The sequence below is a fragment of the Convolutriloba macropyga genome, chromosome 4 (genome assembly GCF_964194025.1).
Source record: "Convolutriloba macropyga chromosome 4, txConMacr16.3, whole genome shotgun sequence".
In the NCBI taxonomy this organism is placed as follows: Eukaryota; Metazoa; Xenacoelomorpha; order Acoela; family Convolutidae; genus Convolutriloba; species Convolutriloba macropyga.
This window is the reverse complement of record NC_134471.1, coordinates 60,600,733-60,885,274: the sequence shown is the minus strand read 5'-3', so window position 1 is coordinate 60,885,274 and position 284,542 is coordinate 60,600,733. Positions and strand designations below refer to the sequence as shown.

Here is a 284,542-nt window from a genome sequence, read left to right as displayed (position 1 = left end):
CTGCTTTTCGATACCCACTATAATTGATTTTCCGTCTCGTTTCCTTCTCCGCAGGCATTCCGTCTCGTTTAAATCCATTAATAAATCGATGCTTCGACAAACAGTACTCTAATATGGGGATAGCAGTTTTAGAAGACACAAAAATTAGACAAGCTACTTGGCTGAAAGACTTCATCGGGACAACGCAAAAATGACAAACCAGAATTGGACAAATCAAATAGTGTTATTGGAGAACCTACAATACAAATTCATCGCTCATAAAAACTTCGAGGCGGCGAGCTTAGTTTGAAAGATTGAACTTAGACTTGAAGAAGTGAAGGTCTAACATTTTTGTCCTAAACTTAGTGTCCCATAGGAAACTAAGTTTAGGACAAAAAATTAGACTTTCAAGTTTTAAGTTTAATCAATATGAGTGAGAAATCTAAATTTTGACAAATGAATTAAACCGCTATAAATAATCGGCGGCTTTGCTATAAAAAAAATCGGCGGCTTTGCTAAACCATTAGAACTCTTAATTTTGAACGCTTAAATTTAATTGCAAATGAAACTTAACGCTTTCGTGTTCTTTGATTCTCTAGTTACGTTAGAACAATACCTTATTCGCACTTGAGCCTCGTGCCCAGCACTTTTGTAATAGCACTAAGTCCCTAAAGCAAGTAACATTTTGTTCTAACGCATACATAGAGGCTTCGACATAATAATTTTTAGTCGTGATGATCTTTAGGTTGTGATAGATTCATATCAAGTCCCAGGTCTGCTAGGACCTGGCCCAATTAGCTAGTAGTTAAAGACTCCCAGTGTTTGTGATACACAGGGGATACTGGTTTACCCGCTTAGTTCCCTGATAATTATTGTGCACTGTGGTTTTCGAGTGGTTGCATTTGCTTAAGTGCCGGCTAAAACGTGTGTGTTGCTAATTTTTAAGTCGCCTAATTGACCGGCCCGCGAAGCCATGGCAACACTAAATAGTAGTTGCAGTCCGTTAATGTTTGTTTTGAAAGCAAGGAACGCTTTTACCCACTTAGAGCACAGGTAAATTTTTATGAATTATGTTTTTGAATTAGCTCTATTTGCTTATTTTTCAGTTAAATTGTGTTTCCAGTTGACCAGCCACTGTCTAAGTATATGTCTAAAAAAGTTAGCGCATGAATCTTAGCGGCCGGGGGGGGGGGTGGCTAAGGTTCATGTGCTAACTTTTTTAGAGAGCCAAAACGTACGAAGGGGGTTAACTTTTAATTAAAATTGAAATTAAGAGTACAGTTTTGCAAATTATTAAACGAGAAGTTTTCGTCTATTTTTCTAAATTTTTCCTGTTTTTCTGCTAATTCAATCATTTTATGCTGCAATTCGTCATCGCTATCGAAATCGGTTCTATCATGAGACCTTTTTTGCCCTGTTTGACAACCGCTAACTTCATTCCTTCGAGAGATAAGCCAAATGTTTCCGTTTCCAGGGCGAGGCAAGTGCTTTCGTTTCTGGCTTTGATGGGAAATGTCAGAAGTATTAGTGGGTTTGGCCTCACCGCCAAAAATTATGTTTCCTTACTGAGAGAGGGCCGCTAAGTTAGGGCCGCAAAACTTAGCCTCCCACTTTTGCGCGTGCTAATTGCTAATTGCACGTGCCCCCAAGTTCTAGCGACCAAAATATTCGTACCCTGGGTTCTCTAATATACACTAAAATAATAGAAGCGTGTGATTTTTGAATCCGTTAATACTTTAGCACTCCTGGAAACTACGAAGTGCTGCAGATATTACGTAGTCAACTCAATGAAACTTCTGTCTGTTCTATCAAACGACCACAAACTTTGGCTGTTAAGTCAACTGACTATGAACAGGAAACAATTATTGGACAGTTGACGTAACTTTGTAATGAGTCAACTTTTTTGAAGACCTCTTCATTGACACATGCAAAAAGTAAAGAATATGGTAAATTTTGACACTAGCTATTGATTGTTTCGCCTGGCCTTCGGCCTGGTTTCAACCTATTAATAGCTGGACATGTCGAAGATCAATGGTCCCGGGAAGACCACCATAAATGTTTCTTAGAAACCATACGTAAGACATGTATGGTTGTATGGCTTCTTTGATACCATACTTAATACCATACAAAAACTTAAAGGTGATCTCAAATGACGTCTTTTGGAACATGTAGTACAACAAATATATCGTATTTGCCATTGGCCTTCTTTTTTTCTATGGTGCCTTGGATACCATATCCAAGATCATAGACTTTTATGGCCCATCCAAGTTCATAAAACTTTTTTGTGCAACATCTTTTTTTGACACAAAAACGATTTTAACAACGTCCTATGTGGGTTTCAGACGATAAAAATGGAGATTTAAAAATTACTTGTGAAAAAAATATATGATAGCTTGGATACCATATCCAAGACACTAGACTTTTATGGCATATCCAAGATCATAAAAATTATTTTGTGCAACCTCATTTTTTGGCTCAAAAATGCTTATCACCACACCCTATGCGGGTTTCAGGCAAAAAAATTGAAGGTCCAAAACAAACTCATGAAACATAATTTATGGTTTCTTGGATACCATATCCAAGACCATATACTTTTACGGCTCATTCAATATCATAAAATTATCTTTCGCGCAATCTCATTTTTTGACCTAAAAGTGCTTTCCTTAACACCCTATGCGGGTCTTATACGAAAAAAGTTCAGCTCCACTAACCACTTGGTACCTTAAATCTGCTGATCAAAAAGATATTCAACGGCAAATTTCAAACTAATCGTTTTTTTGGGTCAACCAAATTTCGGTACCCCATAATAGTCGGGATACACCCACATCTATGGGTTCTGTGATAACCCTGACTATAGGGTACAATCGTGCTGCGAATCCACGTAGATTTAGATGTATGGATTCGAGGTACGAATCCAAGTTTCCAACCTCAATTGGATTGTTACTTTTAGAATTAACTACAATCGCGGTGCGAATGTAGACAAATTAAATGATGATGGATTTCTCTTTCAAATCCGCTAAGTTTTTATCTAGTGGAAAAGAGATTAGATTGTGAACGACTGAATTCAGTAAGAAGATTCAAAAGAATGAATAGTTGAGTAAAAGTGGGAGGTGTGAACAGTATGAAATAATGACTTTTTAGTCGGCGGTAATTTATAATTATGTGAAAATTGACTTTTAGTTTTACAAGGACAAGTATAAATTAATTAAGTACAATTTACTAAATGAGAACTAAATTATGGTACAACCGTACCACATATCCTGCGCTGAACGAAAAATTTTAAACTGCATCAGTATAAAATTTAGAATAATATTAAAATATGTACTGGTTATTATAGATAGTATACATAATGAGTAACGATAAATGAGTGCCGTAGGATTAGTGTATTTGAGTCTCGAGTGTAAGAGAGAACGAACATAACGGAAACTGACGACATATGCAGTAAATTTTATGCACGCGATATAAATTAATGCACAAACGTGATTCGAATCCAACCAACTTTATAATACGCGAATTAGCGTTACAAATGCAACATCAAATTAAAGGAATGGAGAACTAACACACAATGAGAATTAAAATTAAACGAAAACATGAAATGAATGGAAAAGCAGGGCAATTCCGAAATGATTTTAACATTTACAGATTGGAACTATTTTAATAATTTAACAATGACAGTTTGAAATAGTTTTAGTTTAAATTTGGTTTTCCGCATCGAATACACTCATGCTAACTTCACGAGCGTAATCGTCGTAATTGTATTCTTCAGGGGACCAAGTTCCCACTGGTGGTGGTGCTGAGGGGCTTGCAATCGTCAATTCATAGTCTGTTTCGGGAACTGGCGGCCTTGTAGCTTCTTCATGGAGGATTGTTTCGATCACCGCATTTGTTCGTTTCGGTTTCTTGGAAACCGGAGCTGTTGAATCATCACTAACCGAATTGACCGAGCTTTCGAATCCGTAATATTCTGGAGCTCGTCGGTTTCGTTTAGTACTAGTATTCGAGGGAGACGTGGTTGAAGACGTTACTGAAGGGGCAGCAACAGACGATGCATTTGACGTATTCATACTCACCGATGTGTTACGTGATCGTTTTCCCCCGACTTGGGGCTTTCGTGGTTTTCGTGCCAACATTGCTTTTGAAATGTTGCTATTGGCAGATGACACACCCGATGCTGCATCTGACTGTGTTGGACGGTGTCGAATTTTGATCTCCCCGCGAAACTTCTTCTTTAAGTCCTTCGTGTGCTGCGCGATTTTCTCTTCCGTAGTTTTATCGCAAGGGAGGGGTCGACGTTGCGCATATTGCCATAGTTCAGTATTCCTTTCGGTGCGAGTACCGAATTTAACAATATCGCTATTGCGAACACTTACTTCAGGTACTCCTGGTTCTTTGATGACGGTTGTCGTATCTGATGTACGAACAACCGTACTTCCTGGTGCCAGTGTTTCCCAAAGACCGCGAAGGTCTCGTTTGGAGCGTTTAGTCACCTTGCGAGCGAGCTTCAAGTCCAGTGACTTTTCCGATCTGGGGATGGGGTTATTCAGTTTGGGATGTAATATGAAGCGAGAGACAGATTTGTTGTGTTCGCCGTTGTAGCGGCGTCCGGCGTCAACTTGTGCCCGTTGCATTGCCTCATCAATCAGTATGTCGCTTCTGTCTCCCGTCACCCATCCATTTTTATCCAGGTAGTCTTCAACAGGGACAGTATCAGCGTCTAAATAGAGGTGAAGAATGTTTTCATATGACAGATTAGATGATTTAGGTGTTGTACTTATATTACTTAGTGGTGTGTTTGGCTTACGTCCAAAGTGTGCTTGGAAAGCTGTTACATTTGTAGTCTTTTGTTTACATATACGTAATTGATATACAATTAACTTTATTGCTTCTTTAATTGTGAATGTTTTATTTCTATTGTCTAATTTCATGCAGCCTAAGCGTCTTTTAATTGTTTGTATCAAACGCTCCACTAATCCTATGGCTCTATGATCATTTACAGGGGCAGGTAGTATGTTAATATTGTGTTGTTTGCAAAAGTTTTTAACTTTATAACCTATTAAACATCGTGCTTGATCAAGTCTAATATTTCGGGGAACACCGTGGGTTTGAATGTAATCGTCTAAAAATTTTAGTACATTTGGTCCATTAGATTTATCAAATACTTCTAGAGAAGGATATTTGGAAAAACGATCAATACATGCAAGAAAATATGTGTCTTGATCTTTTTCATTCGTGATAGGACCTCCAAAGTCAATCTGTATTTCTTCATTTGGCTCTGTACATGGCAATAAAGGTTTCCAATTAGACGCCGGAATAACAGGTTTAAGGTTCTTACCAATATCCGTGCAAGGTTTGCACGTGGCCGCTTTATTTAGAATTTCGCGGTGCATATACGGCCAGAACGCGTATTGGCCAAGCGTTATCATCCCCCAACTTCCTGGATGCGTTAAGTGGAGGCTTTCCAAGACCGCGTCTTGAATGGAGTGTGGAATCGCAACGCGTTCGTCCACACAAACACATCCTGAGCGGACGTGCAAGTCTCGCCAGTACGAGAATAGGTACGGTTTGACTTCCTTGCATCTCTGGGGGTCATCTTGAAGTATGCAATCCCGTACCTCCTTCAGAACTGCGTCCTTGCTGGTCAGTACTGCCAGAAAGCCTTTTGTGAACAACTGTGTCAGGTTGTTCTCAAACACCTCTTCTTTTGACAATTCGACACTAGGGGAAGGATGTCCCTCAGTTGAAGATCGGGTCGTTCCTGAATTTGGAGTGGATTGAAATGTCACTCGGCTGTGGGTAGGGGGAGTTTGCGGGTTTCGGCTGTGTGAAGGAGAAGTACTCATTTTGTGGTTTTCAATTACGTGGATATGAGTTTGGTTGAATGTAGTATTTATTTGTGACTGGATTTGAGTTGAATTTGTACTGGTTTTAGAATAAGATTGCAATTGTGCTGCGTTTGCAGAGTATTTAAGAAGCAACTGATTTGTGTTTCGATTAATGGCAGAAAGCAAATTGGAATAGTTTGTTGAGCGAGGATGTGAGGCACGTGTGGAATGTGTGGTAATGACGCTGTTAAAGTGTCGTGATTGGCAGGTTTGTGGTGTGGTATTTACATAAATTGCTGCAATTGCGTCACGAATGCGGGTAATTGTTGCTACCGCAAATTCCTCGTCATATTTGTTTGTAACTTTTGCTTTTTGATTTGGTTGGCGAGAAATATAATCTACCAGCCCCATTTTTGCACCGGGGATATGTTCAATATTAAAGTCAAAAGGTAAAAGACGATCAATCCATCGTGTTAATCTACTATTATAAGATTTGTTTGATCTGTGTTCTTTCATGATTGAGAGTAATGCTCGATGATCTGTGATGATTGTAAAGGATTTGCCAAATAAATAATATTTAAAATATTCGACGGACCACACAACACCTAGTAATTCAAGTTCGTTAATGCTATAACGTTCCTCATTTGAGTTAAGGAATCGAGATGCAAATGCAACCGTATGCCAACCTGTAGGTGAACGTTGTTCTAGTGCTGCTCCTAACCCTGCTCTAGAAGCATCGCATTTGATCCGCGTTTCCAAGTGAGGATTGTAATGTGTGTTTTCTGTGGCGTTTGCTACTCTATTTTTAATTGCTTAGAAATGTGTATCATGTTCTATGTTCCAAATGAATTTTGTGTTCTTTTTTAATAATGGACGAAGAGGATGACATAATTGGGATAAGTTAGGAATGAATTTACCAAGGTAGTGTACAGAACCTAAAAATGATCGGAGTTGTTTTAAATTTTTAGGTGCTGTTAGAGATGCGATTGCCGCTGTTTTTGACTCAAGTGGAGCTATTCCAGATTGACTGAATTTATGTTCTAACCATTCTATTTCGGTTTTTGCAAAATGACATTTAGGTAAGTTTATTCGTAGATTATCCTCATCTAATTTTTGTAAGCACTGGTAAACAAGTTTTAAGTGGTCTTCTTTGGACCCACGGCTAACCACTATAATGTCATCTAGAAAGCAGTAAGTATTTTTTAGTCCGACTAAAGTATAGTCCATTACTTTTTGGAAAGCTGCTGGCATATCAGTTAAACCGTAGAAACCTGTAATGAACCGATATGTTCCCGTTCTCTCACCGCTGATAATATTAAAGTTACAGTGTTTGGCCGTTTCCGGATCTAATTTAAGTTGACTGTATGCGTACTTCAAATCCAGTGTGGAATAATATGCTGTTTCCTGTGATGCGGATGTGTTTAAGTTTTGCTGAATTGTGTCAATCAAATTATCAATATTTGGCATTTGATATTTGTTTTTGCGAATAGACTTATTTAAAATTTTTGAATCTAGTGCTAATTTAACTGTTTTATCTCTTTTAACTGTAATAACTATAGGTGAGATGAAGTTTTTGTCGGAACAACTATTTAATTTTATGATGTGTTTTTCATCAAGTAATTTTTGAAGTTCTATGTTAACTAATGGTTGTAAATTAAAAGGTACTCGTCTTCCTTTTTGATGAGTAGGTGTAAATTCACTATGAAATGTAGACTTTACTGAATGTTTTAGAGATTTACCGACGCGGGTGATGAGTTCAGGAAAGTCAAAAGAAATTTGCAGCTTAATTGGGCATTGATTTTGATCAATGTTTGCCACTTGTTTTGATTGGATTACTGAGAAACCTAGTTTTGGGAAAAGGTCTCGTCCAATGATTGGTCGGTGACCATCTTCAACGACAGTTACATCAACATCTGAGGCTATCCAGTCGTTGCACTTTATTGATGTCTTGATTATATTTTTTATCTTGATTATGTCATTGGAGAAAGTTTTTAAGTCGTGTATTACAGGGGACTGTATCCAATAGCTATCTTTGCATTCCAATACCACTTTGTCTGCAAGACTTTTGTTAACGATCGTACAAACACTTCCTGAATCCACCAATGCTTTGGTGCTTGTATTTCCAACTCGAATGTCCAAATTTACGGGTTCTACCTCGCGAGCGTCGGTATTGTATGAAATTGCCGCTACACAATTGTCATCGTAATCGTCGTAGTCGGAATCGTAATTGGCATCGTATATGCTCTTTTGTTGCAGAAGTTTGCTAATATTGTTTACTTGTTCGGTCACTGATGTCGTGGTGCCGACTGTAGCCGCTTCCGAAATTGAGTCATCTACGTAATTTACTCGAGATCTTGGTTTGTTAGCTTGTTTTGGTTTTCGACAAACCTTAGCGAAATGGTTAGAGATTCCACAATTTTTACATATTTTCCCACGGGCGGGACAATTTTGTCTATGAGAAGGAGTCCAACCATACCCACAATTTGGACAGATTGTCGGTTTTACGAATTGATTTGTAGATGGTCGCTTTCTAATCCACGGTCCTTGGATATTGTTTATCGAGTGAACTTCATTAGTTGAATTGTTGGTTGAGGTTCCAGAGATTTTAAGTTGTGTTTGTATGCCCATTTCGATACTGATCGCTACTTCGAGAGCTTTTTTAGGTTCTCGTGTTTCTTTTAGCAATTCTCTTTGGATTTCTCCATCTTGCATGTTAGCGATAAACACATCCCGTATTATCGATTCCTCACGGCTTCCTAAATCACAATTTAGGGAAAGTTCTCGAAGGCACCCGTAGAACTTTTCCACTGGTTCGCCTTTCATTTGTTTTCGAGATAAAAATGTATATCTGTCAAATGTAATATTCCTTTGTTTGGTGAACACTTCATCAAGGCATTCCCACAGAACTTTCATGGTCACTCTGTCAATTTGGATACTTGGTTCCTGTGAACCAAAAATTCGTCTCCCTTCAACTCCCAGGCTGAGATACGTTAGGGATACTGCTTTACTGTCACAGTATTTCCAAGGCTTTTCCCCACATAGTATGCCCACAAGTTCTGCTTTCTGGCATCGGTTAAGCCATGAGTTTTTTAGCTGTTTATTCCTAGTACGTCTGTCTCTTTCGCTTTGAGCAGTGCTGTTTTGAACGTCCTCCTCGTAGATGGGTTCTGGAGGAAGGGTAACTTTTTCTGGGAGGTCCTCAGGAAGAGTATCGATTGATATTCCTTCTTTAGCCATGATGGCTAACTTTAGCATGACCTGCCATCTGTCTCATTGCAATGGAGGTTCCAACGTCGGTTTTTCCCAAAAGGGCTCGATTCCCAAGAGTGCGCGTTCTTTTGTAGCTGACTGCGCCATGTGATAACCCTGACTATAGGGTACAATCGTGCAGCGAATCTACGTAGATTTAGATGTATGGATTCGAGGTACGAATCCAAGTTTCCAACGTCAATTGGATTGTTACTTTTAGAATTAACTACAATCGCGGTGCGAATGTAGACAAATTAAATGATGATGGATTTCTCCTTCAAATGCGCTAAGTTTTTATCTAGTGGAAAAGAGATTAGATTGTGAACGACTGAATTCAGTAAGAAGATTCAAAAGAATGAATAGTTGAGTAAAAGTGGGAGGTGTGAACAGTATGAAATAATGACTTTTTAGTCGGCGGTAATTTATAATTATGTGAACATTGACTTTTAGTTTTACAAGGACAAGTATAAATTAATTAAGTACAATTTACTAAATGAGAACTAAATTATGGTACAACCGTACCACAGGATTCATTAAAACTCAAAAAAAAAGATAAAGTTGACTTTTATGTTATATTACTTACCATAAACCGCCATTAAAAAAACTTTTTTATGGACCGGTTTATGGTTAAAAAGTTTCCATTTCGTCCACCACCCATGCGCTCGCATCATGTTTCACGGTTATGGAGCTTTAAGAACCGGAAAACGTTGATCTTAATGTCTTTTCATTCATTCATGTGAAGTTATCAGGCAAGCAAACTGAGTGTAATGTATCTGAGCCTCCAAGAAGATGCTAAAAATTGTATATAATGGAAAAAAATTGCTTGATGTTCTGGAACACGATTAATTACTCTGGTACTCTGTGTTACTATAAAATGTCAATTCAAGTTCCACAAAAAACGCTTCTTTTCGTTAACAAACTCTAGTACTGCAAAAAAAATTGCCATCAAAATTGTAGAGTCATAGAAGGAGCTTTTTGTTATTTTTGCTGTACTCTGTGCTGCTAAAAATAGTTTATGTGAACTTCCATCGAAAAGGTTTCCGCCCTCTTTTTGGCTTATAAATGTACAGGAATATATAGTTGCTCTTGTTTCAATTCCACTTGCATTTTTGTTTGTTGTAAAAAGCGTTGTATTGTTAAAAAACCGTAAGGGCATAGAATACTTTAATTTCGAGAGTTTTTCAAATTTTGTATTTTTTGGTGCATTATCATGGTGATGTCTTGATCAAGTACTGATATATTTCGTAGCAAAAATACCATATTTTACCCTACCAGCCATAAAACGGGCTATATATGTTACCTTAATAATCATGAAACGGGACATTATGTTACCTTCCCAACCATAGGAATGAAACCATAATGCGGACCATGATGGTGCCTTATTAACTATAAAACGGATCATAATGGTAACTTACCAACCATAAAATGGGACATAATTTTCAACATATAAAATATAAAGTTCAAAGAACGGAGTTTTTACGGACTTTTTGGATCCTATGTGGTCCCCATTTTATGGTAAGGAAGTTTGCTCAACCCGGGCTGGCTATAAATTTAAAGGTCGGGCATATCAACAAAGGCATAACATGACTGAAATAGGCATGTAAAATGAAAATTAGATTAAAAACATAGATAGAATGAGAACCCAAGTGTTTCTAAATCAATTGCGTTCCAAAAGTGAATTCCTGATGAAAAGAGGTAAAAATTTGACTTTCAGGAACTTTCCGGGTGATTTATATTGCCGTCAACATAACGTTCCCTTTCCTTCTTTCAAATTGGACGGCCAATGCAATGGACGTCATTTTATGCCAGTTTGAGTAAAATGTATTCATGGCATGCATTATAGTCTCTCCCCAGGTTGAGGTCCCGGACGGAAAGTCGATATGTCCAGACGACCGTCCCAGACGGAAAGTCGGCATGTTCAGACCCTCCTAAACGGAAAGTGCCTATGTCCAGACTTTCGTGCGCTCAAAATTTTTTCGTGCGTTCATTGTGAGTTGAAAAACCCCCATGTCCAGACTCTCTTGCGTTCAAAATTGCCTGTGTTCAGACTTCCTTGCGTTGCAAACCAAAAATTGTGCGCTACAAAATTGATAAATTGTGCGTTCATGTCCAGACAATTGTGCCTTCAAAAGACCCTATGTCCAGACTTTCATGCGTTCAAAAATGCCTGTGTCCAGACTTCCGTGCGTTCTGAACCAAAAATCATGCGCTCCGAAAAAGATTTTTTGTGCGTTTTTGTCGAGACCATCGTGTTTTCAAAAAACCTTATGTCCACACTTTAGTGCGTTCAAAGTTGCCTATGTCCAGACTATTGTGCGTTCAAAGTTGCCTATGATCAGATTCTTGTGCGTTCAAAGTTGTCTATGATCAGACTTTCGTGCGTTTAAAGTTGTCTATGTCCAGACTATCGTGCGTTCATAGTTGCCTATGTCCAGACTATCGTGCGTTCAAAAGTTGCCTATGTCCAGACTATCGTGCTTTCAAAGTTGCCTATGTCCAGACCATCGTGCGTTCAATGTTGCCTATGTCCAGACTATCGTGCGTTCAAAGTTGCATATGCCCAGACTATCGTGCGCTCAAAGTTGCCTATGTCCAGACTATCGTGCGTTCAAAGACACCTATGTCCAGACTTTCGTGCGTTCATTGGTGTTTCCAGACCGTGTAATTTTGAACGCACGACACCCCCTTTGTGCGTTCATTTCGGCCTGGACATATCGACTTTCGATCTGGGACCTCAACCAGGGTCTGAACTTTCATAATCATTGGTGAGATGACCCGGATGGAACTCTTGGCAGCCACTATGATGTAAGGGAATGAACGACTGACATTCATTGGAGTACAGTTCCACCCAGTTGAAGAAAAATGCCAAAGTTACAGGACATGTGAATATTCAGTTGCAATGTAAAATTTTTTCGTTAATTGACTCTTAAAAATAGGAATCAAACATGTCTTTTGCAGCCATATTGAAAGAATATGGTATAAAATCAATTGAAAACAACTACTCATAAAAATCAGCTAGTTCGATATCTTAATCTCCTTTCTCTATATCCTGCTAACGATACAAAGCTTCTAGAATCGCCTCCGTGCATTCTTTTGTCAAAAAATCAACTAAGCCTCACGTAGTAAGCTATCAAGGGGGGTGCTTCTTGATGCTCAGTCGTAATGAGCTTTTCCGATTGGAAACGGTTGATTTTTTTCGCATCACTAGAAATTGTTTCGAGCCGCATTGGAATATTTTTGTTGAGTCATACGAAATAGCTCACAAATACCTTCACTGTATAAATAAAAACAAAAGCGGCATAGCAAGTCAATCCCCTTCTAAAAAGTTAGCCTTTTGTAACAAGGCTGTTATACTCGATTGCGACAGATTGTTCCAATCGAGTCGCGAATGCTTATAGTTCAAATCAGTTTGGGCAGTTGCGCCACAAATGGCAATTCAATAACTACAATTAGATTCTCTAATTGTCAACTTGGTCAACCGCGGTGCGATTGGCGCTATTCTATTCGACTGAGTCCGATTGAAAAGCGATTTACGAGATTTAAATTAGAACTGATTTTCAGCAGTGCAAAATACAGAATGATTAAATTAAAGTACAATTTAGGAAATGAAAGTTTTTTTCATAACATAATCACAAGACAGGAAGGAACTGCAAGATTTGTTTATAAGCTGAACAGACAGTTTCCTGCACAGACAGCATGAACAGACAAGAAGTGATGAACTGTTTGATGAACTGAAATTAAACTAAATAACACTAGCACTTGCCCTTCAAATGGGTAAAACTGAACTGAATAAGGTTATGGATATATGATGGTTTATCCATACCGTATGACATTTCCCCCTGTTGGGAGAAAAGAGAATTAGTATATAAAATCAGAAAAAAAATAATTATTCACCGGTTACTTAAGTAAAAAAAAATATTAAATAATAAGTAAAATATAAAGAGTTCACAAAGTTTCAATGAGTTTTTAATCGGATTCTGAGTTCTCTTCATTTTCTGCCTGCAAGACCGTCATTTCTCTTGGTAGATTTGGGTTCGAGTCTTCTGTCCACCTTTCGTTAGGGTTTCGTGGAGAAACCTGTCCAATAAAGTCAGTATTAGACTCAGGGATTTCCGTTGAATACCCTTCTGTATTTCTATTTTTCTCCACCAACGACTGTGACGACTTCTTTTGTTTAAGAGTCCTTTTGCTCTTTCTCACGGAAGACGTATCAGAATCAGACGAATCGCTTATAGTCAACTGTCGTTTGCTTGTTTTTTTCGTAAAATTGGAGTGGGTATTTGCGGAGAAGCCATTTGTACCGCGGATGGCCCAGCTTCAATTGGATTAAGCGGTGGCGGCGCAATTGGAGCAGGTGGGCTGAAATGTAGTATATGAGTAAGGTCAGGTCTATTGATGAAAGCTTCGTCATGTTTTGGATTGCGCTTTGGAATTTTCATTTGTTAGAGATCGTGCCACATTACTAGCTGAAGAGATACAAGATCTTCCTGAAGATACCACACTAATATCATCAGCCTGTTTTCTATTTCTCTTGATCTTTTTGTCCCCGGTGTTTTTTCCTATTAAGTCTCGTCTATGTTTGTTGATTTTCTGCTCGATCGTTTTTTCGTATATCTTCTTTGGTCTTCTCTCTATATACTGTGTAAGTTCCGTATCTCGTTCTGCTTTTGTGCCGTGCCAAACTTCGCGATATCCGAATTTCGTACCCGAATCTCTTGTCGATTTGGCTCTTTAATGACGCTCGTGGTTGGGCTGACTTTGCATTCTGTACTTCCGGGAGCAAGCAATTCGTAGAGTCCATCGAGATTCTTCATTTGTTGCTGGCTTTCGTGTGTGTTTCTGTCTAGTTTTACTTGAATGCTTCTTTCTGAACACGGAATTGGCCTGGAAACTTCTTCTGACTTGATCAAACATTGCTCTCCGTCTTTCATTTTCTGTTCTTCTTTTCTTGCGCGGGCATTTGCGGCCCAGATGACTTTCTCAATCTCAGTGTCCAAACAGAGTGCTGTATCTGCCCATTGTTCATTGTTCCTCCGTTAAATACGAACGGCCTGGTATCGTGTCTTCATCTAAATAATGTTTAATTATTTTATTATAATTTAGAATTTTGTTATTAGGTTTAGTGGTGATGTTAGAAATAGGTGTATTACATTTTCTACCAAAGTGTGCCTCGAATGGTGGATGTCTATTGTTTTTTGTTTTGAAATTCTCAGTCGTTGTATAATTGCATATAGTGAATGTTCTAAGTTAAATTTTTTGTTTAGTTGTGTTTTCAAGCAAAATAATTGTCGTTTAATTGTCTGATTAAGGCGTTCTACTAGACCAATTGCTGTATGATCGTCTGGTGCAAATATAGGTGTAATGTTATTTTCTATACAGAATGTTTCAAACTTTTTTCCTGTAAGACATCTAGCTTGATCTAATTCAACTGTTCTAGGTACCACGTGGTTATATATATATTTATTTAGAAATTTGATTACATTTGTACCGGAGGCGTTATTTACTATTTCTGCTGTGAGATATTTTGAATATCTATCTACACTTGTAATGCAATATTGTTCTATACCCTTTTCATTAAGTATTGGTCCACCAATTTCTATTTTTATTTCGTCATTCGGTTCGACGGATTTTGGTAAAGGTGCCCATTTGCGGTGCGAAATCAATGATTTAAGATTCTTACCAATTTCCGTGCAAGCTTTGCACTCACTGGCTTTTGCCAGTATATCCCGATGGATATACGGCCACCAAATTTTCTGCGCAAGTGAAAGCATGGCAAAACTCCCGGGATGTGCCGAATGTATGTCCTCAAGTCCTGCGTCCTTTATGGCTTTCGGGATTGCTATTCTCTCGTCAAGACAGACACAGCCATGTTTTACACTAAGATCCCGCCCATAGGAAAAAAGGTAGGGACTTATTTCTCGAATTCTGTCGGGGTCGTCTTGAATTACGCAGTCTCTCACCTCCTTGAGAATCGCGTCTTTCCCAGTTAGTATGGCCAAAAGTTTTCTCCTAAATATCTTTTTTAGCGTTTCGGTGAAATAGATGTCATCTGCTTCCTCAATCAAACTGCCTGATGGGGTCTCGGTGTTAGAGGAGCTATGTGTGCCGGGTGTAGAAAGAATTGTATCAAAGAATGTTACTCTTGCCTTCGTTGGGGTAGATTTCGATCGAGTATCTTTAGTTTTTGGCAATTTGTTGATATGGTTGACTGAATTACTTGCGTGAAGCGGTTTGATAGAATTATTCAAGGTTAAGTGAGTTGTGGATCTATTTTGGGCAAAAAGCGAGCCATTGCGAGTGGTATTTATACTTTGGAATTTGTGTTTTAGCGCTTAATTTTGCGATTTTAGGTGGATTATTTGACGTAATACCATTAATGGGCTTTATTGGGTATAATTCTTTAGAGTGTTCACATTCTTTACTATCTGACATTTGCACCTCTTTTGCAGCAAATTCGTTAATGGAATGTGAATTATTCACTTTACAGTAATTTGGTACAAATTGTGATTTTCTAACTTTAAGAGGTTTTTGCGATGCAAAAGGAGGATTTAAATGCGGATTAACTATTGAATTTGATAGTGTTAATTGCGACGCGAATGGTACTTTCTTTTGAAAGAGCAGTAATTTTGATGCAAGTGGTTTAGTACTAATTTGTGAATTAGTATTTAGTGGTGTATGCATTTGCGGTGCAAATGACTGTTTTGAATGAAATGAAGGCGAATGTAACTTTAATATTCTATTAAATTTTTGTAATGTGTTCTGTTTATTTTTATTTAGATGTTTCATTGAGTTGCGAATTTTAGATATTGTTGCTACTACAAAGTGTTCGTCATATGTAGATATTGTTTTAGCTCTTGCGAATGGGTTTCTAGATATGTAGTCTACTAAACACAATTTTACTCCCAGCATGTGTTCAATTGTGAAGTTGTACGGAAGTAATCTATCTATCCATCTAGATAGTCGACTATTGTACGATTTGTTCGATCTGTGCTCTTTTAGAATAGACAATAGTGCTCGATGGTCCGTTACTACAGTAAAAAAATTTTCCATATAGGTAGTATCTGAAATAGTCAATTGACCAGACTATTCCCAATAGTTCTAGTTCGTTAACACTGTAGCGTTCTTCTGTTGAGTTGAGAAATCGTGACGCAAACGCTATCGGTTTCCAATCTTCGGTTGTATTTTGCTCAAGTGCTGCACCCAACCCAGAACGCGAGGCGTCACACTTAACGCGAACATCAAATTTTGGATTGTGATGGCTATTTTCTGTGCTGTTGGCAATTTTTTCTTTTATTAAATAATATGTTTGGTGTGTTCCTCCGTCCAAACAAATATTATAGATTTTTTGAGAAGTGGTCTAAGTGGATGGCATAATTGTGCTAAGTGTGGTATGAACTTACCAATATAATGTACTGAGCCGAGAAAGGATCGGAGAGGTTTTAGTGTTGTTGGTGGTGGTATTGTTAATATTGCTGCGGTTTTGATTTCTAATAGTGATATTCTTCTTTGTGTTGTGCAAACATATATCCTAACCATTCATTTTCCGTTTTTGCAAAATGGCATTCTTGAAGATTTACTCTCAAATTATCTTCGTCTAACTTTTTTAAGCATTTTGTAACATATGCCAAATGGTCTGTTTTAGTTCCGGTACCAGAGATTATGATGTTGTCTAAAAAACAATAGGTGTTTTGTAAACCTAGTAAAGTGTAGTCCATTTTTTTCTGAATTTCTGCCGGCATATCAGTAAGACCGTAGAATCCAGTTTTTAATCTATAAGTGCCAGTGGATTCCCCACAGATAATGTTGAAATTACAGTGTTTTGCGGTGTCATGGTGTAGTTTTAATAGACTATATGCATATTTTAGTTCTAATGAGGTGAAATATGCCTGTTGGCCATTTTGGGTGTTAGTAAGGTGTTGTTATAATGTATCGATTAATATGTCAATGTTGGGCATTTGATATTTGTTTTTGTGTATTGCTTTATTTAGTACTTTAGAATCTAATGCTAGTTTTATAGATTGATCTTTCTTCACTGTAATTACGATCGGAGATACGAAATGTTTGTCGGAGCAACTAGATAGTTTTTCAATATGACCTTCATTCTGTAAACGTTCTAATTCTGCCGTGACTCTAGGTTGTAGATTTATTTGAACTCGCCGACCTTTTTGATGCTTTGCTGCGAACTTTTGATGAAATTTTGATTTCGTTTCATGTGTTTTGGACAGGCCAATTCTTGATACTAAATGAGGAAATTGCGCGGCGATTGTCTCCTTATTTTTGCATGCGGGATTATTATTGTTATTAACACATTTATGTTCTCTGATTGTTGTTGTCGTACCACTGCGAGGCCAAGGCTTGGGAAGAGGTCTCTTCCAATGATGATCTTGTGACCGTCTTCCAGCAACGTCAGAATGGCTTTTCTCTCAATCCAATTACTGTATGCAACCGTTGTCTCCAGATGTCCAAGAACTTTAATCGGTTCGTTTGAAAATGTTTTTAGATCGCGCTTTTCTTTCTTGATGATCCATTTCGCAGATTGTGTAGTTGGAATTATTTGATTTGCTAATGTTTTCGTTATGAGACTAACCGCACTGCCAGAGTCAATCATAGCGTTTGCTTTTACTTCTCCGGATTGTAGTTTGACGTTTAGAGGTTCGAGCTGATTTGCTGAATCATACGAGATTGCCGCCACGTAGTCGCCAGAGTCACTGTCATAATTTGAATCGTATTCTTGATCGTATAGAAGCTGATAACTAGTTACATAGTTAACCGATTCCTCATCGTCACTTTTTTCGGGCGACTTATCAATTTGATTGACGCTTGTTAGCGGGGCTTTATGTGTTTGTCCCTGTGATCGTTTTGGCTTTCGACATTTTCTCGCAAAATGGCCAATCATTCCACGTCAATGGAGGTGTGGCAATAAGCTTCTCCAAAAATGCATCTACATGAAGGGGCGTCTTCTTTGATTCAGCTGCTGACTGCGCCATGTTATACTCGATTGCGACAGATTGTTCCAATCGAGTCGCGAATGCTTATAGTTCAAATCAGTTTGGGCAGTTGCGCCACAAATGGCAATTCAATAACTACAATTAGATTCTCTAATTGTCAACTTGGTCATTCGCGGTGCGATTGGCGCTATTCTATTTGACTGAGTCCGATTGAAAAGCGAATTACTAAATTTAAATTAGAACTGATTTTCAGCAGTGCAAAATGCAGATGATTAAATTAAAGTACAATTTAGGAAATGAAAGTTTTGTTCATAATATAATCACAAGACACGAAGGAACTGCAAGATTTGTTTATAAGCTGAACAGACAGTTTCCTGCACAGACAGCATGAACAGACAAGAAGTGATGAAGATTTTGATGAACTGAAATTTAACTAAATAACACTAGCACTTGCCCCTCAAATGGGTAAAACTGAACTGAATACGGTTATGGATATATGATGGTTTATCCATACCGTATGACAAAGCCAAAAGTGATCAGTGATGAAGAAGTACTCGGAACATCATGATGCGGCAGTTTTAATTTTTTTTTTGCAAAACAGGAACACCAATAACAGCTTTTTTGCTCTCATTAGTGGGTCCAATAATTATTTTGCGAAATTCACTAAACTAGTGCAAATTGTTTTCCCGATCACATTTTATGGTGTGAACGTCTCTTCTTTGTCGAAGGTTCTGACATACTCGGTTGCAGAATTTGCCGACGTGCATTTGTCGACAATTTGCCGACAAACAAAAAAGCCAGGCTCAGATAAAATTATAATCCCCTAAATAAGTTTGGATGGTTGCAACAATTGTATCGTACAAAAAGCAGAAAAGAAAATTATCTCAATTTTCTAATGAACGCCCATTAAAATTGCTATATGCCCGTCAAAGCACTCAACAGATGTGTTATCTCTGAAATAGGCAAAATTTTGATTAGAATAAAGTTTGCTGTTTTTAGGCCATGATTCAACCATTTTGACGGCAAACATTAAATTGGTGTCAACCTCTAATCAATGCTTAAAACCAACCTCTAATCAATGGTGTAACATCTAATCAATGCTTTAAAACGCCAAAATAAAAAGATCACAATCAAAAAATATGCATGATAAATTTCCTGTAAATGAGAACTGACAAAATTCGCAAAGTATTATCAAAAAAGATCCCAGATATAAATAAAGGCATGAAAGGATCTCGGAATGTCTTGCCTTAGATATCTCCTCGAGGTATGCGTTGTGTTGGAAGCTGATGCGGATCCTGTGTCCAGAGTACATGGGAAACATTCCCTGGAACACGATTGAGGAGATGAAGTTGATGTTTGTGAAAGAAACACTCAAGTCTTCAATGAAATCTGAAACCCAAAATTTTCTTTGCGAATCAAAAAAGTTTTCGTCGAGCAAGCGTTTTTGACAAGGAGTCAATTCTGGGGCCGTGGCCAATATAATTAAACATTATCCCTGAAGCTTGAGAAGAAGTTCCAACAAAAGACGTCGACGAGAAACACTTTATAAGCTTACACTACTGTACAGTTTAGCCTAGTTGGCTTCCTTGCAAATGAATTCATCAAAATGTAAAGTTTATGTTAGAAGGTTGAAAGAGAACAACCTAATGTAAATTGTGCATAAGATAAGCTTGACATAGCTTGACAAGAAGCTCTACTTGTTCAACGTATACTTGGCTAGAGAAATGAAGCCTTGAGGAACAAGAAAGAACGTAAGAACGGGTTATAAGAGATGCCCAAGTTCGAGAGCTTAAGACCAGTTGGTGTAATTGGGTAGCACACTAGGCTTGCAAGTAAGAGATGCTGGTTCGAATCCAGTACTGGTCCATTTTCACAGTAGTTGCACCTGAATAGACCCCCTAACAGTTTACAATCCTCTTAGAAAACTACTAAATTTCATTCTGATATTAGAACCTGATTTTGGTTTTTTAAAAAAACAAAAACGTATGAAAAACGAGGTAAAAGTTTTCCAGAAGAACTTTAGAGATAATTATTTTGTCAATAACGAAGCGATCCTCACTTTAGTCTACTGATCTACCCTGATTTTCTTTACTCATAATTTCTAACGCTCTAGCTTCTCTATCAACCTGTTCCTCTTAGTACCTGGCATCATCGACTGAGACCATAGCGACCTTTTTGCAAGTGGACTGCGTTTCTGCTGTAGCTTTGTTCATTACAGTAATGCTCATAACTTACTTGAATCAATTTAGTATTAATCAATTTTCAAAAGCCAGAAAATTTGACCACTCCAGCCTTTTTGTTAGGATGATATTACTTGAGAGTTGAAATTGTGGAATGAAGCATTAGTGCATAGTAAACAACCGATTTTTGACGCATCTGGTTAATTATTGGATTGGAACGGGGCTAGTAAGAAATGGAGTCCAGGCAAAAAAAATGAAGGTAGAAAAACAGTGGTATAATATGATTAGATTCTAGCTTATGCAATTCTGGTCTGCAACTTATATATTGGACAATATTTTAGGGCATTTCAGAAGTTGATTTAAGCTATTAAGAAGTTGAAACAAAAGAGATTAACTGAAGGCAACGTGAACTATTTTAACAATTAATTTCATAAAAATTTTTATTCAATTGTTTCTATTCCGTCGCAACCATTGTAATTAACATAAATCAAAGCAAAAAATGCTAAAATATTTTTAAAAAGAAAGCGACTTATTATAATCCGAATTATTTCTGTACGGTTAAAAACATCGATTAGACCAAAAGTAGCCTTGCTTTTGCCGTACGTCCATTAGGAACACCCATTTGTTCCAGAATTTGCGAATTAGAATAGTTTGACAAAAAAAACTCCGTTTATCAAAAATAAAGGTGCCTTTTGGATAGTTATCGAAATGAAATAGCAAAAATGCCGACAAAAATTCAATTCAAGAGCACTCTCAAAGGAAGCAGAAGTAAAACTAGCCCTCTTTGGAGTTAGTTTAAGATTGTGTCAGTCTTTTTTTGGGTATGATAATCCGGCGAACTTGAACAAAGTGCAATAAAGAAGCTTGTTTCGTGCCATTATTGATGATAAAAGCTGAATTTTGAAAAATTTAGCAAAATTTTTTTTTCAAAAAAATTAGATCAAACATTCCAACAACACTCTTCAATTTACAGAGGTAAGACGCTTAACACTATCCGTCTTAATATACTGAATATTAAAATATTGGTCAGCAAAATTGCAGAAAATAGGTTAAAATACGGAAAATTTAAACAAAAACAACAAAAATTAGTCAAATGTTCAAACCTAGAACCCAATAACTCCGTGGAACTAACGAAATTTTTTTTGAAAATTCGATTTTATTATTCTACGCTGGATGGGTTTTCTAATGATACCAATCTCAACCCGCTACGATGAATATATCGATCGGCCAAAATTGACTGAACAGAAAACACAATTGCGTAGTTCGTCACCCATTAAAGTGGGTCGGAACAATAAAATGGTAAATCTTATTTCGCTGCTTCAACAGCGCTACTTCTTTAGACTGAATTTTAGCATGTGTACTAACTCATATTATGGAAGTAGTCGTTGTTAAGTGTGTAAATTGGATTGGAGTCCAAACTCAATTCGTGAAGAGAGTCGGGCATACTGGGTGTATTCGAGTCCAGGGTGGTGATCTTGTTATTGTCCAGGTGAAGGTACTCCAATCTTGTCAAGCTTGACCCAATGTCAGTCATTATCGTAGTCAAGTAGTTGTCTCTGAGTTTGAGAACCTGAACAAATAATTTCAGAAGGGTATATCATTGGTTTCCTAAGGGTTTTTCCATTTTCTATTTTCCCCTATATATTTACCACAACTCTTTTTTTAGTCCAAGCTGGTCAGTTTAAAAACAGTTTTGACATTCTTTTATTTCAAAAATATTTTGAGACAGCGTTTTTACATTTATGAACAAATGTCAAAACTTTGTTTCTAGGGTTGAACTTTAGGGGCTGCCCCAACTGAAATTGATTCACAACTGCAGATTTACATTAATGACGTTTTCTAATAAGAAATCCGTCGCAATTGTTACTGAAAATATTTAGTAGAAACTTCCGTCACTTCTGAGATGCTCCTGTTAGTTTTATTGTTCTTTCCAAAATTTTGTCTGCCCAGCTAACCGAAAAAAGTATTTAAACGAATTACAATTATCTGATTCGAATAACTTCCCCAACAGATTTAGCTCTGTTTATTTTCTACTCAAAAAAAACAATTTTCAACTCAAAAAGCTTTTAATGTAAGTAAAACAATTAGATAGAGTGTTGAACCCTCAATTAGTTTTCATTTCTGTAAAACGAAATTTGTTTGAGAGCTGTTTTTCTCTATGAGTAAAGGAGAAGCAACTCAACGATGACCTTTGAAAATCTTGCTGTCAAAAAATGAAATTTAGCCTGAACCGTAGCCGAGATCTGCCACTAAAAACTACGAGAAAAAACAAACAACAAATCAGCGGAAAAAAAATTTCACAGAAAAACTAAATATCTAATTTTAAAAGGACCTTGTAACAACGTCAAAATGCAATCAGATAGAACCTTAGCTAAACAAATTTTTTCTTTCTTAACTACGCAGCCGATGGGAATTTTCCTTAATGGGACTAGGCAACAAATCGACAGAACGAAATAACGAGGCAAAATTCAAAAGTCAATCAATATTTTTAAAACCGTTACATAACTTCAAAGGTCTCAAAAACACTTGGCCTTTAATGAAATAATTCTTGATAAAAACACAAAAAAAACCATTAGGAAACCAATAAGATCTGTATTTATTTGGAATCAGCCATAGAAACGAACTAATGTTGTGGAAAAAATTCAAAAAAAGAGAAACAAAAACCGGAAAACACAAATTATTGAAGCCATTAAAATCATTAGATTTATCTGAAAAAATTTTCCATTAATTCAGTTATTATCTACACTAAATTAGCTAAAAATATACTGAACGATTGAATAAATTCACTTTGAAAATCATTGGAATCTGTTATTACGCGGTTATGCTAAAAAACATCATTCTAAAAAAGAACAAGAAAAACTGAAAAATTAAAAAAAAACTGAAAACGAATAATATCAAAAACTTTAAAACTATTCGCTATAAACTGACTGCATTGAGTAACATTCGATCCACATTTAGAAGCTTATGAAACCTCTCAGCACTTTAAGACTACAAAAAAAATCAGTCAAAAACCGCAAAGTAAAGAAAAAAGAGAGAAAAGTTTTGAAGCCAATAAAAGTAAACTTTTCAGTAAAAACTTTCTATATTCATTTGTCTTTTAACGGCAATGGGATGCTTCGTCGTCAAAAAAATGCCTTCGAAAAATCAAAAAATTTAAACAAATATATCAAAACCACGAAACTTTTACAAAAAAAACGACTATCAACGCCATTAAATTCAATAGCTTTCAAAGGAAATCAATAAAAACGCAAATGTTATGCTGCGATGATGTTTGTCGATGATGTTTGTCATCAACATAACATCACAATAATTCTTGATGTCTTGAAAACAACGGCAAATACAGGCAAAAGCCAAAAATTCAACAGAAAGTGCGAGAGGAAATTGTCTAAGCGATTTAAAGCTTAAGTTTTTCTCTGAAAACTTTCTCTATGATCCATTGAACATTTGTTTTAAAAACGATAGCTATCAGTATTATGGTAATGTTGTAAGATTTCAAAAGGAACCAAAATATTACAAAATATATTAAAAAATTGTTGCATCGAAGTCATAAAACCAATAGATAGAAGTCAAAATCACTATCCAGATTAATTTTGGTTGCAGTAGAAAAGAAGGAAGTCCTCTCTTTACTGAAAATGACATAGAGTTAAAAAAAAAAGTATTAAGATTAGTTAATGTTCAAAAAAATTAGAAACAGTTTTTTCAATGTCCTAACAGCCATTAGCTGTCCACTCAAAGCACTAGAGAGGTTGTTCTTTTAACGCTCATTAAGGAGCACTTTGCAATTTTAGTCAACGAGCCTATGCTTTTGAACTAAGAAAAAAAATATAAAATCTCAAAAAACCCAAAATTTTATTAAAAAATTACGCAAAGTAAGAGTAGAGGCCAAAAGAAAACGTGTGCTATCTCTCGAAAACATTTTTTTTTGTTCATTGGGCTTTATTTGACTGTGAGTGAGATTCGTCATTAATGAAATCTTCATGTGGAAAGTGACTAGTCTATAAGGGACATTAAAAAAGCCAAAAATTTTCCTGAAGAAAAAACGGCTCTCAAATAGAATTCGAGTTTTTTTATAGTAAACTTACCCATGAGAGCAAAACAAGCATTTTCAAATTTTCGTCTGTTAGTAGAGAAAAACGTTTCAGTTAGTAGCGTGAAAAGTAGTCTTGAAATAAAAACTTTAAAGAAAACTTCTTAATTTGAACGAAAGTTAATCTAAAAGTGAATAAAATCAAGCCCATTTTCCTCTGTTAACACAAAACTTTAAACCTTGATAACTCCTCGGAAAAAAACGAAATGCAAAAAAAAATTCCTGACTCTACAGTGGACGAGCTTCTTAATGATACCACTTACATTTCTCTACGATGAATATATCGATCGGCCAAAAATGTCTGAATAAAAAAACCCATTTGAGTATATAGTTCCTCCCGCACAAGTGGGGTCGGAACAATATTACAGCACAAGGTTTTACAAAACTCTTCAAAGCACACAAAGTTACAGAAAATTTACTGAAACAAACAGTGTTTCTATCGTTGAAACCGTCAGATATGAACAAACCCACCCGAAAGATTCTATTACAGCCAATGAGGACACTCGTCGAGGATTAAAAATCAGCAAAAACAAAAAGCCTCGGTAATGTGCGTACGCAAAAAAGGTTTCGACCCCGCTCATCCACATTTCTGAGTTAATTGGCTACCAAATGATGAAGAGTTAGAAAACCTTCAACAACAAACAAAGCGATCAATAAACAACGAATGGAATAGAATGGCGTACCGCTTTTTCACCCCTAATCATTTAACCCCCTATCATTTAACCCTAATATATTCACCCCTGTATCATTTAACCTCTTTATGTTTTAACTCTTCTATCATTTCACTCCGATTTTAATCTTTCCATAAAATAATTATTAATAAATTAGCAATATAATCATTGGGCCATGCCTCGCGGGCCATGGCCATGGCCATGCCTCAGCGGCCCGCGGTATTTGATATGAAAATATCAGAATTGAACGTGGGATTTGTTTATTCACTTAATTATGTCAAAGCATGCTTTAATGTCGACTGCTAATTGGCGGGATGATATGGTAGAGGGGTGACATGATAGAGAGCTTAAATGATAGAAGAATGAATAACTCGGGGTTAAAAGATAGGAGGTTAAATGAATAGGGCGAAAAACGTAGAATCGAATACAATAATGCCACCCTAGAGGGCCGATGAACTTTGTTGATAATAGGACTAATAGAAAGGACAATAATAAATATCAAGCAACGAACACTAATTAGGACCAAAACTTGATGGCTATAGTAAATAAAATCGTAACAAAATCAAACACACATCAGACAAAACATCGACAAAAAAATTTAACCTATATTTCATTAGAATAAAAATTAGAACTCTCCACACTGCGACTGGTGAACAAACGACCGAAAAAGAAGAGGTGCGAAAAATCAAAAATACGTTTCCATTTTTGAAAACAATTTTTTGTACCGTTATTAATGTCATTAGATATCATCTGAAACCTCTAAAATGTACATTTACATTTCCATAGGAAGAAACTGAGACATGTCATCATTCAAAGTTCAATTGCGCAAAATTTCAAATCCAATAGAACCTACGATCTTTGTTATAAATTAAAAAGAAAACAAAAATCCTATAAGTACAAATATAAAAAAATCTGGAATATTTTGTTAGATCTCGAAGTAACAGTAGTAACAAAGCCGAGAAACACATGTTCGAAGCCAAAATTGTTGTAGATATCAAATTGTAGTTCACTGCAAACGGCTTTAAGACTGAGCTAGAAATTGACCGAGAAACATTAAAACAAATGACGAAGCTGAAAAACCGAAATATGTTTTTGAAAACAAACATTTCCAAAAGTTATAACGGACTTAAAATTTCAAAAAAACAGCAGCGGATGAAGTTGGAATACCTCAGGAAGCCAATTGGGCCTGTTCATAATGAGACTAAGTCACGACCCCACAAAATAACAGCAAGTATACAAAGAAGCCAAAACTTCAAACGATTGTACGAGATCGCACTATTCAAGGCACTCACTATAATTATAAAATGATGCCTGTAAGAACAAAAAACTGTCACTTTTTCTTCGTTTTGACATCATTAAGCCTTATTTATAAAAGAACGACTACGAGGAGATGACAAAGAAAAGAAACCCAAAAAATTAGCATTATAGAAGCCTCGCAAACTTTTGTGAAAATAATGGTCAAAGCAATAGATCGCAACGTATAAACAAGCGCAAAAAATTATGAATCAACAAAAGTTTTTGAGACTTTTAGTAAGTGAGATCGAGTTACATGGTTACGTAAATGAAAGCAAAGGGATACATGTAAAAAACTTTCTTATTACAATATTAAAGTCATTGAAACAATCAGCTTTCATGTGAAATCTTTAACTAGGTTGAGTTAAATGTCCCGGGGAAGCAATTGAGACTTTTTGTTATCAGGTATAGGGCGCACAACAACAAAAAAATGAAAAACATAGGGAAAAACGAAAAAAACATTTAAATTTTGTGAGATAACTGTGTCTCAGCCCAAAAAGCATTAACTTAACAAGTAAAGCAAATAATATATCCGGATATGCTTTTTTCCAACGCTGTGCGTTGTCCCTATTATGCTTTCTTTCATTTGGTGTTGTCAAAAATATGATAATTCGACAAGGAAACAAAATGAACTCATAAAATATACAATTATGCTCAAAATTTAAAAGAATACGCGTAGTATATAGAATAATAGACAATTAGTTGAACATAAGACCATTATGAACATTAATTTATAACCCACAGGAAATTGTTTTCTGCTTGTTTATACTGGGACTACGCCCGAAGATGAGAGAAATAAGATAAAATTGGTGGCAAAATTCAAAAATCAACCGATATTTTCTGAAAACAATTATATTCAAAGTCAAAACGGACATTAGATAATAACTGATAAAATTGTGTAGATTCATGTTTATCTCTTGAGGTTTAAATGGGTCTTTGGCTGGGGACAAATGGTCATTTAACTACAAAAAAGATATAAAATGAAAGCAAAATTCAAGAAGTACATAAAAAACTTTTTACAAAAAGAATTGATCAGAGCCCCAAAAACCATGAACTTATTCTAAAACCATATTATAATATCGTTGGGCCTCACTTTTTGTGATTAGTGTATGTCATTCAATGAGACCTGATTTGAATTTCTTGTAAGTTAAAAGAAGTTTACTTAAAAAACCTTTACATAACGGAAACATTTTGAAAAAAATCGCGCCCCATTGAAATCTAAAAAAAAATTCTCGTGAGCATCCATGGCGAGATCAAGATCAGCCCAGATTTTACTGCGCGTCTAACAAAATACTCTTTTGTTCAAATGGTTGAGAAATAGATCAATTTTTCCACAAAATTTTTTAGTTTGTCAAAAATAAAAATGCATTTTTATAGTTATCGAGCTTCAATTTGCAAAAAACTGGCAAAATATTAATTCCAGAAGACTCTCAAAGCCAGCGGGTGTAGAACTAGCTCGTTTGTCAACATAAAAAGAATATTGCCGCAGTTTCAAGCTATCTACTTCCAGCAAGCTTAGAATAAGTGGGCTAAAAAAGCAATTTTGGTCACGAACAAAATCGAATTTTGAAAAATTTATCTAAAATTCTAGCCAAAAAACTCAAATTGAAGAACTCAGCAAAACTTCTTTATCTTTAGAGATAAACTCAATAACACTGCAGCAAAAAATCTGAGTAAATTTTAGCAAAATTGACAAAATTAGGTCAAAAATACAGAAAATGTGAGTAAAAGCATGAAATGCGTCAAATATTTACAAAACTTTAAACCTCGATAACTCCCTATAAAAAGCGACAATTGAAAAAATTTTTTTAAACCCATATTCTACGCTGGACAGGCTTGTAATGATACCACTAACAACTCTCATGATTTTATCGATCGGCCAAAATTGACTGAACAAAAAAAACCCATTTGAACAAAAAAAAGGACTAAAAAGACAGGTAAAATTGAAAACAAATAGTGTCTAAATTGCGAAATGAGCTATAAAATGAAACTATTAAATAGACTGAATTACGCCAAAATAGATGGCCATTGGGACCTTTCACCAATCAGAAAAATTTACATGAGAGCAACAAAATAATTAACACGAGCGATAAAGCTCAAAAACTCACAATTTCTTGAAAAAAAACTTTGTGTAAGTTATATGATTTCCTAGCTGTTCTATGAGGAGTACAGAAGTAACTGCAAGTAATCAGCTTAAGATTACATGTATTTCTACCTAAAATTTCCTGAGAAAAGTCCAGAGAAAGAACATTCAAAACACAATCAAATTAAAATACGTAGAAATTTTGTGTCAAAACCAAAAATTGTACGAAAATTGTTGTCTCACTTTGAAAATCAATATGGAAAAGATTTAAGCCCGCAATCTGACCGTTTTATTTTTTTTATTAGTTCGGCGTGACTATAAGTGCTTAAAGTTTGACCTATAATGACAATTCAAAGTCTTCTAATTGACCCTTAAATTAACGATATTCGATTTGTCGAAAACAAGAGTACCTCAATTGCACTTCACTCAGGTTACAGCTTTGTAGCTATAAAATTATGCTTGAGTATTTCAATTAGGGTGTATTTGGGTAAAAGTGGACTGGTTGTAACAGAGAGTCGATATTACAGCACAAAATTCTGTTTGTTTGACTTAATTAACGAAAAATTATTAACAAACAATTAATCAAAGTTTCACAATAATTAACGAATCTCTTACTATGTGAAAAGCAAAAATCATTCAAGCATTAAAAATTAATGAAATAATTATAAACAATAAATAATTCAAAATTGGACTAAATTTTCCCTAAAACCGATCGACACAAATTTATTGAGGTGGTAAGGCTCAGATGTAGGTTCACACGTTTTTCAAAAAAAATGTTTTGGTAAACAAACTGCTCTACAAAATCTTGAAATTAGTACTCCTCATTTTTTTCGAAATACAAAAAAGTTAAGAAATCGGAACAGTAAATACAACAAAAAAAAGTAAAAATTGTATATTTTGTTTTGATTTAAATGGAGAGAATTATGCTATACTGTTGTTTTCGAAACATTTTAAGCTGAGAGTAATTAACGGAAAAGTAAGATTCAGACCTAAGCGATAATATGAAAAAAAATCACATAGACAAAAATGCGAAATTGGAAACAAAATAGAGGAAGCTAAGAGGGACATCTGAACAGCTGCCACAGCCTTATTGCAGTGAGCAAAAATTGCTTTTCTTAAATCCAGAGAAGAGCTAGACTGATGTCAATTTGAGCAGCATTTCCCAAGACGGTAATTTAAGGAAAAAAAGAATTGAAATTAACGTAAAAAAATAAGTGTTTATAAATTCCGAACAAAAAATTTCATAACATAAAAATAACTTTTTTGTCATAAAGACTTAGAGCAACAAGTTTTTCTGGCCTCAAACAAGTAATACTAACTCCCAATTTTGGCGGGATATTTATTGGCCACTCAGACAGCCCATTGTTGTCCAGTGTGAGTTCAAACAAGTAGGGAGCGTCTTCTAGGTTCTTCAAATCCAGAACATCCGATCCGGTATCATTCAGACCACAGTTGGACAAGTCCAGCTCTTGGATACTAACGGGAGGAAGGGGCACTTTTTTCAGCTCGGGATTGTTGGCCAAAATTACGGTTACAAGGGCTGCATTGTCGTAGAATGCTAAATTTTACAATTTATAGTATAAACAGAAAGTAAAGTAAGTGATTCTATGGCACTCATAATTCTAAACTAAATGGACACGTTGCAATAAATATACGGATGGGAGTCAAGGAAAGTTCATTTAATCTTTTCTAAACTTCGCCGTGTTCATTTTCAAGACCATATCTGGCTCAACATCTGGTTTTCAATGCTGCAGCCTTTTTTGTACGACATGAAGTGACATTTTTTCCGCGGCTTCTTTCATTTTTCAATTTTTCTGTCTAAATCATAGTCCCAAGAGGTGTCAAAATAGTTCCAGTTTGAGATGCCAGGCGGAAACCGCTATGTCCCGACCGTCTCAGGTGGAAAGTGTCTATACCCAGACCGTCCCAGACAAAAAGTGTCTATGCCCGTTCGTGCGTTCATGTCGAGACTTTCGTGCATTCATGTCGAGACTTTCGTGCTTTCATGTCCAGACTTTCGTGCGTTCATGTCCAGACTTTCGTGCGTTCATGTCCAGACTTTCGTCCGTTCATGTTCAGACTTTCGTGCGTTCATGTCGAGACTTTCGTGCGTTCATGTCGAGACTTTCGTGCTTTCATGTCGAGACTTTCGTGCGTTCATGTCCAGACTTTCGTGCGTTCATGTCCAGACTTTCGTGCGTTCATGTCCAGACTTTCGTGCGTTCATGTCCAGACTTTCGTGCGTTCATGTCCAGACTTTCGTGCGTTCATGTCCAGACTTTCATGCGTTCATGTCCAGACTTTCGTGCGTTCATGTCCAGACTTTCGTGCGTTCATGTCCAGACTTTCGTGCGTTCATGTCCAGACTTTCGTGCGTTCATGTTCAGACTTTCGTGCGTTCATGTCGAGACTTTCGTGCTTTCATGTCGAGACTTTCGTGCGTTCATGTCTAGACTTTCGTGCGTTCATGTCGAGACTTTCGTGCTTTCATGTCCAGACTTTCGTGCGTTCATGTCCAGACTTTCGTGCGTTCATGTCGAGACTTTTGTGCGTTCTTGTCCAGACTTTCGTGCGTTCATGTCCAGACTTTCGTGCGTTCATGTCCAGACTTTCGTGCGTTTTTTGATGTTTCCAGACTATGTAATTTTAAACGCACGACGTGCCCCTCGTGCGTTCATCTTCTATCTGGACGTACTTGAATCCGTCTGGGACCTCAGCCTTCAAGCGGTCATCTGCGCGCTCATTTAAGTCGAAATTTATCTCCCTTTTGAGGAGTAGATGTATGCGGCACATCACAAGAAATTGGTAAAAGCCCCTAAAGTTGAGCGAAAATGCATTTAAAACTCAGGAATCCGCAAAACAAATTGTCTGTACCCCACCCCTTGCGTATGACCACGCGCACCTCGGCTACTCATATTCTAACCATAGGTGTTTGTATCTGAAGTGAGTTGGCAGTTGTCCAGTACCAGTGTCTCCAGGTACTCGTAGTTGTTCAGGTCTGTCTCTCCAATAGTCCGGATTGAGTTGTTGGCCAGTTCCAAAAGCACAATTGGCTCATCCTGGATATCGTCGAAGCTCAAGGGAAAAGAGGTCAGTCCTTCAGCCTGTAAAGAAAACAGGAAAAATTTTACGTTTTTTAGAGTAGCTTTAAATTTTTCACATTAAAAAGGTTTTTAATCCATAGCAATTTTTAAAAATTGCTCTTTTGTCTGCGAGTAGCGTTTCTCAGAAACATCCTAATCTACGCAGAGCCAATTGTGTCGTGCAAAAAGATTACATCCAAGGCTTAAAATAATTACGTCTGGTTCGAAGCCGGTTAATAAGTTTATACTGGGCAATTCTTTACTTTTAGTCAGTCTGGATGACTCAGTTACGACATTTGCCCTAGAGCTCAAATTATCTACCTTGTGCACAAAGCCGGTTGGAATTGAAGTCCGTGGATTCAACCCTGTCCGAGTTATTGTTTTGGCTGGATCAAATTATTTGTTTGAGTGAAATAGAAAATCTTTGATGGAGTCAAAAAAGGTGTATGAGGAAATGGAGTATCTTGTTACCTGTTACCAAAAACGTGGTTAACACGATGCGAATACGGGTTTGACAAGCAGACAAGGAAAATATCGTGTGGTATACATCTTTAATTAGTGGCATGAATTTCTTAACCAAAGAAATTCAGGTATCGCAAACATATTTCCAATGATTGTCGACAACCATCGTCATATGAACTGGCTACGTTAGGAAATGTGCTAATCAATGACAAGAAAAGTTTTAGAGCGCCAAGTCTCTTACTAGCGGTTCACAAGCTGTCGGGATACTAAATTGTGCCGTTTGTTTTTGTAACTTTATATCCGCTATAATGCAGATTACCGTTGAATTAAACGTTGTTTTAATCGACCAATTAACTAATCGTTCAGCTTCGCTGAATAAAAAAATCGTTTGCCGCATCTGATCAATTAATTCCAATCAAGCAATCAAATAACTCTTCTGAGTTTTGCTTGATAACTAGGATTGTAACGGCTGCTCTCCTATCAAAGTCAAGGAAAAATTTACATCGCCCAATTCGTTTCAGCGGTTTCAAATCTGTCCGGATATTGTGTTTTTGCAGTTAACTTTTGTGAACTGTGTTATCCGCTATACTGTATATTACCGTTGCATTACTTGTTGCACAATTACTCTCGATAACTAATTGCTCAGCTTTGCTGTATAACAAACTTGTTTCTCTCAGAATAACAAAATAATTAAAATTAAAACCATCAATTTTTTGTTGAGTTTTATCAATAACTCAAGTTATAAACCGAATTTTGGAATTCTATTTGCAACAAATTGTAGCCTTGTAAATTGGCTATACTTCTTCAAAGTGTCAGCTTTCTGCTACAAAGATTACAGAAAAGGTGTAAGTTACTGTAACTGTAACTGAACAAGAACAATAATTTTCTAATATTACTGTGAGCAAGTCTCTCTATTGGTTTCAATAAGACCAGTTTCGAACTAGAGTAGGCTTCTTTGAAGTCAGTAAGAGCAACTGACTATGTGCTTTGCACAAAGTTTCTCTTACGTAGGAACTTCGTTCCTCAGAAAAAAAGTTTTGTGAATATCAAAGTTAATTCTCTTTTCACAAGTCAAAGTAAAGTTAAAACTGTACAATCACTAATATGATCTACAGAAACAAGACACGATAACAAATATTTTAACGCTCAAGAAAATGTGTTTCAATACGCACTCTATGTCACTTTAATATAACCGAAATTGCAAATTTAAACTGATTTTTAGTAGTTTTTCAAGCTCCTTTTATACTGCTAGTCACGTAGGTTTACATGTCAAATTCAACTGTTAATTGGTTGTTGATAATAATGTCGACAGAATATGAACACTTTTCCATAGGGTCACTTTTTCAGTGTAAATTTGAGGTCATGGGAAATTTGTTAACCATGTAGAAGTTTTGTCGAATATTCTGTATCAATAACAGGTTGATTCGCAATCCAATCGCAAAGAATCTGATGCAATACTGTTAGGTCGTAGTACTGTTTCGCTGGTGGTTAAGGTAGTTCGAGTTTGAGTTTTACTTCGAGTATGACAATTGTGTACTAATAATAGTTGCTAAATATAAATGTTGAAGAAAGTGAACAAATCCAAATGGCTTCGGTAGAATGTAGCATTAAATTTCGCTTGTCACGCTATTCTGGCTTTAAGGCTTCAACTGACTTTGAAGCGCTATTCAATTTTGTAATTGAGTTAGTAAGCTCAGCCGCCACATCGCCGGCCCTGTTTTCCATCGCGAAAACATCTTTCCCAGGTAGTACTGGGGCGAGCTTCACTACTGGCCTCTTGTACACTCCGTCGTTCGTTCGAACTATCGCCGATCGAATCACACCGTCAGACCCATTGATGGTCTCCATAACTCGACCTAGATTGTAATATCTACGCTTATCGCTTTCTTCGATCAACCAAACGAGATCGCCTTCTTTAAGGGTTTCGTTCGTCGTAGATCGCCATCTTTGTCGATTATTCAGAGTTGGCAGATATTCTTTCCTAAATCTTTCCCATATGAGATTTGTATATGCTTGAGTTTGTCAAATTCTTCTGCGCATGGTAGATAGGGTAAGCAAACATTCCGGTTGCCAAGCAGGAAGTGATTCTAAGTCATGAACGTCTGAGCAATAAATCTCATTTTTGCATTGAGACAACTATCTGTGACCAACTTGGGTACCACTTCTATATGAACCGCTCACACAGTCAGACAAATAAACAGACAATACCATCGATTTTCGTTTCTGCGCCCAATTTTCACCATGAAAGGGCCAAAGTAGTCAACTCCAACATTTGTAAAGGCTGTTGAAGAATCTAACCGCTCTTCGGGTAGGTCTGCCATTACTGGTGCTATCATTTGCGCTCTGCCTTTTCTGCAGGTAACGCACTTGTTCTTGATTGATCTTAAGGCGTTTCGTATGCCTAGGATCCACATCTTCTGTTGAACAATGTTTCTTACATGCTCAGTGCCCTCGTGTTGATTGTCCTTGTGCTCGTTTCGCAAGAATAATTCAACTGCATGATGTTTCCAATGTAGCAAAATTGGATGCTTTGCATTGAAGTCCAATTGACTTTTGCCTCTTCTGCCTTTTGCTCAAATAAGTCCTTCTTCATCTAGGAATGGTGAGAATTGTAGGATTTTGCTGCTTTTTGAAATTTCCTTTCCAGCTTTGAGAGATTTCATCTCTTCACCAAAATGTTCTTGCTGTAGTAGTTTGAAGATTGTTGCTTTTGCTTTTTCTCTTTCTTTAATGCTGACTACGAGTGTCGTTGGTTTGTGTTTATTCAATGCTCTGTGTACGTATGCTACTGTGCTCACTAGTCTGTCAAATTTGCTAAATCGTTCCCACTGAATAACAGCCTTCTTTTCTTCAGCCTGTATCATGAAGGCTGATGATGGCATATTCTCTTCATCTGATGCAGAAATTAGGTTCACTTGCTCTGGCCACTCGCTTTCTGGTTGTTTCAACCAGGTCGGCTCAGTGAGCCACTCAATTTCCTTGAGTTCTTCGATGTTGATCGCTCTGGTGCCAATGTCCGCTGGGTTATTGATACCGCTCACTTGTTTCCACTGTGAAACATCAGTTGTATCTAGTGTCTCAGCTACTCGATTGGCCACAAATACTTGTTGTTTACGATGGGAGCTGTGTATCCACTGCAGTGCCGTAGTTGAGTCTGACCAAAAACTGCAACTATTTATCTTCATTTCATGTTCCTTGACTATCTGTTCTTTCAACCTCACTGCCATGACTGCCGCTTGCAATTCCAATCGAGGTATTGAAAGATGACTCATCGGTGCCACTCTGCATTTTCCAATGACAAATGCCAAGTCAGCTGAATATTTTTTTGGATGTGAACGTAGATAGGCCACTGCACACATCGTGTCTTGGGATGCGTCAGCTTACAGATGAAGTTCGGTTTTTTTCCCTCTCTGCGTTGAATATCTTCTGCCGATGCTTGTTTCAGCTACAATTGGAAGCTTTTCTTCCCATATCAGGAATTCTATTCCTTCACCAGGCTCCACTTTGTTGTCCCAATGTTGTCCACTCTTAGTCCAGATGCCTTTCAGTAGTCGTCTCATGTGTACACTGAACGGAGCAAACAGTCCGATCGGGTCGAATACTGAAGATACCCATGACAAAATCTTCCTCTGGGTTATAGGTGCTTCAACTTCCTATTTTGCATCTCTGCATACTTGAAGACTGTCATCAATAACGGTCCATTGTAGTCCTAGCACTGAGGATCCCTCCGTATTGGGTTCCACTTGGCGTTGCTGATTGACTTCAAGTCTTCTGGGATTGCTTCGGTAACTGCATCAATGTTGCTTATCCACTTTTTCAACTCAAATCCATGTTGTGAGAGAAGGGGTTCTAGTTGATTGAAGACCTCAATTGCTTCTTCAGGGGTTTCTACTGATTTGATGAAATCGTCCATGTAGAAGTTGTTTTGCATTGCCTTTGCTCCAATTGGATACTCTCTTTCGTTGTCCAGTCCCACTCGCTTGTAAGCATATTTCGCACAAGTTGGAGAACTTTTAGCTCCAAATACGTGACGCTGATATTCGTATATTTTAACAGGTACGTTAGTTCTTGGACGCCCTGTCCTTTTCGGCAACTTGCACTTGTAGAAACATCGATTCGATGTCAGCTGTAAGGGCTATTGGTCATTCACGAAATCTGAATATTGTTCCAATCAACCCATGGAACAGATCAGGCCCTGCTAGTAGCTTGTCATTTAGGCATACTTCTTTGTACTTTGAGGCAGCATTGCAAACACGTCTTACTTTGCCAGGCTTGTTCGGGTTTAGCACTGGATGGTGTGGCAAATACCATGCTTTCCCGAAGGTGCCTTTCACTTCGGACTCGTCTAATATCTTTACGAATCCTTTTTTTACATCTGTATCTATTGACTGTTGATACAAATTCTTCAGGTTTGGGTCCCTTTGGTATCTTCGCTTCAGTGAGTAAAGCTGACCCAAAGCTGAGCTGTAGTTGTTAGGTAGGTTTGGCTCTGGTTCACTCCACAGCATTCCCAATTCGTACCGCTCGCCTGTTATTTTCGTCGTACTCTCTAGCATCATATGTGCCTGCAGTTGTTTCTTTGACTGACCGACGACGTTGATTTTGGAAGCATAATTTCATATGTCCCACCAGGTTTGGATATTCTCAGCCACTTTCACATCTTCAGTGAAGGCAAAAAGACAAACATTTTGTTTTTCTTGCCCGTCATGGGTCACTGAATACTCATCCTAGCTCTGTTAGGACGGCGAAAGGTTCACTTCATGTTCCTGTCTTGTAGTCCAATGGGCGTTGTAGCTCATAGGCATCTTGACCAAGGATGATGCCATCTTCTATCAAGTTGAAGCTTTTGTTGGGTAGAACGCTCAAGTGGTCGAAGCTTTGCTTCAGCTTGTTGTAATTGTAGTTTGTGTTTCCTAAGGAGATTGACGGGTGTGCAAACGCTTCGATTTAATGCACATTTGAATGTAGTCCCTTTATTTTGAGAGGAACCCTTTCATTCTTCAGATCCTTTGTTCCGTGTATGCCAGTTATGTTGAGCGTCCCATCGGTGCCTTGGGTTCGTAACTTCTCTTGCACACTTTGATCGATGAATGAAACCGTTGATCCACTATCGAGGAAGGCATATGTGTTCAGGTTGTTGCCACCGTTCTGTATTCAGACAGGAACTATATGAAGAAAGCTAGTAACTTCGTTACTCTGGTTGATTGTTGCTTCGCTTACGTTGACTGCGTGATTGTCCTCGTCCATTTGGTTTTCTGAGTGAAGCAATCGGTTGTGTTTCTTGGTGCATCCATTGATGCCGCACGCATTGACTTTACGTTCTTTGATTGCATGTCCTTTGCCTAGACATCCGTAACATAAGCGTTGCTTCCTCACTGCTGCGTACCGATCATTCACACTCATGTTCCTGAATAGTGGACAGTTCCATATTTTATGAGTGTCATCAGCTAGTGGACAGTGATCACTTTGCGTCTGCTTCGTTTCTTTCACGTTCGAACTTGCACTGAAGTTCGATGTTTTCGAGAATCGTTTGTCTCCATTTGTGCTTCTTAAGTCTTCTTCTCTTCGCTCTCACTTGAGAGCTGAGAACCCTTCGTGCACGAATGCTATCCTAGATAGCCATTTTTCACACATAACCAGATCAAGTCAATCTTCATCTTTATCATCAATATAGAACCACCACTTTTCTTAGAGATTTTGAGGTAGTTTATCTACTGCCATATACAGTGTCGAGCTCGATTGCAGATCATCAATCTGCTTGTACTCTTTGAGCACATTCACAAAGTTCGAAGCAAAACTTGAGAAACTTATCAGACCTGTAGAGTCGTGAGGTTTCACCTGACTTGCTTTGCGAAGACTCTCCAGTTGTGTATCAATGATCACATGAGGCCTTCCAAATTTCCTCTCCAGAAAACTCCATGCAGCACCATAAAACTGTCCAGAATAGCCCATTCCAGAGATTGCAGAACTTGCCTTGCATGTCAGTAGAGTCTTCAGATGGCTCATCTTCTCTGAGTCGGGTATTGGTCGTTGATCCACTGTAGCAATGAACATACTAGCTCAATCCGGCCATTCGAGGGAGTTCCCATCGAAGTTGTTCAACTTGAGCTTTGGTAGGCTACTGCTACCCGCGTACCCACTGTTGTATCGTAGCAGACCAGCTATAGGGGAAACGTCCCGGTCTTCAACACTTGAGGATCGGTCTCGTGAACTGCGATATCGTGAGAAGTGACTTTGCCCATTCACTTCAGGCGTTGCTTCGAAGCGAGCTGTTGATCGTTCTGGTGTTAGAAGGTTGTCGATCCTTCTGGCCCAGTCAGAGACATCTCTCTTCTTGGGGGTCCAGTTGAAGGGTGATTTGTCTCGAGCGCTGGTTGATTGGGAACGAGCATCATCGTTCTCTAATGCTGTTCTCTTCACTTTGCGCTCTAGCTCACGCTCTTCCTCCAGTAGTTAATGCTTGGTTTTGAGTTCCTTCATATGCATTTCCAGCTCTAACTTCCTCCGCTCGAGCTGTGCTTGTTCCAGTCGCATCTTGGTCTCAAACTCGATATCGAATTTCTTCATCCTTTCCTCTCGCCTTTGCTTTGCTGAAGATGTTTGCGAAACATTCTCCGTCTCATGGCCGCTTGCTTTTGCTCCATTATGCAATGTTTGAGCAACTGGGTTGTCCGTTGGGTAGTTGTTATTGCTCTCGCTGTCATTCACTGCTTGAATTTTGTTGCTTTGTTCTGCATTCATTGCCGGTTGCGTGCCTTTGCTTATATATGCAAGCCAATGATAGTCCAAACTTGCTTTGCACTTTCTTGCTTCTTTCAGATGTTCTTCAACGAAATTAGCTTGATAGGGCACAAGTTTGTTTCGACGCTGCAGTTGCTTGGGTATTTCTTCCTCTAGAAGGTGAAAAGTCTGTTGGTAGAGGACCTTTAGTTTGTTGGGTCGATCTGAGTCTTCAATTATTTTGTAGCCAATCCCTGTTTTAGTGTTAACTTCTTCCACTAAATCTTGGAACTTCTTGTCGTACTTTTGAGCTGTTGATTGAAGCTCCTCTCTGCTGGTTCTGCTTGGATTGCCTGGTTACGGTTTGTTTTGTTTCTTCCTTTTAAGCGACGTCAGCTCTTCAACATGTTTTGTGAATTGCACTCGCACCTTTCGCTCTGCCTCACTGGCGTTGCGCTGTTGATTCGTTTGAATTTCTTTGGGGGGGGGGGGTGCCTTTGGCGCTCTCTTAATCAAATTGGACAGCATTTTGCCTTAGGTTGTCCGGGGCGGCAGACCAAATGCAACGGCTGCTCTCCTATCAAAGTCAAGGAAAACTTTGCAACGCCCAGTTCGTTTCAGCGGTTTCAAATCTGTCCGGATATTGTGTTTTTGCAGTTAACTTTTGTGAACTGTGTTATCCGCTATACTGTATATTACCGTTGCATTACTTGTTGCACAATTACTCTCGATAACTAATTGCTCAGCTTTGCTGTATAACAAACTTGTTTCTCTCAGAATAACAAAATAATTCAAATTAAAACCATCAAATTCTGGTTGAGTTTTATCAATAACTCATTCACATACAAAAACCTGATCGACTCTGACAGAATCTTACAAGATAAATATTTTTTTTCTGCTGTATTTGAATGGTTTACATTTTTCCGTCAGAAGATACAAAATAAGAATTCTTCTACGTTTATTGTCTGCGGTTGCCGGTTTTGTGCCTGAGTAATAAGAAATGGACAGGTACCGACTGAAGATCGCGAGATAAATTTTTTTATAACTTTACTTGGATAACTATTTTTAAATAACGAGCTGCTTTTGGCATAAAGAATGGAAATAAAAGGTGTTTTTTAGGTGGTAGAAGAAATTTATTTCAGTTTTCAGTCATCAAAACTTTTTAATTTTTTTTTCATTGAAGGCTGATCTACTGAATTTTAATTAGGTTGACCAGAAAAAAACTGTTGAATAAATCCCCCAATCAAGTCACAGCTCAACTGCACGCACCAAACTCTGTTGTCTTCTGGCAGATCTCACAAGATAACCATTTGTCTGACAGATAACCATTTTATGCAAGAATCCGCCACAATCTTGCAAGGTAACCATCCGCTCTCGCCTGGAGGAGAGATATCTCGTTCCTCTCATCAAATGATCAGAATTTTAATGATCGCTTGGGACCCTACATTTTTAACCGAATTGTCGTAAAGTGTGACCTCAAAAACCACATTTGATAAAAAGCAATAGAAGAAGCAAGCATTTCCGAGACCTCTTACTTAAGAAGGCGATTCCTCCTAGGGCGAGGTGCTTGTTAATAGTTACTCATAATTGGACCAACAAGTGGTGAGGTGCGTTCAAAATTACACGGACGAGGAGAGACTCTAAGAGGGAGCTCCAGTCTGATCATAACTGATTTCGAACGAGGACCCCGACCTGGACTACGTCAGGTTCCATTCTTCTCACCAATTTAATTGACAATTAACTTGGTTAACATAACGGTGGTTATCAGTACAACAGATCAACAGTTTATGAATCTCATTTCATCAGCGTTTTTTATTTTTCCGCATGTAAAATGTAATAATAAAAGGGTAATAATAAAAATGGTAGAACTACACATTAATAAGGCTCCCGTTTCTTCTCACCTTGCAATTGACATATGTTCCATTAGACTGCGCATTAAACACACAGGAACAGTTGAAATTGGTTCCTGTAGGCTTACACGTGTAAGTTGACTGCTGACAGCTAATCAGAGGCACAAATATAACAAATCCCAAAATAGTCACCAAAATTCTACTTTTATCGAGTAGATTCATTTTGAATTCCTTGGTGCTCAAATTGTAACTATTTTTATTTGGCAATTGATAAGCACGTCAGAGAGAACTGTTACTATGTAATAACTCAATAAGCAACTTCGTGATTGTTGTTGTTGTTGTTTACAAACAAATATTTGAGCTTGGCATTTTAAGATGGAGCAACTAGACGTTATAGTGAGATATGCAAATGTGATATAAGATCATCTTGGAAATATGGCATTTACAACAATTGTTCAAAGTATTCAACCTTAAACATCAAAACATATTGCTCAGAAATTGCTTAGGTCCAAACATAATTAAAACCGATAACCGTATGGGTTTGCGTTTTTCTCTTTTATTGTTTTTGTAATATGTATTTTAGTAAGATTGTATTTTTTTGTTCCGACCCCACTTGTGGAGGGGGGGGGGGGGGGGGGGCGGACTACATGCTCAAATGGGTTTATTTGTTACACCCAAGTCGGAAAAAAAGAAGTTAATCTTCTAAGATCTTGCCAGAGTCTTGCAAAAAAGTTACTCTTATAAGATCTTACAAGACAGATTTTTTCTTACAAGATCTTGCAAGACAGAGTTAATCTTGTAAGATTCTTGCAAGATTAACTTCTTTTGGAAGAATCTTACCATTAGGATAGAAAACAGGTAAAACCAGCTAAAATGAGGAACTAATGGCATTTGAAAACACCATCCCGTAGAAAACGGAAGTTTAACCCATATAAAAAAAACAATTCAGATAGCTGGTTTTCAAAATTTCAGACCTAAAATCAACAATTCTTCAAATGACTTGTAAAATACGAATAAAACTGACTAAAAAAACACACTGGTTTCCTCCTAAAACAGAAAGTGGTTTCCCCAACATCTTAGATCAACACGGAGTCTCCTTTACTTTTTTCTTAAAAGCTTCAGAACTGGTTTTGAGTAATACCAGTGTCGTATTCCTCACCACAATTATACACTCAGCGGTAACTCTAGGTTTATTAAGCCATTATTCGTCTTCATTTAAAACAAAGCGGGTTGCAAAAATTGAATTTCGGACTGAATCAGAAATAGAAACTACATCGGAGTTTTAAAAGCAACTAACTTTAACAAAAAACATTGCTTCATCGCTTTCGTTCCCAGCCGCTTGCTCGTCATTTTGATTTATAAAAAGCTAAACTTGGTGACAAGTACTAATCATACACGTTTATAAATACAGGGGAGGATTGTACCACCTGTTTTGGATTTAAAAAAATTTCATAAGAATTTTGTTCCGACCCCTCACTTTATTGGGGAGGGAAGAACGGTATACTCAAATGGGTTTTTTGTTCAGTCAGTTTTGGCCGAGTGATGTATTCGCTGTACAGAAAAGTGAGTGGTGATATTGAAAAACTCGCCCGGCGTAGAATTCGAAATGAAAAATTAATTTTTTGAGTTTCGTGTTTTTTGGGAGTTATCGAGGTTCAAAGTTTTGTGTGAACACAGGATAATTGGCATGATTTTTTTGCACTTATAGAGTAAGCTTTGTCAAAAAAACACAATGCACGCTACAAAATGAAACAGTTTTGTGTTGCCATAGGTTGAATTGCAATAAAAACGGCTAGTTCTGATCTCAAAAGGAAGATCACCACAAAAAAAATCTAATTCAATTTGAGAGCTGTTTTTTTTAAATTTCTTTTTTCTTTTTTAATAATTAGAGACTAGTCTTTTTTTATCGCTGTGCTGTTTATGGCAAACCTCATTTACAGTTAAATGTTGCCCAATTAACAAAAAGTCTGTTTTCAAGCAATGGCTCATGTTTTTTTGGCTTCGGCTTGAGTTTTTGTAATTTTTAATGAGCTTTTGATTTCATTTCGGGATATCACATTGTTTTGGAGTCCTATAGCAGAGCCTCAATTACTAAAATTGCAAAAGGTTTCCTAATCAACACTAGGTAGAACTATTTAAAGCTTTGAGTGAACAGCTAATGGCTGTTAAGACTTTAAAAAACAATTTGACGAAGAAATTTTCTGAACAAAAACCGATCTCAAACTTACTTTCGTCAATTTTAAGTCAATCTCAATAATGACAGACCCATTCCTTTCTATTGCAACAAAAATTATTCTGGTTGGCAGTTAAATTTTCTAACAACTCCTTTTATGACTTCGATACCACGATTTCCATAGTTTTTTTAAAAATTTTTGATGACTTTTTCATAAGATTTTTCTCTGGTTTTCTTTGAAATCTTATCACATTGTATTAATTTTGAGATTTATTGTGTGTGAGAAAAATACTCAGTGGATCATAGACAAAATTTTCAGTGAAAAACTTTGGTTTAAATGGCTTCCAAACTTTCGTCTCGCTCTTTTCTTTTGAAACTATTGTTGTTTTCAAAGTCATCAGACTGATTGCGATGTGTTATTGTTGACCTATAAACGAAAAATTTGTTTGTCGTCCCATTTAGGCACAGAATAGCGTATTGAAAGACTTCCATTGAAAACCATTGAAATTAACGTCTGTTAAGGTTTTAAAAACACTTTTTTGAAACAAATTATAACATTAATTAATCTTAAACTTATTTTCTTTGACTCTAAGACGGTCTCAGTAATCACAGGACCCCTTTTTTCTACTGTAGTCAAAACTAACCTGGTACGCGAATTTTTTTTTTCCAGCTGTTGGTTTTATAAATTCGACTCCACAACTTTTTCTAACTTTTCCTTCAATTCTTCTGTACCTTTTCAGTACTTTTGGTTCCTCTTGAAATCCTATCACATTATTCATTATTCTAATTTTGATAGCTCCCACTGGTTTAAAAAAGACGGCCAGTGCATCAAAGACGAACTTTTCGGAGAATAACTTTGTTTTAAGTGGCTTCAAAATTTTCTTTTTCTACTATTCAACTGGATTTTTGGTTTTTGCTTGTATTTTTTGTTGTCTTCATAGTCAAAAAACCAATGTGATGTCTTTTTGATGGAAAATGAAAGATAAACATTCTCATTTCCCCAGCGAAGCTTAAGTTATTGTATTTATTGTCTTCTATTGAAATCTACTGAAATTCATAGCGTTGATACTTCGTGTTATTTAAAATTTTTAACGGTTCTTCTAGATTTGTTCATATTTGATTTTTTGAATTTTTGAATTTATTTTGTTTAAAAAAGACGCGTTCCATTACTTAGCATTTATTAGCAGAGATTAATTGAAAATAGAAAAGGTTTTACTGAATAAATAATTTTTCAATGGCTTCGACACACTTCTATCTCAATTTGTTTTTTTATACAATAAGTAGCCGCAATATGCAGAACGGTCTCTTAAGATTCAAATTGAGGATTTGTTGAATTAGTTTACTGAATGCAGTCCGTTTATTGCAAAAACTTTGAAAGTTAATAATGTTTTTCGTTTTCAAAAATTTTAAAAACTTTTCACTTTCTGTTGTTCGGTTCGCCAACTTTTAACTTATTTTCACAGAGAGTCGCTAGCCCATAATCTTAGATCAACACGGAGTCTTCTTTATTTTTTCTAAAAAAAACTTCAAAATTGGATTTGAGTCATACCAGTGTTGTATTCCTCACCACAATTATACACTTAGCTGTAGCTCTACATTCGTTGGGCAATTCTTCGTCTTCAATTTAAACAAAGCGGGCTGCAAAACTTGCATTTAGGACGGAATCAGACATAAAAATTACATGGGCGTTTTGAACGCAACTAACTATAACAAAAAACAATGTTTTATGGTTTTCGTTCCTCGTCATTTGCTTGTCATTTGTTCGTCGTTTGCTCGTTATTTTAATTTATGAAGACGTTAAACTCTGTGACGAGTAGACAAACGCATTTATAAATACAAGGGAGGATTGTATCACCTGCCGTGGATTTGAAAAAATTTCGTACGATTTTTGTTCCGACCCCCACTTTATTGGGGAGGGAGGAACTGAATACTTAATTGGGTTTTTGTTCAGTCAATTTCGGTCGAGTGATGTATTCGCGGTACACAAATGTTAGTGGTACTAATAAATAATTCGCCCAGCATAGAATTTGAAATGAAATATCGTTTTTTGAATTTCGTATTTTTGGGGAGTTATCGGGGTTTAAAATTTTGTGTGAACACGGGATATTTGGCATGCTTTTGTTCACTTTTAGAGTAAGTTTTGTTCACAAATATAAAACACGCTATAAAATGTAACTATTTTGTGTTGCCATAGGACAAAATGCGATAAAACGGCTAGTTCTGGTCTTAAAGAGAAGATCACCGCAAAAATTTTAATTGAATCTAAGAGCTGTTTTTTAAAACAATTTACTCTTTTTTCGTGTTTTTATATTTAGTGACTAGTATTTTTTTATCGCTGTGCTGTGTATGAAAAAACCTTATTCACAGTCAAATGATGCCCAGTGAACAAAGAGTTTGTTTTCAAGCAATGGCTCATGTTTTTTGGCTTCGGCTTGAGCTTTTATGTTTATTAATAAGATTTTGATTTCTTCTCAAGATTTTACCTTGTAACGGATTCGTATAGCATGGCTTCCATTACTAAAAAAATTAATAGATTTTCTAATCAACACAAAGTGGAACTATCTAAAGCTTTGAGGGGCCAGCTAATGGCTATTCAGCCTTAAAAAAATTTCGAAATTTTTTGAACAATAACCGATCTTAAATTTATTTTCTTGAAATTTAAGTCAATGTCACTAATAGCAGGACCCCCTTCTTTTCCACTGAAACAAAAATTTCTCTGGTTGGTGGTTAAATTTTCTATATATAGGTTTTATGACTTCAATACCACGAGTTTTCATAATTTTCTTAAAATTTTTGATGGCTTCTCCATAGGTTTTTCTCTGGTTCTCACTGAAATCTTATCACATTATGTTAAATATCATTTTTAATTTGTCTGAAAAAAAAACTCAGTGGATCATAGACAAAATTTTTAGAGAAATTTTTTGGTTTAAATGGCTTACAAAATTTGTCTCGCTCTTTTCATTTTTTTATCTGTTGTTGTTTTTCAAAGTCATCAGACTTATTGCAATGTCTTATTGTTGACATATAAACGCCATTTTTTTGTGATCCCATCGAGGCATAGATAGGCGTATCTAATGACGTCCATTGAAAGCTATTTGAATTAATGTCTGTTAAGATTTTAAAACACATTTTTGAAACAAATTTGAACATTAATCAATCTTAAACTCATTTTTTTACTCTAAGGCGGTCTCAGTAATGACAGTAACCCTTGTTTTCCTACTGTAGTCAAAACTAACCTGGTACGCGGTTTTATCATATCATCCAGTTGTTGGTTTTTTGAATTCGACGCCAAGACTTTTTATAACTTTTTCATCAATTCTTCTATATTTTTTCAGTAATTTTGGTTCCTCTTGAAAACCTATGACCTTATTCATTACTCTAATTTTGATAGTTCCCACTGGTTTAATAAACGGTCAGTGGATCAAAGATAAAGTTTTCTGATAAAAGCTTTGGTTTAAGTGGCTTCGAAGTTTTTTCTCGTACCATTCGACAGTATTTTTGGCTTTTGCTTGTATTTGTTGTTGTCTTCATAGTCATAAGATCTAATGCGATGTCTCGTTGATGAATTACGAATGACAAATATCCTCATTTCCCCAATGAGGCTTAGGTTATTGTGTTTATTGTTTTCCATTGATTTCTACTGAATTTAATAGCGTTGATTTGTTATGTTTCTTAATTTTTTGAATTCATGCTGTTTAAAAAGGCTTGTCCCCTTACTTTGCAGAAATTAATTGAAAATAGAAAAGTTTTTAGTGAAAATTTTTTTTTCATTCGCTTCGACACACTTCTACCTCAATTTTTTTTTTTAAAAAATTTGCCTATTTTTTTTCTTTATGTAGCCGTATTATGAAGGATGGTTTCAGAGGCTTCTAATTGAGGATTGAATGAACGAATTTACTCAATGCAGTCAGTTTATAGCATACCATCTCAAAGTTAATATTATTTTTTGTTTATAAAATGTTTAAAATCTTTTCACTTTTTGTTGTTCTTTTTGTCAACTTTTAACATATTTTCATGATTGAGAGGTCCAAGCAAATCTTTGTAATTCAAAAACTAACATTTCTTATAATAATATGTCGTGCAACATGTTTTGTATGCTGAACAATAGGCATTTTCATAAACGTTCAGTGAGTGGTCAAAATTTGTGTTTCTTTTTCCGTTCGTTCAGCACTTTTGCGTACTAACAGATCCCCATGATTTTCAAATGTGGCCTAAGTGAACTTATTTAACTTTTCAGCATCAATTTAGTTGAATAGGAATAAATAGCAATTGAAAAAGATACATAATGTTCAGATAATAGCTAATTATTTTAATGACTTCAATAATTTGTGTTTTCGCAATTTGTTTTTTCTGCATCTTTAGTCAGTTTTTTTGGCTTAGTCTAACCAGAGACAAATCCTATTGGTTTGGTAATGACTTTTTAGTAAATTTATCAGTAATTATTTTGTTAAAAGCTGATGATTTTTAAGACTTTTGAATTTATTTGTTTTTAAAATGTTGCCTAATTTTTGAATTTCGCCTCAAAATATCTTCTTTTTGCCTACTTGTTACCTGGTCTTATTAGGGAAAAGTTACATCAGCTGTGTAGTTAGGATAAAGTAAATTTGTGTAGTTAAACTCGTAGTCTTTTTTTTCTTGTAGTGTTTTTTATGGCAGATCTCGTGAGCATTGTAATGAAGCATGGCATTATGTAATTCGTTTAGTAGTTAGGTTATGTAAAAGTTTTTTGAACTCAAACATCTATTTTTATTATCTCTTCATTTAGTTGACAGTTAATTCGAAAGTGTAGACGACCTCGGGTCGGAACATTATGTGCGAATGAGCATCCGTGTTTCTAAATTGAAGTTGAAACTGGCTATAAAGCGGAACCCTAATGATCTTCTAATGTGGACACTTGAACCTTGATAATGTATACAATGCAATGCTGCGCTTTAAGGCCTTACGCAGATTACGTAATACAAGTCAACATCGTAGAACATTTTGCTGTTTCTCTGAGTACTATTTAACAATATTCAAGCACTATAAAACGCACCCAGTTTACATCGCTCGATACCCGGTTCGAGATGTCAGCGCCGCTTAAGCTTATTTTTTTTTGTAAGAAATTCGCTGACTGAAGGCGTTGAAATTATATACAAAATCCGCTGAATGCGGTGAAAAGTGCTGAAGTTTTGGAAATGGCAGAAACTTTTAAGTTTTAATGCAACTCCAACACGCTTCTTACCTAAACTCAGTGCATTTTCAGCACTTTTCCAACAAATTTTTCAGCGCCTTTCGCACACAGTTTCAGTTCATCCCTCTCAAAAATTTAGCGGCTTTGAGCGCATTTTTTACACACTTACAGTGGATTTTAGCCTATTATTATGCAGGTTTTTTTTGCCCGTAAATCTTTCCTTTTAAACCAATTTTATGCTATTAATTAATATTTTTGTAAGAAATGTGCTAAAAACACTGAAATGCGCTGAAGTTATGTGAGAAACGAGATGAATTTTCAGCACATTTCTTACAAAATTTCAGCGCATTCGGCATTTTTCAACGCATTTCGTACAAAATGGTCCATAATTGTAAAATCAAATTAAATAAGAAAAAAGTTGGGAAGTAGTGGCTCGGGGGATGGGTGATAACTAAGAAATAGTATAGCAGGGTTCGAGACTCAGGGAACGTGAGAAGAGTTTGACAATGAGCTGAAGTTTTGAAAATTCAGCGGATTTCAGCGCATTTTGTACAAAAGTTCATCCCATTTCAGCACGTTTCGACGCATTATTATGAAAAGTTTTCGCTCTGAAATTTTTGAAAATTCAGCGCATTTCACGACCCAGGAAGCAACATTGAGAGTGATTTTCGACCGAGATGAGGTGGTAGAAATTTGTTATTCGTGCCTTCCGAGCAACAACAAATGGCCACGGTCAGACGTTCCAGTCAGAAATTAAGACATGTTGAGTCAGTAATCAGTGATATAATTCAGGCGAACTGCTGCCCACCAGTCCGGCAATGAGCGTTAATGTTTCAATTCTGCGGGGCTACTGTGAGAATACTCGGATGCTGCAATTTTTGTGACGAAAGTGATACGAAAACTGCGACAATGCGAAGCTGTGCAGCAATGCTCACACAAAAAAAAACAAAACAAAACTTAAATTTGCAAAACCTGGTACCATATTACTCTTAGTTATCGGAAAATGGAGATTACTTTTGCTCAAAAATTGAAAAAATTATTTTCTATATAATTAAAATCCCCAAATTTTAAATCCACTTTGAGTTGAAGCCAATCAATTTCCCACCTTAAACCAAGCGCATTTCTAGAGAGTTTTTTGCAGCGAGAGCTAATTGCAATCAATTGGCCTGATCACATAATTCATACAAAAAAAATACTATTTTTCTCATCTCAAATAAAAAATTGAGGGATTATTCTGGAATGCAACTTAAAAGTCGAGCAAGCTATCGCTTTCATAAGTAACTATCGCTTTCATTCCGTCGAAGCGTGGATAGCGTGATCTAGTTACGGCTACAAAGGGGTGTAAAGTGCTAAAGAGGCTGAACAAGTTGTCCGATTTAAACTTGAATTGTTGGTACTAGCATCTTGTTCCTACAGGAGTTCGAAGTTTGGGATGTATTTTGTGACTAACGTTACAAAGAACCAGCTTGTGACCGGTACCATAAAATATTGTACCGGTAGACACCCTTAATCTGATGTGAACTTCTTCTTTACATAGGAAGTTATTGTAGCAATTAACTGAAATGTCGTGAAAACATTAGGAGCAAAGATAAAAAACAAAATTGTTAGCCTATGACTCTAGTAATTGAAGTACGTGTTGCTTGATTCCATATAAGTACGCAAACACACACTCACAAAGACATACACAAATGTATGCAAATAAACAGATACAGACAAACACACGCGTGCAGTTGGACTGCCTGTTGAGCCAGCCCGACATTGCATTAGCCAAAAAACCTTGTCTCGTCGGGTCCCTAAGTTGCAATACACAACTCCTAACTTCACCCCATCCCCCTCCATGCTCAATCTACTGATCCACTCTAATACCATTACATACCTGAATAAAATACTACCTCCACTACCTCCCCTCCTCCTCACAACAGCCCCCTACCACAAGTACGACAAACACTCACATTCACATACACCAATCAAACACACGCCAAACATATATATTTATATATATATATATATATATATATATATATATATATACACATCTTATACCAGTGAAAATGTTTGAACAGTTAGAGGTAAGGTGTAATTGTATTGATCTCGTCTCACGAGAGACTCCAGGGTCATATTCACTACTTGCTATTTTTCTACTTCACCAACAAAATCGAGGGCTGTTCTGCAGTGCAACGTTCGCTAAGAGCATCTTGTTGCACGCACAAAAATACTCACCAGATCCGCTTATACGAACCAGATACTTGCACACACCCACCACACGTATACACAAACACTCACGCACGCACGCACGCAGAACACACCCAAACACACACACACACACACACACCCAAACACACACACCAATCTTTTTATTGGTGGTTCTTTAAAAAAACTACTTCAGAATCAATTTTGTATTTCGAATGAGTTCGTTTTCCTTGCTTTTAATTCGTTGTAAAGGTAATTGTTTTTTTTACTTTACGGTGCTTATGTTGATTTGAAGGTATGAAACGCTTTCAAAATGATGTATTAATTTTACTTTTTTTGTGGTTAAACAATGTGTTTTTGAAATCATAGTGTTGAAATATGTTTCCTATAAACTCGTCAGCCGCACGCTCAAAAGTTTTCAAAACCATATAATTCCATATTTCATTAAAACGTTGCAGAATTGTTACCCTGACCCATCTCATAAAATTCAAATTTTATCCCGTCCGATTTCACAAAACTTATCCTGATAAAAAGTGACGCTATGCCTCACAAAGAAAACAGATAAAAGATAATCAAGCATCGCCTCAAATGATTTTTAGACCTGGACCACTGATAACAACAATACAGTGTCTGTGTCAAAAAATCGGGGGACAAACGATAAAAACTAGATCAAAAAATACCGGCAAGAAAGCAAAAAAATGTCCCCTTAGCTCTAATTTGTTTTATATTAGAACTTTGAACAATACGGTACATAAATCGAAGTAAAATTGATTACTTACCATTTTTCTACCTCAGCTACAAAATTGAATGCTATTCTGCAGTGCAACGTTTGCTAAAAGAATCTGGTTGCACGCACAGACAAACTCAACAGGTACGCACATAGAAACCACACAAACACACTCACACACCTAAACGCACACATACACCACACACGTATGTAGACACACACAAACACACGCACCCAAACACCCACACGCACATACAAACACACACCAACTTTTTTATCGATCGGCCTTTAAAAAGATTACTTCAGAATCACTAGTGTTTTCCGAATGAGTTCGTTTTCCTTGCTTCTTATTCGTTGTAAAGGAAACTGTTTTTTTTACTTTATGGTGCTTACGTTGATACGATGATATGAACCACTTGTATTATGCTGTAATAATTTTTTTTGTGTGGGGTTACAACGTCTTCTTGAAATCATAGTGTTAGAAATTGTTTCCTCTAAATCCGTCAGCCTAACGCTCAAAAAGTTTATGAAACGGTATCATTCCATATTTCATTAAAACGTTGCAGAATTGTTATCCTGACCGATCTCTTATGAAAGTTCAATTTTTATCCTGTCAGATTTCACAAAATTTTATCTTAATAAAAGTGACGCTATGCCTTACAAAGAAAACAAGCGCGGGATAATCATGCTTCGACTCAAATGAATTTTAGACCTGCACCACTTATAACAAGTATACAGTGTCTATGTCATAAAAATTGAAGACCATCAAACGCTCAAAAAATAACGGCAATGAAAGCAAAAAATGTCGCCTTAGCTCTATTTCATGTTTTAAATTGGAACTTTGAACAATACGGGACATAAATCGAAGTAAAATTGATTACTTACCATTTTTCTACCTCAGCCTTAAAATCGAATGCTATTCTGCAGTGCAACGTGTGCTAAAAGAATCTGGTTGCACGCACAGACAAACTCAACAGGTACGCACATAGAAACCACACAAACACACTCACACACCTAAACGCACACATACACCACACACGTATGTAGACACACACAAACACACGCACCCAAACACCCACACGCACATACAAACACACACCAACTTTTTTATCGATCGGCCTTTAAAAAGATTACTTCAGAATCACTAGTGTTTTCCGAATGAGTTCGTTTTCCTTGCTTCTTATTCGTTGTAAAGGAAACTGTTTTTTTTTTACTTTATGGTGCTTACGTTGATACGATGATATGAACCACTTGTATTATGCTGTAATAATTTTTTTTCTGTGGGGTTACAACGTCTTCTTGAAATCATAGTGTTAGAAATTGTTTCCTCTAAATCCGTCAGCCTAACGCTCAAAAAGTTTATGAAACGGTATCATTCAATATTTCATTAAAACGTTGCAGAATTGTTATCCTGACCGATCTCTTATTAAAGTTCAATTTTTATCCTGTCAGATTTCACAAAAGTTTATCCTAATAAAAGTGACGCTATGCCTTACAAAGAAAACAGGCGCGGGATAATCATGCTTCGACTCAAATGAATTTTAGACCTGCACCACTGATAACAAGTATACAGTGTCTATGTCATAAAAATTGAAGACCATCAAACGCTCAAAAAATAACGGCAATGAAAGCAAAAAATGTCGCCTTAGCTCTATTTCATGTTTTAAATTGGAACTTTGAACAATACGAGGCATAAATCAAGGTCATATTTGCCATTTTTCTACTTTAACTACAAAATCAAGCATTGTTCTGCAGTGCAACGTTTGCTAAGAGTTCCTAAGAGCATCTTGTTGCACATACAGACACGCTCCACAGGTACGCACTTACGAACCACACACACAAACACACATACTCAAACGCACTCATACAGCACACACGCACACACACCCACACGCGCGTGCGCACATGCACACAAACAAACACAAACACTCCCACATTTACACAAACGCAGTTCTCAAAAATTGGAGACAAACGAACGCTCAAAAAATACCGGCTATTGAAGGCAAAAAATCCCCTTTGCTCTTTTTCATGTTTTAAATTGGAACTTCGAACAATACGGGGAATAAATCATGTTATTGGAACGTGCTACAAGATAAAAATGTTAGAATATTCTCATATCTTACAAGATGATAACTCTCTGATCTATGAAATTTCATGATCTATGATTAAGGACAATCTATAAGCATTTATTAAGGATAAGTTGTTGTTCAGAAAAGCAACAACTTAAGGTTAATGATACAACACAGCTAAAACAACAGCCCAACAACCTGTCTCTCTCTCTCAAAAACGAGTCGTGAAGATGTGAAGAAGAAAGCTCAAGTTTTAAAATCCGTGACTGAGTTAGTGAAATTTTTTAACCCGTAAAGTAGTGAAGAAGAAAGCTCAAGTTTTATAATCCGTGACTGAGTTTTTTGTGAATTTACTCCGCATGTACTTGAAAGGATCACGTTTGAAAAAGTTCATACAAATAGATCAACAATGAATTCAAAAAAACAGAACTTCACATAATTGAAAAACACGTTGCAGAAACACGACACAAAAAACTGCAGAACTTTTATCATGTACAATCTGACAGTTTAATTTTTTTTGTATAAGACTTGACAAAAAAATTTTCGTATTAGAACTGATGAAAATTTTTGCAGAGTAGTCGTGCAATGCAATATTGGACTTCACTCCTCAGTTTTTTTGGTTTGCAAAAATGGAAAATCATGAAAAACAACAATCAGTTGGTAAAATGCTCGTATGTTCGCATATTTCCTAAGCTTCCATTTTTTGTTGTACTACTTAATTGTTCTTTTTGGTTTGCTCAATTTGTAAGCGTTTTGCCGATTTCCCTGATGTTCACTATTGAGTTGATTCTCTATAAAATTTCATAAAACTTATTTTTGCGTCTATATAATATTCCAAGATTTCCGCAGCTTTCTAAACGTTTCATAATGTTTCATCTAAATTGAATGTCTTGTCTAGTTTACTTTCTTTTACAGAAATATAACAGTTTCGTTTTGTCCGCCTGCATTCGTTATTAAATTGTTTTCGTTCAAGAAAATATTCCCTATTTTAACTAAACAGTGTCATTTTTTTGGAATGCTGTCTCTATCATCAACTTAACATAGAAAACTAGTATCATAAGGAAATTTAACCATATCGAAGACACCCTCTATTTTTCGGAACAATAATTGACGTACACGAGAAAAATCAATGACCTTAGAATCGTGCCCAGGGGAACACTAATTGCAATATCATACGAAAACTCCCAAACAATTTTTCCAGATTGCGTTGTTTTTGCAGACTTTAATTATTTACGTCAGCCGTTTACAATCCGCCCATAAAATTGGGAAATAAGCAAACCCTCGAAAATGCCGGCACCTAGAACTGAGCGTCAATTTGGTCAGCTTAATGGCAACAGTTTTAATTTACCTGTATTATATTTTAATCATATTTTATGTGGACATAATTCAACTTTGTGAAAAACGCTATGAGACAATTATGTGAGAAATTTGACACAACTTGCGCGATAAAAACTTCCTAATCTATGGGGTTATGTGAAATGAAGGAAAGAACGCTATATATACATTTATTAAAGATAAATTATTGTTCAGAAAAGAAACAATCAATTATTAATGAAATAAATGTTATAAAGAAATTGTGAAAAGTTTTATAGAGAAGCTCAAATTCAAAAACAACACAGCACTCAGAAATTACTGAATTATATAGAAACTATTTTCTTTAGAATTTTTTTCGCATGAAATTAAAAAGCACCGTCATCGCATTTTAAAAATCCTTTCAAAGGAATAATTTGATATATTTTCGGAAGTGCTTTCTGTCCAGAGGACATTTTCGGTAGGTTGCCAGCGATTCGTTTTCCAGAAGTTCCTTGGCACAAGTTTCACACAGAATGTGTCCACACTTCAAAGCGACCAAAACGTCTGAGTTGTAACAGAGAACACATGAGACTGTTTTGGCACCCATACTCATGGATCGGCGTGTTGCCATGGCAACCAGGGCGGGGTCTGTAATTTCAGCCGGGTTGTCCTCTGAAATTTAACATAATTATCATAAAAAGATCTGTATTGTATTTTGTTGATCTTCCTATCGTAAAATAGAGCATATGTGGTTTATGAAAAGCACAAAATTCGAAGCACAAAATTTAAACTGGATGTATTTTTTGTCTATTATAAATTTTATTAAGGATAGATTGAGCCATCAATTGTCGTTTTTTATTATTACGGCAGTTTTATGATTTTAAATTTTTATCATCTGTGGTAGATTTGGGGAAAACATGCTAGTATACATAACAATTTTTACAAGTTATTGTAGTCGGAAGGTTCAGCGCGAGTGGTTTTACAGAATTACACGTGTCTGGTGTAAAATTTAACCGCTGTCCTTTTTACGGTCAAAAGACATTAGGAAAACAGAAACACGGTACCGACAATCTATGACAAAAAAAATCCTTCTTAAATGATCGAGTTAGTCGGCTTCAAAAAATCAAAAGTGCCAAAATTTGGCACCAATGGGCAGAAATAAAATCCCCAGTACTAAATTATCAAACGTCGACCGAACCGTTTCCATCTTTTTTCTCGTCGTCCCCTCCTGCCCCGCCGGCAGCCCCCGCATCGCCATCTCCAGCACCCGCAGTATTTGCACCCTGTCCCTCTTCAGTGACCTCCTCTATCTTTGCAGACTCGTCACTGGAAGAACTGGAACTGCTGGAAGACTGTCTCCTCCGGTTGGGACTATCATTGCCACCAGCTGAGTCGGCCGCCAGTCGTTGTAACAGAGACAGTCCGGGACCCTCCAAACCTCTATAACATGATAATATGAAAAACTAACGTTATCAAAATTAATTGAGGAGGGTGTAGCGATCAATGGTACTACGGAAAAAACAGACTAGACTGAACTTAGATACACTTGAAATTTTGTTAGTTAGTGCAACTAAGCGTATTGTGTTCCTATTTACAGCCCTCATCGCATATTGGGCTATATAACGCAATAGAATTAATTAATGGACGTAAAACAATGTTGGAGTAAGCTTAGCAAATCTTTGAAATATTGCAAGAAATTTTAAGATTTTATAAGCCAGCTGCAATGGATTCTGGGTGACAGAAGCTTTGGGATTAGAAGAGAACACATATTCGCTTCATATAGAAACAAATTGTAGAATCAATAATTATAAGAATTAATTAACTCATTAAATTAATTCGACATTAGCACCCGGGGTGATGTGGTAGAAATAAGGATCAAATTTTAATGTCTGGATGAGGGTCACCCTTCCAGACTTTAAATACACAATCTGGACCATACTTTTGTCGACCTAATTCGAAACATTGTTTGTGGTTCACCACGCAAAAACAAATAAAACCTTATTTTTATAAGTAGAAATCACAAAGTTCAACTGTATTTTGTGCGGATGCTATCACAATCAGGCTCCATCGTTTTTGCTCCCTAGTAGTTTAAAAATCAACAGAATTTGAAAGCTTTAAATGCAAATAAAGCAATTCGTGTTTAAAAATGATCTCTGACACCGATGTGAAGTTATATCATCAGCACTTAAACATTACGTTCATTAGTATCATGAAAATGCAGTTCCATACCATACAATTTCGAAAAAAACTTGTCTATCTAGTATTTATAGTTTTAACACAGACTACTTTTGCTGCAAATTGTGGCCGGTCATCCTATCTTTGGTACCATATCATGTTGATTTTGTAAAAAGGCGTTTTTGGAAAAAATTAAAACTGTCCAATAAAGTGGGAACGGGAGTGGTTGATTGGCAAATAGCCAAAACATCCAAAGCAAAATCCAGAAAGCACCCCAAAATTTTAGCAATTTAAACAAATTCTATTTTGAAAGATAACTTCCCGAGAAAATTCATGTAATTAAAAAAATCGGGTTAAAAGTTAAAACAATCTTTATTGAAGTTTTGTAATTTAATAGAATTCTCACACTCCCCTCCATAAAAATAAAAAATCTTATTAAACTGGTCTACTTTTCAATTCTATATATCGATAGAGAAAATAACAAACCCCAATTTGAATACTAACATCTTTCTATTGACTTAAATTTCAAGGAAATTATCAAAACCTAATCAGATTGAGCAACAAATAATGTAATTTAAAAAACTTACGATATGAGCTAAAAAAAGAAACCGACAAAATTTCTTGGCACCCAAGCACATTTCGATTTGAAAAAATGTGGCTCGGAGAAACTGTGCAAACATTGATCCAATTCAAAAAACGAAAACACTTTTTCAGCAATAACAAGCGACATTTTGACTGAGCAGTGATATAGTTGTTTTGGCCCAGCTTAGTGGGGGAGGAACTTTGTGCTCAGCTATTATTTGATTAGTCAAATTTGGCCAACCGATCCATTAAAGAGCGCATCGACAATCGCAGAAAATTCAACTGAGAAAGTTTGTTTGCATAATGTTAAAACTAACCTTATCCTGTCTTACTCTAAGGAATCGTAGCAATTACCTGTCTTACTCTAAGGAATCGTAGCAATTACCTGTTTAGCAATTACCTGTTTTAAACAAAGCGGAACGATAGCAGGTGCAGTTTTGGTCTCAAGATGCATTTTTACAAAGAAATTGATTTGGTTTGTAAAGGGGTGCTGCGTTCTAAAAATCTCTGGTTACAATTTTTAGCTTTTATTCTTGACAATTACAAACGAATCTTTTTTTATATCAAGGTTCCTTTCATGTCAGCACCTACTTATGTTCAAATTAGGCTTGATGAATTGTTATTATTTTTTAATAGAAAACGTCATGGTCGGCATGGCTTCAATAAACAGTTGATGAGGAGTACTTGAGTTTTTCTCACAATTGTTTTTTTTTGCAGTCCTATGTCTTGGTGTCAATAATCGAAGCTCCAAGTGACTTCCAACAGAAGTTAACCTGTTTAATGCCTTCAATTGATACCTAGAGCTCTAATGACTTTGAATACACTTGAATAAAAAAATTATCAAAATTTTTGAGTTTTCTTTCTTATTATAAATCCTTTTTTCTGTCAACTGTAGCTTAGCACTCTTATTAATAACAGGTCCAACTTCTTTCTAATAAAACGCAAAATTAATCTGTTTACCTGTTTTATGTTTTCATAGATTGATTCAAATTCTACCTGTAATTATTGTTCTTTTTTCGTCTTATGACATATCTCATTAATGTCCTAAGTAGATGCGTACGATCCAATTTATAAGTTAATGACTTTAAGTTAAAAGCAAGTCTTCATTAAGAACTTTGGTTTCTTCGTTTCTTAATTTTAAAGGATTTTTGAACTTTTACTTCCTTTTGTTGCCTGGTCTCACCGATAAAATTCTTAAATAAGAATCTTTTGTTAAATTTTTAGTTAAAGGATAGTGACTCCTATAACTGGTAATTTTATTTGGTTGAAAAAAAACTTTGGATTTATCTGATGCTATCCTGACTACGAAAGATTTTTAAGAGAAAATTTATCGAGTTTCGAGGTAATTAATGTTTTTCGTTTGGCTTTTGTTTTTTATTCGTCTGTTCTGTTAGACTCAATAAAAGCAGGTGTCATTAACCCTCTAGTGCGTCATTATTTATTTCATTCAGTTGTTTGTGTTTGTAACAATTTTTAACTCATACGACAAATTTTTTTCGAACAGTAAATTAAGTACCTGTACAAAAATTTGGGCATCATCAACGACTAAATTATTTGCATCGCGGGTTGCAGGCAAGATATTGCTACTTCGAAAAATTTTCTATTTAATGCAATTTTATACAAAATTTCTTTTTTAATTCAGATGTCACTGTCTGCAATGCTCGTTTTGACAGATTAGTGTGTATGAGATATCTAAAAAAAATTAACCTAGTTGTAGAAGCAGAAAACGGAGCTCAATCCATTCTAAGGTATACACCGTCACAATTGAGTAAAACAAATTGTCTGTATGAGAAATAGATCAATTTTACTGAAATGTCAAATAAAATAAAAAGAAATGGCAAAAAACATTCTGACTGACGACCCTAAATTAAGAATTCTGGTGACAAAAATTCAGATATACACTCTGTAACTAGGACCATATGCTATTTTCTACCTCATTACGCTCGATGTAGCGATCGATGGTGCTACGGAAAAAACAGACTAGACTAAACTTAGATACACTTGAAATTTTGTTAGTTAGTGCAACTAAGCGTATTGTGTTCCTATTTGCAGCCCTCATCGCATATTGGGCTATATAACGCAATAGAATTAATTAATGGATGTAAAACATTGTTGGCGTAAGCTTAGCAAATCTTTGAAATATTGCAAGAAATGTTAGAATTTTATAAGCCAGCGGATTCAGGGTGACAGAAACTTTGGGATAAAAAGACATATGCGATTGATATAGAAGCAAATCGTAGAATCAATAATTATAAGAATCAATTAACCCATTAAATTAATTCGACATTAGCACCAGGGGTGATGTGGTAGAAATAAGGATCAAATTTTAATGTCTGGGTGAGGGTCGCCCTTCCAGACTTCAAATACACAGTCTGGACCATACTTTTGTCGGCCTAAATCGAAACATTGTTTGTGGTTCACCACGCAAAAACAAATAAAACCTTATTTTTATAAGTAGAAATCACAAAGTTCAACTGTATTTTGTGCGGATGCTATCAAAATCAGCTCCATCGTTTTTGCTCCCTAGTAGCTTAAAAATCTAAAAGTCAACAGAATTTGAAAGCTCTAAATGCAAATAATGCAATTCATGTCTTAAAATGATCTCTGACACCGATGCCATGTTATATCAGTACTTAAGCATTACGTTCATTAGTATCATGAAAATGCAGTTCCATACCATACAATTTCGAAAAAAACTTGTCTATCTAGTATTTATAGTTTTAACACAGACTACTTTTGCTGCAAATTGTGGCCGGTCATCCTATCTTTGGTACCATATCATGTTGATTTTGTAAAAAGGCGTTTTTGGAAAAAATTAAAACTGTCCAATAAAGTGGGAACGGGAGTGGTTGATTGGCAAATAGCCAAAACATCCAAAGCAAAATCCAGAAAGCACCCCAAAATTTTAGCAATTTAAACAAATTCTATTTTGAAAGATAACTTCCCGAGAAAATTCATGTAATTAAAAAAATCGGGTTAAAAGTTAAAACAATCTTTATTGAAGTTTTGTAATTTAATAGAATTCTCACACTCCCCTCCATAAAAATAAAAAATCTTATTAAACTGGTCTACTTTTCAATTCTATATATCGATAGAGAAAATAACAAACCCCAATTTGAATACTAACATCTTTCTATTGACCTAAATTTCAAGGTAATTATCAAAACCTAATCAGATTGAGCAACAAATAATGTAATTTAAAAAACTTACGATATGAGCTAAAAAAAAGAAACCGACAAAATTTCTTGGCATCCAAGCACATTTCGATTTGAAAAAATGTGGCTCGGAGAAACTGTGCAAACATTGATCCAATTCAAAAAACGAAAACACTTTTTTCAGCAATAACAAGCGACATTTTGACTGAGCAGTGATATAGTTGTTTTGGCCCAGCTTAGTGGGGGAGGAACTTTGTGCTCAGCTATTATTTGATTAGTCAAATTTGGCCAACCGATCCATTAAAGAGCGCATCGACAATCGCAGAAAATTCAACTGAAAAAGTTTGTTTGCATAATGTTAAAACTAACCTTATCCTGTCTTACTCTAAGGAATCGTAGCAATTACCTGTCTTACTCTAAGGAATCGTAGCAATTACCTGCTTAGCAATTACCTGTTTTAAACAAAGCGGAACGATAGCAGGTGCAGTTTTGGTCTCAAGATGCATTTTTACAAAGAAATTGATTTGGTTTTCAAAGGGTGCTGCGTTTTTAAAATCTCTGGCTCAAGATGCAGTTTTGGTCTCAAGATGCATCTTTACAAAGAAATTGATTTGGTTTGTAAAGGGGTGCTGCGTTCTAAAAATCTCTGGTTACAATTTTTGGCTTTTATTCTTGACAATTACAAACGAATCTTTTTTTATATCAAGGTTCCTTTCATGTCAGCACCTACTTATGTTCAAATTAGGCTTGATGAATTGTTATTATTTTTTAATAGAAAACGTCATGGTCGGCATGGCTTCAATAAACAGTTGATGAGGAGTACTTGAGTTTTTCTCACAATTGTTTTTTTTGCAGTCCTATGTCTTGGTGTCAATAATCGAAGCTCCAAGTGACTTCCAACAGAAGTTAACCTGTTTAATGCCTTCAATTGATACCTAGGGCTCTAATGACTTTGAATACACTTGAATAAAAAAATTATCAAAATTTTTGAGTTTTCTTTCTTATTATAAATCCTTTTTTCTGTCAACTGTAGCTTAGCACTCTTATTAATAACAGGTCCAACTTCTTTCTAATAAAACGCAAAATTAATCTGTTTACCTGTTTTATGTTTTCATAGATTGATTCAAATTCTACCTGTAATTATTGTTCTTTTTTTCGTCTTATGACATATCTCATTAATGACCTAAGTAGATGCGTACGATCCAATTTATAAGTTAATGACTTTAAGTTAAAAGCAAGTCTTCATTAAGAACTTTGGTTTCTTCGTTTCTTAATTTTAAAGGATTTTTGAACTTTTACTTCCTTTTGTTGCCTGGTCTCACCGATAAAATTCTTAAATAAGAATCTTTTGTTAAATTTTTAGTTAAAGGATAGTGACTCCTATAACTGGTAATTTTATTTGGTTGAAAAAAACTTTGGATTTATCTGATGCTATCCTGACTACGAAAGGTTTTTAAGAGAAAATTTATCGAGTTTCGAGGTAATTAATGTTTTTCGTTTGGCTTTTGTTTTTTATTCGTCTGTTCTGTTAGACTCAATAAAAGCAGGTGTCATTAACCCTCTAGTGCGTCATTATTTATTTCATTCAGTTGTTTGTGTTTGTAACAATTTTTAACTCATACGACAAATTTTTTTCGAACAGTAAATTAAGTACCTGTACAAAAATTTGGGCATCATCAACGACTAAATTATTTGCATCGCGGGTTGCAGGCAAGATATTGCTACTTCGAAAAATTTTCTATTTAATGCAATTTTATACAAAATTTCTTTTTTAATTCAGATGTCACTGTCTGCAATGCTCGTTTTGACAGATTAGTGTGTATGAGATATCTAAAAAAATTAACCTAGTTGTAGAAGCAGAAAACGGAGCTCAATCCATTCTAAGGTATACACCGTCACAATTGAGTAAAACAAATTGTCTGTATGAGAAATAGATCAATTTTACTTAAATGTCAAATAAAATAAAAAGAAATGGCAAAAAATATTCTGACTGACGACCCTAAATTAAGAATTCTGGTGACAAAAATTCAGATATACACTCTGTAACTAGGACCATATGCTATTTTCTACCTCATTACGCTCCTTTGGACTTTTCTAAAACAACCATTTTCAAGAACTTTTTATCAATTACAGAAAATTTTGAAGCAATCTCAGTAAGGCATTAATTTTAATTACTCTATTCGTATCAACACAACTTTCAGAGTGTGAGTTACACTTGCATGGAATCGTCAGGATAATTCACGGCGAGTTAAACGTGGGATTTCTATTTTAACGTTTTATTGTTTTTGAAATGAAAAATTCGAGCGAAATTGCAATAGATTGTAGTTCACGACGGTAATTAAGAAAACATGTGTAAACATAAGCGGTGATCATTTCTACAACTGAATGCAAAATGCACAAAATTTTTATTTCTCGTATGTTGACAAGGATACAGTTGCATTGTTAAAGTGGAAATAAATGATTAGTAAGAGAATAAGCAAGAAGTATGCATAATAGGGAAGAAGAATTCCCTATTAAAGAACTATAAAAGAATAGAGAACTGCTTTAAGAGTCAAGCGCAATGAAGTAAGTAATTTCTCAAACTTGCTGTACTCACGACATCATTCTGAAAAACAATAATGAACAAATAAAAAAGAAGAAAACTTGTAAATCGAATTTGTTGATCATTGGGACAAAAAACGAAGTTTAAAAAAGCCACTCAATAAAAAATTTTCGCTTATGCACATCCAGAACAAACTTTTTATTCGGTTCTTTTTCAATTCTTTGCGGTGGCTTTGTCCTTCGACTCTTGTGGTTCAAAAATATAACACATTGGTCGAGTTTTCGGTGCAAATAAATGCAACGATTCGGTTCAAAATCATTTAGCCGCGGCGGTGAAAATAATTCGGCGAGCAATTTCACAAGAATTGTGGTGCTAATAGATCCAAACTTTTGTCCTTTTTTCCAAACTTTTGTTCCTTTTTTGCCGAATTCCTTGCAAAAAATCTTTAAAGTTTTCTGCGTTTACTGGCAACAGTCATGGTCAAAAACAACTTCAAAAAAATAAGATAAACTGGAATACATTGCATCATCAACGTTAGTGATTTCATTTTTCTGATAGATATTTCATCAGATTGCGTCAAATTGTCCACGAAAGTGATAAAAACTTGATACATTTTTGATCAGAAAGTGAAACATATCCAAAACCAAGCTTAAACTGGGATAGTGTTAGGGGAAACGGCATCAAATCAAAGCCAGTAAGGGTTAGTTTCTGTGAATACTATATCCATACTCACTCAGCCATGCTAATTAAACAAGGAAAAAAATTAAGATCCGTTAATTGACAAAACGTTTAATTGTTCATGAGCAAAAGACAGGGCTCAAACGAACGTGTTCTAACAGATTTTCTCTACAAACAAACTTTTGTAAGAATTCACAATTTGTAGGATCCGGACAAAGTTTTCAAAATATAGACAATAACGCAATTTTGATCTAAATTATTGAAGAAAACCTCGTAAAACTTCATAAGGAAAAATTAGAATATTTTTACATCGATTGCATTCCCTTTGAAACGCAGTAGAGAATGATTGATACTTTTTCCCACAACTCATCATTAATGAAATTGTACCTTTACACTTAACTCTCATTGGCATGATAAATATATCTTTCTTTGGAATTCAAGTGTTCTTTTTTTAACATAATCACTAGCCACTCCTGAACCGTATAAACATTAATAAAATTGATCGAATTCAACATATTTTCACGCTTAAAAAGTTAAATACTCATTTAATGGTTCACTAATATACAAATAACTGACCTAAATTCAATACAATAAACAACGCAGCTGCCAAAAATTAGACCATTGTTCAAAAACACAAAAAAATTATAGCTTATTAACATTTTGTCTTTTTCGACAAAACTAATACTTCAATTGATTTACTAGTAAACAGATCAAAACTGCAAACAAAAAACTTTGACTTCAGAGAAAATAATACAACTATAAACATCAATAGTACGCTAAGCCTGAGGAATAAACAAAGTTGATATTTCGGGTCAATTAAATCCAAAAGCAAATTCTTGATCAAGCAATTTGGATCTAAGATTAGCTAAATGATAGCCAGGAGAACACTTTTTTTCTATTAAGAAGAAAAGTTCTAAGTAATATTTTTAACATTCAGCTAATGATTCAATTTTCTAGATTGCCAGTGATTCACAACACTGTTCAAGATCCTCACTTACCAATTGGGAACCACTATGAGATATACAGCTCTTGCCAAAATTTGACATCAAAACTTTGACTATTTCTGATGTTCTGCCTCTGATTTTCTATTTCCCGCAGGTAGACCCGTCATAAATTTTTGAGATATTAATTTAGTCCTTAACATAGCCCAGCCACGTAAAAGCGCTCCAAAACGTCGGCTACTGGTCGCGGAGAAACCATTTTCCCATTACCAGTCTAGGCACGTTTCATTAACTGTCCAAACATTTACTAACGAAATTGCCAGGACAACATGCTATCACTGGGACTGATGATTAAGTTGCATTCTCCCCAGGATGTTTTCATGTGATTTTACCAAAATCAAATATCTGAATTTGGGTGTAATGAGGGGAAAAAGGCATTGATAATGATTTTATTGCGAGTGCTTCATGCCTTTTTTTCTTTCATTGGAACCCTTTTTCCGCTTCTGAACATTGTTTTCCAATTTAAATTCTGTTCTCTGCTTTGGTCAACAAATCACTCTGAGGGAAATTTTTTTCAGCCGCGAAGCTACTCGATAGCTGTCAGATTCGTCTCCATCGAAATCCATTCAGCTGAAAACCTCCTCGTGGGATATCTCAAGTGTACATCAACTCGGAGACGAAGCCCGTCAAGGTATGTCAGTTGTTGTGATTGATGATGATGCTGTCTTCGTGATCTCATTGTCTCATGCAAAAATATATTCAAGTGGTTCTGGCCCGTCTCTAAGTAACTCGTCTTCCAAAAAGAAAGTTATACAATCTTATGATCAGAAAGACAATAGCCAATTCCTCCTTCTTAACATTTGAGTAGTTCTGTTCCTCTCGAGATAACTTCCTCCCCAAAAAACTACCTTTATTCCTCATCCATGTCCATGCCAAATATATGCGCATTCCGGTCGAAAAAAAATTCTGAGATCTCCTCTTTTTTGCTGCAACACAACTGGTGATGAACTCGTGAACTCCTCCTGGCGGCAAGCTTTCATCAAAACCCTGTCTGAATATATGTGCCAACTTCTCTGGGATCGTGCCTTGAAGTTGTAGAGTGATTCTCTGGTTTCGCAAAACAAAAGGTTGGCTGCCATCCTGGTACCAGTAACAACTCAACATGCGCTTCGTAACCATTTACAGGAGGCAAGTTTTCGGCTGTGATGTTGTTCAAACCGTGGTTGGGTAGACTGTCTCTCACATGTAGGCCAAGATCTTTATTAGATTTCACAAATTTTCGTTGTTTTTGGGTGTGTATTCTTCCGTTCCACTAAAAATCACAGTAAGAGACAAGAGGGTTTACTTAATGACCGTGCTACGCTTTGCGAGGTCTTACATTAGCTTCGAACTGAGGTTTATCGGCTCGTTCCATATTTAAGATGGTATCAATGTGTTATCCGCATCTGCATCTACCTGCAAACTTGTTTTGCTGCTATTTATTGAGATATATATATATCATGTCGCATATATGCAAGAGATTTGTTCTTTTGCGCAAAAGATTCCCATCTCTTATCCTGGAGATGCTTTCACTGACGAACTGTATTTTCCGCAAAAAAGTTATCGCCTTTATTAAACTTACACCAATTTTGTTGGGATTTACGTGAACATAGTTTTGAGAAGAGTACTATCTTTTCACAGGATTTGCAACTTTGTGTTTGGATCAGGACAATGTTTACGAGACTATTACTGGTCTCGCCATCTAGTGCACAGTTTATTGCTTTTGTTAAATGTATTTTTTTGTTTGGTTACTAAAAGGCATCTTTGATGTTTAACCCAACCTCTTCTTTTACAGTTAAGGAGTTATTGTCTGATGAAAAGCGTGCAAAGCTATTGCTTGATTTCCGAACATTAGATTGTCGGTGTTTTCAGCAACAGATCTGGTTGGTTTTTTAATACCGTCCACTATTCCAAATTTTTCCTCAAGGTCCTTTAATCTTGAGATTAACTTTGTTTTCACCAACTTCTCTTCTGTTTTGGGATTTTCGAATTCACAATCAAACCGTCCTCCGGTTTTTCTAAGCCTCGTATAAGGAAAAAAATTTAAACCTTTCTGCCGTAACTACTCTCTCTTTAGGAAAAGTGGATTGTGAGTCAGTTTGTGATTTTTCAGAGAGAGTGAACGACCTTATCTGTCTTCCAAATTCAAGGATTCATTTTAGTATAATCACTCCCTAACGATAGAAAATGTTTAAAACATTGAGCTCAGCATGATTGTATACTTAGAGGATGTGCATTTATCAGCATCAACGCGTTAAACCTAAGGAACAAACAAAATTGATATTTTAGGTTCAAGTGAATCATTACTTGTGAATCAGGTATAAAAAAATTAAACTTTGATTCACTTTAGGTTCAAGTGAATCAAAGTTTAATTAATTTCAAGTAAAATTTGTAATACTTTCAACATATTTGTTACTACGTAACTACTTACACGTATAATGTTTTTTGGGTCTGTGAGGGGGAGTTTTGCAAAGAGTTTTGCAAAGTTGAGTCAAAGAGTTCAAAAAATGAAAGTCAAAATAAAATTTGAACTCATAGTATACAAAAATAGCTCGTTTTTATAGTTATTATCGATGCAAACAATAACGCAGAAAAAGTTTACATTATTAAAAAAAATTAACTGATTGAGGTGCGAAAGACATTAGATCCCAATCACGGACTGGATTCTCTATAGTCGAGAAAATTTTTGCGAAGAATATATATTAACCTGGCACTGCAGTTCATCAGTTGGATGTCAGTGGCTATCAGCATCAGACTTTAGCATGTGGGAGTGATCGATAGATCAATAAATAAATAGTAGCAGCAGGGCAAAATTAGATATACAATCAGGTTTAGTTTTTTTTTCTATATTCAATCGCCATATCAAATGAGTTCTTCAAGTTATTTATTCTTTTGGCTTCTGGAAATTTAACAAAAACTCTTAAGTTTCCTGACGTTCATTCAGAACCATCACATCCTCCCTCTTTTTTAATTAAGTTGCTATGAAATGGCTCTCCAAGCCACTTAGTTCTTTTCTGTTTCTTGTTAAGGTAAGTGATGGCTTGATTGCTCAGCTGGTGGATGCTCTGCAACCGATGTAGCTGCATAAGCTCCTTTGTAAGTGTCCCACATTTGTGTTCTGAACTTGAGTGATTTATAGTCTCCTAAATCTTTGGTTCAGTTTTCACATTATCCTCAACTAGTCTCACTTTTTTGGTGTCGCTCACCAGAATAGTTGAATTGGACTTTCCAGGTTGTATGAAGGAAGTGTTCAAGCCCTTTGTTACAAGGAAAATTGCCTGAACTCGCCAACTTTTTTCATTAGCTGTAAAGAAGATGGGCTCGTACGAGTCAAATCAGCCATTGCTTAAAATGTCCCTCGGCATCCTACCAGTATTTCAAATGGAGTTTTGCCAGCTTCCTCTTTGAAGTCTTGCGATATGTCTGAACGTCGGCTACTAGCCACGTAGAAACCTTTTGCCCAGCCCGATTCTGTTTAATTGAAAGTCCACACACTTACTAACGAAATTCCACGGACACCATGACATCACTATGACTGATGCTTCAGTTGCACTCTTTCCAGGAATTGCCTCATCATCTTTTACCAACATCAAATATCAGAATTTGGGTACAATGAGGGGAAAAAAGACTTCGAAAATGATTGTATTGCGAGTATTGGATGCATTTTTATGTTATTGGAAACAGTTTCCGCTTCTGAACATTGTTTCCAATTGACAATTTTCATTCGTTTTATTATGTCGTGATATAATCTCTTTGCTCCAATTTATTTCCTGTTTTCTGCTTACCTCAACAAATCACTCTGAGCGAAATTGGGTTTGCAGATAATTCATGTGGGGCTAGCAAATGTTACAAGTGGGTTCACGCATAATTCAATTTATGACTTCAAAAGCTTTCTGCTACAATTTGCTCCATGAAAAAACCTTATTTCTCATTTAATTCAGAGTAGCATTTCTGTTGCAAAATCCGCAAAAATTATGGTTGCCCAGCAAAAGTTTCGAGTTGCTTATTGGTAGCTGCTGGTTTTTTATTTTGATTTTTCACTATGCTCAATATCTTGTGGTATTCCGTCTAACAAAAATTGAGTATACAAAAATACTAGCACTGTTGTTGAGCGGTTCAATTGTCTTCTTACTAATGGTAACAATCCTCTCACCTATTCGGATTTGACTATGTGCGTTCTTTTGTGGAACCTCTCCTCGGCTGATAAATAACCATACAAGTCTTTTTGAAAAATCACAATAACCTGGAAGTTTTTGAGCGTAGAAGGGATGAAATTCAAGAAAACCAAGTTCTTCAGTCCTTGAGGTAGTCAGGAGATAATGAGTAGCCTCTGAGACGTGTTGAGTGGATATATGTCGTTTGCGTTTTCGTGGAGATCATTTTGATAGATGGCGTACATATGTCCTTTGCCTTTTCTTGGAGGTCATTTTGATAGAAGGCGTCATTTTGATAGTGCTAGACTTTGTCAAATTATGAGGTCCCAAGAAGATTATGGAAGATTATCTCCAAGTCTGGTATTGGGTAGTCCACATACAGGACCTTGCCGTTGATATGCGCTTTCAGGTCTAAATGAAATTCTCAGTTCTCCGTAGTTCTTTCTTTGGCACACTACTGTTGATGCACCAATGCTTTGTAAAAGAGGTATTTACGGGATTATTCCGAGAAACATTTAGCTGTGATCCTGGTATCAAATTCACAGTAGCTTTGTAACCCTTACCATCAGGCATTCTTTCGGTGTTGATGTTGTTTACACCATGGTTGGGTAGAAAACGCTAAGCAGATTCTTTATTTGATTTCACAACAGCTGGTTCTTTTTAAATGAGCATGCTGTCGTTCCAATCAACGTCACCAAAACTGACACCAGAATAGTTACATAATGACTACCGCAATCTTTGCGATGTCTTATCTTACCAACTAATTGAGGTTTACCAAGTTACATGATATCAATGTGCGAGCCGCATCCGTATCTAGTTGTAATTTTGTTTTGCTTTAATACCTTGAGAGAGATTTTTAGAACGCAAACACGCTGCAGTTTCATCTTTTGCGTAGAACATTCAAATCCCTGGTCCAGGCGATGCATGTACTGAACAACTATTTTCTTCACCAAGGAAAAAATTATTTTTAACTGCGTTTGGTTGGGATTTGCTTGTGAACCTTTTAGAGAATTCCGCTACTTTTGTACAGGAATTGAATTTTTGTTGAAAGAAAAACAAAGCTTACTAGAGTGTGGGTTTGCTCCACATATAATGCAGAGATTGCTGCTGTTTTCAAACTGGACTTTTTGTTTGGTTTTTGCGAGGTCTTTTTACAGTTGTACCCAACTTCTTCTACAGTATAAAGCTTATTACTTCATGAAAAGCTTTCAAAAACCATTGCATGGTATCTGAAATGTAACTTTTAACAGCAATTGTTAGTTTTAGTGTAATAATACCGTCTAGTAGTCAAATTTTACTTCCGGGATCTCCAATCCTCATAATTTTTTCACCAACTGCTTCTCGGGATTCTTCTCTGCTTTCAATTTTCGAACTCACAATAGCGTGCTTTTTCTCTGAGGCGTGCTAAGACACCATGTTCTAATTCCCATACGCCCCTCATGACGGAGAGAAATTTAGCATTTTTGCCGTAACTATTCGCCCTCTCCAGGAAAATTTTTGTTGTGAATCGCTTTTCGGATCTCTTCATACGGTGTGTTTAATAGCTTCTGAGGACCCATACAGCACCGAAGTTTAAGAAATGTGTCCTGCCCATATATACCAAGGAAAAGACTTATCTGTAAGTCCATCTTATTACGGTCGGTGATAATCTTGTCCTCATTCTTCTCTGCGCAACATTTCGGCTCAAAATATATCCACGCAGTGCTTGACAGCAAATTCTGGAGATCCAGAATTGGTTGGCCAGTCGTTTGTCTGGACACCATTGTCATGGTCTCTAACACTGTTCAAAGAATGCAATAAGCTGGTCAAAGAATGCATTAAATTTTGAGCTGAAAATATACAACAATTAGGTCGTATTTTAGTACTTTTCTATGTAAAAACATACAGAGAAATTTTATTTTAGATGAATTTGTAAAATATTAAAGAAAGACATTTTACATGATTGATGTCCAAAAAGATTTGAATTCCAACTACCGGGCTGATCTTTTTTCGTTACTTTTCATGAGAATCGTATATGGGTCTGGCACAATCGGGTTCATCAATTGAAGGTCATGAGTGTTAGAATCAGATTTCAATAGGTGGGAGACTTTAACTGTTGACATCGGATTGATAGGTCAATAAGATAATGATAGCACCAACACCAAAATAGGTTTAGAATCAAGTTTAGTTTTCTGGCAATTATTTAATGACAAATTAATAGAGATCGTCAGATAAGGCCTTCTTTCGGTTTCTTAAAGGTTAAGAAATTTTCTAAGTTTCTTGATAATCATTCAAAACCATCACACACGCTGCACAGAAAAAGAACAAAAATTATCCTAAAAGTTTAAACCAAAACACAATTTAATTCTAAAAATCATCATTGAAAACAGCAGGCATGAGATTATACAAGTGTTGAATGGATTCTAATATGATGATATGAAAAATGGAAGACATTTGAAACCTTTCACTAACCTTCCAGCCAGAAGTTCAGCTAATCCGGACAGACCAGCAGCACCAGAGTCAGATCCTCCCGCGGGGACTTTAAGGATGTACTGTGCCAGGTACTTGATCTGGATGTCATCCCCGTACTTGACAGTGACGAGAGCTGTGCTGCCAGAGCCACGCACTTTGATCACCCGACCGGCCTGAACAATTGTTTCAAAAGCTAGCTCCCTAAAAGATTGTTGTTTCCGTAAACCTTTATCATCATCAGTTCGTTTTAAATCAATAATGGAATCATTTTCGGTGTTGAATTTAGGGAATCTTGGGGTATCACTCCTATCGGCTTTTTTTAGAAAAATTCCTATCAACCATTAAAGAATTTTAGAATTGCTGAACATGGATGAAACCATAAGCTGAACTTCGTTCCTGTTCTCACGCTTCAGCATACTTCTGATCACTTCTGACAACAAATAATGTTGACCTTGAAAAAATTTGTTTGGGCTGGTAGAATTCGAAAAATCTGATCGATTAACAAATTGGTCCATAATTTGTTTTATGATAATAGTCCCACAAACTAGTCAGAGTAAATCATAAGATGCTATGCAAATTGTAAGATATAATATGACCATTTAAAATTGTTACTAATAGTGTATATAAATTGTAATTACTAGACATAAATCGTCTTAAGCATTAGAAGCCATTACTGCTGCTTATTAGTTTGCTCACACGCAGTTGTCTAAGAAACACACAAACATTGCTCTTCACCGCGTGGGGTGAGAGGGGTTTCAAAAAGGTACCAACGGTCATGTGCTTGGCTTCCAAGTGTTGCAATCCCTCCATAGTTTCAATCTGCTCATCCGTGAGAGTGGGTCTGAGTTCGTCCAGAGTGATGGCACAGATGATCTTGTCGCCCTTTGAGAACTCCTCCTGGACTTCTACGAGAGACCTCGTGTTCAGAATCATTGGAATCACTTTTTCACTGTCTGCAAACTTCACCTGAAACAATACCATAGACGTTCAAGTAAAGCTAGAAATTATCGTATGTTGTTCAGGTCAAACAACGTATATTACAGTCCGAAAACGCTCCAAGTTAGGCGAACGTTTCAAATCGCATAGATCGTATATCAAAATTCAAGGTCCAAATATAGCAAAATGTATAGCGTTGAACGTATAGAGTTGAAATGGAGTTGAACGTCAGCGAGAAAAAGCGCTGACAAACAAATGAGCATATGCGCGTCAGGGGCATCTTTGCTAGCGTTGTATCGCCCGTCATTTCGGGGATTACTATTCAACAAATTCAAGACATAACGAGCAAAGGTTTTGTCAGAAATTGGAAATGTATAGTATATATAAATGTATCATTTTCCACGAACTGATTGCGCCCTGTCTAAAGAGTATCAAAATACAAGAGTAAAAAGCGCTTAATTGATCCAAACTTCTGCAAAAGGGGGTTAGAAATTTCATTTAGCCTAATCAATTTTAGCTGATCAATAGTTTTTTATTACAGGAACAAAAGCAGTACCCTTAGCAAACCCATTCACAACTGAACCGACCAGTAAATATTTGCTTAAATTTGAGCTGTCTGGAAAAGAATACAGATTCTTTTCCTTTTTTCCACTGAAGTGCCGGATTGACCGTTATACACTCACCGTAGATACCATACAAAAAACATGCATGCGTAAATGGCGTGATAATTTCAATACGTCAATTTTATCTTTGTATATATTTGTAACTATATTTCTCTCTCTTGCTTGTATTTCACTATGTTCTGCTCTCCATTACAAAATATATGCTTATTTACAGTTTTGGAAGTAGAAGTTTGTTGCTTCTAAAAACCGAAGGAGCACCCGGCGGTGGTAAAGTCGGAAATACTTCATACCAGAGCAGGCTGAATGTCTACGGTTCAAATAGAGGTGTTGGAGAATTTTTGTTTTATGGAATTTTATGGACTCCTAGAGATTATTATTTGTATCTTGGGTAGCATCTTGAGAACATGATCGAAAACTTGCCCCTCCGTGAATGGAACCATAAATGACTTTGTCAATGGTATCTATGAGGGATCAACACGGGGTTGCCTTTTACACGAAAAAGAGTACCAAATATGCATATGTTGTGTGTATATGGAAACACGTTTTCTGGTCAAACCCGGGCCGAGGCGTACACCCGTATTCCACCGTTATTAAGCGAGAATAAGGGTGTAAAGCCAATTCCACTCTTAATTAGCAGGGATAAGAGTGTAAGAGTGTAATTTTGAGAAAATTACACTTTAATGTACACTCTTTACACTCTTTAATACACCCTTATTACACTTTTAAAAATACACTATAATTACACTCTTTTTTCCACTCTTTATTACACTCTTGAGCGATTTAGGTGAAGCAAATGTAGAACTTAATGAAAATCTTTTGTTAATAGCATTTCGAAAAAGACAAGTTAGAAAGTCTATTTTAGCCCTTTTTTTCCCCTGATACTGAACTTTTTGAAATTGTCTAGAAATACAAGCCAATAGTTTGATTTGTATACAGAATTTTTAAGAAAACTCCAATTAGGTGAAGAAAATGTCGAGCTTCATTAAAAACGTTTGATAACAACTTTTTGAAAAAGACGAATTGAGAAGCCTATGTTAGCCCGTTTTGTTGCCCCGATAATACACTTTTTGAAATTGTGTAGAAATGAAAGCCAATAGTTTGATTTGTATACAGAATTTTTATGAAATCTCCAATTAGGTGAAGAAAATGTCGAAATTCATTAAAAACGTTTGTTAACAACTTTTTGAAAAAGACGAATTGAGAAGCCTATGTTGGCCCGTTTTGTTGCCCCGATAATACAATTTTTGAAATTGTGTATAAATGAAAGCCAATAGTTTGATTTGTATACAGAATTTTTATGAAATCTCCAATTAGGTGAAGAAAATGTCGAAATTCATTAAAAACGTTTGGTAACAACTTTTTGAAAAAGACGAATTGAGAATTCTATATTAGCCCGTTTTGTTGCCCTCAAACTGAATTTTGTGAGATTGCGTAGAAATAAAAGCCAATAGTTTGATTTGTGTACAGAATTTTTATGAAATATCCAATAAGGTGAAGAAAATGTCGAACTTCATTAAAAACGTTTGTTAACAACTTTTTGAAAAAGACGAATTGAGAAGTCTATATTAGGCCCTTTTGTTGCCCTGATACTGAAAGTTTTGAGATTGTTTAGAAATCAAAGCCAATAGTTTGATTAGCCAATAGTTTGATTTGTATACAGAATTTTCATGAAATCTCCAATTAGGTGAAGAAAATATCGAACTTCATTAAAAACGTTTGTTAATTACTTTTTGAAGACAAAATGAGAAATCTATTTTGGTCCATTTTGTTGCCCCAATAATGCACTTTTTTAAATTATGTTGAAATAAAAGCCAGCAGTTTGGTTTATATACGGAATTTTAATGAAACCTCCAATTAGGTGAAGAAAATGTAGAACTTTTTAAAATCCTTTGTTAACAACTTTTCGAAAAAGACGAGTTGAGAAGCCTATGTTAGCCCGTTTTGTTGCCCCGATAATACACTTTTTGAAATTGTGTAGAAAAAAAGCAAATATTTTGATTTGTATACAGAATTTTAATGAAACCTCTAATTAGGTGAAGAAAATGAAGAACTTCCTTAAAAACATTTGTAAATAACTTGTTGAAAAAGACGAGTTGAGAAGTCGATATTAGCCCGTTTTGTTGCCCCGATAATGCACTTTTTGAAATTGTGTTGATATAAAAGCCAATAGTTTGATTTCTGTACAGAACTTCAATGAAAACACCAATTAGGTGAAGAAAATGTCGAACTTCATTAAAAACGTTCGTTAACAACTTTTTAAAAAAGACGAGTTGAGAGTCTATTTTAGTCCATTTTGTTGCCGTAATAAAATATTTTTTGAGTATGTGTGGAACTTAATGCCAGTATTTTCATTTATTTACAAAATTTAATGAATTGTCGAATTAGGTGCAGAAAATGTCCAATTTCATGGAAAAACCTCTGTTAATAACTTTTTGAAGAAGACGAGTTAGAAAGTCTATGTTAGCCCATTTTGTTGCATTGACAAAATACTTTATATACTTAACGAGTTTGTGTAGATGTAAATGTCAATGATTTGATTTGTTCGCATAATTTTAATTAACCATCGAAATAGGTGAAGAAAATGTCGAATTTCTTGAAAAACCTCTGTTAATAGCTTTTTTAAGAAGACGAGTTAAAGAGTCTATGTTAGCCCATTTTGTTGTCGTGATAATTTAATCTATGGGTTTTTGTAGAAGTAAATGCCAATATTTTGATTTGTTTACAAAGTTTTAATGAACCGTCGAATTAGGTGAAGAAAATGTCGAACTTCATAAAAAACCTATATGAATAAATTTTTGAAGAAGCCGAGTTAAAAGACCTATGTTAGCTCATTCTGCTGCCGTGATAACGTACTTTATGAGTTTGTGTAGAAGTAACTGCAAACATTTTGATTTAATTACAAAATTTTAATGAATCGTCGAATTAGGTGAAAAAATTGTTTAATTTCATGAAAAACGTCTGTTACTAACTTTTTGAAGAAGACGAGTTAGAAGACTTATGTTAGCCTATTTTGTTGTCGTGATAACGTAATTTATGAGTGTGTGTAGAAGTAACTGCAAAAACTATGATTTAATTACAAAATTTTAATGAACTCTCGAATTAGGTGAAAAAAATGTCGAACTTCATCAAAAACCTATATAAATAACTTTTTGAAGAAGCCGAGTTAAAAGACCTATGTCAGCTCATTCTGCTGCCGTGATAACGTACTTTATGAGTCTGTGTAGAAGTAACTGCAAACATTTTGATTTAATTACAAAATTTTAATGAATCGTCGAATTAGGTGAAAAAATCGTTTAATTTCATGAAAAACGTCTGTTACTAACTTTTTGAAGAAGACGAGTTAGAAGACTTATGTTAGCCCATTTTGTTGCCGTTATAACGTACTTTATGAGTATGTGTAGAAGTAACTGCAAAAACTTTGATTTAATTACAAAATTTTAATGAACCCTCGAATTAGGTGAAAAAAATTTTGAACTTCATTAAAAACATTTGTTAATAACTTTTTGAAGAAGACGAGTTAGAAAATGTATAATAGCTTATTTTGTTGCCGTGATACTGTACTTTTTAAAACTCTTTAGAACCGATCTCGAAAATCTTTTTTTCTACCCAAAATGTTAAGAAAACTGTCGATTCGTGGTCAAAATTTAGTCATTTTTGTCGATTTTGGACAAAATTCTCTCAAATTTTAGAAGCAAACATATATGTTTTTGGTAGCAGAATAAACTAGAATTTACGCTTCCAACAGCCATATAATTATCTTTTTGAACTATTGCCAAACAAGAGAATGCGAGGGCAATGTAAAGACCGAAATCAGGGTCGATTTTAGCAAAATTTTCGAATTTTCAAAGTTGTTTAGTTTAATAACTTTTTTGTTACACGACGTATTTAAAAGTATATTATATCATTTTCTTGCCCATTTAATCCCCTTTACGAATATATAGGGGTTGAAAAGTTTCGGTTTAATTTCATTGCCTAATTTTTCAATTTTCCAAATTTTGGTGAAAATGTGCCAATTTCGGCCAAAATGTCGAAAATCGAGTTTTGATTCCTCAATTTTTTTAACTCTTTTAAACGCTAGATTGAAGCCCCAGTTCATGCTGATTCCAAATCATATTCATTTTTTAAAATTAGTTCAGTAGTTTTCGAGATATAAGCCTTTTTCGGACGCAAACCTCGGTCCCTACCTCCATAGCTCCCAACCCGCCCAACCCCCCCCACCCAATCTGCAAATCTTTTTTTAAAGTTTTATCGTTCGAATGATTTCGCTATATCCCCCATCGAGAGAGCTTCTCGAATATATTAATCTATTTTATTTTACTTCATAATTATAGCGGCTAACCCAGATGACAAAGTGAAACTTTCGTTTACCGCCTCCGTCCGGTCACGTGACATGCTCATTCGTGTGCTGTCCCGTCAAGTGACAGCAGAGAGAGGTCACTCACTGCCTCCCCACTTCCCGGGGGTAAGCATGTATAACTTTGAAGGTGAAATGAAATAGAAATTTCCGAAAGCTCACATAGCGAACTTATCGAACGGCAAAGGAAGGAAGGAAGTAGCGAACGTCGAACGGCAAAGGAAGTAAGGGAACAACCCCCCCCCCCCGGCAGCAGCACAGATCGTCGGGCGCAGATCGTCGGGCGCAGATCGTCGGGCGAAGATCGTCGGGTAGCGGGAGCAACCCCGGGCAGCAGCCCAGACCGTCGGGACCCATGGGAACAACCCATACAAAAGTTATATCGTTGCAAAGCTCTCGTCAAGGCGAATTCGATAGGCTATATGCCAGTACCCAATACGCGCTTAATATATTATATCTGTACTATTATACTATTGGTTGGAAGTTTGTGATGTATTAGTCGCTAAGCGTTTTTAGTTGGTGTATCGTTTTTAGATATTGCTGTTGAAAACATGGACCGTAAACGAATCGGCAGACCTTATGCTTCCGCTAATGCGCCTCCCAAAAAAGCCCTCAAGCCACTTTTCGCAGATGACCAAATCAATGGCAGGGTGACAAAGTTGCAACCCAACGGGAGGAACGCTGAATTCATTTTTAACAATTTCGTTGGTGAACATGTGCATACTGCAATAGTAGGGGACTCAATCTTTGATAGTGTTTGTATAAGGAACTGCGTCACATATTCATTGTCAGGCGGACGAATCGAGCAATTTCATCTGTTACTCGATACCCTCTCTGTATATAGGAACGTCATCTTAGCTGTCGGTGGCAACAATTTGTCAAATTGGGGTGAACCCGGAGAGGATCCATCAGTTGTTGTTGATAAACTGAGAAGCTTGTACAATGCCATCAGGGGCCTTGAAAATCGCCCAAAAGTGATAGTGTGCTCAGTGTTGAAAAGGAATTGCAGCCATTGGAACATCCAACGATTCAATGCGGTGCTAAGGCACTCGCAGCTGCCCTTCTTTAAACTTCATCAAGAAGTTTGCAAAAGCAATTTGTTTCTGAGCGACGGTGTCCACCTTAATTTGAAAGGTAGAAAAGCATTGGCTTGTGCAATGAATAAAGTTGTGAGAGAACATCAGCTGCACTAATTTGATTGACTATTGTTTTCGTTGTTTGTGTTCGTGCAGCAATTTCATTCAATTTGTTTTATTAAATCTTTGGTGTTTGTTGACAACTAAGTGGATCTTTTACTAATACAATTCGCAATTTCTTGTATATACTCATCAAGGTTAATTCATCAGCTTACCTGCAATTTTTTTTTCGAGCATCTGTTAATTTAATCGCTTGCTGAAGCCCTGAAAAAAGGGATAATTTTGATGTGGTTTTAACATGGGATTTTATCCGCTTAGCCTGGCACAAAGATTCAAATTTTAGGCTCGTGTTTGCGGGTGTCTCTGCCTGCATCGGTATGTCCTCTCAGCGGATTTTATCCGCTTCGCCCGTTACAAACAGATTCATTAATTAGGCTCGTGTTTGCGGGTGTTTCTGCCTGCATCGTTATGTCCTCTCAGCGGATTTTATCCGCTTCGCCCGGTACAAAGATTCAAAATTTAGGCTCGTGTTTGCGGGTGTCTCTGCCTGCATCGCTATGTCCACTCAGCGGATTCTATCCGCTTCGCCCGTTACAAACAGATTCATTAATTAGGCTCGTGTTTGCGGGTGTTTCTGCCTGCATCGTTAAGTCCTCTCAGCGGATTTTATCCGCTTCGCCCGGTACAAAGATTCAAAATTTAGGCTCGTGTTTGCGGGTGTCTCTGCCTGCATCGGCATGTCCACTCAGCGGATTCTATCCGCTTCGCCCGTTACAAACAGATTCATTAATTAGGCTCGTGTTTGCGGGTGTTTCTGCCTGCATCGTTAAGTCCTCTCAGCGGATTTTATCCGCTTCGCCCGGTACAAAGATTCAAATTTTAGGCTCGTGTTTGCGGGTGTCTCTGCCTGCATCGGTATGTCCACTCAGCGGATTCTATCCGCTTCGCCCGTTACAAACAGATTCATTAATTAGGCTCGTGTTTGCGGGTGTTTCTGCCTGCATCGTTAAGTCCTCTCAGCGGATTTTATCCGCTTCGCCCGGTACAAAGATTCAAAATTTAGGCTCGTGTTTGCGGGTGTCTCTGCCTGCATCGGTATGTCCACTCAGCGGATTCTATCCGCTTCGTCCGTTACAAACAGATTCATTAATTAGGCTCGTGTTTGCGGGTGTTTCTGCCTGCATCGTTAAGTCCTCTCAGCGGATTTTATCCGCTTCGCCCGGTACAAAGATTCAAATTTTAGGCTCGTGTTTGCGGGTGTCTCTGCCTGCATCGGTATGTCCACTCAGCGGATTCTATCCGCTTCGCCCGTTACAAACAGATTCATTAATTAGGCTCGTGTTTGCGGGTGTTTCTGCCTGCATCGTTAAGTCCTCTCAGCGGATTTTATCCGCTTCGCCCGGTACAAAGATTCAAATTTTAGGCTCGTGTTTGCGGGTGTCTCTGCCTGCATCGGTATGTCCACTCAGCGGATTCTATCCGCTTCGCCCGTTACAAACAGATTCATTAATTAGGCTCGTGTTTGCGGGTGTTTCTGCCTGCATCGTTAAGTCCTCTCAGCGGATTTTATCCGCTTCGCCCGGTACAAAGATTCAAATTTTAGGCTCGTGTCTGCGGGTGTCTCTGCCTGCATCGGTATGTCCACTCAGCGGATTCTAAAAATAGATTCCATAATTAGGCATGTTTGCGGTTGATTTTGCTTTTTGAAAATTAAATTGTTCTTTCGAGGTTTTTTCCTGTTGACATTAAATTAAGTGAGAATTAGTGAATCCTTTGGTTTTATGGTTTAATTTAGTTGACTTTTGGTCGTTGAATTTAAATGACTTTGTTACCATGTCTAAATGAGACTCGTTCAGCTAATGGTCTAATTCGTTTTCTGTTAATTTTAGAGATGCCTTTGAAAATTGAGTTTGTGTTCCTTACGGAAGATTGCCAAGTGTTAAAATTGAGTTTGTTTGATCCTCGGTGGCCCAAAACCCTGCAAATAAATGAGCGTATGAAACTAAATGATGACGATAAAACATCGCTAATGATTGATGGCTCTGAGGTTGATTGCGTTCTACTGAAGCATGGTCCACCAGGTGCGATGGACGTGGAGTTCAGAAAAAATCAAGAGATCTATGGTGCGTTTGCTGATCAGTGTAGTGGTAATTTGGACGTCACCCCACGTAAGGGAGCGCGCTGGGCTGGCAGTAGTTTGACACCAGTTGAGAGTTTTGGACCTGAAAGTCCCAGGGTTCTGGTTAGATCTCTTGCTTTCGTTTTCTTTGTTTTCATGAACGGTGTAAAAATAAAATTCTTTTTGCAACGTGGTAGGACTTTGTTCATCAAGTTTTTGTAAAATCTTGGCCTTAATAAGAAATTTTGTTGCTTTGTTTGATCTCTTTCCAATGTCGGTTACGTTGCCCTGTTTAGAAATGCTCAAATCATGAAAAGATTGTGGAAGTCCTAAACGAAGACAAACGTATGTTCAGTGAACTTCTTCGAGTCTATAAGAAAACAGTACAGGATTGCAATAAAAAATTGGAAAGCCAGCTACAACATTTCAAAGAGATTGTGAGTATATGATTTTCACTGGTCTTGTACAAGTTTTTGCTCATAAGCACTTCACAAATGTTCGACTTTAATCTTCAAATATGCAGTTTGAAATTATTTGGCTGTTCAGATCTGGAAATTTAATTTGATGTGGGTTGTTTTCTGGATGAAATCAGTTTCTTATAGAGTTTTTTGACTTTTAGAAAGAACTCAAGAAATTAGATGACTCTGTGGACGAGGAGACCAGTGAAGTGCTACCTAGTTTCTATGGAGACGTTGATGTTGACAATCTTCCTGTACCCTCAACTCCCGATGAGTTCGGAAGAGTGCTAAGAACAGCACTTTGGGGAGAAACGGGTCTTGAGCGAGAAATAATTTCTCCAACGAGAGAAAGCGAGGTGCGGAAACCCGCATCTCCGAAAAGAACTAAGCTTTTCAAAGGTATTTAGAAGTACTGTTTTTCAAGAAACTTAAAATTTTCAATATGGGTTCCCTCAAAAAATTTGCAGACCCTAAACGCTCATCAAGGCAAAAAGTGGTACGGAACTTTTAGCAGCTTTCGGATTTTTTGAAAAATTGGATTTTATTGGTTTTCTCTGTCTTCCCCAAAACGAAGAGCTGAAATTATTAAGGTGTTTTGTATGTTCAAGGGCTTGTGAAGAAGCATTTCCCCCCTCGTCTGTGGCCTGAGGCTTACAACGACGCCCGTTCGTCTGCGAATAGATCGGGCATGGATGCATTGCGGTACCGAAAAAGGAAATCGGACCCATTCTGGTGCGCACAAATGAAAGAAAAGGCAATGTCTAAGAGAAACAAACAGACAAAAAGGCGACCGAATGAGGAGTCTGACGGTCAAAATTTAAGCAATACACAAACTGAGGAGAGTGATTCTGAGCCAGGAAATGTTGAATAGAGCCCTTAAAGTCTTTGTTGCAATTCTCTATTTGATTTGATGACTTGATATTTTGTGCTGTTATTAGACTTTGATTAATGGCCGCGAATCAATAGCTGAGGCTGTTATTGTCCTTCTCTTGGTTTTTTTTTCGCGTGCGTGACGTTATCTTTCACTTTTAGGTGAGCGAGTATTTTTGGTTACACGTGATTTTCCTCACTCTCACAAATGACTTCCTCGTTATTAAATTGACTTTTCTTTATTTTAAAGAGATGAGGTAAAATGAGTGTCTGACACTCTACTTGAAAGTTACTATAGAACAGTTAATAGCAGGAGCAGCTAATAAATTATAGAGATACATAATTAAAATTTAACATCCTTTTTTGCGCGGCTGTTTTCTGGCAATCTGCCAGCTATGTTTGGTTTTCTTTTGTTTATTGAATTTTGGATTGACTCTAATTGCAGAAAACATTACGATTCCATCTAATGGCTACCTCAAATTTTTAGATTGATTATACTTGACTCATTGTTCGTTTATTCTTCAAACTGGTGGTTAAAACGTTAAAATTTAGATTGATTCTAAACATTTTGAAATTTTTGGTTTCTCTATTTCGTTGCAAAAACAATCGAACGTAGTAAAATAATTGAAAAGTTTTTAGATCGTTGAAAATGAAACCACCGTTGAGAACTGATCGCAAGAAAAGCTGCAACCTATTTGATTCGGAGGCCGAAAGAGAGGACAGTATCCGATCCAGTATTTTAACAAATAACACGGCGTGGCTCTTCGTTGACACTAAAGAGCTGATTTTGATTACTGTAAGCAGCTTTAAATGGCCACCCAAGACTAAGCCATCTGAAATGCTAAGTCTAATCGAAGGTGATAGTTTTGACCTGCGATTCAAAGATGGAAATGTGCCCTGTCGTTTGTTGGCAAAAGGAAACATGAAAAAAGTTGAAGAACTCATGAACAACTATCAGCAGGAGCTAGATGCAGGTAAACGGCCGTCTGAATTGCGAAAAACAGTGCTGGCGAATCCTAAGGCACCTGTTGTCGATGAGGTTAATTTCTTGTGTCGAGGACGTGCACCCGTGATGAACAGTACCGTAGTCTCTCTTGGTAAACCAGCAGGCGTCGAAAAGTCAAAAGCCTCCAATTCTGCGTTATCTCAGCCAGTCATTTCAGCAAAGAAAAAGAACACTACGGTAAAATGTGACTTTTTTAACTAATTACAATTGGCATCTTAGAGATTGTTAAAGGCCTCTTTGAAATTGTCGAAAACTATGAGACTGGTTAACGGTAGAAGGGCAAACTGATAAATGTCGTTGCTGTGCTTTGAAATATTTGCGCTTTTTTAGCCTGAGCCCGTTCTTTCTCAACCTTCTACTTCTGCGACCACCAGCTCAAGCACACTTCCAACCATTGCGGACAACGCAGTCGATTGTGGGCCAAATTGCCGTCTTCTCCAGGAATATCTAGATGAGCATGTTGTTGAGATGAATAGTTGGATGAAAGCATTTGAGGAGCTGAAGAAAGCGGACGAAAAAAGACGGGCAAACATATGCGCAAGAATTGACGCTAAGGTACCCCATCGCTCATTAAGTTTTTCTACTTTTTGTGAAATGAACCTACTTGCTAGCCTTTTCAAAAGATCTGAAATTCTCAAGCATCATAGAGGCTTAAGTTCTTGTGAATAAATTTCACAGAGTTTGTTACCTGTAAATGTTTAGGCTACCCAATTGAAAGAAACTCGCCTCTTGGATATTCATGGGTTCCAAAGTATCGATGACTATCCTTCGCGGAGCGCAGGTATCACAGCAGTCATGCACAACGGTGAAGACCTTATGACGATTCACGCTGGCTCAGATGTCGGAAAGCTGGGTAGAGCATTGTTTGAGAAGCTGTTTCCGGAAAATGAGCGTGGAGATTACATTCTGGCACCAAAAAGACACGAGGCTGATCGTAGACTTGAAGCTCCCAGTGAAATTCTCGACAAGTTTACGAGTATGTTTTTAAAATTAGACATGAAGCCTTCCTTTCCATTAGCATTTTCAAAAACCCTCTTGCGCGTTATTGGCATTTTAAAAAGATCCCTCTTGCGTGTTAAAATTTTAAACTGCAAAAACCAGCACTTCAAGACAGGTAATCGGCATAGAAGTTAATAAGAGATTGTCTTCTTGCTTTCAGAGGTTGTGCAACAGAAGTACCCTGACACTCCTGGGCTCGCTTTTGAGAAAGCCAGAAAATCGGCAAATCAATACGGCAAGGATTGCCGAGGCCGACATTCCAATGTAGAAGAAAATGAGTGAGGATTCTGCCTGAATTGCGAGCATTCTGCCTGAAAATGTCATTTTCCATTAAGGAGTGCTGTTTTATTTTTAATTGATCTCGAACGAACTTTGTAGCAATTATTGTAAACGCGTTGGTCTCTATGCAAAAATTTTGTCTGAACATTTTGATTTTTTGAGTGACTTTTACGCCCTTGACATTCTGCGTTTTAAGTGATCATAATTTCTCTCATTCAAAATTTCAAGTTCCTAATTTCAATTGGCGGCAATTTAGTGCTGAAAGTCAAATGATAAGTGCGCCAAAATTGAAAATAATTTTTCACTTTAAATCTTAATAGCGGTTTTTACTAACCTCTAATGATCAGGCTGCAATTTGTAACTGATTAGAGCTCCCACTAGTTGTTCGAGAGCAATTTTCCCGACGTTAGTCGGTTATGTTTAGTGAACTTGAACTAACCTTTCGTAACTTACTTATATAGTCTCCCGACGTTAGTCGGTTATGTTTTGTGAACTTGATTTAACTTTCTGTAACTTTCTTAGATCCAGTTTGTTTACTTTATTTAAACATTCGCTGTTTTGCCAGCGTGAGAAAGTTTGTATTGTCTATTGATCCTGAATTAAACAGTTTATTAAAACAATGATTACGTTTCCATAAAAGAACTTGTTTAAATAGTTTTTCGAAATTATCTCTATGACGGGCATAACGTAACCACTGATTAAGTTTTTCAAGTGATATGATTACATGCGAAGATTTAGTGATTGCGGATGGACAAGTTGTGCGTCAAGTTTTAACCAATTTTAATGTCTGTCCTCAAATGATGCTGCCCCTGAACAGCTTCGAACAGTTCGAGAGCCGCATGAAATTCGACAAACAGCTTTCAAAGGTTTATTTTTCGCTAAAAGAACTATATGAGCTTTGTATTGCATCAGGTTTTAAAATCTTGCCCGACAACTATGGTGGCTATGGCCTCTTCAACAATACGGGAAAGGTATTAAAACCTTCATTGCAACCCCTTAGACCTTTTCCTGTGGGCCCAATTGAAACTGTTCCTCTTGAACTGCAAAATGAGATGTCCGATTTGTCAGTAATGCGTGGCGAGCGTGAGCAGGATGAAGTAGTACTGCTTGGCCCCATTCGTTTTGCAAATCACTCTTGTTCGCCTAATACGAAGTTTTTCTTAGGATACACAAGTTCTTTTCTCCCCCACAACAAGTGCGTATTTCTTCAAGTAATAGACTCCATAGGGCTTGGTGAAGAAATAACTGTGAGTTACGGATCAAACTACTTCAAAGACGGTAGTCTTAAATGTAGGTGCCCACATAAGGAAAAGCACGTGCCGCTAAACCGAGAAAATTTAGAACCAACGACTCCTCGATTCCAAAGTCCTGATCTCCCCACTCAGCTGACATTTTCGTCAAGTACCACAAGTGCAATCTTAGGATCTGGTGAGAGTAGTTCCAACTACACTGCAAGTCAGTCTAGCATTGGTACACCGACTGATTGTGAACTTTCGGCAAAGAGAAAATTTAGAAATCAACGGAAAAGGCGGGTCAAAAGAAGAATCTTAGAAGGTTCCAGTCGCGAAATCAGAACCTTCATACACCAGATAGATGCCACTCGCTCTTCGGAAGTTGAAACTGAGGAAACAGATACACAAGTGAGTTCGCAATGTTCTGCTGACGATTACCTTGAAACCGAAGCCTCTTTTGAACCCGAACCTGAATTTGACCTCCCAATTGGAGAAGAATCTGAGGTGACCTCCAATGATTATGACGAAGATGATCTTGATGACAGTGATGGCACTGATGTGGCAGAAAGAAGTTTCCAGTTTTCTTCGAATCCCTTAACTTGTAACTCGAATGTAACTGTTCATAATGCGTCAATGGGTTTATTTGCAGTTGCTGCTCGACATTGTCTACCCGACGAAGCTCTGTTCGATTTGCTGAAATGGCAAAAAATTATTCATCCCCATGACAATGTGCCTACTCCCAATTTTATAAAAAATGAAACCAAGAAATTAACGGATCTCTACGTAAAGGACACAGAAAAAAATGCCAGCGGAGAAGTTATTTTTCTTAACTTTGCAGAAAAACTAAAGGAGAAAGTAGAAAAGTACATCAACGAAATTATAGATTACGCTAACCCAGAAACCGAAACGGATCTGAAGCTAACAAGTCTTTTCGATGACGGGACAATCAACGTGAAACTAATTTTAAACATAGATGGAGTTGAAGTTCGAAAGTCGAGTGATTGCTCAGCCTACCCTGTTTGGGTTGCTCTTGCTGATCTGCCGCCAAAATTAAGAGCTTCATTTGACAACATCTTTCTTTGCTCATTGTGGTACGGAAAAGGAAAAGTTTTCTGGGACCCTATATTTGAACACTACAGATCTGAACTTGCGAAACCCCAGAATATTTGTTACAAGGGGAGACTATACGAAATCAGTTTTACAACAATTTTTCTCGTGGTAGACCTTGTGTGCAGGCATGATGTTTTGAATATGAAAAAATTCAATGGTTATTACGGCTGCGGTCTTTGTACCATGCGAGGGTTTCAAAGATTTCCAGGAACTCACTCTTATCCAAACAGTAAATCCTTCTCAATGCGGAACCCTGCTGAGCATCATATTCTTGTTATGCAGGCTGAAAGCGGAAGTGTCGAGGAAAGAAAGTCGAGGAAGGAGAAAGACCCAGAGGTGGACACACTAGGCGTTAAAGGACGCTCTAAACTGTTTGACATCATCCCAAATCTTCCCTTGACGTGTCCAGTAGACACGATGCATCAGTGCCTTAAAGGTGTGGCCAGTGACGTCATAAAATTTTTTGCCGAGCAACTAAGTTTGACGGAACTAAGCGCAATCGACAATGCAACTTGCCAAGTAGTTCTTCCCAACGAGTTCAAAAGGTCAATTAGGTCTCTCAATTCAATTGATCACTTCAAAGCAAATGAATTGAAAACTTTCTTGCTCTATTTTTCACCCTTAATTTTTCAAAAGTTTTCTGAGAGTTCTGCTGCACATGATGCGAACATGCAAAATCTCAACTACCTGGTGTTTTCACTGCGATCATTGTACGAGAATACCTCAAATGCAAACTTATGTGGACATCTTCTGGAGGCTTTCTGCTATAACATGTCGTTTCGTTATCCTCTAAAAAAATTTGACTCTATCAACTTCCATTTGCTGCGACACCTGGCCTGGCAGTGCAAAACATTTGGCCCGTTATGGACTACTTCAGCTACGATGTTTGAAAATGCCAACAATCATCTGATTAAAACTCTGACGGGGAGTGTCAATACCTGCAGTTTGATCGTTAGTCGTTATATACGAAACCGACAACTTGAAAGCTTCGAAGTGAAAGATGACCATCTAAAAGCGTATATTGAAAATCTGAGGAGGAGACCAACTGGTATCACGGAGGATTTGTGCTTAGAAAGAAACAACTTTTTTTATGAAACCTAAAAAAAGTTTCCTGAAGCCCGTTTGTTCTGTAGGTATCGAGGGCGCTTTTATCTTGATAGTCAGAATTATACAAGATCAAACGCCAACAGTTTTGTTGCTATCGATGTGAACGGTGAGACCATAGTTGGCCAGATTTTGCTTTTCAAAGAGCAAGATTCGGAGTTGCAGTGTTTTGTACAGCTGTACGAAATTGTTGAAAAATTTGTAGTTGATCTGAGGTCAACCGATTTCGCCAGGAATTCAGACTCTTTTGAACCTCTCGCTTACCGTGTTGCAAAGTCAACTGATGTCCAGGCTTTCAAACTAGATGCAATTAAAAACAAGCTTATAAAGTTTGCTTTCTTACGGGATTTATATTTCATCAGCGTGTTAAAACACTTTGAGCATGATTAGTACTGTTAGATTTTTCTTACTTGTTTTTAACTAGATGAAATTAAAAGAAAGTTTATAAAATTTGCTTTCCTGGGTGATTTATATTTCATCAGCGTTTTGAAACACTTTGATTATTACGAATAAGTAATTTTAAAAATAGTCTTTTTCATAGGGTCACAGACTTGTCCAAATCAAACCAAACTGGGTATGGAGTATCACCAGTGTAATGAAAGTATAAAACAAAAAGAATTTTTGCTATAGCATGCCTAGGAAAGAAGTTGGGTTTTCGTACGGAAATTTCTATTATTTCAGAATAATTTTGCGATAATTATTTTAAAAATAGGTCTATTTCATCGGGTCCAGGAGTTGTTCAAATCGAATCAAACTCGGTATGGAGTATCCCTCGTGAAGTTAAAGCCTAGTACATAAGGAATTTTTGCTATAGGTTGCCTACGAAAAAAGATAGTTTTTGATACGGAGTTTTGCGAATTTCGCGATTAGCGAATTTTAACTATAGCTATCTTTTATTGGGCCAAGAAGTTCTCCAAATCGAACCAAACGGGGTATGGAGTATACCATGGTATTTTAGAGTCTAAAACAAAAAGTATTTTTGCTATAGCTTGATTAGGAAAAAACTTGGGTTTTCATACGGAAATTTGCGAGTTTCGCAAATAACGAATTTTAAAAATAGGTCTTTTTCATTGGGTCAAGGACTTGTCCAAATCGTACCAAACTCGGTACGGAGTATCCCCTGTGAACCTAGAATTTCGAACGAAAAGAGTTTTTGCTATAGCTTGTCTAGGAAAAAAGTTAGCTTTTCATACGGAAGTTTGCGATTAATTCGAATATTCAATTTTAAATGATTTTGAAGAATAGGTCTTTTTGATTAGGTCATAGAGTTGTCCAAAGTGAACCAAACTTGGTATGGGGTATCCAATGTATACCTAGAGTGTAAAACAGAACGAATTTTTGCTATAGCTTGGCTAGGAAAAGAGTTAGTTTTTAATACGGAAATTTGCGATTAATTCAAATAAGTATTTTTAAAAATAGACCTTTTTGATTAGGTCTTAGAGTTGTCCAAAGTAAACCAAACTCGTCATGGAGTATCCAATGTATACCTAAAGTGTAAAACGGAACGAATTTTTGCTATAGCTTGCCTAGGAAAAAAGTTAGTTTTTAATACGGAAATTTGCGATTAATTCAAATAAGTAATTTTAAAAATAGGTCTTTTTGATTAGGTCTTAGAGTTGTCCAAAGTGAACCAAACTCGGTATGAAGTATTCCATGTATACCTAAAGCGTAAAACAGAAAGATTTTTTGCTATAGCTTGCCTAGGAAAAAGTTAGTTTTTCATACGGAAATTTGCTATTGTTTCGAATAACTTGAAATTATTGAATTTTAAAAATAGGTCTATTTCGTCGGGTCCAGGAGTTGTCCAACTCGAGCCAAACTTGGTATCGAGTATCCCATGGGTAACTAGATTGTAAAACAAAAAGAATTTTTGGAATAGCTTGCCTAGGAAAAAAGTTAGTTTTTCATACGGAAATTTGCGAATTTCGCAAATAACGAATTTTAAAAATAGGTCCTTTTCATCGGGTCAAGGAGTTGTTCAAAGTGAACCAAACTTGTTATCGAGTATCCCATGGGTAATTAGATTGTAAAACAAAAAGAATTTTTGGTATAGCTTGCCTAGGAAAAAAGTTAGTTTTTCATACGGAAATTTGCGAATTTCGCAAATAACGAATTTTAAAAATAGGTCTTTTTCATCGGGTCAAAGAGTTGTTCAAAGTGAAGCAAACTTGTTATCGAGTATCCCATGGGTAACTAGATTGTAAAACAAAAAGAATTTTTGGTATAGCTTGCCTAGGAAAAAAGTTAGTTTTTCATACGGAAATTTGCGAATTTCGCAAATAACGAATTTTAAAAATAGGTCTTTTCATCGGGTCAAGGAGTTGTTCAAAGTGAACCAAACTTGTTATCGAGTATCCCATGGGTAATTAGATTGTAAAACAAAAAGAATTTTTGGTATAGCTTGCGTAGGAAAAAAGTTAGTTTTTCATACGGAAATTTGCGATTATTTCAAATAAGTAATTTCAAAAATAAGTCTCTTGATAGCGTCATAGAGTTGTCCAAATCAAACCAAACGGGGTATGGAGTATACCAAGGGTACCTAGAGTCTAGAACAAAAAGAATTTTTGCTATAGCTTGCGTAGGAAAAAAGTTAGTTTTTCATACGGAAATTTGCGATTATTTCAAATAAGTAATTTCAAAAATAAGTCTCTTGATAGCGTCATAGAGTTGTCCAAATCAAACCAAACGGGGTATGGAGTATACCATGGGTACCTAGAGTCTAGAACAAAAAGAATTTTTACTATAGCTTGCCTAGGAAAAAAGTTGAGTTTTCATACGGAATTTTGCGATTAATTCGAATAGTTAATTTTAAATAATTTTGGAAAATAGGTCTTTTTGATTAGGTCTTAGAGTTGTCCAAATCAAACCAAACGGGGTATGGAGTTTACCATGGGTACCTAGAGTCTAGAACAAAAAAAATTTTTGCTATAGCTTGCCTAGGAAAAAAGTTGGGTTTTCATACGGAATTTTGCGATTAATTCGAATAGTTAATTTTAACTAATTTTGGAAAATAGGTCTTTTTGATTAGGTCTTAGAGTTGTCCAAAGTGAACCAAACACGGCATGGAGTATTCCATGGGTATCTAGATGGTAAAACAAAAAGAATTTTCGCTATAGCTTGCCTAGGAAAAAAGTTAGGTTTTTGAACGAAAAATTGCGATTGTTTCAAATAAGTAATTTTAAAAATAGGTCTTTTTGATTAGGTCTTAGAGTTGTCTAAAGTGAACTAAACTCGGTATGGAGTATTCCATGGGTATCTAGATGGTAAAACAAAAAGAATTTTCGGTATAGCTTGCCTAGGAAAAAAGTTAGGTTTTTGAACGAAAAATTACGATTATTTCAAATAAGTAATTTTAAAAATAAGTCTTTTTGATAGGGTCATAGAGTTGTCCAAATCGAACCAAACTTGGTATGATCTATTCCCTGTGTTTATAGAGTCTACAACAAAAAGAATTTTTGCTATAGCTTGCCTAGGAAAAAAGTTAGTTTTTCGTACGGAAATTTGCGAATTTCGCAAATAAAGAATTTTAAAAATAGGCCTTTTTCGCCGGGTCAAGGAGTTGTCCAAATCAATCCAAACCCGGTATGGAGTATCCCATGTGTATCTAGAGTGTAAAACAAAAAGAATTTTTGGTATAGCTTGCCTAGGAAAAAAGTTAGTTTTTCGTACGTTAATTTCCGATTAATTCGAATAGTTAATTTTAAATAATTTTGAAAAATAGGTCTTTTTGATTAGGTCTTAGAGTTGTCCAAAGTGAACCAAACTCGGTATGGAGTATTCCATGCCAGCTGTACGAAATTGTTGAAAAATTTGTAGTTGATCTGAGGTCAACGGATTTCGCCAGGAATTCAGACTCTTTTGAACCTCTCGCTTACCGTGTTGCAAAGTCAACTGATGTCCAGGCTTTCAAACTAGATGCAATTAAAAACAAGCTTATAAAGTTTGCTTTCTTAGGGGATTTATATTTCATCAGCGTGTTAAAACACTTTGAGCATGATTAGTACTGTTAGATTTTTCTTACTTGTTTTTAACTAGATGAAATTAAAAGAAAGTTTATAAAATTTGCTTTCCTGGGTGATTTATATTTCATCAGCGTTTTGAAACACTTTGATTATTACGAATAAGTAATTTTAAAAATAGTCTTTTTCATAGGGTCACAGACTTGTCCAAATCAAACCAAACTGGGTATGGAGTATCACCAGTGTAATGAAAGTATAAAACAAAAAGAATTTTTGCTATAGCATGCCTAGGAAAGAAGTTGGGTTTTCGTACGGAAATTTCTATTATTTCAGAATAATTTTGCGATAATTATTTTAAAAATAGGTCTATTTCATCGGGTCCAGGAGTTGTTCAAATCGAATCAAACTCGGTATGGAGTATCCCTCGTGAAGTTAAAGCCTAGTACATAAGGAATTTTTGCTATAGGTTGCCTACGAAAAAAGATAGTTTTTGATACGGAGCTTTGCGAAATTCGCGATTAGCGAATTTTAACTATAGCTATCTTTTATTGGGCCAAGAAGTTCTCCAAATCGAACCAAACGGGGTATGGAGTATACCATGGTTACTTAGAGTCTAAAACAAAAAGTATTTTTGCTATAGCTTGATTAGGAAAAAACTTGGGTTTTCATACGGAAATTTGCGAGTTTCGCAAATAACGAATTTTAAAAATAGGTCTTTTTCATTGGGTCAAGGACTTGTCCAAATCGTACCAAACTCGGTACGGAGTATCCCCTGTGAACCTAAAATTTCGAACGAAAAGAGTTTTTGCTATAGCTTGTCTAGGAAAAAAGTTAGCTTTTCATACGGAAGTTTGCGATTAATTCGAATATTCAATTTTAAATGATTTTGAAGAATAGGTCTTTTTGATTAGGTCATAGAGTTGTCCAAAGTGAACCAAACTTGGTATGGGGTATCCAATGTATACCTAGAGTGTAAAACAGAACGAATTTTTGCTATAGCTTGGCTAGGAAAAGAGTTAGTTTTTAATACGGAAAATTGCGATTAATTCAAATAAGTATTTTTAAAAATAGACCTTTTTGATTAGGTCTTAGAGTTGTCCAAAGTAAACCAAACTCGTCATGGAGTATCCAATGTATACCTAAAGTGTAAAACGGAACGAATTTTTGCTATAGCTTGCCTAGGAAAAAAGTTAGTTTTTAATACGGAAATTTGCGATTAATTCAAATAAGTAATTTTAAAAATAGGTCTTTTTGATTAGGTCTTAGAGTTGTCCAAAGTGAACCAAACTCGGTATGAAGTATTCCATGTATACCTAGAGCGTAAAACAGAAAGAATTTTTGCTATAGCTTGCCTAGGAAAAAGTTAGTTTTTCATACGGAAATTTGCTATTGTTTCGAATAACTTGAAATTATTGAATTTTAAAAATAGGTCTATTTCGTCGGGTCCAGGAGTTGTCCAACTCGAGCCAAACTTGGTATCGAGTATCCCATGGGTAACTAGATTGTAAAACAAAAAGAATTTTTGGTATAGCTTGCCTAGGAAAAAAGTTAGTTTTTCATACGGAAATTTGCGAATTTCGCAAATAACGAATTTTAAAAATAGGTCCTTTTCATCGGGTCAAGGAGTTGTTCAAAGTGAACCAAACTTGTTATCGAGTATCCCATGGGTAATTAGATTGTAAAACAAAAAGAATTTTTGGTATAGCTTGCCTAGGAAAAAAGTTAGTTTTTCATACGGAAATTTGCGAATTTCGCAAATAACGAATTTTAAAAATAGGTCTTTTTCATCGGGTCAAAGAGTTGTTCAAAGTGAAGCAAACTTGTTATCGAGTATCCCATGGGTAACTAGATTGTAAAACAAAAAGAATTTTTGGTATAGCTTGCCTAGGAAAAAAGTTAGTTTTTCATACGGAAATTTGCGAATTTCGCAAATAACGAATTTTAAAAATAGGTCTTTTCATCGGGTCAAGGAGTTGTTCAAAGTGAACCAAACTTGTTATCGAGTATCCCATGGGTAATTAGATTGTAAAACAAAAAGAATTTTTGGTATAGCTTGCGTAGGAAAAAAGTTAGTTTTTCATACGGAAATTTGCGATTATTTCAAATAAGTAATTTCAAAAATAAGTCTCTTGATAGCGTCATAGAGTTGTCCAAATCAAACCAAACGGGGTATGGAGTATACCATGGGTACCTAGAGTCTAGAACAAAAAGAATTTTTGCTATAGCTTGCGTAGGAAAAAAGTTAGTTTTTCATACGGAAATTTGCGATTATTTCAAATAAGTAATTTCAAAAATAGGTCTCTTGATAGCGTCATAGAGTTGTCCAAATCAAACCAAACGGGGTATGGAGTATACCATGGGTACCTAGAGTCTAGAACAAAAAGAATTTTTGCTATAGCTTGCCTAGGAAAAAAGTTGAGTTTTCATACGGAATTTTGCGATTAATTCGAATAGTTAATTTTAAATAATTTTGGAAAATAGGTCTTTTTGATTAGGTCTTAGAGTTGTCCAAATCAAACCAAACGGGGTATGGAGTTTACCATGGGTACCTAGAGTCTAGAACAAAAAAAATTTTTGCTATAGCTTGCCTAGGAAAAAAGTTGGGTTTTCATACGGAATTTTGCGATTAATTCGAATAGTTAATTTTAACTAATTTTGGAAAATAGGTCTTTTTGATTAGGTCTTAGAGTTGTCCAAAGTGAACCAAACACGGCATGGAGTATTCCATGGGTATCTAGATGGTAAAACAAAAAGAATTTTCGCTATAGCTTGCCTAGGAAAAAAGTTAGGTTTTTGAACGAAAAATTGCGATTGTTTCAAATAAGTAATTTTAAAAATAGGTCTTTTTGATTAGGTCTTAGAGTTGTCTAAAGTGAACTAAACTCGGTATGGAGTATTCCATGGGTATCTAGATGGTAAAACAAAAAGAATTTTCGGTATAGCTTGCCTAGGAAAAAAGTTAGGTTTTTGAACGAAAAATTACGATTATTTCAAATAAGTAATTTTAAAAATAAGTCTTTTTGATAGGGTCATAGAGTTGTCCAAATCGAACCAAACTTGGTATGATCTATTCCCTGTGTTTATAGAGTCTACAACAAAAAGAATTTTTGCTATAGCTTGCCTAGGAAAAAAGTTAGTTTTTCGTACGGAAATTTGCGAATTTCGCAAATAAGGAATTTTAAAAATAGGTCTTTTTCGCCGGGTCAAGGAGTTGTCCAAATCAATCCAAACCCGGTATGGAGTATCCCATGTGTATCTAGAGTGTAAAACAAAAAGAATTTTTGGTATAGCTTGCCTAGGAAAAAAGTTAGTTTTTCGTACGTTAATTTCCGATTAATTCGAATAGTTAATTTTAAATAATTTTGAAAAATAGGTCTTTTTGATTAGGTCTTAGAGTTGTCCAAAGTGAACCAAACTCGGTATGGAGTATTCCATGGGTATCTAGATGGTAAAACGAAACGAATTTTCTGTATAGCTCGCCTAGGAAAAAAGTTAGGTCTTTGAACGAAAAATTGTGATTATTTCAAATAAGTAATTTTAAAAATAAGTCTTTTTGATAGGGTCATAGAGTTGTCCAAATCGAACCAAACTTGGTATGATCTATTCCCTGTGTTTATAGAGTCTACAGCAAAAAGAATTTTTGCTATAGCTTGCCTAGGAAAAAAGTTAGTTTTTCGTACGGAAATTTGCGAATTTCGCAAATAACGAATTTTAAAAATAGGTCTTTTTCGCCGGGTCAAGGAGTTGTCCAAATCAATCCAAACCCGGTATGGAGTATCCCATGTGTATCTAGAGTGTAAAACAAAAAGAATTTTTGCTATAGCTTGCCTAGGAAAAAAGTTAGTTTTTCGTACGGAAATTTGCGAATTTCGCAAATAACGAATTTTAAAAATAGGTCTTTTTCGCCGGGTCAAGGAGTTGTCCAAATCAATCCAAACCCGGTATGGAGTATCCCATGTGTATCTAGAGTGTAAAACAAAAAGAATTTTTGCTATAGCTTGCCTAGGAAAAAAGTTAGTTTTTCGTACGGAAATTTGCGAATTTCGCAAATAACGAATTTTAAAAATAGGTCTTTTTCGCCGGGTCAAGGAGTTGTCCAAATCAATCCAAACCCGGTATGGAGTATCCCATGTGTATCTAGAGTGTAAAACAAAAAGAATTTTTGGTATAGCTTGCCTAGGAAAAAAGTTAGTTTTTCGTACGGAAATTTGCGAATTTCGCAAATAAGGAATTTTAAAAATAGGTCTTTTTCGCCGGGTCAAGGAGTTGTCCAAATCAATCCAAACCCGGTATGGAGTATCCCATGTGTATCTAGAGTGTAAAACAAAAAGAATTTTCGGTATAGCTTGCCTAGGAAAAAAGTTAGGTCTTTGAACGAAAAATTTTGATTATTTCAAATAACGAATTTTAAAAATAGGTCTTTTTCGCCGGGTCAAGGAGCTGTCCAAATCAATCCAAACCCGGTATGGAGTATCCCATGTGTATCTAGAGTGTAAAACAAAAAGAATTTTTGCTATAGCTTGCCTAGGAAAAAAGTTAGTTTTTCGTACGGAAATTTGCGAATTTCGCAAATAACGAATTTTAAAAATAGGTCTTTTTCGCCGGGTCAAGGAGTTGTCCAAATCAATCCAAACCCGGTATGGAGTATCCCATGTGTATCTAGAGTGTAAAACAAAAAGAATTTTTGGTATAGCTTGCCTAGGAAAAAAGTTAGTTTTTCGTACGTTAATTTCCGATTAATTCGAATAGTTAATTTTAAATAATTTTGAAAAATAGGTCTTTTTGATTAGATCTTAGAGTTGTCCAAAGTGAACCAAACTCGGTATGGAGTATTCCATGGGTATCTAGATGGTAAAACGAAACGAATTTTCGGTATAGCTTGCCTAGGAAAAAAGTTAGGTCTTTGAACGAAAAATTTTGATTATTTCAAATAAGTAATTTTAAAAATAAGTCTTTTTGATAGGGTCATAGAGTTGTCCAAATCGAACTAAACTTGGTATGATCTCTTCCCTGTGTTTATAGAGTCTACAGCAAAAAGAATTTTTGCTATAGCTTGCCTAGGAAAAAAGTTAGTTTTTCGTACGGAAATTTGCGAATTTCGCAAATAACGAATTTTAAAAATAGGTCTTTTTCGCCGGGTCAAGGAGTTGTCCAAATCAATCCAAACCCGGTATGGAGTATCCCATGTGTATCTAGAGTGTAAAACAAAAAGAATTTTGGTATAGCTTGCCTAGGAAAAAAGTTAGTGTTTCATACGGAAATTTGCAAATTTCTTGATTAGCGAATTTTAACTATAGTTATCTTTTATTGGGCCAGGAAGTTGTTCAAATCAAACTAAACTCGGTATAGAATATCCCTAGGGTATATAGAATCTAGGAAAAAAAGATTTTCTGGTGTAGCTTGCTTACTTAAAAATTTACTTCTTTGTTTATACTATTTTATTTAATATATTTTGTAATTTATTATGTTTTTGTTATTGTTTCCGACTGTTCTTAGCTATTTTATTGTTTGCTTTTATTTTGTTTTGGAGATAGAGTTTAGGCCTGGTTTTCTGGCCAGTGCTTTGCTCAAAAATCTCCTATAGTTGAATGTTCATAACTCCGCCGTAGCCGGTCCCCAGCCCGGTTGAGATAAGGAGGAGGGAAACACACCCAAATCATAATGGAAAAATCTCAAGAGTTGATTTTTTTAAATCAAATTGAGATATTTACGACACTACTGTAGCTATAAATATATTTATTGACTCATTTAGTGCATCTGATTAGACTACCGCGTGCTTTCGAGACGGTTCACGATCCGAGGATTTTCCCCAAAAATAACGGGGAAAAGAGTGTAAAGAGTGTAAAAAAAATATTTTTACACCGTTAGTGCTACCCTTAATAAGGGTGGAAAAAGTGTAATGCAAGAGTGTAATTATAAGAAGAAGAGTGGAAGAGTGTAAAAAAAAAGATTTAATGGTGTAAAATAAGTGTGTAAAAATAAGTTAAAGGTGTAATTAGGAAGAGTGTAATCGTAAGAAATTACACCGTTATTCCACCGTTAAATCTTTTTTTTACACTCTTAAATTACACTTTTTCCACCCTTATTAAGGGTAGCACTAACGGTGTAAAAATATTTTTTTACACTCTTTACACTCTTTTCCCCGTTATTTTTGGGGAAAATCCTCGGCCCGGGAAAGTTTATCTTCAATAAAGATTTTGTAAGTTTTTTCGATGGCTACATATTTGCGGGTAACCGTCTCAACTTTCTTAAGGACTGGAGTCAGGTTTTTATGTGCCGTCACTCCTGACTTGACTGTTACACGACATGCTCCAAAGAGAACAATGGATTCAGCGACTCAAGAGGTCGTCGAAGAGGGGGTAACCCAAGTTGTCTAGGGGGAAATGAATTATTGTTCTTTTTAGAGACATTAAATTTCTTCATATTATCAAAAAAAATGCAGTTGGTAAATGTGCATTGAATGATTGCACCTGTTTGTTTCTGGGAATAAGTTTTTTTGCAAATATTCAGTATAATCGAAAATTATTTAAGATAGCGACGCAATATTCAAATTTTTTCTTTCTGAAGAAAAAGCCTTGTTTATTAATTGATCTAAAAATTAACATTTGTGTTGATTAATAAAAAATTCGGCATTTTTTATTAAAGAAAAAAAAATCGACGATACTGTCTTAAAAATGGTACCTAAATGTAGATGGTTTTATACATTTGCACATTGCGCTCCGAATGGCCTTTATAATGTACGTTTCCAAAAGGCATGAAAAAATTTTAACTTCTAATACAGAAAAGGTTAACCTTTCTTGTAATAGAAGTTAAAATTTTTTCATGCCTTTTGGAAACGTACATTATAAAGGCCATTTGGAGCACAATGTGCAAATGTATAAAACCATTTACATTTAGGTACCATTTTTAAGACAGTATCGTCGATATTTTTTTCTTTAATAAAAAATGCCGAATTTTTCATTAATCAACGCAAATGTTAATTTTTCACAGACTTTTGTGACAATGGATTAAACTTAGCGCACTCTTGGTAGCGATTTGAAATAGGTACTTATGTCTATGGTTCAGTAGTTCAATATGCCCATTACAACAAAAATTCCTCCAACGATGCCAGTTTATAGAGACAAAATAGCAAACATCACAGGTTCACTTTCTATTTTAAAAAACCCACTGTATTGCAATCTCTGAAACCGTAATGTCTCAATGCAAGTAAATGCTTTTAAATCAGCATACTTTTAATGAAACAATACTATTTGAACTGACAAAGCGCCAGATGACAACAGATTTTACCAGAGCACCTTTGTATTTCTGTAGATGCAATTGTACCCCAGTTCTTCAAGATTCCTTTTCAATACTTATCTGCAAATCGTCACTTAAAAGAAAGGCGAAATTGAGTGTTGCGCCAGTCGTTCCCGTTAATGTGTTGTATCGAAAACTTCATATTCAATCATGCGTGGTAAAGTAGTGAATCAGCTTGAAAACAGAAATACCTTTCTACTTACACAATGACTCTGATAAAATTTATGCAGTATTCACATTCCCAGCTTCAGTTTTTTGTCAATGTCCTTATGTAATAATACAAACACGCATTCGGAGCGTTTCAGTTTTTGAGTACATTCCTGACATGAATTTTTGTTCATCGCAATCTTGAATTCAGCTCGTCAAAAATATTATAACGGTGAGATTTATTGAATCTTAAAAATGAGCAAGGAATCTAATAAGTCTTCAGTAAGTTTTTTTGTTAAAAAGTAAAACAATTTAAACCCAGTTAAAAAGCCATCTTAAAGTTTTTGATCCTCGAAAACAAATTAAATGATTTAAGAATGAAGAAATTTAAAATTAAAAATAGCCTTAAATGATTCACTGAAAATCAGTCTTCATGTCTACGTTACCTGTATGAAATTTGATTCCAATCAACTTTTTCGAAGTATCCGTCCTGTTTGTTTATAAATGGCTCGTTTCAACTCAAAATCTATAGTTTATAATTCAAGTAATTATAAAGAAAGCACAAAAAACTAACAACACTGAAATTCCGAAGAACATTTCAGAGCAGAAATCGCATCTTGCAATTCTGATGGCTTCAATATCATTCTAAAACTTGATGTGAACTTAAAAGCTAATTTCTGCAACGCACGGCCGTTAAAATAGAAAAGCATTGCCATAAATATAGCAATAATTTAGCCTCAATTTAATAACGTATCGAATTGGCCAGAAGAAATTTAGGAAAGACTCCATATGGACTGGGTTTATATCAAGGACCAAGGTAATATCTGAGTCATAGTAGACGCGCAATCACGTTCAACTGAAGCCCTCACTGCGTGAAAAAACTTCACAAGCAGTGAAAATGAATTTGAGTCAAGGCTTTGCAAGATTTGAGATACCAGAATAGTTAATATCAGACAATAGTCAAGAGTTTGTCAGCGATGACCTAAATCAGCGGTGTGAATCACTGGGGATTAAGACGACAGACTCACCCATCTAGAATCCATGAGCAGAAGGAATGGATGAGCGAGCGGTACAAATAGTGAAACGTGCTATTCAACCCGCAGTCGAAATCTGAATGTGTCATTTTGCGCTTACTATTACAGCGAGCCCGGATGACACAACATCGGAACAGTTCCAAGACGCGAAGCATAACTCTATGGGACAACTGATGGGACGGAACGTAAGATTTCCAGCAATCACTGACTTTGATCTGTGTAAACTTGTCCTCTTCAGAGCGACAAGCAATTCACCAAGAGTTTCAGCCACCTTTTTTTATCCCCAAATGAGTAACCACTTCGTTCGTCCAGCCATAGAATTCAAACTACATAGGGATTGTTAATGACAACCAAATTGCATGGCTGGAACCTGATGACATCTAAGCTGAATCTACTGATCAGCAATCCACTTATTCACAAGCTGAGAGAAGAAGGGACAACATAGACGTGGCATCACCTAATTCCACTCACGAAACCTCTGTAACGGATGGCGAAACCTCATGAGCTACGTGAACTTCGAGCAGAAAAAAAGAAATAGCTAGAAAGATAAAAAGAAGCTATCCTTACGAACTTGTTTAAAAAAGGAGTGAGGGTGTGATATATCGCAAAGAGGAGAACTTGCGAATTACAGTTAAAACTTCGACATATAAAGAAAACGTTTATACTTAATGTTGGTGGCAAAAATTATTGCAAAACGGCTGTCAATTTGAACCAAATTGTGCCTTCAACTTTGATAATGCCACATGTTTATTAGTGTACATAGACCAAAAAATGTTGTGATAAATTTGATCTACCCGCCATTAGTATTGAAATCAACTCGCCGATCTTCCCGGTAGAAATCCATGACACGTTCACAGGTTGGGAGATCAAAGTTTAAAGTGCAAACAACTGCACTAGTACTCGACATATAAGGAGCAAAAATTTGTTCATACTTAAGGTGTAAATTTATCCATACAAACTAATCTATATCTAGACAGATCTGTAAATAATAAATAATAATACTGATACGGAATATAAATGCCTGTTAGTTTTTGTATTTTTAGGCCATTTTGAAATCAGTTATAAAAGTAATAAAACTCTTCTTACTTGTGCTTGAAGCCACGTCAAATTTTTATTAAGAATTAAGGTGATTTTGTAAATTTTGCAGTACATCTTTTTGAGCAAATGAGATCATAGCAGCAATTTTTTGTGAACTTGGTGAAATATTTTCTACCACATCCTCGTTAGTGGTGAGTTAGCTACTTTTGATAGCATTAACAGCGTAATGTTAATGTTATCAAAAGCATTTGTCGATGAAAAGAATTTGTCTCGACCTATGAAAAGAATGAGGCTCGGCTAACTTTCTCTAAAAAGAATTTGGCTTGACCTATGAAAAGAAGTAGGCTCGACAAATGTTGTCTAGAAAGAACTTGGGTTTGACCTACGAAAAGAACCAGGCCTGACTTAATTAAGTGTCCTCGACAGTGTAATTAAAGTCAATATCCCCCAGCGCCAGATTAGGGCAACTTTAGCACCAACCTTCACGTCACCAACACGTCCAGTGCTCTTGTTGTCAATGACCAAGAACACACTTCCAATTTTGCCCATGCCTTCCTGGATGGTGTCTAGCCACTCCCCGTGGTTCCTCTGGTTACTCTTCAGTCTGGCCAAGTCAGGAAGCAGTTTGACCTTATCACCCACTTTGAAGTACGTGGTCGGCTTGCTCTTGTAGACAAGGTTCCGGCTGAACGTCACTGGATCTGAACGACCTAAAATATTTAAAATTTATTTGATATCAAAATTCTATTGCGAAAATAAAATTACGAAAAATTCTATTGAAAAATTCTATTGCGATAAATTCTATTGAAAAAATGATGCTAGGAACTGCTTTCCGAAATTGAGGAAAGATGAAAAAGCCTGGCATTTATTCTTTATTTGGAATCTGATGGAGTCGGAAAACGCAAATATAACCGATATAAAAGCTCGAAGCTTGAGACTTTTTCAACAGTTTTAAGACACGAGCCACTTATTAAAAGCTATTTTCAAGGACGCTAACCGTTAACAATTTTTTGCTACTTTGCTTTTGCTCATTTGTTGTCGTACGTTAAGCTTTGTTACACTAATTGTCAGACAGGTTAACTCGTGTAAAATTCAATTTTACTTGAACATTTACGAGAAGTCTTGATCCAAAGTTCTGCAAATCGATATTTCCCCTTCACTCTGTTTGGTGTCAATAATATTTATCGGTGTGAGTAATTAAAAAAAATCTGTTGAATTTTAAAAGTGCCTAAAATTCAAGCTCACTGACGTATCATACAATAATGTTTGGTTACCTTCAAACATGACAGATATGTGCGCATTTTTGGCAATGTTCTCAACGTATCCAAACTGTGTGAAAAGACTCTCGACATCAGAGACTGCGCTGAGTGCATCTTTCTTCTGGACCACCTCAATCAGTTCCCGGTGGGGGTACAGTTTAACTTCGTCTCCAACTGTTAGTTGTTCCTCAAGGGTAACCCTGTTACAAAACAGCTATATAAATACTCAAAAATCTTTTGGCATTAATGACCTGGCACACATGTCGAGGCTTTTCACAGCCAAACTAAAAAGTATAGCAATACAAGTCCTGAATTACAACCAATCAACTTATTTAACCAAGGTACTGGCTGTCAGCTTTATTATAGCAAACAGTTATTATCGCAAAACTGCAAACGGTTGACACAAAAAAGATGAGAAATAAAAAACCCTTCAATAGAAAACGAATGCAGTCAAAACAGTCAAAAATAATAATTTTCGAAACAGTTCCAAACGCGTAACAACTGTGATGACCACTGAGAGACAGCATAATGCAGACAAAATTAACGAGAAATGTCAAAAAATTAAATTTTCCACAATATTTTTTTTAGAAATAAGTGACAAACAGGTCCTTTAAACAAATAACTACGCATTAAAGAATTAAACACATAAAATCGTCAATTAATATCAGTGTGGGATAAAGTAACGAGAAATAAAAAAAAAGCTGGAAACGAAACTATTCACGAGAGCAAAGAGTGTCAAAGTCACAACAATTAACTGGGATGGTGTAGAATGCCGGAAGGGTCTCTACTGTCACCGTAACCTCCTCGTGTGCCATCCTGGATAGACTTTTGTCGAACTAAGCGGCAAAGTCCTCGATCGATCTCACAAATCACGAGGAGAACTTAAAGACATAATGTCAAAATTATGTTCCTTGCAGGTCCGATAATAATCAGCACAGGCAAGACCTTGAGATGAGGAAGTTAAGGCAGGCATTGAGCAGCGCCCTTGAAAAAAGGGAGCATAAGTGGTCGTAGGTGGGTCCCTGTATAAAAGTGGCCCTCGTAGTCATGTCTCACCAACTTGTACCTGTTGGAAATGCCTCCAATGAGCGAAAGATGGTCTTACTGACTCGAAAATAAAAAAAAGGAAGTAAAATCGAGACTAGTAGATGAAGTTCGTCCATTTAGTAGTGATTTGGCTAGACTCGAAATAAAATCTCTTGTGAATTTTAATCAGCCTGAACCTCCTTGCTAGAAGGCATAGAATGAAGGATTAGTAAGTTTGAGATGCGAGGGAGCTTGGGATGACTGCTAGAGTGTACGACCACAAGTTGATGAGCAGTGGAGGAGAAAACTGTGTGATCCCTAGTAACTAAAATGAAAGACTTCAAGTACGAAATACTGTGTAAGATCCAGACAAGATAGATGCAGTGATAGCCACAGATATTACATCACAGAGTAGCATTGCATCTGTCATAGCAGAGCTCAAAAGATAAAGAACGGTTAAATTACGTGCCTAGTCCAGACAACAAATCCCCTCTGTTATGTCCCGAAAGATGGTTCAGGGGGCTTGAAGCTCACGGGATTCAACTCCCTCAAAGAGCTGGAGCCCAGAGGTCTTAGCACCGATGCTGTGGTGTTCATGGTTTGGAACTAGCTAAAGGTCTGATGGCTAAATACCTAAAACTCCGGTCAAAGGGGAGGTGCACAACCATTAACTACAAAATTTCACATTAAAATTTTCTAAAACAAGTTATCAACATTATTAAATCAGAACAAAAACAAATTCATCGACACTGCAATCGAAAAATGCGATGGAAAAAATAACTCAATGCGTGTATTAAAAAATAGTTGGAAATCAACGCAACCACTTTCTACAAACTGAAACCTATAAAAAGAATGAACTATGCTTCGCTAAAAAGCAAGATACTCTTCATGAGGGGGCTCTGTGCCGAGGTAATAAAAAGAACAGATCACGTCAGAAATCAAAAATTCACAATTGGTTAGGCAAATTAAACGGTACCAAAATGACAAAGTTATTAGCTGACTATTAAAGGAATCAAACAATTGCAACTAGCAGCATAAGAAAACAGTCATCACCATTTTAGAGCAGTTATACAACAGATCAAACAGTTATATCACAGGTACAACAAATCTCGAATAAACTATTCGCAGCTCAGCCTCCATATCAGAGATATTTTATATAAAGTTGCAGCTTTCCAAACCGATTTTTAATCATCAATTAAGCGCCTCTGAAATCATCATTTTTATATAAAAAAATCAGAACATTAATATTAGAGCCGTGAAAGGACATGATATGATATAATTTCTAAGTGTGACATTCAAAAGCGGAATAGACGTAACTACAAGGAGGCTGGATAATCCGCGTCTGCACAAGGTTTCGGCCCGTTTGTACACGATTTTGATTAAATTGTCTGAAAAATGAATCGATCTAACAAATCACGAAGAGAACTTAAAGACATAATGTCAAAATTATGTTCCTTGCAGGTCCGATAATAATCAGCGCAGGCAAGACCGTGAGATGAGGAAGTCAGTGCAGGCATTGACCAGCGCCCTTGAAAAAAGGGAGCATAAGTGGTCGTAGGTGGGTCCCTGTATAAAAGTGGCCCTCGTAGTCATGTCTCACCAACTTGTACCTGTTGGAAATGCCTCCAATGAGCGAAAGATGGTCTTACTGACTCGAAAATAAAAAAGGAAGTAAAATGGAGACTAGTAGATGAAGTTCGTCCATTTAGTAGTGATTTGGCTAGACTCGAAATAAAATCTCTTGTGAATTTTAATCAGCCTGAACCTCCTTGCTAGAAGGCATAGAATGAAGGATTAGTAAGTTTGAGATGTGAGGGAGCTTGGGATGACTGCTAGAGTGTACGACCACAAGTTGATGAGCAGTGGAGGAGAAAACTGTGTGATCCCTAGTAACTAAAATGAAAGACTTCAAGTACAAAATACTGTGTAAGATCCAGACAAGATAGATGCAGTGATAGCCACAGATATTACATCACAGAGTAGCATTGCATCTGTCATAGCAGAGCTCAAAAGATAAAGAACGGTTACATTACGTGCCTGGTCCAGACAACAAATGCTCTGTTATGTCCCGAAAGATGGTTCAGGGGGCTTGAGGCTCACGGGATTCAACTCCCTCAAAGAGCTGGAGCCCAGAGGTCTTAGCACCGATGCTGTGGTCTTCATGGTTTGGAACTAGCTAAAGGTCTGATGGCTAAATACCTAAAACTCCGGTCAAAGGTGAGGTGCACAACCATTAACTACAAAATTTCACATTAAAATTTTCAAAAACAAGTTATCAACATTATTAAATCAGAACAAAAACAAATTCATCGACACTGCAATTGAAAAATACGATGGAAAAAATAACTCAATTTGTGTATTAAAAAATAGTTAGAAATCAACGCAACCACTTTCTACAAACTGAAACCTATAAAAAGAATGAACTATGCTTCGCTAAAAAGCAAGATACTCTTCATGAGGGGGCTCTGTGCCGAGGTAACAAAAAGAACAGATCACGTCAAAAATCAAAAATTCACAATTGGTTAGGCAAATTAAACGGTACCAAAATGACAAAGTTATTAGCTGACTATCAAAGGAATCAAACAATTGCAACTAGCAGCATAAGAAAACAGTCATCGCCATTTTAGAGCAGTTATACAATAGATCAAACAGTTATATCACAGGTACAACAAATCTCGAATAAACTATTCGCAGCTCAGCCTCCATATCAGAGATATTTTATATAAAGTTGCAGCTTTCCAAACCGATTTTTAATCATCAATTAAGCGCCTCTGAAATCTTTATTTTTATATAAAAAAATCAGAACATTAATATTAGAGCCGTGAAAGGACATGATATGATATAAATTCTAAGTGTGACATTCAAAAGCGGAATAGACGTAACTACAAGGAGGCTGGATAATCCGCGTCTGCACAAAATTTCGGCCTGTTTGTACACGATTTTGATTAAATTGTCTGAAAAATGAATCGATCTCACAAATCACGAAGAGAACTTAAAGACATAATGTCAAAATTATGTTCCTTGCAGGTCCGATAATAATCAGCGCAGGCAAGACCGTGAGATGAGGAAGTTAAGGCAGGCATTGAGCAGCGCCCTTGAAAAAATGGAGCATAAGTGGTCGTAGGTGGGTCCCTGTATAAAAGTGGCCCTCGTAGTCATGTCTCGCCAACTTGTACCTGTTGGAAATGCCTCCAATGAGCAAAAGATGGTCTTACTGACTCGAAAATAAAAAAAAGGAAGTAAAATCGAGACTAGTAGATGAAGTTCGTCCATTTAGTAGTGATTTGGCTAGACTCGAAATAAAATCTCTTGTGAATTTTAATCAGCCTGAACCTCCTTGCTAGAAGGCATAGAATGAAGGATTAGTAAGTTTGAGATGCGAGGGAGCTTGGGATGACTGCTAGAGTGTACGACCACAAGTTGATGAGCAGTGGAGGAGAAAACTGTGTGATCCCTAGTAACTAAAATGAAAGACTTCAAGTACGAAATACTGTGTAAGATCCAGACAAGATAGATGCAGTGATAGCCACAGATATTACATCACAGAGTAGCATTGCATCTGTCATAGCAGAGCTCAAAAGATAAAGAACGGTTACATTACGTGCCTGGTCCAGACAACAAATGCTCTGTTATGTCCCGAAAGATGGTTCAGGGGGCTTGAGGCTCACGGGATTCAACTCCCTCAAAGAGCTGGAGCCCAGAGGTCTTAGCACCGAAGCTGTGGTCTTCATGGTTTGGAACTATCTAAAGGTCTGATGGCTAAATACCTAAAACTCCGGTCAAAGGGGAGGTGCACAACCATTAACTACAAAATTTCACATTAAAATTTTCAAAAACAAGTTATCAACATTATTAAATCAGAACAAAAACAAATTCATCGACACTGCAATCGAAAAAAACGATGGAAAAAATAACTCAATGTGTGTATTAAAAAATAGTTGGAAATCAACGCAACCACTTTCTACAAACTGAAACCTATAAAAAGAATGAACTATGCTTCGCTAAAAAGCAAGATACTCTTCATGAGGGGGCTCTGTGCCGAGGTAACAAAAAGAACAGATCACGTCAAAAATCAAAAATTCACAATTGGTTAGGCAAATTAAACGGTACCAAAATGACAAAGTTATTAGCTGACTATTAAAGGAATCAAACAATTGCAACTAGCAGCATAAGAAAACAGTCATCGCCATTTTAGAGCAGTTATACAACAGATCAAACAGTTATATCACAGGTACAACAAATCTCGAATAAACTATTCGCAGCTCAGCCTCCATATCAGAGATATTTTATATAAAGTTGCAGCTTTCCAAACCGATTTTTAATCATCAATTAAGCGCCTCTGAAATCATTATTTTTATATAAAAAAATCAGAACATTAATATTAGAGCCGTGAAAGGACATGATATGATATAAATTCTAAGTGTGACATTCAAAAGCGGAATAGACGTAACTACAAGGAGGCTGGATAATCCGCGTCTGCACAAGGTTTCGGCCCGTTTGTACACGATTTTGATTAAATTGTCTGAAAAATGAATCGATCTCACAAATCACGAAGAGAACTTAAAGACATAATGTCAAAATTATGTTCCTTGCAGGTCCGATAATAATCAGCGCAGGCAAGACCGTGAGATGAGGAAGTCAGTGCAGGCATTGACCAGCGCCCTTGAAAAAAGGGAGCATAAGTGGTCGTAGGTGGGTCCCTGTATAAAAGTGGCCCTCGTAGTCATGTCTCACCAACTTGTACCTGTTGGAAATGACTCCAATGAGCGAAAAATGGTCTCACTGACTCGAAAATAAAAAAAAAGAAGTAAAATGGAGACTAGTAGATGAAGTTCGTCCATTTAGTAGTGATTTGGCTAGACTCGAAATAAAATCTCTTGTGAATTTTAATCAGCCTGAACCTCCTTGCTAGAAGGCATAGAATGAAGGATTAGTAAGTTTGAGATGTGAGGGAGCTTGGGATGACTGCTGGAGTGTACGACCACAAGTTGATGAGCAGTGGAGGAGAAAACTGTGTGATCCCTAGTAACTAAAATGAAAGACTTCAAGTACGAAGTACTATGTAAGATCCAGACAAAAAAGATGTAAAAATAGCCACAGATATTTCATCACAGAGTAGCATTGCATCTGTGATAGCAGAGCTCAAAAGATAAAGAACAGTTACATTACATGCCTGGTCCAGACAAAAAATGCTCTGTTATGTCCCGAAAGATGGTTCAGGGGGCTTGAGGCTCACGGGATTCAAATCCCTCAAAGAGCTGGAGTCCAGAGGTCTTAGCACCGATGTTGGTTCGGCAATTCACAATTGGTTCGGCAAAATAAATGGTACCAAAATGACAAAGTTATTAGCTGACTATTAAAGGAATCAAACAATTGCAACTAGCAGCATAAGGAAACAGTCATCACCATTTTAGAGCAGTTATACAACAGATCTAACAGTTATATCACAGGTACAACAAATCTCGAATAAATTATTCGCAGCTCAGCCTTCATATCAGAGATATTTTATATAAACAGTTGCAGCTTTCCAAACCGATTTTTAATTATCAATTAAGCGCCTCTGAAATCATTATTTTTTTTACTATAAAATCAGAACATTAATATTAGATCCGTGAAAGGACATGATATCATATCAATTCTAAGTGTGACATTCAAAAGCGGAATAGACGTAACTACAAGGAGGCTGGATAATCGGCGTCTGCACAAAATTTCGGCCCGTTCGTACACAAGTTTGATTAAATTGTCTGAAAATCGAAGAGATTAAAGATATACACAAATAAATGTTTGTGTAAAAAAATTGCTCTAAATCGAAACTAGTAAACAAATTATAGAACGCAATGCCGCATTAGAGCGATCATGATACCTGCCACTATTAAAAATACAAGACAATAAAAACAACGAAAAAAAATAAAAAATGACCACTGAAAGTTTTGGAACCGTTCATAAACAATTTCGACTTAATTGTATATAAAATGAAGATATTAGAGATATACACAAATAGATGTTTGTGTAAAAAAAATTGCTCTTAATCCAAACTACTAAACAAAATATAGAGCGCAATGCCGCATTAGAGAGATCATGACACCTGCCATTAACAAAAGTACGAGACAATACAAACGACGAAAAAAACAGAAACGCAAAAATATGGCAAAAACACTCATTTGGAAAGCTCATAGTAACAAAAATCAAAAACCATCACATAATAGATAATTCACACAAATTCGTTCCTCCTCAATTACAAAGCAAAAAATTTCAACCCATAATGGGACTAAACAACCAGTTCACAAAAACAGGAAAAAAGGGCTAACTCCAAAAGTCTCTCGAAACTTAAACCAAATATTTTTAAATGTCATAAAAACCATTAGCTTTTAACAAAAATTCTTGATAAACTCATCAATAAGTCCTAAAGGGACATCTAATTGGTGAGACACTTTCTACAGACAAGAGAAAAAATAACCACACAGACAGAAGTGCAGAAATATATACAAAGTCTAAAACACAAAGTATTTAAGCCAATAACATCATCAGCTGTTACCTGAATATTTTGTTATTATTTCATTTATCAATTTCATTATGTTAATTGGAAAATATAATAAAGCCACAAATTATTGTTCACTTGGGCCTCATTTGATAATCCGAGAGACTTATTATTATCGCTTATATTACACAAGTAAAACAAGAAAACACAAAAGTTTATCTGGAACAAAAATTTTTAACAAAACGCATAGTGTCTAAGATAAAAACAGCGACTGCAACAAAAAAAAGCTGATGTTTTATTGACAAAATGTGACCTCTCATCGATGAAGTTTAATTTCACGTTGACAAAAAGAAAAATCAGAAAAGTTCAAATGTTTGAAAGCTAATAAAATCAAAATCAGCAAAAACCGTAAGCTGACACCTGACAACATTAAATTTGTTCATTAGCCCCAAAAAAGGGTCGCTATTGAGACCTGTGATTAATCAGAAAAACTGTTGCGACTACATAATAACAATTACGGGCAAAAACCGGAAAATAAAAAAAAATACGAGAGAGAACTGTCGAAGTCATTAAGAAAATAAATTTTGGAATCGTCAAATTGTTTTGTTTTACCTCTGATGGGATCTCGCAATGTTGTGATAGGAGGACTTCAGAAAAAAACAGCAAAAACGAACCGATGTACAAAAGTCACTAAATTTTAAAGACAACTCGTAGTATCAGAGCCATCAAAACCAAAATCTTAAACAAGGAAAGCGTTTAACACGTTAACTAATACGAACAAACCAATGATGAGAACCCAATGAGTTCGAAGTTTCAACAACCATTAGATATGCATTTAAAGCACCAGATAGGTTTATTTCAATGTTTTTTGGGAAGCTAATTGCAATCTCAATTAACGAGGCTAAGACATAGGACTAGAAAAATGCAACAGATGCAGGCAGGACAGTTAAAACACCGAAATTCGCAAAAACAGCACCGAAGTCAAAAAAGCGATGAGGGATGATTCTCTGAAAACAAAGTAAAAATTTCTCGGCCCCATTTGGTCCTAAATGGTGGTTTCCTCTAACAGAACCTGTATATGAAAAATTACTTTCCTCTAAATGACACGAGAAAAGCGAAAAGCGAAAAACATGAAATTAAAAAAGGTGCTCTCTAATAGAAATCGAATCTTTTAGATGAGAACAAAGCAAGCCTTTTTATCGCTACTTCTTTTTGAGGAAAAACTGTTCCGTCTTTTTGTTCCCAAAAATACTCCAAAATTTACCGAAAATGACGCTAAGAGAAAAAAATCACACCCGAATATCGAATATTCACTAAAAATATTTGAAATTTCACTCCTCGAAAAAAAGAGAAATTTAGAAAAATTTTTTAAATTTTAAACTCTACGCTTGAAGAGCTTTCTAATGATGCCATTCACGATTCTCTACAATGAATATATCGATCAGCCAAAATTTACTGAACAAAAAAATCCATTTGATTATATAGTGGGGTCAGAACAAAAAATTGTGAGAAATAAATTGAAGATACGCAGAGCCTATGTGTTTTTTTATTATCTCAAAAGTTTGTCTAGATTGGCCAGAGATTCATGGATAATTAGCCTGAAATTGGACAGAAAATTTATTTGCCATTTTGCCTAAAACCTTTCTCACCTTTTTAGATTGGTTCCGGCAACTGCTTTGCCGCTTTGACAGTCATTGTCCACAAACACAACCATGTACATGTCCTCTCCGGCATCTGATAGAATTACAGCTCGACCCTCGCTGCTCTCTCCGTCTAAAAAAAACATAATTGAAGTGTTTTTAATTAACAACTGGACCATCAAACAAATTACGCAGACATTTGAAGCATAGCATTATTGGTTCTATTAAAACAATGCTTTGTAAAAAAAGCAATGAGAGCTCTGGGCGTTCTTAACATTCTTATATGGACCTTTAGGAGCTTAGAAATCTAAGTTGTTCGTACCACTTTTGCAAAATTTCAACTACCCCAAGTTTCGTCAAAGGAACCACAGTTCACATTTAAAAAAACAACTAACAATTCATTTATATTTTATTGTTTTGCTTATTTAAACCCTATTTGCGCGCAAATTTGTAAAATTCATATTAAACAAAATTCCAGGGGTTGACCATTTTTACAATTTTCTTCTCAAACTTCACGTAAGGTAGTTCTTATTTCACATTTCCATTTCACATTTTTTTCAATAAGATCTTAATTCAAACTTCCAGTCATTAGAGAGTACATGAAGTATAAAATTAAAATTTTATGAACAATACCAATTTAATAGTGGAGATGATAATAATGATAAAATAGTGAAAAAATTTAATTGCTCAACTCTTATCAGATCAGAGTACTCCTGCTGACAAACCAGAGTATGTGAAATTCAACCTAAAATTTCTTATACCCAGCTTTTTTTTCGTAATTTCCAATCATATTGCTTTTCCCCACATCACAAAATTTAAACTCAAAATATCATATGTTAAGATTGCAAATCTGATATTGTCCACAAATTTAAACATATTTAGTTAAGTGTTTTTTCTCCTGTAATGGTCAACAAAACTAGTTGCTGTGCGATGACATAAGATAATACTCTTGTAATACTTAATTACATAGTTTAATTCGAAAAATGAGTAAAAATGGCTTTGATCGGAGATTCTCCAAAATTAACTTTTCACGGTTACTTTACAGTAAGCACTAAAAACAGGAAATACACAAAGCCGACGACAGCGAGGTTTATGATGCACTCGACAAACAACCTGAAACGATTTGTTGTTTTTTTACCCTAAAATTAGTTCAATCTTAATTCTTAGTGCCTTCCAAAATAACAAACACTGAAAATGTTTATATCTAGATTATCATAGTTACCCATTTTTCAGGGTCAATTTGCGAACTTCACGATGCCTGACAGTGTTCATGAGACAACTGATTTTCAAAATTCAGAGTTTCAATTTTGGTGCAGAGCAATTTTTATTGCTCATTTACATTTGATCAGACATCTAATCAGACATTAATTCATCTTTCTACTGCATTGAGTGCGAAAATAGAGTAAATATATTCCAGACACAGTGTTCTAATATAGAGTGCATATAGAGAATAAATTTTTTGACGATGATTTTAAAGTTTCAAGTTGCTTAATATCAAGTTGAAATTTAAGTCACTTTTTTGATCAAAGCCTATCATGCGAATACTCAGAGTACGAGCAGATTGTTCATACTGGTGAATCAAAGATCACAGAGTTGTAGGATCAGGATAAGCTTTCTATATACAGAAGTTTTCACCCTGCTATGCATGATGCAAAAACGACATTGATTTTTCCTTGTCTCGACTCATCATCTATTAGGATCGTAGATCTAATAATCTTCACAAATTTGATCATTTTTTAACATAGCATTTATTCATGCAGAGCTGGATCATAAATCTTATCTTTTTGTAAAGCAATGTCAAATTAAAAGATGTTCCAAAAAATTTCTCTTTCTATCTCTCCCTTCCGATCTAATTAGAACAAAGAACTAATTAACCATTAGAACTAATTAACCAAAAAACAAACAATTCAAGCACCCCGAAGAGTTCCCAAATTCGAGTTCCAACCCCAACGAACCCCAACCCCAACCTCGACGCATCAGGCTAATTTTTTGTCTTTTGCGTAGAGAGCTTTTATCATTCAAAAGCATTTTTGAGAGCTTTTATCATTCAAAAGCTTGAATTTGAATCGATCGAATTTGAATAGAAAAAAATTGAATTTGAATCGATTCGGTGGAATCGAACTTTGAAATTTTGCTAACTTTTCAAGAAAACAGTCTGATTTTTTTTTTTAAAAAAACACTTTCTCATGCAGACAATTCATTTCAGAGCCTTTCAATAAATTGTGTACGGGTGCATGTGTGCACGTGTGTGGTGTGTGTTCGTGAGTTTTGTGTCCCATCTTTTTGCTGTTTATGGGATCTAGTTTTTTTTTTTGCTTACGACCTAATTATAAAAATTATTGGCCAAAGATAAGGTAGTTTACATTTTTCTCATCTTTTTCGGAAGATAATTTTAATTTGCTTCTGGTTAGCCTTTATTAAAAGAGCAAGCAAAAAGTTAAAAAGTTTTTGCTTTCCTAATGTGTTTCTCCGCGATTCAAATGTCTCTGGTTTGATTTCGATGAAACTGACGGAAAAAATAATGATTATCCTAAGGATTCACAAAAATTCAGAAAACTAAAATAAATAATACGCCTCTAATAGAGATACTACACACCTTGTGTCTTGACATCCACGAGATCTCCGACCATCAACAGTTGGCTGTCCTCGTTCTTTTTTAGAACTTTGCGTGTCACCCGCCAGAACCTGTCAGCTTTGCCACTATGTGTCTCGGCAGAAATGATCAAGAAGCATTTGGTGGAGAAGCCTGAAAAAATTGTATTGTTCATCAGTTTATAATCTGGATTAGCAATTTCGTCTTGTCTAGTTTCAACTTATGATGTTTGTTTTCGATCCTACGTAATTAAAAAGTCTAAAAGTCGATGGAGGGTTTCAAGCAATTACCGATATTAATAAAATTTGTGTTTCGTAAGCAATTTTGTTTCTAACCGGAGGGGTAAAGCTTAACATACTTCCAGACTCGGGACGAGGAATAGTAAAAAAAAAATAGTTTATCAGCAATAACTAACCGTGAACAATTGATGAAGAAAAATTGAATGTACTTATTTTAGGACAATTTTAGGTAAGACCACGGGTAAAAACCAAGGCCAGGAACCAAAAATTCCTGTACGATTACAAAATCTACGCGTTAAAAAACTAGAAATTACTTAAGGTATAAGAAAACTAACCCCTGACAACCCCTCGTGACTCCTTCAAAACTGTGAACAACTCTTCATCTGTGTCTCCCTTTTTCTCTCTCTGCACTTTGAGGAAGTCTTCCTTATCTTTGTCAACAAATGTGTCACTCAATCCAACCCTATCGCCCACTGCCAGACCTCGATACGCTGTCAGGAACACATACTCCGGACCCTACAAAAATTAACGTCACTGAGTACTCCATAAAATTATCAATTTATTATTCAAGACCCTTACCTAATTTATTTTCCAAATCCCTATCCATTTTTTGTAGCTATTTTTTTTCGTTATTCACTATGTCTATATTTTTAAAACCTTCAACTGATAATGGTCGCAAAATCAATTATTTAACTTTTTGTTGCCACCCTTAACTGAACAAGGAGGCTCAGTAATGTGCGTTTGCACATTAGGTTCCGACCCCGCATATTCACAAGTTTGACTTGATTGTCGACCAAATGAGGAAGAGATAGAAAACTTTCAAAAATTCGCATATATTGATTAACAATAGTTGGTGTATGAATTAAAAAATTGCCTCCAATTCAAATCACTTATTAAAGTAAAAAATGCCGAGTTAATGGGCCAATGAGAATTGTCATTAATAAGACAACGAGACAAGATAAACAAAAATCAAATAGCAAGCATTTACACCAAAAAAATTTTTTTGAAGAAAAAACTAAATAACAAAGTCAAAAAATAAAAGCTTAAGTGCCCAATAAAACCTATATTAAACAAACTAGCTTGGTTTTTGCTAGGAAAAACATGGGACCAGTCTTTGATGACACTCGGTAACAAGCAGACAAAAAAGAACAAAAAAAGACGAAGTTACAAAAAAACGTTTATCTTCTCGAAAACAAATAATTCAATGAAATCCATTAGACACCAAATTCAAAACTTCAAATAGATTCATATTAATTTTTACTAAAAAACATTGAGACCTGCCAGTTTCCAGAATATGTCCCAGGTCTACAAATATAAAAGAAAAAATCAGACAAAAAAAATTTCTGTTAAATTTTACAATAAAACGGCGTAGAAGCCATAATATAATCATTAAAAAATAAAATAGTCAACTGCGTCTTCTGTAGAAAACAATGGAGAGATAAGTGACCAATGAGTAATGAGACTGGGTAACAAGTTTAAAAAAAGGAGAAGTTTAAAAATACATTTATCTCAAAACTTTTTCGAAAACTGTTAAATTCAAAAGCACCAAAGAATCAGATAGAAACCAAATCACTGAAGAAGGTTGTTTATTTCTTAAAAAAGGCATTAGGAACTGTCATTAATCTTATTATGTCATACATCTAAACAAAAAGAATCAAAAACTAAATTAACTAAAAAAATGGTATTGAAGGCGTTAAACAATAAGCACTGCAAAATAAACCAGAGATTTTCTCAACTGTGCTTTTTTAACAACAATAATTCGATAGGCAAGTTGTAGTTAAGGAGACTAGATAACATAGTTAAAAACATCCAATTTCAAAATTAGAAAGTACATCTTTTAACCTCTTCTAAAACATTTGATTCCAAATTTATGAAAAACTTTAGCTATCAAATGAATTAGCAAAAAATTCTTCCAGAGCAAGCCGTGTTTCTCATTCGACTACACAAAAAACTACAAACAAACGAAACTCAAAAAGCAACTTTTTCTTTTGCAAAAAACGGTGTCGAGGCCGTTAAAACACTAAGCGATGTACCAAAAATTTGTGACGCGTTGAATTTCGCCTATCATCATCATCAATTTTTTTATTAGCAGCCTGTATTTATTTAGAGTCGGCAAAAGCTGGCAAAAAACAGCAAAACGTAATTTAAAAAACATCTGTCCACTTTTTTAAAACATTTGATTTCAAAGTCATGAAAAACTTCAGCAATCAACAATATTCAGCAAACAGGTTCCTTTGCTCATCCATAGGAAGACGCTAACATCGGCAATTATCTAGAATTTGTCAAGGGACTACAAAATGATTTACAAATAGCGACCGAAAACCAAAAAAAATCTGTTAAACTCTTCTAGAAGAAAGAGTCGAAGCAGATAAAACAGTAATCTGTTCGTGGAAAAAACAATAAATTCTTAAACGGTTTCCTATAAAATGCCCAGAATGTGACACCTGAACTCTCAATAATGTGACAAGAGCGTGAAAACAACCCAAATGATGGGAAAATGTCCAAAAACTGTAAATTTTTACGGAAACTTGTTGTATCAAAGCAGAAAAACGATTACTTATAAAGTAAAATCGCAGTAAGCAGTAAATCTTTAATCAAATAGGAAACCATGTGACCTGTTTTTGCTGACCTTAAGCTAGAACTTGACCACAAAGAGAAGAAAATCGCAAAGCTCAAAATATTGTTCGTTTTAAAAATCTGGATTTTTAAAAGTCAAAACGACCATAAGCTTAGCACTAAAAAGGGAAATAGGTTTCCTTGAAACCCACTAGGAAGGAAACCAGTTGAACCTGTAATTAGATTGTTTTGATAATAATAATTTTTTTCCATACTTAACAAAAAAATGGGGAAACGCGAACATCTTTAGGAAAAACATCGACTGATTACAATCAGTTCTTTTGCAATTTAGGAAACAACAATCAGACCAAAACTAGCTTGATTATTGCCGTTCGTCTATTGATAAGATTTTATTGTTCCGAAATTTATGGATATGGATTATTCGACAAAAAAGTCCAAATATCTTGCTTAATTAAAGAGTTAAATTAGCGAATAACCGGCAAACGTTTAATTCAAGTTTACTCTCAAAGGATCCACAATTAGAACTGGCCTGTTTCCACGTCACAAAAATCTGTGTCAGCAGTTTTCAGGTGTATTAATGCTGTAAATTTAAACAAATTGGACCACAAAAGCCTATTTCCAGCAATTTTTGGTGGAAAAAAGGCTGAAATTTGACAAATTTAGCACAATTTTTGCCAACAAATTGAACCAAACGGTTGAAAAACGCCCATGTTTTTAGAGGTATAGCAAACAACACTATCCTTACCAAATTTCACAAATTTTATAAGCAAAATTAGCAAAAAAATTGCATAAAAATACTGAAAATGTTAAAACAAACAACAAAAATCGTCAAACGTTCACAAAACATTAAACCTCAATAACTGTGTGGAAAAAACGAAACTCAGCAAACTTTTTAGTTATATTTTTACAGAATTCAGTGACCTTGTCTTTAATTTTCAGAAAATTTTAGCAAAATTGACAAAAATTTTTGTCAAAAGTAGTGAAAATGTGATCAAAACAACGGATTTCGGTCTACTATTCTCAAATTTTAAACCACTGTAACTCTCTTTAAAAAACGAAAATCAAAAAAAAAATCTTTTTAATTCCACAATTTACGCTGGACAGGCTTTCTAATGATACCACTCACAACCCTCTACGATGAATATATCGATCGGCGAAAATTGTCTGAACAAAAAAAAACCGTTTGAGTATATAGCTCCTCCCCCACTAATGTGGGTCGGAACAAAAATATGTCAACGTTTCTTTTTATACCCCCCTGTCACTTGCGTCGAACTGTGGTTTATAATGTTGGAAATTGTACTTTGAATTCACTAAATTTTTAGCTCAATAGCCTAAACCCAATTAAAATCAAAACAGATACTAGGAAAGTAGATTAATGGTGCGGCAATGGAAGATGTGAAAGCTATCCATCGGAAAAGGGTTCTAAGCAATGTGAAGGAGTGCAAATTTGCAAAAATCCATTTAATGAGGGGACAAATTGTAAGAATAGCAGTGAAAGCATTAAAAAATCAAAAGCTAAATTAATTCCAATTATCACTAGAAATTGTTAGAATAATGCTGTGAAAAGAATTGTTCAATGCAATTAAATGCCATTCTTTCATTTTTTTCGGTCAAAACACGACCCGGGAATCTTGGAACGCAGGGACACGTGGTTTGTTACAAAAAGTTAATTCTAAAAATAGCCACTACAAAGATGATGAACAGTGAACATTATGCTTTCATGCTTTGTATTTTTTAACTCTTTGTATATATTTTACACCTAATGAAAAAAACATCTGAATGGTCTTAAAGAGAATGAAAGTCAACCAGATTGCGCAAGTTAATTGAATTTGATATACTAAATGAGCAAATTAACAAAAAATCTACTGTATGTCTCCCGTCGCCTCCACTCTACTTGGATTTTGATTTTTATTACAATTTTATAAACTACTGAATATTTTCAGGAAATAAAACATATTATAGATGATCTTGCGTCGTATTTGGAGCTTTTGCAACTGATCTACAGAAAAGTTGGACTTGGATGTTTATAAAAACCATTACTGCTTTCATTCAGAAGCAAAAATGCCTTGCATTCGGAAATGAGAGCAAACAGTCAAACCTCAATAATATAGAGGGAATTGCAGGACTTGATAAACTTTTTAGCAAAAAAAATTGGCTGTAGAAAGTAAGAAGGACTAACATTAAGCTAATTGCGCCAATTTTTTCACGTCAATTTTTCCCGCTTTTACATAAGATTTACAAAAACAAACCTGGCTTTAATCCCAATCAAAAAAGTTGATACAGGAATCAAATTGTTTACCAGTCGATCATTCTAGAATAAAAATTTACAATCATATAATAAAAGTAATTGTAATATAAAAAGTTCCACTTGGCGCACAGCAACGAAATAGAGAGATTTTTCATTTTAATCTTCAAAGAAGTTATCCTGTATAATCAATTTTGACAACTTTTGACCAAAAATTTGTTCACAATTGAGCTTCAGTGAACTCAATTCATAAAGATTTCTGAAAAAGAATTGCAAAAACTACTGGACATACTCTTAATAAACTAAGTTTCTTCTTATTTCTATGCAAATGAGCTAATATGACGGATATAACTGAAATCCATTGCTGTTTTGACTTTATGACTATATGTATTGCATAACCAACTAATACCGGAAGAATTGCTCTCGAACAACCAGGGCAATTAAAATCTAATGCAACATACTTCAGGCAGAAGAAAGGGAGTAACTAAATTCACTAAGTGCGCTTCAAACGACGTCATTAGAGGTTATTACATAGCACTATAACCACTAAAAAACTTGAAAGTGAAAAAATAAAACCAATTTTGCCGCACCTTTCATTTAACCTTTAGTAGTAAACTGCCTCCACTTGGATTCAACTGGTGACACTTTTGAATAAAAAAATGTAGATCACACAAAAAGAAAAAGTCACGGGCGGAAAAATCACTCGAAAAGTCAAAACTATCCAGCAAAAATTTTGCCAACACGTTTACAATAATTGCTTCAAACTTCGTCCGAGAGAATATTAAAATGACCTAAAAGTCCTGTAAGAACCGATTATTGGGGACGTTTTTAAAAGAATTTAAACCACGAACATTGGAGCATCCCATCGTCGTCAAAATCTCTGCAGTGCTGAGATGAGACATTCGCTTAAATTCTTTATTTTGCGAAAAATCTTTGAAGGCAGAAGCTGCCCTGAACTGGTTCAGCTGCAACCCTTGGCCTCTCCTTTTGTCGATCGCGTCACATCTTTCTATCATTAAAACCTATTAGAGGAAACCAAAATATTTTTTTGTGTCCTCTCCAAAAAATTTGTCTGAGATGCTGACTCAGACAATTTGGTGCTCGAAATGCCTTCATCAGGCCTGAATCGAAGAGAAATAAATTATCAATTGCCGTCAAACATTACAAACGTGTTGAAGAAAAGTATTCAAAGAATTTCTTTTTGAGAATGAATCAATTTTCCATGAAACACATTGGAATTTGGAAAAGCTCCTCTAAACAAAATTAGCGAAATTTATGAACCAAAATAGTAAAAAGAGACGAATTTCAGAAAAAGAGCAAAACACGGCTCTTATTAAAACTATATTAATATAACTTTCGCGATCCTCGGGTTTTTTTCTAGCTAAAATATTCTGACACTCAATCCATAAAAATAACAGACTATTCAGATAATCCAAAACAAACCATGCCATTTCAAAAGTGTAAAGAGAGCTTAGAGATTTCACAACCCTATATTTTTATGATAAAAACCCAGTGAACGAAACTTGATACACCTTGATAAGCAATACCAGGACCCCGACATCTCTTGCAAAACATGATACATCTTGGCACGAAACTCAAGAACCAAGATCTTTTGGTAAAACTTGATAAGGCACAGGTACAATTTTTTGACAGCTCTTCAAACAAAATATCATCTTCGGTACGCTGTTTATCCAGGTATCAAGTTTTGGTTCATTTGAAGGAAATGAATAGCTTGAGATCAAACAAAATCGAACAACGTAAGAAATGAATAAATTATTAAACGGCAAAACCTTCAGCCGCTAAATGGGATCATATAATGATCTTATTTATATGTGAGAAATAGCGAGAAAAATTGATCAAAACCCTACACAAACGGTGACGATCATTTTTGTTCATGCAAGATATTTTTGACAAATTTGTCCATGGTATGGTCATTAGAAGCGCTGGGAATTCAAACAGATTGTACACAAAAGCTACAACATAAGGCTACAAACTTACGATTGCTGGCTGGAGAACTTTCTTGACCAATTTGGCCGCCTGTCACATCAAAGAAACATTGATTACATAGAGTCAGATTACAGACTAACTCCAGACATTGCAGAATAGTTATCTTGTAAGATTCGTACTACGTCGCACACTATCTTGTAAGTTTTTGCATCCTCTGTACAAATCTCCTGCAACCTTTTAAGGTTTTCCAAAATCATATCAGATCGTACAAGATTCGTACTACGAATGCATAGAATCTTACAATACAGTGTACGAGTTAGAACAAGTCTTACAAATAAAACTATTCTGCGATGTCTGGAGTTAACTTTCACAGCTAGCCAGAAGTTTGAGCAGAGCTGAAACGGGTGATTTCATCTTGTAGGAACTTGCTTGTAATATCGACAAGGAGGTTCGGTAATGCGCGTTCGCACATAAAGTTCCGACCCCGCTGATCTACATTTTCCACTTAATTGTCTACCAAATGAGGAAGAGATAACAAAAATTAATATATCAACAAATCGTTCTACAAACTACTAAGCGAATACAACAACCTACCTAAGAGGGCCAATGAGACCTGTGACTACCATAATATGACTACCAGAACAAAAGCCGATAAAATCAAATAATTACAAATATTAACTACGACCAAAACTTGTCCATTTTTTTAAAACCATTAATAACCAAATCAAAAAGGCATCAGATAAAACTTATGCTGCAAAAGATTAATCTGTACATTATAAGAACAAAATACGGGACTTGTCCTCAATAACTTGGTAACAAGTCGAAATGAGTAAAAGTCAAAGTTTAATAAAACGTTGCTTTTTTGAAAACGTTGCTTTTTTGCTTTTTAATGTCAAAACGATTAGAAAAATTATGCATCAAATGAAATCATTGAAAGATTCTTTTAAACCTCCATAGAGATTTGTCATTGTCCAGGATATGTCAAACAACTAAAAAAAGAACAAAAACTACAGGCAAAGAAAAAAAATTGCACGAAAAAATGTGCACGAAAAACTTAAATGAAAACGATGTCCCAGCCAAGAATTCATTAAGCTGTTAGCTAAAATTAAAAAAAAATTGGATCAATTTTTTCAAGTGACCAGAGGACCACCCATAATTTTGATGCTGTGAAAAGAAAACGAAAACCTACAAAAATGAGCGAATGTCAAAAAATCACGAATATTTTATAAAAACTGGTTGCACCTAGAACAAAGACCCGTTGAGGACAATAAAACCACTATAAGGAGCAAATTTTAGTTCAATAGACAAGTGATATGACTTGCTTGAAGAGATGCTAAGCTGCAAGTTAACAGAAGAGACATTTGCAAATCTCCGAAATCTTTTGTTTTTTTTTTAAAAAAACAAAAGATTTCAAAAGTCAGAGCCAACATAAAGTTTCTACTAAAGGAGTAGACAGTTTATCTTGCAACTTCTTCGAAAATTAGTTGCGCATGTTATTATTGAGACTAAATCATAAGATTATAAAACAACACTTATTATAAGCTAAACGAAAAAAAATTGCAAACCACTTTACGAAACCAGTGTTGAAGCCATTAAATTTGTTAACTATTAACCTTCATTAACTTTCATTTTTTGTTGTTCTTTTCGTCAACTTGTAACTTATTCTCATCATTGAGAGGTCCCATCCAAATCGTTGCTTTTCATATATTAACAAATCTACTGTTATTATGCCGTCACTGATGTTTTGTTTGTTGGACAGACAATATGCGTTTTCATAAAGTTTTGTGAGTGGTGTATTTGTTTCTTTTTCTCTCCTTTTAGCACATTCGGGTAATAACAGATCCCATTGATTTTCAAATGTGGCCCAAATGAACTTACTTGTTTTTTCAGTATGTTTATTAGTATTTTTTAGTATTATCAGCTGAATTAGTATAAATAAAAACTGAAATAAAAATACATATTATTCAGATAATAGCTAATGATTTTAATTGTTAGTAAAATAATCGCAAATTGTTTGTATTTTTGAGTTCTCCTGTGTCTTTAGTCCTTCCCCATGGCGTATTCTAACCAAAAACAGGTCCCATTGGTTTCACAATGACTTTTTTTAAAATTTATTGGGAATTTTTTTGTTATAAGCGGATGGTTTTTAAGACTTTTGAAATTAATTGGTTTTAAAAAATATTGACTGATTTTTGAATTTCGCCTCATTATTTTTTCTCTTTGTCTACTTTTTACCTAGTCTCATTATGGAAAATTTCCATCAGCTGTATAGTTAGGAAAAATAAATTTGTATAGTTAAGCTTTTATCTGATTGCATTTTGACGTTGTTACTAGGTGCTTTTAATTTTAGATAATGAGATAATGAGCTTTGCTTTGAAATTTTTGTTTTTGCTAATTTTGTGTTTTGTTTTTTTTTTCTCGTAGTCTTTTTCATGGCAGATGTCATGAGTATTGTAATGAGGCATGGCATTATGTAATTCAATTAGTAGTTAGGTTTTGTAACAAGTTTTTAAACTCAACAATATATTTTTGTTAACTCTTCATTTGGTTGACAATTAAGTCAAAAATGTAGATGAGCTCGGGTCGGAACATCATGTGCGAACGCACATTAACGAGCCTCCTTGTCCAATTAGAGACAATTGGGATTATATGGCTGGTTAAATTCATAGTAATCCAATTGGAAGGATGTATTTTCAAATCGCTATATGTTGATAGAGTGACGCATAAAAACTTTTTTTCCTCGACTATAATAGTCTATGATAGGACCATGACTCGACCCATTAAAAGAGTGAGCTCGACCGTTTTCGTCTATGAAGAGACCGTATAGGGACCCGCAAAAAATTATTTTGTGTATACTGTAGGCATGTGCTCGACCGTGTTATTTGGGTCAATATAGTCCACCTTGACTTTTTGGGTCATAAAGTCTAGATCTCGACTAGGGTCGTTACGCTACACAAGATATTGACCACTCTAACCAATGATTTACTATTTTTCTGGATATTCAGCAGTTTTTACAGGCACCGTGTTGCCATTTTCAACTCAAAAATCTGTACAAAAGAGCCATGTGTTCAGTATTTGATCAATAGCATCTCATAAATGGTATGAATTGGAGACCAACCTCGTCTTCACTGCTCTCCCCCTCATCCCCACTCTCCCCTGCCCCTGTTCCCGTTCCTCCTGCTCCCCCTCCTGCTCCATGAGAAGTGGAGGGCACTTTTAGAATGTTTCTGGCCATGTATTTGATCTCTATGCCCCCACTGTACCTGACAGTGATGACTGCCTCGTTCCCACTCCCGTGCACTTTGTCAACCATGCCTGCCTAGAACATATTCAAACCAGGAAGAACTTATACAATAGTAACAAAATCACTTAAATAATGGTTCACCAAAACTACCATTTGTGATTTTTTCTTTTTCAAATCTTACCTATTATAGAACCTTGAAAATAAAAGATCAGTTTAACCGGAATTAATGTGCGGGATTTTGTTAATATTAGGCTTAAAGTATGTACCGTATCATCAATGTATTAAAACGAAGTCTTTGAAGGAATTGAAACCATTAATAACGAATCTTAAAAGGAAGTCTAACGTGCTTAATCTACAAGTTGCTAAGTGTTTTTTTGGTGTCCGATCGATTTCATATCCGATCGATTATTGGATCATGTACATAGAACTAGTGCACAGTATTGTTGCACAGTTTGGCGTGTACTGCTGATTTCTTGGCCACAGAAATTGCGTGCGTCTATAACTCTAGCTATATTGCCATCACACGGACAAGTAGGCTGCGATTCGAAAGAGAATCTTTATAGCAATGATATTTAACGATTTTGATACCTCTTTTAAAACTGCTACGAGATTAATCAGATCTATTCTGTCTCGCTTCCCCGTATCCGCTTAGTACGTACGTGCCCTTTTTCTACACAGTAGCATGCTATATAGTAAAATAAGTGAACGGATAAATGCTATTAATTTAGCGCAAAACTTAGACAAAACAGTTCAATTAACTGAAGGTAAAAGTGATTCCCATCCCAGTTCAATTTTTGCATTTAAGAATGATGTTGTCTAAACAAATTCATCGAGTAAATATCTTGGTATTTTTATTGATACAAGGCTCTGCTTTCAGAGCCATATAACAAAAATTATCGAACAGTTATCCAGGCCTGGTGGAATTACATTTTACCCCAAGAAAACAAATTCTATGATATTATCCTAGCAATATAAATCCTGTTTTACAGCATGGCGTACTCATTTACTGGTGCTGCAGCTATAGCTCACTTCAACTTTTGTTCCTGCTTCAAAAAATCTCAACTTCATCTACTACCGAAAACAAATAGACTGTAATGAAGATATAATCGTTGATAATTAAATTGTCATTGTGTATGATCTACACATTTATGAACTGCTAAAATTCGTCTTAAAATCTATCAACAGTTCCCATTCAAATGAGCGTCTAATTAGTATATTTTCTTTAAAAAATTGCTTCAACACGCTTTTCTAGTTTAAATTTACTGAAAAAGCCATCTTTCAAAACAAATTGAACGCTTATCTATTCAATATCGATCCACTATTTTGTATAAAAATTTGTATAAAAAGGTTGAAATAATGCCTGACTTGATTGGTTGCTGACATATGGAAGGACATAAATGTTATCAAAAATTCGAAGCTACTTTTCTAGTTAATAATTTTGAGTTAGTAAGGAATGTGTTTAGTGTTTGAGTTGCAGGTAATTGTTTTTGTTTTTTTTTCTAATTACTCCGAGCCTTGCTGCTTGTACTCAATCATATGGTCCATGGACAGTGGGCTTCAGTAGTTGAATCTAAAGGCTCATTCCACCGTCAATAGAGGCAAGGTCACTAGGGGAGTAAGTAGGGGCTGAATCGTAAAAATTTGCCAGCCTAGTGTTTAAGTTCCGATTTTTTAAAGCTTTTGAAATTGAAAAACTTAATTTTTGAGACAAAATTAGTGCACCTAGGACACCATAATTTTTTCTGACAACATCTAGCAACCCATGATCGAGGACAGAAAGCATTGTTTTCTACTTTCTCATTTCATTTATGCAGTCTTTATATTTAAGTTTATCATGACTTCATTTCAAATTTTTATTTTATTAAATTAATTTTATTGTTTTGTCGTTCAAAAACCCTGGGCAGATCATTGTAGACCATCTGGTTTTGCTATATGTACTCTTCATGTTACAATTTTCGTACTGCCAGTCCTTCTTATCTATCTAATTTGTGTTAAACTCTAAAAAATCTAAACTCTAAAATGTTCACTTATACATAAAGAAATTAATTCTTTCTTTCTTACTAATATAACAACACTTAATTTGTAAGGTGGCCATATATACTCAGAGAGGGGGGTTGATTTTTCACTTGATCAGATTACTCACTTGATCTTCCACTTGATTATCCACTTGATCAGACTGGCCATATCTTAACCGTTTAAGTTATCGGAACACAGTTTACGACGAAGCCTTTTCTTTAAACCTTTCGACCGACAACGAATCAGTAACTATTTGTGTACGGACTAACCGACATGTGCTTCTCTTTCAAGTGGTGCAGTCCCTCCATGTGGTAATTGTCAGGCAATTGAGACTTCATCTCGTCATACTTGAGAGCACACACCACTTTGTCGCCTCTCTTGAACTCCTCCACCCACTCAATCAGACTGCGAGGGTTCATTATCAACTCTATCACCTGGACACATCAACACTAAATATGAGCATCTTTTACATTGATCAAACATGTCGCTGTAGCCAAGAAATGCTTATTTAGGAATATCTTGCAAGACCTACGTATAGTATCCACTAAAACATCTGGATAAACTTAGAACGAACGGGTGAAACGTTTGCCCGCGGTAAAATATTTTTGGATTTTGGGTCATGTTAGTCCTAAAGAAGCCCTGGAAACTAAATCTTTTGATAACAGCTAAGCTACCATCGTCCCTGTTCCCTATTATGTGGCGCAATTAACCATTTCTCTGAAAAATATTTATATATTTCATCATGTTCCCAAAATTGTACATTTGCTTTTCAATTTTCCCCTCGAGAGGGAAAAGTTGATAAATCTTGTTAAATTTATAATATATTAAAATATCAAGAAAATATTTAAAAACTTCATGTATAAAGATTTTTTACCTCGGAAACGGTGATAACCAATTTTTTTATTCTGAGCATACTGAATTCCAAATTTATGTAGACTTGATAGGAAAAACGATTAATAGTTGGTGAGAGGAAAAAAACGAGAAAAGCGAAAATTTTTACAGATTTCAAAAATGTAGTTCTCTAGTTTTCTCACACGGAAATTGTTAATCAGTTTTTGAAAAGTGACCACATCAGATCCTAACACAGGCTTACAAACGGAAATTGCTACTTTAAAAAATATTATCTATATAATAAATGCACTTCTTTCAAAAAAACCATAGATTGTTTAAAATTTTCCAAAGACAGAAAAAATTTCATGCGTTTTAATTTTTTCTTGTTTTTAATTGATTGAATAAAAATAAAAAAACTTTTGTTGACTGTAAAGATTTTCTCAGAAAAAAACATGCATAAGGGCAATTACTCAGATGATCAAACTTGACGTTTCTGAGAAACAATTCATCCTACTGCATATAGTGGTCAGAGATAAAGATAGTTTGCACTGAAACTGTTTTCTCAGAAAAAGAGAGTTCATACTCTGATTACTTAATGAAAATAAAACAATGTTTTCTGCTCTTTTCTATTATCTACGACTTTTAACCTCAAAAACGGTGATAACCAAAATTTGTGCTTCGAGCATAATGAAGTCTATTTTTATGCAGGCGTGATACGAAAAACGATCAATATTTAGCGAGACAAAACAAACAAAAAACAAAATCTGTTGCTCGGATTTCAAAATTGTAGCTCTATTATTTTACACAGCGACTGTCAGAGCAAATTTGAACATTGAACGCATCAGATATTAAAATTACTCAGCCTGGAGCTAAATGTGCTACTTTGAAATTTTTATCCATAATAAATGCAGTTTTTTTTCTCAACAAAACATAGATTTTTAGAACTTTTCTGAGAGAAATTTTAAAATTTTTAATTTTTTCTTGCTTTAAATTGATCACGTAAATATGAAAGTGTTTGCACATTGAGAATCCTCTCTCAGAACAATGAATGCATAGATGCAATTTCTCAGAAAATTATTCGACATTTCTGAGAAACACATCATGCTCATGTATAATGTGCGCAGTGATAAAGATAAGTCTTACTGAAAAAGTTTTCTCAGAAAAAAGAGACGAAGTATTCACGAGAACGATTCTTGCTTTGATTATTTCTTGAGAAAAAACGTAAAACTTATACTTTTCCGAATATTTTTGTTTCCCCTGGTCGAGAAATCTCACTGACATCACACTATGAGCAATACCTTGTTACTAGCGCTTTATTGTCAAAAAATGCCGTACAGCAAAAATTACAAAAAAGGTTACTAAAAAGTAAATACAAATCTGTTGAACCATTTTTATTTTAAAATTTGTTGACTTTTTTTCCGTATCAATTTATATTTAAAGCCATTTTTCAAGCGGATAACTCCAAAATACGGAATAACACCAATAATAAAGCTTGAATCACATTTCATTTCTTTGTCAAACTCAAAAGCAGCAACTGAAATCCACTGTCATCCAGAATTATCTAGCAAAAACCATATTTTTACATTAGCAAAAACACTAATCCCTGAATCATTGGCCAATCAAAATATACGTTTAAGGACTTTCATTTACCCGAAACGCTATTTGTAAAACAAAAAACAGTAGTAGAGGCAATAACGTAAGCGGGAATCAAACATCGGCTTTAGCATCCACCGGTTTCATGTAAATGAAAACAAAATGCGTAACTTCAGAAAACTTCAGAATTTTTTTGCCAATCAACCTAGCAACTGAAACCATATAGCCTTGAATCAATTAATGAAAAGAAAGTAATGCGGGCAACCCACAAGTTCAAAAACTATCTGAAAACAATTTTTGTCAAAACATAATTTAGTTAAAAAACGTCAATTTCAAACCGTCAAATAATAAAAACATTTTAGCATTAATAAATTGTATTATCTGATACAAATTAATATACTCCTCACTAGAATAACGGATAAAAATCGGCGAAAATGGCGATTGTTAAGGAAAATGAAGTACAGAGAGGAAAAATCAATCATTTCAGATCTGCCTGTGAAATATGGAGCGTTGTCTTCTATTGCTCCATCTTTGGGAGTGAACATGAAGTATTTAACAAGCAAATATTATGCAACTGTACTTCAACTCAGTCCCCTCATATTACGGGTTTTTATCAATATTCAAAATCAAAATCGATTCTCAAGCCAAAAGGAAGTATAATAGAATGCTACGATACAGAGAACCAATTTCAAAAAAGTCTTGGGTTGCAAAAACGAGTGCAATCGTGTCCTGAAGAAAACAACATTACGCCGCAGAGGTATACCCAAATCGTCACGGGCAAAATTGCCTGATCTGCGTATCTTTTGCTCATTTTGCCTATGTTAATACGTTGAAAATGCAAAAATATTGCGAAAAAAAAGATAACTTAGCAAAAACAGGAAAAATTGAAGGGAATTGCTTAACCCGTGTTCACAAAAGTGTCCAAAATTTAACCACGAAATTAGGATACAAGCAGTGCATCCTATTTTTCGCGCGCTACGTATCGCGAATCCCTTCGATTTATGCATCTCTTTTTCGAACGCAAGGTAACTCTATTTCGCACAGAATATTTCTAGTTTTCGCATTGAAAGAATATAGAATCCGCAATTAAGCCTAATTTAATGAGCGTTTATTAATTGATGAAAATTAAGAAATGAAAGTTGGTTTACTGGTTAATAATATACCAAATTGGGCTCAAATTTATCAATGTTTTTATTTGATGTGAGTTGTAGGTCGGGAAATTTATTTGGCGTCACCCAAGGCCTTTTTTAGGGAATTTTCGAAAAAATTGACAAGAAAATGTCTGAAAAATACCTGTTTCTTTTCAGGGTGATGGGGAAAGAAAATAGCATCAGCTGATATTCTTAATCGTCGCCCCACTATTTCTGCATGGTTTTTCAGGCTTTTGTTTGTATTCAAGAATCATTGTTTTGAGATAATTTTATTAATGTTTCAACAATAAATTAATTTCTGAAAAATCCTTCAGTTTCCAACTTTCCTTTTATGCTCTATGGTTCATTTGGCTATTTCATCAAACAAGCCTAGCATTTAGTTAAATTTTTCTATCTATAAAATGAAGGTTTGCCCTGTACCAACTTATTAATTCCTCTTATTTGTCCATAACAAGATCAGATTGGACAGAGGGAAACTTCGGTAAAAAATTACATGTGAATTGATTACTGTTTTTTTCTTGTTAAATTTAATTTAATGAGTGATTTGCATTCGAATTTACAGGTTTACAGGGGTCTAATAATTTTTGAATAAACATTTTTTTAAGGGTGTCAACATTTTTCTATAGGTGTCTGTTAATTTTTTTGCGTCTATTTACAGGTTACAGGTGTCCAATAATTTAAAAGATTCCGCCCAGGTGGTGTATCTGCTACCATGGTACTGGAAAGAAAAAGGGTGCATATCACATATGAAAGGACTTCCAGTAAAAAAACAACAAAAACCAAAGTTCTGAACAAATATATTTTGTCGCGTCACTAATTCTATCTTTAAATCACTTTAAAAGCTTCAAATCACTTTCGCAAGCTCAATTAATAAAGCTTTAAATTACTTTTGCATGCTCAAAAATAGATACCTATTATTGCGAAAAATAGATACCTAAAACGATCGGGAACGAGCTACAAGACTTGTCACCTATTTTACAAATTTAACGTATCTCAATTTCTCAAAAATGGCGTAACCCCTTTTGCAAAAAAAATAAGATACAAAGCTTGTCTCCTAATTTCGTTCATTGTATTTATTTTTCGCGCGATTTTTACTCAGGCGGAAAGTTTGGGGTATGCCTCTGCGTCGTAATGAAAAAAAGTCACGAATACAATCAAACAAAGCATCAATTTCGTTGCACTCGGAAACTACTATCAATTTACTGGATTTTTCCCACAAATTTAAGAGAGGCTTAAAAAGGAAATAAGTTTGTTCGTGGAATGATAAACGGTTCTAATACAGTACAACAAATTACAACTTATAATCCAGAATACGACATGACGATTAAGGGTAAATTTCATAAAAAATATTACAAAAAACGTGAATCCATACAACTGGCTATATGTACTTCGTATAGAACCAAACATTCCAGAATCTTCTGCTTCCTATTTTAAAATCGAATGGCGACAACTGAACGAAATCAAAATTAGCCCAAGTTCTCAAAATAGACATTGGAATAAAAAAGGTTTACTTTCCAACTAGTAACACACAAAGAACTCTACATTGCCATTGATTCTTTGGATAATGCTGAAGCGGTTGCTCCTGGCAACTCTAAGCATGCAACATCAAAACTGCAAAACTAACAAAAGGCACTAATTTGTTGAACACTTTAATCAATCAACGTAAGAAAAGATCTATAGAACATAGGCCGAAAAAAAAAACAAAAATCATAGGCCGATTTCCGCAATTCCATTTTGTGCAATAAAAAAGTTGACAGACTCAACAAAGCTCTCGATGAGACATAATTTGGTTTTCAAGAACGTAAAATGAAATATACCCGGCAGATTGCCGGACAATAGCCGCCGTTGATTCCAATAAGCGTGATTGGCATTGAAAAAATAGAAGATATTGAAAAAAAAGATTTTTGTACAAAAACATTTTTTAAGTCCGATTTATTTAGATGGCATTTCGTAGTTGAACATACTTCTGTTTCTTAGAGAGAGGCTACAAGGGCTACTATCAATACCAATACGCATTAGAGATGGTAACTAAGACTTATAGGAACGACATTCAAATAGCGGGCATCTAAAATTGGGCTTTATGGGTTTATCCCGTTTCTATTTCTGACTTCAATTTTTTATACTGACTCTGTTCATTTTGAATTGCTTTGCTGAGCAACTGATGTTCAAAATCACTTTTATAGCAGAATGAGAGAAGAGAGAAACTAGCCTAGTGAAGTCAAAAGATATCCCGCAAAATGTTGAAAAAGCGGAAAAATGAGGTAAAGCGAAACATTTTTTATTCGACGAAGCAAAAAAACATAGCAGGACAGGTCCTGAAATACAATTCAAAAAATTGAATCAAAAACTTAGAAGCACTCTACCTGACGTGAACAAAGCTAGCGAAAACAGAAACAAAATCATCTCCAAATTCTGAGAAATTAAAACAATAAAAAAACTGAACAAAAATATACTCATTGCTAAAACTCTAGAAGCTTTTACCCCTAAGGCAAAATTTGATCTCTTTATTTATACCTATTTCAAAAATACGTTCAAGAACAATTTTTGTTTCTGAAATCGGTCCAGTATTATATCTGCAATAACTGAAAGAAATTCATTGGCCGTTGAAGATCGATTAACTCGAAAATGACCGAAAAATTAAAAGAAAGAAATCAATTGCAAATTTTAATGAAATGTTACGGAAAATCGTGATATTGAAATCTTCAGAATTGTTTCTGTGTATCTGGAGGCTATTAGACGCCATCCCGTAACCCAATTCCAAGCCTTCAAAAATTCATGGGATCAGAGACCGATAGGCAAAAATTTTTAGAAAAAATTTCAAATTTCAAAAAATAGAAATTCTTTCAAATAAAATGTAGAAAACCATTCACTTGCCCCCTAGCAACTATTTAATAACATACTGTCAAACCTTGGATGATGTTAGCTGGCTACTGAGGTGAGAAAAACAGACCAAAAGACAAATGTTTTGGAAAACTTAAAAAATTGCCAATTTTATCAAGAAATTTCTATCATTCGAAAGGTTAAATTGTTGAAAACAAATCCATTGGAACTAAGAACCATGCAGTAATTGATCAGACCGTGGAATAGGTTTTTTGGTACTTGAGAATGGACAAATACGAAAAACTGACAAAAACTTTAGAAAACCTTGAAAAAAATTGCAAATTTTATCAAAAATGTGCCGAAAAATTGAGACATTAAAATGTTGAAAACCAATCCGTTGTTACAAGAAACTATGCACTGCCCTATTATCAAACCTCAAAGAAGATTCCTTGCCCCCTGATGCTGGAAAAACTCATAAATGACAAAAATTTTTAAAATACTTGAAAAAAATTGCAAAATTATTATCATTTTGCGTGTTTGTGTTTGTAGTACCAAAACCTATAGCTCATACAAAACACTCAAAAAATCACAAAAAAATATGAAAAATTGCACCATTTTGAGCACAAAAAACTCCTAAAAACGCCCTTTTAACCTTCAATTAAGGCCATCCCAGCAGCTGCACCACTCTAAGCACTTGAAGGACTACTAAAGCCCACTTTAGGCCTCTAATGAAACTTAATGCCCGCTGGGCTTTACCTGTTTATCCCGTTTTGAAAGATCAAAGTCATTGAAAAATGTGTGAACACATCTTAAAAAAAAACACAGCGCCCCAATACAATTCAAATTCTTTGAATTGTAAAAAAATAAAAAATAGGAGCGCTATAATAGCCGGCTGAGAAGATGAGGGCGGCTATTAATAATTCTCAGATGCTGTTTTATGACGTAAACTTTGTAAAAAGATCACAACGGACATGAGAAGTAAGTCGCTATGTTAATTGATCGTTCAAATACGCTCAATTTTATTAGCTCTTATTTAATATTCAATATTAAGCTGAAAACCTATGCATTCTCCGAGAAAGCAGTAAAGGTTTCGAAATCTTATCTAGCTGATAGAAATAAGAGTGCTTGTATGAATGAAATATACTCCGATTGGTAAACAATTAACAATGGTATTCCTCGTGGAAGTTATAGGACCCTTTGTGTTACTGTTATATATCAATAAATTCAACGAAAAAGGACAAGGAAACTCTGACATAATTCAACTTGCGGATGATAAAGGTTTCCGTTGTTTTAAAAAGAACATCGACCACGCAGAAAAACGTTACTGGAAATATTAGAAAATGAATGTTATTGAAAACAAAGAATCAACGATAAATGCGAAGAATTGGATTCATTCATTTTCTTACAGAAAAAAAGCAATAAAAAACGGATACAATTCCGAAGGGATAAAGCTTTACATTTTCTTTAAAATTTAAAGAATAGTTAAAACAGCATCTAATAAAACATATGGAAATATTTTCAATAGAAATTAATTTGAAGGCTTTCAAGTTTATCCTTACATATGATAGCCGAACGTTGAGTTTTGAATTCAAAAATCAATAAATAATATTTGTAAAATGATAATTCTTAATTTACGTATTGAAGAAATTATTCGAAAATTTTTATTCGAAAAGATCTACAGAACACAGACTGAAATAAACGAAAATTAAAACTGAGCAGATAATAATTTCTTTACTGAAAAAAAGAAAAAGGATTGTAGAATTGATCTTACTATTTCAATATTAACATTTTCGCCCAATTGGTTCCAAGTATTTTGAAATTTTACCAGGTAGATTCCGCGACCCAGATTTGGGCCAAACAGAATGCGTTCACCATACTAACATTGGGTTGCTAAGGACCAGCCCAGCCTGTTGTCTGAGTCCGTCTAGCCCATACCTGTCTGGGAATGCAAAATACGTCATGGGATGACTGATTTCTACATTGCTTACCTTTCCGGTGTCTGCGAACTTCACACTGACGTCATTCTTGCGCCCAGTGCTGGCATTGTTGATCACTCGGAACACTGAACCCACTTTACCCTTGGCCTCTTTGATCTAAAAAACAAAAATTAGCGTTCTTCCGCAAATAGTACATCAATAGTAGAACTAACACCTTCCCGCAAAACTGCTTTAATAAACTTGATATCTTGGATTTCTGAATAAATTAATTTATGATCAATAGTTAATTTTCTTGAGCAAAATGAAGGTTTTGCGGCGTAATAAGACACAATGTTACATCTACTATGTTATTGGAGTCAAACATAAAATATATGGGATAGTTTTTTATTATGAGGACTTATTTTAAGTGAACGCTGGCTACAGATTTAAAACATCCGAGATGTGTAAAGCTAGTTCAACTGACTTAGCAAGAATTCTGGAAAAGTGATAGATTAAGTAACGTTGGAAGAGTTGCTCTAAAACGACGGGCTGTGGGGGAGGGAAAGTTGATAGTAACAAGCTTATGCTTAGGGAGGTTGGTCTCACTAAGGTTGGGAAACGGAAAAAGTTGTGATAACTTCTCAAACACACGACTAGTAAACAAAGCACTAAAATATTCACTGCCACCTAACACCCTTTATCTTGTTCCCCTTTATTTCAAAGATAAGTAAAATTGGTCAGACTAAAAATTGACCGACAATAAATTAAACAAGTCGGCAGATTGCCAGAATAGTTGCGAAAAAATAGACCTGCGTGCCATATAATAATAATAATAATAAATTGGTTACTGGTGTCTTTACAGAATAAATAGAACACTTACACAGTTGATTAATACATATAAAAAAGAGCACCAGAAAGATCACCATAAGACCATAAGGTCCGTTTTCAGGCGTCTCATAGTCGGAAGAGAAAGTTCATGTTATTTATTTTAAAAGTTATTTAGTGGAAATCAAAATTAAAGTGATAGCGAGAAAAAAAGGAAGGTTAGTATTAAAATGATTTCAAATTGGTCATAAATTTTGATGAATAAAGTTTCTATTTTAAGCCATAAATTAACCTAGTGAGTTGTTCATTCAGTAAAAAATAGTTTTCTAGCTTTCCGTGAGCAAAATCATTTAACTGTGCACCGCTCAAATTTTTCACTTTTGTTACAAAATTAGACTAGAGTTTGAGAAAAACGTTTAAGAGTTTTCGGATTTTAGTTGACAGACTGTTTTCGGTAAAAGATGAATTAAGGGGGACAGCTTTAACTCGTTTTTCGCATGAGCACAGTTTTGACAGTCCATCTTGTGTAATGAAGTGATTTATGTCCATGATGCAACTTTCACGTCTTATGCATTTTGTCATCAATTTGAAAACTTCGTACAGATGAAGCTCCTGGGCCGAAAAAACTTGATGAGAGAAACTGAGTCAAACTTTCGAAAAAAAAAGATTAGTCTTAGTATTCTATTAATTTTTGCATCGATTTTCTGCATCGTAGCTTTACTGGCAGTCCCAGAGACTAGAATCCCGTATTGAATCACTGGTTTAACATAAGTGTTGAAAATCTTGATCAATTGGCTGCGATTTAAAATTTTTCTCAATTTATAGAAAAGTCCGCAAAATTGTACCAATTTCTCTTCTACGCGTTTCGAGTGTTCTCTAAAACATTTTTTTGTCAATCGTTATGTCCCAGTAACTTAAAGAATTTAGATTTTCAAGGCGCTTTCCGTTCATTGTAAAGACATCATTTCGGTCATGCTTAGTCTTAAAGGTTATGATTTCACTTTTATCCGTGTTCAGTGTAAGTTTATTCATTTTTAGCCAGTTTTCTGTTTGAGATAAGATCTGCTGATGTTGCCGACAAACATTTGCTTTATTTGATTTTGTGTAAACAGCAGTATCATCAGCATAGAAAATGAAGTTCGAGCATGCGCTGTTGGTTTTCAAATCATTTATGTAAATAATGAAAAGAAGTGGGCCTAATATAGACCCTTGTGGTACCTCGTATTTGACTTCTGTCATTTGCGACTTCCTTTGTCCAGACTGTACAAATTGTTTCCTACTTTTCAAATAAGAATCCAAAATATTATATACAGGACCCCTTAGTCTATACATTTTACACTTTTGAAGCAGAATTTTTCTGTCAATAGTGTCGATAGCTTTACGTAAATCTAAAAATGTGCAATAAATGTGCTCCGTATAAGAATGTTTTGATGATCGTATCAACTCAACCAAAGTGCTAACTGCGTCAACAGTTCCTCTTTTTTCCCTAAAACCGAATTGTTTGCTATTTAAAATTTCAAAGTCTTTAAAATAGTTAGAAATACGATATAGAATAATTTTTTCTAAAATTTTACCAAGAGATGGTAAGAGAGATGTTGGGCGGAAGTTATTGGGTTCACTTTTTTCACCATCTTTATGTAGCGGCATTACTGATGCTATTTTCAATGAGTCCGGAAAAATGCCTTCCTGAAAACATGCGTTAATCAGTTTGGATAGGTAGCGCGCGATTGTAGCTGCTACAGATTTTATAAAGATGTAGTTAAGATCCATATAGTCTTCGCAGTATTTTGACTTAGACTCCTGGACAACTCTGAGCACTTCTGTTTTGCTCATTGGTAACAAAAATATAGATTGAACTTGTTGATTTTTTAATGAACACTCACTCACTTTGTCAAAACTTTTTATTCAAATTTTCACCAATTGTTGCAAAGAAGTGATTGAAATAGTTTACTTCCTTTTGATTAAGATTTTGTACTTTTTCTCGCTCATTTCCACTAAGATTTCTTAATAATTGAAAAAATGTTCTGTTTGATTTTGCTGCATGCTTTTCTATTATTTTATGATAAAATTGTTTCATTTTTACTTTCACCATACGTTTGACTTTTTTACGTTGTTCTTGGTACTTTTCTTTGGCCTCAGTTGTTTTTGATTTCATACTTTCTCTGAACATCCAATTCTTTTTTGCAGTTTCTCTTTTCAATTGGTTATCAACCCAGCTGTGATGGTTTTTATTTTTTACAACTTGCTTGGGAAGATATCTGTCCAAAATTGATTTCAGTAAAATTTGAAGCTCTTCAAACTAGTTATCAATTGTCTTGTATTTCTCACAACTTTCCAGTTTTGATATTTTATGACTCAGAACAAAATTTATTTTTTTCAATAAGGGAGATATCTTTAAGTTTTTGCCAGTTTCTTGAAGTGATGTATTCAAGTTTGTTTTCCATCTGTGTTCCGGCCTGAAAACCAAGAAAAACAGAATAATGATCAGATATACATGTTTTTTCAACTTTTAACTCTGCTGTAAAATTGCAAAAAAGATGTCTAAGTTTGATTTTGAGCATTCGGTTTCTCGCGTGATTGAATTTTCATCAATTATTTTCATACAACATCCTTTCATAATTTCCTTCAAAGTCTCTCGTTTCTGATTGTCTTCAAACAATTGATATTAAAGTCACCACAGACGATATTATAAGATTGCGGTTCTATTATTCAACTGTCAATATAACTTTCAATTTTTGTAAGGGTTTCCGTGTTAACTGAATTTGGAGGCATATACATGCATAATAATAGAGATAGAAACAGAAACAGATCTAAATTGAAAAAAAAAATCGACGCCTCTCAAAAAAAGCCAGGTAAAAACATGCAGCGATAAATTAATAAAGCATGTTAACATTCATTTCGCAGAAGCCTTTTATTAGGGATCTTTACTGCAGTTCCTTTTATGAGTTCTTTTGACCATAAACTAATTCAATTTAAACGTAAGTTTCAAAGTGCAAAAGTCATTTTATTGAGTGAGGTAAGTCATGTATGATCAAAATGTAATCACGCAAATGAACTTAAAGCCTTTGCTAAAGAGAGAAAGATAAATGACGTCACGCTCGCAAACGCCGTTAGTGAGAGGAAGAAGTCATTCAGAAAACTTGACTTCTTCAGCTTTGCTGTGTGAACAAAGTTAAAACAAAAAAGAGCGTCAGACGACGAAAAAAAATTCTAGCAGGACAAATCCTCCGTACAATTCCAAGAATTTTCATTGACTAAACAAAAAACTAGAGCTAAAACGGACTATGAGTGAATTGGGAAAACCATTTCTAAAAAATCAGATCAAAAAAATGAAAAAAGAGAAAATCAATGTAAAAATGCCGCATGTTAACAAAAAACAACTAGCGAAAAATGAAAATTTGGTTCAAACAAAAACCTCGGCCTAGAATGAACTATGACTGGATGGGGAAAACCATTTAGAAAAAAATCCGATCCACTAAATCGGAAAAAACAGTAAAAATCAAAGTGAAATTGCCGCATGTAAACAAAAAACCACTATCGAGAAAGCGAATTTTTGTTCAAACACCGTTTTCTCACTCTACTTTAAAATTAGAGCAAAAACATTTCACGCCCCAAAACCATTCGCTGTCTCGCTCCAATTCCTGTTTCGGCGTGACCAAAATCACTACTCCAATTCAAAAATCATGAAAATGTGTGAACAGATTTTTAAAAAAAGACAGCGCCCCAATACAATTCAAATTCTTTGAATTGTAAAAAACCAAGAGCACCGCAATATAGCTCCGCTCAGCTTACAGCTTCGCAGCTATAAAAAAGACAAAAATAACTAATTAATTGCCACCCTGCCACAATCCATATTCCCTTTCCTGTTCTACTATTACTACTACAGTATCCATCATTACTATTACCTTACCCAGTTTGAGGTCCCAGAACAGAACTATCTCTAATAAGACAGTTACTTCGATCGCACTAAATCAGAAATCAACAAAAATTAATAAGTACCATCAAACTCAAAAACATCCCCCCTCCCCCCTATGAACCAAATTGAAATAGCTCCCCTACCTGATCGAGCCACTCTCCATGGTGTTGTTGATTAACCCTAACACGAGCCATGTCCTCTATCATTTTGACCTTATCACCCACTTTGAAGAACTGCGTCGGCTTCTCCTTGAAGAGCAGATTGCAACTTAGTGACACTGGTTCTTGCACACCTGAAACGATTAAAACTTGAATATTTAGTAATACTTGAATACTTAGTAATAAAACCTGAATTAATAGTAATATCAATGATTTTACTGGTTATCTTGATGAACTAAGCCGATGAATAACATAAGGAACAGAAATTTTCAGTCAACAATGAAATTTTGTGTAAAAGATAACACGAAAATTGGCATAACAATCATTATCTTGGATTTTACCAAAGCGTCTGAAATGTATATTTGGTTGTTTTCATCAATGAAGTCATATTTGATCACTGTAACTTGTTAGATGTACTTGTCAAAAGAGAACTTTCTTGTCTGTCAGGTCAATTGATTTTAAGAAAAAGCTTCGCATTGAAGTCCCATGGTTTTTTTATAATTGAAGGCGACTCCTTCTTAATACGTTAACATAAAATAAAATTCTTATCAGTTTCAGCTGTTTTTTATTTTTTTTCATGCTACATATCATAACTAATCAGAATTACAGCATGCTTTAACTGAACCGGATAAAATTTCATCAAAGCCTCATCAAAGTTTCAATTCAAATTTGCTGTAGAAAATTTTCTAACCTTCAAATTTGACGCTAACTGCCCCATTTAGCAAAATCTTCTGAACAAATCCGGACTGATCACTGATTTGAGAATGGATGTCTTGAAATGGAAGGGAGTCTACTTTCTGGAGTGAATCAAACAGATCTTTGTTAGGATACACCTTCACTTCGTCTCCCATCGTCAACTGTTTGTCAACTTCAACTCTACATAAAATAACAAGAGGCTCTTTCCAATTGTAGTCCAGAAATTGGTTAACTCGATTTTTTAGGTAAATTATCAGATATCTTCATGTTTTAATTAAGTGGGTTGTTGTTGGTTGATATTCCATGAACCGGTGTTGCTATTATTATAATTCAGGAGCTTGATCAACTGATATATTGACCGGCATTTGTAAATGTTGAAAAAGAGTAGTTCTCTTACCTCGTAATTTCACTTCTTGATACCAGTTTGTCTTCACATGAAGTGGATTTTGGAAGTGTGACCTTGAATTGCCCATTTGCAGTTTCGCTAACAATTATGTACTGATCTGATGAAGACTCCTTGTCTGATGATGTCACTGAAAAGCACCATTGTGAAAGGACTAGAAGAGATCAGCTTAACAGGAAACTCGGAACTTTTCCTTTCCCCGTGAGCAAAACAAACTTTCATTAACTTTCAAGTTTTCATTAGACTGTGAGAATAAACTGGTTATTGTTTTGACACTAAAAAGGTTTTTGTAGCCAGAAAAAAAGTCACGCGTCAATGCCTTTTTTTGCTTTTTTGACGTCTAATGGACGGTTCGTACTCCTTAAATTCAAGTTTATGGCAAAATATGGGTCAATTTGCTCCAAATTTTAAACTCTTTTTCAGAATTTTTTGCGAAAATTTTCTATTATTTTGCCCCCGCTGGTTCAAAACTGCAGATCATGTTTTTTTTTGGATTTAGGTCAAAATTATACGGCTAACATTGCCAAGTATCTTTTCTTCTGATTTTGTAGGAAAAAATGCTCACAATCCTTGAATAATTGAGAGGAGCGTTATCTTGTTGGGAAAAATAGGGTTGAAAAAATTTTTTTCCTTGTAAATTCCTAAAATTTATAAGAAACGTAAGGCGCTTAAAATAATTGAGCATCTAATTTTCATTTGAGCATTTAATTGTGTTGTGTCTAAAGCATAACTGATCGCTTTTCCGAACTCGAATTTTCTTCAATGATAGCTTTTTATTGTTCCGACCCCACTTGTGGGGGGAGGAACTATATACTCAAATGGGTTTTTTTTTGTTCAGACAATTTTGGCCGATCGATATACTCATCGTAAAAAAATATGAGTGGTATCACTAAAAAGCTCATCCAGCGTAGAGTTCGGAATTAAAAAGATTTTTTTTTGAATATTAATGAACAAATAATTCGTTTTCAAGGAATCACTCATGTTTTTTATGGCTCCAACTATGAGTTTTGGTAATTTTTATTTAAACTTTGATTTTCCTTTTGAGATTTTAGTAAAATTTTGTAGTCCTACCGCATAGACTCGTCAACTACAGTGCACTAGGCTTCCTGAAGGGTAGTAAGTGAACCTATGTAGTAATTTGAGTGACAGCTAATGGATAATTTCAAGAACAAAATTTCGAATTTTTTTAACATTAACAGATGTTAAACTTGTTTATATGAACTGTAAGTCAGTCTCATTAATGACAGGGCCCACTTCCTTTTTACTGCAACCAACATTAATCTGTTTAGTGGTTTCGTCTTCTAACTATTGTCTTTATTACTTCGATGTTACGACTTTTCATAATTTTTTTTTCAATTTTCGGTTATTTGTTTCATAATTTTGGTTCTCATTAAAATCTTATCACATAATCCTATTATTAATAGTTCACATTGGCTTAGCAAAGACGTTCAATGGATCATAGATAAGTGTTTGAGAGCAAAACGTATGGCTTTAATGGCTTCGACACTGTCTTCTTGCAATTTTCTAGTGACCTTTTTCTGGCTTTTTCCTGTATTTGTTGCCGTTCTCATAGTCGTACGATTTATTGCGATGACTTATTGATGATTTAAGAGTGACACAAATTATTGCTTACACGTCGAGGCATAATTTATCTTAACTTAAAATTTATTGACTTCCGTTGAAAGCTATTGAAATTTATGGCTTTGATATCACGGCTTTTCTCAAAAGTTTCGTGGTTTTTAAATATTCGTTCATATTTGTTATTTGTTTTGAAGTCAAAATGTTACAAAAAAATCCATTATTGTTGAAAAATTAAATGAATATGAAAAAGTTTCTACTGAATACTTCATTTTTTATCGGCTGCGACACATTTCTCTCTCATTTTTTTCCAATCTGCTGTTTTTGCCTGTTTTTTATTCTTTGTTGTCGTAAAATGCAGAGAGCTTTCATATACTTCTAACTGAGGGTCGAAAGAAAGATATTACTCAATGCAGTAAATGTTTAGCAAATAGCCTTAAAGTTTATATTATTTCTTTTCAAACGTTTTTTTTTAACTTTTTATATTTTGTTACATTTGTCATCTTGCATCTATTTCTCATCATCAACAGACCCCATCCACTACTTTGTAATTCAAGTATTAGCATGTCTATTGACATTACGTTGTAACTGATGTTTTGTTTGTTGGACAGTATACGTTTTAATAAAAGTTTTTTTAGTGGTCAATATTTGTTTTCCTTTTCTCTTCTTTGAGCAAATTTGATGAGCGCGGGTCGGAACATCATGTGCGAACGCACATTAACGAGCCTCCTTGTTTTTATTAGAACTCAAACACATCCGTCGCTGGAGATGCGCGCTCTAGTATCATGTGTAAAAAAACAAACATTCCTGCTCAAATTAGTACGCAGTTTTGATTATAAACGCTTACTTTTTGTCCTCAAACTGATTTACTGACCTTTCTAGAGGCCTTTTTCCGACAAACTCGAATTTTTTTTTGATTTTGTCCAACTGTACTTCTAGAAGTTGAACAGTAGCAGGAGAAATAGTTAGTTTTTGGTAAGTCTCATGACTTCCAATGAACCGAATTTTTGGATCTTTAAAAACATCTTTACCAGCTTCTTCTGACTTTCTTTGAAGAGAAAAAATGAAGAGGGTTTATTTGTACAAGCAATAAGCGAGAAAAAGAAAGGAAAATCTTATTTATAAAAAAAACTATAAAACCCAAAAACAGAAAAAAACTCAATATAAAATACTCAGAGCAATATATTAGTGTCATAACGCGGGAAATAGTTTGTTGAGATCAGATTAAATACATCACGGAGCTGCGGTTGTCATGCAAAATTGGAAGCGCAGTTCATATACTAAAGTACGATGAAAGAATGCTATCGGGGCTCGGAAGATTAAACAACTGAAGAATACATAGATTCAAACAGGAATATCATAAGTAGAAGAAAGAACAAGAAATTACGTTTGACTGTGTCTCCAACAACCAAACACTCGTCCTCCTTTTGGGCCGCTTTCTGCAACCCCTTCCTAGATACCTTCCACAGGGTTCTGCCACTGGTTTTGTCTCCATCATCGCCCGAAGCCGAGTCGGAACTCACGATCAGCAGAGCTCTTGATGAGAAACCTGAACAAAGTACAGACTGATGTGGTTAATGGCTGATTATCTTTTTCACTCAAAAATCGAAAAACATCATAATTATTGTTTCTATATCTTCCATAATTTTTTACTGTGTGCTAACCTATAAGCGCTAATCTACTTTCTGACTGTCTCTAGGGCATTGGTGTGAACATTAATGGCAATGATAATTACGCAATGATATAGTACTAATCATCATTGTATTCTTTTTTGAAAAAAATTCAAAGAATCATTAGCACCAGAGCTTGTTTTTTTTTAAAAAAAAATTAAAATATTACAACTTAAACTCCCTAGCTCACAGGCAACTCTGCAATGAACAAACAAAAAACATATGTAGGATAAGTAAAAAAAGATAACAAGTGAAATGTAATACAAATTTTTATCAATTTATATGTGATTAAGAATTGGTAGCAGATAGTAACATTAGTTCCTTCTCTCTGTGAACGGTAGAATGAGGATCTAACTTCATTGTTTCAACATGTTCAAACAAAATGTATGTACCAGCATGTGCTTTTTTCTCTTCGGAAAATACTATACTTAACTTAAGACGGTTTCGGAATAAAACTCCACAGAAAAACACTTAATTTTAGATAGGAAACAAGATGGTTCAGTAATGTACATTCGCAAATAATGTTCCAACCCCGCATATCAAAAATTTGACAAATTGTCTACCAAATTAGGAAGAGATTGAGACTTTCAAAAACTCTCACATACTGATCAACAATAATTGGCCTATGGATAAAAAATAATTGGCCTATGGATAAAAAATTGGCCTATGGATAAACTCAAATCACTTAGAAAAGAAATTAATGGCACTATAGGGCTGATGGGACCTGCCATTATTGAGACTACGAGACAAGACAAACAAAGAAAAATAACAGCAAACATATACAATCAATATTCAAAAACAATTTTTTTGAAAAAAAACATAACAACAAATTCAAAGCAGCGTCAAATAAAACTTAAACCGAACAAATTAGTTTGTACCTCACTAGAAAACACATGGGGCCAGTCCTTGATTAGACCCAGTAACAAGTAGACCAAAACAACCAAAAACGGCAAAGTTAACAAATACGTTAAGGTTATTTTGATAACATTAAATTTAAAATAAAGCAAACCATTAGACGTCAATTGCAACTTTAAATAAGTTTACGCTCTTTCAAACCACATTAAGAATATTTTGAATCTTTGAACACCAAAAACAGTGAGGAGATAAGACCTCTGAAAAATAAGACTGTGACAAATATTTAAAAAAACATTTTTATATTTCGAAAACAATTAATTCAAAGATATAAAAACATAAACTATCAACTGAAATTATTGAAAACATCTTTTATATCTCAAAAACCATGCAATTTGTCATTATTCAGAATATGTCGTACTAGAAAAATAACGCTATATAGGCAAAAATAAATTAATTGTTTGCGAAAAACCGGTATCGAAGCCGTTAGAACAATAAGCAATGTATTAAAAACCTTAGTTATGTTCAATTGTTTCTTTCTCCAACACTAAAAGTTTGATATCAAATTCACATAATTAGGCAATAGGTAGATCAAAAGAACAGACAAGTGCAAATTTAAAAAACAAGTCTAATTTTTTTTAAAGAAACTTGATTCCAAAGTCGTGAAAAACTTCAGCTACCAACTGAAATCATTAAACAGGTTCCTTTGATCATCTACAGGAAGCCGCATAATACAACTACAAGAAGAACGACAAATAAAGAGAAAAAAATGTTTTGCGAAAAAACTGGTATCGAAGCCGTTCACGCAGTAAGATATACACAAGAAGCATCCGATGTATTCAATTGTGCCTTTCTTTCGTGAACAGCAATAATTTGATATGCGACCTGTAATTAATGCAACTAGGTAGCAAAGAACAACAAATGAAGACAAAAACAAAAAATCCTATTAAATTCTGCTAGAAGACGGTGTCGAAGCAGTAAAAACCATAATCTATTCACTTAAAAACTGATGTGTTCAATTGTGCTCACTTGTTAAATGCAAAAAAACATGATATCTGACCCGTCAATAATGTGAAAAGACAAGATAAAGAACCTCAAATACGGGAAAACGTCCAGAAACCGAAAAATGTTAGTGAAAACTTTTAGTATCAAATCAGAAGTGGGTCGGAGCAATGAACCCCCAAGGAAAATTGCTCTCACGGAAATGAACCCTCATTTGAATGTTTAAGAGCGGCGCATTCAGCCATGGGACTTGATATGAAACTATCGCAATCGACCAAATTATTGCAACCCAAATACAATATTAAAGTGGGGGTTTATTTCAGTGCGAGTTTTTTTTCATATCTAAAATTAGGTGGGGGTTAATTTCCTTGAGGGTTTATTTCGTATCTAAATTTAGGTTTTGTGGCCAAAAATTTTGTTATTTCCAGGTTCAATAATGTGATTCTGATAATTAAAGAATTACTGGTCACATTACCTGAGTTTAGATAATAAACCCCCCAAGGAAATTAACCCCGATAAACTCCGGTGAGAACACCCGCAGAAATAACAGTCCCGTTACTTCCTGAAAAATTTGGCAATACTCTCGGCGGGAAGCTAGCAGGATGACCGACAAAACAATCAATCACGCCAGCTCCCGAGAACTCGTCCAAATTAAGATCACAAATACTAACCCCTTAAGACGACAGTGCCCTTAGATAGACAGTCGAAGAGTTTTTCAGAGTGGTCACCTCCTCTGCTCTGTTGGCCTCTGATGAACTGCTGCTTCTTCAGATTTGTCACCAATCTGTCCCCAACTGACAAGCCGTTATTCGGAGCCACAAGGAATGCGAACTCAACTGACTGAAATTGTCAAAAATTTACTTCTTAATAACAGAGACTGAACAAAAAAATCAAAAAATAAAAGCTGATCATTGAATTTAAACTTTTCAGCTGTGTTGCATCAGGACCAAGTATTTGATAGTATGCTTATGAAACAGTTTCAGGTCTAATTCAACCAGGGAAACGGAAGCAGTGCCAAATATTCTTCTATAGAAAGTTAGACTTACGTCAGTTTCAGCGTCTGAATCATCAGTGTCTGATTCGGGATCGACACATGATTGCAACAGTTGTGAGGGGAATGTGAGTTGGGTACCATTATCCAGTTGAACCAGAAGGTTCCCCTTTTCTGATCCAGAATCATCAGGAGAGCTCACAATCACACCTTCCTGAAGGGAAATTTTTTTCATTGCATTGTTGCTCAGAGCATTTTTTCTGTGCATGATCAATATTTTTTACGATATCACTTCTATTTATTGTGACATGTTGGTTCTTAAAATCAAAATATGTTTAACCAAACTCTGCCGTTATGGTTATAAAATTTATAGAATATTTCAAATTTTATAGATTTAAAAAAGCAACTCAGAAAATTAAGATAGTGAAGAACTAATTGGAGTTCTCTAACCTACGGTCGAAAAAAACCGGATCTAATCTTTTTGTTCCCACCACAAACGTTTTTTCCAATTTATCCACCAATCCCACGTTAAATTGATTTCGAAGTCATCGGTCAAGTGGTGGTCAAGCAAGACGATAGGCAAGCAAGCCGAATTTTGAAAATGAGGTCAACTAAACCGAAAAATTTTGGGATACACGTATTTTAAGGTGACCCTGGCGGGCCGGTGGGTGCGCTTCGTGACTTCGCCGCGATAACCGTACCCACTAGATGACGTAATTTTGTTTCTTTGGTAAACATTATGCACTATAATACTATGCGCAGTGTTTATTTTAACTGTTAACGATGTATTATTTCTGATAGATTTTATAACTTTTACTTAACTTTCGGCTGACTTTTACTTCGGCTTACTTTGCCTTTACCCTTCGGTCATGTCATCCATTAACCCAATTGTGTTCATGATATTATCTCCCAACTCAATGTGGGCCAAAAATTCCATGCATGATATTCTATAAGTGACCCTTATGCAGTCAATAAAAACAGACATAACCATATAGCCAAGTGGTTATGTAAAGTAACCAATGCAAAGTACAAAATGCTTTGCACACTCAAGATGCCACAATGATATTACTTTATCAATAAAAATATTATTTTATACAAAGGTATATAATTAATTATTGATTGCACAATGCTTTAAAGTCCAACACATAAGAGAAAATGAGATCAATTCCCATTAGCGAAATTGCTTATTTCATGCCTATTTCACATCTGGTCTGAAATCTTAGATAAACTCCTGTGAAGATCATTTCAGAGTTCTGAAAGTTAATTTCGGTGGTATTTTGAAAGTCGTATACCTGGTTATTGTAGTTCTTGAAGGCGTCATTCCCAGTTATTTCCACCAACTGGCTTCCACTCAACAAACTGACGACCTTTTCTCCTTCAAAGAGATCTTCTTGAAAACACTCCACCACTTTCCTGCTCACTGTCACAATTTCGTCATTACCATACAACTTCACGCCAATTTCGTCCAAAATCGTTTCGTCAGTATCATCTGTCTCAGTTGTTCTAGAAGATTCTGGAATTTGGACAACTGTGCATGGTCGACCAGCGAAACGCTTCATGGAATCGTTCCAGTTTTTGACCACATGTTTCTGGACCCGTTTGAACTTTTTGGCATTGCTGATTATTTTCAGTTTATCACCCACAGAGCATTCGATTAGTGGGGGTGATATGTTGACAAGTAGGTTGACGTTGAACACGAATGTGCGAGAGCCCGAGCCAAACACTGAAACAGTTTTCACTTTCACTAAATGAAAACAGGAGTTTGGTACATTTCAGAAAAAACACTTTGGGAATCAGACGTCTTTCATTCCACAAACTCTACGAATAACGAACCGACTGCTGCTAAAGTTCATCTTTGACCGAGAAAACAGAAAATTCGAAAGCTGCCTCAAATCTTTAAAATTAATGCGAACTCCACAAATGAGACTTAAGTTCACAAATGCAACGAAACATCCTTTGATGAGCCAACCGAAAAGTGATATATCGACTTTTGGGTCATCAGCAAAAAATTCAAGCTTTGCACCAAAAAAAAGATTGTAATGCGGACTTAGCTTTATCACACAGAATTCAAAGGTCAGCAGTTAAAGATTTTCGAACGCCCGATTTTTTATATAACATGTCAGGCTTTTAAAACTTTTGGCATTTTGAACTTACAAAATGCGTATTCAAACTAAGGTTACGTGATTAACCAGTTGAAATTCCAGCATGGGTTCCAAACTATATCTTCTCACCAAACGGGTGGGGAGTTTTTCTGCTGTGATGTAACCCAAAGAGCTAGGAAAGCCAATAAATTATAGTTATTTGATGCTCACACAATTAGCGTGGAGCACAAACGATGTCTTCATAGTAATAATGTCCATGAATAACTGAGAACGAAAAAAAACAAAGGTAGATGTACCAAAATGGTCGACGGACAGTTTGACCGCGGTAACACTGAGTATTTCGGGACTAGAAAGCCCTTAGAAACTGTCAAGCTATTAGCATCTCTGTAACCAATGCAAAGATTCGTAATTATTTTTTCAATGAAACTTTTTAAACAGAAGAATTGTTATCATAAGTCCATTTCATGAAAATTTTTGTGAAAACCATTTGCTGTTTAGAGAGCTCAGAAAACCCATAAATAGGTGCAAAGATGAGACAACTGCTATTTTGCCGGGAATCAACGCAATAGAAAATTTAAAATAGTGTTTTTTCATTTTTTTATATCGTTATGATCCGCTCTAAAAAACATTAAATGTTTTCACATTTCAATCCTAATTTCAACTGCCCTTTTTAAATGATTTTTTATATCGGAAAAAATTTCAGCCAATTTTGAGCATAAATCATAGTAATTCTAGAGATCTCTTAATGAGAAGAATGAAATTTTTTAGCACCAATTTTAATATATATCTCGGAAACAGGTAATATGAACTTGTGAATACTGAGAGACCATATGTGAATACTGAGAGACCATAAAAGTTGTTTTCTTCCTAAAAATGTAACCAACTTTTGAATGCTCCTAAAATGCTATATTAGATTTAAAAAAAACGTCACTATTTTTGAAGTAGGCGGAATCGGACAGCTGTTCTTTGTTTCTTATCCCCTACCTTATGAAATGACCTTAAAAATTTGGTCCTCCTAGCTCTGAAAATGAACAAAATTTTAGTACATCTCGGAGACTAAAAATCATCAACTAGCCAATAAGGGCTTTGCTCCTTTTTGTTTCGTGGCGCTCATTAAATAAAAAATACCTCAAAAATTTAGAACGACAAACCAAGCAAGCAACTTTTTTGCCTGAGAATCAAGTTCAATTGAATCGTTCCGTGCATCGGGATTCTACATAAGCAGCACCAAGAGATTGATTTAAACAGAACTGGTGACAAAACGCTGGTTTGTTGCCATCGTAAATTTAGAATTTTAAAAAACATTACTAACTAGTTGACTGGAAGTTAGTAACAGCATCTACTTTAGGGGTGAATTTCTTGACCATTCCCTTCATGTCGGTGAGACAGACTTGCATGCTCTCATTGTACTCTCCATGTCCATCCTGCAGACTCTTGCATGCTTCTTCACAGCTGATCACAGACACATCATCTCCAATGTCCACAGCCTGTTTGCGGATCCTGAAAAATGGCCATAGTTTCTACAGTCTTTCAACTGTTCCGTATTCGCTAAGCGTATAAAATTACTATCTTTAAGTGATTTTTGTATTCTTTTGTAGTGGCATATAGTAAATGTAAAGGAAGGGTAGTTTCAGCTCTAAAATCTATGACCATTGTGAGTGCAAAAAAGGCATTAACTTATTCACAGTTTAGTGAAAGATTTTAGCTTAACATCGGAAATCTGTCAAACAGCATCTTCATCTCTCGATAAAATTACTTACCAAAGCCAAACCTGGCTCGCCGAAGGTCTTTTTAAAATGTGAACCATTAACACAGAGAAATTGGGACTCCACAAATAAAATAATTCAATGAAATTCGCATTTTTGTTTCCTAGAAACTAAATACAGTAACTCGTGAACTTAGTTTAAGCGAATTAAAATTTGGTCTGGTACCGACTGTAGCTAGGAATAAACAAAACTCTCCTTACACCCCTTCCCACAAAATAATGAAAAATAATCATTATATTTCCTCTTTCAATGAAAAAAAATGTGTATCTTCCTCGTCAAATTCCCCCTTTCCTGTACAAGATTTTGATTTAGCATAGTGTTATTGTTTTTACTTCTACGTCCAACTATACAGCAAAAAAGGGGTTTTCAAAAGTTTAATTTATCAAGCTAGCAAGCTTGGTTCATTCAGTTTTAAAAGCATGGTTTGCAACCAAATTACTTGCTCTCAGAATATGGATAAAATCCATTTATGACGATGAGAGCAAAAGCTGTGGTTAGTTCTCACCACTCATTCACATTTCAATTAGATACTCAAATTTTCTGCTCCTTGAAGGCTCGCGAGTTGGTAATTAGTTGAACAGAAGTCGTTGTCTTTTGTCAGCGAGAAAAACGTACACATTTTATTTTTTTTTAAAAAATGCCAGACGATATATATATATATATATATATATAGTTGACCGTTTTAACAAGATCTATGAATAACATAACCGGCAGATTGCCGGAAAATAGCCGCCGTTGATTCCCATAACTCTAAATTTTTGTACAAAAACATTTTTATGCGCGATTTATTTTGGTGTCATTTCGTAGTTGAACATACTCGTGTCTCAGTGAGAGGCTACAGGGTCTAGTATCAATACCAATAAGCACTATAGATAGTAACTAAAAATTATGAGAAGGAAGTTCAAGTACCGGGCATCTAAAAATGGGCTTTAAGGCCTTAACCCGTTTTTATTTCTGACTTTGATTTTTTTAATACTGACTTTCTTCATTTTGAATTGCTTTGCTGAGCAGCAGCTGTTTATAAGGACTTTGAGCAGAATGAGAGAAGAAAGAAACTAGCCTCGAGAAGTAAAAAAGATTTCACGCAAAATGAAGTTCGACGAAGTAAAAAAAACATAGCAGGACAAGTCCTGAAATACCATTCAAATAATTGGTTCAAAAAATTAGAAGTACTCTACCTGACCAGCAGATCAACTGAACAATGCCAGCCAAAACACAAACAAAATCATCAAAAAAATTGAGAAACTAAAATAATCAACCAAACTAAACAAAAATTTACTCACTGCTAAAACTCTCAAGCTTTTACCCCTAAGGCAAAATTTTAATATACCTTTTAATATACCTATTTCAAAAATATGTTCAAAACCAATTTTTGTTTCTGAAATCGGTCCAGTATTATATCTGCACGACCTGAAAAAAATTCATTGGCCCTTGAAGATCGATTAACTTGAAAATGACCAAATTTTTTTTTAAATGAAATCAATTGCAAATTTTATAGAAATGTTGCTAACAATTGTGATATTAATATCTTCGGAACCATTTCTGTGTCTCTAGAGGCTGTTCAGTAACCCAATTCCAAACCTCAGGAAATTCATTGGCTCAAAGATCGATAGGCAATAGTTTTGAAAAAAAATTCAAATTTTAAAAAATAGAAATTCGCTCTGTTGAAAATGTTGAAAGGCATTCAATTGCCCCCAAGCAAGTAATTAATAACATGTTACCAAAGCCTGGATGAGGTTACCTGGTTACTGAGACAAGAAAAATGAATTAAAATTTTGAAAAACAAATCCATTGAAACAAACAACAATGCAGTAGCTTTTAATCAGACCGTGGAATAGGTTTTCTGGCTCTTGAGAATGAAAAAAAATAAAAATCGACAAAAAAAAACTTTGGAAAACATTTAAAAAAAATTGCAGATTTTATCAAAAAATGCAGAAATTCGAGACATTAAAATGTTGAAAATTAATCCATTAAAACTAGAAACTATTCAATGCCCAATTATCAAACCCTAAAGGAGATTCCTTGGCCACTGAAGCAGGAAAAACTCAAAAGACTGACAAAAATTTTCAAAAAACTTGAAAAAAAAGCAAAAATTAGTATCATTTTGCGTGTTTATGTTCGTAGTACCAAAAGATATAGATAATAAAATGGTCATAACAAGTAATTTTGTCTCGAAAAAGGCCTTCATCAACTTTTAAAAACTTCAAACTAAGACTATTCAAACAAAAAACTCAAAAAAATCACAAAAACATGAAAAATTGCACCATTTTGAGTAAATTGGTCGACAGTTTTCGCTTAGTTTTCAGTCTTCGTTTTGTAAAATGGAGGTGCAAAAAAATTTTTCCCAGACATGCAGTTCAGAGCTTCTGCAGCTTTCACAGACAACGCATTACCGCCAGGCTCCTGAACATCAAAAATGACCAAACAACCACCGAAATTCTGCAACTCAAATTGGGCTTCTCGAAACTCTCATATTCGTCGATCAACTTACGCTATTGCTCGCTAAATCTGAAACTTTGAGCTGAAATTTCAAAGCTCAGAGACCGTTGTCCATACAAGCTGATTTCAGACTGCAGTATCAAACTCATCTGGGTTTGTCATAAATCGCATAATACGGCATCTTTTTATGTATATCAGTGAAATCCGATGAACAATAAATGGAAGGCCAAAACATATTCCTAAGACTTGTGCTAAAAGTCTCAATTATTATTATTAGATTGGGGGCTCTAAAGACTGAGCTTAAAAAGGCTGTAGTATAAATTCACACCCTCATTAATTACCAATTGTAGAGGTGAGCTGTGTTAGTTGGTGAGATGGCGTACGCTGCAATTGCTGATCTGTGATATAGTCTTCGTGAGAAATAAGGCATTTTCAGAGAAAATTTAAATATTTGATGTGTTTGAGCTTGTGTTTCAATCAGCTTTAGTAATTATGTGCTAGAAAGTTAAAAGAGTCTTAAAAAAGAAACAACGCCGCTGTCTGCAGTAGTTTTGAGTTTAAATAAACAATTTCATCCCAATTCTTTCCTCAATATTAACAGTGAAGTGTTTAGGCGGCTGAAAACTACCATCGCGTTCATAGCGAAAGCGTTTTCCTATTTTCGTGTTGGCCTAGGACTCGGGACAATCAACTCTGCTTATCTCAAAAAATGATAGATCCAATGGGCCTGATTCTTCATCACGCGGGTGTTTCTTCCATAACTGCTCTTGAAAATTAAATAACATTGAAATTTTTGGGGGTGACATTATTGCTTTCTTTCTGAACCAACTGCTTCGCTCTTAAAAGTTCACCTGAGTAGCAAATTTATATTTAAGGGCGAGGAAATTGAGTCTAGACAGTGCCTACGTAGATAAAATTCTCTTTAGTTTAACAAAAGTCCTGGATAATCCAGGCTTTAAGTTGGGGTCGTTTATTAACCAAATGATACGACGTTTTAGCCTGAAGACGCGTTAACTTGTCTTCTGCGTGTGAAAAAAGTGGCAATTAACTCTTGAATATATGCGTCTGGAATGCCGGATTAATTATCTGTTATAATTTAGCTCTCAATAATACAACATAGCATAATGTCTGAAAAAAAGCGACGAAGAACGTAAACTACTTGACTTTGAGGATCATTTTTAATGGACTTTTCTTTGATTGGCGTTTGGTCCGTAAATGTTAGTAGCGTATTTTAAATTTTAAGAAAAGCAGGTAGATATAATTAAAAAACATTCATAACTTGAAATGTCCATCAAAACTTTTGGAAATGTCGATTCTAAAAATCGAGGTTAAGTTGATTGAAAATTTGAACTGAAAAAATAGTTAATCAGAAGTGACTTTGTTTTGTGCGTTCATTATCATCGATTTTTTATCATCAATTTTTTCTTGAACTGTTTATCTTGGTAACTAATTGAAAAGAATTATAATTAAATTTGAAGAAACTTAGTTTTTAAAAAATTAAAACATGAAAATTTTGAAATAACACCCGTTGAGGAAATGGAGGAGTATTTTTAACACTTCAGCTTTTTTTTTTGAATGAACGTCCCCTGGTAGATGAGAAGATTTTATCAGAAGCTTCATTTTTTTTAAAAAAAACTTTACGAAACGGAACAAGGGAAAAAAAGTTTAATAATTGATTATTCTTCAGGGTATCATTAATTCTTAAAAAAATCTCGAGATTGGCCGTATTATCTGACAGTCGGAGTTATTTTACGGAGTGACCATCAGTAACCTACAAGAGTTTGTCGCAATAATTGTCGACAGTTAAAATCAAGGGGTCTGCCTCAAGGATTTTTAGTTGCCCAATTTGACCAGATTGAATTACGAGTCCATAATTAGAAGATTTCAGAATCGTCATTTTGTGATGAGCCGTTGAAACTCTTGCAACAAACGTGAGCCTTATAAATGTGGAGTTCTTTAATTTTTATTCTTAATTGACCAAAGTGGGGGAAAAACAAACATTTTACATGTAGAAAAATAAAAAAGACTGATGAAATGTGATTCATAAACTGTTATCTGTTGTATTGATAACCACCGTTATGTTTATCAAGCTATTTGTCAACTAAAATTCATCATTTTATTCTGGAGTAAAAAACAATTAGCAGTCTTCCGCTCACAATTTTCATTGCTCAGATGAAGTCAAAATGTGGATTCACTGTGTGCAAAAAATATATAGTGCGTTTTTTCTACTTCATTGTCTATCTGCTTCAAAAAACAGTCTCCTTTCACAAGTTCACATGAAATTCAACTTTTAAGGGAAAAAACCTTTTAAAAGTTTGTCTTTACAGCGAAAAACATTTTCAAAGTTTGTCAAAAATGGAATAAAAATCATGACCAATAACGTCAAAAACAATCAAGTTATTTTTCGTTCTTTTAAGATATTTTGGAGAGGCAGATAATCAGTTATATGCAAAGTCCAAATTATATGCAAAGAAGGCTACAACAGAGTACAAAGAATGAAAACGTCGGAAGTTCAACCGTCCTGCAAATGAGTTTGTTCAAGAGTAAAAGTCAGGGTTTGCTTATCAATGTAACAGGAGTTTTTTAAACTCGAACCCCCTCCCCTACCCACGCACTGTTACAATTTTTTATTTTTTATAGTTAGCTCTGCGATATAATCACATATTGTCTACAATACACACTTTAATTCGACCTTTGACCTACCATTTCAGACTATCCATCTTCACTTCTGCAGTTGTGACGTCATTGCCAGAGGAGTCTTTGAGGAATGCCACTTTGAATTTAGTCTCGCCATCCGTAGTACTCTTTTCATAGACCACTCCTTTCGTGTCAATCGGCAAGTCAGCTTCTATAAACATTTTTCAATTTCCGAATTTCACAGACTGTTGACAGGTCGCTACAAATTGCTGCCTCAATAGACAGACAGATAGAAAGATAGATATCTGTGCGGACCCTTGCGATTCTCTGCTAAAAAATAAAATCTGGAATTAATCTTAGTGAAAATACATTGAGAAGTCAGCCATCATTTTCAGATCTTCAATTTAGAACTTCTTTAAGATCATAATCAAAACTGAGTGAGAGAGAGAGAGAGAGAGAGAGAGAGAGAGAGAGAGAGAGAGAGAGAGAGTTTATTCCTCTGAGTATTAATGAACATCAAAATTATAATTTTAAATAACATCAGAAAGCTTCAAGTTATCATTGGACTACACAGAAAATTGCAAAACACTCAGAGAGGGCAATTATTGGACCCAACAGGATCACTGGACATTGCCCTATCAAGAGATGTAAAAATTAAAAACAATAAAAATAAAACCAAAAAAAATGCAGTTTTTGTTAACTGAATATTTGATAAAATGAAGTTATCCCTAATTTTGTGCACCAAAATGATATAGGAGAAACCAGAAAGCTGATCAAAACACGGTGGTAGAACATTGCTTTCCACTAAAAGATTAAACAGCTTGGCACCTCTAAATCTCACTGAATTCTGTTCATGTTTTCGTATACATCTTGGTATTTTCAACAACCATTTCATTGACCTTCTTGTCAAATGGGCTGATCGCGATTCACAGGAAAACAAATCATTGAGATATGTGTCAGTATGCATTTTATTCACTGATTTTATCACAAATTTTAATAACTCGTATACATGCAATTCGTGAGCAGTTAAGATTTTATCTTTCTCAAAAAGATGGGCGACATTTTCTGTGTACCTCAGGAACAAAAATAGTCTAAGAATTTTCTTTTGCAACAAAACTAGGGGTTCAGGGGTGCTGTAATTAACATATCCGTATACCAAAATGCCGTATTGAATTATTGGTTTAATATTTGATGAATAGTATTGCAATAAAACACTTTTTGAAATATAATGCCTTAACTTTGACACAATTCCGCATTGAACAGACAGTTTCTTTTTTACCTCATCAATGTGCGTTGTGTACTTAAGTTTTTTATCTATATGTACTCCAAGATATTTGCAGCTTTCTGATTCAGGTAAACTAACAGAATTCAATTTAAAATCACAAAGCCTATTGGAATTAAAGTTACTGTTACCTATTTTAACACTCATTTGACAACTTTTCTTAGCGTTTAGTGACAGCCTATTCGCATTGAGCCATTTCTCTGTCTTAACTAAGTCTTTTTGTATTGAATCAAAAGCGATATTTCCTGCTATGAGGTTTGTATCGTCTGCAAAGAGAACAATTTTGCAGAATTGACATAGGTCTGGAAGGTCATTTATGTAAATAAAGAAAAACAGTGAGCCAAGAATTGAGCCTTGTGGAACTCCACAATTTAATTTCTTCTAATAGAAGTTACAATTATTGACCGAAACACATTGCTGTCTTTGTGATAAAAAATCTTTAATCCAATTAAGGCAAACGCCTCTTATGCCATATAATTCAAGTTTTATTAACAAATATTTCGTGGTCAATCTTATCAAAGGCTTTTTTTAAGTCAACAAAAAAGGTAATAACTTCCTAATTGCTGTTTCCTAATTGCTGTAATAATTGCTGTTTTCTCGAATTGTTTCGGTCAACTTTGCAATGGCATCAATTGTGCTATGTTTTTTTCGAAAACCGAACTGTTTAGGGTTAAATAAATCGAATGTTTCGAAGTATGTAAAAATTCGATTATACATGATACGTTCAAATATCTTACTCCATACAATGAGCAGTGAAATTGGTGTGTAGTTGTTTACGTCGTCATTTGCTCCCGCCTTATGCAGTGGCACAATTTTTGCTCGTTTTAATTTACTTGGGAATTTACCAAATTTAAAAGAGGTATTTATAAGATAAACAAGATGCTTGCATATAAGGGATTTTGTTTCCTTAATAAAAATAGTACTGATATCATCAATCCCTGAAGATGATTTCTCTTTTAGGTCGTTAATGACTTCAATGATTTCGTCGCAATTAGTTTGATAAAGCCACATACTCTGTGAGCTATTAACCTGGGGTCTGAGAAAGACCTCTTTTGCAATTGCATCTTTGAGATTGGGCCCTATATTTACGAAAAATTGTTCAACTCATTTGCAATTGCTAAGTGATCTTCAACTCTATTACCATTTTTCGACAACGAAGGAATGTTAGTGTTCTTAGAAGTAACGCCCTTGAGCTCATTTATAAATTTGTAAACTTGCTTGGAGTCTCCGATACATTTTAAGAATATTTGTTCATAATGTTTCCTTTTTGCTTTGATTGTTTTCTCTGCTTTAGTACGTAGCCCTTTAAATTTGTCTAATTTTCCGTGGTTTCTTTTGCAACTGATTTCTTTTGCAAATCAAATTTTTCAATGTTTTATCAAACCAAGTTGGCTTTCCAGTCCTATTTCTATTAGGATTTCGATAAGGAGCAAACACTTCAAATACTTGATTAAATGCAATTTCAAACTTCTGAAAAGCATTGTCAACATCTTCTACTTCTTGGTATTTTATTGTGGCTAGTGACTCAGAAAAAGTTTCAATAAAAAGCCATTTTCTTACGGGATTTTAAAAAACTGGTATCACGGAAGCGAGTTTGCGAGAAACTAATTCCATCATTGGTTTCAATTTGCAGCACTGTGGGGAGATGATCACAATAACTTTGATTCTCCATTACAGAAGCTTTTTGAACCTTTAAGTTTTTCACGAAAAAATGATCCAAACAAGTTTCAGTATTTTGGCTGATGCGGGTTGGTTCAAGAAAACTTAGTTCAAAACCATTTGATCTTAATGTTGATAGATATGTCGACGTCAATCGATTAGTATCTAGTACGTTTATGTTAAAGTCTCCACAGACAATTAATCTGTCATAACTATCGTTAAGGTTTTCTAATGTATTATCTAATTCAAAGATAAAATTTTGCTTGTTTGCTCTTGGAGGGTTATACACTACTAACAAGGGGATCCTCAAATCTCCAATTTTTAAATGAGCTAAAAGACTTTCATCTAAATCACAATTCAGCTCTTCAATCAAGCTTACTTCGTCTCTTATTTGGATCATAATACCACCACCCCTGCCAACCCTTGATTTTGACAAGCAAGTATTATATAGTTACTTTGAATAAGTTTGGATCATCTACATTTGTTAGCCAAGATTCTGTTAAACAAATTATGGAAGGTGGAGACTGAAAGCAAGAGATCAGTGCATCTATTTCTTCATAATGTTTTTTAATGGATCTGGTGTTTAAATGTAAAATTTTACAGGAATTTGATGCAGATACATTTTTGGTAGGTTTGATTGAACCATTGGCTGAATTTTTAGGTGACATAGTCTTCACTGTCCTCTTCAATCCGAAACGGCGGCTCCTCAATACTATCCAGAAAAGTCTCTTTGGCATTAGGTGAATCACTTATGAGACCCATAACAAAGTCCAGCAACTCGTCTTTATTTGCTCTCCTACTTTTAAGCTCCTCCAGAAGATTTCTATACTCATTTTCTTCAACGGATTCGCGCACACGTTTGAGAGAAGGCATCTTAGTTGACAATGGTTTTCCAGGCGTGAAATTTGGTGGTTTTGATAACTTTGGAACAGGCTTGTTGAAATTGTTTGCATTTATTTGCCTTGAGTTCGTATCCGTACGGCTTGCTTATCTTTGACTTGAGCAAACCCTCCTTGTCCATATTCTCTCCTTTTGCTCAAAATACAAGAATTTTGCTATTATTGGGGGTGGATTGAACGGCGACCCTCTACCCAGTGGATGGCAAGCTTTAATGTCACTCGGTTCAATGTTCACATTCAGAACGTTCTGGATTAGGCAAATAACATCTGATAGATAAGTACCACTTGTACTAAATGGCATATTTCGAAATATTAAACAATCTTTGGATTGATATCTCTCAAGTTGATTCACTTTGATTTTAATTTGCGTCACCCTTGATTCTAATTGCGCAATTCGTGCATTTTTCGGGCATTTTCTGTAATTAGAAATTTTAAAATTTCTTTAGATGTTTCGTCTAGACCCTCACTTTCATGCAACTTTTCCATCAGATCTCCCATGCCTCGCTGGCTCATCTCTATTTATTAAGTTTATCACAACAATTAGGCTATGAAAACTAAAACCCTATTTAATATGTTTATCACAACAATTAGGCTAAGAAACTCAGTGGGCATGAAACTCATTAAATCGGTCCGCATTTGAAGATTTTTCTGCAAAGACCAAGTTTAGATTCTTGAAAATTTGAGCGCTTAAGGCTGCAAGCATCACCCTAGAACACCCCAAAAGAACAAATTATACCTCATTTGCTTTCCGGAACTTTGCGTTAAGTCAATAAGTTGAACATCTCTTTACACCTTCGGCTGCTACTAATGATATTTATAAAATAAATACTCGTAGCTCTCTAATACCTATTTAAACTATGGAGTAATGGCTCACTCAAACTCTGGATTGCGTGTTAACCATCTGCGATATTTGCTATCCAATTAGTGGGTTGCAGAGAGGTAACCAAGTCAGGTGTCAAAAGCGGAGGAATTATCTTTTCCAAAGTGAAAGATTTTTTCTTTTATGATATTGATGAAAACAGGGTTGGTTCGAAAGCTATTCATTCAAAAAAACAAAAATCATCAACAATTTCTCTCATTGCCTCTTATGTATATCCAGTTTTGGGAAAAACTTTGGAAAGCTTGAAAAAAATATATTAAGAATTGATGCCTTTAAAACATGTTATGTCAGGAATGGTTTGCAAGTTCATTTTTATGTCAACAGCTAATTTCCTTCAACGAGCTAACTCTAAGAAACATCCATAAAAATACAAAGTTTTGTACTAGACACAATTTTTGCAAAACAGGCTAAAGGACACCGAGGACAAAACTGACCCGGACGTATACAGAATCAAACTCCATATACTTAACCATAGTTTAAATGGATTTTGTTTGCTGTCGAGTGGAATCCCACTCAACCATTTCATAGTTGGGCAAATTTGCAGAAAAACTATTTTATTGAGATTTTTTCTTTTTATATCAAAAAAGTTGTTTTATAAACAAGACTGATTATCTTAGACTCATTAATCACCAAAAAGATACGAGTAGCCTGCTATTCCGAACAGTAAAGTCGAACATGAAAAAGAAGGCCCAGACGAGTTCCATCAGGACATAGCTGACTAACGTTAGACGAAGTGATCTCAAGCTACCGGCGGCAAGCGGTTAGCGTTGGTAGTGGCAAGTTTGGGATCAGGGAGGCTAGCATTGGAGGAGCTAAAGGAGTGGGGAGGGGTGAGCAGAGTGGAGTCTCAAGGGGTGGGGGTCGAGTAAGCGTGGTTAGGGGTGAACGAAGTGGGTGCTGAGGCAGGGAAAATGTAAGGGCGGCTCTCCCAATCGGTTGTGACCAGGAAAACTCTACACCGCCCCGTTCGCTTCAGCGGTCCAAATCTGCCCGGATCTTTTGTTTTTGCAGTTCGCTTTGTAACTGTATTTCCGCTATATTTTTACCGTTGCATTACAATATCGATTGATGACTTTTTACTACTCTTAGTTTTTTCAATATCGAATCGTACTGGATTGCTACGATCACAAAATACGGGATGTCTATATGTAAACCAGTTCAATCTGATATAAAAACAAATCGAAGACAAAGATATATGTCTTAGACCTGTTTGTGCAAAATATTTACCCTTAACTTATGTTGGGCATGCTTTTTGTATTCACGAGTTGCAATACCAAAGCTGAGGTTCGTAACAGTTGAACTGCAGCTCCAATAATTCGTAGATCCAGGACAAAGTAACATAATAAACTAATATAATTTAAAACACAGGACACATGAACAAATTATACTGTCAGAACCCTCAATGGTTTCTATTACTTGACCAAGTTTGTAATACCCTCGATTGTCACTAACATCGACCAACCAAACGAGATCACCTTTGTAAAAACTTCTGTGTGACTCACATTTCTATTTTTTCGACTGTTCAAAGTTGGCCTTTCCGAATCTGTCCCAAATGAGATTCGAGTCAGATTGGGTATGTCGAACAATTTTCCGATGATCGACAAATTCCTCTGCGCATGGTAAATATGGTAGACAAACAATTTTGATACCAAGCAGGAAGTGATTTGAGGCAATAGATTCCGAATAGTTTACGTCAGAACTGACTGGTGTCAATGGTTCTCATTCATTGTTTGCTCAACAAGACACATTGTGGTTGAGAGAACATCTTCGGCTATTGATCGGTTCCGCAACACTGCATTTATTGATTTCTTGCAACTTCTGACCAGTCGATCCCACACTCCCCCAAAGTAAGATAGTGCCGGTGGACTGAACTTTAATCTGATTCCTTGCTAAACTAAATGTTCTTCAATTCATTCTTTGTTCCATGCTGCGGCATACTCTTTCAACTCTCGGTCTGCTCCAACAAAGTTTGTCCCGCTGTCACTGATCATTTTTATCGGTTTGCCTCAACGAGCTCTGAACAGCATAATTGCGTTCAGACAACTGTCAAAATCCAGCTTTGGAACGATCACTATATGCACAGCTCGTACTGTTAGACATGAAGAAACAACACCATCGCTTTTCTTTTCTGCAGCCAGTTTTTTCTGTAAAGGGTCCAATACGGTCTACTCCAACAAATGCAAAAGCTGTTGAACCATCCAGCAATTGTATAGGTAGCTCTGCCATCATCGGAGCCAATGTCTGCACTCTGCCTCTTCGACACGTGATGCACTTATTCTTTTTCAAAGTAAGTCATTTCTTACGCCAATAATCCTGAACAATGTTTTTGACACGTTCAGTCCGCTCATGGTTATTTACCTTGTGATCGTTACGCAAGAAGATTCCGACAATGTGATGTTTCCAATATTCAAACATTGGATGCTTTGCGCTGAAAATCAGTTGACTATTGCCTATTCTGCCTTTGGCACGAATAAGTCCCCTTTTGTCAAAAAAAGATGAGAACGGCAAAATTTTACTGCTTTTTAGAATTTCCTTTTCAGCCTTGAGAGATTTCATTTCTTCATCAAACTGTGCTGCAGTAACTTGAAGATTGTTGCTTTGGCGTTTTCCTTTTCTTCACTGCCAATTATTTTTGTTGCTGGATTCGATCATTGCTCGCTGGACATAAGCAGTTGTAAATACCAATTGGTTGAAATTGCTGAATCGTTCCCACTGAAATACAGTTCACTTCACTTCAGTAGTGGATATGAGGGCCGTTTGTCCGTTGTGTTTGTCGGAAGCGAATGTTAACTTCCCCTGCTCAGGCCATTCTTTATCTGGTTGCCTTAACCAGGCCGGCCTAATGAGCCACTCAATTTTCAAGTTCATCAACATTGATTACTCTTATCCAATTCCTCCGCAACTCGATTTGCTACAAGCACTTGTATTTTTTTGCAGCGTTGCAAAGACGGCGAACTTTACCAGCATTTTTGGGTTCACTACTGGATGATGTTGTAAAGAACATTCTTTTCCGGAAAGTGCCTTTGACTTACCGAGGATCGTCACGAATTCACTGTTTAACATCTGTATAAATTGACTGTTGATAAATTTGGATCCCGTTGGAATTTTTCTTCCAGTGAGTAGAGCTGACCTAGCGCTGATCCGTAGTTGTTCGGAAGATTGGAATCTGGTTCAAATCAGAGTATGTCCACTTCGCACCGCTCGCCGGTAAACTTTGTCGTGGACTTTAAGAACTTCTGAGCTTGTTGCTGTTTCTGTGCTGGCGAAAGTAACACTTTGTTGTCTCTCGCCCATGATGGGTTCACTGACAACCTATCCTAATTCTGTAAGGACAGCGACAGGTTCACATCCATAACATTAGCCTTGCTTCCTCAATGCCACGTATCGATCGTTAATACTCATGTTCTAGAATGGTGGACAGTTCCAAATACAATGGATGCCATCAGAAAGCGGACATTGATCACTTTGCCTTGTCTTTGTTTCTTTTAATATGTAAATCGCACTGAAACTTGACCTCTTGGAGAATCGTTTTTCTCATTTAGTATTGCGTCTGTATTCTTTACGTTCGTCTCCAAACGCTGAGAATTCTTCAAGCACAAAGGCCATTCTTCAAAACCAGTTTTTGAGAAGAATTAGATCAAGTCTATCTTCAACATAAAACCACCATTTCTTTGAGATTTGGAGGCAATTTTTCTATCAGAAGATGCACTGGATTGTAAGTTATAATTGTGTTGCTTCAAAAGGTTAACAAAATTGCTTATCGTTATTTAGTAGTTAATTAACGCATGTGAATCGTGAGCCTTTATAGGCTGTTGTTTACGTAACGTCTCAAGCTGGCGTCAACAATCAGATGTGGACGGCCAAACATCTTTTCTAGTAGTGACCAAGCTCGAATGTAGAAAAACCCCGATTAACCCATACCCGATATTGCTGACTTGGCTTTGCCACTTGCAAGCGTTTAGTTGGTTCATTTTCTCTGCATCAGGAATATTACGTCGGTGCACGGTAGCAAAAAAGATACTTAGCCACTCTGGCCTTTCAAGCGGACAAACCGTCAAAAGAGCTTAGTTTAGGTTTGCATAGTTGACTACTGCCACTGTTTTTGTCGTACACAAAATTGCATTGACCCTGGGTTAAACCGTAGCGCTCTCCATTTAATGATCGTGGCTTGCGTGACCAATCTCTATCAAAATTTTCTCGTGAAGTGTTTTCTGGTTCATTTTTAGAACCTTCACAGTTAAAGCTGTACGCTTTTTCAGGTTTATCCAACCGGTCAAGTCGGTCAAACCATGAGGATTTATCTTTAATAGTGTTGATAGACTGCGCATACTCGCAGCAGCATCATCGTTTGGGTCTAAGTCTTTTATGTCAAGAGCTTCTTTTTGGTACTCTAGATTTAGTGCACCGTTTTCTTAGAAAAGTTGCATCTCTATCTCAAGTTCCTTTCTTTTCATCTCGAGTTACATTTTCTTCAATCGAAGCTTGAACGCAAAATCGTTCTGCAACGCAACGAGCTTCTCAGCTTTCCTTGACTTCCTCCTTGAGATTTTTGAGCCATTGTCTTTGTTTTCATTACCAATACCCAATGAGAGATAATGATTTTGTTCTACTGGCAGCGAATTATCTGCAGGTGGTTCTTCTTCATTGATCTGTAGAAGGAAACAAAGGTGCTGAGTTGACACATTTTTCTGTCCCTGGACATACGTTAACCACTGTGCGTTCAAAAAAAGAAAGTATCCTTCTCTCTCAACTTTGCGTTCTCTGAAATTTTTTCTAATTTCAGCTTTCTTGTCCACATGTTTTGAACGCAGTCGTCTAATTTCAGTATCTGTTGATAAAGAGTCTTGAGTTTGCCTGGTAGATTTGATAGTCTTGATGAGCTCAAAACCCTCTTGCTGTTCCTCGAGTTGTTAATTTGTCTTGTCCAGACTCTGTGACAGTCACTTTACCTCTGTTTGGAGGCTGCCGTTGGAATTTTTACTGATTCTTGCTTTTTTCGCTTCAGTTGAGATTCGCTACTCAACGGTAAATGCAATCAGTTTTGCGTTGTTCAATTAGGATACAAGGTTTTGTTTTCTTCATCGATGCCTTTGGCACCTTCAAATGTTTGTATGGGCAGCAGTTTATATTCCACTGGGCTAGCATTGGAGGAGTTAAAGGAGTGGGGAGGGGTGAGCAAAGTGAAGTCTCAAGGGGTGGGGGTCGAGTAAGCGTGGTTAGGGGTGAACGAAGTGGGTGCTGAGGCAGGGAAAATCTAACGGCTGCTCTCCCAATCAGTTGTGACCATGAAAACTTCAAATCTTTCGGGATAGTCTGTTTTTGCAGTTCGCTTTTGTAACTGTATATCCGCTATTTTCTTACCGTAGCATCACAATATCGATTGATGACTTTACTACTCTCAGTTTTTCAATTATCAAATTGGACTGGATTGCTACAGATCACACAATACGGGAGCTTTATATGTACACCAGTTCAATCCGATATAAAAACAAATTGAAGACAGATATATGTCTAAGACCTGTTTGCGCAATAAAATTTACACTTAAATTATGTTGGGTGAGCTTGTTGTACTCACGATTAGGAATACCAGAAGCTGAGGTTCTTAACAGTTGAATTGCAGCTCCAATAATTTACATATAGGACACAGCAAAATATTATGCTGCTCAAGAATAATTTTCAAAACAAGGCACAGTAACAATTTACTACTCAACAATATTTAAAACGCAAGACACAGTAACATTTTCTTTACTGCTCGAGTCAGTTTATTTTCGCAATATTTTGCTGCATTATTTGAAGAAATCCGTTTTCTGTGAGTGCATTAGCTGTGTTGTTATGTCGCTTTTGTTGTTTCATGCTTTTTCTCCACCTCACGTCACCATGACAGTACTAGTCACTGTAACTGAAACTGGGACTATTACGATGACAAATGAACAACTAATACAAAAGAATTTTCCCGACCTCAGTTTTCATGTTAATGCAATTTCCTACACATGCTGTGAAAGCTCAGCTTCAATAGAGGGAGAAAAAAGGAGGGGTCAAAACGTGCCAAAAATTGCTCTTTGCATTAACATTTTATCTCAGCAGCTGCAATAAATGGTTAACTTAGCGACTAACAGAGCTCTAAGAGGGACGCTCAGGGACTTGATGCTCCCCCTGTTTGTCCTATTTTAAAGAATATTAACAACGTCATGCGAAAATATTGGTCAAGCGAAAAATCACAAAAAGATCACAAGACTAAAGTAATACGACTAAAGTAATAAATTTCGTATATTTGCCCGCTTACGAAATGCCGTTTTGAGCTGGCCAATCAGAGCTTCAAAATAATCTACTGGCGCATTTTTCGTAAATTGTCAGCTAAATTTCTCATTTGTTGGTTGTCAACTAGACGCCCTGTCGGATAATACGACGGCGATCATGAACATCATCATATGCCGAATCCATGTGCTGTAACTTGCTTTATCGTAAGCTTTTGACTCTATAAAACATGAAACAAAATTTCACGTTTTATAGAATCAAAAGCTTACGATAAAGCAAATAACAGCAGATGGATACGGCATATGGTGATGTTCATGTTGGCCATCGTATTGTCCGACAGGGCGTCTAGCTGACATCCAATAAATGAGAAATTTAGCTGACAATTTACGGAAAATGCGCCAGTAGATTAATTTTGAAGCTCTGATTGGCCAATTCAAAACGGAATTTCGTTAGCGGGCAAATATAGGGAAGTTTTAATCAGCTAGCGTAACGAAGGTCTATCCGTTGTTGCATCAACACCCTCACCGCGCCAGGATAATTGTCCACCGAACTACTGGTTTATCGATCAATGATGTTTTTGGCGAACGAAGAATATAATAAAACTCGCCTAAATTTCTCATTTTTCCTTGTCCGCTAAACGCGCTGTCGGCTAATTTTCCTAGCATTGATGTTGATAGCGCACTAGACGAGAGCATTCATACTCGATGTCTGAATTTAAAAAGTATCATAGAATAATTTACTTTACATTTGCATAAAATTCAATAATTTGTACCCAAAGCATAATTCAAAACTTGTTCAATTTATAAATATAAATATGTTCAATTTATAAATATAGGTCTCGAATTCACTGGTAGGCAGTTTTTCATTACTTGGTGTAATAATTTGAAATGATGTGAAATTGGTGTAATCATTGCTTTATTATTTGTATTCATTAATGCTGCTATTTTGTGCACACAATTTTTTTTCTCTGATGCTGTTTTCTTTTCTGATTCTGCACATTTTCTCTTTTCTGATGCTGTTTACAGAATATTCCAAAATTCCAATCAACTACGTCAAGATCAGCCATAAAATTGTTCTGTGTTGCAAGAAGTTTTATTTTGCGTTCATTTTTTTGCTTAATCAAAGGTTGGTTAGCATTGTTATCCAAATTTAAAACCTGAATAAACCCTCGGGTAAGACGGAAATTGAAATTCCTCTAATTAAATGTACGTTTGATGACCTTTCCAATGATACCACACATAGAGGTTTCCACGCCAATTCTGAGGCTCGGCCAAAATTGTCGGATGAAAAATATCTTTTGAGTTTAAAAGCCACCAATGTGGTCGCAACAAGGTTTTAAATTTTATTAATCTAAAAAACCAAAACATTTCATTCATCTCTATTTCCTATTTCTACTTCCTATAAATCACCAGCATTAGTGCCTACGCAACTTCAGTTTAAACAAGTTGACGACAACCTTCAAAGAAACTGTTTGTTGCATTATTGCTCAACATTTCAACTATAGATTGACGAAACCTTTAGGATGTATTCTTTATTCCACAGTTGCTGCTATCAAAACAAAACCTCTGTTATGACGTAACATCGCAATAATCTCGTAACATGACGTAATAACGTCAAGCCAAAACGTTGTAGAACAGTAGAACTATCTGATTTTGGACTAACTAACCTGGCTTGACAAGCTGGACCCAGTCACTTTTTTCAATTATGACCCGTTCCGGAGGTACTGTGTCCAGTATTTTCAGTTTTAGACTGGCGATTTTGTTGTTGTACTCCACCATCGCATCACCATCTTTATCAAAGGCTACAACAAGCACGCAAACGGCATGTAACTTAATCTACGCATATCATGAACTAAGATTGATCAACATCAGAAAAGCATTAGCAACATTGAAAATGAGTTTAATAATAAAATGAAACTTAAGCTCAGCCAATGAAAGAACTTGCCTGTTTATCTTGACCGCTCATAGCTAAAAAGTTAATGCTTTTTATATTATATTTCCTATTACTCAACTGGATTTGACCATCTGATTTTGGTAAGGTCAATTAGGATAGGAGTCACTTTGGATAGGAGTCAATTAGCTGCCTGCGAGATACCCATTAACAGAAAAGGTTTGATACAGAACACTCTGTACTTTTTGACTGATCTGTAAGTATTCCGAAAAAATATATTTTGAATTACTTTAGCAGCAAGTGGCATACCAAAATGCCAGCAACACTGCAAAATGCTGATCAATTTTTAAGACAAAAATAGCAAAATTAACTACAACTTTCACGGTTTTGCTTTTCGAGTAATTTCATTTTAGAAAAGTTCTGAAAAATAGCCAAAAGCAGATGACCATAATTTCATTAATAAGACAAGCAAAGCTTAAAAATGGTCATTTTAAAAGGTCATATAAATAATAGTCAAAAATTAAAACGAACAAGGAGGATTGCTAAAGTTTATGAGTAACAAACAAATTTCAACTTGCACCATGGAAGCATACCAATTAGCAAAAACTTTAAACTAGATAAAAATTTTCGAATGCATGTGGACATGGCACAATTTTCTAATTTTCGAACTTAAAAAAAAACAACTTTTACTTGTTTTTAAACACGGCGTATATGGGTTCCTGCTCAAAACTATGTACCAGCTACTCAGTAAGATCAAAAAAAGCTGGATCTAGCTTCGCAAAGAGGCTAGCTTAATATAAGTTTGAGTTAGGTCAAAATTTGAAACAAATATATTTTTTGGAATATTTTTCTGAAATGTTCACAAATAAAACAATTCGTGCTGCCCTTAAACATTACTCGAGAAGGACAGGCGACTTTATAAAAGATTTCAAATAATGGAACACATCAATATGAACAACCAAATGTTAGAAACTAGAAGTTTTCAATGAAAACATGATATCTTTTTATTGTTACGAAGTAGAAACTGCATTTCTCCGGTGTAAAACTTCAAATATCAAACGACAAAAATGTCGGGACAAAACAACGTCCCTTAAATGATATGAAAGAAACATCAGCAGCCAAGAAACCTTTTAAAAATGAGTAAAAACTTGATAGTACATTTCTACAAAGGAGGCTCGGTATTTTGCACGCGCACAATGTTCCGACCCCGCTCATCCGCGCTTTTTATTTAATGGTATACCAAATGAGGTAGTGATAGAAAACTTTCTTATATTCACAAACTATTCACAAACCACTAAATGAATAAAGTAATGCCGCATTACAGGGTCGATGAAACCTGCCAATAAAGAGACTACGAGACAAGACAAACGTAAAAGTCAAATAAAAACAAACATAAATTACATTCAAAACTATGGGTATGTTTAGAAGAAAACACAACAAAAAAAGGATATGACAACAGATAACACATGAACTTAACAAATTTACCTGTACATTGTTAAAACAATATATGATACCTGTCCTCTATGAAGCTCCATAACAATTCGGAAAAAGAATACAGAAAGGGAAAAGTTCATCTTTTCTTTAAAAGTAAAATAATTTAGCAAGAATGTGATGTCACAGTCATTAATACGATTATCCTGATACTTAGAATAAAAACTTAAATACATTCTATAGAGCCATCTTTCAACGCCAAAGGGACCGCCTCAATAGATAGTTATTAGGATAAGGAAACAAAGATTAACCTAAAAAATCGCAGATATCCAAAATCGCATTAGTTAAAATGAAAGCCAAAAAACACTTATCAAAGCCAAAAAACCATTACTTGAATAAAAAAAAACAATTAAAAAACATTGAATTTGGCTCACTAGAAAGAGGATACGGCTTGCTTTTACAGAGACTAAGCTAACTATTGACAGAAAGAGATAAAAACAGAAAGCTCAAAAGTTCATTGAAATATTTTAAAACAAGTAATTCCAAAAGTCGTTAAAACAATAGGCCTTCACCTAAAATCAAAAAATAGCAAATCTTGCAACTGCGCCGTTAAAACTATGAGATTTTCAAAACCATTGAAAGCTATGATCAATTGAAAACTTATTTATTTCCGCACTTAGAGCCTCAATTGAGTATCACTGGATTATCTCAGAAAAGTGTCTATGTCGAGAAAGACAAACAGCATTGACCAGTACAGAAGACACGTAGAAGTTCTCATGAAAACAGGCAGTCTCAGCCATAAAAACATCCGGCAAAAGACATAACCAACAGAAAAAGAAATTTGTTGCAGCTATATTACTAAATGATGAGACTAAATTAGATGATGTCAAAATGAAGAAAAAAGGAAAGATTCACATCTCATTTCGTTTTTTGAAAAAAATCATCTGAGGGTAACAAAAAACATTAGCTATAATCTCAAACAACTGAAATACATTGTTCATACATACGTTAGAAGTCACAGAGATCGAATTTAATCTAAGATATATTGAGGGACTACAAAAAACCACAAGCACAGGTAAAAATTGAAATTTCTAAAAAAAAAATTCGTGTGAGAACGGTTTCGCAGCAGTCAAAACTATAAAACAGTCACCAAAAACATGAAAAATCACCTAGACGCAATTGTTAGACGTCGTTACGTGATACATTGTCAAGCAAACAAAAATTAACCTCAAGGTGGGCAATAAAGCAAAAATGACAACGTTTTTGTAAGAAACTCGTAGTACGAAAGCCAAGAAACCATTAATTATAAATAAAATTATTATAATTACAGACAGAAGTATGATATAAAACATACAAAATTCGACAAAAGTGTCATAAAAAAATCACTGCTAAAAATCGCTATTTTGTAAAACAAATATACACAGCATCTAGAAGCCATTAGATATCAACTGAAAACGCGGTACAGTTTCAATTGTACCAATTTAGGAAGCCAATTCAATTTTTGAAATTAGTCAGCTGGAACATGAGACTGCAAAAAGGTCAGGCAAGACAAGAATTCAATTTGAATTTAAAAAAAAACAACTTTCAAGCCTTGAAAACCATGGGCTCATTCTTAAAAGCTAATACGTTACGTTCACTGGAGCTCAATATGTTATGTTCACTGAAGAGAAAGAAACTAGGCTTGATGTAGCTGTAGGTCAAGCTAAACACCCAATGGCTCCTAATATTTGCGATAGTTTGGCAAACGAAAAATCTCAATTTATCAAAAAAAAAATCAAGCATTTTATATACAGATTGAATTAACTCAGCAAGAAACGGGCAACATTTCAATTCAAGAAGACTCTTATAGGAATTGGAAACAAAAAAAGCCTTCTTTCGGAATTCTAAAAGATTGTGATGGCATTTTTCAGGTCTATACTTCAAGAAACTTGAAACAGAAGGGGCAAACAAAAATTTGGCACCAGTTTTGATGATGAACGTCTGAAATTAAAAAAAATTTAGCAAAATGTTAGCAAAAAACTCGAATCAAACCATTCAGCAACCCTTTCTTATCTTAAGACGTATGACCACTAACTAACACTATTGTTAACATTTTTTTTTAAAAAAAATAGCAAAAACAATAAAAGTTTGGTCTAAAATTACGGAAAATGTGAATAAAAAAACGGGAATTGGTCTACTATTCACAAAATTTTAAATCCTTATAAATCCCCTAGAAAATGAAATTCAAAAAAATCCTTTTATTTCTATATTCTACGCTGGACGAGCTTTTTGATGATACCGTTCACAATCCTCTACAATATTTCGATCGGCGAAAACTGACTGAACAAAAAACCCATTGGAGTATATATTTTTTTCCTCCGACTATAGTGGAAAGCCATGGCAACTTTTAAAATTTTCAAGTTAATTATGACAAATGCACACTTCTACGAAAAATTTTTGGATTTCTCTACCATGAAAACGGTTTGAAGAAAAATGTAGCTAACGTTAAAAAATGTACAAGCTTAAGTTAAGAGGTTCGAATTTTCGGTTCTAGAAGCTAGGGTTTTTTTTCAGGGACTCAAGTGCAACTTTCAATAGCATTTCAGAGCAAACTAATGACAAAAATTGGGAATACAGTTTTCGACAAATTAATGCAAGTACAACAGATGCGCGTTGTTTTCTAGACTATCACGTTTATATTAGTCCAAATAGATAAAATTTTAGACTTCAGCTCCACTAAAGTTACTTTTAAGTGCATTAAAACTGACTGTCAATGAAGCACAATTTGAGGTTGTCTAGATAGCTTTCTCGATTGTAACAGACCCATAAAACATTTTGCCGTAAAATACTCCATTGTCATGAGCTTAGTCATTAAGCTTCAAATGGTATCAGTTGAATACTTCCTTGATTGAGTCTTTCCTACCTTTCAGAGCCAGCTGTTTCCCGATCAGGTCCTTCAGATCAGAGTTCCAAGCATTGGCAGCTTCTTGCACTTGTTTCAGCTTCTTCTTGTCGCAGTTGATCACAAGTTTATTGCCCGGCACAAAACCCTCCCGGGGACGAATACTCATCTCCGCACCCATAGTTGCTAGTTTGGGTTACCAACTAACAGCGAGAAGAAAATCAGGACGAAAAGTGAATTAAAAGATAACAAAACAGATCTGGTTCAAAAAATATTTTTGGAACGATTTAAATCTATCACTGGCTAATAAATAGTTTATGGTATAATAAAGAACAAATTATGTTAAAATTAGTTATGACTAAAGGTTTCACCGATTTTTTCGGAGGTCACCGATTTCTCAGCAACACATACACGTATTCTCAATTCTTCAGTACAATTCTGTTTTGTACTTCTAATGATTCTGTTCTATAATCAGATTTGTTAAAATTTTCTTTTCTAAACGAGAATTTTACGGACGACAAAAGCTGCGCCTGGTGCTGATTGTAAGAAACTAAGTTCACAATAAATATGAGTAGCAAAACGTATATTCTCGCGTATATTCGAAGTAAACAGTATATATCTGTTCATTATTGTATAATATGATGCAAGCAATGTTTTGTAAAGGATATTTGTAACGTTGGTTTCTATTTATGGTTCTCGTTGATAAACTAACATTAGAAATGTCGACAGAGAATAACTGCATACGAAGCACTGAATGTTAAATACCATTTATACGTACCATTTCACAAAACAGAAACAGCGCAAATTATACACGTTTGAACAAAGTTTATTCAAAATTTATCCTATCTCTGCACAAACTGTCATTAACAAGTAAAGGATTTTTCGGATCTTTTCCGATTTAGCCCCCCCCCCCCCCCCCCCCGTATGTTATGCACCCCCAGTTACAGAGCACGTGTCGTTACACATTAAATCAATATGTAAAATATAGCAGGTGCGTCTGAGGGTGAAAATAATATGCACCCACTAAGCTGGGGTGGGGGGGGGGGGGGGGGGGACAAATAGAAAAGATCCGATTTTTCATCAGATAATTTTATAGATGGTAATATATGATGTCATAGTCTTCGATTCCAAAACGTAGTACCTACAACGCCTTTTTAGATTATCGTCAAAATCTTGTCCGGAAGAAAACAATTAAAAAAACGTTTTTCTGAGAAATTTAGCATTCTATTTTATGAACGACGTCATTTAATCGAGCACGAACATTTTGTTTAACAATGACTAAACAACAGAATGTCGCAATAAATTCCACCACGCTGCAATGTTGCATATCTCTTGCTTTGTTCCACGTATGTCTACTGCAATTCTGGATAATGCCAAAATTTACCTTTTAAAATGCAAATAATGGCTGCGTTTCGATGAAAAATTACCTTTTATCAAATTAAATAATATCATTACGCACAAAATTGTACTATCGGCTGGTCATTTATGCCCAGTAGAAGCGATAAACTTCTAGATTATTCTGAAAGAAAAATGTTCAGTAAAATCCCCCAGTTTGGAATGAGGCTCCTCCACAAAAATAATTAGCTGTAATAATCCAAATTCGTAGAACACTAATTGTTCCGACCCCTCTTGAGGGGGAAGGAACTGTATACTCAAATGGGTTTTTTGTTCAGTCAATTTTGGCCGATCGATATATTCATCGTAGAGAGTTGACACTGGTATCATTAGAAAGCTTGTCCAGCGTAGAATATGGAATTAAAAAGACTTTTTTTAATTTTCGTTTTCTACGGAGTTATCGAGGTTTAAATTTTGATAAAATTGAGTGAATTCCGGTGAGACTTTATTCACATTTTCCGGAACTTTTGACTAAAATTTTTCCAATTTTGCAAAAATTTGTTAATGTTTTTAGAAAGTGTCGTTAATTTTTGTTTGTAAAGACAAAAACTTTATTGTAGGCTATTTTATTATCTTTTTGTCAAAAATTCTGGCTAAATTTTTCAAAATCAAGACTTTCTTCAAAAACAGCATAAAATAAGTTTCTTTAGTCCAGTTTGAACAAATTTACAGGAAGTACAGACCCAAACGCCACCAACACAATCTTTTTAGACTCAAAATGGGCCTTTTTATACTTCAAATTCTGTTGCGAGTGCTCTGTAATTGAAACTTTGCCGTTTTTTTGCTAAATTTTTTCGTTGATTATCAAAAACGCAGCATCTACTTTTGAGATTTCAACTAAAAAAATATCAAAATCTAGATTATTCGAATAATTAGGTGTTCCTAATGGACCACCAGCATTAGCAGGGCTAGTTTGGGAACAATCTTGGACTGATATAATCCAAAAATAATTCGGATTGTAATCAGTCGGTCTTTTTTATTAAAAAAATCGATCTTTTCTACATTAATCACATAACATGACTAATGAAAGGTCCAAGTAGATTCCTAAATAGCTCCACATTGTTGTATCTACTTGATTACTTGAAAGCTTATGGTCGTTTTGACTTATAAAATTATTTGATTTTTAAATAATTACTTATTGAAATTTGCCTTTATTTTTTTCTTAACTTGGTCAACTTGTAGCTTATTGTCAGCAATGAAAGGAGGCTTCTTCCTTCTATTGAAATCAAATTCAATCTTTATTGCGTTTTACGCCTTAATTTATGTTTTTCTGGCTTTGATATTACTAGATTTCATTTTAAAATTTTTTTTTTGGTATTAGCCCATTTTTTACTATTTCTAGTTTTGTCACATTATCACGTTATTGACAATTCGTATATCACATTATTGGCTTTCAATATAATGCACAATTGATAATACTAAAATCCTTGAAGATATAGATTATGATTTTCACGGCTTCGACACTACTTTCTCGAAGAATTTATTTGAGTTTTTTTAAATTTTGTCTTTAAGTGTACTTTTTACTTTGTCTCTTCAGTCGTATGAAAATTCCAGTACAATGACCCAGTTCCATTGGCTTTTCATGAAAGAATAGATGATCCGATATTCTGATGTTAGTAGATAGCTGATGGCTTTCATGACTGAAAACAATTGTTTTATAAATTTAAAAAATATATATTTACCAAATATGACTTTATTGTTGTCAAAGGAAGGTATCAAGAGGGGTTGATGTCACACAATCTAATGTTTTTAAAGAAATCGCTGGTTTAACTGGCTTTGACACGGAAAAATAATAATTTCTGATTTTTGTCATGTTTGACGTTCTTTTTGTAGACGTAAGACATATTCTGGATAATTTCATTCTCAAGAGCTTGCTTTAGAATAATAAACGAACCTTTTTAATTATTTCTTTCTGTAATTAATGGAGTTCATGTCGGTGGAGATTTTTTTTTCGAAAAAAATTTAAGTTACTTAATTTTGCATTTTTTTCATTTTTATCTTCTTGTTACCTAGCTTCATTCATGAGAGGTTACATAATAATTATCGGTGCTCGCAAAAGGTGCAATCGAACATGATGGCCATAGTATGGCTTTATGGTTTCGAAAGCGTTTTCTGCCAAGTTTTAATTGATTTTTTGTTTGTTGTTTATTTGTTGTTCTTTTTGTAACCGCAAAAAAAAATTGAATACCGTCAACTCTTAATTCCTTCTATAGAGGCATTGGTAATTATACACCTACGGGATATTTTAGTTGATTTCACTTGGTTTTCATTACTTTGAAATTAATTGTTTTAAAAAAAAATAAGCGTATTTTACAAATTTGCTGTTTTTGTTCTTTATTGTCTAATTGTTACCAAGCCTTTTTATTGAGTAGTCCCATATCTTTTCTTGTGAATTAAAAGTTTTTTGTTTAATGTCAATTTTCTCTGGTGCTATTTTGACTTTGTTATAAAGTTTTGTTTTTTAAAATGGACATGAAATTTTTGATGTAATTAATTTTGTTGTTGTTGTTGATTTTGCTGTTCGTCTTGTCTCGCTTTCTTAATATTTGCACGTCTCATCAATCTAAAGCACCATTATTCACTCGACCGCTGAGTTATTTGCCTTGGAGGCTATCTTTTCCTTCATACACCACTTAAAAAAATACTTGAATTTTTGGGTTTTTCTATGTTCCTTATTTGGTAGACAATCATGCGAAAATTGTGGATGAGCGTGGTCGGAACCTTTTGTGCAATTGCACATTACCGAGTCGCCTTGTCGTTATCATGAATCAGTGAAAATGATTAAAACAATTGCACATTCATAATCAAGTGGCTAGCAACTTTCACACTGGCAACACAAAGAGGCCCGGTAATATGCTATGCTCATGTTGTTTCGCCACGTCTCACACAGACAAACGGTGCACTTAGTACCCTTTTTTCCTTTTTGATTGAGCATAAAACAGACACACTAGAAGCGAGAAAGATCAATTTATTTGGTCTACGCTCATGCAATAAAAAGGAAGTTACACTGCTCGCCATTACTGGTGTTATTGTTGACTTTCTCCTTCCAATTATCTTTCCCAGAAGGGCACTCACTTCTTCAGCCAATAAAAAATTGACCAAATGGTCGAAATTGTCAATTCGGACCAACAGTTTGAACCGAATACACCGATTTGTCCTACACCAGTGAAAATGAAATATTTTCGCTTTTCTCAAGTAACAATTAAATGTTCGGTTGGTCTGACTGAAAAAAACTATACCTGACGTTTCGGTAACGCACGACAAAAACGCAGTGACATTGTCGAGCTTATGGTTTAAAACAATTTCAGCAAGGAATAAAGAAAAGGGACGAGATGACAGACTCAGTAGACTGCCGGAAAATTGCCACCACCGATTACCATATCACCAATTGCCATTGAAATAACAGATACAAAACAACGACTTTTGCATATTTTTTTGAAGTGCGAACTACACTATGGTACTGAAAAGCTACGTATACTTGAAGGTTTTTTAAAAAGCACTACAAACATCAAATAATATAACATTTTGAGTTCCAAGCTTTTCTCTAATAACGTGTCATTACACCTTTAGCTTTTTTTAACATCTAGTAGACGGTTTTTATAGTTTTCATGCAGGTTTACCACAACGTCTGCGTCAATTTCATTCCAAATTTCATACACTTTTTCTAAAATTTCCCAAAAAAACTGCTTTGGTAATCGCTGCTTCAATGGTAATCGCTGCTTCAACATTGCCGAAAAATTTTCAATAGTATTCAGTTTCGGACTGTATGCTGACCATTCCAGTAACTTCCACTTGTTTTGGAAAAAATTGCCGATAATCTTCGATTTATGCACAGCAGCATTATCTTGTTGAAAAAAGTTTGGACACTTAACCAGCAATTTCCGTCCATCCGATCGTATTGCACCCAAAAAACATAATAAATCGTTTGTCCGAACTCAATTCTTTTGAATTTTTTCAAGAAATCTAGTTTCATTTCATCGAAAAACTCTAACAATTTCATCGCTGGAGATGCTCACTCTTGTTTCATCATTTGAAACAACATTCTGCCATAAAGAGAAAGGCTTCTTGAGCACATTGACACACCATTTTGAACGAAAACACTTGCTTTAATTCTACAGACGAATTCTCAAAAATGCTGCAAAAAAGCAAGTGTTTCGTTCAAAATGGTGTATGAAAATGCTCAAGAAGCCTTTCTTTTTCTGGCAGAATGTTGTTTTTAATGATGAAACAAGAGTGCGCATCTCCAGCGACAGAAGTTTTTCGAAGAAATGGAACGAGATTTCTTGAAATTAAAAAAAATTAAGTTCGGATAAACTGTACGTCTGGAAATTTCATCGCAGCAGGAGAAAGCGTTATGAGCCACACTAATACGCTCCAGTGAGATTTTGGGATCTTTCAAACCACTGTGACTACTTTTTTCTGATTTTTGGACAACTACGGGGGTCTTCCGCACAATTTTAGGGCCTCGAAAATTATTTTTCAGGTAACGTTTGTATGCATATTGTTCACTGGATCCCGATTTATAGTTGAGTAGCTTTTTTATTTTAGACCATGAAAATCCGACATCTCGTAGCGTAACAACCTGACAAACGGTGAAAGAACACAGCGGTTTAACCATCTTTTCTGTTTAAGCGGAGAAAGTAAGAAATTTCTCTTAAAACTTCTATATTTCACACCTGTTTTCACGCCATAGCGCAACTCATGCTTATGAAGCACGAAATATGCTTTAAACACAGAAATCATGCTGTACGTAGCTTATTGGTACCATAGTGTATCTTGATGTATTTTGTAGCTGGATATACCCTATCTCTCAATGCGAAGATACAATCGCTGGTTAAAGTACCAACGAATATTGAGATGGTAACTAACACTTATAAAAACGAAGCTCACGTAAAAGGCATCCAAATTTGAGCTCTATGGGATTATTTCATTGAGCAACTGCAAAGCACTTAAGAGCAGAATGAAAGAAGGAAACTTATCTACAGAAAAATCAAAAGGTTTCAAGCAAAATGTTCAACAGGCTGTGAACCTCAAAGTAAATCTAAGCTAATATTGTTCGACGAAGTTAAAAAACAGCAGGACAAGTCCTGACCTTCAATTGAAAAAATTTCTGTTGACGAAACAATAAAAATTTAACTAGAAATGACGTCAATTGTTTGCAAAACCACGGAAAACGATCTGATTAAAAAACACAGTAAGCAAAATTATAGTGAAACTTCCACATGCGAACAAACAAAGCCGGCAATTTGCCGGTAAAGCTGCAATACACACTCGCGTGCTGTGTAATGGAAACAGATACAGATATAAGTTGAAAAAGTTACCGACGCCTCTCAAAAATGTATGTAAAAATCACTCACCGGTGAATCAATAAGGCTTGTTAGAATTCACTAGACAAAAACCTTCGTATTGGAGACCTTTATTGCACAAATCAATTCAATTGACGTTAAACTATTTCAAATTTTAATGCGCAAACGTAATTTTTTCTAGCGAGGTAAAAACATGATCATAAACTGATCACGCGGGTAACCTGAAAATTTTAGTTTACTAGAGAGTAACGACGTACGTCGTGCTCGCAATTGCCATTAGTGCGAGGGAAAAACCCAAAAAAATGTAAACGAAGAGCATCAGACGATGAAACCACGAAAGTTTAGGACAAGACCTGGCTTACAAATAAATTCATTATCTAAACAAAAAGTTGAGACATAGATTAGACAGAGATTGGATTTGAAAAACCAATTAGACAATAATCCAATAAAAAACCCAAACAGTGAAAATAGCAAACTGCGCATGCGCACAAAAACCACTCACAACAAAGAGCGTTTTGTTCAAACACCGTTTTCACACTCAATTAAAATTAGTATGAAAATTTCACGCCTCCATACCACTCTTTCGCTCCACTTCCTGTTCGGGTGACCCGGAATCAGCACCTCAAATTGGCATCAAAAACCATGAAAACTTTACAGCAGATCTTAAGAAATTACAGCCCCACACTAAAATTAGAATACTTTAATTTATAGAAAACACAAAACCGCAATATAAATACGCTTAAAGTACAGCTTCGCAGCTGTAAACAGCTGAAGAGAAATCGAATATTTGTTGAAACACCATTTTCTCACTAACATTAAAACTAGAGTGAAAAAATTCCATGCCCCAAATTTACGTGCCTTATCGCTCTGCTTCCTTTTCTCACGTGCCCAAAATCGCTTCTCTAATTTGTCGTTATACATGAAATTGTGAAGAAATCTTTAAAACAAAGCCGGAAGAATTGTAGTTGTTTTGTAGACGTCTTCACCAAGAACCCAGCCTTTGAAATTAGTAGTTCCCGAATGCCGTGAGCCTCAAAGACGAGAAAAAAAAACATTGCAATAAAATAGCAAAAGAATATTACCCTTGAAATTACGAAATAGCAGAAGAACATTACCCTTGAAATTACGAAAATTCAATAAAGTTTTCGATTTGTACAAGTATAAATACAAATGAAAATAATTCGTGCAATTGAGGCAATAAAATTCCTCACACAATGTGGAACAAGCCAAGATAATCTTAAAACACCTCTTAATTTGAAACAAACATCTCTAAAGGAATAGAGAAAAGTTAAAACGATTGTTTCTCAATATGTTGAAAAACTTTAAAAATGCTTGATAGCGAAGAAGCGGTACTTAAAGAGCAATAGAAACTGCTGCCGAAAACCAACAGAATCAGATTCAGTTACACGTAAAAGCAACAAAATCGGCTACAAATTGCCAAAATAGCCTTTAAACCTGAAAACTAGTTGAAAATCCCTTCAAATAAGCGTAAAATTCTTTGTTACCAGAAAACCTTCAAAACGCTATAATAAAATCTGAAAATTATATTTAGAAAAACCTTTTGCACAACGAAAAATTCAAAAAGAAATTGAAAAATCGGAAACGACTCACCCTCTTCGCCTAATTTTTTTCTTACCTAACTTTCTTGCTGTTTAAAATGGAGGCATGAACAAAATGACAACTCAATTATCCGCTCAAATTTCCTCGCCGAACCTACTTACTGGAATTTTACTCATCCCTGAATTTCCAGTTTTCATGTTCGCTCACTTAACAAAAACAAAACTTAGCTCTTCTGATAGTAAAAACAGCACCCCAAAATAATTCAAATTCGCTGAATTGTAAAAAAAAATACCGACTAGCGTCAAAAGAATTGATCTCGAGGAACAAGGAAGAGCTCAAATCTATTGCAGCGCGAAGTAACAAATTCAATAACGGGCCTTTAAATTACGTCATTAGAGGTTACTATGGGGACGTCATTAGAGAAGTGAAAAAAACTACACCAAACATGGCGTTTTTTTTTCATTTGAATTTTTTTAGTGAAATGTCACCACATGAGTTCAGCTTCTGAGTTTTGTTAATAAAAGAAAAATTTAGAACTCACAAAACAAAAAAGTCCAGGGAGTAAAAGTCAAGTCAAAACGGTAAGGCAAAAATTTTTTCATGAAGACAATGTTTACAATAATCCAATTTCGTTCGAGAGCAATTAAACAATTAACATGGCAAAGGACTATGTCGAAAAATTGTCGAGTTTACGTTGAAATCGGTGCAAATGCAGATGTTTACAATCTTTTCTATTTAATGCTCTTGTATGTTAGGGAAACACACGCTTTCTGAATTACTGAACGAATTTGAACTTCAGATTGAGTAATATCATTTTTTATTCTGCTTTCCAAATTAGAGAGAAGAGAAAAAAAAACATAAAACAAACACTTGAATTTCTAACTGGTTTAAATCATAAAATTAAACTAATAAGTTATTATTAAAAACTAAAATCAGACACTTCATGTAAATAGCACTCATTACAATTGCACACACATTCAAGGGACAGTAAACAATAGAATTCCAAATACCAAAACAAATCACAGACAAAATGACAACACTTATTGGTTATGCTTTTCACTTTTCCCAATTCGGCTTTCAAATAGTCAATCCATGACACGGTATATCAAAAAAAATTGAAAATAAATCTATCTCTTTAATGTCAATATCATACATTTTCTTTGTTCAAAATAGATTAAAAATTTGGTCATTTCGCCGAATTGGAAGTTGAGTACGCTGTCCAGCGTTCAATTAAACTTCGTTAGGCATGTCAGACAAATCATGTCAAAAAGCAAAAGGGTATGTCATAAACTCGCAATAAGCTTGGATCGTAATAAAATAATGAGTACTGTCTTCTAGTCACCCAGATTCTCTTCAAACTTTGAACACTTGAAACTCGATTCGTTCTGTTTGCACGTATTTCATTTTGTTCAGACTGAATTCATTTGTTGGGACGTATTTGTTTCTGTTCATACTGAATTCATTCGTTTCAGATGTATTTGAGCCTATTCAGGTATCCTAGCTGGTGTTCAGACAGATGTAGTTTGAACATCCCCCCGCATCGCTCGGATGTTTTGCCTCTCCACCAGTTCATTGTAGGTGTCAGCTCCATACTGTTCGTTATCCTCGCTGAACTCGGGCACATAGAATCGATAGAGGTTTGTACATGGAACCAGAAAGTGCATAACGCTCCTTTCTCTCTGGTAATACTCTACGAATGTCTGTACGCTCAGCATACGATCCTGGAAAGTATTCCTAGCGTTAGTTTTCTTTTATTGTAAGAAACTACTGGCGGCTGTTTCCTTTCTCTTTTGGAAAACGAGAATACTATCTTTTAATGGTAATGGATGGAACAAGCTCTTATTAGCATATATGGAAATCATTAGTAGTGAAAACAAAATCACACATTGTTCAAATTTCCGGAAATCGCTACTTAATGTAGCTAATTATGTAGCTAAAAAGTTTTTGCTCATTGCATCTCTTAAAGAGAAGGAAACTTTTGCTACCTTTAAGAGCTGATTAAACGCTTGATGCACAAAATATGGTCATTAGTAATTAGTAAACAGCAGGAAAACAATGAGCACTACTTTGATAGTGCCAAGAGGAAAGAAATAAAAATTGTTATCATCGTTTCATCACTAACTGAAATGATGCTTGATCCTGCGTTTGATACTACTACTAATGCAATTGGTACTAACACAACGTTCACAATTGGTGTTGTCCAATAACGTCGAGAGGAAGATAAAAGTGCGGTACAGTTGTACTACTTTAATTCCACGGAAAGTGGTGGTTCCACCAAGTAAATCTAATCAGAGTTTTTAAATCTTTCTGCCTGAGCATATTTAAGTTCTCAATTACAATATTTCACAAGATTGTTACGCCACAAAAAAAAACAATCTCTAATTTAGCATTTGAAAATCTCAACGCAAAAAAAAACAGTAGACGGAGCCTGAACGGAAGTAGCTCCCGCTTAATGAACTAGGAATGGAACATAGAACAACCAAAACTGATTCGACCACAAAAAACGACCACACAAATTCTTTAAAACGCAAGCCTGCATTAAATGAGACCAACTAGATACATACCTAAAACATGATTAAGCATTTTAGGCCGGCAAGCTGAGGCACCTTATGAAAGTATAAGGTGCCTCCGAGTTTAAGTTTTGGCCCATTGTAACTTCATAAAAACCTTACGAAATGAACTAGAGAAAAGTGTTTCTACGAAGTCGTGTTTAAGTATTTTGATGAGCGTTCTCTACCACAGATTTCAAGCAAAAGTGAAAAGCAACGTAGTATAATAATTGCAAAAAAAGCAAACAATTTTGCAAAAAGATTGTGTTGCTGGCCTTCACAAAAAATCTTATATTCATAGCAAAATATTCAATTCAACTTGACATCAGCTGTCATGCGAATTATTACCACAATAATCTTGCTAACCATGTGTTGGTAAAGAGCCTCTGACTTGGTTTAGCAGTCAATTTAGTTCGTGATGCCCGAGTTTTTCAGAAAGTCATCCTTGCAAAGATTTTTAATTTTCCATTTTGCGGACTGCTGAACAAAAAATCAGAATGAGCAGATATAAGCAATAAGAAAAAAGCAACTGCTTTAACAGCTAAAAAGAAGCTTTTAACAGCTTAGCATCGATGAGTAAGTTGACTCAGGGAAGCAAGAGCCGAAGTTTTGTTTAGGCCTAAAATGAAGAGAACAATTTTTCAGTACAATTACTTGGATAGTTCAAACAGGACAAGTTCGCACGTATAAAAATCAGCTCTGAGACCCTCAAATGAAGACCCCCTGTACCAACATCTAGGCAGAGGAACCGAGCACATTCCTCGTGTGGGAAAATCTGCTGATCATAACGGATCCATTTACCAATACATAGGCCCTTGAGCACTACAACGAACTATCAGCCCTTATTTCAAGTAGGCAGAGCGGCGAACATTGTACTCAGTTGTTCTGCTGACCTTCGACATTGTTCTCGCTACTGCTCTCTGCGACCTTCTCTCTCCGTGCTGGTTCATTTCAAATAAGCAAAAAAGACAACCGTGCATGCATTCTAGCAATTTGTGCACAAAGAAATATAAACAAAACTTCCACTGACAGATAAACTCATACAGAATCATATACCTTCCCTATAGATAACTTGATGTTTCATTATCGCTTATTATAAGATGGCTTTCCCTGTACAGATTCCTTTGTACTCTAAGGTCTATTGAAACCCAATCGAGCAGATCGTAATTGTTATAAATAACTGTTCTAACATCCTATTATTTATCTAATGCAAGATCTGATGAGGAAACAACAGTCCCAATCTAAGCGGCAATGTCCCCACAAGCCGACTGGTTAGAGGCGAAAAGCTGTTGTTCAAATTACCGGAGATTAATTCAGGGTTTCTATCGCAAAGACGCTCTTCGTTCCCCGATTTCTATCCTGCTTTCTAACCTTTACACAATTAAGTATAATCAATAAGCGTAACCTTCACACAAAACAATTCGTTTGATTTAGGAGCAAGAAAAATCTTTGTCCAGTAGCCTACAGAGTGTCCACACAAAATGTCTCAGAGTAAATTCGTTACATCACGTGGATGGAAGAAGTATCACTGATACATCTATTGATGTTTGTAATAGATGCAAGCTACATGAAGCAACTACCACCTGCCAAAAAAAATTTAAACATATCTGCCGTTGGCCTTCTTGAAGCCGATCGGGACTAGCACTGGAAGATGAAAATTGATACCTTTTTTCATGCTTCAAAGTGTTCTATTCGGTGTGCGGTTTTGGCAAGATGATTACACAACTACATTTAATTGAGCTTCTAAGTGAGAGGAAATTTAGCTTAAACCGTTCTAATGAACCTTAATCACTGAATTAATTACCAGGCTTTACCGATTTATACCGCTTCCTTTGCTCTTGATCTTGCCTGTACTTACTAAATTGCTTTGCGTATTTTTGCTGGAATGAAGATTTAAGTCCCCAATAAATGAGAAAATCGCAACTTGTGTAAAACAAAACGTGACCGAAAGTTAAAAAGAACAAAAAACAGCAGGACAAGTCCTGAATTACAATTTCAAGAATAGAATAAAAATACTAGAAAAGTCCACAATTGACTAACACAGGAATTAACAAAACCAAATAAATAACTTTTTTTAAATAACTCGAGAACGATCAGAACGGAATTTTTATTGTAGAAACCTTGGCAGCTAAGGTGACGAGAACGGATAATTAGTATACAAAATTCAAATGCGAAAAAAACAAATTGCCCATACGCATAACTTTCTGGACAAAAACGACAAGCAGAAAAAAAAACGACGAAAAGTGAAATTTGTATGTATAAGTTTTAAGATGTCCCTTAAAATTATTAGTGTCGTTTCATCTGAAATTTTTTTTTGTGTTAATATGAATAACTCCAAACCCCAGCAGAAGGCTAGGCTATTGATTAACTGACAGTTTTTACAAACAAAAACACCTTGAAAACTTGCATTCACAAAATCAAAAAATCAAAGCATTTTCATTAAATTTTGAAGTTTATACTTTAGTCAAACCAATTTCATCAAAACCAACAATTTCTTGATAAAAACTCTAAGTGCCAAAACTTTAGATAAACAATAAAAACTTTGGGTCATAAAAACGCTATGTATCTGTTGTTAAGTTTGTCACAAACGAAAGGAAACAAAATACATTAGCATAAAACGATAAATCGCAGAGCAAAACAGCCATATACACTATGACCGACCTTTAAATAAACAAATTAGTTAACAAATATACAAATAGACAAAAACAAGGCCAAACTACTGCTGCATTCAGGGCTCAAAAACAGCAAAAACGACCAAAAATCAATGAAGAAATTGTTCGTACATCAGATTTGATGGCTGCGATAAAGCGCCTATTTAAAATGGAAGATGTCGTTTCTTTTTATTTCTCTCTATGTGAAAACAGGATCACCCAAAATAAATCAAGTATATCAACTGATTGTTGCGATTACGCGCGTGAAGTTGTTAAGCTTGTAAACTTTCTCCAAATACATGATCTTAGCAGAAAAAATTTTATTTTCATCGTTTTCTTGTTTTTTTGTTTTTTTCTTTCTCCTTTTAGGCTATATATTTTTTAAATATTTGACAAAATAAATACATATTCTGTCTACGATATAGCTTTTTTTTCGAAAAAAAAACAATTTTTTACTCTGGTAACCAGAGTTGTTTTAATTCTAACGTCATATCCGCTAACACTTTAAACTTTGCTGCTACAATCCATTGAAGCCAATGGTCGTCCCGTTTTTCTTCCACTTGTACATATCATTTTAGTACAACAATGCAAAAGCTCTTCATGCTTCAAAATATAAGATCTATATACAAAAATTTAGATCAGCTTCAAAATCTAGTAAACAGTTTAGATAGTCTACCCTTAGCCGTCTGCTTAACAGAAAAATGGATAAACGAAGAGTATGACACTGCTTGTTTGCAACTAGATGGTTATCAAAAAATCGTTACAGTCAGTAGGGGTGTAAAACGAAATCGAGGTGGAGTTGGTATTTTTTTGAAAAATAAAATGAAGTTCGAAACAGTAAGCAAGTACACCAGCAATGAGTGCCAAATTTTAACACTGAAGTTTCGCTATAATAATTTAAAAGTTTTTTTAACTACAATATACGTCAAGCCAAACACGTCCAACGAAAAACACAGGAATTAACAAAACCAAATAAATAACTTTTTAAATAACTCGAGAACGATCAGAACGCAATTTTTATTGTAGAAACCTTGGTAGCTAAGGTGACGAGAACGGATAATTAGTATACAAAATTCAAATTCGAAAAAAAACAAATTGCCCATACGCATAACTTTCTGGACAAAAACGACAAGCAGAAAAAAAAAAAAAGACGAAAAATGAAATTTGTATGTATAAGTTTTAAGATGTCCCTTAAATTTATTAGTGTCGTTTCATCTGAAATTTTTTTTGTGTTAATATCAATAACTCCAAACCCCAGCAGAAGGTTAGGCTATTGATTAACTGACAGTTTTTACAAACAAAAACACCTTGAAAACTTGCATTCACAAAATCAAAAAATCAAAGCATTTTCATTAAATTTTGAAGTTTATACTTTAGTCAAACCAATTTCATCAAAACCAACAATTTCTTGATAAAAATTCTAAGTGCCAAAACTTTAGATAAACAATAAAAACTTTGGGTCATAAAAACGCTATGTATCTGTTGTTAAGTGTCACAAACGAAAGGAAACAAAATACATTAGCATAAAACGATAAATCGCAGAGCAAAACAGCCATATACACTATGACCGACCTTTAAATAAACAAATTAGTTAACAAATATACAAATAGACAAAAACAAGGCCAAACTACTGCTGCATTCAGAGCTCAAAAACAGCAAAAACGACCAAAAATCAATGAAGAAATTGTTCGTACATCAGATTTGATGGCTGCGATAAAGCGCCTATTTAAAATGGAAGATGTCGTTTCTTTTCATTTCTCTCAATGTGAAAACAGGATCACCCAAAATAAATCAAGTATATCAACTGATTGTTGCGATTACGCGCTTGAAGTTGTTAAGCTTAAAAACTTTCTCCAAATACATGATCTTAGCAGAAAAAATTTTATTTTCATCGTTTTCTTGTTTTTTTTGTTTTTTTTTCTCCTTTTAGGCTATATATTTTTAAATATTTTAACAAAATAAAAATAATATTCTGTCTACGATATAGCTTTTTTTCGAAAAAAACCATTTTTTACTCTGGTAACCAGAGTTGTTTTAATTCTAACGTCATATCCGCTAACACTTTAAACTTTGCTGCTACAATCCATTGAAACCAATGGTCGTCCCGTTTTTCTTCCACTTGTACATATCATTTTAGTACAACAAAATGCAAAAGCTCTTCATGCTTCAAAATATAAGATCTATATACAAAAATTTAGATCAGCTTCAAAATCTAGTAAACAGTTTAGATAGTCTACCCTTAGCCGTCTGCTTAACAGAAAAATGGATAAACGAAGAGTATGACACTGCTTGTTTGCAACTAGATGGTTATCAAAAAATCGTTACAGTCAGTAGGGGTGTAAAACGAAATCGGTGGAGTTGGTATTTTTTTGAAAAATAAAATGAAGTTCGAAACAGTAAGCAAGTACACCAGCAATGAGTGCCAAATTTTAACACTGAAGTTTCGCTATAATAATTTAAAAGCTTTTTTAACTACAATATACGTCAAGCCAAACACGTCCAACGAAAAACTAAGCACAAGCTTAGGAAACCATTTTGAGAAAATTGTTATTCCGGAAGACTATATGTCAGTTATATGTGGTGATTTCAATATAAATCATCACACCGTTTCTTCAAAGTTGAAAACATTGCAAGAAGCCTTGCTGTCTTTTGATCTGCATTATGCAGAAAATGCGAACTGCACTAGAGAAACAAAGACTAGTAATTCTTGTATTGATGCCGTGTATTCCAACGTAAAAATTGATCTGAAAGTGTCACAAACTACGCTAACAGATCATTATACGCTCTTTTTTGGATTCTCGGGACACAAATTGAATCATTCGGAAAAAGAAAATGATGATGATTGTATGATTAAAATGTGGACAAAGCTTAATGACCCAAACGTAATTGTTAATCTTCAGTTTTATATGCAACATGAATTACAGAAGTTTGAACTAACACTTGATCAATTACGTTCTGAAGAAGCCATGACAAATTTTCAGTTTCTCTTGAATGTGGTGAAAAATTTGTCTCTACAAAAATTTGTAAAGGTACAAAAAATAAAAAATTGTGGATTGACAGCGAAATAAACCATCTAGCTACCAAGAAACGACAACAATACCATAATTTCATGAGAACAAAAGACAAAAACGATCAACTCAAATTCAATGCACTACGTAACAAGCTGCAAAAACTGATCAGAAGAAAAAAGGAAATGTATTATCAGCGGTTAATGAATGCAGATGGTCAGAACTCTAAATCTTTTTTTGACTGCATTAGCAGATTAAAAGGCAAAGTTGCATCGCAACATAGGCTCAATAAAGAGACAGCTGATACATTCATAGACTATTTCTCTACCGTTGGTAAAACCTTAGCATCAAATTTTGAGTCTAAAAGTGAGAATATTTCTAAAAGCAGTAGTATTAGTGTACAATCAATGCGACTAACCAGGGCCACTTCGCTGGAAGTACGGGAAATAATAAACAAAATGCGAACCAAATATAGCACAGATTGCTTTGAATTGAACACTTTTTTTTGAAGAAACTCGAAAGGGTAATTATGACAATACTTACAAAATTAATCAACAGATGTATCGATGAAAGAAGTTTTCCACCTTGCCTGAAAGAAGCTATCATAGTAGCAGTACATAAAAGTGGTGATGTCTAGGAACCATCAAACTTCAGACCAATTTCTCTACTTCCAACTGTTGCAAAAGTCTTTGAAACATTTCTGTACAAAATATCTAATTTTTTGAAGTTTTTGATCTCCTGGATGCAAATCAATATGGTTTCCGACGACAAAGAGGAACATTTGATGCATTAGCGCATTTTGTTGAAAACGCTAGGGACAATTTAGAAAACCAGCCAAAGTGCTCGATAGGTTTGTTTCTAGATTTGAAAAAGGCATTTGACACGGTTGATCATAACTTACTACTAATAAAAATTGCTAACATAGGTTTGAGAGGCCCAGTGCTTGAAATTATGAACTCTTACTTATCTGACAGAAAACATTCTTAGATATGGTGCTGCAAGAACGAGTCCGAGAACTGTTACGTTTGGCGTGCCGCAAGGTTCAGTTTTAGGACCACTACTTTTCATCATATACGTCAATGACATCAGACAACAATGCAACTGCTCTACAATAACGCTCTATGCCGACGATACTGCTCTACAGCCAAAAAAAGGCAAATGCAGTTCTTTTTCAAAGTGATACTGACAACATCGGCCTCTACTTAAGCGATAACAAAATGACGCTCAATGTTGGAAAAACGATTATTCTAAACTTAGGTTTTAAAACTATGATGAATGTTCTAAGACTGAACAATGCAACCCTTAAAAAGAGCAACGAAGTGAAGGATCTAGGCGTTTTGCTGGACAACAAATTGGATTTCAAAAAACACATAAATAGCGTCGCTGCAAAACTGACCAATATTACGGGATTGTTCTACAAACTGAGGTTTATATTGAGTATTAAACAATTAGTTTTAGTATACAAGTCTTTTGTTCAACCGGTTATACAATATGGAGTGCTTATTTACGGAACTGCAAACAAGACAAGCCTGAAGTTTATCGAAGTGAAAACTAAACAAATTACGCGAATTATTTTCAGGAAACAAAGTCATCAATCAACAGCGAACGAACGGGAAAAATATGGAATCTTCCCGGTGAAAATGCTGCATATTTGAGCTAATAAAATTTTTAACCAAAACAATTAGGCGGGAACATAAAAATGAAGTTTTTAACAGGTTTATTGAGGATTCAGAGCTCGTGAGGCTAGATGAGAAAAGAACAACAAGTAAGAAACTAAAACCTAGCAATCAATATACTGGTATCAACCCAAATAGAATTGGAATACGAATAAGGAAATTGCTAAATTATATACTTTATTTCGACTCAAAATATGTTCACTTTATAAAGAGTTGCTACAAATCTGGAATTAATACACACCACCAAACTTTTCTTGAAAATTTTATACAAGGAAATGATATCATAGAACTTTATTAGTTTTTTTGAGCAATTGTCTAAAACAATTTTTTTTTATTTTTATCCTTTTGCAAAAACTCAACTGTTTTCTCACGTGTACTTGCTGTCACTCAATCTATTTAAACCTTAAAAACAAACCAATGTCAACACCCTACCCACACCCCTACTTGCTAACAAACTGCTTCCCAAAGGCATCATACGACTAGGCTTTTTTGCCTTTTGATGGCCTTTTGAGTATGTATATGTAAACCTCATTGAACAAAGTTGTTTGTTTATACATACTTGAGAACAATTTATTATTATTATTATTATTATTATTATTATTATTATTATTATTATTATTATGATTATTATTAAAAATGACCTTTTCACATTAAACTTGGGCCTGAGAAAAGTTTCAGCACATTACACAGCTAGATAGCTACTAAAGACAGCTGAAACATGAAAACGCATCATTAGAAGTGTGAAAACATGAAGTTGAACCATAAACTGTAATATTTGATTCAGATGGTCAAAAATGCTTCTAAACGCACTATTTTAGATAAATGAGAGAAGTCGTTGACTGAACAAAAACTGAAAAAGTGCTTTGTAAACGCCCTAAGTGGTCAAAAATCACCTATTTTCTTGCTCTCTCAAAAACCCATCATGAGCAGAAAATAACTTCTTTGCTCTTCAGAATTCTTCAGAAATGTCACAAACACTTTTCACGCTTTTAACTACTAGTTCAAAAACTGTCAACAAAACTATCGATAAAATAGACGCTCCACCAATAATCATCGTCTCGTCAAGTCGTAAGACAGCGCCTCAATGCAAGTCAAACTCTTCTTGAATATTAAAAAAACGAGAGCGCCTAAATAAAGCTTTTAGAGGCCCATAGAGTCTATTAAAAAGAATTCAATCAAATTTTACTTTGTGTACACACATTTTCGGACTAAGTTTTCCAAATAAATCAATATTTTGTCTGGAAAATATTTGACTTTGTGTATATGTACGCAAATCACAGAAAACTAGAGATGACGAAGAAGCCCGAATAAGCCCTGGAACTTGAAATTGAAAGCAAAGAAAAAACAAAACACACAAAACAAACCCACTAATGTCGGACAAATGCTTTCGAACGGCAGGCGCGGCAAATCAATTCAACGGCTGCGGGCCAGATAAATATTTGTCTGTGTGCAGAAACATCCGACCAAAGTGCGAACCAAACCCACGATCTCGGGAGTCCTAACCGCAGTCCCCGACAAGCATTCACCACTCGGCTATCACTAGTGATTTCCTACGCTACAATTACGTTTACTTTAGTAACAAACTTTACTTCGGCATGAGAGAAGTTGAGCTAAAATGGTCGAGCAAAAATTTAGTATACAATAATTGCCCCAAACGTCGTTCGAGAGCTTTTTAACAAAGTTTTGGGAGCTAGTTGAAGACAATTGAAAAACAGTATGTAGTAGCGAAGTGGCATTTTGGCATCATGAACAGACCAAATGAAGTAATTAGGTAAAAGCAAAGAGTTTAGACCACAGTTTTAGGGAAATACTTCTATGAATCATATCTGCCCAATCCTAGACTTTAAGTGTGTTTACTTGTTAACTTATCTGCTTTCTTAATATTGACATGTCTTTGGAATGTGCTTTCTTATTATTGGTATATCACTTGCCTGAATGTATGCACGAAGCCTGGGGTACACTCGCCTAATAGCGACAAGAAGAGAGAGTGCATTGGTGATAGGGAACTCGCAATTAACCATTGGAGCGAATCTCGGGTTAGTCCTCGACTTCTGCACGTTTTTACGGTCACTCAAGGCACTCTCGTCCGGATCAGATCCAGGAAGAGCAAAAAATTTGTACTCCGCCTCCTCCAGGCGATTGACGAGTTCGTCCAAGGTCATTTTGTCACCGCATGGCTCCACGACTGCGGCAGCTACATAGCGGAAAGTACGCCTGTCACCCTGAGAAATGGAATTAGTTTTGAGTAAGGACAAAAAACAGACGTTAATCAAACATGAACTGCAATTCTAGGTGAATATTATTCACGCAGTATCTTGCATCACATTGCTAATCTTTCTGGACTATGTTTAATCTTGCAAGACGATGTTAGTATTGCAATATTCAAAACTCAAGAACTCCGGAAGCTTCTTCAAAGTTTTCAAGATTCAATATCAGACTTTTTCAAAAATTAAACTGCATCAAATTTTTTTCTGACGCGTCTAGCCAACGCAAGATCAGGCAGCATCAACATCCGAAGCAAACCAATTATATAGGTCCTCAGCTCTGTAATCCGATCATTAACTATGTCAAATATTTCCCAAGCAACAAAAGTACTGTCGAATTGATAAAACCATTGTGTTAAGCGGAACCATCTGAATAGATCCCGCGATTCTCTCAACGACGAGATCTGTCAAAAAGAATAACTATGTCAAAAGTGACAGTCAACAAAAGCGAAACCACAAAAACGGTCGACAAACCTAAAAAAATCCAATTATAAATTAAAATTTAATTTTAAAAACAAATGCTTTACTTGCTTTTGGTCCAATTCGAGCAGCGGAATGAAACACTCAAAAAAGTATACCTAGAAATTGTTCACTGGAAGCGAGTCTGTTTCTAAGCAAAACAAAGTTGGATATCTTTGTCACGAGGTGAGACTGCTAACAATAGTGAAGCTAGCATAGCATGTTAGCCGCTATGGTCATTCCCCATCTCAACGAAAAAAGCAACGATGAATCAGCACCACAACTGCTAGTCGATTCCAGCTTTGACAAAAGGTGGATTTGAACCCGTTTTTGGAAGCGAAAGCTCTAAATCATAGACTTACGAAATCAAAAACTAAAGATGAAACAAACTACTTCCAACTATTTAAAAAGCATGCAAACTGAACAAATCTCAAGTGCACTAAGATGACTGACCAACAAATCGAAGGGCGGTGTCTTAACTTCAAATAAAAACAACAAAACAGTAACGGATAATACTTAAGCACCCCTCCCCACATTTGCAAATCCGGTCCTCATTGTGAAAGACCCCCATTCAAATACAAGGTATGGACCCACATGCAATGACAAGGTATGGACTAGCTATTTTGCCCCTCATTAAAGGGTTACAGACGAAAACGATCCAAAAATGGTACGCGGATGACCGAAACGCTGCTTGATCAATTTACGCTGTGAGGGTCCTTCTCTCAAGTCTAAACTGCATACCCTTCATTTGGCTATAACATCAAATTCAATCTCAGCAACCCAGTTGAGTTCGTCAACGACGCAAAAAAGTTATAAAAGGCAAATTAGATATACATGGATCTAGAGTCCTTGAATATGAAATCGAAAACGTTTGCCCCCCCCCCCCCCCCAAAAGTAGAATGCTTCACGCGAAGTCTTTTCATTGTCGAACTGTGTCTGTTGTGAGCCATTCACAGTTGCTCATAATCATCACTGTCCCAAAGGCGGGTATAACAAATAAGAAAAAACGATATCCATAGATCTCGCCAAACTGCTTGAGGAAATTCGTTGTGACGCTCAAATTGAGCCCAATCTTATTGCATTGCAAGGCAGGTACTTTGGCGAAAAAGTGCCATTAAATCCAAAGAACTTTTGCACAGCAGATTCGCGAAAACGTTTTTTGATGTAAAAATTTTTAACACCTTTGCCAAAAGCTGTACAGAAAATGAACACTCATACATTTACCATGAAACACCAAATAATTGAAATACAAGGCTCGATTGATGAATGTTTAAAACAAGCTTTCAGTCCACTGGTCTTAGCTGGCAAATGAGTAGGACCTTCAGTAACTCGGGTGATAACGCAAGTTACCAGCAAACGACCTTTTGGAAAAGCAACTCGTACATCATTACGTTTATCCCAATGAAAATCAATTTTTCGCAACTCCGGAACTCCATACTGCTATGATGTTTCCGTGCGCTCCGACGATCGCTCCAACGACCGCAATGATGTTTCCGCTTGCTCCGACTACCCAGGTTGATGCTTCCATAGGGACTATTGTTGATGCACGGAGACTTTTACGTTGACTGATGCTCTTTCGCTGATATTGAGAGTTAATTTGTTTATGAATTGATTATTCTCATCTGCTTTGAGCTGATTGATTGTTGGTTCATAACAAACCATTCCCCGTATCCCATCATCTCTAATGTTCTCTCCTTTTTACTTTACTCCCACTCGAGAGCTTGCTATTAGCTTGTACTGATTATCAAAAAGAATCACAAAAACAGACACTTGAAAAATCACCACTAATTCTTAAAACGGATGCTGTACTGCCGTATCAAAAATTCAGATACCAAATAAACCCATTACACATTTTGACCGCAAACGAAAAGCCTGAATTGACCGCCAACGAGAACAGTCATTTCTGAGACCAAGTGAAAGAACCACGAAACAACAAATAAAGCAAAAGAAAAAATGATTTATATTGAAAAGACTTAAGTATTTTCAACTATCAGACAGAAAAGTGCAATGGAAACAATTACGCCTGAACAGGTAACCAAAACAATCTATAATTTACCAAATCAAGTCAACGGATTACAAAAGAACTACACCTTGAAAAGCATTTTGAAAATCCGAGAGAAAATAGCGGAAACACTACACGAATTGAGCCACGAACAAAAAACTATCGCAGACAGAAAATTTGTCTAAACACTGTTTTTTCACTTCGCTTTAAAAAAAATTGTAACAGTGTTTATGCCAGATAACTACTCGTCCTTCGCTACTGAAATGAGCGTGGCTAAAGTAAAACCTCCAATACGACATCACATTTCCCACAAAAAAACCGAAGTAAGAACACGTCTTACAAAACGAAAGGTCTTCAATACACAATTCAATTAATTTGAAATGTAAAAATAGGAGACGGCCAACATAGGTTTCCCCCAACAATCCTTATTGCATTTGTTAACAACTTTTTCTCGTATTTTTGCTATAAAGTTTTTGTCGAACACAACAGTGCGCTTAAGTCGGGGCTATAACACTGCCGGAAGGACAAAAGGTTTCGATATATTAAACTCTGTCCCACGTTATGGTGTATTCTGACGTGTCTGAAAAGTCGTGGTTTCTCGGGTTTTGGGTAGTGCTGGCAACTTGAACCGTCTCGACCACGCTTTGGCTTAAAGTTCTTTCTGGGATGCGGAATATAGAGAGAGGTGATTGCAGACCTGGAGGCAATTTGGACCTGTCGGCTAAAAGTAGTTAGTTAAATTCACCATATATTACTCGGCTTTCAATTCCGATTCTGGTTGATCTACGGCATTCCTTGTCCACTTTCATTTTGATTATGTCAACGTTTTCGTTTTGTCGCTTAGTAGTGTTTCCGGAGCTGTCGGAATTACGTTAGTTTTATTGGAGCTGGTAGTTCTTGGTCTAGTTGAATCAGCTGTGGTTATTCATTTACTCGGTTTTGCTGGGCCAAATGGTTCCAAGTTTGTGCAATTTCGTTTATCAGTAGCTCGGTAATCGGCGCGATAGTGTAAGAGTTTGTCAACAGATAAGACTGCTGTGTGCTGATCCAGTTTCTTGTTCCACATAGGTTCCCGACTACGTTCCGGCTTGTCTGATTGTTTATTTTTGGTCCTCCAAGTTTCGGCTTCTCAGATGTTTGGTGGTGTTGGCAGCTTAACGCCTGAATCTTAGTTAGTCAAACTTAGAGCTCCGGTGAATCGCATATCTAAGATTCTAGAAGGAATCTAAGAGAGCTGCCAGCCACTTAAAGCCCTCCAGGATTTACCTGGTTATCCCGCCTCAGCAAACGAACAAACTAAATTGCCTCACTAAAAATCGGTCACGCAAAAAATCCCATGAAAAACACCGCAGGACTAATATAATTAAACGTCGTTTTAAGGCAATTAAAAACATGAAAAGGAAAACAATTCAAAGCACTCTTTTCACCTCTGGCATGTCCACTAGCACTGGGGAACGTATCAACATTCAGAACAGATCTACGTAAAGGGCAATATTTTGGCTCAACGTTGAAAATTGCTGTCTTATCCGCGAAATAGCGTTTAAAACTAGAACATATACACTAGATGTATTGCTACCAGATCAGACTTTTGCACCTTTATCCTTTATCTATGGATTAAACCTATGGAAAGACCAAAAGCATTAAATTGTTCTTAACATTTGTTTTAGAGTATTGGAACGATCAATAATGTGCCAAAGTCTAACAAGATATGAATACGCTCACAACCAGAATTGTAAAATATCCGACCCAAGAACTGTGTTTTACCATTTGGAAACATCGCGTTGACCTTCCGGCGTAAAATTTATTCATATTAAGTTTGGGAGGGCAACATGAGGACAAAATCAGAACACTACAATTGAAGCAAAAATTGAATTGAAGCAGGAAGACAATCTTACCATTTCCGGATCATCGTAGTAAATGGCTACGGTGTCACTGAAGGGCGCTACTTTCGCCAATGAAGCAAAAGCCGCATGTGCGTGTTTATAGTAACCAGTGTACGTTTTGTAGCCTAGAATCCTGGGCGTGTTGAACACATGTTTTGTTCTCATGTTCACCTCGATGTTCACAAGCATTCCGGATTGTGCGAATACGTAATACATTGTCAGTACAAATATCACAATCAAGGCACAAGCACCCAAAATAATTCCAAGATATTCATACATTTGGTTCTGAAATAAGAGCAGATTTCATGAACACCATTAATGAATCTGCAGTCATACGAAGTCTTAATATGATTATTCTGGAAATCGTACAGGGTCATATATGGCTTTATAGAATCTTAGCAAACGTAACGAGACGTAACTACAGTAACGTTACATAATGTTCCCACGGCAAAGCATCCTTCAAAATGTGTCCGTTATTCCATTAGTTTTTCCAACACACCGTCTTACCTATATAATTTCACCAGTTTCTGGAGAAAAAGAAAAAGAATTATGAAGTGCAGAAAAAACGATAGATCATAACCGACTAGCGTCGGAAAAATTGCTCTCGACTAGTGGAAGCTCTAATCAATTGCAGCCTGCTTCAGTCAGGGGAGGGGGGGGCTGCTCAAAATTGTTAATGAGAAAGAACTTAAGATCAGGCAAAACGCAGGAAATTAAGGGCGTAAAAGTCGCTCGAAAAGTCAAAAACAGTCAAGCAAAAATTTTGCATAAAAAAGACACGGACGTTTACAATAATTGCTTTTCTTCGAGAGCAATTAAACAGGAAATAGTACAGAAAGAATATTGCATAAATTGCGTACCGAAAAAGAATCTAACACCCGTAATTATTTGATCAATTTTGATTTATGGGAACGTTCTTATAAATAGACGCTGGCCGAACAATTAAAAATCTAAATTTTGATAACGGTGATAACTTATAACGGCTAGTCCCCCTTTTATTGCGCTATGTAACCCATTTTCAGTGAAAACACTCGCTCTGTTATCCGAATAAAAATTGGGCAACAGAGGGGCAAAAACACCACCAAATTGTTAGGTTTGACAAATCTCCTCATTGATGTCACTGCCTTCGTGCGTCCTTTATTTCACTTATAACAGCAAGATCAAATCTAACAAATTTAGAAATAGGCTAATTTAATGTTTGGCCAGTTAAAAAGGGGAAAAACATAACCGACTAATGTCGGGCGAATTGCTCTCAAACGACCGGCGAGCGGTGGGCTTGGTCAGTAGCTAGCCACGGGGGGGGGGGGGGGGGTGGGGTGCACTGGGGGCTGATGGAGGACAGCAAGGGGTTGGGGGGGGGGGGGCAACAGCGCGGTGGGGGGGTGGAGGCAATAGTGGGGGTGGGGGGTCTACAAGGGGGGGGGGGTGTCTCAAGCTCTAAGAACCGCCCTACACACCATAAATATAAGTATAAGTCTCCAAAACAGTTTGAGCTGAAACAGACCTGAAGGGCTCTAAGAGCACTTAATGCCCGCTGGGCGCTACCTGTTTATCCCGTTTTTGAGGACGAGAAGTCAAAAGCGTCAGACGAAAAATTGGTCAAGCAAAAAATCGCATAAGACCGCCAGGAATAATATAATTGCTACAAACTTCGTTTGAGAGCAATTAATAAAACATAGCCGGCAGATTGCCGGAATAGCTGCGAAATAGACTTGCGTGCCGTAAAATACAGATGGAAAAAGATACAGAAGTGAGTTGATAATAGTTATCGCCGCCGCCTATAAAACTTACAAGTTTATTTCAAAGGAGGTTGTTTTTGGGTGCAAAAAAAGTTTCCCTGTCGCGTCTCGAACCGGCGATCTCCGCATTAACAGCCAGTCGCCTTAACCACTCGGCTGTCGGACCATACAATCTGTTTTCTTACAATCAACTTTGTTTTAGGAACAGATTCTGTTTCTGAATAACCGCAATTTAGTTCACGCAGAAAGCGTGAAATCAAGCGCGAAAAAGCCATTTAAGCAGTGACGAGACAGAATGTTCTAGAACAAATGTAAAACGAAAATAAAGCGTCAGACGACGAAACAAAAAAAACCAAGAACACCGCAATATAGCTACGCTCAGCTTACAGCTTCGCAGCTATAAACAAACTTTGGGCACAACAATATCACCTCAGTGCAGTTCATCAACTTTCCATCAATTTTATTGACTATGGACTTTAATGAAAAACAGTGTAGAAAAATTGTATTGAAAACAAAGTCGGCCGTCAAATGTGCCTAATACAAAAGCCAATGAAAATTAAATTACTGAGATTAAGTAACAGAACAAAATTTTACAAAGGGGCAAAAGTCGAAAAAAAATGAAAGCAAGTGATTTCAAAATAAATGAAAACCTTTGAATCTGAAAAAGCCTTTAAACTGATCACAAAAAAGACATTTGAGAACAGCTTCTCATAGTTGTCCATGATGAGACTAAATGACAGAACTCATATTTTTCTTCAAAAAAGATAGTGATTCAAAAACAGAGACACTAACTTTAACTCAAATTAGCAAATTCATTTACACAGAGCCATTGGGACCTATGAGTGATGGGACTAAATAAAACAAGACCTACAAAAACATCATTTATTTCATGAAAACAAATAGCGTCAAAGTCTTTGAAAACCATTAGTTGCCTTTTGAGGGGTTAAAACAAGCGCATATGTGCACTGTTAGTACATACGCATTGCCTTTTAAAAGTAATCTTAAAGAAAATGAAAAGAAAAACAGGAAAAACCGACGTCAAATAACCGCACGTGAAAAAAAATTGCATCTAAAACCTCGCAAATCTGTTTAAACACCTTTCTCTCACTAGTTTAAAAAAGCTTTGAAAAAGTCACGCCTTTTAGCCACTCGATTTTCGCTCCTCTTATTACTCCAGCCTGACTAAAATGACTACTCCAATTTGACTGCTCATTGACAAAATAAGTAAAAAAAACAACAGATCTTAAAAAAACGAAACGAGACAATTCCTGGACTACAATCCAAAAAAATTTCTTTAACAAACAGACCTATGAAGGAATTTTAAAAACCATTTAGAAAAGACCTCAAGAAACTCAGAAAACAGCAGAAACAGAGGTTAGATTGCCACAAACAAATCGAAAAATTGTTTTCAAACTCATATCTCACTCCACTTAAAAAATCAGAAGTAGGAGACTTCACACCAAACCCAGCAGTTTTCGTTCAGGGGTAGAAAATTAGCCAACACTCGATTGGTCGAAAGCAAACTAATCGAATATTAATTAAACGTTACGAAACAATGCTTCGGAATCTAATTGAGGCTATGAAACAAACAAGTTTGCCTAAAAGCCCAATTTTTACACGAGAAATTAGTTCAGGACATGAAAAGCGTACTTCTAGTCAATCAATTTTACACCCCTGGTTAAAGGACTTTGACAACTGACGTAGAACACGTAAATTTGCTTTACTCTTTTCAACGAGTTTCGCTTCCTGCTTCAGCATGACACAAATTTTATACTAAACATACCCGGCAGATTGCCGGAAAATAGCCGCCGTTGATTCCAATAAGCATGATTGGGATTGAAAGAATAGAAGATATTGAAAAAAGATTTTTGTTCAAAAACATTTTTTAAGTCCGATTTATTTGGATGGCATTTCTTCGTAGTTGAACATACTTCTGTTTCTTAGAGCGAGGCTACAGGGGCTACTATCAATACCAATAAGCATAAGAGATGGTAACTAAGACTTCAGGAACGACGTTCAAATAGCGTGCATCTAAAATTGGGCTTTATGGGTTTATCCCGTTTCTATTTCTGACTTCAATTTTTTATACTGACTCTGTTCATTTTGAATTGCTTTGCTGAGCAACTGATGTTCAAATTCACTTTTAGCAGAATGAGAGAAGAGAGACACTAGCCTAGAGAAGTCAAAAAGATTTCACGCAAAATGTCGAAAAAGCGGAAAAATGGTAAAGCGAAAAAAAAGTTCGACGAAGTAAAAAAAGCGAAAATATCGACGAAGTAAAAAAAATAGGAGCGCTATAATAGCCGGCTGAGAAGATGAGGGCGGCTATTAATAACAAAAATTAACACTTGGGTTTAAAAATGACATCGACCCAGTACAAATCCAATTCATTAAAATGTAAGACAAGATCACTACTGAAGCTACCTCCTTAAAGCTATTACAAGAAAAAACCTGCCTCTTAGAAGCCGAAGGTGAAATTTTTTATCAAAGTATACCAAACATAAGCGCAAAAATACCTATTAGTTTGACCAAACATGCAGATAACAAATTCCAGTCAAAGCATAAATTATTTAGAGCAGGAAAATTTAGAGAAGTTATTTAATTGCGAAATAGACTATCGGGCCACGACATAGATAGCTACAAAAAGGAGTTGGAAATGTTATCGACGCCGATTGAATATTTATAAAAATTTCAGTGACAAAATGAAACGGCTAGCTCAAACTAACTCAGCAGAACCTTTTCAAAAGGGATCTTAACCACACCTTAGTTTCTTTGACCTAAAATTGAACCCAATTAAAATTAAATGTAGAATATGCAAATTAAATGTAAAATAACAAACATAAGAGCAAAAGTATGTATTAGCTTGGTCAGACATTCATATGACAAATTGAAGTCAAATCAAAAGTTATTTACAGAAAGAACATAGCCGCACAATCGCCAGATTGACTACGAAACAGACTTTCGGGCCATGTATACAGATAGACGCAGAAATGAGTCAGGTTATCGACGCCGTTTGACTATTTGTAATAATTTCAGCAACAAATTAATATGGCTTGTTTAAACTCACTAAGCAGAAACCTTTTCAACAGTGACCTTAATTACATCTATGAGTTTATTTGAACTTGAACTAAACCAAATTTAAATTATTCTAATTAGAAGTTCAACAGTCATTTTCTTTGAAAGAGCAAAGCCATGAATGATCAACATCTTATCACGCAAATGACCAAAAAGCTTTTGCTAGAGTGCTCGAGAGATGACATCACGCTCGCAAACGTCTTTAGTGAAAGTAATTTAGAAAAAAAATCAAATAATACATGTCATTAAACTGAATTTCTGTGAATAATGTCTGCCTTGGGCACGAAACAAAGCACGTCCTCACCTACAACTCAAAAAATTGTCATTGACTCAAAACAATTAAACCAAGAATAACTATCAATGGATTGGGAAATCATTTAGAAAAATCCGAAAGAAAACAAAGAAAAATCAAATACAAATTGGCGCATGTGAATAAAACCAAGCAAGCAAGTGATTTTTTGATTACAGAACGTTTTCAAAAACAATTTAAAACAAGTAGCCAGCAGATGCCGAAATATCTGCAATGAATACTTTTGTGATTTGTACTATAGATAGCAACAGATGTAGAATTCAGTTGATGCAGTTGCCTTTCCTAAGACACGTTTTCAAAATTTAAATTGTTTGCAAAACAATGAAATATATAATTTGGTTTGGTCAGCATGCTGATCGTTAAAAAAGTGTCCTACATTGACTTCGAAAGGAGGGAGAATGATCTCAAGTTACCTTGACAAAAAGGATTCATTTAGATAATTATGATCAAAAGCTCAAGTCAGTTGTGATCAGAAGATAAAATCAAGTCAGTTGCGATCAAACCTATGATCACGAAGCTCAGATTCATTCATCGCCTATTAGTTAAAGAAATGACGTCATGCACATAGAAGAGCACTGAAATCAAGGCAAAAAAGATCAGAATTTCTTTTATACAGTTTGCGGCAAGCAAAAGAGCGTCAGGCAACAAAACAAAAACCAAAAACACCGCCAGACAGCTTCGCGCAGCTTACAACTCTTCAACTATATAAAAAAATTGGGAAGAGTAGCAAAATGTCTGTAAAAAAACATAGCTGGCAGATTGCCAGAAAATAGCCGCAATAGATTCGTAGATCGGCAGTTTAATAAAGACAGTAAAAAAGACAGACCAAAAAATTCGTCTTTTCATTGAAGGCTGACCTGTTATATTTTGATTAAAAATCTGTATAAGTTATTGCTGCCTCTATTAGCTGATCTCAAATAACCTTCATTTAGAGTGACACACACCCATTTGACCTTATCTCTTTGAATTAAAGTAAATAAAAGTCAATTTTAAAGTGAGGAAGTCATTTTTGAGAGTGAGGTAAGTCAAGTGTGACCAAAAATTTAATCACGCACATGAACAAAACAACTCGCTCCACTAAGAGCGAAAAATGACGTCACACATGCAATTCAGTTGAAATTGCATGAACGAATGAACAAAAAGTGGCTGTGACGTCATATGGTCGTAACAAAAATCATGACGACGAAATAAAAAAACATAGCAGGACAAGTCCTGACGTACAATTCAAAGAATTTTCATTGACTAAACAGAAAACTAGACCTAGAACGGACTATGAATGGATTGGAAAAACCATTTAGAAAAAAATCCCATCCAAAAAATCGAAAAAACAGTAAAAATCAAAGTGAAATTGCCGCATGTGAACAAAAAACCACTACCGATAAAGCGAATTTTTGTTCAAACGCTGTATTCTTACTCTAATTTAAAATTAGAGCGAAAAAATTTCACACCGCAAAACCACTCGCTTTTTCGCTCCACTTCCTGTTTCGGCGTGACCAAAATCACTACTCCAGTTTGACTTCAAAAATCATGAAAATGTGTGAACAGATCTTAAAAAAAAAGACAGCGCCCCAATACAATTCAAATTCTTTGAATTGTAAAAAACCAAGAGAAGGCCAATAATAGCCCCATCTATCGCTGTGCGGCTATTAAACATCAAGCTATCGCCACAAGTATATTTTAGATCTCTCAGCGAGCTCGCACCAGCGTCTCCATTGGCTCTAAATAAAATTTGGAAGATTTAGGCTCAATAAGAAAACCAAAGCGGAGGAATTGATACGTTTACAATTTCTACAACTTCACACATCAAAGCAGAAGCATTAAAAAGATGTAAAACAATACACATGCAATAACTATGATATTTGGCCAATTCCTGAAAAAATTAGCATCAATTATAGACACACTGTAAGTTGATAAATAAGAACCTTAAAAAATCTAGCGTTTTTCTTATTTTTCCCACAATTAAACGTCAAAAAAGATTAATACCAGCTGGATTGGAAAAAAAAACATTTAAAAAACCGACAACATCGAAACGAAAAAGCAACCAGGCAAATAGCCGCATGTGGCAAACAATCGATAAAGCGAATTTCTGTTCTTGTGCCTTCTCCTCACTCTGTATCAAAACTATTGTTAAAAAGTTTTGCGTTGCATAACTACTCGCTTTTCTGCTCCACTTCCTGCTTGGAAGTGACCAAAATCAGCATTTTAATAAGACTTCAAAAATCAAAAAACAGTCCGTAGACTTCCGAAGAGGCTGCAATGCAAACTATTGTGATGTTCAATGTAGAAAGCTTAAGATACAGAATTGATTTGATGCACTTGCCATCCTTGAAGACCAACGTATTCAAGATAATTTATTTACGAAAACATAAAATTTGCTACTTGAGTTTGGCAAACATGCTTTTCTTAACAATTTTTAAATATGGGTCCAAATTTGCTTTGATAAGGGTTTAAATAACCTTATTAAAATCAGAAGTCATTTAGAGTTGATTATGATCAAAAACTTTATTATGATCAAGTAAAGTCAATTATGATCAAAATTATGATCACACAACAGTTCAGATTAACTCATCTTCGATAAGTTAAAGAGCAGTTATATTCCAGCATGAAAAATTGGTCAACTGCTTGTGAAGTTTGCGAAATAATTGCAAAATAAACGCCATACAACTACGCTCAGCGTACAGCTTCACAGCTGTGAAAACATTAACCGACTAATTTTGGAAGAATTGTTCTCGAACGACAGGCAAGTACAAAAACATTTCACCCTTGCGGGATTCAAACCATTGACCTCCCGATCCATAGCCAGATGCACTGCACACTCGGCTATCAGGCCCCTATCGATGCTATGCCGCAACCGATTTTATATTAGCAACAAGCTTTACTTCGGATTGAGGGCAATAGAGATCACACAAAAATGAAGTACGAAAGCGTGAAAAACGCAAAAGAAAAACGCAAAAGAAAAACGCAAAAGAAAAACGCAAAAACGTTCAAGCAAACAATTTGCATAAAAGACCAACACGTTCAAAATGATTGCTATGAACTTGGTTCAAGAGCAATTAAACACAGTCCCCCATGCAATTCAAATTCGATTAAAAGTAAAGACCAAGAACACCGTAATATTAGCTACACTCAGCTTACAGCTTCGCAGATATATAATAAAGTCAGTTGTCAAATGTATTCTTGAAAAGCAGCCAGCTATCGCCACAAGTCATAGTTTTGAGCTTCGAACGAGCTGGCACCAATTGTCTCTGAATTAAAATTAGTGGAAGATTTAGGCTTATTAGGAACGACAAAAGACTAAATTGACACATTTACAATTTCTCCAACTTCCCACATTAAAGACGAAACATTAAAAACACACAATAAAAGAAACATTAAAACAAAACACAAGTAACAATTTATGACATTTGGCCACTACCTGAAAAAAATAAGCACCAATTAGAGCACTTTGTAAATTCAAATATAATTAAGAAACGTGGCATGTTCATTGAAATTATCTTTCACAAAGTTGCAAGCGTCAAGAAATGATGTTATCAGCTCCTCCAATGTTCTCGCTTCAAAAAATGGTTCAGTAATGCAAATTCCATTAGAGATTAATGTTCTCTAATTAAGGGCCCTGATGTCAGCAAAATCCTGAGCAAAATTCGTAAACGCTAAAATACATGAAAGCTAAGAGTCAAAAGTATCGCCAAGTTGAATAAATCCAGTCTTCTTCTCCACAAACGTTTCTCGCATACTGCGTTGGAAAATAGTTGTAACAATAATTTCGCATATTTTTTGACAGCTAATCTTTCTGCAGTCTCGGTATACCAAATATGCAACATCGCAGCATCTCATAACCTGATACAAATAACGTTAGAAGTCGCACCGTTATGCCACTGTCCAAAAAACCTATAGTAAACCTTTATCATGAAGTGCACAGATATGGAGGTATAAATTAAGACCATGTTAGCAATGTAAGTCATGTTCAGGCCATTTTGATTCTGTTCCGACATCAGAGATAACATGATAATTTGGTTCTCAGACATTCGGAATATGCTTCAGACGGATGTAGTTTGATAATTCTAGTGTACTTCTCAATTCTCCCTGTAGACGAGATCTTCGTAGCTTTCAGATCCATATTTCTCATTTCTCTCACTATATTCTGGAACGTAATATCGTGAGTTATTCTTGCAAGGTACAAGATAGTGCATTTCTCTCGATTTTCTACAATAATACTCTATTAAGAGCTTCGCATCTAGCCTGTGACTCTGAAACAAAATTGATTCATCCTTTCAATTACCTCCAATCCGATAACGACGCATGCGTTTTATTTAGGCAAATTATTAAAAACCTGAAAACCCAACAATCAAATGGTTGTCAACGCCAGTAAAAGGTTGCACAAACTGATGAGCAATAAAACTTTTTCAAAAAAAGATTGCACTCAAACTAAACGTTGACCGCAAACGCGTTGCTTTTTCGCAATCAGACTAGATTGCGAACCCAATCCAAAGAATTATCTAATGACATGGACTTGACAATCAAATTAATCAAAAAACCACCAACTTGTTTCGAAGACAATCAATAAGAAAAACACGCTATAAATGATGACCGACAAAATACTTAATCCTAGCAAAAATACAGCTTTAGAGGCAATAAAACGGCTATCAGCATTTCCGTTAGCTCAAAGGGGGCAAAAGAACAAAAAATGAAGGCAAAATTCAGAAACGCACTCAAAACCTTTCAAAAATGGTATCTAGGTGGGAAAAAAAAGCAAAAGCTAAAAGATGGCGCCGATAAATTGACAAACAAAATGAGTACTCCAATGAGAACTACTATTTATGCGGCTAAGCAACAAAAAAACAAGCTTGAAAATCTGCTATGAAAAAGATCATAGAAAAACCAGCTCCATTAACTCAAGTCCTGATTTAGATTCATTTACGCATAGATAATTTATAACACATAGATTTTTTTAATATAACAATTTCTGTTTGTCAAAAAACTCCTTGTTCCGACCCCAATAGTGCGGAAGAACTAAATACACAAATGGTTCTCTTGTTCTGTCAATTTTGGCCGATCGATATATTCATCGTAAGACTTGAGACTGGTATCATTAGAAAGCTTGTCCAGCGTAGAATATGGAATTAAAACGATTTTTTGATTTTCGATTTTTAATAATGTGGAATAAAAAATATTTTTTTGGTTTCGTTTTTTACAGGGAGTTATCGATTGAATATGGACGGAATTCCGTTGTTTTTATACTTATTTTCCGTATTTCTGACAAAACTTTTGAAACTTTTGCTAAAATTTATAAATATTTTTAATAAAAAAGCTATTGTTTTAAATTTAAGGATGGAGGCGTTTTGTCCATTTAATTTATCCGATTCTTTTTGTTGATCTTTGCCAATTTTTTTTTCGAAATGACTCTAGAACTAACAAAAATGGCTCCAAATAGGCTTTTTATCCCACTATGTCAGAAGTGCACGCCTAACATCTGCTGCGACAATCTTCCAAAAGAAAAGCTATTTGTACTTTCGCTTTATATAGGATTCTTCTGGAATTAAAACTTAGCAGAATTTCCGAAATATAATCTCAATAAAAATAAAACTCATTTTTTGGTTTCAAAAATTTTTTCATTTAATAGATCTTTAGAAACACTCGCAAAAACTAATTGCTTTAGCTGGACGCGCAGTAAACTCAGGGCAATGTTTGAATTCCTCTTGAATTCTTAATATCAATAACTATTTTGATTACAATTGGGCGGGGTATTCTTCTAGAAATTTTCGCATTTTGGTTTTTTGCGATGATTAATGACTACAAGGATTTCAAATCAAGGTCCAATTATTGGCAGAGTTTATCGAAAACAAAAAGAGGCCAAATACTTTAGTATAATGTCTTCAGAAAAACATTTTTTTCAAGACTATCGCAAGGTGTTATCGTAATTTGAATGAATTTTTTGTTTTGCCTTCATCTGTCATTCTTTTTGCGGCCTCATGACTTCGTCTGATCAATCAAAGATCCAATTGGGTTCTTTATGAGATATAGATGAATCTATACAATGCTTTCAGTTAATATCCAATGCCTGTTATGGCTTCGAAAATAAATTTAACAAAACTTTATGAAAATCTGAATTTCGCAATTTTTTTCATCTGATTTATGTCCACATACTCTTGGATTATACTCTTTATAGTGAATTATATTCAGGGTAGAAATTATACAAGAGTAGAAAATCAAATTAAAGATTTTTCGGATTCACTTTTTCCAAGGAGTTCCGGAGGTTTAAATATTTGTGAACGATAGCCAAACTTCCCTCGTCTTTTTCACAATTTTCGTAATATTTTGCTTAAAATTTGATCAAATTTTGCTAAAATATGATAAAATTGTTTAAGATAGTGAAACTCATTTCACGTTTAAAGATTAGAAGAGAAATGGAGAACTATTTGAAACAATTGTTTCGGCAAAAATTTCGAAATTTTTGAAAAATCAGTATCTTTTTAAATCAATGGCATCAAATACGCTTAGTTGGCCCCTTTTCTCCAGTACGATCAACGATGCAGACAAGAAAATAACTGACACAATCATCATTTACTCAGATATTGGCTAAATGCATCTCCGTTTCCCGTTTCCTAAAAAAAGTATCCTATCTTTCGCTAATTTAAACCACAATAAATAAAAAACGAATGAAGACTTGTTTCAATTACAGGTTCAATAAATAAGTGGTTCCTTTATGTGGCACTTAGATCCAATGCAACACTATTTTGTTTTCAGAACAAAGCTCATGGTTTTTATGGCTCCTGAAAGTTGTTCTCGATAATTCCTAATGAATTGAGACTTGCCAGAATCTGACGTTCTTTTTCTATTGTTATGACTGAGTCTAATTTATCAGATAAAACTATAACTGGTGAGCTATTTAAGAAATTTTCAATGCTTTAAAACGATACACCTGATGCTTTTTGGCAATATTATTCGATAAGTATCCAAAATTCATCTTTTATTTTTGTTATAGGGATTTTGTGGTCAAATTAGCCATTTCAGTAATGTCTTCTACAACGTTTGGTTTGAAAAAAGAAGCAGAAAAGGCAAGAGCAGTTTGGTCACGCTGTGAGTAGTTCAAAAACTATTCGAATTGTTATGCGTTGCTATAAATTTTTTCAAACACTTTTCTGTCTTGATTTTAACTATTTGTCAGACCAGATTGAGTTTAAAACCTCAGTTATCGAGAGGTCAATTTTTAGGAGGTGCAAAAAAAGGTCAGTCAAACACATCAATTTCAACAAAAAGCATATTTTCTTTTGGCTTCAACACCGTTTGCATAAAATTGTTCGTGAAATTTTGAATTCTGTCTGCATTCAGTTAATAAGTGGTTCTTCCGCTAAATGGCACGTACACTTGGCTTCATAGGTATTTCCAATTTAAACTTTTACATTTTTCAGTTAAAAACTTACGGTTGTAATTGTTGTATGAGTAGTTTGAGTTTATTGTCAGTTTTTTTATAATTGTCACTGCAACCTTTTATCGCAGTCCCATTAAAAAAAAGTTCAAAATCTTTTCCAAGTGATTAATAATGTGGTTTTTAAACTAATGGTGATTTCTAAATGCTTTTTGGCATTGATAGCAAATCTTTTCCAACTCTTTAAGCTCTTTTTTGTCTTGTCCGCTCATCTTATTAATTGCACGTTAATGAAAACTTGCAAATCAAATTTATCAAAAGGCAATTGATTATATTCGATAATTTCAGCGGATAGATTTCGATCTTATAGGCTTCGATACTGTTTCCTCTGAAATTCTAAATAACCTTTTCAGTTCTTTTTGTAGTAGTATGACATTCTGGATAATGACAAGTCTCAATGGTTTTGCTTGCAGGTATAAATGAGGCCAGTGAAAGATTTCAGATGATAGCTAATTGCTCTCATGGCTGAGTTTGGGGTTTTTAAAAAGCGTAAAGGTATTTTCTGACTTTGATTCCGGACTTTGATTTCTGACTTCCTTTTCGTTTTCCGTCTACTTGTTAAGTATTCTCAATAAAGACAGGTCGCATAGCTTCTCTGTTGACATTCAAGTCATTTGGTTTAGTATAATTTTCATCTGACGCTAAAGACATTGAATTGACATTGAGTTTTGGTCGTACGTAGTGCTTGTTTTTTCATTCAATTTTGTTGTTTGGCTTGTCTCTTACGCTCCTTAGTGGCAGTTATTACCACCCCCCTAATGATTTACTCTTCCATTTGTATGGGCGTTTAAGCTAAAGCGATTTTTTGAATGGATGAACCACCTATTTTCAAACAAGTTTTGTTAATTTTCGATCTCTTCCTCAAACCTGAAAACCCCCAAGGAAACTAAACCCCGCCTAATTTTAGATGGAAATAAACCACCAAGGAAATAAACACGCACGGAGAAAACCCCATTTTAGAAATTCGATTGTGATAATTTGATCGCTTGGGATAGTTTCATTTCTCAAGTCCCATGGCACGGATGCATGGCCGAACGCGCTAAATGCGCAGCTCTTAAACATTCCAACGGTGGTTCATTTCTATGGGAGAAGTCTTCATTGGAGGTTCATTTCACTATTTAAAATTGTGGATTTTTTCCGTGGGTTTTTTCCCAAAATTTTAGTATAGTATTTTTTGGAGAAAAAACATACTGGCATATATTTTGTTTGAATATGTTGAAACAATGAATTTAAATCAATACTATCTACTAATACTAACTATTATACTGAAATTGATAAAAGTTTGTGTTACATTTCACTTCTCTTTTTGTACTCATTCTACAAATGTTCTTTGCTTGTTGATCGCTGAGTTACATAGAAGCTAGGGAGCTTAATTCATTTTCAAAAATTTTTTTCAATTTAAAAAACATAGCTGGCAGATTGCCAGAAAATAGCCGCAATAGCTTCGTACATCTGCAGTCTCAAAAAAAACAGTAAGACAGACCAAAAAAACTCGTCTTTTCATTGAAGGCTGATCTGTTATATTTTGATTAAAAATCTGTATAAGTTATTGTTGCCTATATTAGCTGCTCTCAAATAACCTTCATTTAGAGTGACACACACTCATTTGACCTTATCTCTTTGAATTAAAGTAAATAATAGTCAATTTCAAAGTGAGGAACTCATTTTTGAGAGTGACCAAAAAATTAATCACGCGAATGAACAAATACACTCGATCCATTAAGAGCGAAAAATGACGTCACACACGCACTTCAGTTGAAATTGCATGAACGAATGAACAAAAGGCAGATTTGAAGTGGTTGTGACGTCATATGGTCGTATCAAAAATCGCGACACGAAATAAAAAACATAGCCCTGAAATACAATCCAAAGAATGGACTGAAAAACTACTCTACCTGACCAGCAGACCAATTGAACAATGACAGCCTAACAGTCAAAAATCTAAACAAAACAAAAAATTGGTATTGCTAAAAATTCTTGAAGCTAAATTCCTAAAGCCAAATTTTAACCATTGAAATATACCCATCAACAAAAGCACACGCTATGAAAGTTTTGTGTGGCACCTGTAACATTCAGTAACATGGGTTCAAGTCCTAAAATGTTTCATTGGCCTCTAAAGTTCAAAAAAAAACTTGGAAACAAAATTAAAAACCTGAAAAAATAAAAATTGAAAAATGAAAATATGAAATTATAGAACTGAATAAACACAATACCAACAAATTATCATTCTTGATAACTATATCTTGCAGTTACTTGTGTTTACGCCATAAGTTTCATTGGCCTTTAAAGATTATTAAATTCAAAAAAATAAAAAAAACTGCAAATTTTATTGAAAAGTTGCTAGAATTCGTGATACCAATATTTTCAAAAACACTTCATTGTCTCTTCAAAGTATTCAGTTACCCGTTTTAATGATCTTAAAATTTTCAATCGCCCATGGATGACGATACATTTAAAAATGACATTTACAAAAATTGAAAATGCGTAATTTATTTGAGAGTGGCTAAACTTCATGGTATTAGTTTCATCAGAACAATTTATTTAACTCGAGGTATGATCCAGTGACCGTTTTTGAGCACAAAAGTGTCATTGACATCAAAAGATAAAAAATTGAAAAAAGTTGAAAAGTCGCTGATTCTACTGATATTAATATCCTCAAAAACATTTCACTGTCTCTAAATACTAATGACAATCACAAAGCCAAGCCATAAAAAAGTTACATTTATCCAAAAGATTGAATAACTCAAAAAATGACAATAAATCTTTAAAAAACTGAAAAAAATTGGCAAGTTATAACAAAAAGTCGCTTAGTGTACTGATATTAATATTCTCAAAATCCTTTCAATGTCTCCAGATACTAATCAGTAAACCAAGTCCAAGCCAGAAAAAAGTTTCATTGACAAGATCGAATAACACAAAAAATGTCAAAAATTTGACAAAAAATTCGCAAAATTTACTGATATTAATATCCTCAAAATCATTTCATTGTCTCTAGATACTAATCAGTAACCCAAGTTTAAGCATAAAAAATTCATTGACCCTAAAGATAGAATAACTCCGAAAATGACAACACATTTCACAACTGAAAAAAAATTGTCAAGTTCTAAAGAAATGTCGCTAAACTTACTGATATTAATAACTTCAAAATCATTTCAATGTCTCTAAATAATAATAAATAAACCAAGTTCAAGCCACAAAAAAGTCTCATTGACCCCTAAACATCGAATAACTCAAAAAATGACCAATTTTACAAAAACTGAAAAAAATTGGCAAGTTATGAAAAGTCACTAAATTTATTGATATTAATTTTCTCAATATCACTTCATTGTCTCTAAATACTCATCGACCCAATTCATGATCGTTTCATTGACCCATACTGATTGAAAAACTAAAAACAAAAATTTTCAAAAAAACTAAAAAAAGCAAAAATTAGCATGATTTTGGGTATTTAAGTTTGTATTACCAAAAATTGTAGCCAAAAAACTGACATAAAATAGAGTTGTGGCTCGTGAAAGAAGTAAATGAACCTTGAAAAGCGTCAATTTGTTACCCATTTAACAAAAAAAACTTACGAAAAAACGTGAACAATTTCGGACGCAAAAACTGACAAAAATGACCTTTTCATCATGACTTTAGGCCTTCCTTGCAGGTTCAACACTCTAAGCACTTGAAAAACTAATGAAGTCAGCTTAGGGCTGCTAACAAAACTGAATGCCCGCCGAGCTTCACCAGTTTATCCCGTTTCGAAAGCTAAGAAGTCATCAGAATTAGTCAAATTGTTCAAACACCAATTTCTCACTCCACTTTAAAGTTATTTTGAAAAAAAGTCACGCCTCAAACCTACTCAATTTTTCGCTCCCTTTACTATTTCAGTGTGTCCAGAATCACCACTCTAATTTGACTTCTGACTGACGTGAAAATGCCGAAAAAAGCGTGAACAGATCTTAAAGACAGCGCACCAATACAATTCAAATTCTTTGAATTGTAAAAAAACCAAGAGAAGGCCAATAATAGCCCCAGCTATTGCTGTGCGGCTATTAAAAACAGGCTATCATAATGAATCTTTGACATATCACCGATAGAGACAGTCAGAAAGTACATCAGAGCTTATAAGTTAGCACACCGTAAGAAAATTATGGAAGATATAGAAAGCACATTGCCGAGCTTCCTTGATTATTACATTAATGACCATTGAAAACCGGTAGAAACAGTGAGAACAAACGGCGAAAAATCAAACTGCTGTACGTGAACAATATTCCAAAAACCAAAATATTGTTGAAACAATTTCTCAATCCACTTTTTAAAAAGCAGCTTGAAACAGCACGCCTCAAATTTATTTATCCGCTCAGTTTACAACTCATTTTGGCTATAATCAGAAATCCCGTAGACATCCCGAGAACAGATGTTAAAAAAGCGCACCAATACAATGCAATATTCCTTTGCACGAAACTCACTCCATTAAGAGTGAAAAAATACGTCACGCGGGAAATTGCATTATTAAAGGAACAGAATAATTGTTGTGAAAAACTTATTAAATAGGATACTGTATGCTGCATTGCCTATCTCGGTAACCTAACAACCATGAACAGCCAACCTATGCTTCATATTGTTCAATATGGCCACAGAGCTGCTAATGTTATCAACTCAATCGAAGACATCAATAAACTAAAAAGCTATGCGGAGCAATCAAGAAGCTCCGTTTTCCACCAAAACCTGCCAATCAGTACGCAAACCATTCCCGACACCCCAATGCCAATGCTCAAAAAATCTTGTGTTGAATCTAGCACTTCTATGTCATCACGAATGCCGCCATTGAAAATAAGCTTCAAAAATTTTTTTGCATTTCTGCGAAAATGCGGAAGTGCGTGAGCTGATCGCGGAGCTGAATTCCCGGAGGAATGACAAATATGCTCTGATGGATTGTGATGGGATTAAAGGCCGAATCGCCAAATGCAAGAAAACCGTATTAGAGGACAATGTTGAGACATTTGGACCGAGTCACCATCAGAAGAAGAGCAGCGCCAGCACTAACTTAATGATTATCACTGATCAAAATTTTTAAATGTTGCCTGTTAAGTTACCAAGTACTTTTAGTTATAAAACTATTGATGTGTTCCTGCTTGATGATAGATTACTGGAAAACACCATGAGGAACTTGAGGTACTAGTAGATAACCTTGAGCCTCCACCTGAAAAATTGGGAGTCAACGAATCATGGTTAGATAGTTCGGAACTTGCTACATGCTACAAGATAAAAGGCTATGAAACTGTTCTTTCAAAAACAAGGCAAGGAAATGGGGATGGTATAATGCTTCAATTTGAAAAGAAAGTGATCTTATTGAAGAGCATCCCTGTTCAATAGACGAAAGTGTTCTGGTTGAAGTACGTATAAGTGGAAATCCGCTGTTGCTTTTGATCTTAAACACCCCACGATCAAATACGTTGCATTTTCTTGTTCAGTTGGATCATGAATTAGAAAAGCTCTCTCGTAGATAAAAACTCATTGTAATGGGTGATTTCAACAGATACTCCCCGTGATGATCAAATAACCAGAAGTTCAAGATAGTGAACTCAAATGGGTTTGAGCCAACTAGGGTTGCTACAAATAGCGAAACTTGAATTGATCATATTCTAACGTCTGATATAACTGTTATTAGTAGCAAGGTGCATAAAAACGCCATTTTTTCTGACCATTACGCGGTAACCATTCGTATAGCTTTAGAAAATGTTTCAACAGATTCCTCTTAGGTATATAGAAATTCATTTTCTAATTCAACTTCTCAATTAGCAGAGTTTTTGCATGGGCTTGAAATGACATTGTAAACAATGGATTCTGCGGATGGGTTAAAAATAGACTTCTTAGACTTCTTGTTCGACCAGTTCCACCATAAATCATACAAGTGAAAAAAGCTGCTCCATTGAAAAATAGTGTCTAAAAGAAGTTTACTGTGGCAAACCAATGGATCAATAATAGAACTAAAAATCTCGTGACTAAGCGCAACCAACACCACAGAGTTTAATCTATGGACAGAGAAAAACTAAGAAAGCTAGCCAATTGAAGGTTAGCCAATTGAAGGCTAGAGCCAAAGTTGAAAGGCGTGTCAAAAAAGCGAAAAAGGAGCATAAATATAACATATTTAAAAATTCCAAGAGACTCAAAGCAACATAAGGTTTCATATGAATTGAAAGGCACCACCCCTAATCATAACACAATTAAAACAATTAAACGAAATTGAGGAGCTGATAGTGGCAGCTGGTGACATTGCTGATTCAATGAACGCATACTTTTCCGGCATTTACGAAAAGTTACAGGCGTCCCGACTATCAATCTCTAAAAGCAACATTCAAAAGTGCAGACAAAAGCATTTGGTTATATTCTGTTTCCTTAACAGAAGCCAACGGAGTAATTAGCATGTTAATGTTTGGTTAGATAAAAATTTGTCGTTTAATAAATCACATTAGTTTGGCGATTGAGAAAAACTAGGCGGTGTGGAATTTTACCAAAAATACGACACTACATGCCTCGTGAAGTTCTGTTTGATTATTTCTCGTCGAATGTTAAGCCTATCGTTCAATATGCTGTATTCATACATGGAGGAATGAGTTTTAGCTCACTGGAACCAATTCAAATACTACAGCAGAAAAAACTACGGGTAATGATTTAGGGGAAAAAACGTTAGATGACATAAGGGATGTTATATTTCTTAGAGTACATGAATTTCACATCTATGAACACTTAAAATTTGTTTTCCAATCAGTTTATAATTTGCATGGTGATAAGGAGCTGAAGAGCCGGTTTTCGTTAGTAGATGTTCACACATATGCAAAACGCAGATCGTCAGCTAAATCTTTGAAAGTACCCAAGGCCAAATCTAAAGTTAGTCGGTTCTCATTACTGCACAGAACTGATATAGTAAGTTATACAATATATCAGAGGATAACGAAGTTTTGGTGAGTTGCTATGATCATCCTGCTTCGGTTTTTACTGATTTAACGCATAGAATTCGGGACTCGCAAATTTTATCTAACCAAGAACTCGTCAAAAAAATCTGAGCTCTAGCCCCAGAGGGGACCCCTCTCACGTCACCAAATCACTCTTTTTAGCTCAACTTCTTTCGGCGTGACCAAAATTACCACTTCAATTTGATTACAGAAATTTAAAAACGTAAAAACAGATCAAAAACAGTACCCGAATCATTCCGAAAACGAGTCGAGCCTTTGATTTGCTCCAATATATTTCACCTGAACAATTTTTTCACTCAGTGAACTTCCTTACTTCACTTGCTCACTTCAGCCGCCACTGAACTTCATTCTTTGCTAGCTCATTTAAAAAGAACCCACCCCGACAATTTGCAAAAACGACTCGAAGAGCCTTATGCCAAAAAATTAACTTTCCAAACAGAACAGTACCCAAAAAAACAACTTGCAGTCGATTCCTGAAAAAAGCTGAAAAACAAATTGAACAATTTAAGAACTTTTGGTTAAAAAAAGAGCCACATTAAGCCAACGGAAAGATGTCTAACGCAAATATGAGTTTTGAAAAGCACGGAAACCAATGAAAGTCATAATATGGCAAGAAACTTTCATGATTATAGAAAGGAAACCTGCAAAAATAGGGTTAAAAATTTTTGTACCTTCTCACAAAACTGTTTAAAAAATAAGTTAAAAAATAGGTAATTTATCATTTCTAAACTTAAGACAGCAAAACAAAATCGTCAAAATCGCTAGAAATTTCCTTCAAAGCGCTGCAAAATAGCTGAAAACCAGTAAAATAGAAAAAAGCCACAAAAACCATATGTATAATATATACCATAATTACTGGAAACCTATTAATCGCTAAGAAAATTTTTTTCACACTTCAATTTCTCAATCTCTCGAAAACATAAAAAAAACCTGTTTTCTCTCCACAATTCAATTTTCGAGTTTTTCGAACAAGTCCAACACTCAATCCGAAAACTGATAAAACGAAGCCATATGATAACCGGGAACTATTAAAAGTAGAAAAACTTAAGGACCTCTTAATTGGTCAAAAAAATGCTAGACTCCAACTTCCTAACAACTCTTTTGGGAAAAAATACTTCTTCCGCTGAAGCATACAGAAGCCCAAAACCTCGCAGAAACAAGATCGAAAAAAGATAAATTTATATAATTTTTTTAAAGTCTAGCCTTCATTGGCAACATTTAGGAGCAGAAACCAATAAATCTCTTAAAATAAAAAAATGAACAGCAATAAACTTAAGCGAAGCAAAAAATGAGCAGAAAATGCAAAGAAACTTTGCAAAGCAGACGAAAATTGGACAAAAATTGCTGAAAAATTTTCAAACTAAAATCAATTAAATCGAAAAGCAACCAAAACCCCTATTTTGGATCACAGAACTCCCCAGATGCCTCCCCGAAAATCTGAATAAAAAAACTGCCTCCACGATGGCAAAATGGTATAGGTATCTCAAATATAAACTAAGTTAATTAATGAGCTTTTAAAGCCAGCGAGCCATCTGGCTCTTGTAGCTCGTTTTACACCCCAAAGTAGGACGAGAATTGGCTTAGTAACTAAAGCAACTACTAGGAAACTGCTAAGACCTTGTTTCATACTTAAAAAATTAAAGCGGTAATTCCTAGCATGCCAGTTATTAGATTTCTTCAACAGCATCAAAAAACCTTTTCCAGTTTTCCGCTAGACACTACTACTTGTCCTTTCGAGCCAACACAACCGGCTTTACTGTTAGGCTTGCTCTATCTACATCTTGCAGCTCGGTTCTCTGACGCAAAGGCTCAAATCTGTGAACATTCAGTATTTTTAGATTGAGCCTCAAAACTCGAGCTCTTAATCAGTCACGGCCACAAATTTTTCTTTGATTTTTTTCTCAACTGAGTCAGGAGTGTTTAGCTTTAGTCGGAACCTTGAGGCGCGGTCATTCAATTCAGTGATCATTCTCCTTGCTTTGTTTCGGGTTGCTGTAAATCTATATATCACGCTCTAGTGATTGCCATCTCTACCCCGTAGAATAGGATTGGCTTGGCGAAACGGTCTATTGTTATCTCAGCACTATAAGCTGGATGCTCACACGAGTTTATCTGAGATCAGATGCCATTAATGAAATCATAAATTAATGCCAGCATGAATATCATGATTTATGTGAAGAATACTTGGATCGGCAACTGCTTTAGAATGCACGGCATTGGCCCTCTGTCGACCGAGTAAAAGCTTTGACAAGGTCAAAAAATATCAAGAACAGCGATTAATCATTCCATTTTCGGCATTCTTGTGTCGTTTCTCTACAGTTCAGAGTGCTCGAAAGTGCTCCGGATTTGGTGGAACCCAAACTGCATTGGGTCAAGTTTCAATCTGCGCTGCCATCAACTCTTGAGCAACTTACAGTATTTTTCCTTCGCATTCAAGCAACAACAATCTATATTTGTTCGAATCAATTCTATCACCTTTTCTGAACAAGCTTATAAATTGGCATCTTTGTACCCATCAGATACTTTCCTTTGACCCTAACTCTTGGAAATGAGTAGCTAGCTCATACCCGATGGCATTTCATTCTTCAGGAATGATTCCAATTGAACCTCGTACATTGCCCTTTCCGAAACCCCCCATAATGCTTCGTAACTCCGCTACAGTCCGCATTAAGCATAGGGATAATCAGCGGGCTTGCTCATTTCGCGTTTTTGAGGTTTGCTTCCTGTAATGATCAACGAACAGCATCAGACAAGCCACTCACTTATAGTTCTGGAAAACCGAAACTTTCCAGGTTTCCTTAGATCTTCTTGAACTATATTCTCAAGGAAATTATCATAGTGGCAAAGTTCAAAAATTCACCGATATTTTCTCGAAACAAATATATTCAAAAGTCATAACAGACATTAGAAAACAACTGAAAAAAATGTCTAGTTTCTATTTTACCTTCTTAAAGCTAACTGCATCTCTGATTGCGGACACTAAGTCATTGAGCTACAAAAGTATAAGAAATTAAAGCAAAACACATGCAGTCCATAAAATTTTTACGGAAACAATTGGTCACAGCCTTAAAAACCACGTGCTTAACTCTGAAACAATAATATAATCTCGTTGGATCGGTCCCAAATTGTAAAAATCAGTTTTCACCATTTGTGAGTTTTGACAAATGCTAAGTTTTTTCAGTTTTAAAATTTATTTCTTGCTGCGTGATGGCTTTTGTAGCTGATTTGAAGTGGCGCCAACATCGCCGGCCCTGTTTTCGATTTCGGAAACGCCATAGTAGAATACTGGCGCTAACATCACGACTGGCCGGTTTAGCTCTCCATGTGCCATTTTGACTCTCGCTGATCTCACAACACCGTCGTTGCCAGTGAAGATCTCAACGATTCGTCCCCGTTTATACTCACAGCGTTTCACAGAGTCATCTACTAGCCATACTAACTCGCCTTCTTTCAGGTTTCGCACATGTTCTTTTGATCACTTCGCTCTCTGGTTCCATTGTGGAAGATATTCACGAGTCCATCTCTTCCAGATCATGTCGGTATATGCTTGAGCCGTTTTGAATGATTTTCTCAGGTCGTGGTAGCGTTCACTGGATGGCATGAATGGTGCACTCGCGTTCTCTCGTCCTAGCAAGAAATGATTTGGTGTGAGTGCTCTCAAATCTTCAGGGTCGTCACTTACTGCTGTCAGGGGTCTTGCGTTGAGTGTTTGTTCTACAAGACACATTGTTGTGCTGAGTACCTCGTCTGTGAGGCTTCGGTTGTCCAAGATTGCAATCATGACTTTCTTGCAACTTTGAACCAGTCTTTTCCAGATTCCACCAAAGTGTGGAGCTCCTGGAGGATTGAAGTTCAAAAAATCTTTTTCTGTGCTAGGTCACTTTCAATCTTAGTTTTGTCCCACTCGTTCATGAATTCTTTCAGCTTATTGGCTGCTCCAACGAAGTTTGTTCCGTTGTCACTGATGATGGTGTTCGGGTAGCCACGTCTTGCAAGGAATCTTGTCACTGCAGCTAGACATGTCTCGTTGTCCAATGATGTGTACTGCTCTGGTTGTCAGGCAAGTGAAGAGGCAGCACCATCTTTTCAAGGTACGTCGTAGGAACTTCACTTCAAAGGGTCCGAAGTAGTCGACTCCGGTATGGGTGAATGGGAACCCATGTTCATCAAGTCGTTCTCGGGGTAGATCCGCCATCGGTGGGTGAATTGGATTGGCGTTCCTGTGTCTGCATTTCATACAGCTCTACTTGACTTTTCTTAATGAATTTCTCATTCCGATGATCCAGTACTCCTGTTGAAGAAAGTTAGATATTCTGTGCCCTCATGTAGGTTGTCTCGATGTCCTTTCTCCACAGAAGTTGTACAACTGGATGTTTCGCGGTTAAAAATATTGGGTGTTTTGCATTGTAATCAAGGTTTGAATGCTTCAGTCGGCCTTTCACCCTAATTGTTCTATCTTCCTCTATGAATGGTGACAGTTTGGCAATGTTCAATGTTTTTGAGATTTCTTTGCTGTTTGCTATCGACTTTGAAACATTCGGGAAGCTTTCGTTTTGAACAAATCGAAACAGTATTTGCTCTGCTTGATGAATTTTGTCTGCTTTGAGGGTACCCCTCTGTTTCGTCTTGAGCCTCGTGCAGTACGCAAATAAGTTTCTGATTCGGTTTAAGGTACTGTATCGTCTCCAGTCAAATAGTGTCTAGTTTTGTTTCTGTTGCTACAGTACTGGAAACTTGCTCGGGTTCGAGTTCCTTCTCTTTACACCACGGCTTTGTCCAATTTCTTCATCTGCATGGAGCCATGCCGGCCCGTTTAGCCATACGCACTCCTTGAGGCCTTCGATGGACATTTCTCGGGTTCCGAAGCCGGCAGGGTTTTTCGCCACCTTTGACGTGTCTCAATTGATCCATCGACGAGTTTTCCAGTATTTCCGCTGCTCTGTTCGCAACGAACACTTGTTGTTTCTTGTGCGCTGCTTGTATCCACTGTAGTACCGCCAATAAGTCGGTCCAATGACAGATTTTGTCAATTCTGACATGTTCATTGGGTATCTGCTTTCTAAGACGAACTCCGTAAACTGCCGCTTGGAGTTCAAATTTGGTATTGTCATTGTCTGATGGGTGCCACACGACAATTCCCTATCACATAGGTGAGTTTCAACGTCGCCTCGTCTTGCAGATATGCCACGATGCACACCGCTTCTTCTGACGCGTCTGTGAAAATGTGCAGTCTCAAGTTTGTACAACCGTTTTCAAAATAAAGTTGATTTATTGACATCGTCCTTATTTCTCTCAACTCAGAGCACCAATCATTGAAAAGTTTTGACTGTTCGGGTGACAACTCTTTGTCCCATGCTTGTCCCATCGCTGCCCAGATGCTTTTGACTAGAAACCGCATTCGTATGGTGAAGGTGAACATATTCCAAGTGGGTCGAACACTGCTGAGACAAAGGATAGGACAATTCTCTGATTTATCTTCGCTGGAACTTCTTGCTCAGTTCTACGATAGACTATGAGATTATCTGTGTCTATAATCCAGTTCAGTCCAAGGAATGAAGATGACTGTGATTCTGCTTCGAAAGTTTTCACGACTTTTGTTGATCTGTCTGCCTCTGGGATTTGTGTCGCTTGTTATCCATTTCGTCAAATTTAATCCACCTTTGCTAAGGATCTCTGACTTTCTGGTAGATTTCAATCGCTTCTTGGTATGCTCTGACATATACTGCAACCACTGTTCTCTCAGCTGAGGAGAAAGTTTTCTAGTTGATGAACTTAGCCCTACTTCGGCTTCTGGGTCTGATGTGTATCCAAGTCGAGTCAAGGTGTTCACCAGATTTGTAACCACATTTGCAAACTTGACAATGCTCGTAGAATCGTCGTTCCGAATTGAAGGATGAGTATGTATTTTCATGAATTGTGCGTTGACTGACATCTGATCTGCCATACTTCTCACAGTATATCCCAAGCATGATAATATGATTGTGAGCTGAACCCCATTCCCGATATTGCTGCTTTTGCTTGACCCGTGAGACTGGTCTTCAGGTATTGCATCTTTTTCGTATCGCTGATTGGCTTTTGATGAACATCAAAAAGACCTGATCACTCGGGCAAATCCAGAGGATCTTCTGAAAACTCAAGTTAATTTTGGTTTTGGCAAGCCACTGGCACCACTTCTTGGTACTGGTTGGTAAATGACTTGGGGAGTGGTTTGATTCATTGTGCTCCTGTTTCTGCTCTCGGCCGACTTATTTCGAGAGTTGTTAATGGGACCCTGACTCCTGTTTCTGGGTTGAATGGCTGACGTTCCCTGCTGTTGAAACGTCGTCCTTGTCAACGGCGCTGTGGGTCCGTTACTCTAACTGGTTTACGGATTTCTGGTTTCCTGAGAATGCTCGGTTCTGTCAGTTGCGTTGAGAAAAGTCTTTCACCCGGTTGGAATAGCGGGGTAGTTTTCGGGTAGCTGCAGAAACGTTTGTCTTCTCTGTTCTGTGTGAAATTTGTTGGAGGGTCGATAACAACGTTTGGAGATAGTGGCCGTCTAGAAACAGACTGTTTAGCCACTGATTCTACCCACCCTGCTGTTCTTTCTTCATTGCGTCTGGATCCAACACTTTCTATCTCATCTGCCACTGATCCAGATGCCCTTGAGCTTCCTTTGGTCACCTCAAGTTTCAGACGTCTTTGTTCCTCGTCTACCTCTGCTTTCTTTCTTCCGTTTGCAAGGGCTCGCTCATGCTGTCGAAGACGCAGTTCGTCTTCTTAATGTATTGTATTTTTAGACGTAACTCTTGTTCTTGTTGTTGTTGTTCTCGCTGCTGCTGTAGTTGCTGTAAACGCAATTTTTCTTGCTGACGACGAAGTTCTATTTCCTCACGCTCCTGCTCCAACTCCAACTGCCGCTCTCACAGTCGTTGCTCTGTTTCTTTCAGAGCTCTCAGGTTTTTGAGCTCCAATTCTTCGATCTGTCGCTTTCTCGATGATCGCGAATTAGCGATACTTGGTTGTTTTCTGCTTCCTTGTGTAGCAGAATGCCTGCAAGTGACCTGAACGTTCTCCTCAGCGTTTTCTATTGCTCAATTTCCTGTATCAGTCACAGTATCGTTTGGGTCTTTATCAGCAGCCGATGTGCATGAAACTAACGATGTTTGATTTCCACCCTCTGCGGTTTGCTGATATTGCTTTAGGTTTTGATAATTTTTATGCTTGCTTAAATTTTTCAAGTAACCCGTGGCAAATTCTGACTTCACAATTTGTATATTCTGACACAAATTCTGACACAAATTCTGACACAAATTGCTGCGTGACTTGAGTCTAACTTCGTTACTAGCTGTTCCAGTTTACTGCAAAGCTTGCTTGCGGGAGTCGTCTAAATTTTCTGATCGCAACTCCTCTTCCACTTTCTCTGCTTCTCTATAAAACAATTCACATTTTTCCGCCATCGTGTAGAGCCGCAAGGTCTTTCCGCGGGTTGAAAACGCAGTTGCGAAATTCTTCTGTTGTTCTAAGTTTTGGTATTTGTTCAACCAACCATTTGAGTGTCTGCTTCTTTTTGCCCAATTTTCGTTCGGTGTCGCCATCGAAACTTTCCAAGTACTTTGTCTTCAGGAGTTGCCTCTTCTGCTTTCTGTTTCCCTCAAGTTCATTGTAAGTTTCGAAGAAACATTGATATGCTCTTTCTGAAGATATAGTCTTCTTCTGAGCCAATTGACTTTTCACATCAGCAACGTGTCCGTCAAACGTTTTGAGCAATTCAGCTTGCTCACTTTCTAGCTTCTTGACATCTTGCAATTCAGATTCTGACATCTTGTAGTTAGTCGTTTTCCAATATCTATCGGGGCTCTTTCCAGCCATCGTAAAGATTTCGTTCTGGTCCACCAAATTGAATCGTTTTTGTTGATATCCGGGTCGGCGGACCAAATGTTGCTGCTGCTCATGAATCTCAGCGGATCCGATCTATCACAGCCTGGTTCTGAGTTTTACCCCGGCCTGGTTCTTCAGTTTTTGATTGACGAACGATCTCGCAGAAATAATTAGTCGCTCGGACGTATTTAAGGACTAACTTTAATTTTGTTGATTGAAGTTAAGAAAATCCTTAGTAATATTCTATGTTCAATCTCGTGCTGAAGTCTATAAGACTTCAACCAGTAGCTAGAATTATTGCTAATTTCTCGTTAAGTAAGCTGAACTAATTAGAACTCGCAAGATCTTAAGATCTATCAGAAATTAGCAAAGACTAAAGTTGTTAAAGAATCAAATTTTAGTCAACTGCTCTGCATAAGAGTTTCTAATGGTTCTAAATACAATTCGGTTTCACTATTCAAAAAATTGGGTTTAAGTAAATAATCAAATATTTATCATTTATAACATCACTACTGGTTTCTGATTGGTTTATCAAGAAAATGATTTAGGTCATTGTTTACATAGTAAATATCAAATAACTGCAATATTTACTTTTATAGACATAAGCACGGATGGTTATTGCGTGGCTGTAAATGCTTCGATGGTAAATGCTTCGAATGTACGGTATTTGACCTTTAATGATCACCTGAAGTATCATAAAATAAACAACTTAACGATAAATTTAACAATAAATTCAACAATAAATTTAACAATAAACAACAAATTTAACAATAAATGACCAAATAACGAAAAATGCCAATTTTGCACCATATAAGTGCTAATAGCCCCACTTGTGGGTCTGATGCAATAACGTTCTTTGGGTCCATGAGTAGCTTAGAGGTAACCATAACCGTTTGCCATAACCTCGGGGTTGCTCTGGTTTTGCCTTCCAAAAATCGGGGGGGGGGGGGGTGTACAGATTTACGGTATCAACTTAAAAATTTTCAGTTTTGACCATTTTTGAGTTTTGACAAATTCTAAGTTTTTTTAGTTTCAAAAGTTATTTCTTGCTGTCTGATGGCTTTTGTAGCTGATTTGAAGTGGCGCCAACAAACAAAATCTCAATTTTGAGACATTTAGCATAAATTCTAACCAAAAAAAAACTCGCATCGAACAATTCGGCAACCCTCCTTCCTCTTTAGAAACAAAATCGGTAACACTACAGTTAACAATTTTAACATATTTTAGCATGTCGAAAATTTGGTCAAAAATGTGACTAAAACAGGTGAATTACGTCTAATATTCAAAACTTTAAACCTCGATAACTCCCTATAAAAAACGAAAATTCAAAAAATCTTTTTAATTCCATATTCTACGCTGGACTGGCTTTCTAATGATACCACTCACAACTCTACGATGATTATATCGATCGGCCAAAATTGTCTGAACAAAAAAAACACGTTTGAGTATATAGTTCTTCCCTCCCCACTAAAGTGGGGGTCGGAACAAAAAAGTAGACAACCCTTTTGGACAATTTTATCGCAAACATTCCGAACAATTTAGAAAATGCAAATATATCAATCTATATACTATTTTTGCCCCCCAACAAGCTGCAAATATCTTAACTTTTGAAGTTGATAACATAGAATGATTGAAACTTAGCATTTTGCCACATCAACCAAGTCTGAAAGAAGTTTGACAAGAAAACTCAGCCCAACTAACGTCAGCAACATTGTCAGCTTTTGGGGAGTTCACATAGATGTATAAGAAAGTTCACAATACCACTGAAAAAACTTAACCACAGGCTACAAAGAAAAATGTACAATAAATCGGAAAAATTATCAAATCAAGATTTTTAAAGCAACAAAAGTCAGAAAACAGCAACCAAGTAACGCTTATGAAGACAATCATACAAAATCCACTTCACAAGTCACAAAATGTTCTAGAACAAAAGCTGAAAAACGTTCCAGCAAAAACATTGCATAAAAAAGACTTAACAATAATTGCTTCAAACTTCGAGAGCAATTAAATACCTAAGCAAACGCTACATTTCGCATTTTGTGTTTTTTAAATACAGTATCAGAATACTCGTGAAAAATACTGTCTATGAGTCGTAGGAAAAAACAGCAAGGCATTAAAATCCTGCTAAGGGACAGTTATTGACAGTAACTTCAGAATCAAAAAAGACGGGTCAAACTGCTAATAGAGAGTTGTACCACACAATGGTTAGGGAAATTTAGAATCACTCGAAGCTCTGGTCAAATTATGTAAACTCACAATTTCAGTGAGGCCTCTTATTAGGTGAATCTTTTTCCGTACATACAAAATACAATCGAGGTTCCTTACCACGATACTTCACTTACCTGGATGAATTGACGCAGCTTAGGATAGACACGGATTGTAGCTATCGTACTTCCGAGACGACTTTTGATAGGAAACACAGCTTTCACCATCGGTGTTAACCTAATGTTGCTATTTCCACGTCCTTCCAGAACAAAGCCTTCCAGGCAGAAAAATTTAAAGCCTTTGCTTTCCAAAAGTCTGACTAGTTCCTCCACGCTCATTCTGCTACCGCACCTCTCCACAACTACTCCGACAGCATAACGACGCCTTGTCCTGGCGACCTATGAAAAGAACAGTACATCAAATTGAACAAGATCGACGATGTGCGTCTGTGCATAATATTCGGATCTTCGCGTATCGGCTATTGAAACCAAATAAATTCTCATTTCATCTTTAAAAAAAATTGATAGGCTTTTCAGTATTGGTAAATATAGGAATCCAGCTCACGCTTCATTTGGCGCACTCCTACTTTACCAATACTCAATAACCATTTTATTATTCACACGTGTTTCATTTTTCTACAATAGACACTTCATCCAATACAGCTAGCATAACACATGTATCTACACACAATTTCACTTTATCAGTTTATTAAAACAAATATTTCTTGTCTCATTCAGTGTAATCCACTAATATTGAGTTAAGCTGATAATATAACACGGATGGTTTGGGTTCAATCCTCACTGAACGCATTCCAGATATATAGTGCAACTGACGAGACATGTGAAAACAAACTGAAAATTTCGAATCAATCTTTCAAAAACACCAATACAAAACTTAGTTGCCAGATTGCAATGAAATAGCCGCAATAGCTGCGTAGATCTGCAGTCTCAAAAAAAGAACAGTAAGACAGACAGACAGAACGACTACTCATTTCATTAGAGGACCAGATGTTCAATTTTGATCAAGAATTTTATAAGTTAATGGTGCCTCTATTAGCTGCTCTCAAATAACCTTCTTTTAGAGTGACACACATTCACTTGACCATACCTCTATATTAAGTGAAAAGTCAAAATAAAAGTGAGGAAGTCATTTTGAGAGTGACGCAAGTCAATTGTGACCAAAAATTTAATCACGCGAATGAACAAAAAAACTCAGAGTGAGAAATGACGTCACGCATACACTTCAGTTGAAATTGCACGAATGAACAAAAAGCAGATTTCAAGTGGTTTTGACGTCACATGGTCGTAAAATCTTGACGAAATAAAAACATAACAGAACAAGTCCTGATGTACAATTCAAAAGAATTTTTGTTGACTAAACAAAAAGTAGACCTAGAAGGGACTATGATTGAATTAGGAAAACAATTTCCAAAAAAAGCAGATCAAAAATTTAAAAACAGAAAATCAAGAGTCAAAAAGCCGCATGTGAACAAAAAACCACTAGCGAGAAAGAGATATTTAGTTCAAACAAAAAAGTAGTCCTAGAATGAACAATGAATGGATTGGGAAAACCATTTAATAAAAATCCTATCCAAAAAATAAAAAGTCCAACTCAAAGTGAACTTGCAGCATATGATTAAGAAATCACTAGCGAGAAAGCGAATTTTGGTAAAAAAACCGATTTCTTACTCTTCTTGACTATTCGAGTGAAAAAAAGTTACGCCGCAAAACCACTCGCCTTTTGCTCAACTTCCTGTCTGGCGTGAACAAAATCACTAATCCAATTTGACTTCAAAAATCATAAATATGATTGAACAGATCATTTAAAACATAGTCGGAATACTTCCGCAAAAGACTCCGGCTAGAAAATTGACTATCCTAACTAACATAATGAACCTCCTAATTGTTTATGCTAATCAATCTGAAACAGTATCAGGCAAATCAACAAAACTGACAAAAGTAACTGACAATAGCTGATGAAGAATCTGATGAAGCTTGATTATGAACTGCGGCTCAAAAACAACTACTGACAAAAACCTTTCAACGCAGTTAGTTCTCGGTCAATAAGAGAATGCCAGAAAAGGCGACAAAATTAATCAAAAGGGGAAAATAAAGGACAATGTAGAAATTATTTGTGTGAAAATTGTCTACGAAATGCTTAAATGCAAAAACCCATCAATTATTTGGCAAATAATTTCTATTATTGCTTCTGTTCAGGCACATACCAAACCACCACCTGGCATAAAATGAAAAAATGCACAGATTGAAAAAAGAACCCGAAGAGATTTATATTACTGAAGAGAAAAAAGTGCCTTCTCTGAGCTTCAATGGCACCTTTAAAAAACTGCAAAAGAGCTCCAAACTATTGACTGAAAAAGAAACACTATAGCGAGAAGCCTAAAATGAGCAAGAAGATTAAAAAATTAGCCAAAATTTCAAAATCAAAAACAATTATAACGAAAGCCAACAAAAACTACAATTCATTTGAAACACAGAACTTCCCAAATGCTATGAAAATGTTGAAGAGGAATACAAAAACTGCTGAAAAACTTACAACACGGCAAAAAGATACCAGATCAAAACTGAATCTAAAACATCATTTTTGACTCAATGTTCAAAAAACTTTTCAACACTTACTAGTTTGGGATCCGACACAACTATCTTTCACTGCAAAAACTGTTGTAAACTGTTGAAAAGGCCGCACGTGATCAACAAAAAATTCGCTTGCTTAACGAAAAATTTTTCACACCTACTTTTCTCGCTCTTTTTCAAAAAAATATGAACAAAAGACCACTCTTCTTTGTTCTTCAGCAATTTGACCTGAACACGTTGTTTTCACGCAGTTAACTCCCTGATTAAAATTAATCCAACAAAATTACCAATAAAAAAGACGCTCCACCAATACTCCTCTTCCAGTCGTAAGGAAGACAGCGCCGATACAATTCAACTTCTTTGAATTGTAAAAACCAATAGAGGGCCAATAATAGCCCCAGCTATCGCTGTGCGGTTACTATTAATTAATAAAGCAAACGCAAACAAGCAATCCTTGTCTCACTCGGTAAAAATGGTCAATTCAAAGTTAAGTTGCCTCAGCTTTGTTTGGGATCCTTCCTGACCGTCCTCAGAGAATATCCCCTGATTCCCAGTGAAAAGATGATTAATCTGAGAGCTTAAAACAAAATTCACAGTTCTGAAAATGAAAAGGACAAAAAATCCACTCTTAGGTCGATGGAAACAACTGTAACAAGTTTTTACTTTGGCTTAAGAGATAAATGTTGTATATTAAATGGTAAGGGTGTTATAATCTACCCTCAATAAATAAATCATTAAACAGCCTTAATCGAATAAAACATAATTCAGTCAATTTTAACTCAATTTTGAAAAATCAAAACTAGCTAATTTAAAGGTCGTATAGGCATTGAAGGTCCAGAAACTTTCAAAAAAACACTCAAAACTATAATGCCAAAAAAACATGACAAAATCAAATTGTAGAAACTTTTAAAAAAGCAATGAAAAAATCACAATCTGAAAAAATTATGACAAAAAAAATGTCATGATAAAAAAAGTTCTATTACTCAAAAATTATGATCTAAGAAGTGACTTGCCAATTTCATTAGTAATTAAAAAAATATGTTCTAGCTTATATATTTAGCTTATATATGGTAAAAAAAGACTATATGGTAGCTTATAGTAATAACGCTAAACGTTTAACAATAATACTAATCATTAAAGCCGTATTCTTATTTTAAATGAGTTAACATTTCATCTGTCGATTTCACTCTAGTTTATGCACTCAATTCATGTCCTTGTTTTGATATTTAAAATGTCAGCTATACTTTCAGGTAAGCATACAATTTCGAACTTGGCTGCTCACATACATTTGTTTGTTCATAAACTTTTTTTTATAAACCTGTAGCTGTTAATAAACCTCTCGTTCATAAACTTTTGCTTAATCTTCAACCTTTGTTTCATCATAAACCTTTGGTGGTGGTAAACATTGCCTTCGTCTGTTCCATGACGATCTACACTTATAGTACTTTGAACTATTACATTATTACTTTCTCTATCACTATCTAATAACTACGCTGATTAATATACCAGAACTATACTAGAAGAACCAGCAATGATACCTGCTGTTTTAAGATGTGGATCTTTATTAAAATTATACATAAATATACAACTAAAACCTAACACCTAAATTATTCTAAATTATCCTAAATTAGCCTAATACTGCCTATGATGATTATTATAACGCCATTAAGGTCGTTTTCGGATCAGTAACTAAACGTGTGACAGGAAAGCCACGAGCTAGTACTCCACTTCGTGTAGAAACGTCCTTTGGGAGTGAACTTTCACTAAAATTTGCTTAAGGTTTCAATTCCCTACTTTTTGTATCACTTTTCTTCCAGCATTAATTCTCATCTTCAACAGTCTTAAGCTCACATTTAAGCCTTCCTGATACGATTTGCTTCAAGTTCCCAAAACGGCTCTGGCCGAAATGAGCCACTTAAGTACACTTCCCTCTGAAGCACGAAACATTGCTGACGAAACATCACAAGATGAACAAGACATCGTTCGAAACAAACGCAAGCGAACTAGAAATTATCCAAAAACCAACTCTGAAACAATAAGACCAGTTATAATAACGATTAATCCCAGACCAAGACAAGCCCATGTTGCCCGCTCGATGAAAAATACATTCCCTCAAAATTAACTGCATTAGGGAACTTCCAAATAATAATGAGCTTTTTAATCTAACCCGAAGACCAAAACTCCCGAGAATGTCTGAAGAACGCCTCAAATCTACAATTAGTCTTCCCAGATACCTCGATTGACGCAAGAAACACTCTGCCAAAAGCCAAGTCTAAACCCAGTTTTGTAATTTTAAATGTACATCATAGCAAACAAGAAAACAAAGTGAAGGAAGAATTTCTCAACAACGCAATAATGTTATCAAAGTGCATCGGATAACAAGCAAGGCCACAGGAAAACCAAAGAAACTGATTCACATTAAAAATGATAGTTGAAACCATACAAAAGCAGCAGTCAAACATGCCGTTAAAATAGGCTGGTTACTTGATCGTTGCGAACCGAGGAAAGATCCAACCCACATTAAACAGTGCTTCAAATATCGAAAGTTTGGTCATTCGGCAAGCGATTGTAGACACGAATTGAGATAGATCTCTACGATGTGCAGGCAAACAAACTGTATAAAGTTGCAACGAATCAAAAGAACAGGCAAAATGCACACGCAACCTTGTATAGAGGCTGTCCTGCATATCAAAACACCGTGACCAAAGCAAACAAACAAAAACAAGAAACGAAAAACTTAGTTCCCTTTCACAGAAAGATACTCAAAACATTCAGTCAATAATCACTACAAAAATTACTGTCCTAGTTGAAGTTCCCAATAAAATAAGAAACAATTTCAATACAGTGTCCTATAGCGATGTAATCAGCACCGTTAGAAACAGTGCTACCAAAGTGTTCAATGAAAGAATAGACGGATAAGAAATTCACGATAATGTCAGGAAAACAAACTTGGTTCAAACTTAACAGAACAAACATGAGTCAGTTTAGCAGCCAACAAAACCTTCAACAAGAACCATCTTAAATTTTACAATGGGACTGTCATGGCTTAGAAAACAACATTCACAAACTGTTCTTATTTCTGACGAGGGAAACATCACATTGTCTGCCTAAATAAAGCCAAGAAATGGCAAACACGTTTCGTACATGAATGCTTTATTACAACAGAAGCAATGCAAGCAGTTTTAAAGGGTCTGTAATCATTGCAAAGAATGGGATAAGGTTTGAAGACGTCAGACCAATTATATCAGGAAAAAGCACCAACGGACAGGCTTACGACGACCATTGGAGTCTTACAGATAATCAATATTTACAATTCATCAAATCAAGAACTAAATTAAAGAAATATTTGACAGCAAGCTGCAGAACATGTACATCTGTGGAGATTTCAATTCACCTCATCAGGAGCTCAACTGTACACAAAACACCGAAAACGGCGAAAAATTGCTGGACAAAATGATGACGGAAACTTCAAACTACTGAACAACGGTTATCCATCTTAAAATCAAATCATCATAAGACCCCAAGCTTGCTTGAATTACATTTCTGCAACCTTTCAGTCTTTAAATACTTTGACAATTTTCAAGTAACAGCGACACTCACTAAATTTTGGCAGCGACACTTACTACATTGAAGCTGAAACTTTAACGAGTAGTCGATTTAAAAGCAACTCCATTTCAAGAAGTTCAAAAAGCGTGCAAAAGTCAATTACAAAAATCCCTGCGTGTACCCCCAAACAAAGAGAAACCGAACGAAGTAAACCATAACCTCATTGAACTAATTAATAAATCAATCGAACAATCCTAAGCAAATTTTACGACTCAAATTTGTCAAGAGCTAATCAGCCAAATCTAGCAAAAAAGATGAGGCAACTAAAAAATGCATAGAATGACACTTTCGATTGAGATGGGAAATCAATTTCCTGCTAAGAGAAATTAGAAGGGCATTCAAACGTTCGAATGAAAGTCGGAACTAGCTAATTGACAGCAAAACAAGCAGAAACAAGGGGTTCTGGAGAGCAATTAAGACCATCACCAGCGATAAACAGCCAAGCGGATAACAATTACAAATAACGTTTAAAAGTTGCTGTAATCATGAAAAATCTGAGATGTTTAAAAGCCTACTCAGCGAGACAATGAAAGAACACCAATACGAAAAAAAGAATTTGAAGCAGTATTTTCGTGAATTAAAATACAAAACCTCTAAAATAAACCAATCCAAACGAAACAACTGACAGTTTTAAATGTTGAAGAGCTCAAATAAATTTTGAAACATACAGGTAAATCATTTCTCGGGCCAGACAAAATCAGCTATCAACCACTGAAGGCGCTACCAAAAAAAGTTTTCATATGCATAATTACTTCCTGCTCAATCAATAATTCTTACGTTTCATGTGTTTGGAAAGAATCACCGGTAACAATGCTTCCAAAACCTCTAAAAGACAGCAAGATAGCAGAAAACTACAGACCAATTAGCCCTACCAATTGCATAGCAAAGGTCTGCAAAATGTTGTTCAAAATCTCATCCGAGGCCACTGTGAATCAACCAAGGTCTTTGAACAACAAAGTGCATATAGAGCCAACAGACGCACAACTGATAATCTCATTGTATTGACTCAGCATATAAGTGAAGCATACCAGTGGTCAGAAATGGTGGGACTGCTTGTTTCGATAAAGAAAAAACTTTTGATGCAGTTTGGAGAATAGGGTTGATTGACAAACTTAAAATTAAATTTAAAAAATCATGAAATGGGTAAATTCTTTCTCACAGAAATGTTTTCGTGAAAATGCGAGAAATTCTCATCAACTGCTGGTGTCCCCCAAGGTAGCGTTGAGGCACCTATATTTTTCCTAAATTACAAACTCAAACATTACAGAAAATCTAGCCCAAAATTTCAGGTCGCAGATGACTTCGCATTATATTACAGGTCAAAGTCCAGTCAGCTAATACAAAGCAACCTCGCAGAATCACCAAATAGTCGCATAAATTGGTGTGGTAGGCTCAAAGTAAGAAATCCCGCCTAAACCAAGTACATGCTATTCAGAAACCCTTCGAAAAGACAAAGCTATAGCCTAAATATCAACGGAAAACACATTGAAGCGAAAACCATGAATTTCTTAGGAATAAGACTGTGCAAACACTGAGGCCACACCTCAACTGCAATGAACATTGCAAAGACATAACAACCAGAGCAAACAAGCGAGTTTTCCAGCTGTGGCGTCTAAGGAACCTCAAATGTTGAACAGGAAAGTTTACCTCTGCTGTACAAGTCTTGCATCCGGCTTTTATTTCTATATGCTAACAATGTCTGGCTCAACCAATCGCACATGCAAAAAGCGCAAAACAGCACTGAGAATTTGTTTAAGGAGACCTCAATGGCATGACATGCAAAAGTTACACGAAGAATCTAACTCAACTAGCATGAGGAAACTTCAGATACGGCAGGCAAAAGACTACATCACGCGCGCACAAAAGAACGAAAGTGACTCATTGTGACGTCTTATAGAAAACAAAAGGCAATGTCCAAAGAACAATTGCAAAAGCACCTTGGACTTTCTGTTTGGGTAAACAATCAAGCTTCCTATCTTTTATTACTGATTTAAAATCAGTGATCACCGGATTTTAGAGTTTCTCAATGACGTATAACAGATTCATATCAAAACTCAGACAAATTCATTAGCCATGAAAAAGAACTGTACCGTAGACATTTCACCAGCAAACCGTGTGTAGGAATGACGCAACACATCAGCATACGAAATGAAGAGCACAGCGGGAAATCGCTCCCCCACGCGCCGCAGCTGTCTCGAGTAAAAAGACAGCAGATTGATGCTCAACCCTTCTAGCTTTAGCTTGATTTACTTTTTTTCTCGCTTATTCTTTTTTCTCTCCCCTCCCGGACAAAACAGTTTCACTTACCTTCCTCCCTAACAATAATCACTAACAACTGCAAACGCCGCTAGCCAGAGATTCACATCGACAAGAAATCTGAACCAGGAAAAGCCAGTGAAAACCCTCCACGGTTTTTTAAAATGGCTCCGTATCCCAGTAACAGTGCACAGTTCAGAGCCAATGCCCCAAATTCAAATTCAAACACAAACTCTTGAAACTGCTATTGTAATAAACTTGATTGTTATTGGTTGTACATATGTTTCTTGGCTCGACATTCGACCTAAATTTTGTCAATTTTTTCTTTTCACTATTCATTCTTTCACTATTCAAAACGTCAATTTCAGGTTTAATCGCTTCGAACTTTAAATAATCCAAAAAATCGAATTTAAAAGTTATCACTATCAAAAACATCTATATCAATTTCACAAAGATCATTCCTAATTTTAAATTATTCTAGTTTTTAATTTTAATTTAAAAATTTAGTTTAATTTAATTTTGTGTAAAATTAATTTTTAATATAAAAGTTTCTATACTTATCTTTCCTACTTCAGAATCCTAAACTACATTTTTATCCTTACCTACAATGAAAGCATTTTTCTTTGATATTTTAATATCCATAATCAGAACATACATGGCGTTCAAATTCATGTCCACGATTAAATAGCATTCAAATTCTAACAGAAGGCTTTCCTATTGTAACATGTATATTTGCTCTAGTATATTTGCTAGTATATTTGCTCATGTATATTTGCTAGCCATTTATTTGCTCTGGTTTTTGACAATTTACTATCATTTGTTTATCTTCATGTCTAATAGTTGTAAAAAACCGACCCATTGTTTTATTTACACCCATTTCATGCAACACAAGTTCACATCCTTCAGAGGTACTGATATTATTCATATTGAAATCTTAATTACCACATACCCTTGCCAATATCTATATTTACCGAGAAAAATAACTATCTTTGCTATACAACTCTTCAACTTGTTTCACAAAAGATACCCCACCTGATCTTTAAGTCCCATATACAAGTGTATGTGAGGCTGAATACTAAAATGTCTTTTCAGGGATGATTTTTAAGTCTCTTGAATTGTTTATCAAAACCATCAAATCTTTGATATTAAGTTGGAGCATTTGAATGTAAAAAAAGCCTAAAATCAATAAACAGAACTAAGAACCAAACCATTTTTTTCCTTTAAAAGAAGGTTGAATTTAACTGATAGCTTTCATAATCATTTTGCTCAAAAAAATTTACATGTTTTACCACTCTGTAGAGGCTCGAGTAGAAAGTCAAAATTCAAGCAATTCATGAATAAACTTGCTTTCTGCTAAATAAAAGAGCCGTTAGAAAATCGGAAACGACTCGAAGAGTCGTGCAATACAATTAACATAACCTAAATAAAAAAAATCAAACGAAATGAAAAAATAGCATACTGAAAAAGTAGACATGGTTTTAAAAATGAAGATTCAGCTTTAAGTTTAGGGTTTTGGCGGGGTGAGGCTAGGTGTAAGGGGGCAGTTAGGCAGTGAATAGCAGGTGGGGTGGAAGTAGGTGGAGTGATTCGAGGGATGGCGGCGGTAGATCGATAAGGGAGAGAGAGGGGACTGAGGAAATCAGAACATCAAAACAAACACGAGAAAAACAATGTAGCCCAATATAAAAAGTTTAGAAAACGAAGACACAATTTTCAGTTCAGTGGTGTAGGTAGAAGCTGGGGTTAGGTGGTTGGGTGAGGGGTGGGGTCTGTAGTTTGGACAAATAGCTGTGACTTAAATACTATAAAAATTTCAAAACAATTTCTTAACCTTGAACACTACCAGCAGTTCCTAGTAACTATACATTACAAACTAAGTATTTGATAAAACCAAATGTTAAAAAACAGAAGTCAACAATCAGAAAGACACAGCAGATTGATGCTCAACCTTTCTAGCTTTAGCTTGATTTACTTTTTTTCTCGCTTATTCTTTTTTCTCTCCCCTCCCGGACAAAACAGTTTCACTTACCTTCCTCCCTAACAATAATCACTAACAACTGCAAACGCCGCTAGCCAGAGATTCACATCGACAAGAAATCTGAACCAGGAAAAGCCAGTGAAAACCCTCCACGGTTTTTTAAAATGGCTCCGTATCCCAGTAACAGTGCACAGTTCAGAGCCAATGCCCCAAATTCAAATTCAAACACAAACTCTTGAAACTGCTATTGTAATAAACTTGATTGTTATTGGTTGTACATATGTTTCTTGGCTCGACGTTCGACCTAAATTTTGTCAATTTTTTCTTTTCACTATTCATTCTTTCACTATTCAAAACGTCAATTTCAGGTTTAATCTCTTCGAACTTTAAATCAAAAAAATCGAATTTAAAAGTTATCACTATCAAAAACATCTATATCAACTTCACTGATCATTCCTAAATTTAAATTATTCTAGGTTTTAATTTTAATTTAAAAATTTAACTTTATTTAATTTTGTGTCAAATTAATTTTTAATATAAAAGTTCAAAACAGAACTAAGAACCAAACCATTATTTTCCTTTAAAAGAAGGTTGAATTTAACTGATAGCTTTCATAATCAATTTGCTCAAAAAATTTTATATGTTTTACCACTCTGTAGAGGCTCGAGTAGAAAGTCAAAATTCAAGCAATTCATGAATAAACTTGCTTTCTGCTAAATAAAAGAGCCGTTAGAAAATCGGAAACGACTCGAAGAGTCGTGCAGTACAATTAACATAACCTAAATAAAAAATATCAAACGAAATGAAAAAATATCATACTGAAAAAGTAGACATGGTTTTAAAAATGAAGATTCAGCTTTAAGTTTAGGGTCTTGGCGGGGTGAGGCTAGGTGTAAGGGGGCAGTTAGGCAGTGAAAAGCTGGAGGGGTGGGGGTAGGTGGAGTGATTCGAGGGATGGCGGCGGTAGATCGATAAGGGAGAGAGAGGGGACTGACGAAATCAGAACATCAAAACAAACACGAGAAAAACAATGTAGCCCAATATAAGTTTTTTAGAAAACGAAGACACAATTTTCAGTTCAGTGGTGTAGGTAGAAGCTGGGGTTAGGTGGTTGGGTGAGGGGTGGGGTCAGTAGTTTGGACAAATAGCTGTGACTTAAATACTATAAAAATTTCAAAACAATTTCTTAACCTTGAACACTACCAGCAGTTCCTAGTAACTATACATTACAAACTAAGTATTTGATAAAACCAAATGTTAAAAAACAGAAGTCAACAATCAGAAAGACACAGCAGATTGATGCTCAACCTTTCTAGCTTTAGCTTGATTTACTTTTTTTCTCGCTTATTCTTTTTTCTCTCCCCTCCCGGACAAAACAGTTTCACTTACCTTCCTCCCCAACATAATCACTAAGTATCTGATAAAAACAAATGTTAAAAAACAGAAGTCAACAATCAGAAACCAGCAAATATTCAAAACGAATGAAGTCAAAATCAAAAGTCATGAACAAACTTGCTCTAGCTAAAACATAGCCGCTAAAATACCGATAACGATTCGACGAGTCATTCAAAAAACTATCCTACCTATTACAAAAACATTAAACAACCTGAAAAAAAGTTTTAGGGGTGGGTAGGTTGGTGGGGTAGTGGGGGGGGGGGCGTGGTAGAGGGATAGGTGTGTGCGTGTTTGGGGGAGGGGGGGGGGGTCGGTCGCCGTGGGGGCTGGTTTTAAAGTCCATTGTTCGAAAACCGAAGTCATAATTCTAAAACAGAAATTATGTTTAAAAACAAAAGTCAAATTTTAAGTCATGATTTTAGCTAAAAAATATAGCCAATGGAGTCATGCATTATAATCTCGAATCTAACCTTACCAAAACCAGAACATCAAAATAGACACGAGAAAAAGTAGCCCAATAGAACACATTACTAACTCTTTTAGAAAATGCAGACAATTTTTTTAACGTGTGGGTAGGTGGTGGAGTGATTGGGGGCAGGAGGAGGGGGCGGGGCGGGGTAGGTAGGTATTGGGGCGGGGGGTGCAGATAGGTTGGTGGGGGCAGTTAAGTACGTGGTGCGGCAGTTAAGGTGGGGGAGGTAGGTACGGTGGGGGAAGGCAGGGTGGTCTGTAGTATAGATAAGTAGGGGTGACCTATATAGGATCAAAAAATCTCCAAAATGACCTTTCTACCTTTGAATAGTACCAGAAGTTCTTAATAACTATACATAAAAAACTAAGTTACTGTTGAAGTCAAATGTTCAAAAACTAGTCAACAATCAAAAACAGAGGTAAAAGTTCGACACGAAAGAAGTTAAAATTCAAGTCATAAACTTGCTCTATTAAAAAACCTGTAGAAAATCAATACTCCTCTTTGAGTTGTAAAAACCTGTAGGATACAAATACTCCTCTTCGAGTCGTATAAACCTGTGAAGTACCAATACTCCTCTTCGAGTCGCATAAACCTGTGAAGTACCAATACTCCTCTTCGAGTCGCATAAACCTCTGAAGTACCAATACTCCTCTTCGAGTCGTAAAAAATTGTAAATACGCAAGACTTCTCTCCGAGTCGAAAACCTAGATAATTGCAAACTAGCTAGGCTCAGCTCCCTAGCTACAATGAACTTGGAACCATTCAAAGTAATTTGAGCACTGGTTACGACTCGTAACAAACGCAAAAAATTCTATTACAAGCAACGAACGTACCAGAAGGAATTGATAGCATTAACTGTACACCTTTTTACAACTAAAAATAACTTTTCATATCCTGGCATTCATTTCACTTGCACACGATTTACTTCAATCAAGTAAAAAAAAATCTCCTAACATGACCAAGTAGCTGAAGGCCATAAAAGGACCATTGCTGTGCCTGCATTTCTATGAGAGCATAAACATGCACTCAACTACCCTCCTACTTTGGACATAGAACTGAAGCTTCCAGGCGCACGTGCTATTTTATACATAACTTGTAGTGTAATACTCTCACCAATTGCAACTGGGGTACGAAATAAGAAACACGCAAATCTATGTTCAGATAATTAAGATCTTTTCAACAATCTCCTCCCCTATTGCAAAAGTGGAGGTAATTGGAGACTAAAACACGAGCCAGCAATTTATGGATAAATATAAAAACAAAAAGCAGGATCTTCTCCGTTTGTGCCCCCCCCCCCCTCAAGTTACAGAGCACGTGTCATTACACAGTAAATCATTATGTTAAAATATGGCACATGCGTCTGTGGGGTGCAAATAATATCTACCCACTCAGCTTTGCACAAACGGAAAAGATCTAATAAAAATGAGAATCAGGGCTCATCTGAACCGTAGGCTTGAGTATTATGTAATATAAGAGCATAGTTTAGAAGGGGATATAATTCTATACTCGGTACCAGACGGGAGCGATTGTTGCAAAATCCAATAACAGGTAGAAATTCTTACAGTTCCCGAGTTATCGTAATATATTCCGATGGTGTCACTGTACGGCGCCAATCTCATAATAGGCGCGAAGGTTTGGTATATTTTTGCGTAGTCGCCCCTATACACTTTGTAAGCTATTATCTTCCGGGAGCTCAGCACGTGTCTCGTTTGCATGCTCACATCAATGTTCCAGAATATTCCCGATTGATAGACATATAAAAAAATGGAGTAAATTGCATAGAAGCTGGCCAATCCAAAAAACAAAGATAACACAACCGTAATCAGTTCATCCATTTCTGAAATAAATTTGCGACATATTACATCAATCATCTCTATACTTCAGTAACAACCCTGTTTTTTCAAAAAGCACTACTTAAGAATCAAATACCCAGCATTCATAAAAACGACACCTAAACAATAACAAATTCGAGGTCAAAAGCGGACGACCACAAATATCTAAAAGATTGGTTAAACATTTCGTCATAAGTTGACAGATCGAAATAAGAATCTTATGGAATTATTCACACAGGCTTGTATTCCATAGAGCTAACCCCGTCTGCATTATTTCTCCTGGCAATTGCCCTCAACGGCTGCTTCTTTGATTAGATTTTTGAGGGGAATATTTGAGGACGGTTCAACATGGAACACATGAATAAACAGTCCATTTTTTTTTTCAAAAACAAAGCTGCCAAAGAGCTGTCAATCTGCTACGTTAGTTATTTGTTCAGCAATTACTTAAGGAATTCTCTGTGTCCTCTCTTTCTACGAACACAAGAGCTGGGATCATTTTAAGAACCAAAGCCAATAAATCGTTTTCCAATACAAGCTTTGATTTTGAATGGTGATTTTGGAAAACATTAATAGGGGCAAGTTCAAAATTAATCCAACCTTACACGAGATTACAATCTTATTCAATAGTTCAGAAGGGATTATTAAGTAGGTATTAAAATGGGCATGATGGCAACGCATAATTTGCCGAGACAACGTACTATTGCGCGATTACAATTGCCGCAGGCGTTAAATTTTCATTCAGTTTGATCTTTTACGGCTTTTAGAGGTGCCTGCTTTTCATTACAAGCATTTTGATTGTGTTCACTTATGAGAATATAAGTGGTCCTTGCGGAAGCGCGGAACTTGCAGTTGCGGAAACATTTCGAGCATCCAGGCAGTTGAATTATTTATTCTTCTATTATTCTCTGTTCTAGAGTTAAGTCCACGTCTCAATTGCGGCGCTAGTGAAAATGGCAGACGTACCAAAATTGAAATTTTACTGCTGGCCAATCACAATTGAGAAAATAGGAATATTGCTTTGTGATTGGCTGATTTCTCAACAAATTCTCCATGTTTTAAAATAGGACATGCGTGTTAACGAAAAATTTCCCAGAAATCGCGATAAGCCGAAATAGAATAATTATACTTTTTTGGAGGAAAACTGGTCTCACGTTCGGTTGTGATAGATTCATATCACGTCCCACAAGCCGCTGATGAGTGGCCAGATGCGTGCAAGATTGAATTTGGGGGACTGATGTGATGGCGGTGAGTGGGTGGGGGTGTGGGATTTTCTGAGAACCGCCCTTCACACCATAGGTATAAGTCTCCAGAAAAATTTTTTAATCGCATACTTGAAAACTAGTGGGCTGAACGGCTCTAAGCAAACTTAATGCAAACTGGGCGCTACCTCTTTCCCCAGTTCTGAAGCCGAAAGTCAAATGGGTCAGACGAAAAATCGCTCGAGCGATAAATTACATAGACAAACAGGATTAATATCTTTGAAACAAATTGCTTTAAGAGCAATTAACAATGATTTCCTTAAAAAATGCATGTTAAGTAATTTATGATAATTCATTTTTAATGAGGATCAGAGATGAAATTACGCCACATAACAGCAGCTGAAATGCGGCATCAACAAAGAGGGAGAGAGAACTAGTGTGAGAGAGATAAAAAGTGAACGAGAAAGAGAAGGAAAGAAACACTAACGGACGAGAGAGAAAAAGAGATGGAAATATTTCACATTCGCTTCTGCAACTTCGTTTCCCAGCCCTGCTAGTAAGTAAATCATATAGAAAAAAACCGCAAGGTAAAATTCAAAAGTTTTCAACTTCGCCGCAACATTCAACATTTTTTGTCTCAAAAGTTGAGTCAAGTAAACCATCTCCAGGACAAAATTGGAAACAATTGAAAATTTTATTAAAATCTTGCTAAAATTCAAGATAATATTATCTTAAGAACCATTTCATTGTTTCAAGAGGCTATCCAGTATCCCTGTTTCAAGCCTGACATAGTTTAACTGGCTCAAAGCTCCATACACTTGGAACATAAAAATTTTCCGCAAAATATCGATAGAAAATGAGTAAAAAAAGATCGATCACCATTCCAATAACTCTAGAATTGATCCAGCAGCTTATTATCAAACCTTGGATGAGGTCTCAGGTCCACTGGTGACGAAAATTCAAACAAAATTGCAAAAATTTTGAAAATTCGCTTAAATTCGTGGTATAAAAATTTTGAAAAACATTCCATTACATCCATAAAATATGCAATAAAATATTAGTAAACCTTATGGGAAGTTCCGTGGCTCTTGAGGCTAGAGAAATCAAAACAACGACAAAAATTTCAAAGACTTAAAAAAAATTTTTATTAAAAAATTGCTAAAATTTGTGATATTTAAAAGTTGAACATTAATCCATAACCAGTCAAAAATTTTACAGTAAATTATTATTAAACTCTAATGGAAGTGTTATGACCCTTGAGGCTCAAAAAACCTGAATAATGACTATAAATCTTAAAAAAAGAAATTGCACGTTTTCTAAAAAAAAATACTAAAGTTCGTGATGTTAAAACATAGCAAAACATTCCAATACATCGAGAAGTTATACAGTAACTTATTTTCAAACCCTAGAGGAAGTTCTTTTGCTCTTGAGGCTAAAAAATCGACAAAAATTTCCAAAGCTTGAAAAAATCTTGAAAGTTCTATAAATTGCCAAAATTTTCAACATTAAATGGTTGAAAAACTATTCCATGGTCAATACAAAATGTCAGTAACTTATTTTCAAACCTCATAGGTTTTTCTGGCCCGTGGGTCTGGAAAGACTTAAGTAAAAATAAATGTCAAAAAATTTGAAATTGCACGTTTTGTCAAAATGCTAAAAATCGTGATGTTAAGAAAAATGTTGAAACCATTCCATTACCACTAGAAACTATACAGTTACCAAATTTTAAAACCCTGGAAGAGGTTCCTTGACACCTAGGGCTGACAATGATATGTCAAAAAATTGTGCAAAATAGTATAAATTTGCGTTTTTAGCGAGCACTATATCGTTAGTAACTAGAAATGGGGGGGGGCAACAGTGGGGTGGGCGGTAACATACCGCGGGGGGGGGGGGGGGGGGTTGGGGGCAATAGTGGGGGGTCAATAGTGGAGGGTTCTTCAACCTCTAAGAACCGCCCTTCACACCATTAGTATAAGTCTCCAAAACAGTGAGCTGAAACAGAGCTGAAAGGCTCTAATAGCACTTAATGCCCGCTGGGCGCTACCTGTTTATCCCTTTTTTGAGTACGAAAAACCAAAACTCGTCAGACGAAAAATTGCTCAAGCGAAAAATCGCATAAAAAAAAGACCGACAGGACTAATATAATTTCTACAAACTTCGTTTGAGAGCAATTAATTATTCAACGATCAAACTTTTTTTCAAGGCCTATATACAAAATGTTATTTTTCCTAATGCGGGAGGGGCTAACTTCGTCCTATTAAGGATGTGTTCAAGAGTAAAACTTGTACGGGATTTAGACAAAGTAAAGAACAAAATACTGTTGTAGAAAACTGCACTTCTGGGGCACACCTGATTTCACCATGGTACAGCTGATTACTCCATTGTACAGCTGATTGCACCATTGTCAGCTCTGCTTCTCTGGCTGGATCGGAAACCTCGAGGGTATCCAGAGTTGAAACAGGAGCTCTGTTAACTAGTTCGTAAATGGGTCGCTTACCTTCTCTGAAAGCTGCCAACGTCGCTAAAGACCTTACCAGAAATCAGTTCGCAAACGTCAATAACGCAAATCGCAAACACAAATATAGCGTGTCCCATAAAGTTGCAATAAAGTCAGTCCCATAAAGTTGCAACGCTATCGAACGTTGAAAGGTCTAAGTTCAAATTTAAAACATGCAGATATCTAGCAAAACACTGCCCATTTGCATGCCCCGAGCTTTTCGAATGTTCGCTTGCGTTGCAACTTTATGGGACTTACTATAGCGTGTCCCATAAAGTTGAAATATGCAAACGTTTCAAAAGCCACAGGTTAGAGTTCAAAGTTCAAATTTAAAACATGTAGAAAAAATTGATGAATGAAAACTTAGTGGAGAAAACGTTGTCATTGAAATGAGCACATTGATGCTCAATTGCACGTTTTTGTCGTTTTTCGAACGTTCGGTTATTTCAACTTTATGGGACAGACTATATAAGCGAATGTTCCAAAAAACTGTCTGCATTGCTCATTTGCATACTCAATTGCATGTTTTGGCGTTTTCGGTCATTTCAACTTTATGGGACAGACTATATAATTGACGGTTGCCGTATAGTAAGTCCCATAAAGTTGCAACGCAAGCGAACGTTCGAAAAACTCTTGACATGGAAATGAACAACGAAATGCTGATGTCTGAATGTTTAAAGTTTGAACTCTGACCTTTGAAACGTTCGATAGCGTTGCAACTTTATGGGACTTACTCTAAGCATGGCCGACAAAGTTATAGTCAGTTGCCAAGTTATAGACAAAGTTGCAACGCTATCGAACGTTTCAAAGGTCAAAGTTCAAATTTAAAACATGCAGATATTAGCATTGTTCATTTGCTAGCCAGGAGTTTTTCGAACGTTCACTTGCGTTGCATTCACAAACGTTGGCATTCAAATGAACACATTGATGCTCCATTGCACGTTTTTAGCGTTTTTCGAACGTTCGCTTATTTCAACTTTATGCGACAGACTATTTATAGTGTGTCCCAAGTTTTAGCGTGTCCAATGAAGTTCAAATAAGCAAACGTTTCAAAAACACTGTCCACATTGCTAATTTGCATGCTCAATTGCATGATTGGTGTTTTTCAAACGTTCGATTATTTCAACTTCATTAGAAAGACTATAATCGAACATTAAAACTAATCGAACATTACTTGACCTTTCAACTCAACTTGAAAGTTTTTGAACCGTTTGCGTTGACTTCAAAATAATGGGAGAGACTATACAAAATAGGCAAACGTTCAAAAAATTGCCGACATGCAAATGAACATGCTTATTTAGTCTGTCCCGTAAAGTTGAAATTATCGAACAACTGAAATACGCTAAAACATGCAATTGAGCAAAAATGAGCAATGTGGGCAGTGTTTTTCAACGCCTTTATTTCTACTTCGTGGCACACGCCGCTATGTTTTCTATTATTCAAACCTCCAACTTGGTTCTGAAAACTGACCTTTGAAACGTGCAATCCACTTTTGGCGTAGCAGTTTGACGAGACTTTATATTTCAGACAGATGAATACTTGTTAGTGTCTATCAGGTTCTTCCTGGTTACTTACATTCAAAACATAAACTGACAAACGTCGGACAAATTAATCTCGAAAGATAATCTCAGCAGATAATCTCTCAGCAGATAACTCTAAATGGGCGCAAAAAATTTAACTAGGGAGGGTTCCAAACACGCGACCTCAGCCGTCCTAGACTGAAGCCTTATCCACTCGTCTATCCAGGCCTTTTATAATCCTATCATTGAATCGGTTTTGTTTAGCAACAGACTTGGTGTATGAATAAAAGCAATTTAGGCCACGCGCCAAATTGATTGGCCATGAGTCAGAGTTGAAAAGAAACAAAACAACAGCTGATACAGCCCCCAAAATCCTCTAGCCTTTTTGAAGCAAAAAAAACTTCAGGGGGCAACAGTACTGGTCTGGAGAAGCAGAAAAAAATGAAACGCGAAAGTAAAAAAACTTAATCCCCCAAAGGTAATCTATCCAGAGATAAAATCATTTTTGAAAAAGAGGGAGCTAGTTATTTACCGCGATAGCAACTGATGCCAACAAAGAGGCTGAGAATGTGCGTTCGCACATAATGTTCCAACCCGGCTTATCCACAAGTTTGGCTTAATTGACCACCAAATGAGGAAGCGATAAACTTAAAATTTCAAAATTGATCGAAAAAAATTGGTGTATGAATAGCTTCCAACTCCAATCACCTAGTAAAGTACATATTGGCACATTATTGGGCCAATGCGACCTGCCAATATTAAGAAAACGAGACAAGACAAACAAAAAATCAAATATTTACATCCAAGAACTAATAGACAAAAAAACTTCATCACAAAGTGGAAATAGTGTCAACTAAAACCTAAAATTAGCAAACTAGTTTTCTTTCTACCAGAAAAAAATGGGACCAGCCCTTGATGAGACTTGGTAACAAGCAGACAAAAAAGAAAAAAAACGAGAGTTAAAAAAAGTGTTCACGTTTTCTGGAAAACAGATAATTTCAGATAGTGAAAAACCATTAGATATCAATTGAAACGTTTAAATAGGTCTCTATTCATTCATACCGCAAAATGAACACTTTGAGAACTGTAATTAACCAGAATATGTCGTACGTCTACAAAATTAACCAACAAACTCAGTCAAAAACGAAATGCAATAAAATTTTGTAAGAGAACGGCGTCAAAGTAGATAAAAACGTATTCTAATCTGCTAAAACAGAAACATACAATCAATTGCGCCTTGTTTGAATACCAATAATGAGATACCTGACCGTTGAACATCAAAACTAGGCAACAAGTATTCAAACGGAAAAAAAGGAAAGTTATATTTAAAGACATAAAAACATTAGCTAGCAAATCCACAAATAGGTTCTTTAATATCTCAAACCAAAGCTATTAATCTTTTCAATATTCAGAATATGTTATAATCGAAAATAGGAAACAAGTAAGCAAGAACAAAAAACGGAACATTTTTAAGGTCACGGACACCATCAGCCATCAACTGAAATCATTTACCACGACTTCTCATTGTCCAGATTATCTTACGACTAAAAAAGAACAACAAATATTGAAAATAAAAAATTCAAAAAAAAATTAAAAATCAGTGTCCAAGCCATTAACTGACTTAAATTTAGTTTTCTAATATGACAAGACACCACAGATTTAACTCAAACTTGGACATAAACTCATTAACATTTGTTTCCAAAGTCATAAAAAATTTTAGCAATCAACTTATACGAGTAAGAAGGCTCATTTGCTCTTCCATAGCAAGCAGCAAAGACCTAAAACTATCCAGAGTTAACCATTCGACAACAAAAGAACAAATATAAAATTACTCTTTTGAAAAAAACCGGAAAACAATAAGCGATGCAATAAAACGCTTTGATATGTTCAATTGTGCTTTTCCTTGACACTTATAGTTTTGTTTGCAACGTGTAATTGTTGAGACAAGGTAACAAGTAGAAAAAAAAGAACAGGGAAAATGCAAATTTAAAGAAAACGTCTACATTTTCTTAAAACATTTGATCAAGTTTTTTTCAAAGAGTTATGCTATCTACTGAAATCAGCATAGGTCTTGTTTCTGCATTGGAAGCAGTTTAGACCTACAATTTTTCGGAATATATCAGAACACCTTCAGAAGAATGACAAACAACGACAAAATTGAAAAAACCAATTAAATTCTGCAAGAAGAGTGTCGAAGCAGTTAAAACCACAATCTATTCAAAGAAAAAATTGATGTGTTCGTTCAGGTGTGCCTTCTTTCTCAAAGCTAATATTGTGACATCTTACCTTACAATAACGTGACACGAGAAGATAATGAACTCTCTTCCGATTTAAAAAAACAACTGATTACAATCCGATTTTATTTGGACATGTTTGATAAAAAGACTGAATTCTGAAAAATTTAGCGAAAATTTTAAGTAAAAAATTGGATTTTTCATAAACACATTGGTTTTTCGAGGTATACCCAACAACTCTATCGTTACCAATTTTATCATATTTTTTGGGCAAAATTGGCAAAAACTGCGTAAAACTAAGGAAAATGTGAACAATAATAACGAAAATCAGACAAATGTTTACAAAATTTTAAGCCTCAATAACTCAGTGGAAAAAACGAAATTCAAAAAATCTTTTCCGTTATATATTCTATGCTGAATGGGCTTTCTAATGATACCACACACAACCCACTATGATGAATATATCGATCGGCGACAAATGGCTGAACAAAAAAACCGTTTCAGTATATAGTTCCCCCCGCCACTAAATAAAAATCTTTAAATACCTTCCATATCTTTAAATAGTTTCGTAGAGTAAATGCTGAAAACATTGATCAACTTAAATTAATTATAAGTGTGGAATTGCCACCGGTACGACAAATTTTTCTGGTTTTGTTTGATTAAAAGTATAAAAATTATGCAACCATCCGTACCCGGACTTTTCCCAAACCAACGCGGTTTAAACTTATCCAGTTAAAAAACGTAACCGCCGAGGAAATTATATCAGTTTGGTCTCTATTGGCATTCAATAACAAACCCTCTCCTTCACTTTGTTATGTTCAACTAAAGGGGCAAAAAACGGTTATACAACAAACCCAAGTACTTCAAACTTAAGTAGTTCAATTATAACCGTCACAGAAACAATTTTTCTGTTTCATTTCTGCAAGCTTTCAATGGCAAATCCTTCAGTTCACTGTACCTTACCAATACAACATACTTTCACTATTGCGCGTTGATACCACAGTAAAGTTTGATACCGTTTAGAATAGTTGAAAATCAATTTTCTCCGAAGCTTCACCTAAACGCAGGAAAACAACAAATCTCCGCGTTCTCAAACTGAAAGAAACTTACATTTTTGAAAAAATATCATTAAGATGTTAAAAGAAACCTACAACGTGGCCGAAATTAAAGTGGGCACAGGTTTTTCAATCTCACGTCAATCAAAACTCAAATATCTAGGCCACCAAGCTTATCGGTTCAATTTTCTTCCATCCATCGTGCACTCCAAACATATGCAGTACGGTTTCCTACTCCTTTAAATTGGAGTTAACACATCAGATAGTACGGTTAATTCCAAGCGATTCAGACTGCGGGATCTTTTGAACCAACCGACGGGCCATCCAGCAGATTGAGATATTGATAAAATGGATCTATTCTGTTTCGCCCCCCCCCCCCAGTGTTTTGGATCTTTTCTGCTAGCGCCCCCCCCCCGCTTAGTTAGGCACCCCCATTTATAAATGTGTAAACATATTGTTAAAGCTAAGTAATCTTATACGTGAATATATATGAGCAATATGCATTTACTAAAAGCTACCACAACTATTGTTTGAAAGTATTACGTATTCAACCAAAATTTGTTGCATATAACGTAAGCATCAAAAAAAATTTCTGTATTAGATCATTTTTGGTGTTATCGGCTACAATAAGGGCTGGATTTTTTAAAACTTCTTAAGGAAACTATTCTAAAAGTGCCTTCAATCTACCTAGACACTCTTGTTTCAATGAAATGCAAATATCGCTCGTACAATTCACAAAAACTTAGATTTGGGGGGGGGGGGTGCAGATTTAACGGCTATATAAGGCTTGGGGGGGTGGGGGCAGCAGAAAAGATCCAGTGTTTTTTATAACCCCCAGTTACAAATTACATGTTTTTATATAGCAGGTTACTATGTATGATAACTCTCTTCTTATTGTTTGCTTCTTCTTTTTCTATCTTTTTAGAGGCGGCTATGTAGGTGCTAGTGCCAAGTGCTATATTGTGTGAAGACAGAGTTATCGTTGCAATATCCTTTCTAATAAAGGCTTTTAATTGCAAGTTTTTGCTAAGTGCTATTCGGGGCGCGGGCTCGGTAAAAACGCTCTTTTTCTGCTACAAGTTTTCAATTCAAGTAATTTGGTAAGCAACTGAACTGTACTGAGCAGAATCGTCTGTATGAATTTCAAGATAATAAAAGCGTGCTGTATGAATTTACAAAAGTCTTTTTCAACCAATCAAAATTTAGCATCGTCATATTACGGCTCTTTAGAAAAAGCGGAGGCGATGGGTTTCGAACCTTTAATCTTATGATTATAAACAGGGTTGCCTAGTGTGCTGTGCCAAGTGGGTCTTGATTAGTGGTATTGTCAAAGTCAAGGGATTTACTGGGCTAATTAAGTATAAATGGAAAGCAACACCAATAGTGGTTTGTTCTAAGTTTTTATTGAGTATTCCAGATCAAAATGCTGAAAGTTTACTTTCTGTTTGCTCTTTTGTGGCCTCTTGTTTTCTCGTCTGATGTATGCGAAGAAATTGAGCTGGGGAACGCGACTGCTGTATGTTGTGAAAAGAATACTACATTCCGCGTTGGCCAAGTGGATGTGAGTTTCGTGCCTTATCGGAGCCATATTTGTCCAATTGGTGATGGTGGAATTGAAGATTTGTGTCCTCGATTTGTGTCAAGTGTTTCAATGATGTTCGTGTTGGTCGTGGCAGGCGTAGTAAGCATGCAGTAAAGAAAAATAAAATCGAGCAGTTTTGTAGAAGAATAGATTCGTGCAGTAAAAAAAAATAATTAGATAAATTGATTTGTGGTTCTTGTCAGGTTCATCCTGAAGGCGCGTGTTCGTCCCCTGCAAACTTGTTGAAGTTTTTGTCCGTCCTCGCTTCTCTTGAGGACGAACACGCGCCGTGTAATAAGGTCCAGGTTGTGCGGCTGTCCTGGCCAGATGTATTCCACTATAAAATAACTGGAGTAGATCGGGTTGTCCGATCCTACAATTTTCGTCAGCAGTGCCATTCTGTTGTTCAAGTTAAATGGAAGAGGGGGGTCGGCTGCGAATAGAACAGGCATGACTGAGTTGAAAATTGATTTTTTGGGAAGTGAGTTTTGTGACTTTGACTGATGTGGATCAACAGAGATTTATGCCAGTTATTAGGTGTAGTTGATTGGTTAATCTTCTGGGTTTATTTGCATTTTTCCCAGGAAGATTAATGTAGTAGTGATCTGTCACGTGTGGCAGTTCCATTTGCTCCGCGTTGTGAGGGGAGTAAAGTTATGAAGTAAATCCCTCGGCATGGCAGTAAATGACAGTCACTAATGGAGTTTTCGGAAGTAATTCCCTCGGTATGGCAGTAATTGACAGTCACTAATGGAAGTTTTGGAGGAAAGTAAATTGAGAACAGTGTGATTGACTGCTCTATTGATAAAGTTATTCAGAATACGTTTACTGCGGAGAGGTCAAATTTTTATAGCGGCGTTATTCATCGACTGTTGGATCTTTTATCGAAGCTTTGCAAAAACGATTGTAATAACGAAGAAACGGAATATTCTATTTTATCAAAGTATGGACACTAAAAGGTTCGTTAATTACTTATAACAATTTAGGATTTCATAGGCTAGCATTAATCGTTTTTTTGTAATTTTAAACAGAATTATCGTGTTTAGAACGACACGAGGCAGACAAGATTTGCTAATCGAAATGAACGAGTTCAAACATCAGTACTACGATCGGAAAAAATTAATAAGTCTCGGATGGAAAGAAGTGGAAACAGTCGATGGGCGGGGTATAAATAGTTGGAACTCCTTAAAGAATAAATTAACTATAGAAGGTAAAGGGGGACTGGTTGGAGAGAATGGTTGGCCAAAGGTACCATTGGCAATAAATAATGAAGAAATTGTGGGATTGCAAGAAAGTTTAGTGGAAGGGTTCCGGGGCTGTAGAGATCAGGGCGATGTGTATAATTATGTTAGTAAATTAAAGTCGGAGAGTGGTGATAGCAGGTTGTATCAAGAAGTTGGGTCGTATGCTGGTTTGTGTAATTCAATAGGTTGGACGTTTTGTGTGGATGGTTTAATGAGTGGTGTTTTGCCTGATGGTTTTACTGGTGTAAGGAGAGATGCCATGGTACAATGGAATGAGTGGTGGACGGCGGCACATGTTGAAATTGGGGGTAATGATAGTGTTTCGAAAACGCCGTGTGGTGAGAAATTGTTTCTGATTTGTGGAAGTTATCAGACATCAAGGGATTTTAATAATGTTATGGGTACTCCGCAATATTTTATGGATTTAATTAAGAGGGGTCCTTCTGCAAGTGGTTTGGGAAAGGATGTTTGGTTTTTCATTCCGACGAAAGATAATGTGTTGTGCCAGCCTTCGTTGTGTGCGCATGCTGTTTTAACTTTTACAAGAGGTTTGTCGTTGGTGACTGGCTGGGAGGCGCGTGATCAATCGAATCAAGTTGTTGTTGATCGGACTTTGGGATCGTTTGCTTATGGTGTACGTAAAGGTGTGGTAATAAGAATTGTAATATCAAATAAAAATAAAAAGGCAGTGTTAGACTGGGCGAACGAAAGAGAAGTATCAACTGGTGGTGCTAGTGATGTGACTGAGCATGTGCAAAGTTTTGCTAATAGTGGTCTAATTTTAAAAACAAATAACAAACGAGGTAATCGAAGAAAATGGGGTGGGAAACGGGAAACGAAAACGCAATCGAACGATAACGAGAATTTTGTGTATTCGTTTCTTCCTCCAAAGGATCCTTCAATGGAATAAGTGAGTTGTTCAACTTTAATTTACATTTTTTTTTTTTTGGGTTGGAACTATACTGCCAGGGTTTTTTTTCAAATTTTTTGAGATTTTATTATTTCAAGCCCGTGCCCTTTCAACGTGTTTTGAAAGGATCTTTTTTTGTTGATACTGAGCAATCGGTAAGGGTCCTGTCTGTGTTAGTTTGGTTTTGTTTTGGAAAAAAAAATGATGTTTCGTGAGTTTTTTGGGTCGTTTTTTTGCACAGTCGTATGTAGTGTAAGCAATTAATATTTTGACTTTCAATCGCGTGCCCTTCGAAGTGATAACAAGGTGGGATGTTAATTTTTGTTGATAATGGTTGGGAATAGATTGGTTAATAATAGTTTGCTATGTTAGGGGTGCTTGCTCATTGTGCTCACGAGTTGTGACTCACGAGTAAAAAAAAATTTTTTTTTTGGACAGAAGTAAAAAAAAATTAAATTGGTAAGAAATTAAAAATAAGAAGAGGCGTTACATTTGAATAATCTGCGGTGTTTATAAAATAAGTACTACAATGAATTAATTGCGACTCATGAGAAAAAAATTTAAAAAAAAATCGAATAAGAAAATTAAAGAAAATTATGCAAGTCTAAGTGAATACACGGATGCCAACAGGGTCGAACTCAATGGGGTCGTCATTGTCCATTTGAATAAAATCCCAGAATTGGTGGGTGAGTTGGGTACCTTGGGATGAAGTAATGTAGTGGTAAACGTAGGTGTAGTATTCCCAGGTTGTGTAGAAAAAACATTTTTTCGTGAGAAGGCCTGTATGGGAGTGTGCCCAGATCACGATGGTTCCATTTTGTAATATGACATATTCATTGAAAAAACATTCCCTGTATTGGATTCCTACTTTCACGCAAACGTTGATGTTGTGGTTGGTGTGTGATTTTGGGGCGATGTCTTCTGGGCCGACGTAATTCCGGATTTGGTCCCAAATGCTTGTCATGATTTTTAAGAAAATTCAAAACTGTTGAGGTGCTAGGTTTTAAGATTTGTAAATATCAGGGAAAGGATAAGTAAATATGGTTTTTTAAAAAAAAGAAATCACAGGTCAAATTCGCCTTCTAAAAATTCTTCTTTGGTGTTCTGTAGGAAATTCAAAAATGTAAGAAAATTTGGATGATCTGGTTCCAAAGTGATTTTTTTGTCTTGATTATTGTCCAAGAAGTTAATCCAGAAGCATAAGGTATTGCAGGGGAAGATGAAGTATTCAGAAAAGACTGCAAGTTTTATATCAAAATCAGTGAGAAAGTATGCATAAAGTGGAAATTGGGTTGGAATTGGAGAGATGTAAGGAATGGTGTCTTCTGATTGGTCAATTGTGGTGAAAGTTGGGGTTGGTGGATAAGACATAAGATTTTTAATGGAATATAAATGAAAATGTTTGAGGAAATTTACATGGAGTCATCTGAGAATGGAATGGGTGATGGGGGAGAAATTGGAATATAATTTAATTCAGTGGAATTGTGGTCTGATGTAGGGTCAGGGCTTTCGGGACTTTCAGAAATGGTTGGTTGCGATGGTTCTACTGCAACTGGTTCTCCTTCTGAGTTAAGATAGAAATTCACATTAATATAATTATTTCCCGATTGTATGCATTGTAGAATTGTTTGCCATACGGCTGATGTCTCATTCACTGTAAGGGGAATAAAAGAAATTGAATAAATATTGTTGACAATATTGTCTTGTTGCATGTTAATACTAATTATTGCTTCACGATCTGTAAAAAAGGCAATGCTGTATTCAGTAATATAAGCTGGCTGGCCGTTGAATGTAGTGTTAATGCGCGGCTCAACTTTAATTCTGAAGTGATATACTGGATTCATTATAAAATGTTTGAAATAATGCAAAAGGTAAAATTTTAGTTGTAGGAAAATTGTTTAAGTTGTTTGAAATAATTTCCAAGTTTCTATCCGCGAAGAAATTGTAATAGGTTGAGAGAATGAACAGTTAGCAATAAAGAGTGTTGCTGGTAGTTAGCAGGCACAAAGTAGTTTGAATGATTGATAGTGTTGCGGGGGAAGTGGGGCAAATTTGACATTTCGATTAATTGGGATTGTGGGCAATTATCCCTGGTTGGGTTGATTAGTGTTCCATTATAGGCTGTCATTGTGATTGATGGACAGTTCGCCTTCCGGGTTAATAGATTTCCTTCTTTTTCTCACTTTGACAGATAATTGATAAGTTTCCTTGGGGAGTTGCATCTTATTACTCCGTTGTTTAGTGCGTCAGTATAAATTCTTTTTAAAAATAAATTCGTCGCTGGATAAAAAGGTAGGGAGCAAATCCCCGCCTTTAACAATGGAGGTTTAAGGGGAATTGCTCTGTAATTTTTCCTTTTTTGATTTTTCTCAAAGAATAATTGCAAGTAATGAAAATTTCGGTTTAATACTCGAGTGATATCAAAATTTTGAATTAAGTTTTCGCAAATATAATGGTGGGTACTTTCCAGATGGAGGATAGGTCCCTCTGGTTTGTTTAGGGCTATTATAAATGTTGTTAATTAATATTTTTTTTTAAAAAAAAATTTTATTTTTTTAAATTTTGTTTTCCTTGCTCACTGCTAACACGAAATTTCTAATTTGCGGCAGAGTAGAAGTGAATGTTATTGATAACTTTTAACAAGTGACTTAGTTCAGTGGTTAGTATCTCTGGCCGTTGAGCTGGGGTTCCGGGTTCGAATCCCGGCGGGTTACCGGTGCTTCCATAATGTGGGAAAATCTGGGAAAGGGCAAAGGGGTGTAAGGGTAAGCTAGGGTAAGGGTAAGGGGGTAGAGAAAAAGGGGAAGGGTAAAAAAAATTTAACTTTTTTTTCCTTTTTTTTTATTTATAAGCTGTTTTTACGGACCACGCGGCCGTCCCACTTAGCGCAGTTGATAGCGCGCTGCACTCTCATGCTGAAGTTGAGGGTTCGAGTCCCGGTCAGGTTTTTTTTTTTTTTTTTTTTTAACGTTTCCTGTATTGATTGTTCTGAGAGGGTAAGCTCCGTAATGGGATATCGGTGGGTGTTCCGGTATATGTGTATAGATGGGCTGACTCGGTGCGGCAGGCCTGTTGACATGATCAATTTCGATAGTTGGTTCTTCGTTACGTTTTAGTCTCCTGATGTACTCTCTTAGGAATGTGTAAGGAGTGCGAGGTTTATTTATGTTTTCTTCGTTTTGGTTTTCGAACTCAGTTTTAATTTCGAGTGGTAGTACTAGTGAGCATTTGTGCAGGGGGTGTTCTGGATGTTCTTGTAGGTATTCATAGTCATTTAATGCGACAACTTGTACTGGTTTTGTTTTTATTCGCCGTCCTTCGTGTGTTATTCGGAAAGGGAAACGTCGGTGAAGTTTTGCCCATTTATGTAAAAGGTGCGAATAAGTTAGATGTAGTAATACGCTAATCAAGAAGGATAAAAATCCGAAAAGAAGAGACATTTTCCATGGTATGTACTGTTCGAATCGGTGTTCGAGTTCGGGCTTGAATGCTCTTATTCTTTCTAAAATTGGTTCGGCCATTTGTTCTATTGATTTGCTGTTTGTTCGTCGTGTTTCCATTTGTTTGAACTCTGGTTGAATTTGCTGAAGAATTTGAATTTGTGCCTCAGATCTTGATGAGAAGTTTGGTAGTTCATCCAATGGGGGCAGTAGTTTGAAGAGTGTACTTATTGGATCTGGTAATTGAAAATCTAACCGTATTGCCGGTACTGTGTCACAAGCAGTGAGGTCTGAGCGAAGATGAACATTTGGTCCTCTAAGCTGTTTTCCACATCCCAGTGTGATGATACACACTCTGCACCCAGGATGCTCAATTCTTGCCAATGGATTGCTGCCATTACCAGCGCTTTCGATGAGTGTATAATCGTCTTTGGACGATGTTATTAACCAACGACCGAAGCCGAGATTGCGTGCTTTTTCAGTCAACGGCAATTCTACTACATCCAGTTGACAGCGTTGCAATGCAAGTAGCTCGTCATCGTGGTAAAGTAAAGTAGCCATACAGGACTGATAAGTCTGTTCTGTTGGAATGGCTTTGGTGCATATTGCGTATTTTTGGGATCCGATACAATTTGCGAGCTCGTCTTCATCGATAAACGCTAGTTCTTCTCCGTCGTCTGAGACGGCCATGTATTTGGCTTCAAGTCGCCAAACTAAAGCTTTACCCGTATCCCCGTCCGGCATTGGGATCGGAATGGCATGCAGTACGTTCATAACTGTACTTTTTGAAGCCATTGGAATTGCAAGTGTAAGTATAAGACCTGCGTCAATTGCTTCGACTTGTGTGACTAATTTTGTTTCATAGTACGAGAGAATCTCTTGGATTGGTACGGCTAGAGATAATCGATCCTGTTGTCCATTTTGTTGCAAATGAACAATCGTAAGAATTTCATGCAACTGCTCCCTTGGGACTAATGACATTGGTAATAGTTGATTCATGAGAGGCGTCAAGGCATTCAGTATGTTGATTCGAAACGTATAAAGGGCCGATCGGTATGTTTTGATGTTAGCGAGTATTGCTTGGAAAATATTGCTAAGTACAAGACTATGTTGATTGATTTGTTCTCTTACGTATAAGTATTGGATGCAGTTTCTCATGTGGTGTACGTTTTGTCGTAACGCCTTGAATTGTCCTTCAGCAAGTTCCCAGTTCCTGTTTTGTGTCTCTATAATTTCGTTCTGGGCTTCTTTGATGGCTTTCAGTTCACCTGATACAACATAGAATTTTTCATTGTTTTGGATTGTTATTTGTTCAACATGATCGGTTAGGTATTGAAGATAAGCCATTGCTTGTCTGATGTTTTTCTGGTTTCTAGCCACTCTTTTGTCGCATCCTCCGAACACTGATTTGATGAAGCATAGTAATTTGTCGCCTGTTCCTATTCCAATTCCAAGCACTGCGGCTGCTGCTGCTGCGGCAGCCGCACCGCGGGGTTGTCTTTGCAGTGTTGTAGAAGTTTGACTGTTTGCTCTTAGTAGTGTGTTCATTTCCAATTTGAGGTTTACAATGTCGTGTTGGGCCTGTTGGTTTTCTATCATTGTTTGTTGCGCTATCCAGTGGAGGCCTGCCGTCGAGTCAGTCATATTTGTGAAGTTCAATGGGCATCCATAATTTTCTGAAGTCCACATTTTGTCTATCTCTTTTGTCAGGTTGATCAGTTTGTCTTCCACTGTTTTGTTATATATTGGGTAGGGGACCAGGATTTCAGTTTTGACAAATTTTTCTGTCAATAGAATTTTCTGATGAAGGTTGAATAATACTCCATCTTTTGTTGCCACCGATGGTTGGTTCGTTTTCATCAAGGGTAAAAGTTGTAGTAAAAATAGTACGATATTGAGCATTTTGTGTTTTTGAGTTTTTGTGCGACTGATTTTCAGGTACCGAGTTGTGGAAAATGATTTGAGCTGTATCTTTTTTTCCTTTTAAATTAGGATTTTTTTTGGAGTGTTTTCATTGGTTGGTGACGTATCTAATGTGTATGTATAATAGAGAATTGGTGCTCAATTCCTATTGGCTGTCATCTTCGAAGCCAAAAGTTTGGTGAAGGTTTCCGTTGATCTCCCGACGGTGAAGTGTTAGCGGAACAATTCTTCGTCTGTTTTGAAGCGTTGGGCCAAGGTCCGCTAGTTCTCTGTTGGATACTCTTTGAGGAAGTGGTGAAGATGTTCTTGGGTTGTCGTGTTGAGCAATAGCACTATTGCTCTCGTTATTTTCAATTTGTGAAATGTTGCCTCCTATAAGGGAGTGCTCATTGTTCTCGTCGGATCTCGGTTGTTGGAAATCATCGCTTGGGGTTGTATTGTTGTGGTAAATATCGTTGATTGAGTTGGTCCGGTATAAGGTTTCGCCTGTAGTGTCTAATATTGGGGGCGTGTAGACGGGGCTATTAGCGTCATCAAATAGATCGCCAAGATTTTCAGTTGAATCGAACGTGAAGTCATTGAGACTCTGGTTTCGCGACTGTGAGCTTGTTGCTTGTGAGTCTGCAATGCTCTCATCGTGATTAGTTTCTGTTGTATCAATTGTCAGGTTTGGGTCTGGGATGTGGTCAAGTGGGAAGTAAGTTATGACTTTTACCTGTTCTTCCTTTGCTTTTTCTGATGGTTGCAAGAGGTTATATAGCGAGTTTTCTCGGGCCAATGCCAGATGATCATTTCTGCGAAGGTTGTATCGTCGATTTGAGCCAAAACGACTGTCGGACGGTAAGAAGTTTGAGTTGTTTGAGAAGACGTAGTCTCCTGTATCAATTGATTCTGGTGTTTCTTGCGTGTTTGCGCTTGGGACTGAGCCTTCCACGAAGAACGCATCTTGGTCAAACGTCGGTTCGTGTGTCATATCATGAAATTGTATTGGCGGGTCTTCAGAAGAAAAATTAGCTGTTTGGATGTTTGAGTTGAAAGAAACTGACTGGGCATCTGGTGTTGTTATGGGTAGCTGCATGTTGTCTTCGTTAATGTGGTGCCTGACTTGGTTGTCGAACAGCTGTGGTTCTCTCTCTTCTTCTGGTATGGTGGGGTCTGCTTCAAAGTTTCCGGGGTCTACATGTTCGAGGTCTTCTACTTGATATTGAGGTTTCACAGGTCGAAGTCTCATTCGATGGATACATTGCGTGTAATTTGTGTTGGTTTTGCGTACAATGTAGTTTGCATTCGTGAGCACTTTTTCTACTCTGTATAATGGTATCCACCTGCTTTGCTGTTTATTCATCACTGCTACTTGTGTTGTGCTTTTTGGGTCAAGGATCAGGCAGTATGATTTGGGTTTTAGTGGTGTGGCGTTGGCTTTTCTGTCATAGTACTTTTTATATTTCAAATAAGACGAGATAAGGTTGTCTTTTACGCTGGAGAAAAGCTCCGTAGTTTTGTCTTGTAGCTCTTTAATGCAGTCGTATTTTGGGTGAGACTCCCATAATTTTGTGTTTTGAAATCTGAGGTCCAAAGGATTTATAGGTGTTCTGCCGTGAAAAACGTCAGATGGCGTGCAACCAAGAGCTGGTGCGAATGTTGTGTTGTGAATGAATACTGCAATGTCAACGTATCTGTGCCAATCCGACGAAGTTTGGTTTTCGTTGATTCTCAAGATTTGTTTGAGCGGTGCGTGGTTTCTTTCAAGTAAGCCAATGGTTTGCGCATGTTTCAATGTGCAATGTTTGAGCTCTACCTCCAATAGGTTTGCTAGTTCGCTCATTAGTTCGGATGTAAACGCAGTACCAAGGTCACATATGATTCTTGAGGGAATGTAGGAGTGTCTCAGAAAAATTGAGACAAGGGCTCGTGCTACGATGTCTGCGTCGCCTTTCATAAGAGGTGTGGCGAAAAGGTACTTCGAGAACACGTCAATACCTGAGAGAATGTACGTGTAGGGAGAAGGGTGCATCTTTCCCACCAAATCTATTAGTAAAAGGTCTGCTGGGAAGTTTTGTAGAGACGAAAGTGGTTGTAATGGAGGTTTCAATGCAGATGTTGGTGCTGGTTTTGTTTGCAAGCATGTGAGACAGTTTCTGATATATTCTGTTAGGCGTTCAGTGAAGTTCGGGAAGTAAAATCGTTTTCTGAATTCTGCTATTGTCAGTGAGACTCCTTTGTGCCCACTCCAAACACTGTTATGAATTCTGTAGAGTACTTCCTTCTGTAAGTGCGACGGGACGCAATATTGTTTAATAAATTGGTTTCCAGTGTGGTTATAGAACTTGCGATGAAGGACGCCTTCTGTTATCGATAGTCTTGGGAACTGCTTGAGATACTTTTTTAGGTCACTGGATAGATATTGTCCTGTAGTCGGTGAACCTCTCTCAAACCAGAGCAGTACCCGTTTGATATCTTTGTCTTGTTGTTGTTCGGCACGCAGGTCTAAAGGTCCGTGCCCATGAGTGATGAATTCATCCAATGGGTTTTGTTCATGCATGGCGTTTATTTGTTGCGTTGCAGGTGCAAGAATTTGCAGTTGAACGTCAGCTCGAACATTCATAGGATCTTCTCCGCTGGTTTGTTTTCTCTCAAGTAAGTATGTTTTCATAATTTTGGGGGTATCGTCATTTTCTGAGCTGCTCAGATAACTGATTGAATTGTCAGGTGTATCTGCTGCTGTGTTGATTTCGATTTCATGCATCGGTATGCGTGAGTTGATGCGTAGCTCGAGCTTCTCTTTCGGGTTTATGTGTATTCTCGACAGATAGTCCGCTGCTAAATTGGCTTTTCCGGGTATGTGTCCCAGTATGATGTCGAAGCTGAGTACATGATCGAGAGCATTCCAAAGTGTTGGCGGTATGATTTTTGTTTGAAAGAACCTGGTTACTGATCTGTTGTCTGTCAAAATGAGAATTGGTTTTTTACATCCCCATATAATATTTGCAAAGGTGTCTAGGGCAAAGTGAACTGCGAGGAATTCTTTCGCATATATCGAAAGTTTGAGTTGGTTTGGGTGGAAAATTCTAGATCCAAAACTGACGGGTGCATAAATTTTCAGTTCCTGATTATCATCATTTGTTGTGTAGTCTTCTATCATTAGTACGTATCCGGCTGCGTAAAAGGATGCATCGGCCATTATTACATATTGTTGGTCAACTTTGGGTAATCTTAGTGAAAGGTCACAGGCTGTTCTTAGATCATTTGTAAGCTTTTCCAGCATAACTTGGTGTTCTTCTTCTATCACGAAATTGGTGTCTTTCTTAAGTAGGCGATAGAACAGTAAAAGTTTTTCAGCAAGTTCAGGGATAAAGGCTTTGTAAAATTGAAAAAATCCGATCATTCGTTTGACTTGTTTTGGGTTTCGCGGCATTCTGAATGTTTTCAGAAAAGTTGTAATCTTCTGTGTGATTGGTGTGAGACCCTCAGAGGTTATCGTATTGCCAAGAAATTGTATTTCTCTGAGTCCAAATGCGCATTTGTCTGTTGCGAGTTTCATTCCTGATTCTCGGATGCATGTAAAGACTGCTCGAAGTTTTTCCAACATGTCGTTTGTGTCATGTGCTCCGATGCCAATGTCGTCGACGTACTGAAAGCATTTATCCGCTGTTATCACGGGGTCCAGGTTTTGACGCATGAATGAGCTAAAGGCGCTGACACTTCTGCTTAGTCCTTGGGCCAGTCTTTGAAAAGCATATGTTCTCGACGCGAAGTTAAAGGCCAGTAGCTGTACTGATTGTTCATCTGCCATTGGTACAGAGAAGTAGCCGTGGCTGCCATCCATTTTGCAAAAGAGTTTCTTGCCGGCTAAGTGGGTGCCCGCATCTGCTAGTGTAGCTATCGGGAAGTTGTTATTGTTGTAGTCGTTTCTAATGAGGTGGTTTATTTTCCTTAGATCTACTAATATTCTGAGCTTCCCGTTTGGCTTCCGTTTTGCAAATATTGGAGATGAGTAGCGGCTGAAGGGGAGCGTTGTTATGACTCCGTAGTACTGGAGAAGGGCTAGTTCAACAAGCAAATCGTCTTTGAGATGGATTGAAATTCTTTGAGTTTTTGAGTATACAGGTCTGTTTGTGTCTGGTGTCAATTTGACTGAGAACTTGTGAGTGTAGCCAATGTCAAGGCGGTGCCTTGTGAATATGTCATTGAATTCGACTAGAAGCTGTTCTGTTCTTTCTTTATCTTTGTCAGAGAGTACGCTGTCGCTCCATTTGAATGCGTTAAGAAAAGTTTTCCGGTCTTCATTTTTCGAGAGTGGTTGAATTGCTTCAAGATTTTTAAATTTAACAAGTTCGTCATATATGCGTTTTTCAACTGTACTCATCTTGGTTGTGTCGGGATTGGTTTCTGGGGTTGGAAACCAGAATCCGTTTTCGTGTTTTATTGTTATATGATTTATTTCGCCTTTTGCTGTTCTCTCTATAGATTTTTCTATTTGCTTTATTGTTTTCTTTGAGTCGCTTGATGGGAAAAGTTTTGGCTCAAGTGGTATCAGGTAGCGTGCTTGCTCTGGTGTGATGATTTCAAATGTTGCTACTGGAGAGTCTTGTCTAATGTGCAGGGGAACTTCTGTTGTATTGATTGCAAGTAGGGTGGTAGTTTTGTTTTTTGTAAGTTTGTCAAGCGTGCTTGTTAGACCAAGGCCCAGTTTTTCAAATTTGACAGTAGGCTCTACGAGTCCAATTTGTTCTTGTGCATCAGTTTCCTCCGATGGGATTAGTTCCAGGGATTTTTGTTCCCCAGGTGAGAGCGTATAGGTTGTTTTAGTTTTGAGCATGATTTTTTTTCGGCTGTTGAGACGTTTTTGTTTGTTGTTGCCTTTTATATGCATTAGATTTAGCTGAAAAGTAAATTCTGGTGTTTGGAGTAGTCTGTTGTGGGCATCAATAATAATCTCATTTTTATCAAAGAAGGGAAAGCCAAGAAGGATAGCGGAAAGTGTTTCAAACACCATGAACTGTTCCTCAAATTGTAAGTGGCCAATTTTGAATGTCAGTTGGACTGTAAATAAAATGGGTGATTGGTGTAGGAAAGCTGTAGACACGTTTATTTCAGGAGGATTTGTTTTTTCTGGTTTTTGGTAGAGGCTTCTGCTTATTTTATCAAAATGTTTCTTTGACATGGCGCTGCTGAATGCTCCAGTGTCTGCTACTGCTTTCATTATTAATGTTTCGAACTGTAGAGGTATTATGAATACATTTTCGCTATAGTTTGTCATGCTATCTGGTATATGTTGTAGAAAAACATGCAGGTTATTTAGTTTTTTGATTGCTGATTGAATGGCATATTTCCATCGCGGTATGCTGGTTGACGTTCTGGACAATCTCGGGCAGTGTGCTCATTGCTAGCACATGTTCTGCAAAATGTCCTCATTGGTGTAGGAGATCTTTCGGTACGTCCATTACTTCGGTCGTTTCGTTGGAAGTTTGACCTTCCTCTCGAATAATTTCCTCGACCTCTCTGAAAGCTTCCACGGTTACGTCCTCTGCTGTTGTAGTTGTTACTGTATCCTCGGCCATTTTGGTTTCCATTATACTGGTATGTTTGTCTGTTGTGGTTGTAGCCTCTGTAGTTATTTCCTCTTCTGTAGCTAGGGTACTGAGTACTCTCTACGCGCTGATGCGGTGGCTGTGCTACTTGCATTGATGCTATGCCTGCCGCCATTATGCTTTCTATGGCTTGGGCCACAGCAGGGTTTCCTGATGCGTTTAGTGTATTGAATGCCGTGGTGTATTGTGGTTCGGGGTTTATCTGATCAATTCTGACTCGTCGCTTGATGATAGCGCATAGTTCGTTTACAGTGATGTTGTCATTCTCTTTCAGCAACACTTTCTTGTACTTGAAGGGCATGCCTTGAATGAATTGTTCTCTTATTCGTCTTGTTCTTTCGTCAGTGCGGTCGATGTGAGCTGCAGGATCGTCCACAATTGCGAGGTTGGCGAGGCGTTGCAGATCTGTGAGGAAGTCATCTGGTTGTTCTTTCACTGGATCAAACTTTCTCGATTGCAGATCGAGCTCAAAGTTTCGTCTTTGGTCTGCTCCTGCATATCGGTTGCGTAGTTGTTCAAGCGAATCGTCTAGGTCGTTTCGTGTGTTTTCGGCGAGTCGAAGGTAATAGTTGAGTGCATTACCGGCTAAGTGTAGGTGAAGATATCTTGCACGTTGGTGGTTCGCTTCAGGAATTCTAGATACAGCAATGCTTGCTCTCAGTAGTCCTTCAAATTCAGGCCAATTTTCGTTTGGTAGTCCCGAGAACCTTTTCAGATGTACGTGAGGCGGACTTGGGTCTGCCATTTTCTTTTAGTCAGTTCGTTGTTGAAGTGTTTTTATGGAAAGAGCAATTTGTGCGCTTCTCCAATTTAGCTGTGTCACAGAGTTTGCAGTTTAGGCTATTTGGTTGGTCTTTTTTGTTCTTCGCTGCAAGTTTTTGACTTACTTTTCTGTCGATTGTTTTGTCGTTGAAGAGTACGAACGGGTTTCTAGGATGATAGCCTTCCAATAGTGTCATAGAAGTTTTTTTTTGTGGCTTGCGTTGTATTTTCTTTTTGCTAGCAAAACAAATAGGTTGGTGCTCAAATAATTTTGAATGGATAAAGTTGGTTTGTGCTTGTGGTTTGGTTAATTTCTCGAATTCGATAGTTTTGAAAGAAATTGTAAAGTTCTGAGTTTTTTGTAATACGGATCCGTTTGATATCGGTTTGATTGTCTTCTTGTGCGATAAAATAAAGGCTGATTCCAGTGTTTGTTTTTCTAATGATTCGAAGATTGTAAGTTGTTCCGTTAATGGCTATTTCCATGAGTTGCAAATTTTTCTTTCTTTTTAACAGAAGTAAGCGTTCAACATCTCTGTCGCCATATGATAACTCTCTTCTTATTGTTTGCTTCTTCTTTTTCTATCTTTTTAGAGGCGGCTATGTAGGTGCTAGTGCCAAGTGCTATATTGTGTGAAGACAGAGTTATCGTTGCAATATCCTTTCTAATAAAGGCTTTTAATTGCAAGTTTTTGCTAAGTGCTATTCGGGGCGCGGGCTCGGTAAAAACGCTCTTTTTCTGCTACAAGTTTTCAATTCAAGTAATTTGGTAAGCAACTGAACTGTACTGAGCAGAATCGTCTGTATGAATTTCAAGATAATAAAAGCGTGCTGTATGAATTTACAAAAGTCTTTTTCAACCAATCAAAATTTAGCATCGTCATACTATGTAGGAAAATAGCACGTGCGCCTGGGGGTCATAAAAGATTTATGCTCACTAGGCTGGGGGAGGGGGGGGGGAACAGAATAGATCAGATAAAATATTAGAGGTAATGAAACGTGACTCTTAGCTTATATCACCTAGATTAAATAAAACTCTGACTTTGAAACAATCAAAAAGTGCTTCGAAAAAAACAAAGGCATTAAATCCTTCTTGCATTAAAAAGTTTTCTATGCGTTTATTTATTGACGCACGAGTGTAACAAATTTTTACAGAGGAATATTTCAACAAAAAAGTATCCTCTTAAAAATTGACTCCTAGTATATGATCCGAAAACCCTCACCAAAAAATAAACAAATTAAAACGAGTATTCAAACACGCATCTATAAAACTGAATAACAATGAGAGCAGCTGATAACAAACAAAAAACAAAACAAACAAATAAGGATCTTTTCCGGTAGCGCCCCCAGTAAATTAGGCACCCCCTTTGTATATGTTTTAACATTATGTATGCATTTCAATTATTACAAGTGAGTACGCGTGAATGTGCATTTAGAAAATATTAACAGAGCGGTGGTTTGAAATTAATACTTGCATAAAAAAACGAACTATACATAATGTAAACGTCCACCAAAAACTTGTTCTTAATGCATTTTTTGGAATTTACGTGCTTTGTAAAGGGGTCTACCACTTTGAATTTCCTGAAAAATATTGCAAATGTGTCTGTTTATGTGTTATGCTAGTACGTAATCAAGGTAATAAGTAACCTTTCCAGAAGGTAGCAAAACATTATTATTTGGGGGTGACTAAGTTTTGGCTATATTGGACTAGGGGTGCTGGCGGAACAGATCCCAAATAAACAGACAAACAAACAACAAGCAAAGAAGCAAGTAGGCAAGCAAGCAAGCGAGCGAGCGAGCGAGCGAACAAACAAACAAACAAACAAACAAACAAACAAACAAACCAAACAAACAAACAAACAAACAAACAAACAAACAAACAAACAAACAAACAAACAAACAAACAAACAAAAAAACAAACAGAAAAACAAACAAACCAAACAACACAAATAATAGATCTAAACAATAGCTTGAAATCTATCCAGTATGTGCAGTACCCATGAAATTTTGACAAACTAATGGAAGTCATTAGGAAGCAGTGCAAGAGCAACGACGGGAAGTGACTTCGATCTTGAGGAAACCCTCAAAGCGCATCGATTACAAAGACATCAACGGGATTCTACAGTGAGATCGCAAAGCAAGGCCATTACGAATTAATTACGTAACTGAGCAATCTACCAGAAGAAGCAGCTTATTATGGCTGCGCGCCGGAAAAAAGTTAAGATGTTTCATTCTGAATATCAAACATACCCGGCAGATTGCCGGAAAATAGCCGCCGTTGATTCCAATAAGCATGATTGGGATTGAAAGAACAGAAGATATCGAAAAAAAAAGATTTTTGTACAGAAACATTTTTTAAGTCCGATTTATTTTGATGGCATTTCGTAGTTGAACATACTTCTGTTTCTTAGATAGAGGCTACAGGTGCTACTATCAACACCAATAAGCATAAGAGATGGTAACTAAGACTTATAGGAACGACGTTCAAATAGCGGGCATCTAAAATTTGGCTTTATGGGTTTTTCCCGTTTCTATTTCTGACTTCAATTTTTTATACTGACTCTGTTCATTTTGAATTGCTTTGCTGCGCAACTGATGTTCAAATTCACTTTTTGCAGAATGAGAGAAGAGAGAAACTAGACTACAGAAGTCAAAAAAGATTTCACGCAAAATGTCAAAAAAAAGGCAAAATGGTAAAGCAAAAAAAGTTCGACGAAGTAAAAAAACATAGCAGGACAAGTCCTGAAATACAATTCAAAAAATTGAATGAAAAACTCAGACGCACTCTACCTGACCAGCAGATCAATTGAACAATGCCAGCCAGAACACAAAAATCACCAAAGAATTGAGAAACTAAAAGAATCAAAACTAAACGAAAACAAACTCATTGCTAAAACTCTTGAAGCTTTTAAACCTAAGGCAAAACATTTTCCCTTTAAAAACACCTATTACAAAAATATGTTCAAAACCAATTTTTGTTTCTGAAATCGGTCCAGTATTATATCTGCAATACCTGAAAAATATTCATCGGCCCTTGAAGATCGATTAACTTGAAAATGACCAAAAAATTTAAGAAAAAAGAAATCAATTGCAAGTTATAAGAAAATGTTGCTGAAAATTGTGATATAAATATCTTCAGAATCATTTCTGTGTCTCTAGAGGCTATCCAGTAACCCAATTCCAAGCAATAAAAAATCATTGGCTCATAGATCGATAGGCAATAAATTTTAGAAAAAATTTCAAATTTCAAAATAGAAATTCCTTCTATTAAAATGTTGAAAGCCATTCAATTGCCCCCTAGCAACTATTTAATAAAATATTGTCAAACCCTGGATGCGTTTACCTGGCAACTGAGGCAAGAAAAATAAATAAAATACAAATATTTTAAAAAAAACTTGCAAATTCTATCAAACAATTTCTAAAAGTCGAAAGGTTAAATTGTTGAAAACAAATCCATTGAAACTAAAAACCATGCAGTAACTTTTGTATCAAAACGTGGAATAGGTTTTCTTGGACTTGAGAATGGACGAATATCAAAAACTGACAAAAACTTTAGGAAACATTAAAAAAAATTGCAGATCCTATCAAAAAAATGCTAAAATTCGAGACATTAAAAAGTTAAGCATTCCATTGTTACTAGAAACTATGCACTTCCCTATTAACAAACCTCAACGGAGATTGCCTGGTCCCTGAAACTGAAAAAACTGACAAAATGATGAAAATTTTTAAAAACCTGAAAAAAATGCAAATTTGTTCAAAAAAATTGCTGAAATTTGTGATATTCAAAAGTTGAAACCTATTCCATGGCAACTAAAAATTTTTCAGTAACTTATTATCCAACCCCTAATATGGGTTTCTTGCCCCTGGGACTCAAACAACTTGAAGGATGACAATAGATATGTCAAAAAACATGAAAAATTTGCAACTTTTGTCAAAAAATGCTAAAATTCATGATGTCAAAAAGTTGAAAACCGTTCCATTACCACTAGAAACTGTGCAGTAACCTATCATCCAACCCTTTATCAAACCCTAGAGGAGGTTTCGTGACACCTAGGGCTAAAAAACTCAAAAAATGACAAAATTTCCAAAAAACCTGAAAAAAATTGCAAAAATTAGTATCATTTTTTAAAAACTTCAACCTTAGACTAATCAAACAAAAATCTCAAAAAAATAACAAAAAACACGAAAAATTGCACCATTTTGAGCCGAAAAACTCCTAAAAATGACCTTTCAACCTTTAATTGAGGCCATCCCAGCAGCTGCACCACTATACGCACTTGAAGGACTACTAAAGTTCACTTTGGGCCTCTAATGAAACTTAATGCCCGCTGGGCTTTACCTGTTTATCCCGTTTCGAAAGATCAAAGTCATTGAAAAACGTGTGAACACATCTTAAAAAAAAAGAACACAGCGCACCAATACAATTCAAATTCTTCGAATTGTAAAAAAATAGGCGCGCAATAATAGCCGGCTGAGAAGACGAGGGCGGCTATTAAAAAGTATGTTAATACTGTGATCGCCTCACTGGAGCCAAAAAGTTGTTAAGAGGAACGAAAATCCCTACATCCGAACGAAAATCAGCTTCGCACTTCTGAGGAGCTGTGTTCTCTGCTTGAGGGGATGTCGCGCCCTCAAGCCTCGTGTTCTCAGAGAGACTTCGATTAGCGCCGTCATGGAGGAGGGAAGGCTGCACTGAGTGTATGGCTGCTTAACTTTATTCCTTTGCTCCTTCCTTGATATCCTATTTTTATTTTAATCCTCAATTACCAGTTCCTTATGTGTGCTATTTATATATATATATATATATATATATATATATATATATATATATATATATATATATATATACATATATATATATATATTGGTGCTTTCCTCTCCACTTGTTAGTTATTTTTGTGACTGGGCCGTCTTTACACTGTCTGGAGGGGAACAGCTTGGAGTGCAGCATCCGGCTAAGTGCTACTCATCATCCCTTATGTTCCGACCTACATCCATCGTTGCCGGATGGTGTACACGGTCCTTTTTTTATTATAGAGGAACGAAATGCTGTCAGTTGTTCAACAAAGAATCTTCCCTTAAGCCATGTACAACTGTGATCAGATCAGAGGGGATGTTCAGCTCTGAAGATAAGAGTTCTTCAGAGGGAATAGATCACTCAATAAGAAAGAGCAGCAGTACAACTGGTTGACCCAGCAATAAACGTTTTTCTGTTTTTTAAACCCAGAAAGCCGAAACGCTAGGCAAAAAGAGATGCGCATCAGCGCACGGTGAGTGAAATAGGGAAATTGTCTATTCAAAGACTATCACCCCATGCAGAACTACAATTTCTTGAGAACAAAAATAATCAGTTTGCAATTCATCAGCAAAATGCACTCCTTCAATTTGGTTGCGCAGTGGAACCTATGACCTCTTTACATCAATACATTTTCAGCAAATATTGCCTTGTAAGAATGCCAAGCAAATTCAGTCTCTTCTCGAATTTTGGACAAAATAAATGAGAGAAATTTCTAAAACATGAAGTTTTATATCATCCCGTTGCCACTTATTACCAATCATCTGATTAAATTTAAGCTCAGTAGTAGACAAGCTGCATTTCGATACATGAATGCTACTCGAAATTTCTATCGGATATCAATTTGATTCCAAGACCACTCAGGTGGTTAAAATAGAATAAAGGCCTATTCTCTTCGGATTTACGAATTTGTAGAAAGTAAATTAATCATCATTGAGTACAACAAAATGAAGGTAAACAGTAACCCAATTCAGCTAACGCTAGAGCAGAGCCAAATAGTACTTCAGAAATGAACATACATACAGACAGCAATCGTACTGGCTTTGATAGAAATAAATTTCACAGGAAAAAGGAAATAAAACCTTGCACAATGTATAATACATCCATCAATCCTCAGAAGCAGTTTTTACAATTGGTTTCTTGTCATTTTCAATCAGTTCGCTGTACTTCTCAGCACCGAACTGTTGATTCTCCTCGCAAAATTCAGGGATGTAGTATCGATTGTTGTTGGCGCAAGGCACTAAGAAGTTCATCTGTCCATCATGGCAGCACTCCATGAAGGGGTGAGCAACCAGCTTATGTTCCTAAAACATCTGCAGTTTTCGTAGTCAATTCTATCTCCTCAGAAGAGCTAAATTTCTACAAATTTGCAGTTGATTTATACACAGAAAAACATAATTTGAGGAAAACGGAAATCGGAATGTTACTCAAAAGTGCTCTTCAAAAGCAGACAGTTAACAGTAATTTTGCTGCTTGAGCATTAATATTTTCTAACGAGTGGAGAACAATTTCGGTATTGAAGCAGCCATCGACCTGTCCATTAGCCTCAGACTTTGAAATTAAACAGAACAAAATAGACCGCAGATTGTCAGACATAGGAGCCATCACAGAATAGAAGCTGCAAAAAACACGTTTTAACATTGATTTTCAAATCAAACAAACACCAATGTCTTTCAAGTTTTTGACCTTATCATAATCTAGTTCATGTGACCTCTTTTCAATTTCGAGCAATTGTATTTCGAGTTTTTCATTTGAGTGAAAAAGGAAGCAATGCGAGCAGATTCAGCTGCACAGTGTAAGGAATCACTATAAAATGACTCATTGACCTCTTGGCGCGTCATCAAAGGATGGCAGCCAAAAAGCGTTTTTTTTCCAAGAAAAACAACAAGGACACCAAAAAGAACATTAGTATACTTTTACGGCTATTACAAGGAAACGCTTCTTTTTCCTTCGATTTTTAGAAAGATAGTGCTGTAGAAGTATAGTTTTATCAATATGATGACAACACTGCGTCCTCGGAGAATACACGCCAAATTCCAGGTACAGCAATGAACGAGAAAGTAACGAAGGACAATAAGAAACCTGGCGAAAATAGGAAATATTTGCGCCAAAGTCGGTAAAGCAAGAAAACTTAATTCTTAATAACCCTATGATACTCATAAAGCATATGCTACATTAGACCACTCAAGGACCAAGTGACAAAAATAACAACAAATGTCAAGAAGAATAAAAGTTAGCTATAAAACTTTCCGAAAAGAAATGACGTCCAAGAAAAAAAACCGTCAGCTAACACCTAGCCCATATCACAATTATCAAACATGCCGAAGTAGAAATCCGGTACGAACTAACAAGACAAAAAAAAGTTGAGTTGAAATTTTTAGAACAAATAGGCTGGCCGCAACTAAAACTACATTTGAGGAAAAAGTAAACATTGCCAACTAACGTCGGGTGAATTGCTCTCAAACGACCGGCGAGCGGTTAGCTTGGCGGGACTGATGTGGGGGCAGTTGGTGGTGAGGGTGTGGGATCAATTTCTAAAAACAGCCCTTCACATCATAAGTATAAGTCTCCAAAACAGTTTCTGTTATTCGCATACTTAAAGACTAGTGGGCTGAACGGCACTAAGAGAACTTTATGAAAACTTGGCGCTACGCTACCTCCTTATCACAATTCTGAAGACGAAAGTCAAATGGATCAGACAAAAAATCGGCCAAGCGAAAAATTGCATAAAGAGACAAACAGGATTAATCTATTTGCTACAAATTGATTTTGAGAAAAATTAACAACGATTTCCTAAAACAGTGCCTGTCAGGTCATTTATAATCAAAACATTTCTACTCTAACTCATTGTTAATGAGGATCAGAGATGACATTCCGCCAAATAGCAGCAGCTGATGTGTGGCATCAACAAAAGTAAAGAGATATATACAACGTAAAGGAGAAAGAGAAGAAAAAAAACGCTAACCAACGCAGAGAGAAAGGAAGATAAGAACATTTTCCATGATGGTTTTCGACACTGCAACTTCTAGTTTTCTAGCCTTGTTAGTACATAAATCAAAGAGGAAAAAACCGAAAAATTAAAACAGAAGTTTCCAGAAGTCGCAGGAAAAATATTGAAAACCATTTATTGACTCGAAGTTTCTGTCTAGTAAACCATCTCCATAACTTGAAAAGTTTTGTTGGCCAGTAATGGTCGTTAAACTCAAATGACAAAAAAAAATTGAAAAATTTTGGAAACTGCAAATTATAACAAAATCTTGCTAAAATTCAAGATATTAATATGTTGAGCACCATTTCCTTGTCCCAAGAGACTATAAATTATCCCTGTTTCAAGCCTGAAATAGTTTCACTGGCTCAGAAAGATCCATACACATGGAACATGAAAAATTTCCGAAAATTTGAAGAAAACTTAAAATTTCAGCCAAATTTAAATTACTAAAACTGGAGTCATATAGAATATTGATCATCAATCCATTAACTCTACAAAATTATGCACCAGCTTATTATCAAACCTTGGAGGAGTTCCCACGGCCCTTGGTGCAGGAAAAAATTCAAATACAAAATTGCAAACATTTAAAAAAATTGCGTAAATTCTTGGTATTAAAATCTTTTAAAAACATTTCGTTACATCTATATACTATGCAGTAACACATCAGACCCTAGAGGAAGTTCCGTGGCTCTTGAAGCTAGAAAAACCTAAAAAAAAATGACAAAAACTTCAAAAAAACTAAAAAAAATGCAAGTTTCACTTAAAAACTTGATAAAATTTGTTTCTTTAAAAAGTTGAAAACTAATCGATAACCAACATAATTTTCCAGTAAATAAATTTTAAACACTAACGGAGGTTTTCTGACCCTTGAGGCTCAAAAAACTGAATAATGACTATAAATCTCAAAAAAATAAAAAAATGGCAAAAATTGTCAAATATGCCACAATTCGTGATGTTAAAATCTTGCAAAACGTTTTATTACATCTAGAAATTATACAGTAACCAATTTGAGGCTAAAAAATCTAAAAAATGAAAATACTCAAAAAAAATGAAAAAAGCAAGTTTCATAAAAAAATTGCTAAAATTTGTGACGTTAAAAAGTTGGAAAACTAAACCACGGCCAAATAAAAAATTTGTCAGTAACTTTATATCAAAACTCTCAGGAGATTTTCAAGACCCTGGTTCTAGAAAGACCTGAATAAGGAAAATGAACGTCAAAAAATTTGAAAAAAATGCATGTTTTCTAAAAAAAAAGCTAAAAATCGTAATTTTAAAATGTTGAATTCATTCTACTTCCACTATAAACTATGCATTAGTCTATTATTAAAACCTACAGGAGGTTCCTTGGGTTACCCAAGGATTAAAAAATCAAAAAAATTTCAAAAATTTTTAAAGTGTTTGAAAAAATTGTACAAAATACTAAAATTCGCGTGCTTTAAACGAGCGGCCCTTCGTCAGTAGCTAGAAACGGGGGGGGGGGGGGCAACAGTTGGGTGGGGTGATAACAGCGCGGGGGGAGAATAGTTGGGGGGGGGGGCAACAGGAGGGGTCTTCAACCTCTAAGAACCGCCCTTCACACCATAAGTATAAGTCTCCAAACAGTTTGAGCTGAAAGGCTCTAAGGGCACCTAATGCCCGCTGCGCGCTACCTGTTTATCTCGTTTTTGAGGGCCAAAAATTCAAAACGTCAGATGAAGAATTGGTCCAGCGAAAAATCGAATAAAAAAGACCGGCAGGACTAATTTAATTGCTACAAATCTTGTTTCAGAGAAATTACAGAAATTCCCAAAATATCAGAACAAAAAGCTGTTCATTAAACTCATACAAGATTTTAATCTTAACTTGAAGCATGCCCATTGAAGTTTGCTAACACAAGCAACTTGCTGTCGGAAACGTCACATTAGCTCTCGCTCTGTTTCGAAAAGTATACTCATAACAAGAAGGATCGCTTGTTCTGTGCATGGCACAGAATGCTCTCAAATTCGCACTTGAAAGCAAAACATATATCAATTCATTATATCGCAAAAGATGTTCAAGAAACGTTTGTTTTCGCTACAAAAATGGTTTTTATCCAAATGCTACGAAAAAAACTTAACTTATTCCGCCAAAGTTTGAAACAGACAAAAGGAAAACGCATTTCAGTTTTCAGAAGAACAAAGAAACCTGAGTAAAATTTGAGAACGAAACGCTTCGTTGAAATCAAATTATGACACAAAAATATCAAGAGTTTTTCCTATAACGTGTTGCAAAGAAAACACGAAACCTTAAAGATTGAATTGTTTTGCAGTATACACGACTTTGAATGAGCCTCATCAGTTTTCATCTATGATTCTTTTCGAAATAAGATGTTTTTGACAATTCTGAAGTCAAATTGATGACGTTTTATTCATAGTAAAATGTTGTTTTATATTCTCAACGTCTTGACCAAAACGCTTTGATCGAAAAGATTGGTAACTGTGGCTGTATAAGTAACAATAGATTTAATAAAAAATATTTTCATGTTTTATCTAATTGAACGAAAAAGAACTAAAAAATCATTAGGGGACGGGAGCTCTAAATCATAAATGTTCAGTGGGATCCTTTTGATTTAAGGCTATTCCTAGCCGCAGCACTGTTACAGAATAGCTAAAAACTGGAAACTAAAACAAATTATTTTGAGTATTTGACATAAATATTTGAATTTAAAGGCGTACACTATCAATGGCACAAAATTGTCTGCATTTTTCAAGCTCAGTCTTGCAACATCCCCTGAACCTTGCTTTTGTAAAACAAAAAAATTAAATAGCACGTAGAAGTCCAAAAGATTTCAAGCAGATTTATAAACAGCGGCAAACGTTTAAAAGATTCAATCTAGTTAAGAAACTCAAAATCATAGCAGGCCAATTCCTGGAATGAAATTCAAGCAAAAAAGAAAAAAGAACAAGCAATTCGGACCGTCTAATTGATTCCATGACTACAAATGTGTCGACTAACGATAGAGCAGAAGAGGTTACACAATTGAGAAAAGAACAACTTAATTTTTTTGAAACCTGTGGTTTGAAAGTAACCAAAAATTTGATGTACACACATTGTGTTAAGAATCTTAATGATGCACCCACACTACATGATAAAATAGTTACAACAAAAAAATACTATGCAGAGCTGAAGAGCTAGCAGCAATTAGCAAATGTGATTTCGTTTCACAAAGCAGGAGGCGTCTCATTTATTTCAAACAAGCTTATTTGCCAAACAAGCAAGTAAACCAAAAATCATAAAGCATTAAAAATGCATATGAGGCTAATTAGGTCAAAGTATTAGTAAAACATACGATTAAAATCAGAAGGCTTAACTTTCTTCACATCTTGATATGTTTCTCTATGTAGAACACTGAAATAGAAGAATGTTTTGGAAACTTATATAACTGAGAAGTTGTAAATGAACGCTCTCTGAGGCACCCTAAAAAACAGAAAGTTATATGCTGTAGTTTTGAATTCAAAACTTGAAAAAGTATTGTAAATAATTGAGCATCGAATCTAAAATTCTCACAAAACATCAAATGTGATAAAGCCATAAGCTAAGGAGGGGTCAAAAAGCAGATGATATAATTTAGTAGAGAACATTTCAGGCCACTGAATTGTTTGTGTTTTGATAGAAAGATGAAACGATCATCAGCAGTAAACTAAATAAATGAATTAATTTTTTTTATGAAAGTAAAATTCGTTTACTGAAAAACGTTCAAATCATGAAAAACAGAGAGCAGGTACAGTTGATGTGCAAAATGTTTCAAATTGTATTAATTTAAAACTCATCACTGTCAACAACAGAAAAAACGGAGCATTTGTGAATTTGAGTATTAAAACGTTCTGTTTTGAAAAACGCGTCGTTTTTAAGCACGTAATCGCCGTGAGAATAAGTGGAATTGAATGCAATAAAAACTGCCTCTTCTCATTACAAACTGTCATGATTGATGATAATCATGTAAGCCGCCAAAAAAAGATGAATAGGAGAACTAGAATTAAATAAGGTCGAAAGTTATCAGAACAATTATTTTCGAACTCAAAAAAAATACCAGAATCATTCAAACTTTTTCATAAAGTTGAAGCAAAGCACTGCTGGAATTTAATATTTGCTTTTTAAAAAGTCTCGACGAACTCTAATATTGAAAAGAGGATACCATTAAAAGCAGCAGTCAAAGCAGGGCAAGTCAACAAAAGTTAGCCGCCTTCACCCTGAAATTCAACTTTTTTGTTACCTGTGCTGCCTCAGTGTGTTTGCCCGTTCTGCTACCTGATTTGCCCCCCCCCCCCATATTTGACTTCCAACTGACCTCAAAACTTATGAAAAATTCTTTAAAGACTGCTCCCAAAAAGATCTAAACTAAATGAAACCCGAAATCAATAATAGCTGACTGAGTACGCGAAGCTGCTCCTTACAACTAAGATTCATTATTGTTTTTTACGAGGGTCGGAATATGGAAAAAAACTCATTTGGCCATAATAAGGGATCAAAATTCATAAACTGACAATTTTTTTTTTCAAATCAGAGTAATCCGAAAATGTCCAAAATGTACATTAAGTTATTGCTGATTGGTGTTCAATCAATTGTGCATGCGGAAAAAGCGCATTCTGTTAATTAAACTTAAAATCCTGTTTCTTAGTTTTTTGGGTTCGACATCTTTATAATTTTTTGATTTTCATAAATTTTTTTGACAATTAGCCATTAGACAACTCGCAAATGAATTTTTCTCTGTTGATCAAGACTTCAACAGCGATTTAAAAGAAGCTGAACGTTGTACGAAAAGTTAGTTTAGCACAGATGAGAGACGGACTAAAAATTCATTTAAAAAATGTCCAACAAATGGCCAAAAATTTGATTCAACCTTTTTTTCTCAAAATACGCAATTTTTTATCTCTGTACTAAATAGAGATATTGACAAAAGCGTTGTTTTTGTAAAAACTTTAACTCTTCTGCTGATAGAGGGAGAGAAAACATAATACGCTTCGTTGAGTCGTAAAAATCAGATCAAGAAAAATCCTCTTCAGATCAACAAAAAGTCCTCTTCTTCACAAAAAGCAACTCGTTAATTCAAAATCCTCAAATCAAACCGACACTACCAACATATAACTTAGCTCAGCTTACAGATACACTAGAACAAAAACGTGACCACTTATGCAGTGAAAACTGAATAACTTGCCTCAATATATTTCTGGAGTGCAGGATACACACGCCTGACTGCAATGAGAATTGACAGCGTATTAACAAAGGGAAACACACAATGTACCATCGGTGTCACAACCAGTTCTGCATTTTTATCTGACTTAGCATCGCTGGATCCCCCATCGTCCGGATCCGATCCTGGTAGCTTGAAAAATTTGTACTCCTCGTCTTCTAGTCGTTTAACTAGTTCTTCCAATGTCATTTTGTCACCGCATGGCTCAACGACTGCTCCAACAGCGTAACGACATTTGTCTTTTCCAACCTAAAAGATTTCCATTTGTAAATAACGCCACTGGGTCAAAACGTTGCCAAGTTTCACCTTCTACTTCTATGTAACACAATATTGGGTCAGCATTCTTCACTCAACTATTTTTGATAGTACAAATGCTGAGAGATCTTAGCATAAACAGAGCAAACCTAAATGACTACAAACAAAAAATTACCAGGATCTTAATTGTTGCGGTATTGATTCTCATGAATTCATCTTTTAGTGTTGCTTCTGAAAAAGTGGTAATAGCTCTTTCTGATTCAATAATGTTCTATTCCTATTTACTCTTGCGCGTTACTCTTCACTTCTACCAATTTATCTTTTACAGAAAAAAAATAAAGTTCATTTCAAAAGAAAAAAAACGATTCATGTAAGGACATTCCGAAGCACTCCATATTGACCTCATGATCTGCACATTTATGAATTATTTAAATTTTCTCTGAAAGCAATCAGTGACTTCATTGTTAAAATTTTTGTACTGACTTGTTAATACCTTATACCATAGAAAGAGAAACAAGGGGATCGGCAATTAAATTACTCAAACAACCTTTATGCGAAAGAAAAATAGAGCGCTGTTCAGTCAAATTTCGTGCAACAGGATTTTACAATAAATTGAAAAGCCTCGAAATTGTTCCTGCGGACTTTGAAGCGAACACGTCCGGAGAAATTGCTAATTTTTGCCATAAGTTGAAGAGTTCCTTTTTAGTTTGTAATCACGAACTTGCAAGATGTTTTTGATTTTTAATTTTTGTGTCATATTGTCTATCTCTGTTAATTTGTAAATCTTTTTTCGTTTCGAATTGTAGTAATTGTTATTTTATTTATACTCAACTCTGGAGTACACTGAAAAGTGGGTGTCTATAACCCCGCTGTCTGTCCTCTCCAATGCAATATGATATTATGCTGCAATTTGTAGTTTTCATTGAAGAAATTAATTCTTTCTTTCTACTTAAATTATATGACCCATCTAATTGCTTCACGATATGTATCCTAGGGTTGGTTCGCGCATCGAGCTTTTGAATATGATCGAAGGGTCTTTAGCAAAGGTTCACCTCACCTTCTGTGGATCGTCGTAGTATATCCCGATAGTGTCACTGAACGGGGCCGCATTAACCAACCACGAAAAAGCATCACCGACTTGCTTGTAATTCCCCGTATAGGATTTGTACGCCATTACTTTGGGAGCATTCAACAGGTGTTTCTTCCGAGTGTGCACATCGATCTTTTCAAACAGTCCGGATACAGTTAACATCCAGAAAACGGTTCCAAAGAGGGCTAAAATCAACAGTCCGATGCCGACCAAAATTAAAATTGTTGTGTCCATTACGATCTGAAATAAATTTATAAAGTTAGGGCCAATTGGACTAATTCTCAACAAATCAATACATCGAGGGACAAGAAGTGCGTTTGGACAGAATGTTTCGAACCTTAAAACGCCAAACAATCAAACTTGTTGTTCCGACCCCTCTTGAGAGGGGAGGAACTATATACTCAAATGGGTTTTTTTGTTCAGACAATTTTGGCCGATCGATATAAAAATCGTAGAGAGTTGTGAGTGGTATTATTAGAAAGCCCGTCCAGCGTAGAATATGGAACTAAAAAGATTTTTTCCATTTTCGCTTTTTATAGGGAGTTAGAGGTTTAAAGTTTTGTGAATATTAGACGTAATTCACCTGTTTTTATTCACATTTTTGACCAAATTTTCGACATGCTAAAATATGTTAAAATTGTTAACTGTAGTGTTACCGATTTTATTTCTAAAGATAAAGGAGGGTTGCCGAATTGTTCGATGCGAGTTTTTTGGTTAGAATTTATGCTAAATATCTCAAAATAGAGATTTTTTAGTAAAAAAAAATGACTATTTTAACCCACTTGCTTAATATTTGGTGGAAGCAGACACCTTAAAACTGTAGCCATCATCTTCTTAAGCTCAAAAAGGAGCTATTTGTACTCCCGCTGGCTTTAAATGTCTTGTGGAATTATTATTTTGCCAATTTTTTGCAAACTTAAACTCGATAATTCCAGAAAATGCATTAATTATTTTTGACAAACTGAAGAACTTTGTACAGAATTGATCTATTTCGCAACCGTTTTAACAATTGAGTGTTTTGTTAGACGCGCGGCAATATCTGGGTTGATCTTGATCTCACCCTGGACCCTTATGATAAAAATTTTCTAGATTTTAATGGGGCGCGACCTTTATTACAAAATAATTCCGCTATGTAAATGTTTTTTATGTAAATTAAGAACAAGAATTTCAAATCAGGGCCCATTTAAAGACAGATGCATTCACAATAAACGAGACCCAACGAGATTATATTATGGTTTCAGCTCATGGTTTTTAAGGCTGTGATCAATTATTTCCGTAAAAATTTTATGGACTTCTTGCTTTTTGCTTTAATTCCTTATACTTTTTGTATCTCAATAACCTAGTGTCCGCAAACAGAGATGAAGCTTGCAAAGGATTTAGCTTTAAGAAGGTAAAATAGAACAAACATTTCTTTTCAGTTGTTAAAAAATGTCTTACGACTTTTGCATATATTTGGTTTGAGAAAATATCGGTGGAATTTTGAACTTTGCCACCATTTCATCTGATTTCTCTCAACTTTAGGCGCAGTCTCAGTAAAACAGGGGGAAACCACTTTTCTGTGAGTTATATATTAATGCGAGTAACGGTTTCTTATTCAAATAATGGTTTCTTTATTTTGGTACTACACGCTTTCAATTTTTCCTTTGTTTTTTATCATAAGTGCATATTTTATGAGTTTAATTCCTTGTTTCCTTGTCGAATTCTCATTATTGACAAGTCTAATTATAAAAAAAAATTGTAGGCAAAATGCAAAACGTTCAAAAAAGGCGTATCTGATTATATTAACTGTTTTTGTTGAAGAGTATGCATTTTGGTCTGAGACAGAGTTATCTCGTCTTTGTGGTTTGTCTTTCCTTTCGGTGTTATATGCAATATACCCGATGACGATAGATCCTAACTGCTTTCCCAAGACGTATAGATCAAGCCAGTTAAAGATTTCAGTTTATAGCTGTTTGTTTTAACGACTTTGAAATTAAATTTAAAAAAGATTTTTATCCTCTGCCTCCTGTTTGCTTCTGTTTTCGTCACGATGTAACTTAATGTCACTCATTAGAAGTCTGAATTAGTTTTGTTGGTACCAACATTTTTTTGCTCCTGGCTATATGTTGTGGCTGATTGCTTCGACCATTTAGTTTCATTAAAAGTTTTCGAGATTTCTATAAAGTTTAATTTTTGGGTTTCTTTTTGTTCTCATGTTTAAGTCGTCCTCTTCTTAAGGAAGACTCGTTGGTTTGAAGACAAACGGAAAATGACAATTTGCAGTTCTTGCAGGTAACATCTTTTAGTTATAGTGCTTTGAACAGCATCATGTCGTAAAATTTCGGCTTCTTCATATAGGTTTTTTGTGGTCTCCTGACTTACTCTCATCACTAACAGGCCCAACTGTCTTCCTGAGGTTTTGCATCTTAATCCACCGCTTTTTGTTGTACTCCTAGGTCTGTTATGATTTTTGAAAATATTTCTTTTCAAAAATAAATTTGGGTTTTTGAGCTTCGTCTTTAAATATTTTTTTGGTCGATTTGGAGCTCAGTCTCTGTAGACACAGGTCACAACCCGTTTCCAGTGAGCTATAATTTAATCTTTATAACGGTTTTAGCTTCAAACATTTGTTTCTCGGCTTTGTTACTACTGTTACTACGAGAAAACCCTAATCTTTTCTTTTGAAGTATAGGTCAAATGGTTTTGTATTGGTTTATATCTGATGCGAGTTTGTTTTTTTGATTTTTTTAGAGACATCGAGTTTTGATCTTAACTAATGTTTGTTGTTTGATTTTTACTATTACCTTTCTAGTAGTCCTATTATCAACAACTTTTGTCGGCCCTCTAGCGGGGCATTATCGTATTTCTTTGGTTGTTTATTGAACGATATGTATGTTTTTGAAAGTTTTCTATCTCTTCATCATTTGGTAGCTACTTAAGTCAAGAATGTGAATGAGCGGGATCTGAACATTATGTGCGTACGCACATTACCGAACCTCCTTGTTTATTATATATAATTTTAGTCAAGCATTTGAAGAACATGGTCATGCTCCTGTGATTGAATTTGGCAAATTATTTTGTAAAAACAAAGTTGAAAAATCTTAAAAATGTATTTTCTTTGCTTAGCTATGTTATGCTTTAACTAAAAAAATAATTTCCTGTTTCTCCTGTGGTCATTCTCCTGTGATTGAATTTGGCAAATTATTCTGTAAAAACAAAGTTGAAAAATCTTAAAAATGTATTTTCTTTGCTTAGCTATGTTATGCTTTAACAAAAAAATAATTTCCTGTTTCTTCAATAAATTTTGATGATTGCGTCCAAACCCAATTTAATAACAACAGATCGATAACAAGGACCACGTATAAGCCTCCAAAAGAGTTTCTGTGAATCGCATATTGGGACACTAGTGAGCTGAAGGAATCTAAGAGAACTCAATAACCTCAGGGCGCTACCTGTTTATACCGTTTTTGGGGTCGAGAAGTCAGATGAGTAAGACGAAAAATCGGTCAAGCGAAAAAATGCATAAAAATAGACCAAAGGACTATTATAATTGCTTCAAGTTTCGTTTGAGAGCAATTAAAAACTTAATAATTATGTTACTTAGGACCCTTTTGCCAACAATAGATCTCGTACTGCTCGTTAGGGCTTTCAGTGGTACATCGTTTAAGTATGCGCCCGAATTTACAAAAAAAGTACGTGAAACGATAACAAAAAACATGGCACCTTTTTATTGTTAATAGGGTCCTAACAAGACATGGTAGAAGAACCTGAATAGGGGAGTAGAAAAATTACAAGATCTTGGAACGGTTTCCATCACAAGACTGATACGGTGCCGTACCTAGGCCTTACTATTCTTCTATGTGGACACCATAAGCACAAACAATCAAGTAAAGCGGAACCTTGTATAAAATCAGATTTAATTCCTATAACATTTAGATGAAAACAAAAAGGCTACGTGTTGTATTCCACGAAGAATATCAACATCAACCTTTCCAATTCCAAGTTTTCTATTAAAACAGTCTCTTTAAGCTAGAGGTCTAACAAAATTCCATCCAATAAGCAGTTGAACTCATCCATTCGAAGAGTAAGGGAAAAGCACAGAAAACACAAAAGAACCTATATGAAAACCCTAACGAGCTAGAAATAAAGATCGAGATCAAGGGCTACACAGAACGCTGTTCTGCTTTAAACAACGGCTATTGAGCAAATAGCAAATCCAAAAAAAAGTTAATTACTGCAATTATTTTTCGGAGCATGAGAGCCGATAAAAAGGGTTGCAGCAAAAAATCAAAATAAATTGGATCATTTCAAATAACATCAATGAACTGCGTAAAAAGTTTTGAGTTGAAACAAAGAATAATTAACTGTTTTGTAGGGAAAAGTTAGAAAAAGACCAGGTCAGACTACGGGTTGCATTTAAACAGATGTATTTAACGAACAGATGGCACGAAAAATTCTGCTTTTGGTATCACTTCATGTATTCCTGATAGGAACAAACTGTCCTGGATTAAAAAAGAGAGTCAATTAAAACCATTGATTCAGGCACTGAGCAACAATGCAATTTTCACAACAATTATTTAAATCCATTAGGCTAAAAGTTACTGAATTTGCCTAATCACTTGCTACAAGTTTTAATACCCCGTTGAAGAGCTCGCATTTTGATTTCAATTTCAATGGATTTTTCTATACTCAAATGTCTGCTATAACTATCACAGCCAACTTTTTAAGTATTTTTATATTTAGGAAAACGTCCGAGAATAGATGGTACCCATTAAAAAAAGGGCACTTAGCTACAGTCATGGCAAAGTTTATCTATTACTTTAGAGAATTCCATAACAAGATTGGTACGGTTTTCATAACAAAATTTATACGGTTTCGTGGAACTCCATAAGCACAAAGAATCGCGAAAAACGGAAACCTGTAAATATAGGATTTAGTTTGTATAATATATTTTTTTCGAAATATTCAGGAAAACAAGAATTCTAAATGTCGCTATTCCATTGGTTTTGCATTATATAAATAGACCACTAATCTCATATTACACAAATGATATTGAATGGAAATTCATGGAATTTAAAGGTCCGGTGAAACAAAAATTATCTTTGACAACTTCATTTGAATTAGAGAACTGTCTGAAGAATTTCAGTTTGAAACAGAAATTATTTACCTGTTTTGCAACCAACTTGTAGACAAAGACGAAGTCAGCCTCGCACTTGCATTTAAATAGATGTTTTAAACGTACTGAGGACTTGAAAAATGCGAAAAACACTTCGCGTATAACTTCAATCATTCTATATGGAAAAAACATGTCTTCAATATTCAACAAAAACCTTGGATTCAGGCACTGAAGAAGGCAGTCTCAAACTGTTCAAATTTTCTAGCACAATGCGTTATTCATATTAAGTCCTTTCAAATTAACTAAAATGTAAAAATAATGGTTTTAAGGACCATTCTGCAAGCAATAGGTATCATTTGTTACTAGATAGGGCTTTCAATGGATATATTTCGTTTTTTTGTGGTATATTGCTGAAATATGCGTTAGAAATTACAGCACT

The 284,542-nt window shown here is 35.8% G+C and overlaps 6 protein-coding genes across 7 annotated transcripts in view; 1 reads left to right on the top strand and 5 right to left on the bottom strand.

Moving 5' to 3' along the window:
- Window positions 1-18,695: 18,695 nt before the first annotated feature.
- On the bottom strand, window positions 18,696-40,766 carry LOC142338123 (uncharacterized). The gene is made up of 6 exons (XM_075387757.1): window positions 40,479-40,766; window positions 31,236-31,416; window positions 29,632-29,870; window positions 21,544-21,748; window positions 19,245-19,387; window positions 18,696-18,821 (listed from the first exon to the last, which is right to left on the bottom strand). Exons 1-6 carry the CDS (start codon window positions 40,647-40,649, stop codon window positions 18,696-18,698), a joined length of 1,065 nt encoding a protein of 354 aa, XP_075243872.1. The 5' UTR covers window positions 40,650-40,766.
- A 13,479-nt stretch (window positions 40,767-54,245) lies between these two features.
- On the bottom strand, window positions 54,246-172,874 carry LOC142337800 (uncharacterized). 2 transcript variants are annotated; one of them, XM_075387321.1, is made up of 24 exons: window positions 172,275-172,874; window positions 167,718-167,852; window positions 155,143-155,287; window positions 149,547-149,734; window positions 147,425-147,855; window positions 146,188-146,346; window positions 145,813-145,981; window positions 143,005-143,166; window positions 140,034-140,169; window positions 139,632-139,816; window positions 138,926-139,074; window positions 134,114-134,218; window positions 126,000-126,164; window positions 123,589-123,789; window positions 120,522-120,560; window positions 114,037-114,217; window positions 113,466-113,615; window positions 110,879-111,002; window positions 101,741-101,925; window positions 100,947-101,176; window positions 71,538-71,732; window positions 70,767-70,939; window positions 55,248-55,489; window positions 54,246-54,721 (listed from the first exon to the last, which is right to left on the bottom strand). In XM_075387321.1, the coding sequence occupies exons 1-24, from the start codon at window positions 172,432-172,434 to the stop codon at window positions 54,471-54,473; spliced, it is 4,260 nt and encodes a 1,419-aa protein (XP_075243436.1). In that variant the 5' UTR covers window positions 172,435-172,874; the 3' UTR covers window positions 54,246-54,470. The 2 variants fall into 2 exon arrangements, with proteins under 2 accessions (XP_075243436.1, XP_075243437.1); XM_075387322.1 differs by lacking the exon at window positions 120,522-120,560 and having other exon boundaries at window positions 172,275-172,873.
- An 8,498-nt stretch (window positions 172,875-181,372) lies between these two features.
- On the bottom strand, window positions 181,373-197,287 carry LOC142338581 (testis-expressed protein 264-like). The gene is made up of 3 exons (XM_075388387.1): window positions 197,019-197,287; window positions 192,330-192,620; window positions 181,373-182,235 (listed from the first exon to the last, which is right to left on the bottom strand). Exons 1-3 carry the CDS (start codon window positions 197,283-197,285, stop codon window positions 182,023-182,025), a joined length of 771 nt encoding a protein of 256 aa, XP_075244502.1. The 5' UTR covers window positions 197,286-197,287; the 3' UTR covers window positions 181,373-182,022.
- Window positions 197,288-205,425: 8,138 nt separating this feature from the next.
- LOC142337799 (testis-expressed protein 264 homolog) lies at window positions 205,426-240,714 on the bottom strand. The gene is made up of 3 exons (XM_075387319.1): window positions 240,444-240,714; window positions 226,721-226,981; window positions 205,426-206,377 (listed from the first exon to the last, which is right to left on the bottom strand). The coding sequence occupies exons 1-3, from the start codon at window positions 240,594-240,596 to the stop codon at window positions 206,204-206,206; spliced, it is 588 nt and encodes a 195-aa protein (XP_075243434.1). The 5' UTR covers window positions 240,597-240,714; the 3' UTR covers window positions 205,426-206,203.
- The window catches only part of LOC142337798 (cyclin-dependent kinase 9-like), a 209,603-nt gene continuing 139,147 nt past the window's right edge, over window positions 214,087-284,542 (top strand). The window contains exon 1 of the mRNA XM_075387317.1: window positions 214,087-214,095. The gene's annotated coding sequence lies outside the window, so the exon portion shown is untranslated. The remainder of the gene's footprint in view (window positions 214,096-284,542) is intronic.
- Window positions 270,366-284,542, bottom strand: part of LOC142337797 (testis-expressed protein 264-like) — a 114,956-nt gene continuing 100,779 nt past the window's right edge. Inside the window, exons 2-4 of the mRNA XM_075387316.1 lie at window positions 278,976-279,250; window positions 277,628-277,912; window positions 270,366-270,769 (exon numbers count right to left, since the gene is read on the bottom strand). Of these exons, the coding sequence (XP_075243431.1) occupies window positions 270,572-270,769; window positions 277,628-277,912; window positions 278,976-279,242 (750 nt within the window). The 5' untranslated portion in view covers window positions 279,243-279,250 and the 3' untranslated portion in view covers window positions 270,366-270,571. The remainder of the gene's footprint in view (window positions 270,770-277,627; window positions 277,913-278,975; window positions 279,251-284,542) is intronic.

What these genes read in the sequence shown, in the direction of transcription:
- LOC142338123 (XM_075387757.1), bottom strand. Translation starts at nt 40,649, where the DNA reads ATGAATCTACTCGATAAAAGTAGAATTTTGGTGACTATTTTGGGATTT. An exon ending in ATATCCCGCCAAAATTGGGA is followed by an intron (nt 21,749 to 29,631) that starts GTTAGTATTACT and finishes TTATTTGTTCAG; the next exon opens with GTTCTCAAACTCAGAGACAA. An exon ending in ACCTCGAGGAGATATCTAAG is followed by an intron (nt 18,822 to 19,244) that starts GCAAGACATTCC and finishes AAACTTATTTAG; the next exon opens with GGGATTATAATTTTATCTGA.
- LOC142337800 (XM_075387321.1), bottom strand. Translation starts at nt 172,434, where the DNA reads ATGGGTGCGGAGATGAGTATTCGTCCCCGGGAGGGTTTTGTGCCGGGC. An exon ending in TCAAGAAGTGAAATTACGAG is followed by an intron (nt 139,817 to 140,033) that starts GTAAGAGAACTA and finishes TATTTTATGTAG; the next exon opens with AGTTGAAGTTGACAAACAGT. An exon ending in GCTGAACTTCTGGCTGGAAG is followed by an intron (nt 55,490 to 70,766) that starts GTTAGTGAAAGG and finishes ATCATGTTATAG; the next exon opens with AGGTTTGGAGGGTCCCGGAC.
- LOC142338581 (XM_075388387.1), bottom strand. Translation starts at nt 197,285, where the DNA reads ATGTATGAATATCTTGGAATTATTTTGGGTGCTTGTGCCTTGATTGTG. An exon ending in ACTACGATGATCCGGAAATG is followed by an intron (nt 192,621 to 197,018) that starts GTAAGATTGTCT and finishes TCCATTTCTCAG; the next exon opens with GGTGACAGGCGTACTTTCCG. An exon ending in GGCTTCGTGCATACATTCAG is followed by an intron (nt 182,236 to 192,329) that starts GCAAGTGATATA and finishes AATACTTTCCAG; the next exon opens with GATCGTATGCTGAGCGTACA.
- LOC142337799 (XM_075387319.1), bottom strand. Translation starts at nt 240,596, where the DNA reads ATGCAAACGAGACACGTGCTGAGCTCCCGGAAGATAATAGCTTACAAA. An exon ending in ATTACGATAACTCGGGAACT is followed by an intron (nt 226,982 to 240,443) that starts GTAAGAATTTCT and finishes TTCTTTTCATAG; the next exon opens with GTCGCCAGGACAAGGCGTCG. An exon ending in AGCTGCGTCAATTCATCCAG is followed by an intron (nt 206,378 to 226,720) that starts GTAAGTGAAGTA and finishes ATTTTGTTTCAG; the next exon opens with AGTCACAGGCTAGATGCGAA.